The 288,358-nt window shown below is 45.7% G+C and overlaps 5 protein-coding genes and 2 pseudogenes across 13 annotated transcripts; 2 read left to right on the top strand and 5 right to left on the bottom strand.

Annotated features, from left to right (window-relative positions):
• Nucleotides 1-13,657: 13,657 nt before the first annotated feature.
• Nucleotides 13,658-14,780, bottom strand: LOC142577784 (very long chain fatty acid elongase AAEL008004 pseudogene; annotated as a pseudogene).
• Nucleotides 14,781-40,775: 25,995 nt separating this feature from the next.
• Nucleotides 40,776-42,904, bottom strand: LOC142579268 (very long chain fatty acid elongase 4 pseudogene; annotated as a pseudogene).
• Nucleotides 42,905-74,803: 31,899 nt separating this feature from the next.
• On the top strand, nucleotides 74,804-75,580 carry LOC142579267 (uncharacterized). The gene has a single exon (XM_075689302.1). It carries the CDS (start codon nucleotides 75,078-75,080, stop codon nucleotides 75,426-75,428), a length of 351 nt encoding a protein of 116 aa, XP_075545417.1. The 5' UTR covers nucleotides 74,804-75,077; the 3' UTR covers nucleotides 75,429-75,580.
• A 2,662-nt stretch (nucleotides 75,581-78,242) lies between these two features.
• blp (mitochondrial import inner membrane translocase subunit Tim16) lies at nucleotides 78,243-87,120 on the bottom strand. Its single transcript, XM_075689301.1, has 5 exons — nucleotides 86,966-87,120; nucleotides 86,732-86,816; nucleotides 86,559-86,650; nucleotides 82,460-82,579; nucleotides 78,243-78,439 (listed from the first exon to the last, which is right to left on the bottom strand). Exons 1-5 carry the CDS (start codon nucleotides 86,966-86,968, stop codon nucleotides 78,344-78,346), a joined length of 396 nt encoding a protein of 131 aa, XP_075545416.1. The 5' UTR covers nucleotides 86,969-87,120; the 3' UTR covers nucleotides 78,243-78,343.
• Nucleotides 87,121-87,571: 451 nt separating this feature from the next.
• Nucleotides 87,572-102,908, bottom strand: LOC142579265 (spartin-like). Of its 2 annotated transcripts, XM_075689300.1 has the most exons (9): nucleotides 102,682-102,908; nucleotides 102,098-102,537; nucleotides 99,827-100,061; nucleotides 98,636-98,830; nucleotides 95,948-96,142; nucleotides 89,996-90,148; nucleotides 89,137-89,227; nucleotides 88,174-88,324; nucleotides 87,572-87,816 (listed from the first exon to the last, which is right to left on the bottom strand). In XM_075689300.1, exons 2-9 carry the CDS (start codon nucleotides 102,518-102,520, stop codon nucleotides 87,754-87,756), a joined length of 1,506 nt encoding a protein of 501 aa, XP_075545415.1. In that variant the 5' UTR covers nucleotides 102,521-102,537; nucleotides 102,682-102,908; the 3' UTR covers nucleotides 87,572-87,753. The 2 variants fall into 2 exon arrangements, with proteins under 2 accessions (XP_075545415.1, XP_075545414.1); XM_075689299.1 differs by having other exon boundaries at nucleotides 87,572-88,324; nucleotides 102,682-102,907.
• Nucleotides 102,909-108,369: 5,461 nt separating this feature from the next.
• Nucleotides 108,370-209,207, bottom strand: Tmem131 (Transmembrane protein 131). Of its 4 annotated transcripts, XM_075689287.1 has the most exons (36): nucleotides 209,069-209,207; nucleotides 205,769-205,833; nucleotides 203,732-203,763; nucleotides 203,529-203,612; nucleotides 201,694-201,817; nucleotides 200,102-200,215; nucleotides 199,411-199,533; nucleotides 198,697-198,777; nucleotides 197,167-197,314; nucleotides 195,071-195,189; nucleotides 194,594-194,702; nucleotides 189,590-189,695; nucleotides 188,208-188,367; nucleotides 183,914-184,084; nucleotides 183,661-183,768; nucleotides 182,131-182,247; nucleotides 180,754-180,858; nucleotides 180,198-180,278; nucleotides 178,073-178,225; nucleotides 176,550-176,625; nucleotides 176,255-176,372; nucleotides 173,729-173,864; nucleotides 172,821-173,009; nucleotides 165,712-165,884; nucleotides 165,134-165,273; nucleotides 164,380-164,575; nucleotides 160,352-160,747; nucleotides 157,453-158,029; nucleotides 156,640-156,905; nucleotides 152,305-152,426; nucleotides 148,907-149,005; nucleotides 141,834-142,013; nucleotides 133,497-133,697; nucleotides 127,459-127,736; nucleotides 114,956-115,192; nucleotides 108,370-111,806 (listed from the first exon to the last, which is right to left on the bottom strand). In XM_075689287.1, exons 1-36 carry the CDS (start codon nucleotides 209,187-209,189, stop codon nucleotides 111,591-111,593), a joined length of 5,721 nt encoding a protein of 1,906 aa, XP_075545402.1. In that variant the 5' UTR covers nucleotides 209,190-209,207; the 3' UTR covers nucleotides 108,370-111,590. The 4 variants fall into 4 exon arrangements, with proteins under 4 accessions (XP_075545402.1, XP_075545406.1, XP_075545403.1 ...); XM_075689291.1 differs by lacking the exon at nucleotides 178,073-178,225; XM_075689288.1 differs by lacking the exon at nucleotides 183,661-183,768.
• Nucleotides 209,208-209,248: 41 nt separating this feature from the next.
• On the top strand, nucleotides 209,249-282,590 carry LOC142579262 (uncharacterized). 5 transcript variants are annotated; one of them, XM_075689296.1, is made up of 8 exons: nucleotides 209,249-209,344; nucleotides 256,942-257,252; nucleotides 257,893-258,036; nucleotides 258,145-259,074; nucleotides 272,839-273,048; nucleotides 275,274-275,417; nucleotides 275,613-276,230; nucleotides 278,893-282,590. In XM_075689296.1, exons 2-8 carry the CDS (start codon nucleotides 257,039-257,041, stop codon nucleotides 279,087-279,089), a joined length of 2,457 nt encoding a protein of 818 aa, XP_075545411.1. In that variant the 5' UTR covers nucleotides 209,249-209,344; nucleotides 256,942-257,038; the 3' UTR covers nucleotides 279,090-282,590. The 5 variants fall into 5 exon arrangements, with proteins under 5 accessions (XP_075545411.1, XP_075545407.1, XP_075545408.1 ...); XM_075689292.1 differs by having other exon boundaries at nucleotides 275,613-276,698; XM_075689293.1 differs by lacking the exon at nucleotides 209,249-209,344 and adding an exon at nucleotides 238,506-238,658 and having other exon boundaries at nucleotides 275,613-276,698.
• The last annotated feature ends 5,768 nt before the right edge of the window (nucleotides 282,591-288,358 follow it).

Here is a 288,358-nt window from a genome sequence, read left to right as displayed (position 1 = left end):
ATGTCTTCGATTACTCTTGCTTGGAGGTTTTCCTCCCGTAAGCTTATTTTGAATTTCTTCCAGTACTTGCGACTTTGCAATGTTATGTCTCTGCTGTGTCTTGTTTTGCGTTGTTGGTAGAAGCGACTTGTGAATGTGCCACGTCTTTCTCATACTCAGCGTTCCTTGAACTAGGTCACACGTGTGGTTCCAATTTTGTCTTCTAAGCTTCTCAGCGTACTCCTCAGCCAATTGAGTAATACGGGCGATGCGTTGCTTGAGTTCCCCGGTTGTGTTACATCTAATTCCACCGTTTCAGAAGCCCTCTTCGGGCTTCCCATAGATGGAGGAGGAGTGCGTCAACTGCTGGTGTGTCCGCTGTCAATTTAATTTCATTGGTGTGCTTTTGGGATTCCTTGACGATGGTGCAGAACCAGGCTTCGATGCCTTCAATTTTACCGGCTTCGTCACTTTTCCTGAAATCGGGCCAGTCTGTGATTCTTGCTTTCTTGGTTTGAATCTGTGCCTTACGATGCAGTACTTCAAATTGTTTATTGTGATGATCGCTACCCAGGTCCTCCTCGTGTCTGGTCCACCCCGTCTAGTCCACCCGCAGTTGTCGGTGGTGGCTGGTTGCCCGCACGTGACGTCACTGTACTAACCCTTTAAAACTAACATGCCGAGGATGACGAGGCCGCCTTTGACGAAGATAGGTCCTCCTATCGAAACGTTAGCCAGCCTTTCTGAGGCACCTTATCCCTGTTTATAACCTTTATACCACAGTGTCAATACTCCAGTGACTCTTCTGAGCATATCATTCTGCGCGGGCATATTTAATTACTAGGCAAAAAATGTACAAACAGTCATACTGGGTAACCTCAATTGTTTCAGCAATAGATATAGAGATCATTTGGGATAATTACAATCATGTGTCATATAAGAACTTGTCATAAAAGCGACGTACGGTTGCTGCTGCACCAGCAGCAGTTGTCTGTTTAATTGCTCATCATGCCATAAAATGAAACATTGCATAATAGCACTTATTTGTATAGAGAAGCAGCTATTAGTCACAGTTAAACCGCATTGAGTATTGACTTAAGTGGTTTGATCAAATATGCTAAGCTGCTTTATGAACATACAAAGAATACACAATTGTTATTTTTGCCTCACATTGTTGCATCTACTTATTTGCAGCATACACATGCAGCACCTTTGGAACATATGACACGAAGGTCAAGGCCGGCCTCGCGACCTCGCTTGCCAAGGGAAGAAAGTAGTCTGTAAATCGGCAAATAGTCTCTTCCGATCATAGCGTAAGACCTGTATTATAAGAAAATTATTATCCGCGCAATAAATGGAGTTAATTCAATATCAGTGCGCTTGTTTTCTCTTTTGCACTGCATGATTCAGCACTAGTGGAATTGCTTCAATTTTTCTTTCTGTTTATGCAACATACAAGAGTGCAGCAAGTTCAGGAGCGTTATTAAGCTATCTACATTAATGAATAAGTGCAAATGAGAAGCAACAGGTGCACGTGCTTAATATACAATGAAACTTTTTTTTGCCGCCATATGTAAGCAAAAACAGGATAGCTAGCAGACTGCATTTAAGCGGATGCATTGCATGTAACTGTAATATTTTTTAAAGGTGCCTCTGCACAAATGCTCATGACTTAAGCTCAAAATGGGCTTAAGCTCCCAACAAGTTCACCGAGTTCACATGATCAAGATGGCTCTATTAAATAGTCCATTTAGCATTTGGCAGTGGAATTGTAAGGGGTTAAGTCATAAGAAGGCGTCCCCTGCAGCAGTTTGTTAGAACGCATGGTGTGAAACCTCAAGTTATCATGTTACAGGAAACACTAACGTCTAGCATGACCTTAACGGGTTTCGAAGCGGAGGTCAAAGGTAATGAGCAGAGCGGAGGACTCCCAACTCTCATTAATAGGAGGTTGGCGTATATTAGGCATGATTTTCACATGGCGGATTGCGAGATTGAATATATTAAGATGGAGGTAATTTTAGGTCGGCAAAGGGCATGTCAGAGGAGCGTTTACCTGCTTAACCTGTGCAGTAGCCCCGGGACACGAAGCAGAGTTTCAAATCTCTCTTCACCAAGGCAGCCAATCTGGCTAAGGATGCGCCGTTGCTTATTGGAGGAGACTTTAATGCATCGTAGCATGTGTGGAAGTATGTTTATAGCCCTAGTAAGGGGGAGAGACTATGGCAACAGGCACTAGACTTGAATTTAACTCTGATTACAGACCCTTCGTGTCCCACCAGATGTGGCACGCGTCGACATGTATAGATTCGACACCTGATCTCCCTTTTGTTTGCGAGGTGGTGGATTCGTCCTGGTCCAGTTCTAATATAGATTTTGGTAGCGATCATTACATAGTTATGATTACTTTGATAGTGGCTAATAAAAAGGAGTGCATATTCAGGATGGTTGACTGGGATGCATTTAGGAAACTAACAGCGCAGAGCATCGAAGATGAGGGAAGTGAGTTGACCTTTGAACAGCGGACTAGTGTGTTTAAAGGGGAGGCTGAGGCGACCACTAAAGATTTCAAGACCGGTACTGACACAGAGCAAATGGATAGTCACCTCGTTCATTTGTTGGAAGCGAAGCAGTCAATGTTAGTAAGATGGAAGGATCAGCGGTTCAATAGAAGGCTTAGAAAGCATATAGCAATGGTTAATCGGGAAATTGAAGACCATTGTCGGGTACTGTGCGAGCAGCAATGGGATGAAGTATCTAATTCTATTGATGGTCGCATTGAGAGGGAAGGCGCCGGGAGTTTGCTCAGACATTTACTAGATGAGACAAATACTAAATTTATTCAGATGACTGTGATAAGTAAGCTGGTCCATCAGGCGTGTCGGGACTCCACGGAGCAGGAGTTGCTGAAGGATTTGGCTGACAGATACCTTCCGTTAGAAACCTGGCACGATACACCTGACGTAATTTTGGAATATAGTGGGGATGACAATACAGTTATGGAGGAGGAATTTACTGAAAGTGATATAAGGGTGGTGCTGCAGAATCTTAGTGGTCGATCAGCATCAGGGCCGGATGTCATTACGAAGAAAATGTTACGGAATTTAGACGAGGTGTCCATTGACTTCCTTACGCGGGAGATCGACAGTCGATGGAAGGAAGGCTCTTCCCCGGAAGAGTGGAAACTTGCAACTACTGTTCTGATACCCAAACCGGGGAAGGCCCATAGGGCTTGAAAATTTCACACCCATTTCCCTGACATCGTGTTTGGGGAAAGACACTGAGCATGTCATTTTAAATAAGCTCACGCGTTATGTACAGTTCTACTTTTGTAGACTGAAGTCTATAGAATGTCTATAAGCAAATGTCTACAGGCTATCTATAGACAATGGTGCATAGACATTCCATAGATTCTACTTTTGTAGACTCAAGTCTATAAAATGTCTATACATTTTATAAGTTTATAAGTTTTATACATTTTATAAGTTGAAGCTTAATCGTCCGCTGATTTTGTGCCTGTAAGTTTAGAGATTCAGTGTTCAGATTCAGTGCAAGCACAGCGCAATGACATGAGTGAGTTCTGCCTGCAAGTAGGCGGCTAGGCCCACTAGCGCGGCGTCTGGATACCAAAGCTGAAAGCAAAGAAGCACAAGCTAATTAAATGACAAAGTATAGAAAACGAACGCACGTGCGATTCAACAGCACGCTGCGTAGTGAAGCAGCGACAGAATGAGGATAGAACGCTGGGGCCTTGCCTGTCTCTATACCGTTGGAGTTCTGCTGTGAATAAGTGCATGCAGTAGCAATTAATTTGCACCGACGTCGTAATCGCTCTTCCATTTTGTTCCTCCTGTTGGCAAAAGCAGCTCCAATGAACTTTTCTGAGCGATGCCAATGCCTCCTTTTCCCTTTTTTTTGCATTTTGCAGTACAAATTAAAATCAAATTTTCTTAAACATCGCGCTATCTTCTCAGAAGCTTTTCATTGTCTCTCGTTCTGGAACAAATTTAGAGCAAAATGTACGCCCAAACAACCCACTAGGTTCCTGATTCCTATTGCAGAATATATTTTAGCTGCTAAAATGCTTAGAAACTTCGAAGTGCGTTAATATAACAGAAGAGTCCTTTGACGTAAAGAAGTCGTTCTAATAGGCTAAATAGCAACTCCTCAAACAATTTTTGGTATGGAAGCTAGGGTTGCCCTTGAGGACGTCGTGGGGGGAAATAATGCAGAAACAAATATTATATTTTAGGAAGGGGGGAGAGAGTAACGACGGGGCACTAGTCGCAGTAAGGACACGGGGGGACTGAGATGAAGATTAGATACTACACCGTTACGTGCGATTGATTTCATTCGCTCATTTCGTTGCGCCTATAATACCGAAAATAAAAGGACCCTTAAGTTGCTTCCGGCGTTGCTACGGATTTACTGCTTCACTTTTACCCCAGCAAAGCGCAGTGGGAGAACAACATAGAACCAGGGTGAAGACAGTAGCTAAGCGAGAAGGTTCGTTTTGGCCGCGTCGTCAACCAGATGGCGGATGGCGCTTTGTGAAAATACAATAGATCGCGCATAACACTTAGAATATTCCCTGTTGCTAGGATAATTCTGCCCAGAGTTAGCAACATTCTCCCTCTCTCCCTCCCTCCCTCCCTCCTTCCCTTTTTCCCTCCCTCCCTCCCTTTCTCCTCCTGCAGGTTTCGCGCAATTTTTAAGGCTACAAGAAACGTGAACTTGCGCTGGTCCTCCTGATCATGAGCAGTACAAAGTTGTAGCTAACGTTAGGAAATCATTCTCGTTCGTCGTTATTTCATATAGCTGAAAAGAAAAAAAGAACAGTCACCTCTTTGAGGTTACGTTCCACTCATAACGATCATTCAGGCTCAGCCTGAATACTATTTTATATGTTGTCTACGAATGATTTCTATTATACATTTTAACGAAATATTGGAAATATCTGTTTTTCAGTTACAGATGTTCTAATCCTGCCGCACACAGTCGTGCGATAACGAATGCGACAGGCAAGTGCAGCGAAATCTGTTTTCTGCCTTGCAGCGTGAAGCGATTAAAGAGGTACATTATGAAGAGCAAATGGCGAAAGCTTTCTCGAACTAAAGAAGCACGTATTTTGTTTGAACAGAAGGGGAGCAAAGACAAATGCTAATTTTCTATGAAAGGAAAACCCGGATCTCTTAACCTGTGCTGACCAATTTGCCTGGCGCCCCACGTGCCGTGAGGTTGGATTAAGAAGCGGGATGTTCAGTTTGAAAATATGCCAAAAAAAAAAACGAACGATACAAACGTTTGTATTTGATAAAAAAATTTATCTACTTGTGAGACTCCCCGATTGTGGCTAGTTGGGCGCGTCACCTTTTCTATTTCTGGTGCGAGGTCTAACGCAGAAAAACAACCGATTATGATCGGAGTCCAGTGCCAGCGTCGATCGCCTGCAAAGCACGGACGTGCCCAGTGTTTCCCACCCGCTGAGAAGCAGCGAGACGGTGCAACGAAACACGTAGATTCGTCGGCAAGATTGCACCGCGCGGTCAGCGAACTCGTCGGTAAACAGGCATAGAGACCTTCAAGGGCATCAGTGGGGTAGTGTGACGGGCTTTGAGAAATTTGAAACGTTCAGCATCTGGAGCGCAGCTTGTAAAGCAGACACCTTGCTACTTCATGGTGCTTATAGGATTCGCGCAACATCGGCGCCGGCATATACAGGGTATCCCAAGTAACTTTAGCCAAACTTTTCAAAATGTGCAAACGCCGCGTAGCTGGGCAGAACCAAGGCTTAAAGGTACTCAGATTATTTTTATTGCATCCTGCCTAATTACATAATTCGTCTTAATAAGTTAACTTCTCCGATATTATAATTAGACGAAAATTCGGAATGAAAATTGTGGAGCAACATGAAAACCTCCTGCTACAGGTTTCTGTTGCTCAATACGTGCTACGTAAAAGTGTTTTTCAGAGCGTGAAACAAGCCCGCGAATACACGCAAAGTGCCTCGAGCGGCCACTCGCGCGGCAATTTTGCGAGTATTCGCGGGCTTCTTTCACGCTCTGAAAAACACTTTTATGTACAAGAACAGAGCAGATAAAACGCAAGAAAAAAGTCATCATTTTTTCCCTCTGTTCGACACCCTGTTTATTTCGGCGCACCTGTTTGATTATTACAATGTAAACGCGCAATCTGATCACGACGCTGAATCGATTCATACGCTGAACCAATTCGGTCTCATAATTATACTGACGGTGATTCTATCATCGATAGTAAGCTTTAGTGTCAGGATATAGATAAATATTGTTGCAGGAAGAAAGCAGGCCCACGAGTGTAAAATAATCTATATTTACAACTGAAGTTAATGGCGTTCAGGCAACTGCCAGACTTCGTCTTCCTCTAGTCCAATCCAACTTCCTTTTTCCTTCACCGTAACATCACCCTCCCGGCGGAGTAGCTCCGTCCCGGCGCAAGTTATAGAGCCTCACTTAATGGCGGGACATAGGGCTTCAGCCTGGCGACGTGAACAACATCGCTGGTGACGTTGGGAGGCACTGAAGGCTGACCGACTGGGGCGATCTCGTATGTCACGTCGGACAGTTGGCGTAAGATCCGGTACGGACCAGAATAACGGGAAAGTAGTTTTTCCGACAAGCCGACGCCACGTGAAGGCGTCCAGAGAAGGACAAGGGAACCAGGTGAAAAATGAGTCTCGGTGCCGAAGGTCGAAGCGTCGCTTTTGAGAAGCTTGCGAGACTGTGAGGCGATGACGGGCGACTTCTCGGGCCTGGGCGGCTAAGTTAATCGCATCGCGAGCGTAACCAGTGCTGGGTGATTGTACTGCGGAAGGTAGCAACGTGTCAAAGGGCAAGGTGGGGTCGCGGCCATACAACTGGTAAAATGGTGAAAATCCGGCACTGTCGAGACGGGACGAGTTGTATGCGAAAGTGATGTATGGTAAAGCGACGTCCCAGTCGCGGTAATCGTCGGAAACGTACATGGCCAGCATTTCAGTTAGCGTGCGGTTGAGTCGCTCGGTGAGGCCGTTCGTTTGAGGGTGGTACGCGGTAGCAATCTGGTGTTCTGCAGAACAGGCGCGGAGCAGATCATCGACGACCTTCGATAGAAAGTAGCGGCCGCGATCCGTCAGCAACTGGTGAGGGGCGCGTGGTGCAGGATGACGTCGTATAGTAAGAAGTCGGCGACATCTGTAGCGCAGCTGGTTGGTAGCGCTCGTGCGATGGCATATCTCGTGGCATAATCGGTTGCTACAGCAATCCATTTGTTTCCTTTGATGGAAATTGGAAAGGGGCCAAGGAGGCCCACACGGAAGAAGGGCTCTATAGGGATATCAATTGGTTGCAAAAAACCAGCGGGAGGCATAGCAGGCGTCTTCCGGCGCTGACACAGGTCGCAAGAAGCGACATAACAGCGCACAGAGCGATAAATTCCGGGCCTGTTGTGCCATTACCACAAGCCCGGATTCCGAATCCGCAAGATGGAGAATTTTCCTGCGAGCGCCCTTTGGACAAACCCGGGGCTGCGCCGAAAGGCACAGCGCCCTAATTCTCCCTTGACAAGTCAAGATGCTGAGCCGTCAGGCAGTGGTGTCCTCCGGAGAAGCATCGGCGGGCAACATGTTCAAACGTGTCGCCAAGTGCCAGACAGCCCGGCGCCGTACATCCCCTTCCCTGGAGGTCACCGCGCCCGCCAGTTTTGAACGGGGTGGCGAGCGTGGTCGCTGGTTGGACCCCCCTCCGACGACCGTCGAGTGCTCACTTTGTATTGGGCCGTTTGAGTGACAATGGTTTCTGGGGGCTTATAAGCCGCGGCGCGCCGCCTGGAAAACCGGATCCGCCGACCCACCGGGAGCAGAGTGCCGCTCTCGACTGGAGTGAGATGTGTCACGCGTTTTCGCCGGACGTCGCCGTGCGAGAACAGTCGCGTTTGCTGTGAGCTCTCGGCCCCAGTGCCGATCCCTTCATGTCCTGTATAATGACCTGTATATAGTGTATAAAGTCCCTTTTGTTATTCTCACCGACGCCTGACTCGGAGTCTTCGCTACCAACGCTCTGTCACGAAACGGGTGACGAGCGCTACGGGACCACCTCAAAGTCGTAAAAGTGGTGCCAGCGGTGGAAAGTCGTAACAGGCCAGAAGAAGCGTCGCCGCAGGCGGTCGCATGTACGAGTGATGCCCAGATGTCCAGCAGTAGGAGCGTCGTGAAGTTGCTAGAGCACGGCTAGTCGAAGGTGCTTGGGAACGACTAGGAGGAGCTCCGGGCCGTCAGGGCGAACGCTACGACGGTATAAAGTTCCATCGCGCAAGGTTACCATCCGGAGGGACGGGTCATTGGGCGAGGAGCTTAGGCGTCCCATAACTGTTCGAAGAACAGGATCTTTGCGCTGCTCGTCGCCAATATGGAGGAAGCCGGAGAGGGATAGAACACTGATGCCCGAGTCTGCATCGGTATCGTCCGGTTGATCCACGGGATTGCGGGACAGGCAGTCAGCGTCTTTATGCAGGCGCCCTGACTTATACATAATAGAAAATGTATATTCTTGTAGACGCAAGGCCCAACGTGCAAGTCGTCCAGTTGGGTCCTTCAAAGAGGAGAGCCAGCAGAGGGCGTGATGATCGGTTACGACGCAGAAGCTCCGACCGAAAAGGTACGGCCGAAATTTCGCGACCGCCCATACGGGCGCAAGACATTCTCTCGCAGTAATGGGGTAATTTCGCTCGGTCATGGAAAGAAGGCGGCTAGCGTAAGCGATGACACGGTCTTGGCCCTGCTGACGTTGAGCGAGGACAGCGCCGATGCCATGACCACTCGCGTCAGTTCGCACTTCAGTGGGCGCAGAAGGGTCAAAGTGTGACATAATTGGGGAAGTTGTAAGCCGCTCAATCAGGGTAGAGAAGGCTTTCTCCTGCAGTGGTCCCCAAGAGAAAGAGACGTCTTTCTTAAGAAGGTCAGTGAGAGGGTGAGCGATGTCGGCAAAATTTTTCACAAGTCGCCGGAAATAAGAGCATAAGCCCAGAAAACCACGGACATCGTTTGTTGAACAAGGTATAGGAAAATTTTGCACGGCGTGAACTTTCTGTGGATCAGGTTGGATTCCGGTGGCGTTTACGAGATGGCCGAGCATGTTAATTTCACGGCGACCGAAATGGCACTTGGAGGAGTTTAGCTGAAGGCCAGCCCTGCGAAACACGGAGAGTATGGTTGTGAGGCGCCGCAGATGGCTCTCAAAGTTCGGCGAAAACACAATCACATTGTCGAGGTAACAGAGGCATGTAGATCACTTCAAGCCACGCACGAGAGAGTCCATCATGCACTCGAATGTAGCTGGTGCATTGCATAATCCAAAGGGCATGACTTTAAATTTGTACAGACCGTCCGGTGTGACGAAGGCGGTTTTCTCGCGGTCCAACTCATCGACGCTAATCTGCCAATAGCCGGAGCGGGGGTCAATTGATGAAAAGTATTGGGATCCATGAAGGCAGTCAAGATCGTCATCAATGCGAGGCAGGGGATAAACATCCTTCTTTGTTATCCTGTTGAGATGACGGTAGTCAACGCAGAAGCGCCACAAGTTGTCTTTTTTCTTTACTAAGACAACCGGTGATGCCCACGGGCTACTGGAAGGTTCAATGATGTCCTTGTCCATCATCCTGTCTACCTCTTTCTGTATGATGGCCCTCTCTGTTGCGGAGACACGATATGGCCGCCTATGAATGAGGCTGGGCTCACCGGTGTTGATGCGATGCGTGGCAACAGATGTCTAGCCAAGTGGACGGTCGTCCAAATCAAAGATGTCCCGATAAGATGACAGGAGGTGACGAAGAGCTGCTGTTTGCTCGGAAGGAAGGTCAGGGGCGATCATCTTAGAAACATCGTCCGCAGGCGTCGAGTACGAAGAAGTGGGTGACATAGGTCCGTTGGTACTGAGGAAGGATTCAGAGGTCAAAGAAAAAACCTCAAATTCTTCCAAAGGAGTGATATGCGCTATGGCGATACCGTGTGGGAGCACATGCGACGAAAATCCAAAATTGAGGATGGGCACGCGAGTGCAGTTTTCGCGGATCCGGATTAAGGTGCTCGGCAGGGCAATATTTCGCGACAAAACCACGTCAGTAATCGGCGACACGACGTACTCGCCATCAGGTACGGGAGGACAGGGCGTCAGGAGGACATTTGTAGCCGCCTGTGGAGACAGCCTTGCAAACTCAGCAGAACATAAGCGGTGTGAAGCACAAGTTGTTGTGTCGGCAGGAAGCGGCAGATCCAACTGTACAACACCTGCGGAGCAGTCAATTTGGGCAGAGTGTTTCAAAAGGAAGTCGTGGCCGAGAATTAGGTCTTGCGGACAGTGTTCAAGGACGATAAACTGAACAACGGTATAATGGCCTCCAATGATCACACGTGCTGTGCACATTCCAAGGACAGGTGAAGTACTCCCATCGGCGACTCGCACAGTGCCCGGTATGGCGGGTGTCAGAACCTTCTTGAGCCTTCGGCGGAAAGCAGCGCTCATAACTGAAAGCTGTGCTCCGGTATCGACGAGAGATCTAACAGGAACGCCATCAACTTCAATGTCCAGTAGGTTTCCACATATAGGCAGGGTCAACAGAGGATTTGTGGGCCGGGTCGGAGTTGCAGCTTCACCTCCGGGAGCTGCACCGTCTAGTTTCCCGAAGCGAAGCGACCGGTTGCAGAAGGGGACGAAGAGCGGTGAACGAGACGCGAACGGGACCTACGACCTTGCGGAGACGGGGAGCGGCTTGATCTTGGTGGAGCACTGTCGGCGTTGATGTTCCTAGTCGGCGTATAGGGCGAGAAAGTACGATTGTCTGCTACTTGGCGGTAGTGACTCGGAGACGACCACCGAGGAGGCGACGACCAGTGGTTGCGGCAATGACGGGCGATGTGTCCAATACCGGAACAATTAAAGCAGATGGGTTTATCATCCGCTGTGCGCCAGCCAGCTGGGTTGCGACGGGGTGGCGGAAAGCTTTGCGTCTGGGAGCGAGCGGCCGGAGAAATCAGGTAGGTGTTTGTATGGCGGACCAAGCAGAGAGATGGAATGCCCAAACTTGCTATTTCCTCCCGAATGACCGCTTGTATAAGGGAGATAGCCGGCACGCTTTCCCAACAGTCTGGACGAACTGGAGCCGGAGCCATGGCCTCAAGCTCACGGCGAACGATGCGCGTGATATCTTCCGGTCCTGCGGACTTAACGAACCGCGGCGGGTCTTCGCAAGAAGATGTCGCGGCGGTATTGGGCAATCGGTCGAAAGTTTGAGCGACACGGCGGCCCTTCGCTTGTTCGAAGCGCCGGCACTCCTTTACAATTGCATCCACTGTGGTACAATCCTTACACATCAGGAGATTGAAGGCATCGTCTGCTATACCTTTCAGTATGTGACCAATGTTGTCTGCCTCGGTCATGTTGTCATCAGCCTGGCGACAGAGGGCCAGCACATCCTGTATGTACATGACATAGGATTCTGTGGACGTCTGAGCGCGGCACGCAAGTTCTTTTTTTGCTGCCAGCTGACGACCGACAGGTCTGCCAAACAGGTCTCGCATTTCTTCTTTGCAGACATCCCAGCTCGTTAGGTCAGCTTCGTGTGTGTCGTACCATTGCTTCGCAGTTCCTCTTAGATAAAATATCACGTTTGCTAGCATCATTGTTGGATCCCACCTGTTGTTGCCGCACACTTGCTCGTAAATCGTAAGCCAGTACTCGACGTCGGCGTTGTCCATGCCACAAAATGTCCCTGGGTCCCGTGGATGAGTGAGGATGACCGTTGGCACGGGCTACTGAGGCGTTGTCGCTTGCGTCGGTTGATTCGCCATTGTGGCGGCAGGTAGATGACGTCCGCTGCGAAGTTCCATGATTGTACCCCCCACCTTCCACCAAAATGTTGCAGGAAGAAAGCAGGCCCACGAGTGTAAAATAATGTATATTTACAACTGAAGTTAATGGCGTTCAGGCAACCGCCAGACTTCGTCTTCCTCTAGTCCAATCCAACTTCCTTTTCCCTTCACCGTAACAATATGTTACTCAGTTATATCGATCAGTCAACAATGAACTGACAGTAAGGATAACTGCACGCTTCTCACACCTTGGTTAGCAGTGGATTAGCTCATCTTAGGGCAATCTTATGAGTGCCTCTGGAAATGGTGCGACATTAGTTTACTTAGGTAGCCATGACAGCTACAATAACTTTACAGTTCCTGTTCAGTGCAAGCATGGAATCTCCTGCATGCGTTACCCACCCGCTGAGAAGCAGCGAGACGGCGCAGCGAAAAACATAATTCTTCAGTAAGACTTCGTCCCCCGTTCAACTAACTCGGCGGTAAACAGGCATGGAAACCTTGTGGGGCATCAATAGTGTAGTGCGACAGCTTTTGAGGAGCACGAAACGCTCAGCATCAGGAGCACGGCTTGTAAACCATTCACTTTGATACATCTTCGTGGCGCTTAGCATTCATGCAAAAACAGCGCCGCCATATATACTGACTCCAGTGGCACGCCGATGCGATATAAAAGCTCTGCTCACGTCTATTCCACTCACATAGGTTACTATTAACACACACACACACACACACACACACACACACACACACACACACACACACACACACACACACACACACACACATATATATATATGATATATATATATATATATATATTGCACATTTCCGCATATTGCACAGTTTGTAAAGTTTGGCTAAAGTTACTTGGGACACCCTCTATATGCCAGCGCCGATCTTGCGCGAATGCTATAAGCTCCCGAAGTAGCAAGGTGTCTGCTTTACAAGCTGCGCTCCTGATGCTGAACGTTTCAAATTTCTCAAAGTCCGTCACACTGCCCCACTGATGCCCTTGAAGGTCTCTATGCCTGTTTACCGACGAGTTCGCTGAACGCGCGGTGCAATCTTGCCGACGAATCTACGTGTTTCGTTGCACCGTCTCGCTGCTTCTCAGCGGGTGGGAAACACAGTACACGTCGCGTTAACGTTCCAAATGTCCGTGCTTTGCAGGCGATCGACGCTAGCACTGGACTCCGATCATAATTGGTTGTTTTTCTGCGTTAGACCTCGCACCAGAAATAGAAAAGGTGACGCGCCGAACTAGCCACAATCGGGGAGTCCCACAAGTAGATAAATTTTTTTATCAAATACAAGCTTTTTTATCATTCGTTTCTTTGGCAAATTTTCAAACTGAACATCCCGCTTCTCAATCCAACCTCACAGCACGTGGGGCGCCAGGCAAGTTGGTTAGCACAGGTTAAGAGATCCGGGTTTCCCTTTCATATATATATATATATATATATATATATATATATATATATATATATATATAATATATATATATATTACAACCATGGAATCTCCTGCGACGGCGAAATCCCACGCTGTCACTATTATGAGATTAAACATGAAAGACTATAATCTAAAGCAATCAGCATATGTGACGTAGCATCATTTTTCGGGAATATGGCCACTCCCCCAAGCATATAGGTAGTCCCAAAGCCAGAAAACTCTTTTGCAGCCACGCAGCTGCAAGCGCCAGCGGAAAAAGAAATCACTTTTTGAACAAGCATTGTAAAATACATATATTCTCGGAGGGGAAACAAGAAACACGAAAGGTAGGTTTTTTTTTTTTTTCCTAAGAGTGAAATCACTGAACCTTGGTCTTCGAGGCGTTATGTGACGTTGCCATTTTTTTCCTGTCGTTGTAGTTCCTCAAGTAAAAGTTGAGAAACATGACGAGAAAGAAGAGTCCCTGGGGCAGGCCGATGTACACGTGCGCCAGTGGGTATCCGCACTCAAGGAACAGCGGCACCAACCCGTGCGCGATCAGCACAACGAACTGGAACATCTGCAGCTGAGTGAGGTACCTCTTCCACCAGAGGTGCTTGCGGACAGCGGGACCCAGCAAGGAGAGGAAGTAGTACGAGTACATCACCACGTGCACGAAGCTGTTGAAGATCAGGGTCAAGGCGATGTGCCCGTCGGCTCCGTACGCGAGCCCGTACCAGCCGTTGAAGACCACCAAGACGTGGTGGACTACGTGCAGCACGGTAATGTTGGACTCCTTCTTGCGCAGCACGAAGAACGCAGTGTCCAGAAAGTCCGCGACCCTCACCCACTCGTACCACCAGCAGTGCGCGAGGAAGCTCATGGTCATTTCGTCGCGCGCGTCGTAGTCGATGCCCTGGCACACGAAGCTGTAGCCGCCGCCCAAGTAGCTCCTCGTCAGGTAGGCCACCATGAAGTACCAGTTGAGCACCACCATGGCGGCGTTGTAGATCACAATCGCCGGCTTGAGGTTCTCGTACGGCTTGCGGCCCTGCATGAAGCGGGGCCCGGCCACCTTGACGACGTAGACGTAGGCGCAGAGCAGGCCCACGATGAATTGCTTGTTGCCCACCAGGGCCCAGCCCTCCGTGCGGGGGTCCCGCCGCAGGAACACTGTCGCCGCCGTCGAATCCAAGGCGACGGCCGCCGTGCCCGAGTTCTCCATCGCGTCTTCAGCTTTCGTGAGCCCGTTCTGCAACCGAACTGGACCCTCCGCTGCCCAGGAACACTGTGACCTTGATTCGCAAGGGAGCCCCAGTGCCCTTCCTCTGTCTGTCTGTCTTACCCTCACTCCCCTACCTGTTTTCTTTTCGGCCGGGCTAAGGCGAGGCGCCCGTGGAGGTGACGGGTGAGGGCCAGCTTGGCGGGAAAGGGTCCGAACGGGGTATTATCTCCCACCACGCGTGCCTTGGGAGCCCTCGTTCGTCCGGACAGCTCTGACCACGCTTTCTTAAATTTTACGTGGGAGCTTCCTCCTAACGCGCATCGATACTATCCAAACACGGCATGCGATATTGGCGGAGAAATACGAGAAATGCGCACTGTCTTTCTCATCCCCTCCCCCCCTAGCCTTCTCTCTTTTCTCCCTTTGTGTTCGGCGCGGTCGCGTACGGACCGAGATGCGCCGAACACGCTTGTCCTCCTCGCGCTGTTTCTTAATGTCGCCACGGGAGAGGGAAGCGGACACTCAAACAGGTACGCGGAAAAGAAAAGACTCAATCCGCCGGCGCGGTAACGACCGCTAGCGGTGCTCCCCAGTGACGCAATGGCCGGAGGTTGTTGCCCGGAGCCACCGTTGACCGAGCGGGCTGGCGGCGCGTGAGACAGAACGGCACTGCGCACCCGTTAATCGTGCTGCGGACTCCATGCGCACCGGTGCCTTCTTTCCCTTTAGAGCGCTTTGCTGCAACGTAAAGGACCGCCCCCTAGTAATTTTCATTTTCTTTTTCCGGAAAGACTTGGAGATAGGCCAAAGTCAATAGACGTTCAGAACGTTTATCACTGTACTGATGATGGATAAGCAAAAATTTAAGACTGCAGATTGGAGTAGTTAGATTGGAGAGAGAAAGAGACAATAAAAAATTTTATTGAGTGAATGGAGCTTTGGAAAGGCGTCCTCATTCCAGAATGCCTTGAGCGCGGGCCGCGTCCTGGGCCCTCGCAATCAGCCGTTGCTGATCCTCGAGGTCGGAGCTGGCCAAGGCTCTCTCCTAAATCTCGTTGGTTGGGTAAGGGTTCGGAGGATTTATGGTGCCGCTCTGCCACCCCCTACTATGTGCCTTAGGCATCCGGGCTCTGCGCAGAAGCGGCATTGCGGAGAGAATTGTGTAGGGACTAGGAGGTGATTTCTGGTTAGGTGGGGAAATGTATTAACCTGTAGAGCTCGGAGGAATCGCTCCTGCTCTCTAGGTGACTTGTGTGGGGGTGCATATGTTCTGCGGGTTAGCTTGTAGTGTTGTGTGATGTCTTGGTACGAGACTAGTGGGTGCATGCGCTCGGGTTCAGATTCCTCGGCGTCAGCTCAGTGGGTCAAATCTCGAGCCACGTGGTTGGCGACCTCGTTGCCAGGAATGCCGTGATGAGCTGGCGCCCAGATGATCATGACTGATCTTGTTGGCAGCTTTTGATTGATGATCTCGAGCGTAGTGGTATAAATTCTGCCGCTAGCAAAGTTGCGGCACGCCTGTTGGGAGTCGGTCACCATGACTTCAACCTCTGTTTGGGAGAACGCGAGGGCTATGGCCGCTTCCTCGGCTTGGAGGGGATTGTTTCGGGTGATCGAAATGCTGCTCCGATGTTCTTTGTTGACGACTACGGTGGCTGTTGTGGCTGTACGTCTGGGGTAAGAACCCGCGTCCGTGTAGGCTATAGAGGGTAAAGTCCCGTGTCCCTTGTGTGTGGCCAAGGCGCGGGCCTCCCTTCGCTCTGCGTGGTGCACTGGGTGCATGTTGCGAGGTAGAGAACGTACGGTGTTGTTGCTCCGGATGGCAAGGGGTAAACTCACGGTCTGAGGCGGTGGATGGCTCAGAGGTGCAGAGAGCCCCAAACGTAAGAGAATGGACCTCCCCGCTTCGGTAACCGCCAGCCTAGCTCGTTGACTGGATAAGTGTGCCTCGGTCAGCTCCTCGGCCGTGTTGTGCGCACCTAATCGTAGTAGGCGTTCTGTGGACGTGCTGATCGGCAGGCCCATCGCCTGATTATATGCCGTTCTGATCATTGTGTTGATTTTCTTTAGTTCCGTCGCGTTGAATGCGCGTATGGAATAGCGTAAGTTATTCGAGACAAGACGAAGGCTTGGACAAGCCGAAGCGTGTCCGCCTCCCCCATGCCTCTTGTCTTGGTTGTTATTCGCCGGATCATGTGGGTAACTTGGGCTGTTGTATTCTTAAGCTTGTGAATTAATGTTGTATTGGTGCGATCGGACTGGAAAACCATTCCCAATATATTTACGCTCTGAGAGGGAACGACGGTGTGTCCCTCCAGTTGTATGTTGATAGTGGGCGAGTCGGATGCGTGCTTCTTTCGCGGTGAGACCAGGAGCAGCTCCGACTTTTGGGGAGTGCAGCTGAGGCCGCACAACCAAGCATATATATGTATATATATATATATATATATATATGTGTGTGTGTGTGTGTGTGTGTGTGTGTGTGTGTGTGTGTGTGTGTGTGTGTGTGTGTGTGTGTGTGTGTGTGTGTGTGTGTGTGTGTGTGTGTGTGTGTGTCCTCCCTCCCAGCCGGCGAGCAGCGCAGCTGGGAGGGAGGTTAGGTCGATGCCTCTTTAGTGGCTACAGACCAATAAACAATGACACGTTATTTTATTTAACGTGCTAATGACATATTGATTTATTGCGAAATATTCATTGGAGGTTGTGCGGAAGTTCATGTTCACGAGCGGGCGGAGCATGCATGCTCAGAGCGGGCACCCTGGTGGCACGTACCATAAAGATCGCCTCCCTTGCAGATTACCCGATTACGATTGCGCTAAAAAAAAAAGGCTGAAAATGCGTCACTGAAAGTTATCCGTGTCATCGACAGGACCGGTTTTCAATCGCACATAGTGAACCGTTACAGTGAAGTGTTGCCGACATTTTGTGCAACACTCCTTGGGCTACATTTTCCGAAGTGTGTCGCTGAAGTGAGCCAAAAACGTCACTACAATTCTCGCTGGAACTCTCAAGTGGACTTTTAAGAAGATAGGTGTTTTGAAACACTCTAAATATAATCTAACGTGAAGTAAACAATTTACCTAGACGTTTCATGTTGGCCTAATGTCCGCGCATCTGAAGGAAAACAGTGAATTTACCAGCAGGATGTAGAGGGCTTTAGCTTCAATGATGTATTTACTATAGGATAGGCGAATATTCGAAGTTCAGAATATGAATAGCCGTTGTGTAATATTTTATTCGATTTCGAAAATGAACCATTCGGTATTTTCGAATATCAAAACTAATCAAATATTTCGCAGCAACCGACTGTTCAAATCGGGTTACTGTTCTCCACCTGCTGAACAAATTATCGCAAATTATAATTATCGGATGTAGAACACCGGCAAAGTTTTCGAAGCAATGCAGAAACAAAATCGGTAATGCAGGCTTTGTTTTCAGTCCTGCGGTGGATGCGTGGCACTGGTTAACACTGCTTCGGTTACATCTTGCACAAATTCATAAATACCCAAGAATGCATGGACGTGGGAACCCCCGTCGCCGTAGCACACTTTGTAGTACAATGCGCGGGCAATGCAGAGGTTGTGAATCACCGTCAGCCTCCAAGTTGAGTTTTCCTCCATTTCCCATTAGCTTCTTGTTCTTGCACTTCAATTAAAATTACAAATAATTCATCCAATGCTTTTCTTCTTTATCTGTTGGTTTCATATGGTTCTGAATAACAAAGGCGTGCGAACGTTCATACAAAAGTGGTGCCCTTAAAAAAAACCGGACCCCTCGGTTCCCCTGTGTTTCGTCCAATACATGACGACCGGTTATTTTGTGCATCTGACCTGCCAATTAGTCTTTCTTGCAGCCTAGTCATGTAGCTGTTTTATCTTTTACGTTACAACCATTGATGCTTTTTCTTGTAACAGGCCCTTTATTCTGTGTAGGGTACACAAATACCTCGTTAGCGTTTTCTTTTACACTTCCATAACTTCTGATATTTTTTCAACAACTATTCATTCTGCGTTTTTGAAAAGTTGTTCACTTTCAAATGCCTTTCATTCTTGGAAAGCTTGTTTGCCACCAGGCTTAAAGGTGTCAAGCGGCTATTCGTGGAGTTTTTTCATGCCTGTTGTGATCTTGCATTTAAAACGATCTCAATTGTGCATGATAGTTGACTGTCTATTCAGTACAAGCGTGTCCCTCATTATACTGAAACAAATATTCCTGCTGTAAATATGTGCGTCTGGGTTGGCTATTTGATATTCGATATTCGATATTTGCTATTCGTACTCGATTCGTATTCGAAAAAGATGATATTCGATCACCTACCTCCGATAATTACATAATACATTATGACAGCTTCAATTTTTCATTACCTTCAGATTGGAAAGTTACAAATACAGCACTTCAAAAGAACGCAAGTAACGTAGTTTTCCTAACATGAAAATGCATTTAGTCTGCATATTATTCCTACTTTTTTCTGCTTCTCGATGTTAGTATACGTAGCAGAACTAGATTCCGTGGAACGCGCTTGGCCGCTGTTTTTAACGTGGTGATGACAATTACCCGAGCTTTGTTCAAGTAAAATACCACATTTTCGCCCTTGATCTACCTGAAAGCCGCCGTGAAGTACTGATTGGTCCGAAAGCCGTGAGAAACGGAAGTGATATTCGTTCAGTCGCGCGTCAACGAGCGAAGCCGTTCCGGTATTGACGCCTTTGTTTTATGCGGTCGATATGTCATGTTCGTCTGGTGTATTCTAAATCTGAACACAATATTTATTCCATTTGATTTTGGTAAATTGGTTCTCTGACACGCTTGCCAGGCGTCTACCAAACGAATGGATTTAGTGACACCGCTGAACCCACAGCGTTTAAACGCATTCCAGTAGGCTTTGTAAATAATAAAGAAACTTCAATTTCTTGAGCACAATGTGAAGGATATGATGACCACTGTGCTCGGCAGCATAATCACAATGTGAAGGCTGCTAATGTAAAGGCAACCATTGGTTCATCATGGTCACGAAGCCAATGCCTCGTGCAGCGAGTTTTTGTGACTTGCATGTAGCTTTTGAATATTAAACTGTGTTGTAGAAGGCCATTTTTCAAGCGACGTTTCTAACTTATAAGTCGTTAAAATATCGCCAACTGTTCATTCAAGCCACTAAAAAAGTCGATGTTTTCTAAATAGCAAACTTTGCCGTAAACAGGCAAAAAGTCACTAAATCTAGCGTCAAAATCGCTAAAATGGCAACACTGATTAAGTACCGATAAATCATATAGAAGCAAATTTTATTTTGCGCTTTCAAAGATGGTCAGGTTAGACGGCCTCGACAAGGAGGAGACGATGCAAGTGATGGTAGATTAAACTTGTTTTGGACAGCCTAGCGACAGATTTCTCAGCAATGCAGGCTTGCAAGGCACGTCTTGAAGGCGTCTCGCACCGCAAAGTACGGCGTAGCCCTTAGCTGCTTAGTGGGGCCGGCCGCGCGCCATCTTTTCGAGACCCGAAAAACAATTCCATCTGCACAAGAAGGGGATACGTAATAAACAGATCGTACCTATGTGGGTGCAATTCTGAGGGGAAAAAAAAGGTTGGTCTCAGCTTCGTTTTGTTGTATTTGTGCAGTGTGCCGGGCAACCAAGTGTGTGTGCGTAGGGGTGGGGGGCAAATGGCCTACTTCTCTATTTAACTTCTGACTTGGGGGCGGGGGGAGGCATGCCTCCCCCCCACACTGGTAGATATGCCTGTGACAAGCATGGTCTCACGTACGCACAGGCAAATATAAGCAAATCTTACTCGGTGACCATGAGCGCTCGCTGTCGCAAGGCTGGCGTGATGAAGAGCGCTGGCAGCGAGGAGCGAACGCTTCATGCTGCCTCTAGTTTTACCGCGAGAACACCTTTCACGGCCAAATAAATGAAAGCAGTCATGAAAGTACTGGGAACTTCAGTCGCAATATTGAGGTTCCTAGTATGATGGACCAAGTAGCCCGAATCAATGCCTAGATCAAGTCTTGAAAGACAACTGCAGACTTGTGGAGGTGGGGAAATTTACAAGCTGGAACCTAGTAGACCCTGTGTGCTATATACACACCGGTGATGAGTTCCCTGCATACCCAATGTGGCCGAGACTCCGTGTGCAGCTGGTGGAGAGGCCAGTCCCCATTATCAGGGCTTCAAGCGACTTTCTGCAGACTCCAGTGATCTTGGTCGGGACTCCAGGCGTCGTATTCCCAGTTTTCAAAAGTGGGGGAGGGGAGTGCAAATGGCCCACTCTGCCCACCCCCCATTCTGAAGGGAGGGGACCGACCCCCAGTAGATCAGCCCATGAGATCTTCGATGGCCGCGCGACACTTAATGTGCTACATATACACTGAAAAGTGAGACAGTTACGATGCCCGCTGCTTCTTCGTTTCCTTCTTTTTTTTTCACTTCGCGCTAGCTATATATTCTGGGGCACTAGGGGACTGCGAATGCTGGCCGCATTTCTCAGGTGACGCGCTGAAAGCCGGTCTCCGCCGGTCAAGGTCCCTGTATAGATATAAATTACCTATGGGCTTTCGTCGCGGTAACCTTTGAGCCATATCTCCCCCCTACCTTCATTCTTTGTTTATTTTGTTTTCGTCAAAGAAGAACTTTACAGCAGTTTTGTTCTACCAGCCCACTCGTCGTCTGGGCATCGACATACATTTTTTAGGTCACTTTTCAAACCGAAATATTTCGCCCATAGTCCATGACTCTGAACGGCAGAGGGACGAGGACTCGCAGCATTTTCATTCATCCTCATCCACATGTATCGCTCTAAGTGAAACACGCAAAATTACTAGTTTCTGTTTACTTAAATTTCAATGTTTTCGTTGCCCCGTAGTGTTTGAAGTTCAATTTATTGTGGCTCATCCTATACGGTTTTCCTTATAGTTCGCTCTAGTTCTCGGGTGAGAGTTGTACTATAAGACTTTGGTAGTAGCTAGTGAAATTATAGAAGTATGCCGGCGAGCAAGCAATACACGAGTCGCGTTTTATGGTCCGATAATGATACTGTTTGAAGTAAAGCTGTACAAGCAGTTTGACAAAACTCATTGAAACGGTAGCACGGTTAGTGATGTTAACTGGGACAAACCATTTTCATATCTCTGCAAACATTTCAGTCGTAGTCCCCAGGTCATCAAACACTATCAGAATTTCCCGTTTATTTTTGTTTCAGCTATACAGGTTCTGGGGAAAAGAAAAATAACCAACGCTATTCTTTAAGCAAAGTTACAACAATGACTCGTGCGAGATCGAGCAGAGAAGGAAAAATATTTATTGAGTCACGTGGTTTCACCTTCCAAAGAAACACTGTGATTATTGGAGATACTGTAGTGGAATGTTTCCGGGTTAATGTTGACCGCCTGGAACTACTTAAGAGGAAGCTTTAGCTCGCGAGGGCTCCTATTGAAATACGTGGAAGTGCAGAATGCGCTTCTTGCGACAGCCATTGCACCCCTGATTTCATAAGGTTTGTCATTTAAAAGAAAGAGTCAAATTCTGGTGGCTATAGGTAGCAGATGCCTGACTTAAGCAGTCAATTTCTTTTGCAAAAATTGTTGAAAGTTTCAAATTTCAAAGAAAGTAAAAGGAACTTAGATATGAGGTTTACGACTAATGAAATGAAAAACGATATCACACTTCTGTAAGTTGTACCTGAGAGCGCATCTAAATCGGAAAGAGCTGATGTAATATACACATATATAGCATTAATTTGTCAATAGCGCATTTGCGAAACCCGCGTAAACTTTGTAACAGTTTCACGTAAGCTTTAAATTTGTATGTCAAATTTGTCCGATTTAAATGCTCTAACATATGAAGTTTACAGATCTGCGATATCTATTTTTGGAGGTAGAGGAATGTAGGCTTCGTGCTTCAATATTTTTGAAACTTACCAGTTTTCGGGAATCCCTGTAAAACAAGAATTCCAAGTCATAAATAAAAAGAAACATGCGAGACGCCTAAGCTTCGCCTTTAATTTGGAGTAGAACACGATATATCATTCAAAGATCCCTGACTGCTTCTCACGCTTCCCGGCCAACTGCAGATTATGCAACCGTAATCTTTACTGGGAAACGCTTGCGGCGAACGCTGTGCACGAAGGCGAGCTTTCTGATTCTTTTTTCATCCCCCCCCCGGCGCCGCCACTGCCGCGGATGGTAGGAACGCGCAGCGCCGCGCTGTGATTGGTAGACACGTTTCGCTCACGGTCAACTGCTGTCAACTCCCGCTCCACGTCGCGGACGGCGTGCTCATTGCGCAACGGAGCGATTAAAGCTATTGCTTTCAAAATTGCTTACTGCCGCCACTATAGTTTAACTTTCGCTTTCAAACGCAACAAATATAATTCACATCGGTCCAGCGGTTGTCTCGTAATATCATTTCTGCGTTTCAGGTATATCGAAGCTCTACATATGGCCTTCATAGATTACGAAAAGCCGCTCGATTCAGCATTGAGATATGAGGCCTGATGGAAGCATTGTGTGGTAGGAAGAATAATGGAAAGTGGTACAGGGTAGCTTATGCAATGCGCTGAGAGTTTAACTGGTCGTCTGTAACGTCGACATAAATGGTGAGCTCTAAGAGCAGGGAAACGCAGTAGAAAACCGCATAAAATTGGGGAGTGCGATGACACTTATGAAATTTGCAGGCTCAGGATGAAGCAAGACAGGCGTAACTAGAAATCACTGGGACAGACAGACAGACAGACAGACAGACAGACAGACAGACAGACAGACAGACAGACAGACAGACAGACAGACAGACAGACAGACAGACAGACAGACAGACAGACAGACTGACGGACTGACGGACAGACAGAGAGACAGACAGACAGACAGACAGACAGGCAGACAGACAGACAGACAGACAGACAGACAGACAGACGGACTGACGGACAGACAGACACGGACGGACGGACGGACGGACGGACGGACGGGCGGTTTATCGTCTGGTCAGTCACCTGGAGCTTTAGATGAGAAGGCTATAGGCAAGGCCTTCCATAACGTTGCACACCAAGTCAAGAAATAGGGCAGTTCAAGAAGTCTGAAAAGCTATGAAGAGGCACAGCTATATTTACTACAAGTCCACTGTTCAGGGTTCACGTGTGTGCAACGTGCCTGCAGAGTACACCTGCTTCTGAGTGTCACCTTACTTCATAGAAAAACAAAATGTTATCCCGAACAGTTCGAGTCTCGACTTGCGACACTGTCACAATCGAAATCGAAAACATATAATTTGACATGGTGGGCAAAGCACAACAGGTTTATAGTATAGTCCGCAGTCGCACTAGCTGAGAGCGCGCGAACGTTGCTCTTGATCGCGTGGACAACGAAAACGTTTAGGTACAGTGGAAGGCGGGGCGAGGACGTAGCCGCCGTAGCCATGGTTTATTTACACCGGCCAACCACGGTGTCGCGGGATCTCTGGAGCGGCCGATACCGCGGCCGCTCAGGTAGAGCGCGCCTGCGTGTTCTATTCTCTCGCTACCTGCACGTGAGCCGTCTTCCTCTTCACCGGCTCCGGGAGCGATAGTCGCGCTGCTGACGTATACATTTGAGTTTGTCTCGACCGACCGCCGGGCATAATAGCAGTGCCTCGCTCTTTTCGCAGCAGAGATGTGAAATCTTCAGCCTTGTTTACACATTAGTAGCAGCATCACAAAACCACATTGCAACTACAAATGCGATTCTGGCTGCACGTTTTATAGCGCCGAGAGGCAAGTGATGCGCACAGAGTTCAATAAATTCGACAATCGTCCAGTATCAGACCAAGGTGCTCCCAAAAGGACTCCATGCAGAAGGGTATATCTGCGCCGCTGATGTTCCCTGATGTTTAGGGCCATACGTAACAAACTTCGGGAACGCTACCTGCTGCCGCTGTGTAGTGTACGAGATTTAATTGCCTGTGCTCCTATTTCTTTCTCATTAAGCTACCTTTCTTTTTTATATCCTCCACCTCCACTCCTTTGCGTAGAGTAGCCAACCGGAACTACCTCTAGCCATTTATTCATCCGTTCTCTATCTCTCTCTCTCTCTCTCTGGCCGCACATTTCATATTTTTTTTTAATTGAGCGCCTCCTTTGCTTCTGCCCCACTTACTCCAAAGAGATGGCGTCTCTCCCCACATCGTTTCGACGCCTGGGCCTTCCTGCCGTCTCGGCGCCGCAACTGCTGATCCCCGGCCGGCACCATGCACAGCCCCACCGCCTGGCACCTCCTTATTTTCCTGAATGGCACGGGCCTGTTGTTTTTCGAAATGCACCGCCAGCCTGCCACTGACAGCCATGAGCTCGGTGACTTCACGCCCTTCTATTTTTTTTATATTCTTCTAGACCTCAGGGAGGCCAGGCGCACGCAGAATACGTCGTCGCCTGGACAAATTAGACAACGAACGATGACATCATTTTGTAACTAGTTGGTAACAAGCTCTCTCTCGCGTATGGCGAACTCTCCAAGGCCTTCGCCCTTCTCCTCATCAACGCCCCCCTTTAAGGCACTGGCTCTTCACCAAGGCTGTCAGAAGTGAATGTTCGAGAATACTTTCGTGAGGCAATTTCAGGTGACAGAAAGCTACTAAAGGATCTTGAACTGTACGAAGTTCCCTTCATGCAAGTTTCGGCAATGGACGAATCTTTCTCCATGGAAGAACTGGAGTCAACTCTGGCCACTTGCAGGCATTCGTCTTCGCCCGGACCCGACAACATCACGCACGCTGCTATCCTCTACCTTGACCATGAAGCACGTACGAGAGATCCTGCTGCTTCATCTCAACGTCTCATAGAGTGACGAAGTTGTTCCTTCTGAGTGGAAGCGTAGCCGTCTTGTCCCAATCTTAAAGAATGGAAAGTCTCCCCTTGAACTAACATCATATCGATCTATTACTCTCGTCAGCTGTGTTGGCAAGTTGATGGGAAGGAGGATTCTCACGCGCCTCCAATGGTTTCTTGAAAATTATAACGTTTACCCAGACGCGATCACAGGTTTTCGACGTGGCCGTTCGTATGTCGACAACGCCATTGCTCTTGTGTCTTCGATTCAACAACAGAGATCATCCAAACGCCTCTTCATAGCGCTCGTGGCTGCTGCTCTCAGAGGCCACGCTTTTCAGTGGATTTGGAGCTACCTGACTCAAAGAAGCTTGTTTGCAGTCACCGAGGATGGTCAAACTTCTGACCACTACACCAGCCGTGGAGTTCCACAAGGTGGCGGTTTGAGCCCGGTTTCGTTCAACCTGGCTTTGACTGGGCTGGCAGAATTTCTGTCACAATAGGTCAGCCTGTCAATTTACGCAGATGAGATCTGCATCTGGGCGTCAGGAGTAACTCGGCCGCAGGTTCGCGCAAGGTTACAAAAGGCTGCAACGATGACGTCTACTTATCTTCAGGGACAAGGCCTCGGAATTTCAACAAAAAAGTGCGCATTAGTCGCCTTCACGCAAATACCGATGACTAAATGCCCGGTGTCTATTAATAGCCAGTCTATCTTGTACAAGAGAGCCCATCGATTTTCAGGGATGATCGTCGACCGCGACCTCTCCTGGAGCCCTCATGTATCCTACCTAAGGAAGAGACTCCTCTCAATTAGTCACCTTTTCAACGCCATTGCTGGAAAAGCGTGGGGATCGTCCGTGTGTTCTATGCTTCAACTCTACAAAGCGCTCTTCATGGGTTTCTTGCTTTACAGCACTCCGGTGTTGTCAAGCATGAAGAAGACAAATCTCAGAGTGCTTGAGAGCATGCAAGCTCAAGCGCTTAGCTGGCGGGTATTACGACCCCTTCTGTACTAAGCGCGACCACAGAGTGTTCGCCACTCGGACACACATTCTCTTGGGATGCGAGGGTAACTCTCCGCCACAATCATTACTGCCAGCTCTCTCCGAGGAGGGTTGGAACAGCTGCTGACAAGAGCAGACAAAAAAACACAACTGGCACTCGTCTCATGGGCCCAAGACGTCGCCCCTACCTGGGATCCACACTAGGCCTACCTGCCCTAACTTCCAACCCTACAGTGGCAAATAAAGTTGTTTCTCTCTCTCTCAAGCGCTTAGAACATGTCTTAGTCTACCGCGATGCGCTTCCACAGCCGCAACAATTGCCATCGCCAGGAAAAATCCCATCAGTACATACATCGTTACAGACACCCTTAGCAATCATATTCGTCCCCTTTCCCGACCGCAGTCTGAATACCTTGGTTCTCTCTCGGAAAGTAGACCAGATTCAACTTTGTCGAGCATGGTAGCCTCGTACCGATCCTCTCTTTCGTCCAATTTCACGCTTGCAGCACGATCACCTTGTCCTTTGTGGTGTCTTCTGCAGCCAAAAGTGCGGCTTTCCATTCTAGGAGTTGGAAAGAAGTCCAACATGGCAACCACTGCCATGAATCAAGCCACTCTGCATCTACTGCATGGTTCAATCTAGTTCATATTTATACAGATGGCTCTTCCACTCTAACCAGCTCTACTGGTGCGGTAGTCATCCCGTCGATGTCAATCTGCATGAAGTTCAAGATCAGCCACAACATCGACAGGGTCCGAACTTTCCGCCCTCCGTAGCGCAGCGCTTTAAGTGCAGCAACAACCACCAAATCACTGGGCTATATTTTGTGATTCAAAGGCAGCCCTGCAATCACTCTTATCAACTCTGCGCCGCAGCCCACATGAACAATTGGTAGCAGAGATACGATTACGCTACCATCAAGCGGTGGACGGAGGCCACGACATTGTATTTCAGTGGATACATGTACAGTGCGACATTACTCGCAATGAAAGTGCTAGCTAAGCTACCCGTGAGGCCCATGGTGAACGTGAAAGCACCTTGATACCATTGTCAAAAACGGATGCAGCGCGACACCTCAGTGGTCTTGACCATACTGTTACTGTAAGAAAATGGAACACGCCGCAGTTCACAAACCGGTGCCTATATGTCATGGACCCGCATATGACATTGCAACTGTTACCTAGTTATAACCGACGGGAAAAAATGTATTGTGTGTCTAAACCTAAACATGGAAGCATATTAAATGAATCTGCATCTTCAACGAGGCGTCGAACGAAGAAGAGCAAATAACAGGCATTTTGGGCGTGATCGCCGGCCAGCGTGCTTTCTGGATACTATCAAATTTCGCCGTATTGTCACAGTCGCCATCGCGTCAGCTCCGATTGGTTTACAAGGCGTCTACGCCGTCTCTGGATGGCTCAATATGCAAACACGCCGCCATTTGACAATGTGGCAATATTTTGACGGTGTCCAGAGTGCGACGATGAAAACACTTATTTAGCACAAACGGGGACGACTTTTCCACCTGGTGGATGCCACGTGAAAAAGAACTAGTATAGCGAACTGGGTGCGTTGGTATTCCTTCACTTTAGGAAAGGCCCGTAGAATATGCCTGTAGAACGCTGTTCGTCTTGTCTCAATTCTTAAACGAAGGAAGGGGAACATCATGAGAGCGAGTTTAAATTAAGAAAACTGACCTGTCTCCTACAGGTGCTCCAGAAGAAAATGAATGTTTTTATGGGCTGTCCGCGTCTGTTGCCGGAAACTTGCAGGGCGTAGGGCTGTGATTATCCTCAGGCATGTCAGGGTGACTCGCAGGAGTCAGTATTGTCGGGCGATCCGAGTACCTCCGAAAATGATCTCCTGAGAATATCGCCCCTTCCTGCTTACTTCTTGTGTTGATAGATTAACCAAGGTATATGTAGGCATGGTAGCGATGCTCCCATAGAAGCTCATACATCCTGCGATGGCGGCTTGTGGATAGAGTTACTGTAAGGGGATGGATGGATGGATGGATGGATGGATGGATGGATGGATGGATGGATGGATGGATGGATGGATGGACGGATGGATGGATGGATGGATGGATGGATGGATGGATGGATGGATGGATGGATGGATGGATGGATGGACGGACGGATGGGTGGGTGGATGGATGGATGGATGGATGGATGGATGGATGGATGGATGGATGGATGGATGTTATGAGTGTCCCCTTTGAAACGGCGCGGTGGGTTGCGCCGACCAAGCTCTTGCAATTATACTGCCTAATGTCCTACCTAGGTCAAAAAAGAAAAAAATGACACAATGAATTCCAATTACCAAATTTTGGCCCCCTATTGTGAACTTTGTTTTTGTACGTCTCCGTTTTTTGTCGTTTCCCTACTTCTTTTCCACCAATCTTCCAATCGCCTCTTGCAAGTCTCTATGCGGACGTGTTTACTTTCCCCCTGCTCTCACTGAACCCAAGAGCTTCAAGGAGGCCAGTGGTGCCAAAATCAACCGCTGGCCAGATATCTTCACATTCTAATAAAACATGCTCCATCATTTCCCTAGCTTTACCGCAGCAAGCCCATGCTTCTTCTTCCTTCTTATATCTCGCTTTATAGGGGCGTGTTTTAAGGCATCCTGATCTCGCTTCGAAAAGTAATGAGCTTCCCTTTCAGTTATCATAAATTGTTTTTTTTATGATTTTGCTTTTTCCTCTTAAGAAGTTACTCATGGCAGGTTTATTTTCCCTTGCCGCCACCCATCAGATTATTTCAACCTCTCTGACTTTCCGTTTGACGTTCTTTGTTGCTATGTTGCTCGCAGTACATGCCGCATACTTGCTGGTAAGCTTCCTAGTTATTTTCCTCCACTGTGAATCAATGTTCTTCCTGTACAAATACATCAACACTCTCCCAACCCATTTACTTTCTTCCATATTGCTCAGTCGTTCATCATAATTAATTTTACTGGGAGCTTCCCTCACTTCAAAACTTGTCCAGCCCATATCACGCTGCACAGCTTCATTTGTAGTCTTCCCGTGAGGGCCTAATGCGAATCGGCGGCCTTACCTTTGGTTGCCAGCGAGTCCTGATTGTACCCCTGATTTCAAGCAAACAACCGCATTTCCAAAAGTAAGTCCTGGAACCATTACACCTTTCCACATACCCTGGATCCCCTCGTACCTATTGTATCCCCATGGCGCTCTGTGTTTCATTATGACTGCATTTCTCTTCCCCTTTGCTGTTATTGCTTTTTCCTGTGTTTCCATATATCTATTGCTTTCGTTTATCCGTATACGAAGCTATCTTTATTCTTTTACCCGAGCTATTTCCTGGCCCTGTATTGCCTCTGTCTCTTCACTGTTTTGATTGAATACCAGAACATCGGATTTTCTAACGCTAAATTTCAAACCTAAATTATCGCCTTCCTGTCCACAGATATTAGACAGATGATACAAATCACTTTGCTTGTTACCTAGCAACACAATGTTGCCCCCATAATATAAACCTGGAAGTTGCGGCTCTACTATTGTACCTGCCTGTTTGAGAGATTAAACCCGATATTACTTCCTTCTAGCGCCCTCTTCATCCTAACCATGTACACCATAAACAGCAGTGGGGATGAAGGGCACCCCTGCCTCAGTCCCTTGTTGATATCAACCTTCTCTTCGCTTCTAATCCCTTCCCATTCAACGCAAACTGTATTTTCTAGGTAAATCTCTCTCAAAAGATGTAGACAATCGTCGCCTAAGCCTTCCCCTTTCAGAATATCCCACAACGTGTTGCGGTCTACGTTTTCATACGCTCTTGTAATGCCTAAAAAGGCCACATATAACGGTCTGCTTTCTAGTTTTGCTATTTCAATACACTGAGTAAGAACAAATGAGTTATCATCCAAACGCATACCTATTCTAAAGCCATTCTGAAGTTCTCCCAAAATGACATTTTCTGCCCATGCTTGCAGCTTTAATTTGATTGCCTGCATTGCTAACCTGTATATTACCGATTTAATGGTCAACGGTCTATACGAGTGAATTCTATCTCTCTCCCCCTTACCTTTATAAATTAAATTCATTCTACTTTGTTGCTCTGGTATTCGTCTATCTTTTAAAGTCTTTTCCACTGCTTTCACCAGAGCTCCCTTACTTTTTGGCCCTAGTTTGTTAATCAGCCTAACGGGAACCTCGTCTTGCCCTGTGTCTGTACGCTCAGTAATTTTCTCTTCGGCTTTCTTTCAGTTGAGGTTTGCCACCCCCAGCTCCTTTTCCATCTGGTTCTCTTTCATGCTCTTTTTTTCTTCAGATACAACCGTATCCTTGCCTTGGAAAGATTCGGCTGTTATTTTTCGTGTGTAATTTAATGCTGCTTGTCCTTCCAGTTTGTTTCCATCTTTGTCCAGGGTATCTTGTATTGTTGTTGACTTCCTACCCAATAATTTTATGTGATTACAAAATGTTCTAGGTGCGATCTTCTTTTTCGCACGTATTTCTGACAACCAACGTTCACTTTCACCTTTTATCTCTCCTTGCACCAGTATTTGAATCATAGATATTTTCTCCCTGTATATTTCCCATTTACTGGCTACTTCAGTTTGCGGTAACTGCGCTTTCTCTGCCTGCCTGTGCTCTCGGGATGCTTTCTGTCGTTCGGCGATCGCTTCTCGTATCTCCCTGTTACGCCAGCTTTTCGGTTTCTTTTTGCCTTTCCAACGAACATATTGTTTCTATTTCCGTATTTCTGTCTTCATTACACTTAAAAGCTCACTATATTCCCACTCTTCACTTGGCCATTTGCCAAGTTCTTCCTCAACTCTTGTGACTATATTTGTTATTTGTTCAGCATTCAAATTTTGACTGGCATTTTGCATTCCTTGCTCTCTTTCCCAACTAGATATCCCATTTTCAAAATGATACGTTTATGGTCACTCCCTATGCTGCTATACCATTCCTCGTCAATGACCATTTCTCTCAACTTGTTATGAATTCATTCTGTCATCGGAAAGAATGACATCGGACGATTGCAGGTTTCCCGCTTCCCACGTGATCTGCCCTTCACACTTAGGCCCTGTATTCATAATGAAGAGGTTATGCTGCTCACAAAGAGCTAGCATTGGTTTCCCGTTGTTGCAAATGGGTCGCAAGCCCCAAGGGTAGCGTAGGCCTGGCGGCCTGGGGCACAGCTGGAAGCATCCGAAGGTCCTGGCAAAGGATGAGTCGACTGCTAACAGGACAACTTGTTTATTCTAGCATCGCAAAAGAGCGGCCGGTCAGGTCGACCGAAGTGGAGAAACGGGAGACCACGTTACTCGACGGAAGAAATCGAAGCCTCTCCCTTGGCGTCCGGGGGCAGCTGCTTTTTATACTTTCGGAGTCGAGGGCAAGGAGGAACGCCTCGATAGAGGCGCACGTGACGGCGGCGCACGGACACGTTGTGACAAGAAGTGACATATCCGCCGGGCCGGCACCGGTCAGACCTCCACGCTTCACAGTGGGGGAGCTCCTCTCCCCGGCTGCCGCGCTTTGACAAGCGTGGGCACCAACATGCACACACACGCACACACACGAACACACGTGGCATTGAAACATGCCTCGACGCGCTTGGTAGGAGGCGTTGGGGCAGCGCTGAACTGGCCAAAATGTCCGCCGCTGTAAACAAAGCCCTGGCGTCCGTTGCATCCGCACCGGCTATACCGCACGTCGGAGGCGAAACGTAACACCGTTGTTGTCGGTATAGCCATCTAGATCCTGTATGTGGACATTCATGTCACCTAATATTATAATTGCGGCATCATTCCCGAAACCCTTCCTATCAGCACTTAAGCATTCCACTAACTCTTGATTCTCTTCTGAGTAATTATTTCCGCTCCACAAATACGTTACGCCCAGCCAAGTTTTCTTTCCTCTCATTGTCCTGATAACCAAAGATGATCTTGACATTTTGAATTTACTCTTTTCCATTTGGCTCCCTGATGGATGAGCATTCCGACTCCCCCTCCCTTTCTTTCCGACTTAGTTCTGTTGCACCCTTCCCAAACATAATTCTCAATCACTAGCGACTCTTCCGGGTCTCTAAGGTGCGTTTCTGTAACTACATACACCCCTATTTGTTCTCTATTTAGTTGCTCCTCAATCTTTGTCCACTCTTCCTTTCTTCTGCCGCCCTGCATGTTTATGTAGCCTATTGCATGGCGAGCTCTTTTTCTTGCTTTCCTCATTTTTCTGTTATCGACGGCGATGCTCTTATGATGTTCCCCTAGGGGACCTTCTTCATTACTATCTACTCTGGCCTCCTGAGCGCCCGTGGGCCCCTTAAAAAGCAAGAGTGCGACCAGCAAGTCGCCAGCCCAGTTCTCGTCCAAGTCTGTAATTGAAGTGGATCCAGTCTCGTTCAAAGATACCACACCTTCTCACTTCCCTGTTTACTTCGACACCCTCGAAACCTTTCTCTCGGCTCATTTTCCATTTCGTCTCATTTGCAGCCACTAAGGCTCTTTGTACGTGACTGTCACGTACAGGCACCTCCAGCACAGTGCACACCACGATCTGCATTTGAGGGGACAGCTCGCGCAAGTCGTCTACCCCCTTCGCCAAGTGGTGGGCTAGTCCTGTCCCTTTCCTGTTTAGGACGTCATTTAGCCCTCCTGCTACCATGACACGGTTGCGCACGTGGGCGTTTTCCGTGAGCTTTGCTTTTGCTCGCTCCGTGACAGAACCCAGTGTCCGTCCTGGAAATGTTCCTGCCGCCACTCTGTTATCGTCTTTCACCCTATCCAGAATTGCTTCTGAGCACCTAGCCAGGTTTGAGTCGACGGCGATAATCATCATTTCGCTCTCTCCTACCTATCCCTATTTCCTTTTGTTTTCTTCCGCGTGATTCGTACTACACAAGGGGCATTGACCCCTGCACTGTGTGTGTGTGTGTGTGTGTGTGTGTGTGTGTGTGTGTGTGTGTGCGCGTGTGTGTGCGTGTGTGTGTGTGTGTGTGTGTGTGTGTGTGTGCGTGTGCGTGTGTGTGTGTGTGTGTGTGTGTGTGTGTGTGTGTGTGTGTGTGTGTGTGTGTGTTTTGCTGACACTCGCTCTCCTGTCACGTCACGCTCTCCTGTCACGTTCCATTGTCACGACCATTCTCGTTCACAATGGCGGCCCTGCTCAGCTTTTCCTCGGCTGCTTGAAGTCTTTCTTCCACTACCTTCCGTGCATCCAACTCAATTTTTAGCTCATTTTTGAGCTCTTCGACCTGGTTGAGAAGCTCATCCTGAAAAGCCGCCATTTTCTACAGCCTAGCACCGACATCACAGTGTCTGCCGATTGACTCGATTTCCTCTCCATTCTCATCCGTCCCCTCGTCTGCCTTGAGGGACCCCCAGCACACTGCACGTCTTCCCGGCTTTCTTGCAATGTGTAGCACGGCTTTTTCAAATGCAAATACCGAAGGTTTCAGAGCGCGTGCCTTCTAGCAAAAACCGATACGCACGTAATTTGAATCCTTAAAATTCCGCAAAGTAATTCTCACCATTGTTTTAAAAGCAATCAATGCCGCACAGACTTAAGGTATGACACGTGTTCGCACGTGTTCAACCACGCGGCCACGCTGTCACTTTTCTACCAAAGCAATATTCCCGATACCAAAGCACACACAGTAAAACCACTAATAGGTATTAGTCTTGCCACTTTCAAGCTACTATTTAAAGGCTATGGCCACCCTGCAATGAAGTTTGCCTGTACCTGTCGCGTCACCTAGTAGCGGCGCTGAGCACCTGGGGGTAGGCCCTCACCGTCATTTCACCATTGCCCGTGGTGCGCTCAGGCCTGACTGAAAGCCTGCATTTCCAATTTGTCAGTGGATTCACCGCGGCCTCTTGGCAGCTCCTTCGTAAGAAGTGTGAACAAAAAGAACAAGCAAGGATTGTCACAACCGCGAAGGGGATGTCGGCATCAAACTGTACCGCGCTTCCCTTCAAAACCGGGGAAGCAACCCGGCGGCTGAAGTGGATCGTCGCAGTTCGTGTCAGTCTTGCGAATTTCTGTTAAACGAACCAAGACGTAAATGCGAAAACAAGAAAAAATAAATTAAAGAGAACCAGCAGCGGCATCCGTAAAAACACCCAATAAAGCGTCAACTGCATAAAAACACGTGAATTGATTCCCGCTGATGTAAATCAGTTTAGATTGTTGTTTACCTCGTCTTGCTTCAAAACAAACGCACAGTGATGGTTGTTAAGTGTCAAATCTAGCTTCGTAAGCGCTCCGTGCTGGAGCTTTATACGCACTGTGCTTCTTTCTGCGCCAAGATCAAGACGCGAATGCTGGAACCGAGCTCATTCGTGCCGATGTTTTCTTGCCCCTAGAACAACAGAACTAAGGTTGGTGTACACTGCAGCACACGACGAGTATTCAAAAATTAGCACTTCTCTCGCGCACGCTAGCGCATATTTGTTTAGTCTTCACGTTGTTTAGTCTCAGTTGATTGCTCTCTATGACGCTTCAGCGGTAATGTCCTCTCACATTCGAGCCCGAACGACAATACCACAATACGCTCGAGGCACTTTGTCAACGGAGAAAAAAGCACTTACCTGCCAATTCACGAAAACCTCTACAATTGTGAGGTGCAAGGCACGCTCCAAGTTATTAAGCACAAATGACAGTTGAAAGACGTCCACGGTCGTATTTACTCACTTACGCGGCATAAAATAATGATTTGTTAACTCCCTTTGAGTTCGACGTCGTAAGCATGCTTGCTTTTTTGTGACAAATACTTCGCGACCTGCGGTGGTTGCTTAGTGGCTATGGTATGTGGCTGCTAAGCACGAGGTCGCGGGTTCAAATCCCGGCCACGGCGGCCGAATTTCGATGGAGCCGAAATACCAAAACACCCATGTGATCAGGTTTAGGTCCACGTTAAAGAACCCTAGGTGGTCCAAATTATTCTCCCCACCACGGCATGCCTTCTAATCAGATAGTGGTTTTGGCACCTAAAACACCATAATTTAATTTAAGCACCTCACTGTTATGTCCGTGCTGTTTACTTCTTTGGCACGATATGCATGGTTGTAGTCGTAAGTTTGAGGTCCTTTCTCAAACATTCGTTATCCAAAATGGGCCTCGATGTTTTCAATTGCCTTAAAACCGCAATTTATAACGTCCGGCAGGTTTAAAACGAGCGCCGCAAAAGCATGCCTCCGTAGCAGTGGCCGCCTCGGTGTTTCGCGCAACTGACACGGTGGCTCTGAGGGCTGAGCCGATCGTTGCGCCGCCTGACCATTGCAGGGAGCCCACAAAGACCCACCCTGTTGCACGTGCTGAAGCACGTGGCGCGAAAGGACGCTCTGACTATCCTGCAAAACCAGATATACACGAAACACACTCACGCACACAAAAAAAGAGAAAAAAAACTACCCAATTATTATTTAAAGGCTAAAAAGAAATCTGCAAATCAATAACATAGGCAAGCTCTAAGCATGCACAAAAAAACTCATGATTTCGTCGCGCCGCCAATGAGCCCTGGAAAAACACGTACATCCTCCACAAACTCTCACGCTACTTGTGGAGGCACGGCAGCGCCATCTACATTTCGCGAGGCCAACTTCTCAATGGAAAAAAAAAATGAACGTTTGCCGTTCGAGGATTGTTGTACCAAGTCGTCTACTGTCGCCAGCTCACACCACACCGCATTTACCAAAGAGTTTCGAATTACTAGAGGGAAACTGTGGCGCTAGTGCAAGCAGAGCAGTTCAGCCAAAGTGGGAATGGTGCAGGTAGTACATGGACATGCCTAAACTTCGTCCTTCCGGTTTTTTATGAGCATATGAGTGATCGCATATAAGAAAGTACTGCGTTGTAAACATATAAATAAACGTGATTAAAATTGTTCGACGGCAGAATTCGAGCTTAGGACTTCTAGTACAGAAGACCGATACCGAAACCATCACGCCACGGACGCACGGACAAGCAGAACCACTGCGTTTACAGCGATTATACGTGCTTGCAGAGTCTCATTACCTTCTGCGTTAAACAAGTATAAATTGCTTTGAAATTTAGTTTAATTTAGGCCCAGATAAGACGTAATAAACGTAGCCACAAAAACGCCTGAAGCCCCAAGCACGAAGATCAGACAAATGCAGGTACTACCCTTCATTCCCATGGTAAAACTGAAGCGTAAGTAAGTGAGAACATTCACCACAACATTGCGTCACAATCCAACATGTCTGCCTCATCTGTATCTATAGCCGTCATCAGGCATTACACTGGTGAGCATTGAGTGGAGTTTTGCATGAGCTCAGAGCAATGGGTTTACCCAGATATTGAACCAAGTACCACATGCATGTGGCCTTAGTACCAACGCACATTTGTTATTTCGTAGTCAAAATAAGTTCAACATTTCATAGAAGAAATTCGCAAAAAAAAAACACTTTCATTTTCACTAACACAGCACAATTTAGCTACGCGTAGGAAAGTTTTGACGCCATTACAGCGTCAAATACGATAATACAATCGCAGCATCTCAGCACACATTGCCAATATGTCGCCGCGAGTAAACTTCAGAAAGCCTCCACAGTTTCGTACTCATAATTATTCGTGCATGGAAGCAAACAACCTGGGATTTTACATTTTCCTATTCTAATGACACTGTCGCTACTTGTATTTTTGAATGTTTCCATTGCTGACGTATTGGATGCATTAATTTTCATGAACTTGTGTTTTGCCTCGCGAGATGCAGTCACGCTTAGACCGCACGGCCATAACTGATGGCGCAGATCATTGATTTAGAACCGCATTTCAGCTTCGGCTTGGCGACCATGTCAGCTTAGTTTGCCTCGAACTTCAAACAGGTTTTTCAAGTTCCGCAAGCTTGCAAGCATGCGCGAAATAGAATTCAGATCTCGCACATAGCAGGCGTTCACAAATGCGAAAATCACGGCCGCTAGCTGTCACGTGCGCGTACTAAACATGGTGCCCGAAGCCCGCGCGTGCATGTAATCGCAGTTTTGAAGATCCTCGTATACAAAATCGATCGGTAAGCAACGAGCGTGAGTCAGCCGCAAGCGCACAAAAGCAAGGTCCCGGACGAGGAAATCCGCGCGAATAGGTGCATAGTATACGCGTGCCAGCCGTCACCTTCGGCGACTCGCCGCGATCGTGTCCCACGTCAGCGGAGCAATAACATGCGCGTCTTGAACGACGCACAACCTTGGCAACTCCAGCAGCACTTCCTCCGAACTGCAGCGGGATTCCCTCCGGCGCAATCGTTGGGATAAACAGCCCGGTCGCACGTGGCTCGTGCGGCGGGATCAGAGGCGTTGCAATATTTTCCTGTTCGAGTTCTGCGCTTCGGGCGATCTCGACACCGTTACACGCGCCCGTCGGCGCGCGACTGTACGGCGGAAGGCGTCGACTTTTCCTATCCTGCAGCGCGTTGTTAATTCTGCGGCCGTTGCGCGGCGGTGTTCGCGGTACGTCATGGCCGTAGCCTGCGATCAGGTACGCGAGGCGACGAGCAACGACACGCAGTATGCGTATAATCGCCTCATGCTTGCGCGTGGGAAACTGAATAAGCTTCCTTTCGCATGCTATGCGCGCTGACCTCGCACGCTGTTTCGATGTGCTGTGCCACCACAGGGAAAACGCGAACTGATTTCCCGTCGCGAGCCTGCCGAGCCCGCCGCAACTCGCTTCGACGTAAAACACCCGTGCATAGTGTCATTTGCAGGAGTTATAGAAACTGGCATAACTGGTTGTTGCAATTAATGGCACTGTTTTGAGAGAGCTCACTTATTCAACTGAAGTAGTCGCGCAGTTACGGTCACAAAGATTTTCGCGTGTTAAAATTACGGCCACTGTAACATAAGGGTTAAGTGGTCCTTGTTCTATCCCTCCTTCTCTCCCTCCCTCTATGTCCCGCAGTCGCTATGCGGTTACAAAGTTTTTCGCGTGTGAAAATGATGCTAACTGTGATATAAATGTTAAATGGTCCTTGTTATCTATCTATCTATCTATCTATCTATCTATCTATCTATCTATCTATCTATCTATCTATCTATCTATCTATCTATCTATCTATCTATCTATCTATCTATCTATCTATCTATCTATCTATCTCTTTGCTATTCCTTTTCGTCAGGTGCGGCTGGCCACTTTAGTGCCTGCTTCAAGAATGCCTCTCCGTCGAAGCGGCGACCGATGTTCAATAGAGTGCGGGAAAGCGAATAAGGCGCGCGTAACAGAGTTTGATTTCATCTTGCTTTTATCATTCGCTATCACTGCCTAGTATAACTTAACCGTAGCATAATGACACACGGGTAGAGGGATGAGATGCACCTTAAACGAGAAGTATCGAGCCTCTCCGAACAAATAACGTTAACGCCATCTTTAGATTACGCTGAAGGAGAACACTAGAGACTACAGACAAAATTTCTATGACGAGGTTTGTACAGCGCTGCTGCGCTTAAGGAAAGTTTGCTGAGGTCGTACAGCGCGAAATTATCTGCTAGTGGCAATTTTAAGTGGCACAAATAGGAGCCCTATGGAGTTAATCAAGGAGAGGGAGGGAAACCTAAAAGAAAAAGCTTACTTCTGAATTGTTAGTCATGCCAGGGAGAAGAGGAAGGATCACCCAGTTGGTATGCGTGCACGCATAACTGATAGGAATTATAACATATATGAAACATTGCCTGCATAAATAATTCTTCTTTTTCCTTAAATATATTAGCGCATACCACATTTCCTATGAACTGTAAAGCCATCACCATTTTTTTTTCTGAGTCTCTTTGGAATATTAGAGTTATTTAGCAGTTGGTAGATCGACACTTGCGCAAGATTAGAACTGCCCTTGCAATCTATCGCCTGATTTTTCACAACGGAAACTCGGTTGGATGCTGCAGTAAACAAATGACGCGATACGAACTTGTATAGTAGGAGTGATTTAATGCTACCGCTAACGCTCACAGAGCACTCGGCACAGTTTAAATTAGGTTGTCCCATCAAGAACGGATAAGTAAAGTGAAGCAATAAATCAATTGCATTAATAAAACACTCACACACCACGCTGCGACTGTGTACAGCATAGAGTCATGAGTAAGTCAGGAGGGTAACAATAATATAAGAAAATATTAAACATATAAGCAACAACAAACTAGCATCAGTCATCATCCTCGTTTTTTATTATTATTATTATTATTATTATTATTATTATTATTATTATTATTATTATTATTATTATTATTATTATTATTATTATTATTATTATTATTATTATTAACGGAAGACAAATACATATTACAAGGCCAGGCTGTAGCAGGAGGCACGGTGGGTTGCATTAAAGGATTGGTGCTCATGCGCACATGGTGACTAGAGCGTATGCCAATCGTGGTATGCTGAAACTCCCGATTATGGAATCATGATCTGCTGTAGTTCTCTAATATGGCCTTTTAACGTAGCGCTCTTTAATATAACGTAGGCGGAAAATATGCTGCAACTCTATAGGACGTTTTTGCACACCGCTGTCAGCCTGCCCTCTATGCACAAGTTGCCGTGAACGCTGCTATAGAAATGCTAAGAGAATTGTGCTGAAACGCTCCGGTTCCGTTCTGCTATAACTTCACAATAACGCTCTTACGGCGGTTCCTTGATCTCTTGCATTCCACAGTACTCAAAGGTTGGCTACCGAGGCTGTTCGCAGCGGACCTCCGTGAATGGTGCACACACACCTTCGTGATATGTACTACGTTTTCTCGCAAGTAGCGGTACACGCAACATGGCCCGGAAGTCTCTCTAGACAAGAAACTGTCCTAGGAACAAAATAAATCAAAGCGCAGATTTTTTTTTAAGTAGATCTGCCCAACGGTACTTAGCTTCTCGCCCACGTTATAATGGAGTCAGCTCAGCACGCACGGGAATTATAGTAATTATATAGTGTCTGAATAAAAACTTCATTCCGTGATTCCTGCATTACCAACATTACCAACTAATCTCAGCTTTGTTCCGTGTAGACTAAATCTTACAGAGCATGTTCAGTCTGCGATATTTGACATCAGTGCAGTCCTCGTCGAGAGCCGCGACGTTAGGTACACGACTTGAGAACATGACATCCGCAAGGTCAAAGCAGACTGCCGGCGTGCTGCTGGAATTCGCCTGCGTTATACGTATAAGTCGAGTGCCTCTACAGCGAACGCTTCCACAACGAAATGACCTGTACAACGAATAGATATTTGTGTCCCGTTTGTATTGTGAGCAGTGCGGTCCTCGACCTTTACAACGAAGTGACGTGCATAACGAATTATTTTCGAGGCCCAAAGCACTTCGGCAAAAATGCATTCGGCAAAGGCGCTACCTCGATTTCCTGGCACCAATGCGGGTATACGGCGCCAATGGCGTGCTTCCAGCGGCGTCAGCTTTCAGGAAGAAACAAAGTGTAATGCTTGAGCTGTTCCGCTGCCTCTATAAACACTCTCGGAAAATGAGATGCGACACGCGATGGGCAGGTTCTCACTCAAGCTGTTTATTTGAGGTTAAAATACATGATACAAGAAAGTGACACGATAAGAATGCTCGCACAAGGTACGGTTTGCGTGGGCAATCATTTACGAAAATAGTTCAACGACATTAACATTCTTTGACTAGGCGCCGCATACTAAAAAAAAAAAGAAATTGGAAGGCTGAGCGCGAGGAGATAGTGAGAAAGAGAGATTAGGAGAAAGTTTCAATATTCGGCAGTATCATCAAACCTAGAACAGTTACCCGAGTACTTACGCTAAAGATAAGTACAATGTAGAACAACTAATGTTGCTAGCATGAAATTGGTTTGCTTCGAGGATGCATGCCTGTGCAAAGAAAAATGACGAAACTATACCTGGAGGTATCTCAATGGTCAAGTACAGGCAAGTTCACGGGCTCGATATACTTACTTGATTGCCTATTTCTGTCTAGCTTCATTAAGGAAGGCCTTTTACAACGTTGCTTTCGAATACTAATTACCACGTCCTTGCTGAGAAGAGCTCGCTAAGCAGAGAGAGAGAGAGAGAGCGCAAGAAGTTAACGCCAGAGCGTGCTTATATAATTTGTGTTTTCATGACATAGGCTTTGCAATCAGAATGCGATCAGAGAGCCAGATTATGCTGTGAGCATTCGTGCGCTGAGACCTCTTTTTCTGCTACGTTTAGTTCGTCACATTCGTACTTAGCTCGCTTAACTATACATTCAAGCTTCATATTTAGCCCATGCGCAGGCCTTTTCTGCACACCTATATGACCGTGGAATGCGTAAATTAAAGGTCAGTTGTGATCCTTCCGACAATAGCAACCTCACCAAATCAATCTTCAGGACGGCGCATGACACGGTTCGGTTTGTCTGTGGGCGATCTCAATACCGTTACACGCACATCGGCTCTATGGGCTTGTCTCTATCAACTTGTCTACAGGGGTGGGAGGACTAGGACAAGATAATGAAATGCAGAGACCGACGCCTAACAGCTGAGTTTCAAGCGCTTTACTCTGTGCGACCGTAATACGTACTAACACATGCAAAATTTCTCATTGCCAGCGCTTAAAAAAAAGGAAAAAGAAAACAGACGAAAAAGAAAACGTCGAAAAGTGGGTGCTTCTTTCTAACAGACTTGGAGCTGACTGAAATTACTGATCTTTGTTCTTGGCCTCCTCGCGAGGCTGAGGCCTCCTTCGATTAGAGTAACTCTTAACGTAGAAGTTCATGAACATTGTGAAGAAGAAGACGCCCTGTGGCAACGTGATGCATATATGCGCGAGAGGGTAACCGCAGTTCACGAATAACGGTACGGTCATGTGGAAGAACATGATTACAAACTGCGCCAGCTGGAACTGGGTGAGGTAGCGCTTCCACCACAGGTACTTCTGAACCGAGGGTCCCAACAGAGACAAGAAATAGTAGGAGTACATGACCACGTGCACGAAGCTGTTGAAGATGGTGCCGAAGGCAGCGTGGCCGTCTGCTCCGTAGGCGAGGCCGAACCATCCGTTGAACACGACCAAGATGTGGTGGACGACGTGCAGGAATGATACGTGCGAGTCCTTTCTGCGCAGGACGAAGAAGACGGTGTCCAGGAAGTCGGCGATCCTCACCATCACGTACCACCACAGGTGAGACAGCATGCTCATCGTCTGCACATCCCGAGCCTGGAAATCGATGCCCTGACAGAAAAGACTGTAGCCGCCGCCCCAATAGCTCTTCGACAAGAAGGCACCGACGAAGTAGCAGTTGAGGAGCACCATGACGGCATTGTAGAGCAGGATCAGGGGCTTGATGTTGTCGTAGGGCTTGCGTTCCTTCATGAACCGAGGTCCGCCGATCTTGACGATGTAGATGTAGGCGGCAATCAGAAAGACGATGAACTGCTTGTTGCCCACCAGGGCCCAGTCGGCGGTGCGCGGGTCGCGCCTGAAGAAATCTGCCGCCGATTCGAGATCTGCGGCTGTGTGGTTCTCCATGGCGCTTCCTGTGGACCTGGGCGGCTGGAATATGGAGAAGTGAACTTCGCGCTACCCGGTGCGTATCTGAGATGCGTGCGTTTAACCCGCGTCCTTTTTCATCTCATTTTCCTTCGGTATTCAAGGGAATACATGGCGACGTGCGGGCCATTTTGTTTTTTTTTCTTTATTTTTCTCGTTTTTTTTTCCTTCGCCTTGCGATCCTTGGCAGCACTGACCCGTGTCAGCAACGAAGTTGGAGAGGGCTCAACGCGTCGTGAATGGAGATAAGCCCTCAAACGTGGCACATTCGCATAGCAGAGAGAAGGCGCATAAATGTTCTCTTTCGACCTGATCGCTCACGCACAACTACGAAGCGCGCGGATGTTTTTTTTTCCTCGACACGGCCTCGCCGTGGCCGCTACTGGCGGCAGTGGTTCCTTCCTCTCTACATTATTCGATTATGTTGTCGTTATGAAGAAGCTTCCACTAAAGTGCGCGCATATATGCGGAAAAAGTTGGCTGCGAATCCTTCCTCGGACGAACGCAGTCGTGTTCGTAAAGGACGCAAATCATGCCCGCTGTAAAACGCAACCGCACCTCTTACACATATAGTGGCATGCACCGGCGAAAAAATGCAGCAAAGTTACGCAATGTTACCAGTTTGGCGCGCATATCGCGACAGTGACGCTTTTGGCGAGAGTCACGTGGAAAAGTAACGTGTCACACATAGAGTTCCTCCAAACAATCGCAACTTTATTCGCTGATGCCGGTTCTCATTCCTCCCCGTCGTCGCAGGCACCTTTCTTCCATATTAAATGGGTTTCTGAGAAGAGTAATATGTAAAAATATCTCAACAGCTCCTGTTTTATTAGATGTGAAGCATGGGAAGTTTGGCACAGAAAGGCCGGTTACCCCAAAATCCTAGCTACAGAAAGCAACAAAAACAAAACAAAAAATTATAATGAATATACGAAACACAGTCAAACGTCAGTAATAAAATAGCAAAACACTAGCAGAGTAAGTTCACGGGTCGTGGAGAAAATAAAAGGAAGAAAATGTAAGACGACAAGAACAGCACAAGCATGAACAACAGGTCATGGGAACATAGATGAAATTAAATATGCACATAAACGACTGTTCACAAGGAATTTATCAAAGCACTGCTCGCGAGAAAATCCCGCAAACAATCCTATAAACCGCTCTGTAACTTTTCAATCGGAATTTTTTCTTGGCTTCTGTGCTTCAGAAATTGGTTACCTAATCTTGACCAATTATCTAATTAAACAAAATACAAAAATAGCTTAACACACTGCATGCAAAAGGGAGCAACATGCATTTGGTCGCATCGTCTTAAAGTGCATCAGCATATTTTTAAACTCTGGCTAAAGTTCGGTGAAACACCCTGTATAGCACGTCAAACAAGGCAAATAAATATGTTGCGCAATCACAGATTTACAGATCGCAAAATCCTAAGCCCCTTCCCCCTCCCTCCCTCTACTCGCTCCGATGCATCGCGCGCGACGGAAGGCGGCGCGCTTCCTCCCCGCTTTTCTCCGTTGCGCACACAAGACTGGCCCACCAACGTCGGCTCACCCCATTCCTCCTCCCCCTAAAGCCCCTTAAATTTCATAAAGTAGCAACACTCTACTCCTCCGCCTTCACTCCTCCTCGTTTCTCCTCTCTTTCACGCTCCCTCCTCGACCGTGGTGCCACCTACACTGCTGGAGCGTAGCAACGGCGCCAACATGCGCTCCTCGCCACTATGGTGTCTAGATCGCCACTCCGTATACGCTTCTCGAGCAACCATGGCGCTGACGCACGGCGCGAGGGCCCAGGTGATGATCTTAGGCCAATAGCGACGCGGCGTCGGCCTCGACCAGAGCGCGCGAGGAGGAGGAGGCATTCTTCAAAGCGTGGCACTACTTTACGAAGTTTAAAGGGTTTTACCTCCCCCCCTACGCTTTCACTCGCACAGAAGGCATGCGGCGCGCGGTGGTGATGTTATCGCCCTTGGAATTGATACGGAACATGATGGTGACGGCGACGACCGCAATGCGCCTCGAGTATCTATATAATTGCTATCGCAATAATAAAGTAAGAGTATCCGGCAATTGGAGAGTGGCGTGGCTCATTCCTTCCTGTAAGAGAAGTAACAAAGTCGACCTTTCACCACGCGACGATTAGCTGCGCAACAACAACGTCATTTTTTTTATTTTGTGGGGCGGGGCACCGAAATTTTAAAAAACGCAAATGAAAGCATATCGGCCACAATCGAATGCCTACTTTGGGCACCTAATGTGGCTACCGAAGTAATATCGAAGAAAACGCGAGACGCTTGGTCCACAAAGAACCATATGCATGCTGCTCGTTATCCTACTATGGTGAGACAAAAGACTCCGGAGAGGCTGCGATAACGTCGAAATGAAGATGGCGCCCTCAAGCGAATTTGTTGCAATCCGTCGAGTCCCCGCAGTGGTGGCGGCGAGCGACCATTGCTTCGTTTTCTCTTCGGCTAGCCAGAAAGCGTCCAAAACTCTGTGAGGCCAAAATCCACTCGGCCAGAGAAAAACGGACGCGCACCGAAGTGCGCCGCGCTGTTGTAAGGATAACACGTGAAAAACGCATGACCTCTGGCTTGCTCTGGCAGCCCGCGGTTAGTGAGAACAAGAAAATTGAAGAGGCTCAATGTGTCTTCGTGAATAAAAGTCAAAGTAGAAAAAATAAATCAGAACGTAGTTACCTTTGCTGGCTTTATATAGTGTCTCGACATGGATGCTTTGGCGCAGGTGAAAAAAAAATATACTTTTTTTGTGACATGACGGCACAAATGAACCATCACAATGCTTTGTCTCATCGGACCTCGCTGCGTGCTTTGTCAACTTGTCTGATAGTGTGTTGATTTGGCTTGTCTCGTTGTATAGTTTGATGTACGACTTTAGAAAAGTCAATGCACCTTTGACGTCAAATGTGTATGAGAACATTAAACCCACAAAGATCCAGAATTGAAAATCTAAAGCACGACTCTGGAAATGTCAATGCAGCTCTCGCATCAAATGTTTGTGATGTTTATGCCCATAAAGTTTCGGAATTGAAATCCATGCTCTCCGTAGATTTCGTGGCATCCGCGAGATGCCGCGACGAGCCCGCTCGCCATCAAAACGCCATTGAAACTTTGTGCTCGGATGGGGCTTTTTGCGATATGTGACTCCAGGTGCATGGACGTTGCCACGAAATCCAGCGCGAATTCACAATCTTCGCGCCGAAATGTCTTTTCGAGCGTGAAAAATACAATCTAGACAAAATCCAGAATGATTTCTGGTGCCGGGGTTTGTTTTTTTAAGGCGACCGGTGCATGACAGCACGGAAAAATTTCGGGGGGGGGGACTGAAGCCCCATAAGCCCCCCCCCCCCTGGCTACGCTCCTGCTTGCTACATACACTATACGTTGGAATTCACCGGTTTTCTCCAACTCACGCTTGAACTCTCTCGACCCTAACTTGCGACTTCGCCTGCCACCTGGACTATCCCGTCGCGAAACAACTTTACTGTGTCGCATGTGGTTGGGCGTCGCATCTACAAATTGCTATTCATACCTGATAGGAATGGCCAACAGTGCGGCGTGCAATTTGTGCGGGTGGGATCAGACTCTAGAGCACGTTTTGTGTCACTGCACATCCTTTTTGACACTCAACGACGTACTTTACAAGTGAAATTCAACCTTCTAGACAATAGAGCGCTCTCAGAACGAAAGAGCCTTGGACCATGGCCTATGCGTTATTGCATGCAAAAGGCCACAAAAGTTTTCTGCCTTACTTGAAGGACACTGGATTGTATGAACGCTTGTGACAGTGGAGATTCCTCTGCGACTGACTGTGAATGACTATCATATTTCTTTCCTCTCCTTATCTGTTCTTTCCCTTTCCCCTCCCCAAGTGTAGGATAGCCAACCAGGCACGTCCTTGGTTAACCTCTGTACCTTTCCCTCTTCATTTCTCTCTCTCTTCCACGTGTCTAAAGAAGCTTGTTTAGTAAAGAGCGATTGTCGTTCGGTGACAACAGCCGCATAAGATGACAAGCTTCGTGCGTACGTGGTTTACTTGAACGGGTGGAGAGACGGCAAATCGGACAGAAGCTTTTAACTCGATAACGTTATGGGCCTCGTGTCATAGAAAATCCGGCGTTGGCGTCCGGCATCCCGCTTCAACTGTCTTTCCGCGAAAGATCTTTCCGAACCACGCATGCCCAACCACGCAGGCCCTCCGGGTAGCGCAAGGAAGTTACTGAACTAATTGAATTTCTCAAAGTAAAATTCATCAGGAAAACTGTAAAGTACGGGTTACACATAACCTACAGACATGATTCGTCTGATTGTAATTTGAACATATGAGAAACATAATTTAGTTACGCGGAAACGCACGCACAAACCCTTTTTCCACCGTTTCTACCATTCATACAGCGGCGCACCGTGTTCCTTGCAACACCGCCAGATGGAGCTCGCCTCCGCGCATCGTGGCCCACGCAGGAGACTGCGTCTCTACCAGAAAGCTCGCCTTCGTGCCAACGTTGCCGCCAACGTTTCCCGGTAAACATTATGGTTACATAAGTTGCAGTTGCAGGACCAGGCAGGATTCCGTAAAGGATACTCAACAATAGACCATATTCACACTATCAATCAGGTGATATAAAAATGTGCGGAATATAACCAACCCTTATATATAGCTTCCATTGATTACGAGAAAGCGTTTGATTCAGTCGAAACCTCAGTAGTCATGGAGGCATTGCGGAATCAGGGTGTAGACAAGCCGTATGTAAAAATACTGAAAGATATCTATAGCGGCTCCATAGCCACCCTAGTCCTCCATAAAGAAAGCAGCAAAATCCCAATAAAGAAAGGCGTCAGGCAGGGAGATACGATCTCTCCAATGCTATTCACAGCGTGTTTACAGGAGGTATTCAGAGACCTGGATTGGGAAGAATTGGGGATAAGAGTTAATGGAGAATACCTTAGTAACTTGCGATTCGCTGATGATATTGCCTTGCTTAGTAACTCACGGAACCAATTGCAATGCATGCTCACTGACCTGGAGAGGCAAAGCAGAAGGGTGGGTCTAAAAATTAATATGCAGAAAACTAAATTAATGTTTAACAGTCACGGAAGAGAACAGCAGTTTACGATAGGTAGTGACGCACTGGAAGCAGTAAGGGAATACATCTACTTGGGACAGGTAGTGACCGCGGATCCGGATCATGAGACTGAAATAATCAGAAGAATAAGAATAGGCTGGGGTGCGTTTGGCCGGCATTCTCAGATCATGAACAGCAGGTTGCCATTATCCCTCAAGAGAAAATTTATAACAGCCGTGTCCTACCAGTACTCGCGTACGGGGCAGAAACCTGGAGGCTTGCGAAAAGGGTTCTGCGTAAATTGAGGACGACGCAACGGGTTATGGAACAAAGAATGATAGGTGTAACGTTAAGGGATAAGAAAAGAGCAGATTGGGTGAGGGAACAAACGCGAGTTAATGATATCTTTGTTGAAATCAATAAAAAGAAATGGGCATGGGCAGGACACGTAATGAGGAGGGAAGATAACCGATGGTCATTAAGAGTTACGGAATAGATTCCAAGGGAACGGAAGCGTAGCAGAGGGCGGCAGAAAGGTAGGTGGGCGGATGAGATTGAGAAGTTTGCAGGGACAACATGGCCATAATTAGTACATGACCGAGGTAGTTGGAGAAGTATAGGAGAGGCCTTTGCCCTGCAGTGGGCGTAACCAGGCTGATGATGATGATGATGATGATGATGATGATGATGATAAAGTTGCAGTTGCCGGGAATAGTAGTAGTAGTAGTAGTAGTAGTAGTAGTAGTAGTAGTGGTAGTAGTAGTAGTAGTAGTAGTGGAAAACTTTGTTCATTATTTGGTAATTAAGTCCCAGAGGGTGGAGCCCTCAGTCCTGAACCCCATTTGTTGCTGCTATTCGGCTGGCCCAGTCAATCAGGTATCGCTGGTCGTCCAAGGCTGTGCTGGAAAAAGCGGCTTCCCACTGGGATCGGGAGGCGTTGGGTATTGTAGGAAGGCCGGATGGTTTGGAGCATTCCCACGTAAAATGGTAGAGGTCTGGATGTCCTCCACAGAAAGGACATTTGTTGGGATACTGGGTAGGGTAAAAAGTGTGGCCGAGAAGCGTGAGAAGCAGACAGGGATCTTTGAATGCTATCGCGTTACACTCTTAAAGGCAAAGCTTAAGCCTTCTCCAAATTTTACAGAAGAAAGATCTGAATAAGATGTGCCTAACATGGCAGTAGGACCATATGAAATCCCAAAACAGCTAAAGCAACTATGTCCAAAGAGCAATGAAAAGCTAAATTAATGCCGTAGAGCAAGTTATTAAAGCAAATTTCGATTAGGTGGTGTGAAAGCAGTATGAACGTTACCTATAAGGGCAAAGGTGATAAGGCTAAAACAAGTTCGTACAGGTTCGTTACTGTATCGTCGGTGATTGATACAGTGGCAATACAAGCCATAAAATTAGACCTGTCGAAGTGAGCGGAGAAAAATTGCATACTGGGGAACTACAGAATGAGTTAATGAGGATAATATTTTTGTACTAACCCAGTGCAATGCGATTTCAAAAGCTCAGAATAGTCCTTTATGAATAGTATTTCTAGTTACTAAGGGAGCTTACGACAACGTAAACAGGGAATTGCTATGGGATATTCTCAAGCACGAGGGCATAGACGACGGTTTCGTGGAGCTGTTGAGGGTGATATATAGGGACAACCGTGTACAATTCGCATGGTAAGACCGGAAATGCAAAAAAAAAGGAAACTAATGGAAATTCACCGAGGACTGAAGCAAGGATTCTCTCTGTCTCCATAGTTGTTCACGCTTTATGTTAAGACACAGAAAGACGACTGGAAAAGAGTGAATTAGGTTTTGATCTTACATCCGCAATGGGCAAAGAGTGCAACAGAATGCTCCCAGGGCTGATGTATGCGGACGACATAGTGCAATAAGCAGACAATGGAAGGGATTTACAAAGACTTGAGCTTACACAGTATATGGCAATGCAGCGACGAATCTAGGCCTTAAGCTTCGGGAGATAGAATCGGGAATATCGCAAATCACGATCTTTAATGAAGTAACAAGTAATGACGTGGTATCAGTTGAACAGTAAGTCATAGTCATAGTTAAGCAATATACCTGGGTGTATACATAAACGAAGGACAGACCTACTCAAGCGTCCACCAAGATTATTGTTACGTTTCGCCTCCGACGTGCGGTATAGCCGGCGCGGATGCAACGGACGCCGGGGCTTCGTTCACAGCGGCGGACATTTTGGCCAGTTCAGCGCTGTCCCAACGACTCCTGCTGAGCGCGTCCAGGCATGTTTCAATGCCACGTGTCTTCGTGTGTGTGTGTGTGTGTGTGTGTGTGCGTGTGTGTGTGTGTGTGTGTGTGTGTGTGTGTGTGTGTGTGTGTGTGTGTGTGTGTGTGTGTGTGTGTGTGTGTGTGTGTGTGTGTGTGTGTGTGTGTGTGTGTGTGTGTGTGTGTGTGTGTGTGTGTGTGTGTGTGTGTGTGTGTGTGTTGGTGCCCACGCTTGTCAAAGCGCGGCAGCCGGGGAAAGGAGCTCCCCAACTGTGAAGCGAGGAGGTCTGACCGGCGCCGGCCCGGCGGATACGTCACTTCTTGTCACAACGTGTCCGTGCGCCGCCGTCACGTGCGCCTCTTCCGAGCCGTTCCTTCTTGCCCTCGCCTCCGAGAGTATAAAAGCAGCTGCCCCCGGACGCCAAGAGAGAGGCTTCGATTCCTTCCGTCGAGCAACGTGGTCTCCCGTTTCTCCACTTCGGTCGACCTGACCGGCCGCTTTTTTTGCGATGCTAGAATAAACAAGTTGTTCTGTTAGCAGTCGACTCATCCTTTGCCAGGACCTTCGGATGCTTCCAGCTGTGCCCCAGGCCGCCAGGCCAACGCTACCCTTGGGGCTTGCGACCCATTTGCAACATTATGTAAGAATGCAGTGCAGCGGTGGCGTAGAGGTAGAACACCCGCCTCGCGTGCAAGAGGTCCGTGGTTCGAATCCCGGTGCCGGCAATTTTCCACCGGATTAAAAAAAAAAAAAACAATCCGCGTGTTGATAAAATTGCACAAACAGGCCTGGAGTGTGGCCTGATCCCGGTGACCAGAACCGGTAACGCACTCCCTCACCAGAGCAGGATTGGCCACCCTGGTGCAGTACTTGGCCACAACCTCCTATGAACACAACAATCAAACCCCGGCCCTCAGTCCCCAGCAGCTGCGAAGCAACTGACCACGGCGGCGGTCAGACCTGCGACGCAGCAGAGGGTGCTAAGAATCACTGGCTCCGGACAGGCCGCCATTGGAATATGAACCTGGCAACGTTTAACGCTAGAACGTTATCTAGTGAGGCGAGTCTAGCAGTGCTATTGCAGGAATTAGAGGGCAGTAAATGGGATATAATAGGGCTTAGTGAAGTTAGGAGGCCAAAAGAAGCATATACAGTGCTAAATAGCGGGCACGTCCTGTGCTACCGGGGCTTAGCGGATAGAAGAGAACTAGGAGTCGGATTCCTGGTTAATAAGAATATAGCTGGTAACATACAGGAATTCTATAGCATTAACGAGAGGGTGGCAGGTCTTGTTGTGAAACTTAATAAGAGGTACAAAATGAAGATTGTACAGGTCTACGCCCCTACATCCAGTCATGATGACCAGGAAGTCGAAAGCTTCTATGAAGACGTGGAATCGGCGATGGGTAGAGTGAAAACTAAATACACTATACTAATGGGCGACTTTAATGCCAAGGTAGGCAAGAAGCAGGCTGGAGACAAGGCAGTGGGGGAATATGGCATAGGCACTAGGAATAGCAGGGGAGAGTTATTAGTAGAGTTTGCGGAACAGAATAATATCAGGATAATGAATACCTTCTTCCGCAAGAGGGATAGCCGAAAGTGGACGTGGAGGAGCCCGAACGGCGAGACTAGAAATGAAATAGACTTCATACTCTGCGCTAACCCTGGCATCATACAAGATGTGGACGTGCTCGGCAAGGTGCGCTGCAGTGACCACAGGATGGTAAGAACTCGAATTAGGTTAGACCTGAGGAGGGAACGGAAGAAACTGGTACATAAGAAGCCGATCAATGAGTTAGCGGTAAGAGGGAAAATAGAGGAATTCCAGATCAAGCTACAAAACAGGTATTCAGCTTTAACTCAGGAAGAGGACCTTAGTGTTGAAGCAATGAACGACAATCTTGTGGGCATCATTAAGGAGTGTGCAATGGAAGTCGGTGGTAACTCCGTTAGGCAGGATACCAGCAAACTATCCCAGGAGACGAAAGATCTGATCAAGAAACGCCAATGTATGAAAGCATCTAACCCTACAGCTAGAATAGAACTGGCAGAACTTTCGAAGTTAATCAACAAGCGTAAGACAGCTGACATAAGGAAGTATAATATGGATAGAATTGAACACGCTCTCAGGAACGGAGGAAGCCTAAAAACAGTGAAGAAGAAACTAGGAATTGGCAAGAATCAGATGTATGCGTTAAGAGACAAAGCCGGCAATATCATTACTAATATGGATGAGATAGTTGAAGTGGCGGAGGAGTTTTATAGAGATTTATACAGTACCAGTGGCACCCACGACGATAATGGAAGAGAAAATAGTCTAGAGGAATTCGAAATCCCGAAGGTAACGCCGGAAGAGGTAAAGAAAGCCTTAGGAGATATGCAAAGGGGGAAGGCAGCTGGGGAGGATCAGGTAACAGCAGATTTGTTGAAGGATGGTGGACAGATTGTTCTAGAGAAACTGGCCACCCTGTATACGCAATGCCTCATGACCTCGAGCGTACCGGAATCTTGGAAGAACGCTAACATAATCCTAATCCATAAGAAAGGGGACGCCAAAGACTTGAAAAATTATAGACCGATCAGCTTACTGTCTGTTGCCTACAAAGTATTTACTAAGGTAATTGCAAATAGAATCAGGAACACCTTAGACTTCTGTCAACCAAAGGACCAGGCAGGATTCCGTAAAGGCTACTCAACAATAGACCATATTCACACTATTAATCAAGTGATAGAGAAATGTGCAGAATATAAGCAACCGTTATATATAGCTTTCATTGATTACGAGAAAGCGTTTGATTCAGTCGAAACCTCAGCAGTCATGGAGGCATTACGGAATCAGGGTGTAGATGAGCGATATGTAAAAATACTGGAAGATATCTATAGCGGCTCCACAGCCACCGTAGTCCTCCATAAAGCAAGCAACCGAATCCCAATAAAGAAAGGCGTCAGGCAGGGAGATACGATATCTCCAATGCTATTCACAGCGTGTTTACAGGAGGTATTCAGAGACCTGGATTGGGAAGAATTGGGGATAAAAGTTAATGGAGAATACCTTAGTAACTTGCGATTCGCTGATGATATTGCCTTGCTTAGTAACTCAGGGGACCAATTGCAATGCATGCTCACTGACCTGGAGAGGCAAAGCAGAAGAGTGGGTCTAAAAATTAATATGCAGAAAACTAAAGTAATGCTTAACAGTCTCGGGAGAGAACAGCAATTTACAATTGGCAGCGAGGCACTGGAAGTCGTAAGGGAATACATCTACTTAGGGCAGGTAGTGACGGCGGATCCGGATCATGAGACGGAAATAATCAGAAGAATAAGAATGGGCTGGAGTGCGTTTGGCAGGCATTCCCAAATCATGAACAGCAGGTTGCCGTTATCCCTCAAGAGAAAAGTATATAATAGCTGTGTCTTACCAGTACTCACCTACGGGGCAGAAACCTGGAGGCTTACGAAAAGGGTTCTACTCAAATTGAGGACGACACAACGAGCTATGGAAAGAAGAATGATAGGTGTAACGTTAAGGGATAAGAAAAGAGCAGATTGGGTGAGGGAACAAACGCGAGTTAATGACATCTTAGTTGAAATCAAGAAAAAGAAATGGGCATGGGCAGGACATTTAATGAGGAGGGAAGATAACCGATGGTCATTAAGGGTTACGGACTGGATCCCAAGGGAAGGGAAGCGTAGCAGGGGGCGGCAGAAAGTTAGGTGGGCGGATGAGATTAAGAAGTTTGCAGGGACGGCATGGCCACAATTAGTACATGACCGGGGTTGTTGGAGAAGTATGGGAGAGGCCTTTGCCCTGCAGTGGGCGTAACCAGGCTGATGATGATGATGATGATGATGATGTAAGAATGAAAGGGAAGCGGAATGCAGCAGCAATTAAACATAGAACAATTTGCGGCTACAATAAATACGCGGTAGTGCGAGGAATTAGGAAATGTGTAATGCAATTCTGTGCTTTAAATCAGAAATCTTGTCGAGGTTGGAAGTGAACCAAAAGCTGGTGGGCCGATTGGAATTGGGGCCTATACGCCTGTACGGTAAAACCAAAAATAAAGCAGTGCAAGGTGACTGGTGTTGGGCTTCTTTTGAAGTCAGAGAAGCGTAGAGCAAAAGTCCCTTTGAAGAAAGACTAAGGATCACGGATGAAAAGGAACGGCTGGCTAAAGTGCACAGGTATACGTTTACCTAAAACGTGTGCACGCGGAATAGAGGAAGAGGTCAACAAGGTTGGCTACCAAGTACAGGGTAACTGAATGTGTAAATAGAAAACGAGGAACCATTCAAAAGGAAGCGGCATAAACAGAGACGGTAAACGGAATGCAAAGGATGGAAACAAGAAAAGACTGCGGAGATTTACAAAAACGGCAAGAAAGAAATAAGGACGGGAAATCTGTATGATAATACAAAGTGCAGTGCCCTGCTATTAGAGGCCCGAGCCTGAGAACAAACGAATACTGGGGCAAATATGCGCCCCATGGTAGAGCATGTCTGAGCTGCAACAAAATCCGGGGAACGACTCGGCACATCGTAATGAAATGCGAAGATACTCACCCATCGAGAGCCGTGGGGAACGTGCACCTTCCAGAATCAAAGAGGATCGAAGGATTAGCTGGTCGGCGATAGAGATATGTGATATGAAATTTAGAGCATTGGTAGAAAAAAAGCTGGGAAGAAATTGATAGAACCGGAGTCGTTGCAAGCGTAGGCAACGGTTCAATGTAGAGATAGGGGTTTTAATCACGAAAGTAAAGATCGAGATCTCATAGACAAAATGCTGGGCGGCGATTGGTAAAGTGAAAGCTCATTAGATTAGGCAGGCTATACAGGTGACTATTTGTTGCCGCCCCGTTTCAAAGAGGATGCCATTAATCCCCATAATCTACGACAGCGTACTGAGACGCCTGGTAGCTGTGTCTAACGTGCAGCAGTTGCCTCGCGTGCTGCATCGCGGCAAGATATCGCCAACGCACATAGTTAGAACACCGTTCGAAGAGCTCCAGCCCAAAGGTATACCTTTTGTTATTGCAATAATTCGCCCTTTAGAGGAGACTAGCAATTCTACGATATACGTTACGATATACGATATCTACGTTCAGCCTACACGTGACCGATCCAATGAAGAAGATCCTGGTGACAATCGATGTCCTTTAGTGCCGCTAACAGCAGTGGCACGATGAATTGACCGATGATGTCAAATGAAAGAACATTGCGTGCAGTAATACTTCCAGTCGTAGCAGCCGAAGCGAGGCGTCTCTATATAAAGGCTGTGACGTATGGTCGATCTAGTCGATCTAGTCGATCTTCTCTTTCTCTCTGTTCGATGTCCTTTTCTCTCTATTCTGGACCGAAAGAAAGGGATAAAAATAAATAAATGTATACAGAATGAAATCGCTATCAAACCGCAGGTCTTAATAAGTAATTAATATTGATCAAGTCTGTGACGTAGAATGCGGAATACACTTGGCTGTTTTTAATCTTTAAGCGGCGAAACACACCCTGTACTCCATGACTACAGGCATACCATGTGTATTAACGCAGCCACGATTAAGACCCGTGAGTAAAGCGCAAGCTTGTATATGGAACACGGGCATGTCTTCTTGTTCATGACAGGAAAAAGTTAATTAAAGCGAAGCACTCAAGCAAGACATGCTCTACAGACTCTACGGCACCGCAGTTGTCCCAATACGGACTCGTAGTCTGGCCATGGCAAAAAAAGAAGGCTGTTCGTGGGCCCATTATTTAGTCGAAGCTGGTGATAGTTTCCAAATTCCGCAGTATACTTCGTGGCAGCCTTAATTGGAGTTCCGGGTCAACGTTTTATAAAAAAATTATAGTTCCTTGAAGACCAGCTTCTGTTTCGTTTCGTGAACATCTAGCAGTTCGCCAAAAGGGAAACCTCACTCTTAGTAAGAAACACGTTTGTAAATTTTATGTGATCGTAGCTTTAGCGGCCTGCCTCGTCCTCATTCTCACTGTCTGCAACAATTCAGTGTCCTGGAAGTCACTAAATTGTTACCACATGCCAAGTGGTGTGAATATGGTAAAGAATTAATAAAGGGAAAATCAGACATCCACCCGGTCGTACCATTTGCAACAAAGGAAACGCGTACGGGTTCCTCGAAAGCAAAGCCTCGCAGTTGAAGAAAAACTAGTCCTGGTCCGGGACTCGGACCCGGGACCACCGCCTTTCCGGGGCAGCCGCTCTACCGTCTGAGCTAACCAGGTGGCTAGCAGATGGCAGGGCAAAGCCGAATTTGTCGACAACTCGAAGCAATTACCTCAAACTTTTGCCATTGCTTTGAGTTGTCGACAAATTCGACTTCGCCCTGCCATCTGCTAGCCACCTGGTTAGCTCAGGTGGTAGAGCGGCTGCCCCGGAAAGGCGGTGGTCCCGGGTTCGAGTCCCGGGTTCGAGTCCCGGACCAGGACGAATGTTTCCTTAACTGCGAGGCTTTTCTTCCGAGGAACCCGTACGGGTTTTCTTTGTAGCGATTGCTACGAACGGGTGGATTTCTGATTTTCCCGTTAATTACTTCTCTCCACCTTGCGGGTTTCCGCAGAACTATTTCCTCAAAGATATGTTAAAGACATGCGAAATTTCAATGGCTTCCAGGACACTGCGATATGTCATGTACCAAATCTGATTGTTTGATCATGTACTTCTCGGGCAAAGACTTTGCAAGGTTGTTTATGTGTATGTGAAGATTGTTCGTTATTGTTGAAGTTACTGTGATACGTACTTGACTGCCTGTTTCATTGCACACAGCCCTGTCGATGTTGATGACGTTACTCTCTCTAAACGCCATGAATAAGTCAAGTCTGCCGAAAGAACGAAAACACCACAGGAAGAGGAACTTGGTGTACATAAAACTTGGAGTTTACAGATGGTAATTAAGCAATAACTAAGCATGTTAATGTGCAATCAAATTAGAATAATTCGCTTAAAACCAACAATTTCAGTTATCATAACTACAGCGATGAAAATATCACTAACTACAAAAATCTGTACAATTTGAACAACCAAAAAGGCGCACAAGACAAAAAAACGTCTATAAGGCAAGCAAATGTGACAGAACATTCAAATGTTTTGTAGTTACAAAATGAGAAGTGTAGAAAATGATTATGCGACATACCTGTGCTCCAACTACAAAGAAAGGACACGCTATAATTTGAAACATAAACTTCATAATGCCGGCTGTTTAAGAGCGGACGATCCAGTTCCCCGCTTTGTGCTATGTGTGATGATATCGGCGCTTTGCAACACTTTATCTGGTCATGCCCACAGTTGAATAAGAAATGAAAGCCGTTGCTTGACAGCCTACAAAAGAAAGGTCTCACATACGCGATGTATGAATATGTAGTGTACCCTGAAGTCTCTGCAGTGATCAGGAAGAGTTCTACGACTGTTGATTGCCTTTCTTTCGAGACACAGTTGATCAACGTTTGGCGACACATCGTTGCTAAATACGTTTGTGAAGCTCAGGTGGAACAATTCAATCATGCCAGGCTAACCCCGCCTGCTTCTCAAACACCACCACCACCACCACCCACAATGACAGTCAGGCTACTTGAAAGCCAGCCGGTCATCTTCAACCATTATACCAAACTTTCTCAGTGATTTCCTATGTATATTTTATTGTGGCGCAAAATTCATTTCGTGAAGAGAGGTCAGAAAAAACAACACAGTGAAGCGCCAAGCTACCAACTGTTTAATGACAGCCTCAAAAACATACAGAAAAAAGACAACTTCCGCGCGTGCGCAGAGAGCCAAGGTGCGACGTAGAACTACATGGTCATGATAACATATTTTGAAGAAAGCACATTTCTGCAGAATACAATATGATAGATGTATCGCTGACACAATCACACATTTTCTTTTTAATATAGAAAGCTTCCAACAACTCCCAGGCAGTTTGGTCCCCACTTTTGCCAAGAATCAATACTTGCGCAAAGCATGGCGCACAACGACAGGCTTTACAGTGCGAAGGAAGATGCGCATTGTCACACTTACCAATACTATTACCAGACAGTCGGTGCATTATATTACTATTGAAGCGGTATGAGCCTTCGGATAAAAGATGAAGAAGCGCAGGGATCTGTGGAGGGGAGAAAAGGAAGATGATCGTTGGAATACTTATTTCATGCCACCCTAATTTATTTTAAAAAAGACTGATAACAGTTTCTTCACCGCCTGATTCATGGCCGATCCCCCAAAGTGGGTTGCGCCATTTCAATAAGGAACAACAAGATGGACGCCAGTTCCAGAGCAAAGCGTTAAGTCTATTGTGTCATTTTACCTAGGAACGCTACATTATTTTGGCGCAGCCGGCAATCGACTCCAACATGCGGGTGACATTTTTCCTTGAGGAGACCTCCGCAGAGATAATCTTTTCGAGATACCAAGCTCAAGATGAACCAGCGGTGGAATCACGTCGTGAACTCAACTTGACAAAACTCGTGAACCTGGTCCTCGAGAAGGCTTCCGGTGGGCACTGCTGAGCTACGTCTGAAGGGTGCTGTGAAAGTGAACTTGCCACTAGCGACCTTCCACGAACTAGTTCTGCAACTGATGCGTCGAAAGGACTCTGGATTACAGTCTTCGACGGAAGAGGTGATCCTCGTTTTTAAAGCCCTTCAGATACAGCAAGAACAGATTGTGCAACAGAACCAACTGGTGACATCCCTTATAAGATATATAGATGCCGAGAAGCCGGTGACCAAATTTGTAGAACTCGAAGCGTCCTTTTGTTCGGAACTTTTCGGAATTTTTGGAACTTTTGTCCGAAAATTGGGAACTACCAACGTGGCGGTGGTAACCTTTGAAGGCCGAAGACTCCCCGTTACATACAATATAATTATGAATGCGTCCCGGTCAGGGAGTATAAGAAGACCATATACCCGCGTGCTACAGATGCGGCACGGTGGGCCACTGGGTGGATAACTGCCCCAACCCAGGGGAAGGAAGATGCGGCTTCTGTGGCAAACAAGTCGGCTCCACAACGGACGGACTTGCAGAACATGAGTGCGCTCCATCCTGCATGATCTGCGGAGGAGCCCTCTCACTGGAGCCGCAGAGTGTGTTGAAAAAACCCGGAAACTTAAGCGGCTGGGATCAACGACCCAAGCAAGAGGAGTGGCAACAGCATCAGCGCAGCAGCAACGGGGAGGACAACAACCATCCAAACAAAAGAAGACAGGCAAATCCGGACAAGCACCATTGGGACGGAAGACGCAGAGGACGCAAAATGCTGTACAATCCGAGACCGGGTCGAAGCTGCCGGTCTTTAAAGCAGGGGACTTCCCCCCTCTTGGTAACTCTTCAAAACAGGTGAGTAACAGGTTGGGAGTCGCCTCTCATTCCTCCTCTCCCCCCTCCCAATCTTCCCCAGTGGAACTCGAGATGCGGAAAGAGCTAGAAGCTCTCAAGAGACAAAACGCGCAGCTTCCTAGCAAAATTCATGCACTGGAAAATGCTAGGACGAACACTCCGATTCCGGGAGGACCCATGGATGACGCGGGGGATTCGGCATCCGTGTGCTCGGGCGGCACCGTAACGTCGGCACGCGCGTCGCCTACTAACGACCTATAAGCCCGGGTTACCGCCCTGGAGCAGCAAATGAAGGCATTAACGGGGCAAGTGGCTCAACTCCCAAATCTAATCAGTGAGCCAGTCCAGTCTGCCTTTCAACTGCAAACACAGCAAATAGCCGCAATAGTCACGCAACAGGTGACTCAAAACATCAAAACATGGATCCAAACTAACCTAAGACTCTTCCGCCACAGCGGTCCCATTAGAGAGGCCGGGCGTCCGAGCAAATTTCTCCGCGTAACGGAGAACGAGGAACATGAAGAATTTGCTGATTCACTGGATACCATACAGAGTGCCGGCACGGTTATTCATAGCCAGCCAGTCTACTAATGCTAATCATGGCGCAGGGATCTAGAAAAACGCGAGCCAAATCAAAACAGGAACCACTGTCAATCGTACAGTGGAATTGTAGAGGCTGCAAGGATCCGACTAAGAGCGCTCATTTTCGTCTGCACTTAGAAACATTGCAATCTCTAGCAGCCATCGTGGCTCTACAGGAACCAGGGGTCTCAGCTAAAATTTCAGGGTACAATGCATTTCAGCGAGATCCATCTACTTGCATCCTTGTACACAAAGCGTACACCGCACAAGAGGTAGACCTCGACCTACAGACAACTTATTCGTACACCATGGTCACAGTGTTACCTCTGCGACGCTCTGACCCGCAAGTACATATCCTTAACATGTATTGTCCGCCCAAGCTAAAACGAATCACTTTTGCAGACATCTTCACCCGGGCACTGAAGATAGCGAGTCCGGACCCCTTACTTATTGTGGGCGACTGCAATGCTCCCAGTAAGGTGTGGGGTTACAAGAAGGAGGAAGTGCGCGGTAGGAAGCTAGCGGAGCTCATCTCCACACTAGGCATAACCCTTCAGACCGACCCAGTACAACCAACACGTGTTGGAAACTCCGTGACTCGGGACACTTGTCCCGATCTCACGCTTTACAAACATATACAACACGTTGAGTGGTACAACACCGAAGACACGCTACGAAGCGACCACTGCATCCTTAACACTTTAATTCATACCCGGCCCCTATAAAGGCCAATAACTCAGGCGAAATTGCCAGACTGGACTGCTTTCCGTAAGTTCCTGCCGCAGGCCAGTCTTCCTTAACAAGGGTACAGCTCGTGGGCTCAAAATCTCATGACAACGCTCAAGAAACATGTGACATGCATACAAATTGCGGAGGACTGTCCAGCGGTGGAGAATCATTTACTCCGTCTCTGGGAAGCTCGCTGCAGTCTCACGAAAAAATGGAAACGACAAAAACACAACAAAAGACTTAACAGACGTATAACAGACCTGACCCAGTAGACTGCCGGGTATGCCTCTCAATTAGCTGATTCCAACTGGGTTGATCGCTGCAACACGGCAGCCCGACAGACGTCAGGGAAGAATACATGGAAGCTCTTCCGCAGCTTGATTGATCTCGCTCAACCGCGAGGAGAAACACAGAAACACTTACAGCGTGCTTTACACAATTTCCAGGGCACAACAACACAACTGGCACATACCTTAAGGGACAAGTATCTCTGCACCAAACAGGACCCTCGAGGTCAGGAATATCTCTGTGCAGGCAGAGATAATCCAGAGATGGATCAGTCGTTCCAACTTTACGACCTCAAGGCAGCCTTAGCCAAAAAGGAGAGGCACTGCGCCCGGTCGGGACAAGGTCCCAGTGAAACTGCTGGCCAACCTCCCGGGTCGCGCGTATGAAGCCCTTCTTGACTACATTAATGCCATATAGAAAGAGGAAACTCCCATACCCCTCGATTGGAAAACATCCCTTGTCACTTTCATTCCTAAAGCAGGAAAGGAAATTAACACTGACAACCCGAGACTTATCTCGCTCACATCGTGTGTGGGCAAACTAATGGAGACGATGGTGCGAGATAGGCTCTCAGATTATTTGGAAAAGCGTAACACTTTTGCAGACACCATGTTCGGCTTTCTCCCACACAAGTCGGCACAAGACATATTATTACAACTCAATCACGACATACTACAGCCAGCGGAGCACCCTCACAACGACAGAGTTGTCCTGGCCTTAGATCTAAAGGAAGCTTTCGACAACGTTAAACACAGCACTATCTTAGCACACCTCAGTGAAACCCACTGTGGCAAAAACACTTAAATAATCAAGTAAATCAAGGATTTCTTGGTGGATCGAGCCGCACTCGTCAGAATCCAAGACACTGAATATGGACCCTATGAAATGGGTACTATGGGGACGCCACAAGGCGCTGTGCTTTCCCCGCTGCTATTTAACCTTGCGATGGTGCATCTCCTGGCCGACCTAAACTGGATTAAAGGCGTGCGGTACGCGCTGTACGCCGACGATATCGCCATCTGCGCCACAGAGGGAAACATAGGGCATATAGAGGAAAACCTGCAAGCAGCCGCCCACGTAGTGGATCGCTACGCAGAGCGCTGTGGACTCCAGTGCGCACCAAACAAATCAGAATTTGTGCACCTTAGACCAACACCTAAGGACACTACACAAATACGTCTCTCTTTGGCTAGTGGTCCCATATACATGAGACCAAGGAGCTCCGAATTCTCGGACTCTTTATCCACAATCAAAGAAGAGTCGACACAACACTAGAAAAGCTCCGCAAGGTTGGGGACCAAGTGGGCCGAATGGTCCGGCGTGTCTCCAACGAGAGGGGGATTACGAAGCAGGGACGCTGTGCGGCTAGCTCACGCTTTCATAACCAGCCGAATTCTACATTCGGTCCCCTATCTCCATCTGCGGAAACATGATGAAGCCAAACTCGAGGCCATCCTCCGCAAAGTGATGAAGAGGGCCCTTGACCTCCCTGTCGCAACTTCAAACTCGAGACTTCTAGCTTTGGGAGTAGTGAACACCTTTCAGGAGCTCAAGGATGCCCACCTTACCAGCCAATACACACGTTTAGCTCAGACAAAGTCGAGATGGCATTTGCTGTACCGGCTCCACTTGAAACACAGCTTTCACATTCAGGAGTCGGTCCGAGTGCCCGAACTCCGGAGACGCGCCATCAGAGTTCGACCCCTCCCCATAAAGATGGATAGGGAAGACCACAGTGGTCGTCGCCAGGCGAGGGCGGACGCCTTGCAACGCCAATATGGCAACAAACGCGGAGACTTCTACGTGGGTGTGGCCGGTCTATGCCGCGGGGGTTGGTATACGGCAGCGGTCATCCACAAGGAAAAGCAAGCAGATGGGCTCACTCGGGCTCAACACATGCAGAAGAAGTAGCTATTGCCCTAGCTGCATCTGACCCCGGTCTCAATATATCATAACTGACTCGCGCGGGGCTTGTCGAAATTATGGAGCTGGTTGGGTCACCCCACTAGAGGAACGAATATTGGAGAACTATAACAGCAGGAGAACTGATCCTACCCCCCATTGCCTGGTCTGGACTCCGAGCCACCAGGGCTTAGCAGGGAATGAAGCCGCGAACACGGCAGCCCAAGCACTCATCTACCGGGCGTCCCAGTTAGACTATGAGTACCTGGAATCCGAAGGCAGCTATCGTGTTACATTCAAAGATATCAGGACCTTTTACAAAGATAGGCATCGCCAATACCCAACTCCTGCAAAAGGGTTTGGTAAGGCTAATGAACGCATCTTGATCCGACTTTTCACTAACACTTTATTGTGCCCGGCAATCTTGAAACATTTCGATTGTTCCTTCACTGGCAAGTGCCAATACTGTGGGGAAGTGGCTGACACCTACCACATGGTTTGGGCTTGTCAGCTAAATTCAGCTCTTTCCCTCAACCCTAACCCAACCCGAGAGGAGTGGGAGGCGACGCTGCTCGGTTGCTCGGACCTTCAGGCCCAGAAGGCCTTGGTCCAGAGGGCTAAGCTGGCGGCTCGTACCAATGGGGTCGCGGAATAGGGACTCCACCCATTGCAGAGCCCCTTAAGGGCTCCACCTCTCTTTTTGTTTTCAATAAAGGCTTTCAAGCAAGCAAGCGTAGTCCGCAATGCCCAGGGCTGCCTTTGTGGTTCTTCTGATCATTGTTTTCATATTAGGTAAGTCTGTGGCTGCGAGTTTTACATATGGTGTCGAGTACATGGCTCTGCTGGTGATGTATGCCTGCACAAGTCGAAGCAGCTCGCCCTCGCCCATGCGGTGCCGATTTGCCACCCGGCGAATTAGCTGTAGTCTGTAGTTGGTCGCCCTCTGGAGTTTAACATGAGCCCGCAGAGCAGCGTGTTCTGATAGACAAACCCCAATATCTTGATACTGGGGCGCTCCGGGATGGTAAGTCCTCCGATCTTAAGCTCAAGGAAGCGCCTCCCCCGTGGTATTCCCCCGGTACAGCTACTTCTGCTGGGGTTGATCAGGAGGTATTCGGATTTTTCCGGTGAGCACGTCAGGCCCCTTGGCTCCGCATAAGCTTGTACGACGTCGGTGCCGCGTTGCATGATCTCTTGAAGAGTTTGTGGATCATCCGCCGCCGCTCACATCACATCGTCAGCGTAGAGGCTGTGATGAAGCCCGGGCAAAGAGCACATCATTCGGCTGCGCTTTCGCTGACTGTTGTGGCCTCAACTGCATGACTCATACCCCACTAGGGAATCGGCCACAGTGGATGTAAGGGCAAGTACGCACAACGAACAAAAAAACATAAACAAAGGAACATTACGAAAAATATTGGCAACATAGTTTTTGATAGGACTTATATATGTGTGTACCATCGGGCAAAAATAAAGGATGTTCTGCATGCGCCCATACACCTTGGCTCCGAGTGGCACTGGCTAACACTCGTAAGGCTAGACCTAGTAAACATAAATACCCAAGCTAGTGGACGGATTGATAGCCGTCACCGTAGCACAATTGGTAGTGCAACGCACGTACAATGCTGAGGCTGTGGGTTCGGCTTTCACTAGAGACAAGTTATGTTTTCGTCCACTGTCATTTCTCTCTTGTTCGTTATTTTATATATTTCAATTTTAACCACAGCTAAATTCCACGATGCTTTCCATAGATATATATATATATAAAGCACCTCAGTCAGCACCCCTAGCAGTGCTATCTCCGGATGCTTCAATGAGCTCATGCATGCAGAGCTGTGGCTGGTACCCAACTGAAGCGCACCAAAGGACAATAGGTCTGATGACTATAAACTTAGTTGTGGGAGGTATGAAAAACATTTCGCGGAGAGAGGAGAAGCGGCGGCAAGGGAAAAAAGAGCGATTGTTTCTAATTTGTAAGAAAAAGAAAAATGGCAGGCTACTTTAATCTTTGACTTAGGTGTCTCTTAGTGGTGCTCGCACCTCGGCGTTGATGTTCTTTGGGCTAAGAAAGCGAACGTCTTTCCTATGGCACAATATGCGGGCAAGGAGCGCGAGAGGGCGAGGAGGAAGTGTAGCACGCGCCACCTGGCGGAGCGTAGCCGCCTAGCGAGCAGCGCACGAAGTGCACGTTACGCGCCCTTCTCCGGTGCTGACGGCAGAGCATGTGACGAACGCGCGAACAGATGAGCGCCGAGAGAGAAGCGAGAGAGGAGGGACTTCACATCCGCTCTACTAGGCAGATGTTCAGTCTATGCCAGGCAACTGTTTTCCATTAATTAGTCGGTTAAATATCATGCCATCTTGTGTGTGATGTCCTTAGTGACGTCATTACTCCCGCTTTCTACTTCTGGGTTTCCAGGCATTTTGCCAAAATCGTGCTCATGTGGCGGGTCTCTCAAGTCTACGATTATGTGATTTGGTGTGGGGTAATCAGTGATTTCTAATTAATTATAATTATTCCATAAGCTTGAGCAATTCAACTTCTAACTAAATTTATGTTCTGATATTATATCTATTATGAAGTCCATGAATTTTGCACAGTACTATCTTTCTACAGAGAAGTTGTATATGGCTAGCCGATTCGTGCGCCCGTCCATCCGTCGGTCTCCTGTACGCCGAACACTCCCCCGGCGCAACTCCATGCGCATGCGCGAGAAGAGAGGGAGATGGGGGGCGCACGATCAGCCAGTTTAGCTCCGCCAGTAGTGACATCGTTGCTCTCTGTCGCAGCCAAGCCAGCCAAGCGCGCACGCAGCAGTTTCTCTCCGGCTTCGAAATGGGTAGGCCACGCGTCATACGTGCTCTTCAGGAGCAGGCAGCTTTCGATCAGCAACGCCGCGAGCAGAACCGGGAACGACGTCTACGCCGTGCCGATGCTGCAGCCCGGGCATAAGAACAGGCTCGTGCAGCCGGGCGCAAGCAGCAACTGCATACCGAGGATCCGGCAGCCTACCTAGCCGTCGTTTAATGAACCGTTGGGATTAACCCAGTGATAAACACTGGGGCCGCACATTTAAGCTTCTTTGATTAACGGAGTGCTTGGGTGGTGATATTTTCCTTCTTTGTTTTTCTGATTTATCTTGAATTTCGTCCCCGGTCGTCTCAGGAGGTGAACCGGAAGTGCTGCGCAAGAAACAAGAATGTCCCTCGATGCTCGTGCCACTAAAAGAGGTCATACTTTAAAAAGCGTAGTCGATCTTATAGATAACCTTAAAATGTCTTCATCCTCTGGCATAGATGGTATAAATTCTAAAATACTAAAAAATAAAATACTAGTACCAAGCAAAATTCTGCTACACCTATTTGACCAATCCCTTACAACTGTTATGCTTCCTACAGACTGGAAGATAGCAAAAGTAGTGCCTGTCTTTAAGAAAGGTAACAAGAGCGCTAATGAAAACAACCGTCCTATATCACTAGCATGTATTTGCTGCAAAATGTTAGAACACATTATCGCATCCCATATTTATACTCATCTTGAATCTAATAACTTTTTTTACCCGAAACAGCATGGTTTCCGCAAATGATTTTCTTGCGAAACCCAACTACTAGAATTCACGTCAGACTTACACTTTGGTATGAAAAGTAATAAACAAATTGAATGCATCTTTTTGGACTTCTAGAAAGCATTCGATCGTGCAGCCCATAGTCGCCTGATATCGAAGCTCTCTGAAATTAAACTTGACTCACTAACCCTATCATGGATTCGTAATTTTCTTACTAATCGCGAACAGTTCACTGTTGTTGCTAACTTATCCTCTGCCCTGTCTGACGTCACCTCCAGTGTGCCTCAAGGCAGTGTACTCGGACCTCATCTCTTTTTAATTTACATTAATGACTTACCGAACAATATATCCTCTTCTGTACGATTATTTGCTGACGACTGCATTGTATACCGTTGTATTCAATGTTCCACTGACCACACGGCACTCCAAAATGATCTTGTACATATTAGTGATTTGTTTGCTACGCGGCTCATGTCCCTAAACGTGTCGAAGTGCAAAGTGGTTTCATTTTCCCGAAAAACCGTTAACTCTCACTTTTCTTATCATTTGGATACTAACATAGTTGACCACACCACAGAATATAAGTACTTAGGAGTGCTCCTTACTCACAATCTTTCATGGACTAATCACATCACCTCCATTTCAGCTAACGCCTCCAGATCATTATGATTTCTGCGCCGCAACTTAAGAACTGCACCTTCACCACTAAGAAAACTAGCTTACATAACTATTGTACGGCCACAAATTGAGTACGCCTCAAGTATATGGTCTCCTCATCAAAAATACCTCATCGAACTTCTGGAGAGCATCCAGAATAGAGCGATCCGTTTCATTTCAAAATATTATAGCAACCAGTCAAGTGTAACCCAAATAAAAGTCGATCTGTCGTTCCAACCACTAACCACTCGCTGTGATATTGCCCTTCTATTATTATTTCATAAATTCATTCACACAGATGTTCTAACCTTATAAAACCTGAAAAAAGCGTCCTCGACGTCACAAAGACTGAACAACCAGTTCAGCTACACTCGAATTTATGGCAACACACACGCTTTTAATTTTTCACCTTTGCCCCGTGCGGTCCGTTTATGGAACGCTCTACCAGATAGCATCGCTTGCCGATCTAAACACAGCGCCTTTTGCAATCTTCTAATCGATCAATATGCCGTTTCAACCGTCTAACACGTCTTGTCTTGTTTTAATTTCTTTCCTGCATTTTTCTACATGTTAATAAAGGAATTTGAGTGATCCTAATGTTTTTACTACTGTGTACATGCAAAAACTTTTATAATGTTATTATCCGATTATGTTATTGTGTTTACCGTTCATTGTTATTGTTCAACATATGTATTTGCTAATGTCGTATTAATTTGCATATTCTCTTCATTATACTGATGTTTCTTTTTCCCGATTCCATAATAATATGTTACTGTATTTCCCCCCTTACACAATGCCTTCTCGAAGGCCTGTAGGGTACATGTAAATAAATAAATAAAATAAATAAATATAAAGAAACCAGATCTATAAAAGGTAAAAATGTAGACACAAAATTCTGCTACGGAAGCTTGATAATGTCGCATCCCACTGTCGCGAAAGCCATTTACGGAAAGTAAGTGTCTGAAATAATCAGAGGGAATTGGGGATGGCGATTCGGTGCACTTTATAAATAAAATATGTTTATATCCCCGTAATAAAACAACATTTAGGAGGAACATTTAAACTGGGCCATTATGGAACGACGATGCGAATCGGCGGGCTCCTTTAGGGATTCCAGTGTTTCCAGGCACCAACACAAAGCAAGCATAAGACAAAATGTTTGGCGTCAGTGCTGAAAATATACGCAGCAGAGGCGACCGCTAAGTAAAGGTTAAATGTCTACAGACCGAAATAGTAACTGCAGTTATTATCCTAGATTTCCGAGGGCCTAACCTGATGGCCAAGATAATTGCCGACTGCCCATTATCCACAAGCTGTCGCGTGCAGGCGATTATTCGCAAGAGGCTCAAATATTCACTGGCATGCCTGTTGCTGAGGTGCGAAGGTGGCTGCTCCGTGAAATGTCGTGAATTTTGCAACGGCGAAGAGAAGGAAGTTTGGAAGTAGGAAGCACGATTGCAGAAGGCATTGGAGTTCTTAATCCCGTTTCACTTGGAATTTTAGTCAACGTCACGCTGTATGGTGCAATACTCCAGCAGCACTAAAATTTACCAGTATGTTGCGAGGGAAAACATTCGGCGACGCAGGCGACACATTGAAGAGCGATGGATGGATGGATGTTATGAGCGTCCCCTTTGGAACGGGGCGGTGGGTTGCGCCACTAAACTCTTGCTATTATACTGCCTAATGTCCTACCTAGGTTAAAAAAGGGGGAAAAAACACGATAATTCCCTTAACCAAATTTTCTGACCCCCTGTTGTGAACGCTGTTTTTGTACGTCGCCGTTTTTAGTCGTTTCCCTACTTTTCTTCCACAAATATTCCAGTCACCTCTTACTAATCTCTATTGCGGACATGTACTTTCCCCCTACTCTTGCTGAACCCAAGGGCTTCAATGAGGCCAGTGGTGCCTAAATCGACCGCTGGGCAGATATCCTCACATTCTAACAAAACATGCTCCATCGTTTCCCTAGCTTTACCGCAGCAAGTACATGATTCTTCTTCGTTCTTATAACTCGCTTTAGAATTGCGTGTTCTAGGCATCCTAATCTCGCTTCGAAAAGTAATGAGCTCCCCTTTGAGTTATCATAAATGGTTTCTTTCCTGCTTTTGTTTTTTCCTCTTAAGAAGTAACTCATGGCAGGTTTATTTTCCCTTGCCGTCACCCATCAGATTATTTCAACCTCTCTGACTTTACGTTTGACGTTCTTTGTTGCTATGTTGCTCGCACTACATGCCGCATACTTGCTGATAAGCTTCCTAGTTCTTTTCCTCCACTGCGAATCAATGTTCTTCCTGTACAAATACATCAACACGCTCCCAACCCATTTACTTTCTTCCATATTGCTCAGTCGTTCTTCATAATTAATTTTACTGCGAGCTTCCCTCACTTCAAAACTTATCCAGCCCATATCACCCTGCACAGCTTCATTTGTAGTCTTCCCGTGAGCGCCCAGTGCGAGGCGTCCTCCTGAGCTTTGGTTGCCGTCGAGTCCTGAGTGTACCCCTGACTTTAAGCAAACAATCGTATTTCTTAAAGTAAGTCCTGGAACCATTACACCTTTCCACATACCCCTGAGTACCTCATACCTATTGTATCGCCATAGTGCTCTGTGTCTCATTATGGCTGCATTTCTCTTCCCCTTTACTGTTATAGTTTCTTCCGGTATTTCCATATATCTATTGCCTTCGTTTATCCATATACCAAGGTATTTATATTGCTTTACCCGAGGTATTTCCTGGCCATGTATTGTCACTGTCTGTTCACTGTTTTCATTGAATACCATACCACCTGATTTCCTTGCGCTAAATTTCAAACCTAAATTATCGCCTTCCTGTCCACAGATATTAGCCTTTGCTTGTCTCTTTGCTTGTTAGCTAGCAACACAGTGTCGTCCTAATAAAATAAACCTGGAAGCTGCTGCTCTATTACTGTACCCGCCTGTCTGTATGAGAGATTAAACCCGATGTTACTTCCTTTTAGAGCCCTCTCCATCATCACCAGGTGCATCATAAACAGCAGTGGGGATAAAGGGCACCCCTGCCTCAGTCCCTTGTTGATATCAACTTTCTCCTCGCTCCTCATCTCTTCCCATTCAACGCAAACGGTATTTTCTAGGTAAACTTTTCTCAAATGCAGTAGACAATCGTCGCCTAAGCTAAGCCTTCCCCTTCCAGAATATCCCACAAAATGTTGCGGTCTACGTTGTCATGCGCTCCTGTAATGTCTAAAAAGGCCACATATAACGGTCTGCTTTCTACTCTTGATATTTCGATCACTGAGTAAGAACAAATAAGTTATCATCCAAACGCCTACCTATTCTGAAGCCATTCTGAAGTTCTCCCAAAATGTCATTATTCTCTGCCAATGCTTGCAACTTTAATTTGATTGTCTGCATTGCTAACCTGTATATTATCGATGTAATGGTCAACGGTCTATACGAGTGAATTCTATTTTTCTCCCCCCCCCCTTTACCTTTATAAATTAAATTCATTCTCCTTTGTCGCCAGCTGTATGGTATTCGTCTTTTCCACTGCTTTTACCAGGGCTCCCTTACTTATTGGTCCTAGTCCATTAACCAGCCTAACGGAAACCTTGCCTAGTCCTGTGGCTGTGCGCTTAGGAATTTTCTCTTCCGCTTTCTTCCAGTTGGAAAACTGGAAGCGGCGCGCTAACTATTGCAGCGCCGCGGTGCGTCGGGCCGACGCAAAGGCGGTCCTGCGTGGCGCTCAGTGGCGGCGTTTGCGGATACACAGGCAACAGTGAGCAGTGGAAAATGGCCAGAAGTCAAACGGCGCTCTCTCGCTGAGGCGCTGCGTGTGGAAAAATTTTGCGAGGGCGCTGCGAGCGAACTGGATAGGGGTGCAAACACGCTTCGCGGCACACTAAACGTAATTTCGCTGCGGGCACCGAGACTTGAGAATAGTGCTTTATTTCGACTGCAAATTTTTATTAGCCCCTTTTTGCTACGTATACATATCTCAGGCATGTGTTATACAACACGACATCTTCAATTTTGCTATCGTTGTCAAGTGCGTCGTCTGCTAGCGAGCGTGTTCTTTGCGCGGACGCTGGGGGACGCCCAGTTTTTCTTGCAAAAAGTATGTCCAGTAAAATTTTTAATTGTTTTACTTGCATTTTTACGCCCGCGACTCTTGTCCGCTGGTAAATTGTAGTTTTAGCCAGGTGAACTGCTGTTTTTAACATTGTTTTCTAAATGTAACACGTAATTTTTTCCACGGATGTCACCTATCTGCAACATGAAGCTACGTAAGAAAGTGTCATTGATATCGTGTCATTTGACGCGCTCTTCTTGTTGATGGAATATTGATCAGGGACAATGATCAAAGAAAACAATATTATAGTGAAATAAATCAGGTTCAATAACTGCGTGGCGCGAAGAGACACAGATGACCAATGTACTTCTAGGTAAATCTAAGGGTATACATAGACATATATATCCACGACATATATGCGAGATAGAAATTATCAAATATTCTAAATGCACTGATTGAAGAAGTAAGAACTCCCGTCAGGAATAAGCGTGTTTCTTTTAAAAACTGCACCAGACCCTAGATGAACCAATAGACTTTCCGAGAAAAGGAATCAAGGCGATCATTGGACGTTAATGAACAACAGCGTTAGACACAAGATATTGCCTATTTACTCCCACCCAATCGGGGAGACCGGGAAGTCTTTACCAAAGTAATCTCCGTGGCTTGTCTGACGATCCTCTTCAACGTGCCAGCAGGCGAAATGAAGTAGAAACATATAGTCTAATCGAATGGTATTCGCTATTCAGATCGTATTCGACTTCAGAATTCACTACTAAAAATTATGGAATAGCCGTTTGCGTTCGAATGTAACGAATAACAGCACTTTTGAAGCCTAGAAGGTGAGGAGCCGATGCAAGTGGGGTCTCTTATTTCAAATGGTTGTGGTGCTAGAGAGTCATGGTTGCTGCGCAGAGGCGCACCAGTTCCTGAGGGAATTAACACGCGGGTGCTAATCGGTTCTGGTGAACAAGTTCCTAGCTGTCATTCAATATAAACGCCGCACTTCGGGACAGCCTGTAAGTCTGCAAACTTGATTCAGGCAAGGAAAACATGTTTTTGACAGTCTCACCATGTCTAAACCCATTAAAACCGGGTGCCCAGTGAGGTACCACAGTTATCTTCTTCAACAAACACAGCATATCTACAGTTATCTCTACGTGTATGTGAGGCATGGCATTCCTTTAAATGCTTCATTATTGTCCTTACGATAGTGCACCGGACAACTGAAAGAAGCCGTTTATATTGCGGAAGCTGCTTTGTTTAGGTATGAAATATAAGATAAGCGTAACATGTTTTTTTTTCTCAGAAATCGAACTCCATAATTTTTTTCGTTTACACCCCTGCAAAAAAGCAGAAGGACGCAGCTACCTTCCTTTTTTCTTCTTTATTTAACTGAAAAAATTCTAGCGTTTTACGTCTGACGATATGCTTATGAGGCACCCTGTTCAGTTCTCACCACCTGGGGTTCTTGAACGTGCACCTAAATAGAATTATACGAGTGTTTTTCCATTTCGTTCCCATCGAATTCCGCGACCTGGTTCGAACCCGTGAGCTCGATAGAGTTTAGCAGCGCAACGCCCCATCCACTTAAGAGCGAAGCTGTTAAGGGCTGCTTTACCCACTGTCGCGTCCGCGTGTAGAAAAAATCCCGAACATAGTGCTATGCCGGGCCGACCCGCGGCGGAGGTGATAATAATAATATAATATTTGGGGTTTTACGTGCCAAAACCACTTTCTGATTATGAGGCACGCCGTAGTGGAGGACTCCGGAAATTTTGACCACCTGGGGTTCTTTAACGTGCACCTAAATCTAAGCACACGGGTGTTTTCGCATTTCGCCCCCATCGAAATGCGGCCGCCGTGGCCGGGATTCGATCCCGCGACCTCGTGCTCAGCAGCCCAACACCATAGCCACTGAGCAACCACGGCGGGTTCGGCGGAGGTGAAGCCGGCGTTAAGCACTCCCCATACGCGGGTCGATACCGAAGACAGTGCAATGCCGGGCCGACCCGAGGAGGCGGTGCAGTTCGCCATTAAGGGGCCCACATACACAGCTTCGCTGGTCATCCTTCTTCACAGAGTGGAAGGGCACAGATTTTTTTACACCAATACTCTAAACGTCTCTTGCTTATCTCGACTGCCGATCCTTCTTCACAGAGTGGAAGGACATTGAGTTTCTTGTTGTTGTTGTTAAGCATGAACTGGACAAGAGAGAGAGAGAGAGAGGAGAATTCAGGAAAGGCAGGGATGTTAACCAGTCAATAGTCTGGTTGGCTACCCTACACTGGGGGATGGGAGAAGGGGAAGAGAAAGAAGGGGAAGAGAAAGAAGGGAGAGAGAAGGTGTAGATACGTGTACGGACAGCACTTCAGTTAGAGTCGCTCGAGCAAACCAGAAGTTCTGAGAAAACACAAAAGTGCCTTCACTGCCTTCTGAGCCGATGATCGGTCGGGACGGTGCTCTAATATGGTCTGTTCACTCAGAGGACGATCGTCTAGTTTCCTCAATGTGTTGGACAAAGACTGTCTTTGTGCTTGAAATTGTGGACAATGGCACAATAAGTGGTCAATGTTCTCCTCGCATCCGCAAACATCACATGCAGGAGTATTAGCCATTCCAATTAGTGCTGAGTAGGCATTCGTGAAGGCAACTCCAAGCCATAACCGACACAGAAGAGACGCTTCACGTCGGTGTAGACCCGCTGGAGGTTTGAGTTGAAGTGACGGGTTTAGTCTGTGCAGTCTTGTGCGCCTTGTATGTGCGGTGTTCCACTCTGCCAAGGAGATCGTGCGTGCTAGAATGCCAAGTTGCCTCGCGGCGTCGGTCCTTGAGAGAGGAATTTCACACGGCTTATGGCCCAAAGATTAGCATATATATAATCGCTACCTAAAACTGTCTTCGGCACCCAACTGCCGACCGTAATAAAAGAACCCGTGCCAATTACTCCGCATTCTGTTACGCGAGGAATACAGAAACATGAATGGTATGTTGCACTGCAGTTTCTTTTTCTATCAGAATACTTCCCGTAAATCTGAGTACAGGGCGCCGGATGGGGCCGATATGTTTTCTTTGCTTGAAGCGGCAAGCAGGACGTTTACGTATGTTTTTTTTTTTTTTCGTCTGCGTTTCGCAAGACTTACAGATGAAAAACTATATGCGCGAAAATACACACGAGTGTTACATACTGCTCGAAGAACAAGAAAAATATTTGTTCTCCTAAGGGAACCGTACAATAACGTAGTAGAATGAAAGCCGACAATGCGGCCGCAGCGCATGCACGCGCGGTCACCAAGCGGCATTAAAAAAGCAATAACATCAAATAAAGAATAGAAAGGAAGGCATCGATTCTTAAGGCATAAATGCACGTCATATCCAATTATAAACACCATTTGAGCAGTCTGATCGCAAACAGCAGCGCGCGAAGCAGTTCCAACGACCCCGCCGAGCAGAATCGCCAGCAGTTTCCAACGGCGCGACGTTGATGCGGCCCAATCCACTTCGACCGCAGCGCCGCCACAATATTTTTCGTCATCGTCGTCATGGGTCGTGCCTCACCGCAAAGCATGCACCGCCCGTGCCGCTCGCCCCACTCAACCGTAATCTAGTACACTCTAGCCAGAACCACGGTGGGCTGGAGTCGCGCTAGCTAGAACGGCAAATCGTTACGGAGGGTCAGCAAACCAGCGCCGGTGTAGTTAGTACATTTGTGCAGCCCGTTTCTGTGTTTTGCACCGCTTCTTTGCTACGCCGCGGCGACCGGTCTAGCCGATCACAAATTCGTAGCAGCGAAGTGCAGCCGCGAGATAGCCACACGTTGCGCCGGTGAAACGTCCTGGGTGCGGGCGAGATGTTTCGCCGAAAGCCACCGCTTCCGACGAGACCGACTCCTCCTACATTCGAAGCGATACAGGAGGACTTAAACAACGCTTCCGAAGACGTCGTGTTTACACTTCTGCCAGACGGCAGCAACCTCGATACGGCCACTGACGGTGCTGTGGCCTCTGCGGACGAAAGCGATGGACCTATGACGGCCGACGCTGCTTTTCTGAAAGTGAAACATTTTATGGAAATGAGCGACAAGATCGCTGGCCTTGCCGAAGTGCTGCAGAAGAAAACCGAGCACCTCAAGTCGGTGAGGGACGATTTGCACAACGAGATTGAAAGGGTAAAAAACTCTCTACAAAATGTAAAACCTTAGTTGTTATTGCTTGAACTGTTATACATGTACATCAGTCCAGCATCATTTTTCTTTTTGTCAGTGTGTACAGCTCCAAGTGTACTGTTGCATTTGCCCATAACAACAGTTGTGCCGCCTAGTTCACGTGATGTATTAAACGTGCTAAAACCCGATCACGCTGAGATCAATTATACTGCTATAGCAAGCACAAGTTCCGTACGTATATTCGCACTTCACGAATTTCCCGAGGAGTTCGGCCTCAGTTTCTGTCTCTGCTTGTCTTGAAGAAACCTTATAACTTCAGGTGAGTGCATCAAGGCCATTTTCTTCTTGTTAAGCACTTCTGTGAGCAGACTACTCTTAAGATACTCCGCACTGCAGTTGGCGCCGTCGTCTTTGGCACCGTCCGCAGTCTGTGCTGTCGTAGAACAAGATGCGCCGTCACCTGCCAAAGTGGCCTTTGAAGTACTCGGTGACGTTCCGTCGTCTTCCATATCGCCAGTGACGCACTTTCGGAGTAGTCTTCAGTTAACGCTCGGAATGAGACTCTCACCAGCACCTTTCAATACATTCAAGGTCTCTTATTTGCGATTAGACGCTTTCATCTGCGTACTGGCTCGTTCAAGCATTTGAAGGCAGCCATTGCTAACATTTCAGATGCTACAGGTGGCGCCCCCTGACAGCACGAAACAGCTGTTGTCAAAACCGAAACTAATAGCGGTGTCGCCCGGGGCACTTGGCCATTGACTTGGCGTACCGATATCGATTTTCAAACGAGATCTGGATGGAATTTCACTATCGTGCCCTTTCCTAAACCTACACGAAGGAGCCAGTCGCAATAGAGAAATTCGATCCGGGTCGATGTCGACATCATTGTTCTACTAGTAGAGCAAGTAAAAAAAAAAAAAAAAAACGCCCGTGCGATACCGTATTATTTAGCAAGCCCGCGAGGCTGCGAGGAGACAGGATCTCCAGACCTCTTCGTGGGCGGCCTGGACCCGGGCCCAGGCCACGAATTTGCCGAATTTTCAATAAAGTTATCACCACCACCATGATCCCGCATCTGGCTGCTTGAGGCGAAACAGCCCACTAGCACACACATTGGCGAAATGAAAGCCAAAAGCGTCGGAAACATCGCATGCCATTCCTTTTATCCAGTCTTCCTTCACCCTTTCGTTCATAGACATATGTGCCCATATACCTTCTGCTACGACTAGCACGGTTTCTGCCACTCTTCGCCTGACGAAAGCTCGCTACTTTTTGACTACTCACCGACAGCTACAGTAATTTCCATGTAAAGAGAACGTTTGACCGACAATATATCAAGTTGTCTCACACCTACTGGACTTGCAGGGTGTCGATGAGAAAGATACGAAGTGGCATTGTTCTGCTTACGTGCCTATGATGCATCACTTTTGTTTTACGAAATATAAGAGTGGTGCTTAAGTCAACCGGGACTTTATTTTTCAGGATTGTGAAACACGTTTAGATGTGTGAAAGTGATCTCATCTCTCTAATTAATGCCCCTTGAAACTGATGCACTTATCAAAGCATTTCACTGAGCATGGAAGCAACATATAAAGATTTCTCTTTGTGTTACAGCCATGAATGGACAGCCTGCTTGACCCCATAGTCGCTACAAAAGTGTTGGTCTCTTAAGAACTACTGCAGTGGTCCAAACAAACTGTAGTCACTTGAAGCGAGGTTGGGACTATATGGAGGATATGGCAGTACCTCCCAACTGAGATCCCACAAAGTACACACTGTGTGTTGAGCTTTATACGGGCAAGCATACTCCTGGATGAAGAGAATGCCCACGGTAATCAAGCCAGGCTGTTTTTTCCTCATGTGCACTGTGTGCATGGAAGAACCTCACAGTAGTACTCACCGTTGGTCTCACCAGTGGGGAGAAAATTTAACATAAATGATGCCACATTTATTTTAAAAAATTGTCACTGTGAGTTTCTCTGCTGACTGAGTCACTAAAAACTTCATTGGTGTTGGGGAATCCACATGTTTCCCTGTTCTGACATCTTTTATTCTTGAGTGAAATGATGCACCCATGTCTCACCTCAGCTGATGATCCAATGAAGAAAACCCTTGCCTTCCTTGTCATAATGCTCTTTGAGCCAGATGCAAGTTTACAGTCTCCTATCGTGTTCAAATGTGGAAAGTTGTCTTGGCACCCAGCATGCACCAACTTTGTGGAACATTAGGTATTCGTGAATTATAGTGTGGAATGCCTCCTGGGAGAGATCTGTCTCTTGAGCAAGCTGGCAAAATGTTGCTCGGCAGTTCTCAAGAATTAGACACTGCACTTCCTGCTTTTTGGGAACCACAGCAGTGAGCACCGAGCCTCCATATAGTCTGGAATTGTCTTCCACTGACGTCCAGCTGCCTCAAAACAGTTTGCACCACTCAAACATTGTGCTACAGCTTAATGTCCTGTCACCATGCTAGTCTTGAAGTCTTGCATTAATTTCAGTACGCTTTAGTCCTTCGTTTGTGAGAGCCTTCATTACGCTGTGTTTTTCCACAAACGTGTTCACAGGCTCCTCCAACATCTTGGTCAAATTCCAGTGTAAAATGACATCAGCACATCATGGCATGATAGCCGGCAAATGTCTCGTCAAATAATGAAAAACAGATTGCACTAGTGTGCATATGCATTAGCACTAAAAAAAAAAAAAAAAAAGACAGGTGTGACTTGAGCGACCCTCGTAGTACACCAAACAAGAAAACTGCAAACAATGGTAGTAGCACGATGCCACATACTACATGAAAGATGTAGAAACTGTCCCCTAGCACCTACCATGCCAAGGACAACACACACGGTAGTGTTATCAGTAATACTACTACGTCATTTACTTTCTTGCTATGCAAAAATGCGTTCATATATTGTGTTCTGTACAATGCTACTATGATGGGTGTCATTCTCATGTGTTTTCAGCTTGCTGTCGCTGCTTCTTTTTCCTTTCTTGTTCCTGCTGAAGCTTAAACTCTTCATCAAGGCGCTCTTTTGCTCTGTACACCTAGAAGACAATGAAATTGAGAAACCTGTTTCATCCACACTGATTGTCAGAGCACAAATACCAAGGTAAGCAGGTGAGGAGTGTACAAGACAGACATACTTCATTCCAATGAATGTCCTGCAGAGCATGTAAAGCACAATGCCAAGAGCACTGTAATCTACTGAACTACAGTGAACAAACAAAGTTCATCAGGTTGAAGGGGACTGTGATTTGCCCGACACTTCAGGAAGAGGTAAGGAACTATGCATTGCTAGCTTCAGTGCATTCCATTAAGCTGGAGTGTAAAGGCTCCCATGTATTGAGATCTCCACACATGCTGCAGAAACCCAGATCGACAGCATTAATCCGGAGCCCTTCATTAGCGCTTCCCTAACACACAAATGCATTTTTGAGATGTCAAATCTTAACAATTATTATACCTTTACAGTATTGAGCATATGCTAAACAAGCTGCTTTGTAAACCTGACATCATGTCAAACCTTTCCACTGGCAACTGCTATGCTGTGGTGGATTGGGCTAGTAGGTATTCCATTATGCTACAAGGGTGCATAGTGCAAACTTGAAATAACAGACTGTGCTATGCAAGGTGCAATACAGAACTGCACTTTTAAAGTTGAACATGAAAGCTATGCTAACCAAGATCAAAAATCACATTTGTGAAGCTTGTGACAGCATCAGTTTCAACCAATAGCAATGTTATACAGCTGAAAGCCCATCTCTTTTCACAACTAACTCAGTTTAAGCAGCCTTGTCCATATGCCTGCATCACACTAGCATGTAGAACTATGCAATGCACAATGCCCCAGCAATATCAAGGCAGGCCAAGATACAAAAATGACTAGCACTAGCTGCTAGTACAACTTTCTAGCAGCTTAAGTAAACCTCATGCTTCCTAAACGCTTTGGTGTGTTAAGCCTAGGCACAATTCTTTTTCATGTGACGAAACTCTTGAGAAGAATCTCTTTACTCTCTGGATATGATGACTACCATGGCGCTTAAATGAAATATATTTGAAACTGAAGGATTGCAGGTTTAGATATGTTAAAATTGCACTGTACCAAACCAGAGCTAAAAAAAAAAGAAGAAAAAAAATTGGACAACGCCAATATTGACAAAGAATTTGCTTTGTCAATGTCTGCACTGTCCAATTTTTATTTTGGCCAGTTTATTGTTATTTATGTCTGCGTGCGTGCATGTGCACTGGCTTACTAAAATACATTAAGATAAAACATGACATTCTTGTACAAAACTTCACATTTCCATCGCAATGGGCATTAAGAATTGGGCATAGTTTCATAAAAGCAGTAAGTGATAAACCGGGTTACTAGTCGGTAACAATGCATTATTGCCAGTAGAAGAACCTAAAACAAGGACACCAAAGCAAAAACTCATAGGGCACATGCTGACGCATTCAGCACGTGTCCTGTGCTGTTTTTTTTTTTTGTCCCCTTGTCTTAAAGGACAACTGCAAAGAAATTTTGAATGATGTAAAAAGCCTAATTTCAGGTGGTGTCGACATAGAGCAGCGTCTCTACAAAATTTTATGTTTTAAGTATGAGAGGATGCGTCAGGAAAAGCTAATAAAAGTAGACATTTTAAATGCCGAAACTGGAAGAACAAAAATTGCCACTGCTACAACTTGCTGGAAGTGAAGCACAGCCCAGAATATTGTGCACCAGCATGGCCCTTTGACATGACCTCTGAGATTTGACAACATCTGCAGCTGTCCACAATGTAATGAAACATCTCAAAGGTGATGTGTTGTTATTCATGAAACACTTGCTCACCAGCATTTGCATGCGTTGTCTGCTTAGAAGCTATTTAAAGGCTGTTAATAAGAAATGCAGACAATTACTATCTCTGCAGTTTTGCCAAGGTCACTTTATTACTATACAGTACTACTCATTTATAACCAATTTAGCAAAAGTGATATGTTGTTGCACTTGTCTTCTTAAGAGACCCCGCAACACTCCCAAAAAAGCTTGTTGAGCAGCATCAATAGCATCATTACAAAGCCGTTTTCTCGTGCACTTTGTTCAACGCACTCCACGTCCATCTACAGCACTATACTTGGTTATGTGCAATTCACATTCGCACAAATTTGCGAGTGCTGTGAAAGAACTATGGTGTTAAGCCTTTACAGTGATCTTAACCATCTTCTAAACACGACAGATATGTAGGAGGTACTGTAATCATAAAACATTACACCATCAACAAGCACATGCAAGATCCACCTTGCAGAAGCTGTGGTAACCATTGCAATAACACTGTCAACAAGCTGAGCAGGCTTGGCAACCATGGTGCACCAACTTGCGCTACGTAGCATCAATGCCCTGCTGCTTGGGACACTGCAGTTCTATGTCAGAAGAGAGTGAATTGTGGCATCAAGAGCTCAAGTTGACGGGCACTCTAATTATGCTTGTATCTTGAAGTTCCTGCAACTGATAACTTGGGTGCATGTGTGTTATCACAATTCATTTTGCTCTTTGATATGCTGATAATAGATCTATAGCAAAGATGGTGGCCTTAAAAGAAAAAATCTGAGAACACCTAAGCACTTCTCATGATTTGTGAATGCGAAAGCATTAATGTCCATTTGAATGCCAATGAGCGGTCCTTCAAGTTATGAACAGGCAAGCAAGCGCATTGAGATGCTTGGTGCATTTTGATTTGGCTTTACCGAGGCGCAATTAGAATGCAGGCATGGACAAGAAACGTGTGGATAACACAGGCTTCCAAGAATGAAAGCGAGGGTGACGTGGTGATGCGGCGATGCCCTCTTCCCTCACGCAGTACCGTCACTGCAGATGGTCCCTTTCACCCACTCGACTCTGTCAAGGCCCAACGCCTGAGCTAGCAAGCGTGATGTGAGGTGTGCTCGTGATGTGGCGTCAGAGCCAATGGGAAGTTTTGCTGCTTTTAAGTGGTGCTGCTTGCAATTAATCATTACTGCACTCTGCCTCACCACTTTGAGCAGGGCAGTAAAAGCGAAACAGGAACAACAGGCTGCGCATCTTACACGAGGAAGAGGGGTTTGCCCATTCTGAGCTCCATGATCCTTCCATTTAACTGCAGTGTTGCAGAAAATCGGCGACAAACGATGAACGAGCCATTTATGTCATTCTGCACTTCAGTCACATTGCATTGTGCCAGACAAGTAAAAAGGCATACCTTATGCACAAAGAGTAAGATATGGTAATTTGAGAGAATACAGTTATGTACAGCATGAAAAATGTCCCATTAAAACGTGGGAAAAAGAATACCTATGGTATCTGTAGCTTAATTATAGCCTACAAGTATCTGTAGCTAAAAGTTGGCAATCACTGTGTAGCTTTTATTTGTCTACTGCACAACTCAGCTCTCTGCCTCAATAATTCAGAGCATAGTTTACCTAAGCATTGCAGCATTTTACATACTGTAATTTCTTTTGTAGAGACTGCAATTATTTTATTCCTGAAATTTCTGCCCACATGAAACATGCAATTCATGGCACTAAAGTTGTAATTGCTCAAGCAAGTTGTGGCCCAACAACGTGTGTGCATTGCAGTGGGTCTGGTAAAATGGATTTCACCCGCAAACGACTGAATAACAATAAAGGTATGCTTGTGACAACAGAGTCCGAGATTGCTGAATTCAGGAAAGAAGAATTTCATTGCTTTCAGATGACAAGAGTTACCTGAAGCTGAAATAAAAATCACCTGTGACATGTGCTTATGTAGTTTTTTTCTCAGCTGCTAAAATTTTCAGAATCTTGGAAAAGGTATTTCTATTACTGCTAAACTGAGTGTGAATGGGCATGCTACAATGAGTAAATGCAAATAATGTGATGACGAAGCATATATACTGTACAATCTCATCAATGCCATTCTGTTACATCAATAAAACAAAGTATTATGGTCTAACTTTATTAGCAATCTTACCATAAGTGGTTTATCAGAGAAGGGGGCAGGCAGCTCACACAAACATGCTGATAAAGTTCACACCCTGGAAAAACTCAGGCGGAGAAAAAAAAAAACTTACTTTTGATTGAATGTAAAATGAGCCACCTTTGGACTTGTCATTTACTTCAAACAAATGCTTGTAGTTCTTCTCCACTAGCTCAGGGTCAACTTTGTCGACATTCAAAATCTGCATTGCTTCCTGTAAATCAGAGAACATGTTCCATTCACAGCTGCATTTAACAACGCAAATATTTTCACCAACAAAAGAACTACTTTTATCTTGCATTAATCTTTGGTGTAAACAAGTTCTAAGATGCAAATTTGATAAACACGAGTGCAGTGTTGTTAGCTAAAGATCAGGGTCAGCTCCAGGCCACTTCACAGTGAAAAGTGGATAGAACTGCAGGCCAATCAACTCATAACAATCAGATGAGCGCTTGACAACAATGACCCCTGTAAGAACAATAACATCAGCAGCACCGCTTTTTAGTTTGCTTCATCACAAATTATGCCAGGAGCATGAAAAAAAAAAAGAAGCTATGTGGTGCTGCTTCTCATGGTCACTCACTGAGCATTTTCGCAACATTCAATTTATGCATTTGCTATGCCAGAAGCTTTTAGCACAGCCTGTTTGGCGATCAGAAAGTCTACCTCATAAAGAAATTAATATGAGCAGCCAACAGCGTCGGCGGCCAAGCAAAGATGACAATGCTGAAGCTTAAAACGTCCATGCTCTTTGAAAAAAAAAAAAAAACAACAACACCAACACCAGAAAGGTGGAAGGCAGATGTGGCAGTCGGCAGCAGAAGAAACGCCATTGACTTAAGTGGTTGCTACCACGTCTGCACCTCTACACGCGCTGGATATTTTTTACACATGTGTAGCACATGGGCAATGCCAACTGCCACTTTGAAGCCACCACCAGAACCATCTCCCACTTTCCTATCCAGCCATATTAATGCTTTGTTGCCAGTGCCAGTCGGCGCAATTATTTAGACTGCAACTGGTACATATCCATATATATACATGCCGTTAAAGGAAGTCGTGAGTTTCAATAGAACCAAACCACCCAGTTCTGTGGCCAACACCATTAAACTGCCCAAAAAGAAGGACTGCCTGGCTGGCGCCTGCACATTGCGCGGGAGTGGGAGCCTCAGCCTACCCAGGCGACATATCACATTACCCCAACACTGGGAGCAACTTAAGCCCCCCCCACCGATGTGCACCGTTGCATGCATTCTGGAGAATGAACATTCTTTTGTGCAGTGCTCATCGGCAACCACTAGATATTGTAGAGCACAGAAATAAACAGTTGTTTCATTACAAAGATGGATTAGCAACCCTCCTGTACCTAGTTCCTCTCCTGCCAGCTCAAACCATGAAACCCTAAACTCCATGTCAGTTAATTGTTCATAAGACATGTGTCTTGCGTGTCTAGCCTTTGTCGTATGTAACTGATGTCCAATTTGCACTGTCTTTTTTCCGTTCTTTAGTGTATTTGTTCATCAGTATTCAATATATCTTCATGTTTTCATATGCACATCCAATCGACTTCCCGAGTGCATTATAGTTTTACAGCTTTATAAGCATGCACATATTTACAATGATAATTACTGTTACAACAGGTGTGAGAAGTGATGGAAGGTTAGGGAACCATGGCAGGTAAAAGCTCAAACTGCATGTACAGTTATAACTACACATGCTGTTTGAGTTAAGACGAAGAACTGGTTAGGAACAAGCAGCAGCATTGTTATGTTTCTTGCGTTAAATATGGTTTTAGATGTCTACGTATGATGAATGCCGACAAGAAAAGAATTATGCAGATCCCACGAACTGTGGTAATCGATGTAATCAAAGCTTTCTTTGTTGGTTGCATTTATTGATGATAATTAGTGATGATGTTGATGGCAAAAATTTAATTTATTAAACATTTAGGTGGCGTTGACGTTAAACCTTACCTTGCATGCACCACTGCTGCTTGTCTGCGTAGTACACAGAACACACAGGGAGAGACTTTGCTCGAGGTGCTGTTGTGCACCATATTTTATAACCTCTGAGAGGGTTGAGCATTCTAATTGCCACAAATGGCAAGTCACATCGTGGCAGAAGCTTTAAATTTGAATTGGATTACGGGGCTGTACGTGCCAAAACCACAATGGGATTATGAGGCATGCCATAGTGGTGCACTCCGAATTTTGACATTGTGATAATCTTTAGCATGTCTCAAAATCTAAGTGCATGTGCATTTTTTATTTCGCCCCAGGCAAAATGTGGCTGCCACGTTCGGGATCAAATCCGTGACCTCTAGCAATGCCATAGCCACTAAGCTACTGCGGCGAGCACAAAAGTGTTGATTGGACGGTCAACCAATTCCGTAAGGTCGTCTGGACCCTGTGGTGCACTTTAATTAATGCGGCTCTGCTTCTGCACGCCCTGTGTAATTTGTCCGCTTGACATATTTGCATGGTTATTTAATTCTTTTCAGAGACAGCAGCAACGTACTGTACCGTACCTTTAACTTCAGCCTATCCGGTTTCCCAGCAACTGCTGCCGTATGGGCTCTTTGCAATGGTCAGGCGGCGCAGTGATCGGCTCAGCCGTCAGCGCCACCGTGCCAGTTGCACGAAACATCGAGGCGGCCACTGCTACGGAGGCATGCTTTTGCGGTGCTCGTTTGAAACCTGTCGGATGTCCTAAATTGCGGTTTTAAGGCAATCAAAAACATGCGAGGCCCATTTTGGACCACCGACGCTTGAGAAAGGACATCAAATTTACGACTACAATCATGTATATCGTGTCAAAGAAGTAAACAGCACGAACATCGCAGCAGGTGCTTAAATTAAATTACGCTGTTTTAGGTACCAAAACCACAACCTGATTAGGAGGCACGCCGTGGTGGGGGACTCCAGAATAATTCGAACCACCTGGAATTCTTTGACGTGGCCCTAAATCTAATTACACAGGTGTATGGTATTTTGACCCCATCGAAATTCGGCCGTCTTGGCTGGGATTTGATCCCGCGACTTCGTGCTTAGCAGCCCAACAACATAGCCACTAAGCAACCACTGCAGGTCGCGAAGTATTTGTCACAACAAAGCAAGCATGCTTACGACGTCGAACTGAAAGTGAGTTAACAAATCATTATTTTATGCCACTTAAGTGAGTAAATATGACCGTGGACGTCTTTCAACTGTCATTCGTCGCTTCATTACTTGGAGAAGAGGCAGACCCCCCCCCCCCCCCCGTATGGGAACTGCCTCTTCTCCTCCCTCCTCTATACAGGTCCCCTCTGGACTCCCAGGTTAGTAGAAAGGGAAGCTCTGCAGTTTCTGCAATGGAGGGGAGTCACGGATAAATTTCAGCTGTCAAGAGGGTAATGTGGCAACACCCAGGGAGCTCCAGAGAGCATTGCGCACATTCAATGCGCTGGAGTCCAAAGGAATTTCTCGCACCGCCTTTCCTCTCTGACTCACTCCTGTCATGTATACACAGGCTCTGAATCCCCTCCCCCCCCCCCCCTCCCTGACGCAGCGTGCCACACAGCAGCAGTCACAGCAGTGGGAAAGTGAAAGGAAGCGGCAAAGAAAGCTTCGCTTTAATAGACTTGTTGTGAGTTCGCATTTCACCTTGAGGGTGTTTCTTCTTGTTCTAGTCAATCCTTCGTCTTACCTCAAGCAGCACGCGTAGCCACGTCTTCATACAAGCTAGCCCCTGTAGAAGCATTATTAGCAAACAATGCTAAGCAAATGCATGTTTGCGTGCGTGTATGTGTTTTACTTAGAAGAAACTGCCATATGGTACACGAGGGCACCTAAACGTAAGTGTGCAGGCCCTCCTTGCGCTAAAATTGTAGCAGTATAGAAACTGTTATTCATAAGCCAATGATACCTCCGAATTTGATCAGTCTGGCCGGAAATTCTTAGAAAGTTCTCTCGTCTAGTCCTCTCTCCTGGGACGAGGCATAGCAACCACTGCCTATGTTTGTTCATAAAATGTATTGCTCAATTTGAAAAACAGCCGAACCTACGTGAAACCCGTCTACGGTTGCCACTACTGAAATGCATTGCCAGATTACATGAACCTTGCAAACCTCTTAAAGCTCTGCGCCGTCCTTCGAGAGAGAAAACGGCAGTTTATTACATGTTGTGGGCAACGCAAAGGGGGCAGTAAATACGTACCTGTAGGCTCATGCCTAGCTTGACACTAGCGGCAGCCCTCTGGGTAGTGTCGCCTCTCCCAGCGCTAGCATTTCTCGCAGCAGCTTGGCTTGCTGAAAACGACAATTAGTAATAGACACTACAAATTCAGAGCGCGCGAAAGTAGCCAAACTATACGCAGTTGATCAGCTCACCCGCGTATTCCTGTTGCAAGGCGCGAGCAAACGCTCTTGCGACGACCTGGGCTCCGACAACAATGACTTGTGCCAAATATTTTGCCTGCAGCAAAACAAAAGGATCAAGTGCAACTTGGAAAAACTGCGCAGAACGACCTTTGTTAGAAAATGCGAGCCACGGCAGGGCACGTCACTACGAAGGCCGATAATCGTTACAGTTGACTGCGCCGGCAACAAAATTAAGGGTATTACCATTTCCGTATCTCCGTACAATCTGGTGTCCGTATACCTGCGCCGATGGCACGAAATCAACAGGCTTCTGCGGAATCAAACCAAGTTTCATTACGAAGTCATGGCCACCGACAAAACGCACATGGAGATCGCCATGTTAGATTGATGTCGATGTCGATAGACACGCCTAGCGTGCACAAAGGTGACGCAACGGTGTCAAGCCGGAGACTGCCGCGCAGATTTCAAGGCCATCCCGGCGTTAACGAACTTTTTAAAAAGTACGGGCCTGGGACTGTAGGCTTTGAGCATGCCAAATTGCTTGCCATGTTTTACATCCTCCTCTCGTCATAGTCACCCATCATGCCTTCACCACGCGCTTCTTTCTTTCCTCTTTTTTCCCCTTTTCCCCTTCCTCCAACGCCGAGTAGCTGGCCAGAGGAATGTACCTCAGGCCGACCTCTTTGCATTTCGTATCATTAAACTTATATACCTCTCTCTCTTTTTCGCCGCTGAAGGAACACATTCTCAACTTGCCCAAAAAGTGATACTGCAGTGCTGCTTCTCGACATCATGAAATTGCTATCACACATAAAACACTAAAAATGGCAATAGAGATGGAAAGGCAACCATGTTGTAATAATATTTATTTAAGAAGAATACATCTGTACAACAGCATGCGCTGTCATTTTCGCTTGAAATATACATTTGTATTTGTCATATACAATATACACATATCACTCTATATTTGAAGCACATCACTTCTTTTTATGGAAGCACCAATATACCCGAGGGGTGAGTGAGTGGACGAGCTAAAGGTCCATTTGGTCATCCTCTGATGTGCTTTGTGCTTCCCGAGATGCCTTTTGTTTGAGCTGAAGGGCAGAAGTGAAGCAACAACAAAAGTATGACTAAAAGGCACATCACAAAAGGTGCTAAACTTTAGCAGCAACAAGCAAAGGTAGTGCAACAATACTCTAATGCAGTGCGTAGACACTTCATATATGCTTCTCAAGGAACAGGAACTACACGCCAAATGAGAATTTCCTGCGCAGCTAACTAAAACAAAAACATTGCAATAACTTCCGCAACAGCTGCATTTTTCCTTCTTGGGAGTTGTGACAAAACAGGTCTATGAAAAACAATAAAATTTTCTAAGACTTTTCCATTTCTAAATTCTTTCGTATGGCTGCACTCTCATGAAAATTTCCCTGTGCCTCGAGGCTGCTCACATATTCCTGAAGAATTGCTTTTCCGGTCTCTTTTGCAGTGCGTTTCGCAATTCTTTTGAATCCTAAACCGCGGACTGCCGTTGTGGCCATAGTGACATTGGTGACAGAGCCCATGGCACTGTCCACCACTTGTGCAGCATCTGTTCCATACCTGAGGAGAAACCAGTGCACAACATTCAGACATGTAGAAATTGCAAGTGAACGTAATAACTAATCTCAATAACTAAACATTGCACAAGCTAATGCTATCAAGTAGAAAAATGAACCATCGAGACAATTCCGGAAAGACACATATATGAAAATCAATATGCTTGCATATTGTCATCACAGGTTCCAATAGGAACCTGTGACATATCTGAATAAATAAACAAACCTAAAACTTGTCTTGGTTAACTTTATCACATGCACTATGTTTTTGTCACCAGCTCATCCTTTAGCAAATTGGTATGTGTTCATAACTGATGCTTCATCACTGAATGATGCTGCCATGTAGGCACACTACAACAGATTATCACTCTTGTTGCCTGAGCAATTCTACATTTATCAATTGATGCAAGGCAGTTATGTTGCAGCACATAATCCTACACTGAAAATACAGTGATAGAACTGTGTTGCACTGCATATAAATTTACATACATGAACAGGCATGCCAGCTTTTTGCAACTCTCAGAACTTTCAGAACAGTGATCCTCATGGAACTATCTCAAGAGTAAAAACGCCGTTGCTAATTCCAAGCCCTAAACCCTAAGCCTTGAAAATTATTATCTGCTCATTCATTAGGTAGCTAATTCATTCATCAATAGGAACTGTCACTTTCATAACTATGTCATATAAAGCAACTGTCACACTTTTACACAAACAGATAATTGCAGTAGTGAACATGTGCTGTGTATTGCACATCATGTTGAAGCAGGAAGCGCATGTCTTGCAAATTTAACATTAACATTGAGAATTCATACTTACTTGTGGCCAATAACCTCAACTGTCTCATTGGCAAGGCTGGTAGCCAAGATCTTGGCTGCATTTTCCAAACCAACATACACAGTGGACAAACCTGCGCATCAGTCAAAAAAGGAAATATGGAGCATATTTACACTTTGAACTCCACTCATTTGCAAGCAAAAAACAAACATGAATGGCAATTGATTGATTGTTGAGATTCAAACACCCAGAGCTTGATCTTTTAGCGCACACCTGAATTTAGGTACTTGAGTATTTTTGCATCTATTCCTATCAAAATGCAGCCATGAGTCGATACCATGGCCTTGTGTTCAGCAGCACAATGCCATAGCTACCGAGTCCCCGCAGTGGGTACTTGAATGGTGAGCCCAAGGAATCTACCACCTGGCACAAGGTCACGGTTTCGACGCCTGGCTGTACCAGTAGCTTTTTCATGGCGGTGAAATGCAAAAATATTTGTGTACTTCAATATAGGTGCACGCTGCAGAACCCTAGCTGCTCAAAATTATTCTAGAATCCTCCACTACACAACCTCTCATAGCCACAGTGCTACTCAGGGACATTAAACCACGTGAACCAATCACTATGGACCCCATTGCATCATTTACTCACGAGACCATCGATTAGTTTTGCTGCTGCTATCACACAAACCTGCAAAATTTTGCTACCATATTGTTAGCATGGGCAAGGCATATTCACTGCAGGCTGTGGGCAACTCCCGCCAATTTGATGTCAGTCTAATAATTTGTGCCTTTGATAGATTCAGCTGTGGCCAAACATCACAATCACTGCCCACACTCTTCGAAGGAGGAATAGTGAACATAGGATGCACAGTGCTGACTTCACATTCTATTCGACTTGCCTTGTAGGCCCCCCTTGGCAATGGTGATTGCGCTTTGCACTTTGTCCATGCTTGTGGAAGGCACTTCTGGTACGCCAGCCACGCAAGTGTCACAGGACACATTTGTGGCCACCATCTGTGCCACTGTCACCGTCAGCTCACCCACCTTGTTGGCTGCAGTAAAGTCAAATGCGCTAGGGTTTGCAGTTTATGTATACTAGAAAACAACAGGCACACAGAAACACTCCTGCATAGCGTTAACCCTTTCCATGTGAATCTTTTTTTTTTCTTTATCCAGGAAACCACCCAAATTACTTGAACTTTTTAATAGTCCATTATTGCGAGCAGCTTTCAGCATTGCAATAGTATCAGCAGTTCATTTGTTATAGCATTCTGTTGTATGGTACTGTCAATACGTTCATGTTCTTGTGTTACACATAGGCATGGCCAAAGAAACAGTCTATATAAATCTTGACATTTCTTAGAACAGAAGTCACATGTGCTTCTGTTATCCACCATGCGATGCACGAGGAAAGGAAGTAGCAAAGGAGTCGATGGCAAAGCATTTCCGCCAAGTCATGTCCACACATGGGGGCAAGAGAAGCTGCAGAGGCTCAAACTCTCTCTCACACTTGTCAGTATAATCGAAGCTCTGAACACAACTCACTAGAGCATTCCGGGTCTAACTGTTTAGTTGAGGTGAAAAAACATAAAAAAAACACCAAGATCCTGACATTGAAAAACATGGCTGTCATCACTGCAACCACCTAACTATGCACAGCCATTTTTTTAAACCCTGGGCAGCCAGACTTCCACTGTGTTTGCACCCAACCGCACTCACAATAAAACAGTTTTCTGGGGAGCTGGTGCCATCTGGTAGCACAGAATTTGCACTGAAATGATAAAACAGCTATAACACTCGTCCATGGTATTAGCAGACTAAAAGAAATCCCTGGATGAGTGAGATTTGTAACTGGCATGCATATTGTAGAAAATGCAAACTGCCTGAACAAGCGAGAGTTGTCCTCGGCATGGAAAGCTAGCCCAGCACTAATAAGAAATTCGGCAAGTCGTACCACTGTGCACCAAATCACCTTGGTGTGATTAGGATAGGATGAAATTATGCATCAGGGTGCCCTGGTGCGATTTGCTGAGGATGCCATAAATTGGAACACTGAAACAGATACACACAAGACGGTGCTGTCTCTGTGTATGTTTTTTTCTATGTCCTTGTTCAGACGCGCTTACGCATGGATTCAAACCAACTAGCCTGCCAACGTGTTTTAATATGAAGCTTTATCTCTAACACTCCCCATTCATGTACACGTGAAATGCAGTAAGACTAATTATGGCTGCTGCTGAACCAACTTGAACCCAGTTCGCTTACTTTTTAAAATTATATCTCAAATTTAAACACTAGAAATTTTCAGAAGAATGAAGGCCCAAGTTTACAATATCCCAATTACACAGCAACAGAAAAGTATAATAATTCTGTATATGGCGTCTCTTATGATGTACAAGGCAGACAAACTGATGTATATTGCATGTGGCTTTAAATCATACCTGTAATTTGTGAATATGTTACTACCTTTGGAAAACTTGTGTAAACAAAGTAATGATTGCATGTCGTAAAGTGGTAACCAATAAAAAAACTTGGAAGCTGAAATTTTTCTAAAATTTTCCGTTTTTCAATCCACAGAACTTTGGTAAAAAATTTGGGGCAATAAAATTTGAGGTTGTAAAGAAGACATCTACTCCCAACATACGATTGTACGTACTTAACTCTTTCAAGTGCAACTCCTTCAATTTCAATTTGGTAGGACTAATATATATCCAATGAGAGCTTTTCTACCTTTCATACATTTTAGAAATGGCACAGGAAGAGCAAAAAAAAATTACACTTGATAGCAGAAGCAAAAAACAAATGTGAGTCAACCTTAGAGGGACTGATAATAAATTTTTAATGACCCAGTTTTTTTATGGCCTAAGGATCGGGTATCGGACGTTGAGCCTTTCATTAGAATCCACACTAAGAAAGGGCCGTTGATACCCAAAGTTGAGACAGTCAGGGTCCTGGGTTTTGTAGAAGCGGATGGATCGAATAATTGAACCATTCAGTGTATTACCAAGAAGACGGAAGAAGCCATAAGGCCTATCAGAAGGATATTTAATAAGCATAGGGGTCTAGGAGAGGAAGGTGCGATGCAGTTAGCTCACGCATTTATTCTGTGTCAGTTCTCGTATGTGGCAGCTATGCTAAATTGGAACAGGGGAGAAATGATAAATTGGAAGCTTTAATCAGAAAAGCCGTTAAGGCGGTGCTTGGTCTGCCTGTGAGTACGTCAAACGACATGTTGTTGTGACTGGGTTGGCATAACACTTTAGATGAAATTGCTGAAGCGCAGCATACAGCACAGAGAGAGCGGTTGCTAGGTACACCAGCGGGTAGGTATATCTTAAGCGTCATTGTAGAATCGGTGGCTGTGTCATGCGATGGGGTGCAGCTACACGAGTTGAACGTGAACCTTAGTGCCAATATCATGGTTCGTCCGTTTCTGCGGAATGTGCACCCTGTGCACAATGTAGGGAGAGCTAGGGCTTTATTTCGAGAGGCAAAGGATCAGGAGGAGGAGTCTGCGTTTCTTGACGGGGCATGGATTAATGGGAAAGATGCTTATTCAGTGGTGGTGGTGGTAGATGACAAAGGGAGCGTTCGAAATGCCACTTCCATTTGTACAAAAGATTCGGGGATCGCCGAGCAGGTGGCTATTGCTCTACCACTAATTCATTCAGGAAGAGTTTGGTGTTTAGCAAGTCGTGATCTGTAATTAAAGCCTCCTCGAAGGGACTTGTTGAGGAACCGGCTTACAGACTGCTGCAGGGTAGGGATAACACTTTGCATACAGTTACTTGGTTTCCAGTGCACATGCAGTCAGTGGAGGGAGCCCCGTGTAACCTCAACAAGGTGGCGCACAGGGAGGCACGAGGATTAGTGCGCTGTGTACTCCCTGAAGAGGCTAGATATCCCGCTCCTGAGTCCAGGGACCAGCCGTTACAACCTACAACGAGATCACCAAGCACTATTACTTAGGGCGCAGGGCATTACCCCTGCCACATTCTAAATTAAATTGGGAACAGGCGGTTACATTAAGGCTCCTGCAGACACGAACGTAACCTAACCCGGTCATCATGAATAAAATTAATCCGGACTGTGGGGTTTCACTCTAATGTAAGTGTGGGGTTTGCTCGATTTAGAACACATGCTTTGGCGCTGCTTGGCGTTGGCCGGTGATGGTTCTCAAGGTGAACAGTGGTGGCAGTGGACGCTGCACAGTGAAGTGCTGGCAGAACAACTCAGGGCTGTCCAAAAGGCCTGTGTGTCGGCAGAGGGGCTCGGCTTCTCTGTCCCGACGTGGGAGCGGCCCACATCAGTCCCAGACTGATCCCTCAGGACCTAAATAAAGTTCTTCACACCATAACCGCAACACTGAAACGCGAGAGCAACGCCTATAGCCCGCTTCTCACATTGAGTAAGAAAAACGGTGAACAGCTTTTGCAGGATTGAGTGCAACTTTCATTACACACTGCATTTTTACTGTTTTACACCATTCTAAAATGTTGCTGTAGTAACGTGCTGCACCTGTGGCTGCTGCAAATCCTAGTGATAGCTAGTTAAAGCCCCTCCATTTTCCAAAAGTAGCGCCATTCTTAGATCTTACCGCCACCCAGCTCTCCCCGACGTTTCCTCCTCCACGCCTCCTGTCACCCCAGCCTCCTCCACTCCCCCATTGGCCAATCTGTGTCGCATGGAAGCAGGTGCCGCGCTTTTGTATATTTTTTCTTTCCAGCACGCTCCAACTGCCATTGTTGGCCCTGCGCGACGAAAGTACGCGCAAAAGGACTGATCAAGTGTGTTAGCAGAACAAATCGAGTGTGTTAGGGAGGAGAACTTAACTGTGATGCCATGCTGTTGCACCTTCGGTTGCCGCAACCGACACAGCGACGGCAAAAGGCTTCTTTCTTTACCATCGGTGAGCGCAACGCACAAAGAAGATAAGTGTGGATACATAGGATCGGGCGGGCTGACTCAGAGTGAGTGGCAAAAGAGCCACAGCTTTGTGAAGTGCCACGGTTCCTCACAACCTCTTGTTTTGAGCTTAGTTCATGCCTGCCACTTCGAAAAAGTGTATGTGTTTATGCTGTGCATGCTTTTAGGGCGTCTACGTTGACTTTTTTTTCGAATCTGCTCTCTTTATTTCATCTAGTTTCAGCTTGCGGCAAAAGTGTACGCATATGCAGCTGGCCTGTGACATAAAAGCGACTTTATTCATGCTATGTTTTGAGCTCCACCAGAAGTTAGCACATTCTCAATGATTTTGCAAGGCTCACTACAGTCGTTTATATTCAAATGTACGTCCACATGTATTGGTCGTAGCAGACGGCTCCCGATAACTTTATTTAAGTCACCTGGGGATGGTTAACCTGCACTTTGATCGTAGTTGTACATGGGCCGGTAAATTCCACATTGGCGTTGCGTAATTCTTGCGTGGGCGTGGTAGCGCTACGCCAGTAGTTGGCGCCTCTGCGTGATCGTATTGCTTTATTAGATTTTATTTACTAGTTGTAACAACATGTCATTATTTCGTATTATTGACGGCGCCTCCAGGGCACCAAAGTGGCACTTGTAAAGTCACGTGCACTCCAGAAGCCTCTGTTAGCTGTTACATGTGCCCTCCTGGAGCACTACTTGTAATAAAAAAAATTTTTAAAATCTATTGTCGCGATTACCAAAGCACCCCCCAACGAAAAAATCGCCCCGCAACTGCTGCAACATACCGCACCCGTGTGAGGAGACTCACAGAACACTAATGAGGAATCTCTCCACGGGCCTCTTGCATTTCGCCTCCATTCCGGCTGCTGCCAGATGCATCCTCAATATTGGAGGCATGAGCAGCGGCTACTCGCACGTTTTGTGTGCAGAATTATAGTGGCCGAGAAAGGCCGCAAAGGACTGCAGGCTCGCTGATAAGGATTAAAATTTTTACTGCTTAACGTCAAGATATTTATGCGTCCGATTAACTAAATGGGTATTGCATGCGTCATAGGCACTGTATGTGAACCTACGAAACCACGTACACATACTTTCACGCTGTCAAAAACCTGAAACTTTGGTAATTATGCGCGTGTTTGAGCACACCGCGTGCATGCGTCCTGTTTCAGCAACACGAACTGTCAACGTGCGCGTGCTTTACACCTTAAATAATAGTCCATTTCCCTATTTTTTCCGCAATTCCAACACAACATTCTTAAGGACAGTTACCAACTGATGAAGCAAGCTCTCGATTGAAAAAACTGCTCCGCAGGGCTCGAACGAACTTTTCTGAGGATTTCCTCTGGTAGCATGTTAGCCGTCGTCTGCTACGGCAGGGCCAGCATGGGCGGCGCCACGGTTGAGGCCGCGTCGAGCAGAGGAGGAGGGAAGTGGTTAGTGCTACTTTTGGAGATTGACAATGTGGTGCCCTCTTTAGGCTAAGAGCACAAGTGCTCACAGCGCCACCATGGCCTTCGAGATCGGGCGGCACACATTGTAGCCCCTTCTCAGAGGCCATGGTGCTACTTTTCTACTCGTAACAAGCGAAGATTTAGCTGCGTATTGTAAGTTACAGAAAAAGCTCATTATTGAAAAAAATGTATTGCATTTCAATATTTCACGAAGGCTGAGGAGCCATGTACACTAATTGAAGGTCACATGATAGGGCATCCTATTTTGTGTCATGCTTTTGCCACCCGAGGGCACCAAAGGAAATTTTACTTGTTATGAAGAATTAAAAATTTAAATCCTCATTTAATGAGGAAAGCTCCTCGTTTTAGTCAATAGGAGACAATGTTTCGATCAGTGGGACTATCTCGATTCACGTTCTGAACGGTTGTCTGTCCCTTTAAAGCACCTTGGAAAAGTTAGTAACCATTTACCGACACGTTCTGTGACATTGCGCACCGAGCCCGTGACAGTACGCAGGATCTCAAGCCCTTGCTTCACTCTGGGGTCCACTATCACCGGCTGGGCTTCTGGCTTGAGGTACTGCTTGAGCCGCGCTGTGCCCATTTTGAGAGCCTCACCAGTCACCATGGCACCCTTGGTCAAACCCTTGGACAGCGCCTCCGAGCCTGGAGAGAGCAGACAAGATGGCAACAAAGGCACTAAATTGCAGCAGATGCTACATTGGACAAGCTGGTAGGTGCATTAACATTCGCGTGCATTAGCATGAACATTCTCTGGGGGCTGTTGGAGGGTCGAACATGGCTATTCACTGCCGCAGTTGCCTGGGCTGTTCTCCTTTGTTTTTAAAAGAGATTATAGGCAGAAAAAAAATGGCCAGCTGGAAAGAGATTGTAGAGGCAGTGGCCACACGACGCTTTAAGGATGTGACTGCGCTAGCTCACTGTCAGTTGCGGTTTCTCAGAAATAACTTTTGTTTCTTTCTATGTGATACACACGTGTTCAGTGCCTCAGCAGTCTGTCAGCGTTTTCTTAGTATTTATATTACACCCCTGTTTAATGTCGCTCCGTATATTTTATTGGTTTTTAATGTTGCTTTTTGGGTGCACACGTGTGTCTGATCTATATAAGCTTGGCGTTCATTTCATTACATCATCAGTTGTCAGTACCGCTTCGTGTCATCCCATTCTGCAAGTCTGGTTTTGCTTGCGGTAACTTCCCAAAATTATAAATCACCAACTGGCCTACACCCGCACTCTGCTATGCACAGGTAAGACTGAGTCGCAGTGTTTGACAATGTGCTGAAACAGCACAGAATGGATTTTTGGGCTTGTTGGCACTGCAGTGCTAAAACACTGCCAAAAGAGTGCAAAATCACAGGCACAAGGAAAGAGCTGGACACCACAGTGCTGCAGTGTTTAGAGTGCTCTGTTGGCACTATGGTGTATAGCTCCGTCTTGGTGCGTTCTTTGGTGCATTAACTTTTACAATGTTGAAGCACCATGTGATTCCCAGAAGAAGTACTATAAAACAAAGTTGTACACAATCATCATTACCAAGGAGGAAAACGACTACTGTTGCATGACAATTCTGAGGCATCACCATCAAAAGTATAGAGGAAAGGCTTAAGGAAGATGGGCCCTACCCTATCGGTAATTTCTAGATGTAGAGCGCTTTGAGAGTATGGGAGATAGAGCAGAGAGCAGGTGGTAAGGGCCAACCATGACGAAGGTGTCACTAAAAGCTAGCTTGAACCAAACAATGCCTTGAAAGGTACAGCCACCATGCAGCCCGTATATTTCCTAAGAGACAACATGCAGATGCTACCTGAAGGAAAGGAGGGGAGATGTCAGAGGTCTTGCCAAGGCTACTTGCCTGATGTCATAATCCCTCCTAGTCTTTTTTCTTCCTTGATGCCCCTTACCATAAACAAAGGCTACTGACAAATAGCACTCCCATTTTAAACTGAAGCTTAACAGACAATTAACAAGCAGTGCAAAATCAACGACAACACAGGATCAACAAAACATGAGCGTTGACTTAAGCAGATTTTAATCAGATTTTAAACGTATGCACACACACACACGCACAGTACTTGCAGTGAAAATATTTGTTAAAATGCAAATTTCATTAAGTTGAGGTTTCCGGGTATCAGGAACAGGTGTCTAGAAAGGTGCTGGTGAATAACACCTTGTCATTAAACATCTATAAACAGAATCCCACAAAAAACACTACAAATTATTATGGAATTATGCTTCAATAGCACTGATGCTTGCAGCACAGATTGTGGTAAGAGCAATGCTTCAACATGAAGTGGACATGCTACTAGCAGCCACCGTCACATGCTGCCATGCGTATGCATGTATCATTGTCACGGCTTGCCAAAGCTAGGCTACCATGTTGTTTGCTTACAACTGTGAGTGATCAGTCAAGACCGGGGCCACCATGATGTTGTTCAATATAACGACAAGGCACAATGCTGCTGAGACTATACACATTTCATTTTGTCATCACTGAGGCACTAAACTGACTTCCACTTGGTGTTCTCCTGTTCTGACTGGCCAATGGTGTTTCCATATCTGTGAGCATCAATGGAGAGCATACAGTGAAATTTCTTTACCGACATGAAGGACAGTGAAATGGTGTTCCATCCGCTCAATAGTTCATGCTTTTTGACATTCGCTGGCAACATTTCCATGCAAAAGGAATTGTGCAAATGATGCATTTAATGTTAGGCTGTCTTTTGCTTGTCACAGAGGCTCAACTTATGCACACGCAATGCGTGTGGACTTCGGTAAACTTCACAAAAACATAGGTGTTCCAGCTTAAGAGTAGCGCATGATAAGACACTGACCCGAAGGACAAGACAGGCAGTTGAATTAGAATTAAGCTTGAATCATGAGCTAACTAGCACAACAGCATGTATGCAGTCAATACATTGGGTTGAATTAAGCTAAGGTTAGGAAAAAAAAGTTAGTTGCATACTGCAGATTTTGCTAAATTGAGTTTCTGTTATACTGAGCTTCAACTGTATATGTCATGTTAGAAGAATGGCTAAAAGCACTCTTTCGTCATTCAAAAAATAATAACTTTAGGAAGACACACGTTTAGAGCAGTATGACAAGTGGGTAATCAAAACTAAGGCAGGCCAAGGCACACACCTGCTACTATGCTCTCAGACACCTGCTGGCTGAAGGAAGCAGACCGACGGAACCGGCTCATCACAGAATCTGGGAGACCGCTCAGGTCTGTCAGGGCCTCCATCTTCATGGCAGTCAGCTCTTCCATGAGAGACTCAAAAAGCGAGATCATCTCGTATGGCAGGTCAGCAGGAAGCAGGACTCCCACAAAAGCCCCTGTGCAGTAGCCAATGGACGAAAACTATTTTATACGCCCTCTCTACTCCTTGAATAGTCAGTTGCAACAAAAGTACAAGTCAAAATCAAGTTCTAGTGTAAAGAAAGGTAATTTAAACAATAACGCTACACAGCAGGGGCGGCACTAGGGGGGGGGGGGCACAAGGGGGGGGGGGGCAAATTTCCGCCTCCCCCCCTTTGCTCCACTGCCACAAGACTGCCGAAAAGCTGACCCAAGGTAGGTGGTATAAAACAAAATGTCAATTTTGATGTCTTATAATTTGGAGGCAGAGGTATGAAAACAGCGCCGCTTACAAAGGACGGCCTTGTTTAAGCACAACAATTTATTACAGAAAATTTCTGATCACAAGCAATTACCCTCGCACTTGTGATAGAATAGGTGCTTGAAATACAGTGCGAACTGCCACAATAAGATAAAAATGGTTCCAACAGATCTAAATAGACTTAAAAATGGGCTACACTTCTACATTGTTCAGTCTGCTTGCGTGAACCGGTAAGTTCTTGTTTCGATATGGATATGGATACTTGACAATGGAGATATGATGTGCATGAACAGAGGAAAAGCATTTTAACATGTTTTACCTGTTTAACGATGTAACATTAAATATAATTTGTGGTAAGGAAGGAATTGCAGGCGAACAGAACGCACATGCAAAAGAAAAACAGGACAAGATAAACTGCACAAACAGTTACCAAAGAGCACATCTGGAATTCACATCTGGAATGCACATGGCGCAGGTGCCCAACTTGTGCTAACATTCAGTAGCACATGGTCACTGTGAGTCATGTGAAACTTGAATCAAATCAAGTGTCATCCTGCTCAGCACAACCAAAAGAATGCTGACACAGTTTCCAGGCTGTTTCCGTTGTAAAGTTACATTTTTGCAGCACTAAAGAATCTGTCACCTGTTTTGGTGATGCACCAGTTTTTAAGAGGGCTAGGGAGCCATGCAAGATTGGCTAGAAATTTCTTACCAGCTTCTTTCAAAGGTGCATCAATGTTGGGAAAAAGGTAGGCTCCATAGCCTGACCTCAGGGCCGGGGACTGCTTTGGAACCAAAGGGTAAATCCATGTGCCCACTTGTAGCCACGGAAGTGGGGCTTTATCATCAGGAAATATGGCATCCTGTTTGCCCGGCAAGCGGTACACATGGAGATTTGTGGGCTCAGGTGGTGCCTCAACTCCTCCTCCACCAGAGATATAGAAAATCTGGAGTGGGCAAGAATTGGGAACAAAGATAAGATAAAAGTAAAATTTGACTTTGAATAAATTGGTTACGAGTGGCATATACTATCAAAGCAAACTTGGCAAACCTGCAGGACTGCTAATTGGGCTAATTTTCTTGAGTTGTGAGGCACAACCTTGGCAGTATATTTGCTACAAATACACGTTTCCCCAGAATCAAGACAACAGTGGCCAAACAAAACACACAAGTGACCATCACTACACACAATTGGCTTAACAAATATACAGAGAAAAAGAGTAAGATCTAGTATCCTGCATTGCAAGATGCTACTAGCACAACACCAAAGAGATCTCTCAAGGCTTATGTTTCCACCAAAACATTTGCTAGCTTAGTCCAGCCTGACACTGTTTCTAGGAAAGGTGGAAAGAAATGCAATATTTCTAGATAGTTAACTTTTTTACATATTTATTATGCACAGTTCACATAACCCATAAATTTTGATCACCTGTAATTAACACTGATTATTTTGTCAAAAGTTATTTGCAAGTGCCCATTGATTCAAAACAGGAAAGTTTGCTCTAAACTGGAGATACAGAATAATCCAATCAACAAGAGTAAATAAAACGAAGTTTTGTTATGACCACCTTGGCACCGGGAGCCCACGAAGGCACATTGCTAAAAAGGGGTCATTGTGTGTAGTTAGCTCATAAATGAGCAAAGCCTACTTATGAAGCCATTGAATGTACCCTAAATCTTGGATCAGCTTTGATGACTATGTCACCAACAAATGTACAGCTCAAATTAGATACAATGTTTACATCCAGTTGTATGTGGTGAATTTTTCAAGCTCATTTTCTTTTAAACATAGGCGCATTTGGCTATGTTTATGCAAAATCATCACAGTATTCCTCTTGTTAGGCGACATTAGCTGTTTACAGGGACACAAAAGGCAAAGATTACACCAAGATAAGCAATTTAGTGCTTCAAAATGTTATTAATATGGGACATGGATATGAGACTGGGCCTTACCTCTTACATATTTCAAACCTCTTGCCTGCAATACTTGCACACTGTCTGCCAATTATTACAGAAAAAAAGAAAAACTTAAATCCAATGAACAATATGAATTTACTGATGGGTGGCTTTAACTTTCACCTACCACTTCCAATGGCTAGCAAAGCTTTTATTGCGATAGCAACTATATGGACACTCTAGGCGAAGTTTTGCCAACAGTATTGTCGTGATGTTTTGTATATATTTAGATAGAGCATGCCACATGTTTATCCATACCATATATGCAAGGTAGATGCTACAATATTCAATCGACATAGCTGCTCAGACAAGGTATTGTTGTCTTGGCTGTATTACTCCCGAGAATTTCCAAAGAATTCTTTTTGAATTGCAGTGCGCGACAATAGTAATTTCACATTTAACTTGCAGTGCACGCCTTTTATCTTAAATTTTCTCAGCCTATTAGAAAGTGCAAAACAATATTAGTGTTCACAATCTGATGATTGAGTATTAGCACTGGTACCACTCTTTACAGGCAGTGCAGTGGTACCTGTGCGATCCCTACATGGCGTGCTAAAGCTTTGAATGGTGCCAGAAATTTTGGCACACCGAGCATAGTTGTAACACAATCCGAGGGGTTCAAAGGCGGTACTAAACCTTGTTATTGTTTTGCTTGAACTCTTTATTTTATTTTTATGTTTAGAGATTGGATGTTCGAAAATGTGTATTTGTCCAATTCAAACATTTCACACAATCTAGTACTGCACCACCAGCTGTTCAAATACTGACAGTCCCTTGCAGAAGCCAAGCTGACACTCAGCAAGCAATGTGCAATAGTTGCAAATTATGTGCAAATGCAAGCACATAATCCGATCATATATACGCTTTGATCGGGGAAATACAAGCGCTCTCTTGTTACACTTTTCATGGTGTGCTGTTGCACGCCAAGCATCGCAGGCTTCCGTTCACTGGACATTTCCTTAATTTGAATGTGCGATCTAACCACGGTCAGCCACGGTCTTCAGTTTAAAGACCCGCTTCATCCTACCTGAACACCAGAATCGATGCAGAAGAGCTCCTCTGCTTCCCTTCGCGGTGGGCGGGCTGTACCCGCACTCGTCGCCTCGTCGTAGGTCGGTGGCCTGTCGGCGTACAGAGGTGCCCCGCCGGCTGCTTCGATGGCCATAAGCCGAAACTCGACTTCGTCCTTGATGTGCCGCATCTTCCGTTGCATGGTGCGCGCCCTCTCCCACTCCGGACCATTGCAACCCGGACGCTCGCAGTTCAGGTTCAAGCCATTGGCCAACTTTTCTAGCCCCTTGTAGTACATCTCGATGGCAAGGGCGTTTTCGCCCTGTTCTTCGTAGCTGAGGCCTTGGGACACGTACAGGAAGGCCTCGTCATGGTTGGTCCGAAGGGTTTCCTGAAGCCCGCCGACTGCACTGCTAGGCGCCGCGTATTGCTGTGCCATGATAAGCGTTAGGTATGCTAGAGCCAAAAGAAAAGTACTTATTAGTAAAATCTGGCAATGCGTTTTCTTTTTTTGTTTTTTGCTACGGAAGATTGGGCTCGGCGACAGGCTTTGAGAAACACATTCGTGCGGCCTGGTTTCCAGGGGCCATGCCGACTCACCTGTACGGCTGATCGGCGCTTCCCCCGACTGCTATATATATACAACGCTCTTTACAGAGCACATTAAATCAGATAGCTCCGTTAATAGAATGCCGGGTGGCATAGGGCCAAATCGGAGACTTTTCAGCTGATCGCGCGCCACGTGAGCAGCAAACATCAGCAAACGCGCGTCATTTCACGAGCCGCCGTCTCCGCCCTCGACCGCCTCGACTTTGAACGTGGCCTCCGTGATGAGGGCGCGAGTGTTGTGCACCAACCTCCGTTAAAGGACGCATCGACCGTTCAAAATGTAAAACACCTCTATCAGAATCAAGTTTAATTAAAATAAAATGTAAAGTAGAGGTTATAAACGTGGGCAAAATGCTAGACCGTAATGAGCATAATATAATTGGTAGGCTTAAACAGGCCATTTGTCACCGTCCCGTTTCCACCTTCCTCCGTGCCCGTTTCTAATGCCTTAACCATTATCATCATCATATAGTGTGTACGCTACGCGGCACCGGCTATGACAAACGCGGTCTTTTCTAATGCTGGTCTGGCCTCGTGTAGGCAGCTAATCACATGCAGACCACTTTTGAATACGACGATAGCTGCTTGACAGCCCCTGCTAACGAACTTCTTTATTGCGATAGCAATTATGACCACTCCATCTAGGCAAATTTCCGCCGTCGGCGTCACCGTGACGTTCAGTGTAAATTCCAAGCCAGATGACACTGCTGCCGCACGCTGTATGCTGCAGGTGCGAGCGAAAGTTTGCGAGGGCGGGCCGAGGAGGATGGTGGCTCACAAGGGAGCAAGGATGCGCGCCGTCTTTTCACGCGCGCAAGGGACTGGACGGGGAGATATACGCGCGCTAAGAAACGGGGCAGGTTATAGTGCGCATCTCCACTAGCTTCTACTCCAGCTGCGGCGGCTGAGCGCGGCCGCGCCCGCCCTTGGAGGAAATCTACGGTGGGTTGGAAAGGCTATAGACCTCATTGCGTCCTCGATCACTTTGCCCCGGGGTTGCCCCGAAACCAGAATGGTGCGCTTTGCACCGCCGTGGTGGCGCACTGCGGAGGGTCAACATCGAGGACAAAACTGCACCCCGTGCAGGGTGCTTGCATGCAGCGCCACTTTACCCCTGGCGCGGAAAACGTGCGCGAACACGCGCGCGCACACATTTTATTTTTTGCAGGTGCTAAGCATCCGCGGCAAGCGCTCGAACCTTGTCGAACGGCGCGCTCCGACATACCTGGTTGCAAGCAAACACCAATGGATATTATAATTAATCCTGACGACCCGTTCCTGACGACCCGCTCAACGAACCTGTCCACTTTCGGTCGCTCTTCACCACATTGTTTTTGGACGAGGTCGATCAGCATGTACGTCGTCTTCGCTGTCAGACGAACTTGAAGAAAGCTCATCGATTGCGGCAACTACTAGCGCTTCCTTTCTCATTGCCGACATCTCCACTAGCTAACTCCGTCAACTCCGTTGCAACCGCAGCTATCGGGCCAGAGCGTCTGCGGTTCTGCAGTCAGCTGTGCGCGCGTGCGTCGCGCGTCCCGCAGTGCTTGCTGGGATTGCACCCCGGCGCACCGCCGATTTTCTCGGTGCGAGACGGGGCAATGGAAAACCGCTCCAACAGGGTGCGCTTCCGGTGATCGAGGATGGTCGGTGCGCACCGATGCGGTTGATCGAGGATGAAAGTGCGCACCAAGGCGCCCCGGTGCGCACCGGTGCGGGTGATCAAGGACGCTATCAGACTCTGCCCAGGCGGCGCTGCGGGAAAACCCGTCACCAGCGCCCCCATCGCAGCCTTGGCGCTAACTGAGAAGTGCAAGGAGAGCTGTCCGCAAGCGAAGGTGCATAGGCCACAATGGACCCTTCTCATTCGTTTGTGTTGAGGCACGGTTTCTTAAAAATCAAGGACCTGAAAAGCTTCTTCCGCCCGTCCACGCTACGGAAAGGAAGCTCAGCAGGACGAAGTGCGTGTACAATGTAAAATAAAGTCTCAAGTGTTATTTCGACGTGCTGCAAGTCACAAGTACAGAGAGCATCAGGTTTGTTATAGGCATATCGGCATAAAAATCTTAGCATTTCAAATTGGTTCACATTGAATACGTCCTGAACAATAGACTTATGTATCTCCTATATTTTTATGTATTTTATCGTAATGTTTTAACTCGCAATTATTTAGAGAGAGTAAATCCTTTCATAGCCTTTTCCAGGGCAGCAAACGGAAAACGTTTTCCAAGGCCGCAAACAGCATGCGATCATAACGAAAGTAAGCTTCCCACAGTGCCTAGACGCTGCATCGTTCTTTCTCGCAGGAGCTACAGCATCACTCAGTACCTTAATTTGTACCTTAACTTTTCGCAGACGCTTCGAGCAACAAGCGCGCACAAATAAATGTAAATAAACGCGACATTTTTTTCTTTCCACACGTGCGTTACTTCGCAATTACGCATCCAGTGCTCCTACAGCAAGTTTATTGCTCACATTTGAAAAACGCAGTCGAGCAGGCTCAGCACATCACGAAGCGTGCTTGTTGTATTGGTGCAGGACATACAATATACCTAAAGTTGAAATGAGCTCGCGATACAACGATGCTCTAGAACAGGATTTTGAATTCATAAACGAACCAAAATGTTTGGTTAAGCTGACCTGCCAAATCTCTCCGTTCCACTTGTTGAGTCAAGCGGAGGCGGACGTCTGTTAAAAGGTGGAGATACCGATGGCACATAAGCAGGATGGTTCGCAACGTTGTTTTTTCTGTTACCAACAAATTGGCGGCTGCAGATTCTTGAGTTTTCGCTTGGTTACCACGGTCCTCCATCAGGGCTACTCAACACAATTACAGAAGAACAAAATTGTCGCACTTTCTCATGCGAGCCGCTGTGTTGTGGGGAACGCAAGTAATCCGATTACCCAACAGGTTGAACAGCCCGTATCCAGCGCCCTCTCCTTCCCCCTTCATACGATCGCGATGGAAATCGATAGAACTGAACGTTGTTGTTCCGTCCTTCACGTTCATGGCAATTTACAACACAACAGTAGCGTAGATTGCGGCGTTTCTTCGTAGCGCGACGAGCTATCGCTGTTGCCGTCGTTTCCACCATCAGATTGAAGAGTGAGCCAGCAAGCGCTTTATGGCAGTTCAGCAGCGCGCGCGTCCGACTAGCGTAAAAATTCATAGCTCTCTGTCTGGGTGTTAAATGCGCAAAACACTCGCAATATGTACCAAAATCTAGTTAAATAGTTTCGCACTTGCTAGCTGCATAGGCAACTTAGCAAGGGAGTCGGGCTTCGCACTACTCAATTGCTGCTTTTTCGCAACGGCAGGTGGCGCTACGCATCTTGCAAAACTCCAGAGTCTAACGTCCATAGCGGATCCAAGATAGCTGACGGCTTCGTGAGTGCGCTGTGTTCTCGCCGAAACTAGCTGAACGAGACGTAGTATGAAGGGAAATTCTGTCGCCGCTGCCGCTGTTCATCACGCCAGCGTTCTGACGGCGACTGTCCGGGGTCGTGGAGCGAGATGTGTTCGTGTTTGCCTGTGTGCACCTGACGACGTGTTTGTTGATATAGCTAGTAAGCAAATGTTTACTGCAGTTTATGCAGCCGATGAAACGACTAACCTTACTTCTATAGCTGTCTAAAAATTTGCTATCGCAATAACTGCTTTGCCCTTCGGGCAAAATTATTACTGGTCATGGTTACCTTAAATCTTATGTTTGTGCATATGTAGTAGTCAAGGTTATTTTTTCCACTACAGCACAGAGGTTTCGACTAACTAACTGTAACCTACAGCCGAACGCTGACAACATTTAACAAGTGAGCTTACTATCATAACAAGGTTTACAGGAAAAAAATCTTTGGCTAGTTTTATTTTACATAGACCAGGTCTTGTTGCTGCATTCTGTACAATCTGACAAATACAAAAACAAGTCCCCATCATATTGCTGGATACATTTCACAATGAGCGTACTAACATTACAGTCATTCAGAAGTCCCCGAGCAAGCCTATTTCTGTTTAAAAGGACAGTATTTTTCATTCTCAAGGGGCACTGTTTTATTATCAATCAAAACAGAACAAACCTAAATAGCAAGACAAAATCGACGCATGCTCTCGCCACAGCGAATCAATGCACCGTGATCCCAATTTCGACATCAATGATTGCAGCGCCGGTGCTTCCAGTGGCGACCCTTACATCCAATAGGCCATGCTAGAGGAGTAGGCAATTCTAGTATGCTCTAATGAAGGAAAACCAACCGATCAGGCAAACAGCATGGTTGAGATTCAGTCACTGCACTAAAGTGTTTTTTTCATGTGTAACATCTTCTATTAAAAGCTATGTGGCTAGACAGATATTAGAAAGAAAAAAAAGATCTTAATTATTAAAATGTGCCAAATTTTAATTAAAGTCAGGCAGATTTCAATTGCAAAATTGAAGCCAAGGAGCAGTAATGTCATGTCTCTTTAGCAGAAATCCTAAGACTAGTATCACCACTTAATTTTGAGATATGCAACATTACAATGTGCTACAAAAGTAATCGCAACGCCGGTTAAATTTCCAGAAGCATGCCTCTAGCACTTCAAGGTAATCTGAACTGGACCATATGTCGAGGCACTTTAGATTGTGGGGACATAAATTGGCTGGCAATGCACCTTTCTTTTTCAGCCTTGGCAAATACCGGCAACATACCAAATTTGCAGGCTTAGGCTAATTGACTCAGCTCATATATGCAGTGAAACTGTATTAGGGAATTCTGACAACCTTCACAAGTTGGGGATCTGTTTTGCCACTGCCAGAAATCTCCACATCAGAAATCTCCGTAGGATGTTTCTCCACATCCTATGCAATTCCTTTGCTATACCTGAACCTTTTCAAGTGCTTTGCTATATGCAAGCTTAGTACTTCTATATTAACGCGATAGCGTTAAGGAGCTCGTGTCGCAGAAAAGCCGGTGTCGTCGGCGTCCGCGGCGTTGGCCGTGAGCGATAAATCACGGCAGGCACTTCATAAATAAAAAGCAACTTCCAAGATGGGCTGGGTGGGAATCGAACCAGGGTCTCCGGAGTGTGAGACGGAGACGTTACCACTGAGCCACGAGTTCGATGCTTCAAAGCGGTACAAAAGCGCCTCTAGTGAATGCGGTGTTGCCTTAGAAACGAGCTGTTTCTAAGGCTCAGGCGTGCGTCGCTTGCTCAGGCGCACATTTCGTTGTCGCGCCGAACGCTGCGTTGCTCGACGCTCACCGCGTCCGATGCGGGGCGCGTAGTCGCTGCGCCGTAGCCCATTGTCTTTTTCCTGCTATATCCGATGCATGTGGCTGCATGCTGTGCCAGTTGTACCAATACCCATGGCTGTCCACACATTTCAATGGTCTGGTAGGGTTATGTTGCTGGATGTTTTTAGCCTATCACAGATGTCTGCATCTGAATGCAAGTTCTTACCAATGCCATGGCCATACAGCAGCTTTGGTACAGGCTGCATCACTATATCTTCTTTGACAGACATTTGATCTTGACCAAGCCATTGGCTTCCAAAAAGCTGCTGACCGCTTTGACCACCGCTAACCTTTATCACTGCTGCACGAGAGCCATTGTAGAACTCCCCTTAACTACTTCGGTGTAAACATTTGTAACATACTCAGCAGTGTATGCATCAACCCAGAAGCAGCAAAACAAAAACAAGGAAAACTGGTGTTGGATTCTTTTTATTTCTATGAGCTGATAACAAAGCTCAGATAGAAATTCATTATTTTTTTAAGGAACCCTGCAAACATTGAACTGACAACAGCACAGCAGGCGGCAGTGTTGACCATGTTGGGCAACTGCAGCAGCCAAACAGGCATGGTACTTCTTTCTGCTATAGTATATTACTTTTTCTTTTTTTAACGTGGGAACAGGGCACGTTTGCTCTAACACAGCATTAAGCACACATCAATTCACCACTCCAGCACAGGGGAAAAATAATGAAGCCAACACGAAGGGTCTGCAATCTTCTTATCACAAGCCCACCGCTACACAGAGAACAAAGGACAACGCAGTTAAGTAGGAAAACTCTACGGCACGCTGTGCAAGCCAAGTTTCTTGCAACGTCAACAAAAACATACCTGTTCTGGCAGTGCTTTACAACATGGCTAAAGAGCCTTAATGTGTTTCTCAAAGGTGCAACACTTTAACACACAGTATCTGCTCCTTCAACCACTATGATAATATTTTTTTTTACAGGTGCACTTGCACAAAAATCCAATAGCTTTCCGAAGAATGATGATAAAGCATGACTCTGCACACTACTTTGGCAGAAGCTGTAACAATGTAAATGATTCAAAACAATAAAAATAAATTAATCTGTTACAGAAAGCAATTAAAACAACTTTGCAGAATGCAACGTCCACTGGCCTGCACATGAGAAATGAAATTTTCTTCATAAGCAGTAAATCACAGCCAACAACGTCCCCCGCCCCCCCTTCTTGTCAATTATGGTAGTGAGGGGGCGTCGCAGCACATCAATCCACATGCCTTTGCCTGTGGATTACTGAATCTGACGCTAATCTTGGGTCTTTATCTTGGGGGTGCTTACAATGGATAAGGATGGCAGAACAATGTGAGAAACAGTTTATGTTAAGTGTATATTTCTCACGACATCTGAGCTCTAAACCTCCCCCAAATCCTGTAAAGATACAATTTACTGTCCTAGAAGTGCAGAACAGAGCCAATATATTATAATGCTCGCACCACAAGCATAGTGTACCAGTGATACCGCTGTACTGCTAAAAGAAAAAAAAGGATAAAAAGCCACATCTCCACGAACATGAACAGCACTTTGCAAGTGCTTCATAAACCACGGCTCGTTGCAGCAGCCACTCTATCACTAAAACTTTGCAAACCCTGACTAGGCAACAACAGTGAGGTATTCACTTGAACCCAAAAAAGAAGAAAAAAAAGAAGTTCATTTCAAGGCATTAAAATGCAAGCATGTGGGCATGCCAGTCAAAGCAAGTATGCCTGCAGAACATGCAGGTCCATGTGCTAAATGCCATGTAAGGATTTTTTTGGTTTGATGGGAGCGCTATGCGCACAACAGCTTATTTTCTGAACCTCACACTCTCCCATCAAACCCAGATACAGTACATGAACAAGAGTCTTATCTCAGTCAGGCATTTTTGAGTAGGCCCGCAACTCTTGCTTGCAGTATTTTTCTATTAATGAGATAATCCACAGCAGCAAGCTACAAGGACAATTATGCACAGAATGCTGGACGAAAACTTTAGCACTGAATTTAGTCACTCTATCACTGCGAATTAAATCCTCATAAGGCAAGCCCAAGATGAAACATGCAAATGCACTTCACTGCACAGATTAGCCAGCTCATACATCACATTATGCAATATGGTATTTCTCTCTCCTTCTCCTTCTCTCTCTCTCTTTTTTTTACAGCAGCGGTTAACACTGTGTGCTTTAGTGTGTGGCATGGTCCACTGTGATAAAAAACACATGAGAATACAGCCCCTGTAAAGAGCAGGCAGTAATTGACATAAAAATGCTGCACACATGCATAAAAAGCATGAGCCAGTCTTTGCTTGTGTTCTACCAGTGCCTCTAAATGAAATGGTATGGCTTAAAAACAGAGCACATATTTAATTGAAGGCGCTCCTGCTGGAATACACTAGCCGTACATTCTTGTGTTCTTTTTCCTAGTGAACCACGCTATGAGCTAACACTCAGGAACATTTTCAATAACAGAGTAGCACATTCGGTCGTATCAGCTGACAATGCAGTTTCCTCGATGCTTGCAGAAAAATAGATCAGACAGCCACATACTAGTGCATCTAAAAACCAAAAGTCTTTAACAGGTCGAATTCACCAAGCAGTGCAAAAAGGTACGAGGTCAAGAATGACAGCAGAGGCACTACAATGCATACTAATGCAGCAGCCCTCCTGTTCTCTCACACCTTTCTCTTTAGCAATATCTTCTCAATTTAAAGTTACACACCAAATAACCCAATGGTAATTTTTGCTGTCAGTATATATGGTTTCAATGGGCAGTGAATGAAAAAAAAAAAAAGAGCACACTATCAAGTAGGAAAGAAAATAGCTTCGATAAGTTCAATCCGAAGCCATGAGAATGGTACATTTCATGAAAACAGGTACACCAGCTACCGCAAATATCTTCCTTGCCTTAGTACTTCCTTCACACTATGAGTGCCACAAAACTAGATGTGTGATGGCTCACGGAGCTCAGGTTTGATGCAGCAAAAAGCACGAATTGAGTGGATTGAACAAGATGTTTGGCCGCTGGCACGGGTAACTAGTTTGGTGCTGATCTCCATACCTTGTCCTGGGGATTCGCATTAAAACACAGCTGAGAAAATAACACAAGCCTCTAGCTGAAGGCGTAAAAAAATAGGGCATGCTAGTCACATGCTACCAACAAGATTTACTTCGAAACCTTGCACACGGGTTCCAATGCTTTTTGACACACTGTCCTTCCTACACCACTCAAAACATGTATGGCAGCATCTACAAACAGCAAACATTTCTTCACACAAGGGCAGTTAGGACCAACTGGAATTCATGTGCAAAGTCAGCATGGTGCAGTTTTTTAAAACTTTCGTGTAATGCCCACAAGGTGAAGCATTTCTACAAGGCATCAATTGTGCAGTCGTGATGCCAATATAATGAAGAGCCTGCATCATAGAATCATGCCAGCCGCTACAACAATGTTCTGGCACTGTGCGATATTACCCAGTCCCAAGGCATTCGTTGCGATTTGGCAATGGTCAGTTTCAAAGCCGAGAGGAAACACACAAATAAACAAACAAACAGGGGGTGAGCTGAACACAAATAAGTTGACAGTTTGTAGAAGTATTGCTGGGGTGTGTGTGTGTGCGCGCACTGAGAGCATTCTTGCCATTCAGAAGGACTCCTTGTCCTGCCACCCCAATGGGGCATGTGGACTCTTGATGGCGTTGCTGCTGTTTCCGTTACTACTGCCCACTGGGGGATGGCCCACTGGCGTGGTAGCGCTGTCTTGGAACAGACTGTAGTTCCATGGGTGGGATATGCCAGTAGGCTGCTGCTGTGTCCAAATGCTGTGTGACAGTGGTGTGCCCAGACTGGTTGGATTTAGCTGAAAGGAGGACAAGTACAAGCTTGTCACGACTAACATTCTTTTTATAACTGCTATTTCTGTGATTATGATTTCAATAATTGCATTAATACACTGTGAATATAACGGTATAATGCAAAACGTGACTTGGAAAAGAAAAATAAGAAATAAATATAAAGAAGAAATTCATGTAGAAACCGAATGTGCCGACAGGTAGGGTAAAAGTTCCTTCTGTGTCTGTGGAGCGTACTCCCAACATACATAGCCATTCTCTAAAGCAATGTTAATACCTAAAAACTGTAACGAGCGATGAGAAGGCAGTTCGTGCATAAACACTAAACCTGCCTGTGCCTGTCGGCACATTTGAAAACAGTGAAGAGAGCCATCGCATACCAGTGCCTGGGGCCTGCCCTCACGAAGTCGTGCCCGCATGCAGTGCAGTGTAGTTTAATAAGCAAATAACCTGGCTAGTGTCTGCTGGTTACCCCTTTGCGGTCATTGTGTCTGTGACGGAAGCCCTTTTTTGAAAAACCAAGCAAGCCATGTTTGGGAAGGAGACCGTACGGGAGAAGAACCCGGTTAAACCTGTTGTGGTTCCGTATTTTCACAAGGTGGCCCACCACGTGAAGAAACTGCCTAACCAGCATGGTATGCTTGTGGTGTTCTCTGCTCCAAAGAAGCTCGCCCAGCTGTGCTCACGCATTTCGCGTGATGGAAATCCGAGCGGATGCAGAAAAAAGCATGCCAAGCAGTTTCTTAACTGCTTTATGGGGGTCGTGTATGAGATCCCATTGACCTGTGGGATGGCTTACCATATTTACATGATTGTAAGATGACCTACCTTTTCTACTTTGAAAATCTGAAGTGCTGAAGTTGACTTACAATCGAAACCAAAACATGGCATTGCCAAAAAAGCGAGACCGAGGCATCGGGGGAGCTACAACGTAGTTACAATTTTATGTTTGCTCTATGGCCCTACCCATAGCTTTTCGCTATCCTGTGTGTTTGTTCGCTTTTCAGTAGGGCTTTTCAACATTCTTGAGAGTTTTGCAGTGCACACTACACTCATGGGGGGGGGGGGGGTCGATAGTTGGTGGAAGTGCCACTATTCCAGTTGCGGCAGCACCCTCAGAACAGCAGCGCTTGCAGGAAGTATCGATAGTTCATGGAAGAGCAGACACCGCCTTGCGTGTTTCTCTTTCCCTGTAGCTCTTAGTTTGACACGTTCGACTTGACTGCCGGCTACATGCTACTACCATGCTTCCTCAGTCGTCATGAGTGCTCCAGGCCCACTAAACATTCGGCGCTCATTCACTCATTCACAGCAGCATTCAAGAGGGCTGCCATCCTTTATGCCAAAGAAACAAATTGCTGCGTGGCGGGCCGCAAGTTCGTTGTTTCTGAACGGGTGGTGGGAGAGTGGCGACTGCAGCAAAGCAAAATTTTCACCTGTGACGGCAAGTGAATTTCCCATGGGCCGAAGTCTGGACATATTCCAGAGCTGTAGCCCAAGCTTGCAGCGTATGTCGCTGAAATGCGTGATCGGTCCCTGCCAGTGAAGTGCGACATGGTCATGAAACAAGCCCTGATCTTCGCCTTTTAAGGACCTGCCCCACCATGAGTACGAGTGGCTCGTGGCAGAAGACCGCGAACTTACACCAACCGGACCTGTCAAAAGAGCCTCCCTGACGGCTGCGTACGGTTAGGTGCATTCGGCATGGGCTGCTGTTCCACAAGATGTTGTGGTGCGGTCATTTGCCAAATGTGGAATTTCGCTGGACGACGACGTGCTGTGAGACCGTAGCAGCAATGAGGACGATGGCACAAGTGAAGACGAGTAGTCCAGTGACCATGTCAGCTACTAATAAATTTTCGTTATCGAATGCTCCCTTGGGTATGCTCTTCTTTTTCTTTTCCCTGTCACACGTGATATGGGGGGAGTCTACTTACATTCAAGTTGACTTACAATCATGTAAATACGGCACATAGGCGCCAGACTGAATGCAGCAGGGGATCATTTGAGGGCTATTAGGGGGCAGTGGGACAAATCTGGCTGTTCATTGCGCCAAGTGCACAGTGCATGAACTGCGACTGAGTAACATAAGAATCCTAGGCAAAGGTCGCGATAAGACTGCGCGTGAATTATTGGAAGCCTTTTATATCAGGAAAAGATTAGATAAATGTGTGAACGATACGTCTCTGAAGCTTTTCAGGGCAGAAATCGAGTTTCTTGAACGTGTGTTGTAGTTTTAATGGTTTGGGTTGCCTTGTTATTATGTTTTTTCCATTGTTGTTATGCACTGCGCATGTCATCCTTTCTGCATATATTTGTTAGCGTGGCTGCAAATAAAGTAGATGTGGGTTACCACCTGTGCTGTGTCTTTCTTGGCTGTTCGTCTGTGTCTTCCTGTGCCCTTATTTTTCGTCGATCTGCAATGCACCATCTAGCCCGTCTGCAGGTGTTGTTAACTACTTTTACATAAAAAATTTCTCCAATTTGCTCAATATTCTATTTTATCAGCTAGTTGGTGATCTGATCATACTGTTTCCAATGGGAAAGTTCTATGTCTGTCCTGCTCCACATATGGAACAGATTCTTACTGTGTTTTAAAGCGTTATTTGGCTACTGAGGCTGTTTTCATGGCCAATGGTTGGAGGTGGGACTTTCAGTGCCAATACAAGGGCACTGATGCAGAGGGCCTATGCTCTCGTGCAATTGAGCTGTGGTGCGCATCTGTTGCTGGACCCCAACTATTACAGATCTTGTAGATTTTAGTGTTGTCCATCTATACTACAGTTGTAGATGTGCTGGTTAACGGCTCTGTTGTCAACGGAATTGTGTAATCAAACAACAAATGGTACTTATGCCCCTTCACTGCAACACATATATGGCATCAAGCACATCATTTCTTTAATCAATTAAACACCTTTCGAGAAACGTTCGGCTATTCACTTACATTGACAATCACCATAGACAATTTCTGCACAATTTTTCACAGGACAACAGGACTAGAATTTAATAAGCCAGGGAACAGACTACACAAATGTGCTGTTAATTTCGGGTGGGATGGGTTTCAATGCCACTTGGACTGGGAAAACATATTAGGGCGGCACAAAGTGGTCAAGCTAGAATACTTAATCTGGTTAAAAGCAGCAGTGCTGTCGCTCACGTGCTCAAAGGATGCCGCTGGTTCTAAGCTAGCGTCTGGCGAGTCCAATCCTATAGATGACACCATATTGGTCATGGATTCGGTGGGTGATGTGTCCCCCTGAGGCAAGCTGCCAGGTGACCGCGGTGTTCCAGAAGGCAACGTTACAGAGGTGCTGCTCCACCAGCTAGAGCCCCACACAGATGGCAGTGCAGCAGCTGGGGCTGGTGGTGTTGGTGCTGGTTCCCATAAAGGAGGCTGAAAGGCACACAGTGAAGACATATAGTGTTTAACTTTTTCAGATTTACAACCTGATGCGAGTGCCAGTGTGGAAAAAAATAAATATCAAAGCAACAAAATTTGCACAAAGATCCCTATAACAGCTTATTGGGCACATGGGCATACGGGAAAATCTATAATTTAAGAGGAAAAGGAAGAACAAAAAATAATGTAACAATGAGAAATAAATAAAAAGAAATTCTGAAATGATGACCAACCAAGGTGCTGACATGCAGCAGTAGAAAGGCCAAGATGCACTGTATCAGCAAATAAAAAAATAAGGCTTTCTAAGGCCTTGAGAAATGAAGTGTGTGACAGTTTGACATGAAAATCGCTTCAGTATACGTGATATATATACACATACATGTTGATATTGGAAAAAAAAAAAAAGAAATCTGTTATCAGGTCTGTATGAAACAAAAGCGAACATGGTGTCTCTGACATGCCAGCAAATGATCTCCGAAGGATTTAAATGTTCTGTTGGCGGATTGCCATGCTGACATGTGTCACAGAAATAATTAATTACATACAGGCACTTTGCACCATCCCTAATACGCAACCATGAAATCGCTGTGCTTACACGGGATCGGCGTGCTGGATTGCCGGCTGCAGCCCAAGAAAGTCAAGCTGCTGGTCAAAATTTGCATGCTTGCCTCAAATGTGCCACTTCAAGTTGCTCTGGTTAAGTACTATTGTATTCAGTATGAACCGCAACGTGTGAGCGCTTTGCCACACGCTTTTGCATTGCAGTTCATACCGAGCGCGACAGTACAATCCCAGACCAATATTTCGGACATTAAGGACACTGCATGAGAACCAAAATTCCACTGCTACAGCTGTCCGTCTAGCTTTTGCATGTGATCTCGCATTCAATCACCAACGAGATCTACTGGCACAGACACACTGACAATGAGCGTCCTGCGACAGCTTGTCAACAGCCATTTCCTGCAAATTTTTGTCACAGCCATATTGTCTAGGCCACTATAGTCGGGTAGAACTTTAGAAAAAAGGGGAGGCCCTGCCCAGATGACTGAAGCAAGACAGCAGATTGCCTCCGCGATCAAAATAGTCCCACTAAAAAACTGGGCTTCAAAAGCACGTAATTCTCGGTATAAATAAAGACTTGTGTATTTTGATAACTGGTTTGACAGATGTCTCGTGATTGGATTGCAACAGCCCATGCCGGATCGTCAGAGAAAAATGACCCCGTGCCTTCTACAATGTTGCGCGTCGTCAGCTTTTTAGCTTCATTGCAAGGGCCAAAAGAAAAGAGCAGCTCTGGATGGCTTTTGCACTGGTTTACATGCACATGCCACATTTACGACTCGTTTTCCGAGCTTAAAATTAATCACTTGCTGTTTAACTAGTACTTCAAAAGAACAGTGCATTTATTGAAACCATTACAAACCTGGAGCGAGAAGACGATGGATGCAGGAAAGGCACAAAAATGCTTTATTCATCGTTTTAAATAAATGATCTTGGTTTTAAATAGCATAGGCTTTACATTTTTTGTTTTTGTTTTTTCACAAACTTATTTTCCAAAATGTGATAGGTTTTCTTTTTCGTTCCTTTTCATGTTCTTTTTTTTTTTGCAAGCCTGCAGTCTCACCAGTTCGCGTAGCGTCAGCGATGCTCGTTGCAATCTTTCATCGCCGGATCACGGCTCAGAATAAACACACGTGGCACAAATGGTGCATCGTAAGCTCTCAATAATATTTCCGGCATGATAGACCACCACAAACAGTTTGGGAATTTACGCTGACGAGGGACAGACGCACATGACTAAATCACTCGCCCCAGTTCAAAGCGCGGGCGGCCATCTTCTACGTCGGCGCGGTCACCAACCGTCCAGCTCGTGACGTCAGTCTAGAGTGCGCGCCCGTTGGTGGAGGCTCGTGTGCATTTGCCTTGGAGGAGTAAACGCCCCTTTTTTCTAAAGTTGTACCCGACTATAGGCATACGCAGTGCTGCTTTGTCGAGAGTTGACAACCAAAGTTGCAGTTGGTGCCGAGTTGATATGGTAGCAATTTCGTTCGCATCCACCATATTTGAGGCACTATACGCATGGATCATCAGGATGTCTAGTAAATCTTGTTCTTAAAATTCCCTGACATTTCGAGGTTTCCATGACTTTTGCAGGAAAAATTGAATGAGTAAAAAGAAAATAGAAGAAGAGGAAGAAGACAGCGGCTAATTTTTTAAAGTACTAGCAGGTCAATTTTGAGAACTTTTCTAACAATGTGATCATATGACGAGGACACAGAAGCAAAGATCACAATGCACACAATATCATCTCTGCTGAAAGATTCTCAGAGAAAGGCATGAAGGCTTCCTTTTGAATTTCCTGGTTTCTTTTTTTTCGCAGCTTAGCTCGGTGTAAAGCGCTTTGCAGCCACGATCATGACCACGTGATTAAGCACTGCGCTTGCCAATTTGTAATGTCAAACTTGATGAGGGTCCCTTGAAAGGTGCGCTACCAGCCACCCGATGATTTGTAACTGTCATTTTCCATTTAATATATTCTTATCCATCGCTCTAGTGGCCACTTGTACAGCAAGGTGCAATGCGATAAGGAAGTCAAAAATCCTACTATAGGCTTTTCTTAGATGCAGATATTTTTTTCTAGCACTGTCATTCGGCTCTATTATGTGGAGACCTCAACGAACCAGGGTTTATGGCATATTAAAAGGCTCAAAGTGACAATATTTTTGGAGAAATGTCAACATGCAGCCACCTCACAATTAATGCTATATAATTTGATTGATTCATGGGGTTTACCATCTGGAAGCAACACCCATCAGTCTTTGACTTGTGATTCGCATGAACTGACAAGAGGGAAAAAAAAATTAAAAAGAGAAAGCAGAAGGAAAAGCTTGAAGGTCTTTGCTGCACATGACAGGGGGTGTTCCTGAAATGCAGGAATCATGCTGACGTGCTTACTTCAGCTAGCATTAAGACGTCATCGCAGTGATAACTACATAACCCTGGAGACTGCAGATGTAGCAATTCAAAAAGCCTTGTAAATTGCTTGTAAAGGCGACAACATTTCTGCCTTTTCATTCAGCTTATAAATTAAAATGCAGGTTATGGCTGCAGTAACAAAGTGCAGGGAAGTTGAGTCGGGTGAGCATTACCCTGGTGAAATTACAGTGCTATAAGCATGCTTGCTTCATGCTCGCCCAATGGTGGGGCGTAAAGTCATGTAGTCATGTGCACCTGCTAAGGGCGTGGCAGCTGCTTTCTTCAGCAATCTAATTTCACTTATCAGTTTTCTGGATTTAATTTGTGGCAATTCATTACGATGTACAAATTAGCCACATCAGCTGTTTGCACCTCTCTAACAGGTTATGAATATTGCTCGAATGCCTTACTTTAGGATCAACTGCCTGAATTTTTCAGTTGAAAGTTAACTAGTTCTTTTTTTTTAAATACTTGTCTAATTGCTACCTATGAGACAAGTGCAATTTTTTGGTTAAAGAAATGTTTTGTGGTGCAGCCGGGCCTTTGGAAATTTGAAACCTAAATTTTCTTGGCCATTTTCCATGACTTCCCTCTGTAAAAGAAGAAATTCCCTGACAATTCCGTGACTTTTCCAGGTGCTTAAAATTTCCCTGACCTTCCAGGTCTTCCAGGTCGCTACATACCCTGATCGTGTCCAAAAAATTTACCAGCACACCATGCAGCATTCAAAGTTTATTCTGCCATCACAGGGAACCAGCGCTGGCCAGGATTCGCTACGGCAGTTTAAGTTTAAGTGTCCTACCAAAACTTGCTGCCGTCAACTGGTAAGGAGGCATCTTGAAGAAAGAGGGATGAACGCCTGTATTAGCACTTGCAAAGGCCAAATGCATCCGACCAAGCTATGTCCATGAACATGCATGTCTTGAGGACCACATGCACTCCTACGTTCTAGCACAGCAGTGCCCAGTCAGGTCAGAAGCTGCACATATGGGCCTCAAGACAAGCACTGAATTTGCCGACATGAAACTGCAGCACGTCATATTAAAACTAGTTTCTGCAGCCCACTAGCTTATGTATTATGGCACTGCTGTTGGCATGCCAAGTTTCAGTGCTGGTTGCCCATACACTGGAGATATAGGGGTGGGTGGAGGTGCTATGGGGAAGCCTAAATGATAGCACCGGTCTGAAAAATGGTTCATCCCAAAAATCGATTAAAAATTGCATTTGGCATTTTTGCTACTAGAACAGAACCTATATTGAGTCATGTTCAAACAAAAAAATTTGCTTTGCTGTAACCAACACCATGTCGAACCCCACAAATTCAGTTTTACTAAAGCAGGGAAATACTGACTGAAATAAGCACGACCAACCAAATGTCAGAGTTACTTTGTTGCATTCTATAAGTTACCGTATTTACTCGAATCTAGGCCGACCCCGATTCTAAGCCGACCCCCTAAAGTCCTAAGCAAAAACACCACCTCGAATGTAGGCCGAACAAAAAAAGCGAGGGCAGCGTTCACAAAAACAGCATTTCTTGAATCTGAACGTGCAGAGTTCATTCAACGCCGTCGTCACAGCTAGACTCGTCGCTGTGTTCCTTGTCACTATCAGCTTCAGCTTCAAACCAGTGCACTATCTTCGGTACCGTCAAGCGCATTAGATATGCTGCACTTTTTAAAAGCGTGCACGATCAAAGCACCTGGCACTGTAGTGGCATCTCCTGCTTGGTGCCATCACGATGACACCACGCCGCACACCGATACAGCCGATACGACACAGGTCAAAATAGCGACCTCGCTTGTGTATGGTTGGCTACTGGCACGGCTAGTAGAGGCTGTGATACTGACTTTTCTAGATGGCGCTAGCTATGCACCACATTTAGCTGTTTCAATGAAGAACAGGCACTTTTTACGGTATTATATCCACTTTCATTATATAGAGGTTCGACTGTCGTACTGTGGCCTGACACCACAGGAAGTTACTATTACCACAGGCTTCAAAATGTAAAGGTGTGAGCAAATGCTTTCAAAATGACTGCCTCTACATTTTTCATGTGACTCACCTTTTCTGCTGAGCTTCTTTTCCCTCGCTGCAGTAATGAAAAAAATAGAGAAAAAGAGAGAGAGGAAAAGTGGGGAATCCATCACTCTACCCCTCCTTATGGCTCGTATCTGGGACAAGTGGTTGTAATACACAACCAAAACCCACACCATGCTGGACCCTCCAAAATACCAAAAGCCACATGTTTCCAGCAACAAATTTGAATGAACGTGCCCGTGCACTAAGGCATCTGTGCACGAGTTCTTGTGCCAAGTGCAGGACCCTCCCCCTGTTCTCGGATGCGTACCACAGAATAAGTTTGCAGTATGTGTGTAGGGTAGGCAAGTTTAAGCATGCCTCCAGGGAACAATACATGTGAAGGAATCAAAGTGCCAGCGAGATTGCTGCAAGCCCAGACATGAAGAATTGAGCACAGACGTTTTGGCTGACTGTGGTTTCCCTCTCCCAGAGGGGATGAGAGTTTTCTCTAGAGAGCATAAAAGATGGTGTGTCTGTTAGCTGAGGGCCTTCGCTTCTTGAACAGCTTTTAGAGCTGACCGCTCTTGACCTACCCATGAAAGTAAATGTCCAGTTTTTACTCTACGTTGAGTCGTCTCTGCTCTTGGTCATTGGGCAGATGCTACCCCTGGGACTGAGATGCTTCCCTTGCAACACCCTGTTAGCACCACTGCAGTGCTCTTCGTTGTGTATACAGTCAATGTCTCATTTTTCGGACTCCCTAGGAACTAGGAAATTGTACGAAAAATGAGGCAACCCAAAAAACTGAATGCATGCCTTTAATTGCCCACAAGGACTCAAATCGCCATAGCTATGCCCAAAATAGCTTTAAAGAGGCCCTCAACCACTTTTTATCAAAGTCGAGAAATGCATTTGAAGTTAAATTAGACTATTTCAGAAACACCTTGTGGCAAAAAGTACTTCAATGCGTTCAGCAGAAGTGGAGTTATTGGCAATCCGTTAACAGTGCTTCCGCTCCTCCTTTCATGACTTGCACTGTGACAGCTATGAAGGTACAGGGCATGCCCACAATGCTCCACATACTGAACAGCCCCGTGGCATGCAGTTCGAATTTCATTTTGGGTGTTCTTGTAGACGTCACTATTTCCGATTTTGGTACATTCGATGTGTCAAATGCGGTTGCCCTCAGTGAGGCGCAGTGCGCTCAACCAGTTGATGCATCATGGCACTCCGTGGTGGCCGCAGTATCTATGCTACGTAGCAGACCACAGGTACATGCAACTGCAGTGCATATGCACAGCGTTTGCTTTCTGCACGACAGGGCTTGTGTGCCCACTCATGCTGATATGCTCCAGTCTGGCTGTGCTACTTGGTGTGACTGGCTTTGTTGTGCAGCGGTGGTGTAGAGGTAGAACATCCGCCTCGCGTGCAAGGGGACCATGGTTTGAATCCCGGTGCCGCGCAATTTTCCACCGAATAAAAAAAAAAAAACACATGTTGATAAAATTGCATAAACAGGCCTGGAGTGTGGCCTGATCCCGGTGACCAGAACCGGTAACGCACTCCCTCACCAGAGCAGGATTGGCCACCCTGGTGCAGTACTTGGCCACAACTTCCCATATGAATACAACAACCAAACCCCGGCCCTCAGTCCCCAGCAGCTGCGAAGCAACTGACCACGGTGGCAGTCAGACCTGTGACGCAGCAGAGGGTGCTAGGAATCTCTAGGTCCGGACAGGCCGCCATTGGAATCTGAACCTGGCAATGTTCAACGCTAGAACGTTACCTAGTGAGGCGAGCCTAGCAGTGCTATTGGAGGAATTAGCAGGCAGTAAATGGGTTATAATCCTCGGTTATAATCCAGTAAATGGGTTATAATTTTGTCATCCTAACCTCAGTGAGGTTAGCATGACAAAACAAGCATATACAGTACTAAAAAGCGGACACGTCCTGTGCTACCAGAGCTTAGCGAAGAGACGAGAACTAGGAGTTGGATTCCTGATTAATAAGAATATAGCTGGTAACATACAGGAATTCTATAGCATTAACGAGAGGGTGGCAGGTCTTGTGAAATTTAATAAGAGGTACAAATTGAAGGTCGTACAGGTCTACGCCCCTACATCTAGTCATGATGACCAGGCAGTCGAAAGCTTCTATGAAGACGTGGAATTGGCAATGGGTAAAGTCAAAACAAAATACACTATACTGATGGGCGACTTCAATGCCAAGGTAGGCAAGAAGCAGGCTGGAGACAAGTCAGTAGGGGAATATGGCATAGGCACTAGGAATAGCAGGAAAGAGCTATTAGTAGACTTTGCAGAACAGAATAATATGCGGATAATGAATACCTTCTTCCGCAAGCGGGATAGACGAAAGTGGACGTGTATGAGCCCGATTAGTGAGACTAGAAATGAAATAGACTTTATACTCTGCGCTAACCCTGGCATCATACAAGATGTGTACATGCTCGGCAAGGTGCGCTGTAGTGACTATAGGATGGTAAGAACTCGTATTAGCCTAGACTTGAGGAGGGAACGGAAGAAACTGGTACATAAGAAGCCGATCAATGAGTTAGCGGTAAGAGGGAAAATAGAGGAATTCGGGATCAAGCTACAGAACAAGTATTCGGCTTTAACTCGGGAAGAGGACTTTAGTGTTGAAGCAATGAACGACAATCTTACGGGCATCATTAAGGAGTGTGCAATAGAAGTCGGTGGTAACTCCGTAAGACAGGATGCCAGAAGCTATCGCAGGAGACGAAAGACCTGATCAAGAAACGCCAATGTATGAAAGCCTCTAACCCTACAGCTAGAATAGAACTGGCAGAACTTTTGAAGTTAATCAACAAGCGTAAGACAGCTGACATAAGGAAGTATAATATGGATAGAATTGAACGTGCTCTCAGAAACGGAGGAAGCCTAAAAGCAGTGAAGAAGAAACTAGGAATTGGCAAAAATCAGATGTATGCGTTAACAGACAAATCCGGCAATATTGCTACGGCACAATATGTGCGATCACGAAAGGCGAGCAGTGTGAAGACGACGACGATGATTAGAAGCTAGCGCAGGCTGTTGCCTCTTGGCCAAGCGAAGCGTATTGCCTTGTAAATATACTTGTAAATAGCTTTTCGTCGGTGTCTTCCTACGTAACAATATCATTACTAATATGGATGAGATAGTTCAAGTGGCTGAGGAGTTCTATAGAGATTTATACAGTACCTGTGGCACCCACAACGATCATGGAAGAGAGAATAGTCTAGAGGAATTTGAAATCCCACAAGTAACACCGGAAGAAGTAAAAAAAGCCTTGGAAGCTATGCAAAGGGGGAAGGCAGCTGGGGAGGATCAGGTAACAGCAGATTTGTTGAAGGATGGTGGGCAGATTGTTCTAGAAAAACTGGCTACCCTGTATACGCAATGCCTCATGACCTCGAACGTACCGGAATCTTGGAAGAACGCTAACATAATCCTAATCCATCAGAAAGGGGACGCCAAGGACATGAAAAATTATAGACCGATCAGCTTACTGTCCGTTGCCCAAAAAATATTTACTAAGGTAATCGCAAATAGAATCAGGAACACGTTAGACTTCTGCCAAACGATGGACCAGGCAGGATTCCGTAAAGGCTACTCAACAATAGACCATATTCACACTATCAATCAGGTAACAGAGAAATGTGTGGAATATAACCAACTGTTATATATAGCTTTCATTGATAACGAGAAAGCGTTTCATTCAGTCGAAACCTCCGCAGTCATGGAGGCATTACGGAATCAGGGTGTAGACGAGCCATATGTAAAATACTGAAAGATATCTATAGCGGCTCCACAGCCACCATAGTCCTCCGTAAAGAGAGCAACAAAATCCCAATAAGGAAAGGCGTCAGATAGGGAGATACGATCTCTCCAATGCTATTCACAGCGTGTTTACAGGAGGTATTCAGAGACCTGGATTGGGAAGAATTCAGGATAAGAGTTAATGGCGAATACCTTAGTAACTTAAGATTTGCTGATGATATTGCCTTGCTTAGTAACTCAGGGGACCAATTGCAATGCATGCTCACTGACCTGGAGAGGCAAAGCAGAAGGACGGGTGTAAAAATTAATCTGCAGAAAACTAAAGTAATGTGTAACAGTCTTGGAAGAGAACAGCAGTTTACGATAGGTAGCGAGGCACTGGAAGTGGTAAGGGAATACATCTACTTAGGGCAAGTAGTGACCGTGGATCCGTATCATGAGACTGAAATAATCAGAAGAATAAGAATGGGCTGGGGTGAGTTTGGCAGGCATTCTCAGATCATGAACAGCAGGTTGCCATTAACCCTCAAGAGAAAAGTGTGTAAGAGCTGTGTCTTACCAGTACTCACGTACGGGGCAGAAACCTGGAGGCTTACGAAAAGTGTTCTACTTAAGTTGAGGCCGGCGCAACGAGCTATGGAAAGAAGAATGATAGGTGTAACATTAAGGGATAAGAAAAGAGCAGATTGTGTGAGGGAACGAACTCGAGTTAATGACATCTTAGTTGAAATCAAGAAAAAGAAATGGGCATGGGAAGGACATGTAATGAGGAGGGAAGATAACCGTTGGTCATTAAGGGTTACGGACTGGATTCCAAGGGACGGGAAGCGTAGCAGGGGGCGGCAGAAGGTTAGGTGGGAGGATGAGATTAAGAAGTTTGCAGGGGCGACATGGCCACAACTAGTACATGACCGGGGTAGTTGGAGAAGTATGGGAGAGGTCTTTGCCCTGCAGTTCTGTTCTCTTCCGAGACTGTTAAACATTACTTAACAGCCTGGAGTAAGAATTATTTAATGAATAAGGCACAATCTAACGGAAGTTTACGCCCTTTGTGGCTTGGCTTGTCCCCAAACAACAATCGTCATCTATCTTGTGTGTATTTCTTTTTTTTTAATGCTGCATGGCCGGTATTTTCAGGTCACAAATGGCATGTGCATTATCAGCGTGACATAACATTCTTGACAGGAAAGTAGCGAACATCGAGTTTTCAAGAAAGGAAACGCAAGTAAAATGGATGACAATTATATTGTTTAATGAAAAGATATGCCCCCAAAAGTGAAATCTTTTTTTGAAGTGCTGCTGTGCCCTTATCTGGCACCTTTGCATCCAACAGCACATGCTCCACATCAGTTTCAGAACTAACCTTGTTTGCTATAAGTGAGGGTGGGCTAACAAAGAACAGGTGCCTACTGGGTGTCTACCAAGTTGACATTTTCAAATTCCCTGAGTGTTCCAGGTTTTCCCTGAGCGACACAGAACTTTATTTTATGTCAAGACAGGCTGACACCACATTGCCCAATGCTGTCATACTCAAGCAAGCATTAAAAAAAAAAAAAACAATCCAGTTTGAATAGTAAGGAGAATAGTAAGGAGTAGTGTTTATTTTATTCAAAATAGCCAACTGAAGGTAGAGGATAGTAGGATGCACAGAAAATAAAGTATGTTCGAAAAAGAAAAAGGATAAAGCCCATTGGAAATCAAGTCGAACATTCTGATGCACACAGAAGGGATATTTTCGAAAATAAGCTATTTCTATGAAGTGATAGAAGGATCACTGATATTAGGCCCGAACTTTGTCACAAGTGTGATTTTCTCAGCAATTGGAAAGTCAACTTCAACTGTCCTCACATATTCTTAGCCCATACACAATGCCTCCGTTTTGTGTCTCACTGCTTTCAAGAGTTGACTTTGGTTTGGATAAGGGTCACCTGCACTTTTGCGTGAGCCAACACTTTGCTTTTTGAGCTCAAGCACCTTCATAGAAAAGGTGGCACAGTTCCTCTCCCGATCACTCCTCAATGCGATGGTCATTTCTGTTCTTGTCCTCGTTCCGCCGCACGTTCGCCCCACAGACTATTTGAAGCATTCTCTTGGTCATTTGTACAGTCAATGTCCGATTTTATATTCTCCACAGGGGCCATGAAAACGTCCGAAAAATCAAATCTGGAAGTCCGAAAAAAATGAATGCATGTCTTTTATTGCCCTTAAGGGCTCAAATCCTCACAGGCACGGCCGAAAAAGCTGTGAAGGCCTGTCAGTACACTTATTAGGCATATCACTGCTTGTACGGTGACAGGAGATGGCGGGTGCATGCGTCTATAATTATGGAATACGTCTGTGTCCGGCGACAATTGCCCCTTCCCACGCTTAAGCTTCACCGCAATACATCACGTACACTTTACTGCGTAATATCGCTGTACTGAGGCAAAGCTGCCTTTCGGGAACCAGCATTATGCAACGCACCATGCTTTCTAAGCTTCGAAGCCAATCGCAAGGATTACAGAGGCGGAGTCGGTGCCATTACTGACAACGGTGAATTATTTCAATGAAAAGCACAGTACCGAAAGGCAACAACCTTAATAGTGAATGTCGAAGCAGCTAAGCCTACTAGCAATGCGGCGGTGGTGGCTACGGCTGCCAGCGGATCTGTGTGCGAGAGCGCTGGTTCGAGGCGGTGAGATAATCAAAACGGCGGTGTTGGCTTTGATGAATGCCGTTTCGGAACTGCGGTCGTGGCAAAATGCCCAGAAAATCGGACAGCGAAGGGTTCTTGCGCCTAAAATTACACACGTCCTTACGTTGACTCTATGGGGAACGTGGTGGTGCCACGAAGTCGTCCGCATTATCGGGCATTTCACAAAAATCGGGCGTCCAGAAAATTGTTCATTGACTGTACACAGTCAACTCCTCCAGCCGACGACACGGCATCAAAGACAATTCATTATGTTCCCTCTCTTTTACTTGAGCCAGCAGTAGGGCGACTTTCGTTCCCTTTCAATAAAATGACAGCTAATCTTCCCTGATTGAAGCACAAATTCCCTGAGCTTTCCCTGAGTTTTTCTAGACTATTTCATATGCCTGAGAATTCCCAGTTTTCCAAGTTTGTAGGTACCCTGTGCCTACCAGAGACAAAGAAATTCTCATAGGCCCTCAGACAACCACTCACCTCCTACCCACTGCGCACTGTGCACTCTTGTCTGCCCGTGCAAAGGCCTTTGCTGCCAAATGCAAACTTCCTAATAATTATGCATTTCCCCATAGGCAATGTCACTCTACAAAAGATCATTCCATAGCATCCTGCTTTGAGCACCACAAAATTTCAGTAATTGGGTTTGCTTATTCCAGAGGTATTCCACTAAAAAAATTCATGCTAACAGGGGTACGTACTGGCTAAAGCTCTCTAATGACCAACGGATCCATGCCTACTAGGAAATCCCATTATGCCACAACAATTCCAAGGCGACTCACCGTGGTATCACTACATCCAATGGGACGCTGTGGAGGGCTGGGCGCCCAGCGGTCAGGTTCACTGTGCATTGTGGGTGTTCTCACATCTGAAGCACCCCACTGGCTCTTGGTGACTACCCCAACTGTTGAGTTGCTGGATCCTGCACCTTGCCAGGGGGATGCGAATTCCCCAGGTGTGGGCCTTGGTGTTGACCATGGTGAGTAAGTGGCTTCCGGAGAAGGTACACAGTATGCGCTGCTCGTCCGCAGGTTACCCGGTGAGAAGGAAGCACACATGTCTGAAATAGAAACAACACATAAATACACCAGTATGCAATATTATCGTCATCGGCCTATATAACCTCACTAACATGATGAAGGCCTCTCCAAATATCGTACTTACTCGCATAATGATTGCACTTTCTTGTAAAAAAAATTGACACAAATTCAGGGGTGCTATCATTACGCAGGTTAAATTTCTCGCAAGAAGAACAAAATTTTTTTCATCCTGCATTTGCTGCGGGACAACAGGCCAACAAATAGGTGGCTGCCGCTGTATGTAGAGCAGGACACCAAAACAAAAATGGCGGCCAGCGGAGCAAGCCGAAGTGCCGAACGCGATTTTTCTTTCCTTCTCGCAAGCACATTATGTGCATTGAAACAGTTTCTTCCGTATCAGTAATGAATAATATCGTTAATATCGGCAAGTTTGCGACAATAACGTAGCCATGTCCACTTTGAGGGGACAGAAACAGAGGTGGGCGCGCATAGCTGCCAGTGACATAGAAAAACATGGCACGCTGCGGCAACTGTGGCATCTGTCTTCGCTACTATCCTAATACAGCATGTTTCCGCTAAGGGTGGGCGAATATCTTAGCTGTGTTACAAGCGTTGGCGTATGAATAGGGTACACTTCTAACGTATCAGTGCAAACGTGGCTACTATCATTGCCGCTCGCAATTTGTTGCGTGCCCACGAGTGCAGATGAGAAAAATCAAAAGGCGCCTTTTTTTTGTTGTTGTTGACCACAACCATTATAAAGACTACACATAATAAAGGCAAGTTTTGGTTGTACCTCTTTTTGTCATGGAAGTGTGGAAAGTGATGAAAGTAATGAAATGAGGCATCTACTTAAGAATATTTGGTGCGTGCAGACCGCTTGGTTTGTCTTGAAGAGTCGTTCGCTAGCATTCGACAGACGGTAAGCGCGATCATTATTAGCTAGACTTGGCACACGAAATATCACTGTGGCAAGTTCTGAGTGCAATCATTACATGAGAAATAAAAACAAAATTGAATTTTGACAACAAAATTCAGGGATGCAATCATTACGCGACTGCGACCATTATGCAAGTAAATACGGTATCTCTGGTTACGTCTTCCAACATTGGTCAACTCAACCTGCAAATTTCCTTATCTAATCCTCTGCCACCTCTAATTCCATCTCCCTTATTTCGGCACCCATAGAACACTATTTGTCTGTTTCATGCATTACAGAACCAGCCCAACTCCACCTACGTTGTGTCGTGAAGTGCACGCCTTCCTGACCAGGTGGCACTAAGCGAGCTAGCTAACACCTGCCTGGTTATATCATGTACCGATGTCATATGTACGAGAGGGCAAAGTACATTGCATGAAATAAAGGGAGAGTGTTCTGTTTTGACTGTTGCCTCGTCACGTTCCTTCACTCGTCGCTGCCTTGGCGGCTGCAGCACAGTTCGGTTGGCCAAGCCCATCTGCTCGTCAGTGACACCCCCAGCTCGGCAACATTAACAACCTTTTTCCCTCAATACCAACTAGATTATCAGTTACCCCTATTTGGTCTCTAATCTATACAGCCATCTTCCTATCTCAATGTTAAAGGGCCCCTTACCAGGTCTGGCCATTTTGAGCTGACAAGCGCAGAGCATACTAACGATCCTGTTTGCAAAGAATTACATTGCTACGCGCCGCATAAAGGTCTGAAATTTCAAACCGAAGACCGTTTTCCTTTTCCCTCGTGGCGACCCCGCTCCAAGCGAGACTGTGACGTACTCGTGTCCCTGCGCTTACGTAGTCGTGTCCGCAGTGTGACATCGCTCGTGGTGACATGTGACTTCGAGAATTATTCAAAGCAGCATCTCTTATTTGTGTGATCAGTTGCTTGAATTCACGAATTGAAGTTTAGAGAAATAATAAAACACAAACTGTGCCATTTTCTACCGTGTTCCAGCGCATGATCATGCTCTGCGATCTGCTTGTTCTGCCTCAGTATTTGTGTAGCACTGAATTATGCTGCTAGTCATGTGTCCTTGTGCACAGCGTGCAAAATCGTGTGCTGCGCGAAATGAGACAATCACAACAGCTTGCGTACAATGCCGTCAGCGGTAGTGCGCAGCACCGAAAAACAAAAGTGAGGAGAAAAAAAAATGAAGGCGGGTCCCATGACGTATGCATCATGTGATCCTCGAGGTCCGATATGGGAGAACGCAGGGAAGGAATTTCGCTTGCGAAAGTTAGAAGGGGCGAGTGAAGAGAGTGTCTCGCTTGGCAGTGGAGCTTGCCTGCTGGAATCATGGGTTCGCGGCACTGAAATATTTCTATCTCGGCTATTAAGGAGCCGACTTGAAAAATATTTGCGGCAGAACGCTCCCTAGAGGACATGTAACAACTCCCAGCATATAAGCAAAATTTACTGTGGGGCCTAGTGAGGGAACCTTTAAGCTTATTTTCTGTTCAGTCACCAGCTCTGCAATCCTCAATTAGCAGTGTTGGGACCCAGGGTAGTGTATCCCACCACTGTCATACAGTTGTTGTGATTTGGTATCCGAGTGGCCATTATGGTTCCATGGCTGATGATGTGCCATGTGTCGGGTGATCGAGAGGTGCAGGGCGACGTTCAAAAGATGAGAAAAGGGTTTAATTACAAAGTTACATGACGAGAGTTTACATGTACTAGTACTAGTACAAGCATGAGCGCGAATAGGAGCTCTCGTAGAACTAGGAGCACGCTCCACAACACTCAGGGTACTTTCTTCATGCACTTCTTTATCCCCTTTCTCTTGTCGGGGAAATTCACTGTTCTTCTTGGCCAACCACAATCGTTAAAGTGTTCGCAAAATTCCGCCCATGACGTCACATCGTTCCGCCGGGCTCCACCTGCAATGTTGCACATTCACCCCCGAATCAGGGCAATGAGGTGGCAAATTGGGAACTTGATGTCGAAGTCGTTCCCATGGAAGTCCTTAACGTTTACCACTTTTATCAATTAGTGGGCCATTCATGACGGTCCGCTTGTCAGAGTCAGGTTCCTGCAGAATGGTCTTCATGATAGTCATTGCTTCCATGAAGAGTTGCAACTATTGTCACCTTGACGTGAACCCCTTTGTTCCCGTATCATCGTCTATGTCGGGTCCAGTCTAGTCCAGGCGGGCGCTCATCTCTCCCATCTGCTTTGGGTGTGCTGATTTAGTTGCCAGCTCCCTGGTTTTGAGAAAGCGGCGATGCAGAGTGAAGGGCCTTTCATAGATGCACGCTCACCGGTAAAGAATTAATCGTCGAGAAGGGATGCCGGGTATAACAACGCTAAATGCCAACTGTAACAGCAGGCAGCACGCAGTGTGCATGCTCCCTCTAAAGGTGAGATGTCATGAGTGCGTGGATTAACGGAGGAATTGCTTGCTCTACACTCCTCTGACCCAGGCAGCTGTGAGATGTATGGGCATATAAGAGTGAGGAAAAAACATGAGGCAAGTCCCACTGTCTTGGCACTTGTCTTGCATTCGTTATTGCGACCCTATCTCTTATGCATTATTGAATTATTCTACAACACGTCATCAACTAGCTTAAACCAAAGGTTCTACTAAAACGAGAGTTCACTTCTTGGATATTGCCATAATGTTTCAAGCCAAGCATACCTGTTGGAGATATAACCTGAGGTCAAAGAAAAGACTGCTCGCATTCTGGTTGGCTCACTCAAAGGTTGTTAAGAGAGGCATAGCAATCGCAGCTCTTAAGAATGCCTAGGTCCATTCATGCCTGCATTAGACACAACACAGCTTCAAAGCTCAAGCATAGGAGCAGGATTTCCAGAGCTTTCCTTGGCAAGCTGGCGGATGCGCCTTTGAGAACAAAAAAGGAAATGCGCACTTTAAGCTGCCACCCCGAACAGTAGTAAACAAAGCACGGGCCATCTGGGCAGGGGTATTTTATTTCGACGAGCTGCATGAGAGCCTATTGGTTTTGTCTTGTATCTTAGGCGCCAAGAGAATGTTTTCTTTGTCTTATGGTTCAGGCATGAGGTCGAAGTTTGGCTAGAGAACAGTTATCCCCTGCATCTCACTGACAGATTTACTCACAAATATGGCGCTGGTTGGCTTTCGGCTCCTGGCAATCTGGTTGCTCTGCACACATGTTCAAGAACTGGTGCCATGATTGTGATGTTTCCTTATGTCTATGTTTACGCATGTGTTTTGCTTGTCAGCACCTTGCTACACCAGCTGCGCTTGCATGCGGTTTCTTGGAACTTCTGACAAATATGCGTAGGGTGACACTCGCCTTTTTGTTCATGTATACTGTGTATTTTGGGTGAGGATTCTATGCTGTGACCTGTGCTAAAAGAAAAGTGTTCTAAGATGGTTGGCTGATAGACTGGCAAATCACTGAACTGATCGTCCAGTCACAATACAAACCATCAATGATTCGTCAGTAAACATTCTGGGCGGCACATTGTGTCTAGAAAATGTAGCTGCAGCATTCCAATCGTCGTTATGGATCTGACTTCGGGTGGCAAGCACCATCAGCTTGGCCGAGATAGCATTGCCCTATCTGGTCCAAACCAATGCAACTTTTTGTAACCGATGTAACACTGAAACCATGCAATCTTGTAACCAAGCTTTCTTAAGCCTTTGCAAACACAAGTTTTCTTCATACATCAGTGTCTGAGTCCTTCGAGCCAACGTCAGCCATTAAGCCACCTGTGTAGACCATTTCTGACGGTGCGTCACAGACGCTGAGACTGGGGGGTGAGTACAACACATCATCATCATCGTAGCAATCATTTCCTTGCACCAAGACTGAAGACAAGAAGCTCACGGTTATGATTCTGTATGTGTACAACGTGTCCCACAGGCTTAAGAGGACGGCAGGCCGTGCAGGGTTGCGTGTGGTCTTTTCCACATCGAACAAATTAAAAAAATTGTGCAGAAAGTTCATTCAGATGTCCCGAAAGCACCATCATGCATCAAGAAATACCAGAACATGTACACCGCCTGCACTGCAAGAGTCATCTAAGACATCCCTTTGTCATTACATTGGACAAATGAAGTTCCGCATCAACAGGTTATGGGAGCATTAAAATTAATTAAGATCCGGGACTAGCAGCAACCTCTCTTCATTGGAAAGAACACAGTTGCCATCCTTGTTTGAGTGCACATTGCAACGCTGCAAAAGTACACATTGAAACGTTGCAAAAGTACACATTACAACGGACAAGCAAAATATATGAAGCCTACAGGATCGCAAAGAAAGACACAGATTGTGTAAGCACATTTTAAATCAGCTTGTTAGATAAAGAGGTTGAATTCATAGATGGCTGCCTACATGTGCAGAAGAGCCATCGCAAATGGTAGGAAGTATCTTGCAATGGCATGACACCGTCCTCCTGCGAATATATATGTTTTGAGCGCGAACAACACAATAAACATTGGCTGAATGTCAGCGCTGTCATCTGTGTGCTGCTCGTTCTGCCCTTTGCACTGTTTAAGACTGTTATAACGTACCAGCTAGCCTGAACAACAACCTTAGTTCTATTTGACTGTACTCACTCAGTCGCTACAACCGCTAAATGGACAAACTGGGCGCTGCACCAACGACATGCTACGGGAGCACGAAAATTCTTTAAAATCTGCGACTAGCAGCAACCTCTCTTCATTGGAAAGAATGCGGTTGCCCTCCTGGTTGACTTGGCAAAACAGGTAGCTTAAAATAAGGCTTCAGCTCAGGATACAATTTTGCTTATGCTACTGTTGAACTTCAAATGACACTCAAGGAATCAAATTTTGTTGGCCCCAAGTACCTACTTCTGAGTACAGGTGCAATTTCCTGCTTGGAATCGGATGGTTCAGGCCAAGGTTCCTTTGGTTTATCTGCTAAGGAAAATGTGTCGATTGGAAAGTCCGGCAGTGCCCTGCTCATGGCATCCCAGGAATGGCCGAGCGGAGCGGATTTCGTCTTCAGTGGAGGCTCCACAGCAAGCCCAGCTGGCTTTTGGCCGACAACACCTGTGAATGGAAAGACAAGCAGAACAAGATCAGTGGCTCCCGTGCAAGGCTCCAAAGACTGAAGTAGACATCCTCACCCATAAACAGCAATGAGAGCTTTCCACACACTTATCACAGCAGCTTTGACAAACAATTACAATGTGCAATGTGCACACTTCATTACAGAGCGCACATTGCAGATGCACAAATAAGATGTACATAAGAAGTAACTTGGCAGCTGCACCTTTCGTGTTTCTAAAGATGTTACACTTTTCATTCCTAGGTGAAAAACATTGCTTAAACATTTGAGCAACTGGGAATGGCTGTTAAATAAGGGGACAGGATATCTGCCATGTACCATATTAACTCTCATAATGATCCCATTTTCTTTCTTATGCGGCGTAAAATTCCTAGTGATTTTTTTTCCACGGCCACTTCTAAGAAGTAGGAGAATGGTATGATTCGGTGTTTGATACGGTGTCTGACGTACCGTATCGAACGCTGAATTGTACCGCATGTCTCCTATTTTTGTCGCAAGCTGGGCACCCAATCCAGCTCTATGGCACGACAACACGGCTCGAATCTGCCTGGCATTTTTGGCATGTCGGACGACGAATCGTACCATCTGTCTCCTGCTTCACAGCAGCAAGTTTGGGGTGCGATCATTATGCGAGGAAAAAAAAACAAAACAAAAAACTTTCTGGTTGGAAAAGTGGGGGTACTTTCATTACGCAAGTGCACTTTTTATGCGAGTACAAAATACGACACTTTAGGGCCCATTTTATAACCGTTTTCTCATAAGACGTAAGGGTTAGGTTATTTAAATTTTTTTTTTTACTGTGTTAGAACATATCTTTAATATTATGATGTTCTTTTCTGTGACTTTTTTAATGGTCTTTAAGGATATGCCAATATCGATTAGTAGATTATGAATTGAATATAGAATATTAGAAAATGTTTCACAAAATTTAACGCTTTTAAATATTGGGCAAGAAACTAAGGTGCTACAAATATTGGGAGTCTCAAAATTGCACAAGAATGTAACAAGCTATCAGTAGCTTAGGCAGTGAAACTGTGTTAATACGTACTACTGTATTTGGTGGGAAACATGGATCACGTACGCACTAAGCATGGCTAAATTCAGAGCGCGAACTACTGGGACACAAGCTAAGGCACAAGAAAAGACAGGACATGCACTAAGTAATGTATTAATTAACTGACAATGGCAGGTGAGTTGCTATAGACCTACTAGCCAAAAGAAATGTGTTCATTCTCAATCAAACACACACGCAGACAAGTTTTATTTACAAGTAGGCAGCATAAACCTGTGATTTTCATATGCTGCCGTGGCGGCATGTGAAAATCACAGCAACAAAAGCAGCAACAACGCCATCCTCAAACTCGGCAAGGCTGAGAGCCAGTTTCTCCATCAGGCCCCACTTCTCTGAGAACGCCTTTATGACGGTCAACGCACTAGCTGCATCTGATAGGGAAGGGCCATCTTCTACGTCCTAATCCATGACGATGACTTGGAAGCGCTAGAAGCTATGGGAGCAGTAAACATGTCATGGCAAGCATGTTTTGAAATCACTATTCATGGCGAATGCTGTCCGGGAATCTGATATGTCAAATTTTGGCTATATCGATTTATTTCACAATCACTGAGCTGTTTGATATATCGAGGTTCGATTGCAGGAACTAATCGCTCTGTGTCATGGTATGAAGTCAAACAAGCGCACACGTAAACAAAATGCTCCAGGTAATACAGTCAAAACTCGATATAACGAATCACGGGGGACCGGTGAAAAATAGTTAGTTATTCTGAAAGGTTGTTATAGTGAAAGGTCCAAAATTAACCGTTCTGCCCATCAACCCATCTGTTTATAAGATGCCACTGCTTGAGCTATCCACGAAAACGTCGCTGTTGGCTCTCGGCCCTCGCTGTTGCTATTTTTCATAGATTTTATTGCCACACACAACCAAACCACTGTATAATAAGAGTGACGCGCGCAAAGCAGACACCAACGCTGAAAAAACAACTGACAAAAATGAACCTCCATGTCACCTCCAAAGCGCAATGTTTCTTGTTTTTTTTTTGTTTTTTACATTCCTTGCCATGGACACCACAACTGTCTCACTCGAAGCGAACACCTGAACTGTTCAAAAGCGCAAGCGCGCATACAACACTGTCCGGAAAATGCAAAGTGCAACCGTCTGGCATCCCCTTGAGTATGGAGGTTACATTTCTCCACGCGCATTGCTAGTAAAGCGGCGGAAAGAAGCGCAAATGAAAGAGGCATGTGCAGAAACAAGGACGAAAGAAGGATGAGATGTGCCTCCACTGCTAGGCGATACTTGCCTGGGCAAGGCATGCGCCCACAAAACCCAATGCGTCATGACCTCCGCAACAGATTTTAAAAAAACTATCTCCCACACTTTTTTTTTAACTGAGCGCAGTCTCAGGTTTTCCAAACCTGTGCGCCTTGTCGTCTGCTAGTCTACTATTTTGGCTGCCGTGAGGGATACATAGAAACCTAGGAATCCCTAGATTTCAGAATATTAGTTCGTAGAACTGAGATGATGTTAACATGACATGGAAACTGAATTACAATCGATATTCTGAAAAGTTTGGTATTCTAAAGTTTGTAGTACTGAAATATTTTTACATTGAAGCCATAAGAAGTCTGCAGGGGATTTCTGAAAAGTATGTTAATCTGAAAAGTTTGTTAATGTGGTGTTTGTAGGAATGAGGTTTCACTCTATAGGCAGTGTTTAGGGTGTCTCGATTAATGGTTTTTTTTTTTTTTTGACGAACCAGTACAGTCCCACTAATCTTAGAAAAATTTCTCAATGCTTTTTGGCAAATTTTAATGCGACTAGCATTCTTAGGGTACTTCACACACTTCTCAGGGGTTGCCTATATATTGTATTTACTCGCACAATGATCGCACTCGCGTAATGATTGCAACCCTGAATTATGTCGTCAAAATTCGATTTTCTTTCTTTCCCGTGTAGTGATCGCACCCCGCACTTTTTGCAGTGATATGTCATGTGCCAAGTCTAGCTAATGATCATCGCGCTTACCATCTGTCGAATGCTGTCAAATGCTACGCGAACGACTCTTGGAGACATACCAAGCGGTCTGCACGCACCAAACATTCTTAAGCAGATGCCCCATTTGATTCCTGTCATCACTTTCCGCACTTCCATGAAAGAAAAAAAAGCTACAACCAAACTTGCCTTGGCTTTATTACTTGTAGGCTTCATAATGCTTTTGGCCAACAACAACAAAAAAGGTCCCTTTCGATTGTTCTCGTCTGCACTCGTGGGCACGTAACAAATCGTGAGCGGTAACTATAGTGGCCACGTTTACACTGATATGTTATAAGTGTACCCTATTCATACGCCGACGCTTGTAACACAGCTAAGATATTCGCCCACCCTTAGCAGAAACATGCCGTATTAGGATAGTAGTGAAGCAAATGCCGCAGTTTCCGCAGCATGCCCACCATGTGTTTCTATGTCACTGGCAGCTACACACGCCCATCTCTGTTTCTGTCCCCTCAAAGTGGACATGGCTATGTTATTGTCGCAAACTTGCCGATATTAACGATTATTCATTACTGATATGGAAGAAACTGTTTCAATGCACGTAATGTAATCATGAGAAGAACAAAAATCGCATTCGGCGGGTTCGCCTTGATCCGCCAGCCGCCATATTTGTTTTCGTGTCCCGCACTGTTACAGTGGCAGCCGCCTGCTTGTTGACCTGTTGTCATCCCGCAGCAAATGTGGGATAAAAAAAAAAATTTCGCAGGAAATTTAACCCGCGTAATGATCACACCCCTAAATTTTCGTGAATTTTTTTGACAAAGAAGTGTGATCATTACACGAGTAAATAAGGTGTCTCGACGAGTTAAACCGTCGTTTGCCGGCACTTTATTAAAATTATCCCTATCCTCCTAAGGTGTCTCTAACCCTTTTCCCGGCAACCTGGGTCAGTGCTCTGATGAGGGAACAGGGTTAAAACAAAGCTGTAAGAACAACTAGGGTCGCTGGGTATGTGGCAGGCTGCTGCACAGACTTCAGAAAAAGTAATTGTTTGGCAAAAGGAGCTCGCAGCAACAAAAATGATGGACTAATTCTTGTTCAGAAAAGGCTGGACAGTTCAAACTACGCAAAAGTAAAAATTTGTTTTTAACATCTTGTCCAACCTGTCCTCTTAAATGGTTGTGTGCATAGGTTGGCCTACTCACTAATAGTCAATTTAAAGGTGCGAGTAAGTCACAAAGGGTTTCAGTAGACTTAAATATGAACGTGAATGAGTAGTACTGAGGGGATTGTGCTCAGCCATTTCATTGCAGCGCCATAGTGCGGCACGTTTTGGGCACAAGGACCATGTCACAGCCAGATCAACTTCGAACTTTGCACATGCGAGTTGCTGCTTTCCCTCTTTTTATCCTCCAAAGAGTGCCGGTACAGCAGTGAGGCTGTAAACCAATTGCTGTTGTATGCCCCTGAGCAGACAAGGGGCTCACACGATTGGTCCGCTCAGGCAGGAATTGACATCTCCTCTCTCCTGGTAGCTTGAGCCAACTGTGGGAGGGCGGGCACAGAAAAAGGCTCTCAAACAGTGATTCTGTGCATATTGGATTCGAATTCCTCTGGGCAGCCGTTTTGCTGGCCAAACCTGCCAAGGGTCCTCGACTCAAGGAAAATGAGTACTTTTTCGCTGCGCAGTCAAACTGTGCAGGGCCGCCCAGTAGGCTATGGAGCTGAAGGCATATTGCCTTGGTAGCACAGTCATTGGAACAGTCATCCTGCCATATAGCAGCGTGTTACGGTGTTTTATAACACTGTTGTGTTGCCCTCGTATGGTGGGAGCTTCGGCAGGTACACACCGCGTGGATAGGCTGTAGTAGTTAGTTCAACGCCAAAGCAGTTGTCTAATAAAATCCTTCCTTGTACTCTGAGCCTACTCTTCCCGGCACTCTGTTTCACTCCCAGCGAAGACCGATCAATCATCTCTTCTTCAAGCATACACAACACATACGGCTGAGCTGATTGTACACAGTGGGCTTAGATCCTCGGACCTGCATGGTGGTCTAGGTAACCCCATTGGAATGCCATAAGAGAGATCACAGTACCGATGAGTGTGAGCAGAAGCGAGTATGAGTGTGAATGAAATGCACATTCGTGTGAACGTACGTGAGTACGAATGAGAGTGCATACCTACGGTTGTTAGTTATGTGGGTTTTATGGCGCAAGAGCAACTACAGATATGATGTGCCATGCACAAGGTGAGAATATATAATTTGATGAAAGTGCTTCGAGCAAGAAAAATTATCACTTTAGAGTTTGTTTAAGAAACCTGCTTCTTCTAGAAACTGAAAAATATTGTCTAGAGATACAAGCGCATTTTCAGCTAGGATCAGGTAGGGATAAATGGTGTTAAGTGCTTTGTGATGTTCATAAAAATATTTGTCTTTTTTCCTCCAACACAGGACATATTATTAAAATGTGATTCATAGTTAAGTTTCTTGGCATTTATTAGAAACCACTTGTTCTTCATTTTTCAATAAAAAGTAATGTGTGAGTTGTGTGTGTCCGATACCAACGTGACAAAGGATAACTTCCATGAAACATTCCTGGTGGTATAATGTCTTCCACTCCTGCAGTATGGGCTTTACCATTTGTAGTTTGTTGTTAACTTGACAGTCCCAATCCTTTTGCCACTTTGTGGTGATTGCAGCACAGACTACCTGAACACAGTCCTTGAGTGGAAGATTTATTTCTGTTAGTCTTTCACGGGCTGTCATTGTTGCATATTGGTCCGCCTCTTCATTTCCCAGGATTCCGACATGGCTTGGAAACCAACAGAGACAAATTAATTTACCACGATTTTCACTTTCGCCAAGCATTCTCAGGATGTCGCCAAGAAGGGGTTCACACTCTGATTTTATATGGAGGGAATTAAGTGAACTGAGAGAATCTGTGTAGACCACTACTTTTTTATAACCTCCTGTTACTATTTTTTCCAAAACCATAAGCAGGGCATATATACTTTCACTGTAAAAACTGAAGCAAACTGCGGCAACCTAAGACAATTTTCCCAGTGCTCCGAAACAACTGCACTTCCAAGATGTTTGTTTGTCTTGGACCCATCAGTGTAAAACTTGGTGCAATCATTGTATTTTCTTGTAATTCTCACAATCTTGCATTATGAGTTCAGGTGCCGTTTCTTTCTTTCTTTTCTTCTTTTTTTTTATGCATGTGTAAGAGCAAAATCACAAAAATGTGCAAAATCATACCATGGGGGTCTGTTCGGTCTTCGGTGACCCTGAGAGCCTCATTCAGAACATTGCAGTTTCGGCACATTTCTTCGAAACGAAGGATAAGTGGTTTCACATTATGTGGTTTGGCACCGAGAGTTGGGCACCGAGACAAGTGTCTCAGGCCTTGGAGTTCGGTTGCTTTTAGGGCCCTGCTGGACTGATGTCTGCAGGGCCCTTGAAGAGGATGCTGCTCCATCCTCTTCATGGAGCAGCACGGACTGCTCCATTCCACCACGGGTGCGAGAGGGGTCACTGCGGGACCCCTATGCGTGGGCTTAAAGAACTCCTGAGGCCTCTGTAACACTGCTCCTAGCTGTGTCGCATCAGCATAACTTCTTCGCTAAAGGTATGACAATCACTTTCTTGCTTCAAAGAACAAGATTTTTTCTTTAACAGTCAGTGTAATTATTTCTTTTTCTTTTTTCCAGCTAGGGCAAGACTGCGAATAAGCTGGATGGTCTCCTTTGCAGTCAATGCAATGTGGGGAAGAAGTGCAATTGTCAGATTGGTGATCGTTGGAGCTGCATTTAGCACAGGTTGTTTGTCCTCTGCATGCATGTGAAGCGTGTCCAACTTGAAACATCGTCTGAGGTTTGGGATATATGGTCCGACGTTTACTTTGACAAAACCTGCATCCAGCGAGGTAGGCATTATGCCTGTTCCAAAGGTGGGTATAACATGTTTTGTCGCGATTTCTTCGTCATTTCTGGGGATGACAATTTTTTTTTACTTTGGTCACGTTTTGTTCCTGGTAACCTTCCAGCAGTTCCTTATCGTTCAAGCCCAGAAAGTCCTCCTCAGATATCACACCCCTGCTTGTATTTAGTAGTGTTCTGTGGGCTGAAATTGTCACTGTCGGGTCACCAATACTGGTAAGTTCTGAGAGCTTTTGTGCTTGATCCTTGTCATTTAGTTCTAGGCGAAGGTCCCCACTAGACATTCTTTACGCTTTGTATGTCGGTCCGATTTTGTCTTTCAGGCACTTTGCCACCAGGAATGGAGAGAACTTTCTTAATGGTATGTTGTTTTCACTGTGGACTGCATAGTACTTGGGAAATGATGGAGCATTCCCCTGAAAGGAGAAATAGAATGGTGCTTTGGTGCAGCATCTTTTCAGATGGCAATCATAGACAACAGAAGTCTGTTTGCGCTGCCGTAAGAAAATGTGTAGGTTTGGCAACAGTGCCGACCACCTACCACAGAGCCCAAAGAGGGGACGTGGCAGAGCTTGCATACAAGTCTGCACAATGCCAGTCGTACGCCGTCACTATAACCAAATATGGTGTAACCAAGGTAGGATAGCCACACAGGGTTAACCCTTGCCACCAAGAAGAAAGGAAGCAAATGGAAAAGAGAAGACATGCAAAGCCAAAAAGTGGGAGAGAGAGAGAGAGAGAGAGAGAGAGAGAGAGAGAGAGAGATGAAAATTTAAGGAGAGAGAGACGAAAAAAGGCAACTGCCGTTTTCCTCCAGGTGGATCAGTCCGGAGGTGCCGTCTATGTGAAGCAGAGGCCAACGAGGTGTGTTGCTTTCACCTTTGGGCCTTGAAGGTCCGAACAACCGGAATCGGCTCAACCCCCAGGTTCTCCCTTTCCGCAGACTACACGTAGGAGGGTAAAACTCTCACGTGCTCGAGTACGTGGTGTCACAACACACCAAACGCCTGCTGACACAGACGCCTCTGCAAGGGTACCTATGGTTGTATGTGTGCATGTGGGCAGATCTCAAGAACAATATATATTTTTTTTTGCTTTTTTTGAAAGCGATTGTGTTTCTTGAAGTCAAAAAGCATGACAGCCCATGATCCGGAGGCTGAACTCACCAGGGCTGCGGCTGGTAGGAGGTGCAGGAGGACGAGGCGGGCTGCCTGGTGCCCTCGATGGTCTGGCTGAGCTGGAACCGGCCACAGCTGCAGAATAGCTCAGTGGACGGCTCATCCGTGTGCTCTTTTGCTGAAGGGCAAAGTTTTCCGTCTGCCTGGCTATTTCTGCCAATGCGTCATCTGCAAAGCACACAAAAGAAGTTTATCCATGGAGCGTAGATCAGAGCAGAAGCACCACCAGAGACAGATAGAGGTCCTTGGTTTGTTTACACTACGCAAGAGAAGCAAGCTACTAAAAATACAAAGGGCCACGAAAGTTACTAAAGGCATACGCGAACTAACTGCTACCACTGTACCAGGACATTATAATTGCATTCCTACTTAATAAAATGCAAATGTGATAGTATAATGAAGAGGCACTGATGAGAACTGCACCCACAAACTCTGCAATCAACCTTTACCACTATCACAAAACTTACACAACAAAGTTATATTTTAAATTCAGTGCAGTGCCGTGCCATGAAAACGAAATGAGAGACAAGAGCAAGTCTGTGGGCTGACTGCCCATGGAAGCATCCATATTCAAAAACTCTGCCGGCAGCCAATGAATTAAATAGCCCACTATCACGTTTACAACTCGCTGTTCTTAAGCGGCTCTGGAAACTCTGAATTAATGTTCCCCCACAACTAAAAGCACTTCAATTTACCACCTGCCTTTCATATTTTAAACTGCGATTTTCCTGCAACTTCCTTAACAAGTCAGACTCACATCTGCATTTAGCTTATTGCACGAAAACAAAATTGGGGCTTCCATTGTCTTCTCAGACTTCTTTTTTATAGTATAGGCTGACTGTATTTCTGCAATAAGGTGCAGTGATTTCATATAGCTGGTCATTTTGCAGCAGTACCGTAAAATGGAGTGAAAAAAAAAAGAAAATAGTAATAGTAATAAAAAACGCTAGACATACACGAAGCTGTACATGTCTAGGCCAATGTGTTTAAAATATTACCAGGGTCCTTCGATACTTTTGTTCTGGTCATGAGTTCATGAAACTCCCACGTAATGCCATGGGAGCACTTCATATAGCCCCTGCAGTGGACACACCATGGCACTGGCCCCAGTAGAAGGCCATCGGAGTTGATGTCAGACAGAGTCCACAGGCGTTACGTGCAAATGCCCACGTTTGCACGAGGATCGACTGCCATGGCGTGTGAACATTGTCGGCACAATGTGCAAATCGCCACACAGTGTTTAAAAATTTACATGTGAACAATTTTGAAATTACAATGCATCATTTCTTTTCTAGGTTCAGCTGCATTTGTAACAGGTGGCCTAACTCAGGTTTTAAAAGGTACACATGGGACTATTCTATTGTTCGAAATCGGCAACAGAGCACTTGCATGTTGCATTCTTAATTAATTATGCATAATAGGCCTGAATTGCTGTTTCTTATTTTATTTATTTATATACAAGTACTGCTGTCTCAGATTTGAGACATAGCAGGAGTGGGTATGTACATCAAGACAACATACAATCAACGTGTCACGTGTAAATGAACTTTGTCTAGAAAACGCTCATGAGGCAATTCTCGGAGATTAGTATGTAGGTTATTCCACAATTCAATGGTAAATGGCAAGAAATAAAATTTGAAGCTGTCTAATTGAGCTTGAAAGAGAACAATATTGAAAGGATTGGCTCTTCATGTTGCATGTACCGAGGAGCTAACAAATGTCATAGGTACGTCGACAATGACAGAAACATGTACAATTTTGTGCAACATTATAATCCTTTCACACGTGCGCCTATGTGCCAACGGCTCAAACGATAGCAGGCCAGCATGCAGAGAAGGGGAGAAATTGCGATTGTACCAATTACAAATAAATCTAACAGCTTCTGCACAGCCTCAAGCTTGGATAAATCAGATACACAATGAGGTGACCAGACAACAGATTCATATCTAGAGTAGCTGCTCACATTACACCTTTTGCATGGTACATCTCTCTCCATGTAGTGACAGCATGCTTCGCGATAGCGACAATGTCTAACATTTGTTGTGTGCCTGCGTGTCAGTCCAGCTGCAAGGGTACCTAACTTATTAACTAAACTAATAACTACCTAAAAAGATAAACATAATTAAGTAAGCTAATTCCATAATTAATAAGACAGCTAACTCACTAATAGCAAACATAACTAAAGTATGTACATAATAACTAACTGAACTAAATCAATTGACAAAGCTAACTGAACTAATTACCTAACTACAGTCGAACCTTGTTACCACAAACATGTATATAGCGAAATATCAGATAAAACGAACTAAAGCAAAGTTTGGCTGGTCCATGCTTTGTTTCAATGGGAGTTCTGTTTGCAGAATGAAATAAGAAATTCAAAATTTGACACCGGATCGGTTGTACCGAAGTTGGTTCTTCTGTTCCTGTGGCTCGAAATATGTCAATGAGTCAAGAAAAGCTCTAATAAACACACCATTTTGATCCGTTTGAATCGTGATAGCAAACGAGTTTGAATCGCCTGCTCTTGTTGCACGCCATGCCATCTAGGGGCAGCGAAAGTAGCTAGCATCGGCTGACCAGCTCATGATCAAACTCTCACCCCTGCTGCCTCTTCATGCAATTTGCGCTTTCTCATTCCATCATGCAAATCACAAGTTTGTCTAGTCAAATGCCCTCAAGTGCTGACAAACAAAGATTACATCGTTTTTAAAATAAATTGATTTGTGCATGTGGCCAGCATCACTGTGCGTGTTTATTTTTTCTCTCCAGCACAGAATGAAAGGTGAGGTCACAAGTTTATACCAAGCTTTAAATGTAAAAATTGTGCGTTTTTGCTAATTTGTGTTGTCCATGTTTAAGCTCTTTAGGCGCCCTTTCATTGAGCTCAAGTGTACACTTGCTTGCAGGAACTAATATGCATACCTTTACAACAAATATTGGACATAATGAATTAAATTAAATTAAACTGTGCCGTTTTATGAACCAAAACCACAACCTGATCATGAGGCATGCCGTAGTGGGGGACTCCAGATTAATTCTGACCGTCTGCAATTTTTTATTGTGCATTTAAATCTAAGTACACGGGTGTTTTTTGCATTTAGCCCCCATTGAAATGCAGCCGCCGTGGCTGGGATTTGATCCCATGACTTCGTGTTTAGCAGTGCAACAGCACAGCCACTAGGCAACCATGGCGAGTTGGATATAACAAATTATTTTAGCTTAAAATCTGACTTTGTTATGATGAGGCTTGGCTGTAATAAGTAACTAAACTCACTAATTACATAACTAAACTCACTAATAAGAAACTTAGCATGACCAAACTAATACTTAACGAACCTATCCAACCAAATACAACTAAAATAACAACTAAACTAATTAACTGGAGAAATATCGCTAATAACCTAACCAAATATACAAACGACTAATTAAGTGAACAGAACAAAATAATATCCAATGTAATAACTATGTAAACTAAATAACTAAACTAAACATTAACTAACATATCTACTGTAATTAAACTGAACTAAAGTAACTATTAACAATAATACTAACTCATACGTAATGAAACTAACTAAATTGAAACTAATAACTAAATAATTAGCTATGCAACTAATAACCATCCTTAACCAATTATACTGTGCATAACAAACTTCAAAGCTATTCTAACAGAACAATTAACTGGTAACCTAAAAATATAGCTCAATAACTGAACAAAAAAAGAAAAGGTGATCAAACCAACAAAACTAACCAGCTAATTAAATATAATGAAAGTAATTGATCAAATAATTAATTAAACACAACTACCTAACTAATCAAGTAATAACTAAACTAACCAACCACATATAAGTAACTTATCTCACTAACAGGATCATGTGTAAATAGAGACAGCTGACCAAAACTTTTCGTGCGAGGGGTGATACTAAAGGGAGCCATGTCAATCGTACAACACCGCAGCGTATAATTTAAGTGCAAATGCATCGCAAGCTAAATTTTTCTGCAAAAGGTTCCCATTGTATGTTCACTCTGGAAACATGCTGAAATAAATGTGGGAGAGGCAGCTTCCCTGGTGAAATATTAGCATGATTGTGCAGCCTGGCCACCTGCTGTGGCAGACTGATCCCTTTCTACTCTCCAGCTCCACCGGGGCCACCTTATATCTCTATATTAACCTTTCAGGGAAGTTTTGTGACCAGAAGGAAAGTATAGAAGGACCCTGGTATTACCAATTCACTAGCGAAATGTGGCACGAATAAAAATGTGAACTCTCAAAGAGCTAGTTCTTCTAGCATGAGGATAATGGCAAGTACAAGCCTTATCAATGGGTTTGCTTATGGCTTATGTGGCAGGAAGGGCACAAAAGTATCTCCATAAAATGTAACTTTTATCCTGTATTATAATCTGTACATGAGATATGTAGAAATTTATTAACAATGTCAGCTACTACTGTGATCCTATGAGCACAGAACAAAATTATAGCACAACACTGTGGAAACAGTAATTAAAAATTAAATTATGGGGTTTTACGTGCCAAAATCACAATCTGATTATGAGGCACACCATAGTAGGGTCTCCGGATTGAAATTGACCACGTGGGGTTCTTTAACGTACACTGAAACCTAAGTACCATGGGTGTTTTTGCATTTCGCCCCCATCGAAATGCGGTCACCATGGCTGGGATTTGATCCCCCGACCTTGTGCTTAGCAGCGCAACACCATAGCCACTAAGCAACCATGGAGGGTGTTGCGTTTTCCCAAGTAGCGTACCCCACTGCTGCTGAGTTGTTGCGATGCCTGTTTATTGAAGCGCGACCGACGTTACTATTGGGTCGCGTGGTGTTGTCGGCGGGCTGCAGGTGTCTAGTAGACCATGGTGACCAGGCAAGGACGAGACAATTTCTAGTGCGAAACTTGCATGGCATATTCAATGGTTGGTGAAAGATGAGAAGAAGAGAATGAAGTGAAAAGGTACATTGCGGGGCCCTTTTAAATAGGCCCACTAAATTCGTAGGCGGGATCTTGCTCACGTCAACATCACGTGACCGGCACTGAGTCTGGTTGTCGATGGGCAGCTGATCACTTCTCCACGATGAGCTTGCACGGCGCCGCCTCCGCATGTGGCAACCCTGGTGCCTGGTCAAAGATGGGGCTGCTGATTCATGCTCCCAAGTGAGGTGGTACGGGCTTGCTTCCTCTGGCGGCAACCCACGGGGCCCGTTTGGTTCGCGGAAAGCATGTCTGATTGTGGATGGGCGATCGATTCATTCTTCTAGGTGACGTTGGTTCGCGGAAGATCTCCTGTAGAGCTTGACAGTTCGTGGAAAGGGTCCCTCTAAAGTCGCACGCACACAAAGGGGCCTGTAAGCACTGTGGGGCGCCAGCCAGACCGGCAACCCCTTGAGACAACCACAACAAAAAAAATTGGAAATTCACCCTTCATTTCGATGAGGCATGGTGGTCGAGCATCCTTTTTTTCCACGGGGTGCTACACACCAACCGTAACAAGGGTCAACAGTGCAAACTATCAAGCTACAAGTAAGAGAGAATAAAAAGCTCTCCTGCTCACTTTTCTGGTTTCTGATGTTTCTAAACAACACGATGGTGACTGCTTACCATTATACGCTTGGAATTTTGTTGCCATAGCAACAGTCTCAGTGCTCTCCTCCCAATGTGGTGTCAGCACACAATGTAACTGAAGTGCTGGTAGCCGGATTAGTTTAAAAGAAAGTTCCTTTTGGCTATTCAAGCTGTGCTAAACTCCAAATTTCTTTATTCTGGACCTCCTCGAGCATCAATATTGTGCATTAATTAATTAGTATCATGCATTAATACTGATGGGTGTGACCCTATGTTTACAAAGATAGACCGATAATTCGGACACTAATAGCTTGGAAATTCTTGCTGTTCAATAATTTAGACTTTGCTTGCACGACCGAATGCTAATTTGGCCACAGAGTCATGCAGAAATAGCAATATTGTTGTCTTGATATGTTACTGGCACCTTCTCGAAGGTGACTGTAGCGAAGCCTAGCCAATAAAGTAGTCACTGGCTGTACCCAAACCAAGGGACAAGCCAAGCAAAGCCACGAAGTTGTAAAGCCTGCATTTCTGTAATTTGATTCCTTGTGCGAATTCCGAGCATGCTGTGTTTGTTCCATTATGTTATATAGTGACACAATTGTGGGCAACTTAACTGACTGCTATCACAAAATTCTGTGATTCAGAATTGTCAGGCAGTTACAAACAGCGTACACTACAGCCTCAATGTCCTTGCTGACAAGGGCGGCAAGGGCCAACAAGTGACAATGACTGGTGCAAGGAAACCCGCTATAATTTTATCATTTGGCTATTGAAGTGCATTCAACCTTAGTTTAAATTGTCAGGGGATGGAGATTCTATGCATGTATTGACTGTAAGTCTACCTGTGCCGACAGCGTGACATTGGTCGAAATATGGACTGATCAGGTTGCAGTCATGCTAATGAGCTTTTTTGGCCATATGTGGAATAAAGTAATTTATTTTTCATTGAATTCAATATTTTGGACTTCCAGTTATTCGGGCACTTAGGTAGGTAGTTCCCGTAAAATTGACTTAGTGATTGGCGACTGTGCACATGAAGAATAGCTTAGTATAAAAGCAGACAACTGCTAACCACGACAGCAGTGTAGCATCTGGGCTCGTATATTTGGTTGATCACTCTTGGGGTTTGCTTCACTTATCTGTGACATCACACCCAGCAGGTTTTCTTACTGGAGCAATGAACAAGCTGCCAATGGTTTAGCCAGTCACTATGCATTAAGAGCGATGCTATTTCCAAAAGACATAAAAGTGATACTATCCCTAAAGTGATTCATCCAGACTACAGCCCTTAGTGTTGTCTGCTTTCTTTTGCATCAGCACCTCTCAATGAAAAGCGCCCTGTTTCTATTACATTTTACATCTAGAACACTGCAATTTGTAATCTCACACGTTCATGCATTTGTGGGGCTCAAAGGTAGCTCCAAGAATGGCTGCCACAGCTACAGTGTGACAAGTCATTCAAAACTCTGAGTACACCTACTCACCTGGGGCACACCTAGCTTCCTTTGGAGAATCCCATAGCGGAGGTGGCGAGCTTCTCCTCAAGTGCAAGTCAGGCTCACTCTCAAATGAAGAAGACCGTGCTGCATGAAATATTTTGTTGATGATCATCCAATGAAAAAGCGCAAAATAAAGGTACTGTAGCTTACAACTTTGGATGCAAACAACAATGAGATACTACTAAATATGAAGCTAAACTGACCTGTTCCTTCGACAAACTGGCTATAGCATTACAGCCCTGTTTACTAACACTCAGTCTTTAATCATCTCCAAGTAATACATTTACTCTCGAGAGGCAACATTCCGTCTAAGCAACATTCATGTGGAAGAATGTTTTTGAAAGCACCTTGGCAGATCAGAGCTATTTGGCCAAAGCAAGAATCCTGCAGTATCTGTCTAAAGGTGGACGCATATTTTACACAGCACAATATTCTGTCAGATTTGACATAGCATAATGCCCACACATGGTAAACCTTGCTTCCATGGCAAATGCTACTAATGATAGCAGGTGAACGTGAAGCCATTTCCAACTTTTGCTTCAAAGTGCCACTAAATAGGGGGGGGAAGCAGTGACCTATATCACCTCTGGATCTACCTAACCAAAGTAGCATCGCTGCTGTGTCTGCATGTGGCCTCCATTGTTCACAGTTAAGCGTGTTATGTTTAATCTTGAAGACCATCGCTCTTGATGAGGACCTCGGGATAACACACAGACAAGCAATTTCTTTTTCCTGGTGCTTTGCACGTGGTCCATGTGGCTACCGTTCTAGCACTGCGCATTAAAACGGCTTCTTCATGCAAATACATTGTTGGATGCACAAAAGTTTATTTTATTGCAATTATATGGAATTTCCAGGCGCATTTCTGCCGTCACCATCGCCGTGAGGTTCCGTATGAGCGAAAGCGTGTGAGGGTGAGCCGGCGAACACGGTTAAATGTCATGTTCGCGAGCCACGGAGGAAGACATTTAGGAGGTGAAACTCCCGTCTGCGCGAGCGAGCGCGGGCGACCAGATAAGGTCACAATTGTATGCGCCGACGGGGCCGTATGCAGTGGTGGTGCCATGTGGCACATCATAGAAGCCGCAGAAAAAAAATAAATGCAGCGCCCAGGCAGGCGGCTCCAGCGCGCTCTCCGGCCACTTCCTCCATGCCCTCAATAGAAGTCAGGTGCGCGCGGCCGAACGGGAGCAACACGCTCGACCGGTTGCCCTGGCAACCGAAACAGCAGTAATTTCTTTCCAGGCCGCCAGCATGATAATGGCTCCACGGGCGTGTGACCTTTTCTGGTCACCGCAAACAGTGGAGTTTTCACTCCTAAATGTTTCTTGCTCTATGGCGCGAGCGACGCATGCCGCCCAGATGTGGCCCTCCTCCCTCTCCTGTGGCGAGGGAAGAGGGCCGTTCTTCATAGGCGGCTGCTAGGGTGCCTCAATCTCCTTCACGCCCGTCGCTCTGTACAGAGCGGAGACAACCGCAGCGTCTACTACGGCGTTGGCCACGCGAATCGGGGACGCCGTAGTAGACGCCTTTAGCGGACACCGTAGGGACGCGTTGTCGGAGCTCGTGTGTCTTGAAAGCAACCTGCGACGTGACCAAAGTGTGCGCCTGCACGGGTCTCATCTTCAACGCGATCTGCGATGTTGCAGTGTGTGCGTAGTGCCTGTAGTTTCGTATGCGCCACGCTTTCAACATTTTGTTCGCAATGAAGCGACAGATGCATGGAGGTCAATTGGCTCGGGCTGCTGCCGCGATTCCTAACTTCAGCGTTTTTCAAAGACAGTTTCCGCTGTCATCGAGCGAGATGTGTTCACACACCGTGCTGATTAATTTAGTTAAAACACGTTGATGAGCTAGTTGGTTCGAATCTATGATAGAATGTGGAAGCGCGGCTGAACCAGGACGTAGAAAGAAGCAGACACACAAAGACAGCGCTGTCTCTGTATGTTTGTTTCTACGTCCTCGCTGAGTCACGCTTAGACATTCTATCATTGTTAATTTACTTAGTAAGTGAATGCTTTGCAAGTTTATACCACCGATAAAGCTACTGCCCTTACTTCAGACAGCTATCTACTAATTTGCTATCGCAATCGGTGCTTCACCTTTCAGACGAAACTGCAAATTTTTTCACAGACAAATGTCCCATGTCACCCGCGCTGTGAAATAGTCTGAGAAATCGATGCACTGACTGCAATGATATGCCTAACGCTCATGTTGCCCAGCATGCAGCAGTGTCCTTTACACACATCAAAATGCTTGTTGTGTGTTTTCGTTGCAAAACCAATGTGTAGTGTGACAGCAAAGCGGCCTGTATCGAAACTACTCCTTGCAGACACCGCCGTGCCTCAGCCACAAATTATGCGTGACCCCGTGTGACTGTCACATTATGCTATTTAAAAGGTCAATATCATCTGTCAACAACAAGAGTGGACCAGGCAAACAAGCGACTCTTAGCTTGCAGAACTTCCATGTCGACTCTCACCCGCACGTTACAATCTGTGCGCGCTAGCATGAATTAAATACTGATATATCACGTATCAAGTCTACACGTAGATCACATATGTCAGATATACTGAATCACTTTAGATCAATGAATTATTCTGGAACTCTACTTTCATTCATTCCACGGTAATAGGTTGATTATTAGAAGAGAAAATGATGCTCGAAGTTTAATTTCTGAATTTCACGCTGAAACAGTGTGACGTCACAGATTGCAAAGTATTTCTTCACATTTTGGCCACTGTGGTATTGTAAATGTTCTTGAAATTTCACATGTTTGGTCTCTGACTAATTTAGAATGCAATGCAGTTTATTTTTCCCGATAAATATTTAGCGAGGCCCAAACAAATGCCTTCAAAATCCATGATGTCATGGTGAGCTGGTGCGAGAATTTCAATGTGGCGTAGTCATCAGTCTTTCGTTCTTGTGTCTGGTATACGAAGTGCGTTCTATTCGTAAGAGTGGCTTTTTTGGTGTTGTGGAAAGGTCAGTTCGAATAATTTTTCTCTTTAGTGCCTCTATTAAAGCACTTGGTGCTGCCACCATGGGCTCGCAAGTCGTGCAATAATGAGTCTGGTGCGCTTCTGCGTGGGCCTTTTGCTACTCGCAAACTACTGAAGTGCATATGTGACGTACGATGGTCTGGTTAAATCTAATATGCAATGTAAAATTTATTCTCCAAATCAATAAATTGTTGAAGTCAATGCAGAAAAACCAGATGGGGTCAGATTTGTTCCAACTGCTCGCGGAACCCTATGATACCGTTCGTCCAGCAGAGCCCAGTTTGAAAACCCCTGGGCTAGGCACATCGAAAAAAGCATTTCTAGCTGCTGCTGTGGAAAAGGTTAACCTAAACGACTCTGTCAAGTTGAGGAGCAAATTACCTTTCATTTTAATTTCAGCTGATTTCCTGAGTTCAGTGGATAGCCTTAAGACTTCAGGTTGCGGTACATGTGGTTCTTTGGTTTCTATGCTTGTCTTCGGCTTGTAAGGCAGCTCCAATGTGCTGAAAAGTGGTACAAAAAAAAAGAGCATGTAGTTAGAAAAAGTGCATGAGAAGTCATTGTATAAATTAAACTGCAGCTTTAGAGCAAGTATAAAACGGCTAAAGGCTTCACTGCAAACTGCAAGATGATTCTCCATACATATCAAGCCAGCCAACAAAAATGAGTGGTATTTTTAAGTTCCAAGTCAACAATTAGATTTCTAACCTTAAACTCAGATTATTAAGGAAATGTTCATGTCATAACACAAGGTGTTACATTGAAAAAGTTTCTAATCAAGTTAACCATGGAGCATTCACCACAAATCCAAGATCAGCTGGAAGTTTACTCTTCTCAATAGAAACTGAAGCTCCCTACAAAAGCCTTAGCTGATTTATGTAAAATTAAATTATGGGATTTTAGGTGCCAAAACAATGATCTGATTATGAGGCACGTTGTAGTGGGGGACTCCGGAAATATGGACCACCTGGGGTTCATTAACGTGCACCTAAATCTAAGTACACGAGTGTTTTTGAATTTTGTCCCTATAGAAATGCGTCCGCTGCGGCCGAGATTTGATACTGCCACCTCATGCTTAGCAGCCTAACACCATAGCCACTAAGCAACAGCGGCAGGTAAATGATTTATGTAATCAGTGCCATACAAGTTTCACCAGTTTACAGGGCACTTTCACCAACCCCTACCACCTGCACCGCCTGTGGCCCGCGCTGCACCCGTCGCCGGGCTGCCCGTGGTGCGAGCACGAACGGGCCGATATGGCCCATGTGCTTTGGGAATGCCAACGGCACGTGGAACAAGGACAAAGAGGAAGGGGGAATACAACACCAGAACCCTCTGAAGCGGGGCGCCTCGCTGAGAGATGGCAAACCGCCCTCCTCAGCGAGGCACCCGAAGACCAGGAGTGGGCCGTCCAGCGGGCCAGGGCCATTGCCGAAGATCTCGAAAGATTTTCCTCGGGCGATGGACCCCTGGCAGCTTAGCCCCGGGCACCAACATCAATAACCGTTGGACAAATAAAGTTTATTCCTATCCTATCCTACAAGTTTTACTCAGTTTACTCAATATTTAGTTAAAGAGACTGATGGGCAAGTATTCCGAATCACAATCAAAGTTTAACCGAAACTGGAAACATGCAGGTTCTCACAAAATAAAACTCAAGACGCTCAACTGGCAAGAACAAGACATCAGAATACCTGAAGAAAATGTTTATTTTTTTGTGGAAATGTGCAAAATACCTAAAGTAAGGACATTCAACGAAAAGAAAAAGAAAAATATTTTGCAGAAACTTTTTCTGAAATCGGTTTAATGCTTGTGGTCAATATCAGGCAGAACACTGGAAGCAAGATTCGCCAAAAGTCACCTTTGGCTTTGTTTAAAATTTGAACAGACAGTTCTTATAGAATGTGAAACAGAGCAGTACATCACCTTTTCTCTACGTTACTTGCGGGATAGGAGTACAGACAGGAATATTTCATCAGTCTTTCCCCTCTTACCATGCTATCAATGGAAATTGAGTTACATGCCAAGCTTTTTCCTCATCCTCTGTTCCTGCTGTAATCCATCAAATGACATTTGCTGCCTATGACTTAGTGTTGGGCTAAGACTTTTTGCTAGAAACTCCCTACTAAAAACCTCGAAACTAAAGAAAATAATTTTCAGACAGGCAACACTTGTCCGTAAAGGGTTAATATGACACATGTAGACAAAGAGGGAACATAATACAACAGGACATAAAACTGACAGTGCAACCTGCTATAGGCTTGCCTTTCACACATACAGTTGAATCCGCTTTCAATGAACGCCTAGTTCCATGAAAAGTAATCGTTATATCAGCCCTTCGCTTTATGTGAACTCTCCTTTCCACATGTGCAAAAATTGACACTGAAGCTGGTATCAGTAATTATGATTCAATGCTAATTCAATAAAAAATCGAATTTTGTGTATCTTCATTTTTGTTCCTAGCATATTTCTACAGCTAGGTGCAAGTTTTCGTAACAAACAACCCGCCTAATTCATGTGTAATGTTAATCTGTAATTAATAAAGGGAAATGAGACACCCACCCAAACGTAGCTAAGTGCTACAAAGAAAACCCATACGGGTTCCTCAAAAGAAAGAAACCCACAGTTGAAGAAAAATTCATCCTGGTCTAGGACTCGAACCTGGGACCACCGCCTTTCTGGGGCAGCCGCTCTGCCATCTGAGCTAACCAGGATGCTAGCAGATGGCAATGGCGAAGCCGAATTTAAAAACAACTTGAAGCAAAGGCAAGAGTTCGACATAATAGTTCTGCGGAAACCCACAAGGTGGAGAGAAGTAATTAATAAAGGGAAATGAGACATCCACCCAAACATAGCTAATTGCGACAAAGGAAACCCACACGAGTTCCTCGAAAGAAATAGCCCTGCAGTTAAAGAAAATCTGACAATCATGTATTGTCAAGCAAATAAAGAAAGCGCTTCACCACACACATAATTTGATGTAACTAAGATGGTGGACCTCGGGCTGAAGTCGTAATTGAAGCGCCAACATGCGGGAGAGTGATATATTCCTGCCGCTGTCCATTCTCCACACCATTCAAGCTTTAAAAACATGTTTCAGCTTTCGAAGCTCTACTAACGAGAAATGGGAACGCGGCCATACTGGTTAGGGCAAGGTAGCCGTGTGGGAAAGCCTGCTTACGGACTTTCGCATATCGTCTATTGCTGGTAGCAGAATAGAAAATTAAGTGTGTGTCAGCGCTTCCACGTGAGATGGGTGGGTGAGTATTGCAGGGAAGCTGCTGCGGTGGGCGGCTACTGCTCTCGACCATGCATGCCTCGTGCCTTTTTTTGTTTACAAGGGATCTTGTGGCTGGAAAACGTATCATTCAATCACAGTTTGCAGTGTAGTGAGCATTAGTGCCAAAAGATTGGTTTTTCCTGTAAGCTATGAACCGGTAAAAAAGAAGTGTTACTATATTAGGTCATTTTTGTGTTCTCCATTGCAAACATTGGTGCCAGGAAACGGTATGTAATGAGATCGTATCAACGAAGTTCTAATCTATTTGAATAAGGAATGACTCCCGCGAATTCCAACTACAAAAACCGTGCAACAGTTACTTCCAACAATATTTCTTACTCCCATGGACTGCTTTTCGGGCAAATTCAAGCGAAAGGCGGAGGTTTGATGTGTCACTAGCTACCGTAATGTTTTGTGCAGTAAACATGATGAATTGCCATTTCACCCAAAAGGCAAAGCATTGATAGTGATAGGAAAGTATTAGACAACTACACGCTGTAATTTTTATAGCTTTATCGGCCATATAAGTTGTGGCAAACATTCACCTATGAATTAAATTAACAAGTATGGTTTCATGCACACAGAGGTAAATAAACACGAACAGACCTCGCACGAAGACCCTGAACATTCACTGCAACAATGCTGGTGTGATGAAGACAGCAAATAGAGGGGAGAGGACGCTTCATGCTGCCTCTCGCTTCAACGTACCTCCGAAACATGAGATTATGTGACTTTCAACCCTAGGCAAACATAAAGACAGCTCTCGAGATGCGACCAGCCCTCTTGGCTCTCTTAACCTTTGCAGCCGGCATAGATTACCTCCAAGATACAACGCGTGGCCTGCATATGCGCTCAGTCATGCAAACAGCCATGCGCAGCCGTGGCCACACTAAAGGAGGAGACATGCGCTCTCCGAAATACGATGTAGAAGTGTACTGACTATGTATGTAGTTTGTAAGGTAAAACATCATTGCAAGCCGTTATCTGCAGCCAGCAACAACACAAATGAAGCATTGTCAAATCGTGATGTTCTGATAACGGCATGGTAACTGCCCATGGGGCTGTGCCTGGAAAACGAGTGAGCTTTCGCAAGGTTTCTGAAATCCTCATGCAGTGCTCGCTCACACATCTCGCAGATCACACATTTATCGCTGTTGGACTGGAGTGAGACACACACTGCCATGTACCCAGTTTGGCTATGCTTTTGTGCATCCTCTTTACGCCACGACCGTGTTTCAAGTGGTCATTGTAACAGTACAAAGAATCAAGGTTCATCATATCTGGGTGCAGTCTCAGTAGGTATGCTTAAAAAATTGTAAATGCAGTGAAATGTGGTCATTGTAACTGATTAACATACCTGGGATCATTATGAATGAGTTAATGTGCACTCATGTGAAGGAACCTACAAGTCTCCCACTGCAACAACAAGCACGTACCTTGGCCTGATTATTTCTTCGTCGTGTGCTTTCTTCCTCTCAATTTTGGTCTTTTTGTGCATTTTTGGCTTTGCGCTGGCCTCGAAGCTTTCGTCTACAAGGTTTGCATCAGATGCAAAAAGAGGCGTGCCGAAAGGTGACGGGTTGCTGGCCTCAGCCAGAATTCTGCTGCTGCCTGGTTCAGGGCAACCTTTTAGCTTTGGCCGCTTGCCTTTCATCAACTTGGCTGATGTGCACACATCTGGCAGATGCAGCAATGTATGATCCTGCGGCAAGAAATAGGGGCACATCAGAAGAGTAAATCTTAAAATGCAATCACATATTGTTCCCTCCGGAAGCATGGATGCAACAAAAGAAAAATAAACAGATTGTTTCTTCGACAAAATGGCACAAAAGACCAACCAAGAAACCTTTATGTTAAATGTCCAACATTTATAGCTCAACACATTCGCATTAACACTTTGTGGCCATATTTTGTCATTATGCTATCGACAAGGCAAGATGTTTCTATTATTTGAAGTCTCTCATTCTTCAATTTGAAACCTGCAACTGATTTGTTTGACACTTGCAACACATATGAGGCCCATCAAAAACATATACACACGTTTTTTCCTTTCATTGCAGTGCAAGGACACGAGGAACTGAAATAAAACTGAAAGTTGAGAGAGCTAGTTCTTGATCATTATTGGAAAGCAGCACGGAAGATGATAAAGGAATGGAAAACAAGAAAGTTTGACAACAGGTGTGCTGCTTTCCAACGATGAGAAATGTTTTCGCGCATCATCAGAAGTGGTAGAACTTCGAAAACCTTGCCTTTTCACTCAGGTCAGAATCCGCATTTGATGTCTCGGTCGTTGTTGAAGAAGTCTCCTCTTCGATCACCATTTTCTTGCGTCTGCTCTTCCTGTCGTCTTCTTTCTTTTCGCCCACTAGTACTTGCTTGTCACCCGCTGTCTGAGTTGCAACACTTGCCACTGCCTCCACGCTGCGTTCCCTGCTCCATGCTTCCGAGCCAAACCACGTTATGAACTTCCACCATGCCACCAGCTGCCTCTCGTCTACGGCTTTCTTGACCAGCACTGAAGATGCCATTGCCTGCTTCGGACGCACTGGTGACTCCGACCTCATTGATGGCAAAGACGCCTGCACGCCAGTTTCCTGCTTCTGCCTGGCATTGGTGCGGCGGCGCACACCATTTCGGTTCCCACCCCGGTCAGTATCCGGGTCTCGTGTAGGGTGGTGCTCAGAGTCTGGCGACCGCGATAAGGACATAGAGCTCCTGCTGGTCGACACCTGGCATGATGTGTCGACCCTGCATGGCCCTGTGTGCTGTTGCTGCATATCATGACTCTTGCGTTTGCTGCTGCAGCTGCTTGCTGCTCTGCTGTAGCTGGATGAAAAGAGAAAACAATCTGACAATAAACGATAGAAGCAGAAAGAGGACAATTTACGTTCAACAGTGTTAGCACTGAAGGTGCAGAGCACACTTATTTGCAAATGTGGCTAAAATCACTCGTAGAACACCATTACACTACAATGATACAAGTTCAAAAAGCCCTAACGGCACCACACTTGGAAGATGCTTGCAGTATGCAATTCAATTCATCCACTGACAGAAAAGATGGTTTTTGAAGCATAGATTGGGTAAAACATAGATGTCATACTTTTGCATGACAATTTCCCACTGAACTTTTGAGATTCTGGTTCCAAGACAACGTTTTCAGCTATAGAAAGCTCTGGTAATAACACAGTAAAATCTCTTTAACTCTCACAAACTTCAAACATCGAATCCTTAGAATTCACCTTCTCGTCCCGGCAAGTTTATGTATTATTTAATGACATCAATCTTCTGATAAGTCAAAGGTATTTGGTTGTGCCCTGCTTAAACTGGACGACCACAGGAGCTTGCTAAGTGCGGGCATCGCAAATGCGTGACACAGTAGGGCAAAAGCGGTGCCAGTGTAAAACCAAAACAACTCGGTAAAGTCAGCATCACCATAGACTGTTGCGGGCCGCACAAGAACAGGAACGCTTTGTGCTGTTTTATTCTTGCATTTATAAACATGCATAACACCACGTTGGGAGTGTGCCTTAAGAACAGTGCTGGGCAGTATCGAAGATACATGTATCTGAGATACTATCTTGTATACTCTTTGAGTATCTTGTATCTGTATCATGATACGTCTGGCAGGACATGATTTTACTGTACTAGTGTTTATTCTTTCCAATTTAACTACAATGTGTGCAATTCAAGTGACACCAGAGAAGCCAGTGAGGAAATGCAAATCACTTCATGTATGACTGCTATGCAAACATTCAACTCATAGAGCTGCAACATAGAACACTGCAGATAGCTCATTCTCACCGATAAGATAATTGATGTGCACGGCTGCAAAAAGTATGCTTTGAACAAACGTTTCAAAGAACTGCCCCCATGTGGTCCTAAGAAAGCTGCGATGTCCTTGCCATTCCCAAAGAAACTTCCATCTGGATTCCTCTGACAGTTCATGTGCAATATGCAGTGAGAATTAGTTGAATAAATTTGGTTTCGTAGTTTTCAAAACGAATGCAGTATTACAAAAAAATATTCAGCAAGCAAACGTCAGCTCCTGCAGTGAACAATGCAAGAAGTTTTGGGAAAATTAACAAGGCAGGGAAATCGTACTTAGAAAAAAAAAAAAAAAAAGCTACCCACCTGACTAGCAGAATGCTACAAAGTTATTTAGTGCTCCTAAAAACAAAACACGACTGATGAAGTAAAATTCACCTTGCTTTGAGGCTGAACCCAGGACTACCATCTAAAGCAGGACAAATTTTGTTTCAAATGCAATGTTTGCTTTTGGGGGACACGTAAATGAGCCCCTTTTTTAGCATTCAAAAAGACAGGTAGATTGCAATTTTTTTTATGTGTAAAGTCAACCCTGCTTATAATGATCCCAGATATAAGAATCTATCAGTTATATAATGACTGAATTTCATGCATTTACAATTTTCTGACCCTACTTATTGAAACTGCTTCCCAATATAACGAAAATTTTCAAAAGCCCCGTACTGTTACAATTAACAATTCAAACCTGATCGCTGTAAAAGGAGAGTGTTTGTGAAGTTTCAAACCACGAAAGCACGACTGAACTGGGCGTACGGAACTCTGACACTGCATTTCGTTCCTTAAATGATGTTTCTGACAGAAATTTGCAGTTAGATGCAGAAAAGTACCGGGTACAAAAATGAAGGTACTGAAATCCTTATTTTCAGACCAAAGTGGTTTCAAATCCTAACTGCCGATGCCAGCTACGGCGTCATTAATTTTCATGCATTTTGAAGGGAGAGTCCACATATAATTAACTAATTATGTAATGACCACATTCTGCAGAACTATAGAGTTCGTTATAACAGGCTGAACTGTAGCAAACATAATTTAATTATAATAGGCATTTTGGAAAGTTCACACATAGGTACTTTACTCATACACGCATGGACTGTATTCATGACACTTAACAAGGCTTGTTGAGAGGGGCTAATTGGTCTTCCACATCTGAGTAAGTTGCGCTACACAGGTTACTTGAAAACAAGATGTGCAGCAGATGAAAAAAAGACGAGCTGCGCACTTCATTTCCATATCCCGTTTTGTCTACCACTGATCCTGTTTCATAGAAACCTACGTTTGCAACATGCTTGGGTATTCACTACACAAACAGCCTTTGCCACAAACCTTTGACTCAAGCACTGGCTGTCAGCTGCGACCCCTTGTGAGCCGGGAGGGGAAGTGGCCAGGGAACGCAGGTCAAATGCCTGCAGCCTTCCAGTTGGGTGCGCCACAGCTCCCTGGTCGGTCAACGTGGTGAGCGGGTAGAAGCTTGTGTGAAGGATGCGGTCTCGCTCCAGGTAGGCATACGCCAATGCACAGAGTAGCAGGAAAATTGCAGCACTGAGGGCGCAGCACTGCATGAAGGGCTCCCAGCGAGGGCGAGGCAGCGACGCCTGGCACAGCCCCAGGTACTGTCGCGGCACTGTTGCCGACATCTTGTAGGCCACCCGACCGGGGCCCAGGCTTGTCTGCAGCTCTAACGTGTGCTCCACAAGTGACAGCATGAAATCTGGCGTAAACCTGACAGCAAAATGGAGACATCTAGTTGGCACTCCCATAAAGAAAAAAAGCTGAGCATACAGTGAATTGGCCCAGATTCACTACTGAACAGCAGTACTGCGAAGATCATAGGAGCGGACAGAAAGAATTGCAAAGAAGGGGTGCTGAATCGCAACTGATGATTTATTGAAGACATCCACTTACAGTCAAATGCTCACATTACAAAGCTTGATATAATAAAACTTGCAATGTAACTTTTTTAATTTCCTGATTTTAGTTTCACTGAATCTCTCTGAAAACTACACATTTCTTTCCTGCAATTTAGGAAAGCAATCTTATTCTGAAGTTTCGGCTGAATGAAATCTATACACACTGCATTCCTGCACCTTGAGCGTTTGTGACAAGAATAAAAACAAAAAATTCTCTTAACACAGGCTTTATTATTTCTTGTGTGAAAACATTCCACTGTGCTAACTGTTGTGCTGTATAGAAACTGCAGTGGGTGCGCTCCATTTGTGCTTGTGGGCATGTTTCCAAATACACCAGTGGCCATTCAGAAGAAAACGTCAATGGGTATTAAGCTTACAAGCACCTCAGTGATGATGAAAGAAAGTGCACTGTCTTTGTGTCAATGCGTCATTGTTCACATTGTTATTGCAAACATGCATCCTAGTGTTGGGGGGCCATCACGATCGCAAAACATATATGCATGGCGGCAGCTGACGACGGCTGCTGGCATTAGGTGTAATCCACAAATTTTCTGTGAGGTCTTTACTGCACAGGGCAATGCTTTTGATCAGGCAATTATTTCTAGTCTCTGGAAGTAATTTGTTCACACATGTTTCCGGAGAAGATGCAATCCACTGGGACTTATTTTTTTTTGAGCCTGCAAACAAAGTTTTGCAACTGAAACATTGAAACCTTGTCGGTATGACTGTTATGCTAAAGTGTGACGATGACAGATTCCAATGAAATAAGGGCAACGAAGATCAAAACATGTTCACGAGGCAAAATGTAACAAAACAAAATGACTTGCAGTTTTTAATTTGTTGTTTTTCTTAGTGGTTTTGAGCAACTTCTGCTCTCTCAAATGATCCTTGACTCAACGCTCTTCCTCCACTCCACATGGTCGAGAACAGCACCACCCCTCGACTGAAGAAGAACCTCAAGACTTGCCGTGGATTGTCAATGAAGTGAAATGACCACTCCTGTCAAAACACGGCACCGCCATCCACTTTTTCAAGATGAGGTGGACTGTTGAGAGGAGGAACGTTCTAGAATAGGGGGGTTAGTGTGCAAAGCTTTATTTCAAGCTACAGTGGAATCTCATTGACACGACCTTCAGAGGAACCGGAAAGTAAAGTTGAAAGTCGTTTAGCATACACTAAAGAGGATGTAGACAAAAGCCTGGCCGCTCCCGAGACATTCATTACATTACTTGACATTTTCATTCTAGTGCAACGTTACTTCTTATCACTTGCTTTCTCCCACCAAAGGTTGTGGGTTCGAGTGCCTTAATGAACTCTACCTTGATTAACTGTGGTTTAGTTAAATGCACCTTAATTAACATTATCCTAATTAACACCAATGGCTGCGGTTTGAGTGACTTAATTAACTATACTTTAATTAACTATGCCTTAACACCAAAGGTAGTAGGTTCAACGCTCGAATTTGAAGATGTCAATTGGAACCCAACTTGGATATTGCCAGTTCACCCATATGTCCATGTTGGGTCGTGGGTTCAAGTGCCTTAATTAACTCTACCTTAATTAAATGTGCCTTAATTCACTTCGCCTTAACACCAAATATAGTGGGTTCGACTCTCGACCTTCACAATGTCAACTGGAATCCAACTTGGAAATATAGCTGGTTTGCTTATATCTCCTAGAGGGTCCGACTCGTACCAAAGGTAATAGGGATGAATGCCTTAATTAACTGTAACTTAATTAACACCACAGGCCCTGGGTTCGACTCCCACAAAAAGTTGTGTGTTCAAGTGCCTTAATTACTCATATCTTTATTAACTGTCCTTTAAATAATATCACCTCAATTAACGCCAAATGTTGAGGGTTCAAGTGCCTTAATTAAATCTATCTTAATGATCTATGCCTTAATTCACTTTGCCGTAATTAACACCAAGGGTTGTGTGTTCAACTCCCACCAAATGTCAGGGGTTCGGCCCCCGTTCTGGTGCCATTGAATTTTGGTGCCGCAATCTCGGACATAGGATTTTTCGTCCCATGAGCCGTCTAAGGTGAAAGCCTTAGACAGCTCATGGGACGAAAAACGTATCATCTGAAAATCGCATTATCCAAAGCAAGCTCCAAGAACTATGAAAATAGGTGCACTTGGTGATAAACTCAACCCTCTTGATGGTTGCACCCTTTGGAATGTATATTTGTCCCACAACAATCATCGTCATCTGCCTTGCTTGTGTTTCCTTTCATGACAACTCGGCGCTCGCTACTTTCCTGTTGAGAATGCTGCGTCACGCTGATAACACACAAGCCGCTCGTGACTTGGAAGTACCGGGCTCACAGCGTGAAAGAAAGGAAATGCGGACAAGACAGATGATGATTATTGTTGTGGAAAAAGGTAAGCGCCAAAGGATGTAATTTTTTTAAAAAGTGAACAGCAAAGGTTCGAGTGGAGTAGAGTGACACTGCTCTGCACAGCATGTTAAGTGGAGCAGCATCAGTTGACGCTGCATGATCTGCAGCCAATGCAATTTTATTCAGGAACGTTGAAATAGATCATCGGTTTGCGCTGAACTTTCTTCTTTTCAATGTCTGCAAAAACATTCTTCTTGAAGTAAAAAAAAGAAGCTGCTGTTTCCTCATTCAACTAAGCAGTGGTGCACCATCAGTCGGTGTGGCTGCAATGCTCACCAGCGTTGTACCGATGGCAGCATGCCACATGCGTTTTTTCTTCTGTGTGGCTAGGACTTAACACAAGTGTTCCTAGGTTGTTGGAATGTTATTTTGCTAGTACACCAGAACATAAAGCTACGAGCTTTAGAAGTACCAGTAAAAGGCCACTTCTACAGTCGTATTATCCAATTTCAGGTAAAAACACAATCATAATAACCGTATGAAAATACATTGCTCCTATGGAAATTGGCCGGGAATATTTAAAAGAATGTAATATCCCGAAAAATGTGTTATGCAGAATTGTACCAGATTCCCCTTACTTCTCTGCTTTTTTTTCCCTGTGCATGTGCATACTGTATAACCACTGCTACTGTTGACACACACAGGTGAGGCACCTTCAAAATGCAAACCACATGGTAGCATGCAATCTTTATAACAGTAGACTGCATCGTATGCTTAAATTCTAGCCAGTCATAAACAAGCTGAAAACAAACATTGAACACAGCTGCATGTGGATGCAAATTTCATGTGCAAAAGAGATGCAGTTTCCAGAGTACACACAAAAAAGATCATACATATAATTTATGTTATCCTCAGCTAAAACACTTTTCTGGTTGATATCTTGCAGTAATGCAATCCCAGTCAAGTGCCCAAACACCTATGTTCCTGGTTGGTTTCTTTCTTCTATATATCAGGGAAAATGTGGCAACAGGATTCTACTACAATGTTAAAGGAGAACATGAACAGTAGGAAGCAGCTTGATGACATGGCACAACTACTCACGCAATGTCAATGCGTCGGGTGGCATTTGGCTTAAGTTCGAAGCCGTGGCAGTCCAACACCCTGAAGCCGTAACCCTGACAAGGCTTGCCACTGATGTAGAACCCTTGGACAAACACAGGAAGTTGACCAGTGTTGCGAGCTGTGAACCCTCGTCGTACCGTGAAGTTGGGCTGCGACAGGCGCATGTTTCTTGTGCCTGCACCAAGAATAAGGTTAGCAGACACTGGTGCGACTTGCCAAGATTGCACTGAAGTGTCAGAATTGACATATTTCAGTGAAATGTCACGGTTGCGTATACCCTCACAGAGACAACTGTAGAGCGCAAAATGATTCAAAATAAAGTTGCAAGTCAATGCAAGCATCCTGAAATGAGCATGAATTCATTACAGAGCTACTTAAGAGTTATTTATGGGGTTGCGCATTCTGAAGCTGCCCTGATTATGAAAGACAATGCAGTGGAGGGCTCTGGATTACTTTTGACCACCTAGAAATCTTTAACGAGCCCCCAAAACCCTATTCGCGAACAGTTTTGCATTACAACAGGGGTATAACGAGGCTTCCACAGCTGCAAATCAATCCAGCGACCTCATGAACAGCACCAGAACACCACAACCACTAAACCGCCACAGCTGGTTCTACTATCAGATCCCAAAACCGCTGCCAACGAAGTGCACATCCCCCACACAGCCGGAAGCGGATGCAACTGCACACGTCACGGCCGTACCTTTGTATAAATCACATTTGTGGAGCTCACCATCACAGTCCTTCAGATGACTTTCCGAGAGTTCGAAAGTCAGCACAGCATCACCACCTGGAACCTTGTTTCCAAGACGAAGCTGGCCATAACCACCTTGGCCCTTCAGCATCACCGCACTCACCACGGTCAGATTGTTCCTGCACCACAACAAAGGCACATAAATGAGGGCTATCAAACGCCAGAGTCATGCAAACACAAAAGTTCTTTTGCCAATAAAGACACACATGTATAGCTATTACAGCTTAGATAAAACCTTTCTGCCCATTAAACTTTCTGGAAGAAATTCAAACGACTTGTAATTTGTGAACTCATGATTTGTTATGTTTGTTACCAAGCATACAAGCATTTCACCAGTAACACACAAGTGAAATTCCACAGTGTACCTAGTGTACACTGAAGAATAGAAAGCACTGTGTGGTAGGTCCTGTGGCCATATTTTCCCACCTAGCAGCTCACTGAAGAGAGTGGCTTTAAGCAACAGCACTAGGAAATTCACTTAAATGCAAGGCAAAGGCTACACAGTTTAAAAGTTTGATTTTGCTATTGACGCCCCTTGACCGGACCAATGAACATACCGAATGAGCAACAGAGAGGAGGCAGGCTGGTCATCCTTGGGTGAGAAGCCAACTTTCACGCGTACTCTCATGCCCGGTGTCAGTTGGAAGGCCAGAGACTTCCTATGTGTCTGGACGTGGAAGTATTCCTCGAGGCCTTTGCCATAGGCTAGGAACACATTGTCGGGGCTTGGCTGTACGAAAGCAACAAAAACAAAAAGCAAAACCAACTAAAATAAGAGCATGAAAGTGCACAAGAGGTGAAAAATGCTCTCCTTGTACCTAGCAGCCAGCTATCACATGGCAACTGCTTATTAAGCAACTTTCAACTCAAGCTAGAAAGTGTTATAAAGATAGTAATGGCGATTAGCATTCTCAGCCCACTTCGGGCACTTTGTGTCTATCTATTCAGCTGTTCCTCTATTAAAAAAAAGAACTTCATTTCTCTGGCGCTCATTGGAACCGAACTTGTGTCACACAGGTTCCTCAAGCACAGCAGCTTGACAGTTTAGTGTGTTGCACCACAAATGCCCGCTCTGAGCATGGTATTAATTCTCAGTGTTAGCATGCATTCACACTTCATGTGCACTTCATGTGCACTGCTAGATGGTGCTGCATGTGCCGCACAGCAGCCCAATGCTTAAAGGGCCCCTCACCAGGCCACACAGCAAACTTCGGCTATATGCTGAAAGCTGTTACGTGTCCTTTAGGAAGCACTCTACCACAAAAATTTGTCAAGTCAGCTCATTAATCACTGAGATAGAAATATTTCAGTGCTGGAAACCCATGATTTCAGGAGGCGAGCTTCACCGCAAACATAGACGATCTTTCCAATTGCCCCGTCTAGCCTCCGCAAGCGAAATTTCTTCCCTGCGTTCTCCCATACCAGACCTCGAGGATCGCGTGACGCATACGTCATGGGCCCCGCCTTCGTTTTTTTTTTCCTCACTTTTTTAAGGTGTGGCACACTTCCGCTGACGGCGGCACGCGCGAGCTATTGTGACTGTCTTGTTTTGCACAGCGCATGATTTTGCGCGCTGAGCACGAGGACACCTGACTAGCGGTATAAGTCTGTGCTACACGAATACTGAGGCAGACACAAGCGGATCATAGAGCATGATCCCGTGCTAGAAAATGGTAGAGAATTACATAGTTTCGGTGTCTGCGTGAGTGAATGCATGACGTGGGAACAAGCAGACGAAACAGAAGTACATCTCTCTTGCTGCAGTGCGAACTAAAACAAAAACATGCAGATATTCTATTTGTGTGTCTTATTATTTCTCTAAGCTTTAATTCGTCTATTCTAGTAACATATTACACAAATAACAGACGTTGTCTTGAATAATTCTTGAAGTCATGCGTCACCACAAGTGACGTCATAGCGCTGACACATGTACGTATTTGTACTAACATGTGTACGTCACCCTCCGGCTTGGAGCGTAGCAGCCGCGAGGAGAAGAGAAAATGGTGATCGGTTCAAAATTTGAAATCTTTCCGCAACGCATAACAATGTAATACTTTTGCAGACACAATCGTTCTTGCGCATTGTATGCTCTGCGCTTGTCAGCTCAAAATGGCCAGACCTGGTGAGGGGCCCTTTAAGCACGGCACCACCATTACTTATCTCAAAGGTTATGTATGCGAAAGGAAAGGATTTTATGTGGGAATTTGTGCATGCACCCCTAAATGGTGCAGTGTGTCCAGAAGAAAGCACGAGAGAGGAGTCTGGCTGCAGCACATGGCTCATAGTACGCTTTAGCAGTAGCAATACGGTGTGTCACTACATTGCTTGAATGCTAATCACATTAACAACAGTCATTGTGAGATTTGTTCTGGCAGAATAAATTTGTGGTACTGAACAAACAAAACATATGCACTCAAAATGTAAAGGAGATGCAGCAACGAATTTGTTTCTCTCTCTCTCTCTCTGTGTATATATATATATATATATATATATATATATATATATATATATATATATATATATATATATATATATATATATATAGTTATACGTTTTCCGGTATTGCGACGACCCGTGTTTTACGGCGGATTAGCACAGTCCCATCGAAGTCCCCATAGAAGGAATGCATTAAAAACCCCGGTTATTCGACGCAATTTTACACCTGACCTGCGTTATACGATGACCCTCGCGAAGCGCAGGACGGAACGGCGGACGAAAGAAAAGTGTTGCAGGTCTCTTTCCTCGCTCCGTCTCTCTGCAAGTTAGAAAAGTTCTCGTCAAGTGGCTCCATCAAGCACGGAGCTCTGCGATCAACGTTGACAGTGCCATTCTAAAAGAAAAGGCAGACCTCGTGGCATTGCGTCTGGACATCGGACGACTTTCAGGCATCGAACGGGTGGCTGGATCGTGGCTGGATCGAACGGGTGGCTGGATCGGTACACAGGATTGTGTACAGCCACTCCTGCAGAGAAAGCACTTCCATGGACGTTTCGACGGTGAACGAGTCAATGGAGTCGCTGCCGGAGATGATTGCGGCATACAAGCCCTGCGACATTTTCAACGCCGATGAGAGCAATATCTTTTACCATATGCAGCCTGAGCAAATCCTTGCGTTTAAAGGTGACAGCTGTCATGGTGGCAAGCATAGTAGAACGTGTGATGGCACTATGCTGTGCTAACGAGGACGGTTCCAAGAGGCTGCCCGTACTCGTTGTTGGAAAGTTTGCAAAGCCACAGTCCTTTAAGAACCTGAAGATGCTGCCATGCAGCTAAAACTTCAACAAAAAGGCGTGGATGACGTCTTCACTCTTCAGCAATTTTTTGCAGCAGCTGGATAACAAAATGGGTGCTAGGGCGAAGAAAATATTACTTTTCGTGGACAACACACCATGCCACCCACCCGATACGTCCTGCCTGAGGAACATAAGGGTTGTTTTTTTTCCACCCAACTGCACAAGCCGGCTGCAGCCTCTGGATGCCGGCATCATTAAGTGCGTCAAGCAAGGGTACCGGAATCTGTTAGTGCAGTGTCGGCTGGCGGCTATGGAGCACAGCAAGACGGAAAAAAAGATAACTGTGCTCGAAACCATGCATTTTATAGCCAGTTCGTGGAACACAGTGTCGCAAAGCACAATCGCTAACTCGTTCAAGCACTGTGGCTTTAAGCGAGAGACTGCCTCCTCTGCTGGGGACGCAACAACCTCAATGCCGCTCGAGGCCGATGCAGGCTTCGCCAACGACGATTTCGGGGTTTAAACCTCACCACAACCTTCGCCGAGTAGGTGGAGGCCGACGACAACGTTGCGATCTGCGGCAAGGTGTCGCTGGATGACGCCATCGCTGTGACATCGGACGAGGACAACGATGATGCCACAGGTGCCGTGTCGGTGCCTACCACGTTCACCGAGGTGCTACAGCACATAGACGGCATGCTGAACTTCATCTGTTCACGTGATGGTGCAGAAGACCTCCTTTTGGACGTCGCCCAACTCGAGTGAAAGTTCTTGGTTCATGGATCAAACAAGGTCCAAAAGAAACTTACCGGTATTTTTTAAAGTTCGCGCCAGCTGGCGGGACTCGCGGCAGCTGGCAGTGGAGTGCCGTAAAGGTTCGTTTGAATAAAGCATGATTGGTACTTGTACTGCAGCATTCATTCTTATCGCATTTACTTTTTTGGTAATTTGGGTTTCCAAGCCCTGCAGAGCATATTAGTAGTTTGCATTGAAGTTTCTCTTAAATCCGTCGCGTGAAATAAGTAGTACAGTAAAACCTTGTTAAACCTTACCCGCTTAAACAGCAGTTTCCTTTTAAAAATAGTAAAGTCAAATGCCCAACTCCGCAGCCATTGAACATAATGTGTTTTGTATCCGCATAAACCGTATCAGCTTATTACATACGTATCAGTTAACACATAGTGTTTCCACCTTTCGTCGCGCAAGCATGGCGGTGCTTCGTCTTCATCGGGCGGCCTGGCAGAACAACAAGCCTCAGAGATCTGAGCGGCGTCCAAGTGCCCTGAGCATTTGCGTCTGAAGCCACATCAACATCGACATCATTTCGACGCTGTCCCAGAGAGCGTTGTGGCGTCATGTAAGCGAGGACTCATGTCACGCCGAAGCTTGGATAAAAAGACGCTGAAGTGCTCAGCATAGAAGAAAAATTAGAAACCGTTTGTGCTTTCGAATGTGACACGAAGTCGGCGCTGGCACGTGACATGGGTCTACTGATGACTACGGTGTGTGGCATTTGGAATGTGAAGAAGTTGCTCGGCAGCGCTGCTGCGACCGCGAAGATATGTCAGCTGCGAGATTAGACTTTTCGCCATCGTTGCCTCTGTTTTGCCGACGCGTCGCGTAGTGACAGTGATAAGGATGACATGGAAAGCGACAGCATGGGTGATTCAGGCCCGACAGTGGCAGAAGCTGCGCGTTACGTCAGCGTGACGAATGCAATCGTTGCAGCGAGAACAGCACCTCGCAATGAAAAAGGCGCCTGTGACTTCTGCAACGCTACCGCGCCTGTGCACGGAGAATATGCAACGCCAACAAGGAATCTGCCATGCGAGTATTTGCCGAGAAGAGGGGGCTGGCTGAAAAGCTGCCTCACAGCTTCAGCAAGTTTGAGGCCGCTGTTGTCACTGCTAGGCCACCGTGGCATCAAATGAAAATACAGTGGAATCTCAATGATACGATTACAGCTAATACGAATTTCTGGATGATACGAATTTTTCTCTGGTCCCGGCCGAGCCCCATTACTTTGCATCGTGCTAGAGAACGGTTGTTACGAATCAATTTTCGACCTGCGTCGGTTGATACGAAAATTACTGAAGACACTCTGGAAATTTGAAAGTGTGCTTGGCGAAAGCCAGACGCTGCTGCCGTCTGCGCTCCACTTCCCTGGCTTTGCTGTTCGGTGAAATGGCCGGTCGCTGCTGCCGTCTGTGCTCCAATTCATTCGCTTTGGTGTTCGGCGATATCGCCTGTCGCTGCTGCCGCTTTTGTTCTGCTTCCCTGCTTTTGGTACCCGGCGATCTACAGTCGCCGACCGATTTTCCGGACTCCAAAAATTCGGACATGCTCGATTATTCGGTCAGCTTCGTGGCACCACCATTCTCCCCATAGACCATAATGTATAACTGCCGAAAGTTCGGACACCTTGCAACCTCTCGTCTGACTTTTCGGACACTCCTTGAGCCAACTCAATCGAGGGCACCATGCACCGACTCTGACCGGCGCATAGTTCGACTTGCTGAACGCCATTTTTGTTTTGAACGGAGCCTCCTTACTGCCCCACGAAGTGGCGCTACTGGAAATCCCCGCCCATCATCATCGTTTCTGCCTTGTTTGATAGAGTGGCCGTACAGCAGTTCCGGTTTCAGCTTAGTAAGCCATGGCAAGACAATCCAGCAGCTGATTTGTTTGTTTCGCGCACGACGCTGCGAGCAGGCCATGTTTTTCGTTTGTGCGACTGGTGTCGGCACGGTGGTGTTTGCTTTGCGTGCTGTGTTGAGGTTCCGGTGATCCAATGCGGCGTACGGAAACATCGCGTCAAGTGTCTAATGGCGCCGACAGTGCCCGCACAGACTGCGCTGGGGAATGCCGGCAAGCGGGTGCCGGGAGGCCTAAGATTTGTCGCCTTCCGATGTGCTCCCTACTGACGCGGAAAATGTTCTGCCGAAACCTGCGCAGTGATTGCATTGTGATTCCGGACACCGTCTCATTTGACAGTTTCACAGGTGCTGACACTGCTGTACTGACATGCGCAGATTCGACGACGGCGAGATCATTCGTCAGGTTTCTGCTGCACCGCCGGACGATGACTCCGAGTCGGAAGATGATGCACCATGTGCTACGCTGCCGTAGCATGCGGAGCGTGCAGAAGCAGTGACTGTGCTTTCAGCCACCTATAGTGACCGTACGACCCGCTCCGAGATTCAGGCTTATCTGATTGCGCATAAACAGAACAGCGTGCAACGGCGCACTCACGATTTCTTCAAGCCTACTGCCGAGCCCGAATAAGTGCGTGGAAATAAAGGATTTCATATTTTTTTTCTTAATCTGCTTTTTCAGACACCTGTTTATTCGGACATTTCCGCAGTCCCCGTGAGGTCCGAATAAACTGTCGGTGACTGTAATCAGTCGCTGTTGGCGTTTCCGTTCTGCCTCTCTTGCTTTCGCATCTGGTGACATGTTCATTCGTCGCATGCGCATTCGCTCCTTGTTCTTCTGGCATTTGGTGTTGGGGGAATCCGGCGTCCGCTGCCGCTTCCCCGAACTGCTTGGCGTGCAATCACTGGGCCGTTTCGGAGCTATGGGTCTCACTCACTCGACTGCAACGAGACGTCTGACGAAGGAGCGGCGGTGCAGCCATATAGGTGTTCTGTGGTGCAGCTGCCACCGCCGACGCCCGCGCGCTCATTCTCATGCGCAGCTGCACCCCCGACCGGCGCACGCCGGTTGCTAAAGAGGGGAGGAGGTTGTGCCGCAGCACGTAGGAGAGGCCACAGTTGGCACGATTCCAGCGCACGGCCGGACGCGACCGCGAGCATGAGCCCCACCGACAGCAGTGAAAGAGAACAGACAGCACGCAGTTACGCGATTTCACCCTCTCTCTTTTGGTGCGGAGGCGCGGACGCGGCGCCGGACAGCCAGGATGAAATCAGCGACGACACGTGTGCACGTTTTTATGGATTTGAACAAAGTCTGCTAATTGACCTGACAAAGAAAAAGAAGCAGAATGACATTAGAGACTTTTTCTTCAAGAAATAAATGCTTTTTACATACGTGTGCCTGAGTGAGTTCACCTCTGACGCTTTAATTTAGCTAGTTTTAATTGTTTCGATGATACGAATTTCGGCTAATACGAATAGTATTTTTCGTGTGTGTGTGTGTGTGTGTGCGTGCGTGCGTGCAGTGCAGTGCAATAAGTTGAGCATGGACTGCTCTGTTCCTCCACACATCAATTCTCTCTCAACTAGCAAGTACAAATGGAAAGTAATATGGCTGAAGATGCTTAGCCTGCTGAGATATTTGATGCATCAAATTCATGTGCATTTCTGGTGAAATTTTTAAGCATGCGACTGGCATCCTTGGAAAGCTGGCGCGCAATATTTACACAGTTGCACAATAACTAGGCCAGGTTGCTTGAGTAGTTGTTCTATACTCACATTGTACTCCTCCAGGTCCTGTAAGCTGAATGCACTGGGCTCACTTTTCAATGCTGCTGAAAGATTCAGCATGCCGGTTGAGTGTGCAGCCATGGTGAGGGCTGCGTCCAAGTCAGGGTACAAGAATAATGGCAACACCTGAACCAGCACAGGAAGGCTGGATGGGTTCTCCAAGGTCAGTTGCCTCACCTGCAACAAATGAGCAACATGTTGCTGCAATGCAATATGGCAAGCTTATGCTTTAATTCAGCAAGTGCAGTTGTTGCACGTTATGACCTGCCTTTGGAACTTTTTGTTTGCCTTTGGAAGTTTTTGTTAAATTAGGCCTGGTAGACCTAATTTACTAAATATGACATGCGCGTTGAAATGACAAAACCGAATGTGAAGGCAACACTACATAAACAATATTTTATAATCACCAGGCATTGCGAGATGATAGTTTGATGCTTTTTAGCATTTTGAGCGCATCGCCACTTACATTGCCGAGATAAGTAAACTTGGCACATGCAACGCAATCTGCAACTTTTGTCAGTGTCAATGTAAGGCCAACGATACTCCAAAAGCAACTTGATGAGCCAAGATGACTCTTGGGCTATTTGGGTGATACTAGATGAAGGTATTGCAGTGCAAATAAGACAAGACACAAAGAACAGACTTTTGTCCTTGTGTAGTGCCTATTATGTGTGATCTTCTGTTCTACGTGTCACCTTATTTGCACAGCAATGGCTTCATTTAGATAGATAAACAGGCTGCAAGAAGCCTAGCATTTATTGTAATGCTATATTTACGCGTCTTCAGCCATATTTCCCTGTAAGTAATTGTAGTGTGGCTCATGTCATTCCCATGGCCTATAATCTGCACACTGAGAACAGAAATGGCTGGAGTATCATGGGTACTCCAATACTCACTGTGAGGTTCCCAACTTGCGTAACTGGAAACTTCAGAACATTCTTTGTTGACAGCTTTGGCCAGTGAAAGAGCACTTGTGCCTCCATGAGGAAACCTTGTGCCTCGCTTGTGTCCACTTTTAGTGTCACGTTAGCACTGCAAAATAGGCGATGCTAAGAGCAGAATTTCCACAAGTTTGCTGCTTCTGCATCATGCAGCCGACAAAGAAATAACAAGATTGTCAATAGCCACTAACGAAATCCAGTACACACTTAAAAGTGTGTGGCTATATAGGTAGACTCTTATTTTGAAAATGTTTAGATGGGTGGATAGTTTAGCAAGGTCCAAAACGATCAGGCAGTGGGCGTTGCACAGGGACAGACACAAAGGATATGTTCAGATGACTCCTCAGATCCACAACTATGACATGTAAAAGGGTCACTCATTTCATTATAAAATAAAATGGAATTAGTGAAAGCCACTCCCAGCCACAGCCAACAACAATATAATTTTACATCATGGCGCAAGGCCAGATGTACTATAAGGAAATGGTAGACATTGTGCAGGTTACGATCTCCAAGGGAATTCTAGACTGTTACTGTAATGCAGCACAAAGCTGCCTGGGGAAAAATTTTAAAGAAGGTTTTGATGCTACTTGGCGCATGTGTTCATGGCACTCATTGTAAAGAAACATATGGAGGGGCGTACTGCACCCAGTGGCAACTACAATTTGACTTACCATATTTAGGCCGAATCTAGGCCGACCCCGATTCTAAGCCGACCCCCTAAAGTCCGAAGCCAACAAAAAAAATATATATATTACCTCGAATGTAGGCTGAACAAAAAAAGTGAGGATAGCGTTCACAAAACGCAAACAGCATTTATTGAATCTGAGCGTGCGGAGCTCATTCAACGTCGTCCTAGACTCGTCACTGTGTTCCTTGTCACTGTCACCTTCAAACTGTGCACTATCTTCGGTACCGTCAAGTGCATTAGATATGCTGCACTTTTTAAAGGCGCACACGATCAAAGTACCTGGGATGTCGTCCCACGCTGCAGCTACCCAGCCCGCCAGCTGCGATAGCAATGCAAGTTTGATGCGGCCCATTGCCGTTAGCATGTGGTCTTGGTCAGTCAACCAGTCCGTGTAATATTTCCGCAGACGATCCTTGAAAGGTTTGTCGATGCAGACAGCAAGTGGCTGCAACTGGCCCGTCATGCCGCCCGTTAAGACAGCGAGGTCCGTGTTTGTTTGGGCGAGCGCAGCTTTCACGTTGTCGGTCAAGTGCCCACGGTAAAAGTCGACGACAAGGAGCAAGTTCTTTGTCAAAAGGGCTCCTGGACGCCCTCGCCACACAATCTTAACCCACTCTTCCACCATCACACCCGTCATCCACCCATTCTCATTTGCCCGCACAATGACATTTTTTGGGAAAGTTTCTCGAGCAGGCAGTGTCTTCCTTTTAAATATCATATAAGGAGGGAGCTTATATCCATCAGCTGTGCAGCACAGCATCACAGTTGCGCGCTGCTTCTCGTAGCCCACAGAGCACACCTTCACCTCCTTGGCACCCTTTTCATTCACGATGTACGCCACTGGCATATCAAAATACAGAGCCATCTGGTCGGCGTTGCTTATTTGCCCAAGGTTGTATGTAGCCTGCCGCTTCTCTCTTTTGCAGCACGTAGCGCTGAAAAGCTATCAGCTTTTCTTCAAAATCGCTTGGAAGCGTCTGGGTGATTGAAGTGCGATGTCGGAGGCTGAAGCCGAAGCGCTTCTTGAATTTCTGAAGCCAGCCCCGGCTGGCTTTGAAATCCTTTGGCGTGAGGCCTCGCTCCCTCGAAAGTTCCCTAGCTTTCGTTTGGAGCACTTCTGTTGTCACTGGAAGGGCAGCTGCTCTCTGCGTCTGAACAAAGTCGGCCAAAACTGTCTCCACTTCTTGGTGACGGCCTTTCTTTGGTCTGTTAAATGACATCCTCGTTGCGGTGCACGCAAAAAGCTGCTGTCGTTGTCCCCTCCAACGACGGACGTTTCTCTCGTTGACGCCGAAGTCTCGCCCGGCTTGAAGGTTCGACGATGCCTCTGCGGCTATCATAGCTTTTCGCCTGAAAGAGGCACTGTAGTGGCATCTGCTGCTTGGTGCCATCGCGATAACGCCACGCCGCACACCGATACGGCCGACACGACACAGGTCAAAATGGTGACCTCACTTGTGTATGGTTGGCTACGGCTAGTAGCGGCTGCGATACTGACTTTTCTAGATGGCACTAGCTAGGCACCATATTTAGCAGTTTCAATAAAAAACTGGTGCGTTTTTTAAAATCCTCGAATCTAAGCCGACCCTAGAGTTTGGAATATGATTATCTTTTAAAAAACTATCGGTCTAGATTGGAATAAATACGGTAATTGATTTTAGGCAAGATACGAGGCAACCATACCATGCCCAGGTTTGCTTACATGAATACAGCGTGAGAACTGGTCTGCTGATGACTGGCGCAGAGAGCACCAATCAAAAGAAATTCTACAAAACAGCAAAAATACCTACACATGCCTCCTGCTTTCCTGCAGGGCCAACCAGCGGCCATGAATGCTTTGAAAGAGCTCCAGGTCTGCATCACCAACATCACTGGGCAGGTTAAGGCCAGACAGCCACTGGTGACCCTCTGCAGAAAAAAGCAGCACAGAACTTGAATGCCGACCCAAAATACACACTGTTGGGCAATCTATCTACAATCTAGACCAAATCCCCTCATATGCACCAAGAAGGTTTCAATAACAAGGCACACAGGAATCAGAAGTTGCCACCAAGCACTCGGACAGTGTGGCTGTGATTTACTCACCAGTTGTTGCTGTTGGTAACCCGCTGTAGCATTCCTGCTTGCATTCACGCCTAGGGTCAAAGTAGAGCTTCCCTGCCTGTGCAGACAGGTTAACATCATAAACTACACATGTAACTGTAGTGATGCACAATGTCTGTACTGCTATGGCACTCATGATTAGATGAGCCTGTTTGCAATGCAAAGTGGTTAGTACATGCAGGTGAAAAGAGGGACATTTATAGAAGCAACTGAAACTGAAATCAACAGAGTGCATTAGGATGATAACGGTATAATAATGTAACAAGCTGCTGCAAACTTTTAATGGCCTTTATCTGCCACCTTAACATCCACTGGTAGCCTGAGCTGACCATCCACACTTTGTACACAATGCAATTGCCCATCAAGTTATAAATGTATAAGATATAAGTCAAATGTGATTATTAAAGCAACCACAAAAACAGCAATCAAAGGGGCATACAGGTTTTCTCCTATCATCTGTGAGGAATAGGTGGCACATCTCCAAGCGGACGCAACAGATTTACCATATTTACTTGAATCTAACGCACACTTTTTTTCCAATAAAACGGGTCCAAAAATTTTGTGCGCATTAGAATCGAGTACAACCCTAAACCTGCATTACCATATCGCCATCGGCATATCAAAATGGCCGCCTCATACGCGCTTCGAGCCTAGCTGCCGTAGCTTCCTCCATGTGCTGCAGTATGTGTTGCACTGTCCGTCTTCCCGTTTTCTGCGTTTGCGCTATCAGCATGGAAGTGCCAACAGCAAGGGCATGTCGACTTCATCATGATGCCGTAATTAAAAGGAAAGTGATCATGTGTGCAGAGACGAACGGAAATCTGGCCGCCCATCACGGGCATTCGGAGTTCCCGAAACTTGCGTGCGGGACTGGCGCAAACAGATGTGTTCTACTATGGTGGCTGCTATGTACGGCGCAGCCACGCACCGCCTATCTTTAAAGCAATCTGCTCTCGCGGGTTTCGTTGCTTAGTTTGCGTTGAAGCGAGAGGCCACACAAAGGTCAATTCGCTCCATGATTCGCTCGCTCCTGCTACCGCTGATAAAGAGTTTCCATGGCCACTGCGCAAGATGTGTTCATGTTTGCTTGTGCGTGCGTGATACCATGCTTGTTCATTTATTTAGTAAGCGAATGTTTAAAAGTTTATACAGCCTATAAAACAACTATCCTTACTTTTCATATGTCTACTAATTTGCTATCACAATTAATGCTTCGCCTTTTGGGTGAAACTGCAACTTTTGTTATTTATAGCAACTTTAGTGCATTTGGGGTAAATTTTTGTTTTTACAAATAAAAGAAAGTTGTATTTCTGTATGAAAGAATAAGGTGCCCGTTACTGTAAATAACTTTTCTTTCTTTAGGTCACGGAAAATGGGTGCGCATTACAATCAAGGGCGCATTATAATCGAGTAAATACGGTAACACACAAATTAGTCATCGGTAACACACAGTAGTTAATCATCCACGATCCTAGCACGGTAGGTGCAATAGAGGCACCACCTACCCAGTTCTTGCTCCTCGGTTGCAGCACAGGCGAAGCATTCTGAGTCACTTCAAAAAAAAACCTAGAATCTTCAGGAACTGTTTGCACTGAAGTCACTGTCATGGAGTGTGAAAATGTGCTGTGGATATACAGATTCTGTGATGATACTTTCCCCTAAGGAGAAATAAAATGGCAGAGTGATGCGAATTAACACTACACCGACACTTCATGCACATGCAATTATGGCTCTCAGTCACAGCTGTGTAAGATGTGGAAAAAGGGCCACTGTTATTAACAAAGCACACAAACTTAGTAAGCAATAGCACCAAGAAGATGCAGCAATCTGAAACAGAGGATGCAGGTTAATTTCATGACAGACATTACTTAGGAGGTCAACGGGCACAATAGTTGAAGTCATCAGGAGGACACCAACCTGTGTTCTGACCTAACAGTGTTTCCCTTCCAAGTATTCACAGCTTTTCTTTTCCATTTCCTCTGAGCTCGTGTAAATCATAACCTGACAGGACACAGTCATGCAGACAGTGATTGATGCCCAGGTTGAAATTAAAGCTTATGAGGTACCCACAACACACCGGAACATTCAAGTCACATCATTATGTTGTCCCTTCTTTTTAGCTCACGAGTAGGTTTATGCAAGTGCATGCCCTTCAATAATAACTAGATGTGGGCAAATGTTCGAAGTTTCTGAATACGAATAAAACATTAGACACCTACTAGTATTCATATTCGTATGTGAAAATGATCTATTTTGTTTTTTCAAATATTGAAACTAACCAAATATTTCACAACAAACAACTGTTAAAGTGGGCTTACTGTTGTCCTTCTGATCAACAAAGTATCGCAAATTCAATGAAGTAAAACAACGAAAACAATTTTCAAAGCAATTCAGAAACAAAATAGGTATTCCAAGCTTTGTTTTTGATTTGTGATGGAAGTCTATATGACAATATGATTTTTGGTTGTAGTCTGTATTTTAGTGTTTCTTGAAGTCTACATGCAGCAGTTTTACCTTTTACGCTATAACTAGTGATCTTTTCTTTGCAACACGCTCTTTTACAGTAGTTTTTGCAGTAGTTTTTATATTAGTTTTTACAGTTCTCCAGTAGCTTGTTTTTTTTTTCCCCACAACTTCCTACCTTTTTTTAACAACTATTATTTTGTGTTTTTGGAAAGCTAGTCATACAGCAGCCATTCATTCTTTGAATGCTTGTTTAAAACCAGGCTACAAAACATGTGCAGTTCTGTTATTGACAATTAGTCATCTTGTGTTTAAAACTGATCCTAATTGTCCTTGTTAGTTGACTATCTTTCCTCTCACTCGTCAATACAAGCGGGGTACCTTATTATACCGAGATAAATATTCTTGCTATAAATATATGCTTCTGCATTTGACTATTAAATATTCAACACTTACTATTCCTATTCGATTCATTTTCAAAAAGGTGATGTTTGCCTATCATAAGAAATAGCACAAAATCTCCTTTTGTACAACACATAAAAAAGCAGCTTATTAGCAAATCTATGGTTTTCTTACGTTCATTTCTTTTCATTTTTTCATTTGGTGTCATGGCCCAGTATTTTCGATGTCACAACACATGCACTATGAGACAATGTGCTTCTTTTTTACGTCATACATGGCTTCTTTTTCAGTGCTCTTGTTCTGTGCTTTACTATAATGTTTGTCCTTACTGGTACCTTAAATCGTTGTGCTTCTGAACTTTTTCTTTTCCTAGATTGTTTTTGCGCAATATATGTTTATATTCCCTGCCTCACTCATTTAACTCATTGTACTTAGTTGCCTTTGTTGTTATTCCTTACTATACAATCTACATCCAATATTGTGCACTCAAGTTTTCATAGAATTTCTGTTCCTTTGGTTTTTGCATATTTCAGCGAATCATTTGCAGATACATTTAATCTCATATTCCCACTTTCTATTTCATATTTCTCTGGTTTACAAACTATACATCACTACTTCATGTCTCCTTTCTGCTCCTTTCTGCTCCTTTCTGCTCATAGTTTCCCTGGAGCAGAATGCTCAACATAGTGAGATTCGTGTACAGCTTTTCAGCAAACAGCAGATACGCTAAGATTTAAAAAAAAAAGAAAAAACATGACAACATACCGGAAATGCATTCTCAAAGACTATCGGATCCGACATGAGGCTGCCCTTTGCTGTCCTCATCGTAAACTGGACCTTGAGCAGCTGCCATGTAAGAGGAATAAGCTGTGAGGTGGTGCCGATGACGGGCAGGCACACCAACAACAAAAGTTGAAGGCAAATCCTTTTTAACACACACCAGTGAATGAAAAACAAAATTGGTAGCAAGCAAGACCAAAGTCACCTAATCAAATGTGACTGCTTATTAAAATCTCAAATCAGCTATCAAATATGAGGATTCAAACTACACCCACTGGCAGTTTCAAGTTTCCTTTGATACTTCATTTGCAACAGATGTCATGTCTCCATGCAGAAAGCAAGTTTTCAAATGCAGAAATATCCTACATATATTGTCTATATAGGTATTTGGTACGGACATTATTCTTATCTGTACTTGTTAATAAGGATGGATAAACTATATTAAACCTGTAGAAAACAGTACAAGCACTGTGGAACTTGTGAAAGGGCATGACATCATTACACACAAAGACAGTGTTTAGGGTTAATTTATAGCACTTACCTCATGGTTTGTTTCGATGGAGGCTTCCCCCCAGAAAACCCCCTCAGTCTCTGGTGCTGTGACACTGATTCGAAACAGTGCATAATGCAGGGGCAACAGGGTGATCTAAAGAAAAGAAACAGTGGTAGCTTTCATATATATGCAGTCGGATTACATTGTAAAGCAGTGGCGCCGAAAACACCAGTGATATTCAACCATATTCCCTGTTCACTATCCATTATAAAAGTGAGCACAGATAGCTGTTCTAACTGAAACCTCAGGCCTGCAATTCGGTCTGTAAAAAATCTCTTTAGACATTACAGCCCAGACACAGCACTGCTGAAGCCTAGTTCAGTCACAGTTGAGTTTGAAGGCATTGACGAATTTGCGAGTGGAATGAGCGTTTTCTATTAGCTGATGCCGACGACTGACCTTAGCAATGTCCGTGCATTAACTGGTGCTCACATTAGGGTGGTCTCCGCAAATCGGAAAGGGTGATATAAGCAGCAGCTGACACACTCTTTATGGCAACCTCATTCATATCCTTAATGCAGAGTTGGCAGAAGCATCAGGAATACTAGACAGGCCTGGCATCTGCTCTTAACACAAGAGTGCCAAGACACCAGTGACAGTGCAAGCGAAAAAACGTCGCTAACCCTGCTGCAGAGGCATGGAGTGTTATACGTCATGCGTAGCAAATCCTACGTTCCCAAGCTCAACATCACTACACTGCGCCAGAAAAACTATGTGTACTTGTCATGATACGTGCTTCCCCCAGCAAAACTGGTTAGCCTGCACTTCTTGTAAATGTGGCAAGAACAGCACATCTTTCTTATGATTGATTAGGTTTCCTTGAGAGTACATTTGCTTCACCCAGCAAAACTGGTTTGTAAACGGCACATTCTTCTTAGGATAGATTAGGCTTCCTTGTGAATACATATACCCTGCTACCTGATATTGTATGCATTTACCTGCAATAGAAGTGCTACATAACAACATGATCGCCGCACAACAGTCATGACTTTCTTCGTTGGCAATGGCAAAAGAAGCGCATGCACACACATAGAAAAAGGTGAAATCATCAGACGAGAGCCATTCTAGTGCTGAAATAACAGAATGATCAGCCCACAGACTGTTGGCTGGCCAGGGCTCACGGAGAAGGTTGAATGAAGATGATCAAATTAGAGTCAAACCAGCAGAAGTCTGTTGTATAATAACCTATTAATCGGCGCCCCATCCGTGCACACTCCACATATTTTGCCTGGGTGACAACTGTGCCTTCTGGTCTCTCCTGTCTGCTGGTTCCCTCCAGCAAGGATCTGCACAGTTTATCGGTGCCTACCAGCCCACTCCTTCATGCTCCCAAATGAAAGAATCTAGATGCGAACATGCACCTACCTTTCTCACAACGCTCGAGAAGTTGTAGTTCCCGACTAGTGTGCTGCTGTTTTCAGCTTCGGTGGCCAGCTCGACTAACGTCTTCGTCATGTTTGTTCCCCAGTGCTTGATCACCACCTGCAGAGTTGTTTTGAGAGCAAAAATTAAAAATAATGCAGTTTTGAAGATGATGCAAGGTATCAGCTACATAGGACTTATTCGCAGCAATATCAACAACTTTGAACACAGAAACCTGAGCGAAGTGGTAAAGATTTACGGTTTGGAATATTAGGCACTGAAGATACAGACACATGAATAACAAAGAGTAATGATGATTGTAATGTTTTTTTCATTCCTTTTGTGTCTGCATCTTTTACGTCTAGCCTTTAAAATCATGTAAACAACATGTCATAGGGATCGTATTGAGTACTCCAAATGCAGTAAATCTGAGTTTGTAGAAGCGTTCGGGGAAGAAATGGTTTTCATGGACTTTCAAGGCATTAACAAGGATTAAAGCGCCATGATGCCTGAGAGCTTGAAAACAAAATGTCTTCGACAATGAGGAAAAAAAAATTTTATTGTACAAGAACAGAAAAGTGCTCACTAAGTCTTTTTCATATAAACTACCATCAACCACGATATATGAGATGTCTCCCACAAAAAAGATGTGAATTGGATCAGGTTCACTTGACACTTGACTTGCATAAACCTTGTGTAAGATACACAAATAAAATGTGCTGAGCTTAGCCAAAAGCAATATTCACTCCATTAAACTTAAAGGCTTTCAAGGTCCTGAAAAAGGCAGTTTCACATTCAGGGGTTTTCAAGGGCTTTAAGGGCAGCATCAAATCCTGTAAATGGAAGTTCATGTTGCAACCAAAATCCTGTTTTTTTATCCAAAAGGACCCTCAATATAGTTAAAGAGCTGACACCTGGGAACCTTGCTACAAGTTCCTGCTAAAAAGATTTCTACACGCTTGCAAGTGCACCCTAGAAATGCACCTTCTATGCACAAAATTTACCATCGTATTGAAGGCTTAGCTCTTAAAAGTGTTTGCTATTATTTAGCGCCATGGATCACAGAAGTTGCATTGAGAACCTACATCATCTCTGAAGAACACTGTGGCCAGACAAGTAACTGTACCATTCTTATTAGCCATCGTATCAAATGGCTGATGCCAGGGACAATAACAGTGCAAGAGTCAACTACAAAGAGAGCAAACAATTGAAATAGGTAGTGCTAACCTGGCACCAGTCAGCATGCTTGCTGTTTCCAATAATGCAGTGGTGCTGACAAGGGGATACTCTTGATGTCGATAATCAAGAGTTATTGGGCTAGGAAATCTTTATTCAATTTTAAAATAACATCCCTTGGTAAAGCAGTAGGGCTTTCGTGCCCCTCTGTTTAAAGTAGCACTCCTGTCAGAAATGTAAAGCTCCCTTCACTGGTTTACTATAACAGGGTTTCATTGTGCTCTAGACAGAGCAAGTGATTGTAGGCAGCTTTTGAGAAACCTGCCCAACAGAAACTTCAAAAATGTGCACACCCACCTCTATAGGATTCTCATTGATGACCACAAAAAACATGCTGCGCTTGTTCCCAATACCAAGGGTACCGAAGTCAAGAAAGGACTCATTGTTGACAGCATGGTGAAGCCTCTGCCATTTGAAGTAAGGAAAGCAAAAAAATGCAATCATTCTTGTTCACCACTTTCACTGAGGACTAAAGTATCAGGACCAAGAAACTTCCACATTGGAAAGTACAAGCTTACAAACATCATGAAACAGTGAGAAATTTCATTACCAGTGTTAGCCTGCCACTGTAGCATGTGAGAGGAATGTTGAAGTGCGATATGTTCGTATGCAGCCTTAGTGTCGCATTCAGCTGCAGAGCCGTCTTCTGTGGGTGAAACTTGAGAAACACCACTGGTTTTGTTTCGTTTGGCTGCAGAACTGTTGATGAGTTAAATATGACCTGAGGGCAAGAGCAAAGATATGAATTATCTGATCATCCAACATGCAATAGAATGGACAAATGAAGTGTAAGTGCAGTAAACTCAACAAGAATAAGAAAAATTATAAAGTGTGCTTATCGATAGTTATATCAGATGACCGTTATGCTCATTAATGTTACCTGGCTTGAATTATGGTCAACCTCTACAGGTATTAAACTTCTCCCTATGTGCACTCATAAGCAAAGTTTAGAGACCACAGCATCAGCTAAAAACTAGTTCAGTGGTGGAACAGCCATTGCCCCTTTCGGCGCAAGTCCTGGCACAGGCAAAAAGCAGACTTGGCACAGCAACAAGCACTTTTGGTGCAGGGTCAAACGCATGTGTGCTTATGATATACCGTCCAGATATTAACTCATATAGTCGATATGTTGTGGAGATGGGTTTGCACAAGGTTTACCTTGCAAGCACATATTCGAAAGGATGTGATACTCCTTGACAATGCAATGCACAAAGAGTGCTGCGGCTGGGTTCGTCGACTCTCCGATACGGCGCAGAGAAGGCACCACAGACAGATTGTCAACAAAGGGGGGGGGGGGGGGGGGGTGTTATTAACCGAGAATGCAACGGCTTGTGGACAAAGGCTCACCGCAAGACCGATTGAGTATGCGCGCCTGCACTGAACATGACATCATGCAATACACTCATGTCATACCGTGCACATTAGGGAGTTATTTTGAACAAAAAATAGCATCAGCACCACTGCGCATGCGCGAGTCGCAAAGACGGTTTTGTATTTGCTTCATCGACGCTATTTCCCTGACAAAGAGCAGCGACTCAAACTCGACACAATCGTTTTGCGTCGACAAACAGGGCAGCACCCATCGAAGTGGTGGCTTTCACCGTGTACCCCATTCGACCTTGGTCCTCGTAAATCTGCAGCTATCAAAACCAGTAAACAGTGTCATAGGTTCTCGCTTTCTCTCATTTGATTCAATAAAGCACAGTACAACATAAAAAAGTTGTGCAAACATATTTTATTTTCGCACATTTGCAATCTTTGCATTAAAAGCGTACTTGCACTCTCTCTCATCAATATGCGGCCATTACAGTCGCAAGCAAACCTGCCATCTCGAGCTCAGCAGTGCGGCGCCATAGCCACTGCATAGGCTACCCTGACGGATCACGAACTTCAGTACGCACTGATAGCCAAGTCGCAAGTGCGAAATGATGTTGCGAAAATCTGTCACAATATCTGGTCATGTGAATAAGTTTGAGAATACATATGAAGCATGACTGTAGAACACAGTTGGGCCAGCGACGAATACTCGCACGGTTCTCTTTCTGTTTTCTTCCTCAATGGTCCTCACGTGTTCACAATGAGCATGGATTTTATAAGCTATGTACCACGCGGCGTTCTGATCACAGCAGCTCTTTTACAAAACCCTGCTATCACCCATAAACATAGAAAAAGCTAACATTTAATCCAAGAATGTGACATCCTGCTCTGGCAAACCCCATGCTACCATGCGGGTTCGATGAACACCGAAGTGCCAGCAAAACAGTAAAACGGCACTACATTGTACACCTGTCAAAGAAAAATATGGGAGTGAAGAACCAGATAACTCCGGCTGGTTCCTTCTATGATGTTGATGATAAGGGGCTGTTGGTTTTGACCTCAGTTTTGCTAGCTGCGAAGCATCGATGAAAAGAGGGTTTCGCTTGTATGCTTGCTTTGGCGCAGGCTTGGCGCAATTTTCTGATGAAATGTCATTTTCACGCAGGATGGCACAAAGGCCCCCTCTCTGTACAGTCCGGCCACAATTGGCACAGCTGTTCCACCACTGGTAATTTTTAAAGCACAGTTTTGCAATGTGGAATTGCTTCAATACATTGCATTCATCAAACGTGCATGTATGCTGCATCACTTGATTTCAGCCAGTATGCACAGGCTGTGAAGAAAAAACTATTTTCTTTAGTGGCATCATTGGTCTTTGAACTTTTGATAATGTTTGTACTATATGTACCACATTAATATGAAAACTCGATAAAACAATGAAAAGCGTGAAAACATGCAAAGCACACAGACAGTAAAACTTTTTTATTTTTTGTCTTATGGATATAAACAATATCTGCATGGATGTAACACTGCATTGTAAGGCAAGTGTCTGTTTCCTGTGTTACAAAAATACTGAGTAGCTCAAAACAGGTGCTGTGTTCCTGATTGATCACTTTCAGATGCTTTCACTTTTGTATGATGTGGCATACGGAACAGCCCCTCACTAGAGCGAGGAGTGTTCTGCTCGATGGCTAATTTTCGCTAAACTCACTGATCCAGAATATGGAACCAAGAGGGTGTGGGAGTGCTTCAGCAGTAGCATTTTCTTTCCTGGTTTGAAGCCTCACACTACCATATTATATTATGTTGAATACGTGCATTCCCACTTGACACAACAAGTTGGGCAGGAATGCTGCCAGGCATTCCCTCTTTCGCCATGTTGGCATACATATCCTTTCAGGCTATTAGATCTGCAAGCTCCCAGCCAGGGATGTACAGGAAGGTATAGCAAATAGCTCATGACTTTTACGCCACTGATGTTCATCAGTTTTTCACTGTTTGCCTGTGCTTAGCTACATTTACATAGACGTGACAGCCAACTGTAAAAAAGGTCAAACTGCCTCAGTGAATCACGTTCAGTATCTGAACCAGAGCAAACCAGCTACTCAGCTGTACAAAAGCACTGGCAAATTGGTGAAGGACAAGCTACCAACTCTGCCTGAGCAAACATGCTTTCAAGGGTGCACTGACAAAGCCCGCCCAACTGTGGGTCAACTGTTAATCCAACGAACCTGACAATTATGAGCGATGATGGCTAACAGACAATGAATTTCTATCGTTCTTGCAGTATCTGCATGAAATGAATCTCAGTGCTTTAAAAAAAATTAAATTATGCGATTTTACGCGCCAAAACCACTTTCTTATTATGACGCACATTGTAGTGGGGGACTCCAGAAATTTGGAGCACCTGGGGTTCGTTAAAATGCACCTAAATCTAAGTACACGGGTGTTTTCGCATTTCTACCCCATCAAAATGTGGCCGCCGTGGTCAGGATTCGATCCCGCAACTCCTGCTTAGCAGCCCAACACCATAGCCACTAAGCAACCACGGCGGGTATCTCAGATCTCAGTATTTTTATACAGCTTCATTTCCACATTATGCTATATGGCAACCTACACGCAAGGGGGAGGAGAACTGAACTGTAAAGCCTGACATTACTCATCCTGAGGCCCATGGAGCATTTCACACAGTGTTGCAGTTAACAAAGCTAGTGGTCATCCGGAAAGTAAGCACGCTTCTTAGTTTGAGATTTTACCAACTACAGCAAAATTCAACTGTAATACAGGTCACAGAGTGCTGAATTGGATTTCCTTTCATTTTAATAAATACTATGTGTCTAGCTTACTGGTCCGTTGCTCTACAGACAGTTTTCGTATGAAACCAAATTTTTTGCATTTTCTAGACGGCTATGGTTAGGGTAATTATTATACAGTTCCACAACATGGTCATCCTATATCAGATGTCAAAATCAGTGTACAAAACATACACTTCAGCCCACCTCTTTTACATTTTTCTGAAATGGGACATGCTTTTCATGGCAAGCGCATATAGCCAGTGTTTTTAACACCGTTTCCTTCATGTTCACTAATGTACCACCAGCCCAATCCAGCATGCCACTACATCTAGCAAAAGCGTTTCAAGCTTGAAGTCAATTTAAACATTTTTCATAAAATATGGAGTACAATCCTACATCATACATGATGCACAACACATGTGCTTTTAAAGAAACCAGGGCTCACACTCTCATACAATATACAATAACATTTGGGGATGCTTTTATTTTTTGCGTGGTGTGACACAACGACAGTCGTAAGACAGTGGAGAGCTGGGCATTCAGACAGTCAACTTGAGGGCTATGCAATGTCCTATGAGTCAATAAACATGCACTCAAAGAGAACCCAAAATGCCCAAAAGTGATCAAACAAGAACACAACTTCCGAGTTGCTTTCTTACTTAAAAGCTTCAATTACTTTAAGCCAGGCATAACAGCTCAGCATTTGCAAATGCTCTCTTCTGGTATACTCACAGTGAAATGAGGTTGACTCTCAGGCTGAAGTTCAATGCTGTGGATTACTACTGGCACTGGGAAAGTATTGGAAATATTTAGTGGCCTAACATCTGACTTGCTAAGACTTTTCGCTCTCCCTATGTAGAACACTGTGCCATTCACATTGTACTCTAGTGACCTAGAAAAATAATGATAAAGAAGAAATGGATCAGTTGCCACAGTCTATCCAACCCCCCCCCCCAACCCCCCCACCCTCAACAGAAAAAAAAGAAGCAGTTTGCGACTGCCTATTCAAAACTGATTATTTCCCATACAATGTCTCTTTGTCATCATGTGGCATGCAATTTTCAGAAATTCCGTCCTAACCTTATCATGAAAAGGATTTTTTTTTTCACCCCTACCATTTAATGCATTCATCTTTACGTTCAGTGCAGTAAACCAGCTAGTAAAGTTTGCCTGTATTTGATTATGTTTTAAAATATAAGTGGATACTCAACACACTCATTTCAGGCCCACTCTACAGAAAGTTTTCTTCTTCTTTATCAACAAATATCAGAGATATTGGTTAGGATAAAAAGATAATTGCACTTTACAATCTCTAAATAGCATGGAAACAACTGTGCATCAGGGTATGACTATGTCAACAATGGAAAAAAAAAGGACCCTAGAAAATCAAAACATCAACAAATGAAGCACATCAAATTTAATTTTGAATTCGAAATTTTGAAGTCAGCACGGCTTCGCTAGGTGCATCTTTACTTACCATCTGGTTGATTGTCAGCCTGGTGTTTTATTATTACCTGTAATGGGCTCTTCACTGGCTCGATACAATGGGCGTGATTTGAATGTGACTGATGTCAATCAATGCTTTGAAAAGGAAAAATCCCACTCTGCTTCAGGATTTGATCCCACATCTGCTGCATGCCAACTGCACCATCACAGGGACATGTCAGCCTGAACGCACTGCTTAAACACTCTTAGCAAACGATGTCGCTGGTATCGGGAGCACACTATGGCATACTGAATGTGAAAATGTAAAAAAACGAAGACGCCAGCTTGCTTCCATTGTTTCTCATGCGATGCGCAACTTATGTAAATGTAACCTGCATCCAGACTCAACCAGGTTTGTATTTCAGATCCGAATGACTGAGCTCTCCCCATACGGATGGCAAGCAAACACAATTCAGTTGTACTGAGACAACAACCAAGGCTTCAGCTTTCACTACATACTACAGATTGCACCAAACTGAAAATAGAACATCCCTAGGCTGCAGGCAAAGCACACAAGAATACTTCTTCAGAAAGCTGCATTCTACACACCAACATCTTTTCTAGGAGCAGGTTACAGCCGCGAAGGGATTCACGTGACAACACTGAAACAAGAAAAAGGCATGACTTACCCATTCATGAAATATACCTGGAATGGTATCGTCAACTTGTACTGGTTGTTTTTAGACTTCACCACAATCTTGCCTGAGCATTGTTTCAGGTGCTTAACTTTTGAGGCTGGAGAGACAGACATAAAGAGCTAGTTACCTCAGCAAAGTTTCTCCTGCTCTTCCTTTCCAAATATGGCTGCTACACTGAGGCACACACCTCAACACATGCTAAATTAACAAAATAATATTTGGTATGCATTTATGTATGTGTAACCTCATCCATCCTTATTCTATCATCGATCATTCTTCATTTGAACCATCATCCTCTAGGCGACCAGATAACATCAGTAATGCCCTGAACCATAGCTCAAAGCCCATCACCTTACAGTAACACTGTCTCGTGATTGAAGAACTTGCTGTGTTGTTGCCAAAATTTTTATAGAAACAGAATTAAAGGTGCAAGTGTATTCTAAACTTCGAATATGCGATTCGGTTGGTAGTAAATAAGATTCGAAAGGCATTTTCACTGTTCAATATATTCAAACCCTCAGAAATTGCTGTTGTTGGTTTAAGTTACCTTCGCTGCAGTGCAGCCGTGTTATGCGGCCAAGCATACAGACTGTATTGCGGTGAAGTACATTAAACGCAACATGGGGGAACTGTCACGGGACCACTACTGGTGCATATGCTTACCCAACACTACCAGCTCAAGTACCCAAACTGTACTGCCTTTTCATGCATTTAGACAACACCAGTCACCAGGTGGAAACCTCCGTCTCTGCTACTAGTCTAGCTAAGTGCCTAAAAACACAGTTTCCAAACTACAAATTTGGTCAAGTGGCAAGCCCCTTGGCAATATTTTTATATCTTCACTGTAGTAGTAAAATACCACCAGGATGCTTCAATGGTAAACTGGGTTAAAAAAACGTGGCTTTACAAGAAAGGAAGATTTCAACATCAAGGAGCCCAGATATGCCCTCAACAATGAAAGCTGAGAGGCTCCTTTCACGTCAGCACTGCGGAAATACTTTTATAAGCTCATCAACCAGCAGTAATCTTTACTTGCTTGTGGCAGCAGTTTTCACTGCCACAAGGACAACTTGAAATATATGTGCATGATGAAATTCTGGCACAAAAGGTACGTGTGAGTGGTGGTGTGAGCATGGTGCCTGTTGGCTTGACCTCCAAAGAGATACCTGCCGATACCATACACCAGTGTGTCCAGTGAGTGGCTCTTTCCAGTGTCTGAAGGAATCGTGACATGCTGGAGAGTGTCGCTGCTCCCCGAACATGTCAAGCAGCTTTCCTTCCTTCATGACAACATTAAATAACTGCAGTTGTGATACTGTCAACCAAAGGGTTGCACTAGAGAATTTTGTTGACCGCAAAGCATAATTTTCCTGTACATTATTTGCTATGCTAAAAGCTTTTTTTTATATACCTCTAGTAGGTGAAAAAAATTGCAATTTTGCAATACCAACAGTATTTGTATTTGAAGAATATTCGAACAATATTCAACTTTCACTTGTTTTTCATTATTCGAATTAGGTTCGAAACTGAAAATTTGACTTTTGCACACCCCTAAATATACTGCATCCTTACAAGCTTGTGTTCTAGGTCATCAGATGCCCCCAGTTAACTACCCCTGCACGCTAGCATACTTTTCTCCATGGTGTGGTCTTATTTGGGGCCACATATAGTAATGATCCCATTTCATTTTCCATTCTTCACTTCTTATCCCCTGTCATGCCAAGTGGCCAATTTCAGGAGACGTAGTGGCATCCGAGTCCATGATGAAGGGCAAAAAGAATAAAAAATGACATGAAAGCATTACGGAACACTGTCCCTTGTTCTTCACATCAGACTACTGCCAGTGCAGAATTCCTGCTCCTGAATGCTACTTCCTTTACCATAACTTATCAATCAACATGATTCCTAGATCCTTTTCTAATTGAGAAAGCACTGGCTTCTTTCCTGCATATGCTCTGCACAATGAAGTCAATTTCAGCTGGCAGTTACTTTATTTCTGCTGCTATCTGAAGCACATGTTTCCATAAAGGCATACTTACCTCTGAATTCAGAAAGCATCTTAACTTGAAACCCATGCTTGATTTGATCTAAATGATGCCTGTTGTGAACGCGCTGAAGTAACTGCAATGAGCGCCTTGGGCATGTTCACATCAGGCATTACATAGACCAAGTCAAGCATGGGCTCCAAGTTAAGATGCATTTAAGAATACGGGGTTTATAATGCTCTTTTACTGGTCAAGAATATGCCATAACACACAAAAGAAAGGGAAGATATTTAAGCACAGTGAAATTGTTGCTTTGCAGCTAAAACTTCAGTTACTTCACACGAACTGCAGAACACACCATGTACAGTAGAAGCTTGTTGATATGTTCCCTTTTAGCACAATTTTCCTGCGGCAACATTGCGATTGAGAGAACTAAAAATGACAGAATACAGTTATGCAGTCTTTTAATCCGTTAATATGTTCCCAGAACATGCAATTTTTCAGCAGCAATATTCAATAAACTGCGATCATATTACGTATTTTGGTCACTAGATCTCACGTAAACAAGAAAAAGCGCACCTCCGCTAGGCAGGCGCTATCAAAAGCCATAGCCACCCGATATGGCAGCTTCTTTGCAGCGCTTGCCCACCTGTGTCACGTGAAAACACCGAGACGATCTTGCACTCCCACTTTATTGTTTCAGCATCAGCAAAGCTTGTGGGACATCGCACATTGCATTCATTGCAGTAGCTATGCTTGTATTCATCTGTTTGAGAGCTGCAGCCATGGGATCAAGGAAGTGTAGGCCTTTGACCCTCGAGGGATAGTTTAACGTTTTGGTGGTTGTTGACCACAATCCAAAGAGAAAGCGCAGACATCACCAGTGAGCAAGGATCGCCCACATTATATGTCAACACAATCGTGTCGAAACGCAAGCAAATCAAATCGAATGCCTTAGTGTTTGACACTGGAACAAAGCAAGGCCATGGAGCCAGGCATGGAGAACTTGAATCAGCACTGCTCAAGTCATTCAAACAAGCAAGGGCTTCCAGCATAAACTTTGATGGTAGCATTCTAGGCACAAAGCTATGGAAATTGCCAATGTAATAGACAACTTTACCACATCAAACAGATGGATCAGCCGTTTTTGGACAAGACACGGCATCGCTTATCTGCAGGTAAGACAAGTCGGCAAGCACGAATCAAGCTGATGCTATGAAATGGATTTCAGTGCTCCCCATCATTTTCTATGCTTCTGACCTGTGTGACATGTACAATGTGGATGAGCTTGGCCTTTTCCTCAGGGTCCAGACTAGCCAGTCACTAAGCATAAAGGGGGAGTCCTGTCACAGTGGCAAGATCAGCAAAGATTGCCTTACGGTACTACTTTGCTGCAACAAAGATACATTATGAAGCCGTAAGTGACCGGAAAGATGAAGAACCTGATGTGCCTACGGAACACATCACTTGCCTGCCTTGTGTTTACAAACATAATGCAAAGGCATGGGTGACATGCGACACCTTTGAAGAGTACCTTCAATATCTCAAAAGACAACTGGGGTGCAAAGAGCACGGAGATATTTTGTTTGTGCACAACTGCAAATGTCATACGAAAGACACGTTTCTCCCGTCAAACACAAGCCAGTTGCAACTTCTGGATGCAGGTGATATAAAAAAAAACTTAAACATCTGCATAGGAAGTGTATTGTGCATAGCTTCCTTGCTCACGCGTCCAGAGGTGACTACCCCGAGGAGCTCTCACCGGTGGAACGCAATGCGCTATCTCAGCAACTCGTGGGAGAGTACAATGTACGAAGCAGTAAACAATTGCTTTGAAATATGTGGTTTTCAGTGCGCCCCAGCAGCCAAAGAATTTAAGTCCAGCATTAGAGACGACGCTCTGGAATGAGCTCCTGAAGATTAAATCGAAGTGGAGTTCTGACGCACCAGCTCCAAAGGCCGGCTCTCAGATTTCGTTGCGGTAGATGATAATGTTCTGATGTGCAAGCCACAAAGCATGGCAGACATTGCAGCGCAGGTTAAAGGGGACAAAGCACAATCGCCTGAAAATGATGATGAAGACGACGGTGGGCACCTGTTGGCTATTTTCTTCGAAGCCCTCACTGGGCTGGGTGCGCTGCACAGTTTCTTTCATGCAAACAACGTAAATGCAGAAAATGGTCCGCAGTGTGGCGAAAAGGAACTCCTCCTTTCAAAAGTTCAGGTACTGAGCCAACAAAAGATTACAGACACGTTCAAAGGGAAATAAATCCCCTAGTATTTCACACCTTCTTCCTTTCTTGTCATTCCTTAAATTTTTAGTGACTTTGGATTGCCCGTTTCCCGGATAGTACTTTCTTCTTCCTTCTTGTTTTTTTTTTTTCACAATGAATGAACGAGGTTCTGCTGTATATTCCTGCTAATGAGAAAAAAATTGGTCCTCATGCTGAGGAGCTGGTTGTCCCATTTCCAAATCAAATCTAGAAGTGCATATTTTGTTTGTGTGTGTGTGTTTTCGTTTTCATCTGTTTAGCATACCATGGCCAACATAACTACTTTTGCCCCATTGAGAAAAATGTAAAGGAACACCATTAGAATAGAATTGTTACACTCTTCTAGTATGTATCTTTTAAGTGTTTACATATCTTGACAAAGCCTGATAAAGAATTATTTTTGGCTGTAGAAATTGCAAGCAAAAACACAACACTACGCGAAATCGTGAAACACAAGGACATTTCATTCCATTTCACTCAAGATACACAATATTAACTCAAGTTTGACATTTATAGACTGACAAATACACACAAACACACGTACAAGAACTCTGTCCATGCCTACAGAATGGCTGCAACTTCAAAAGTAATACCATGGCCAACAATTGATGCTACACTGCTTCAATTATCAGTATTGCAACATCTTAAAGTGCCTTCCCATTGGATGGGTTACGACTGCCGCACATCTGTTTAGTGTAACAGGGTTACAGAGAGGATGAATATGAAAGGCCGCTCACGAATGTAGGTCACTGTTGCAACTTGCGTGGACCGAACAGTGTCAGGGGGCACCTTGGTGGGCGTAAACTTGACTTCGACTGCCTCGTTCACCGGGGTAACAATGACATTCTGCCAAGCAGACAACCAACCATGCTCTCTGATGTATGTACATCACCAAGAGAAGCAGTTTTAAAGAGAAAATGTAGTAGTCCTGCCATTCCTCACTTGGTAGATAAAAGTGATTCACTCACAAATAGACTTAACAACCTCATCAGGCATTAGTATGAAAGAAAGAAAGAAAACCAACACACATACACACATTCAGATGTTAAAACATTTCACATGCACGAAACAAGCATCTGACAAGGGCATTACATCTGTGTTAAATTTTTAGACATACAATGTATTAGCCGAGCCTACGACAGCACAAATTGCATACGTCGACGCAGCAGACTACAACCATGAAGACTGGCAAATTCAAAGGCATGGCTACTCACAGTGATGTAAAGCTGTTTGGGGCCAGAATTTAAGAGGTTCAGAGGGAGAGTTCTTGGTTCATCCTGGCTGTGCATGACTCCAAAGTCGAGTGTCTCCATAGGTGAAAATATGCCAGGTACTGCACACATTTGAGAGGATTGTAGTTATTGAATACATGAAAAAAATATCTACAAGCATAAGCAGTAGGGCTGTTTTAATAATGAAATTTCCTAATCGAATTGAATATTCAATATTTCTAAACACAATGAAATATAAAGCTTTCATGGAGTCCTCTTGGTAAAAGAAATTTTACTAACATTATTTATGTTATTTACATGCATATGTGAATGCATGTAATGCTGTTTGCAAATGGACATACAAAAGGACATAAATGGAGGCGCTTGTGAACATTAATGAAGAAAAAAAAAAGAAAAAGAAATAGCATTTCACCAGGTGCTTGTGGAATGTTGAGATTGTCAAAAGACAGAAATATTAGACTAGAGCTCCACATATTGATATAAAGGTGCCCGGAACCACTTTTTATCGAAGTGGAGAAATGCATTTGAAGTGAAAATAGGCTATTTCAGAAATACCTAGCTGCAATAAGTACTTCAATGCATTCTGCAGAAGCGGAGCTATTGGCAATCAAACATGGCCTCAGCTGTGCTCCCGTTCCTTCTTCAATGCCTTGCACTGCGAAGGCTACGGCGTAGTGGGGCGTGCCCCCAACGCTGGGTGCTTAGCCAGTGGACTTGTGGCTACACCCCGTAACGGCTGCAGTATCTAAGCCATGTACCCGACCGCAGCTTTACGTCAGCTATCGGCCAATAGCAACTGTCTAAGGGAATGACGAAATAAAACGTCCAGAAGAGAGTGAGGACAGGGCCTTCTATTAAAAGAGAGTGTTTGAGAGAAAGGTGGCTTCACGATCCGCTTGCAAGCTCCACGCCCCGCGTATGACAGCAAAACTTGGCTAAGATGTTCGCAGCAGCATATGCTACCCGCGGACTATGTTATTTTACCAAGCCCGAGGGGTGGTTCAGGGCCCCTTTAAAAGCATCATAACACGGTGCGAATGGCCAAATAATCAATTGCTTGGCTTAAATGAAGGCAACAAATTTGCACATAGGCTGCCTAAAATGAGGCATACATGATGAGTGTCTGAAAATAACTCAGCAGAGGTTACCTGCTTCATGCATTTAGTCTGGAACGGGTGCCCCTGGAAGCAACCGCAGCTCCCTTGCACAAGAATCACTCAGAGCCCTCAATCCCATCGTTCACTCTCCTTTGAGATTTGTGGGGATGCGCGACTCTCACGCGTCCCCTGATATGTTGTTTTCTCGAATAGCTCCCGTCTCCTGTTATTCGGCTTTGCCGCGTGGCTTTACTGCTTGCAGGGTAGCACGAGAGATGGCGCGAGTGTTGCTCTGCTAACGCCACCTAACAGCGGGGTTACTTGGGCGTAAAAAGGAGAAGGCTCTTCCTCTTTGGCTCGGGGTCGGCAAGCGGCGTAGACATTCTGCGCGTGCGCCAATTCATGCTTCTGCGAGACCGTCTTGCGAAGCCTACACCGGAATGTACAAACACGATCGTTCGAACGTGCCACCGTTCACGTGACCATAAGCGCGAACAACCAAACGTTGGTGTCTAGCATGGGGCGAACATATTCGGTTGCTATCCAGTCACGGTGAGTCGGACTTTCGTGATTTGTCGTGTGCCAATCGGCATGTTTTGTGGATAGCAACTCGGCTAGCAGGCATTAGTCTATGAAAGGTACAATAAATGCCCTTGTGATTGTTTGCACTACTGTGTTGTCGTTCCTTTGTCCCAAGAGCACAGGTCAGAAACCCAGAGATTCCAATAAGTGTTGCTGTTTCTTACACTATTTTATAGAAACTATTCCTTGAAAATATTGAACAGTGAATTCTCAGAATGAATATCAATTGAATAGCAAGCCCTATTCAATTCGTATTTCAAATTTTTAATATCCGCACACTCCTAATGAACAATATTGTGGTAAATTCTTTTAGGCAATGATTGCTCATCAGCAGCTAATAAGTTTCTTCATATGCACACATCGACACCATGATGAAGCCATATTTTGCAAACAACTCACACGAGACAACTTCCACTTCTACGGGCAGAATCAGGTCTACATGGTTGGTGCTGTTGAGCTTTATGCGGATGAATGCTGTGTGATTTTTCTCGATTCGGGACACAAAGTTTGCCTTCATCACCGGCTTAGTCTTGTACGGAGGAATCTCCTGCAGTAGCAAAACAAAGAATGCACTGAAAAGGTCCTTGCTTCCTTGCAATCTGTGCCAAGAAATCCTGACGAGAAACATGAGGGATCTTGCTATCCCCAATGCAAGTGAAAGACAGTTTAGCCAAATTTTAGATAAGGATATACAATTCACCTAACATAATATGTCCACAAAGGCAATGCACAGATTAGTTAAGTCAGCTGAAATGGCACAGACACAACTTGGGCCATGCAGAGCTAGGAAATATATAGGATACGAGCATTGAAGGGCCCCTTACATCACATGGTAATACACTAAGGACTCCCTTTAAAGGCAAAAGGAGTCATTCAAAATCAATTCATCTTGTCAGAAGTTCAGCTTAAGCCTGTAACCCCAATTTTAAACCGAAAGCTTAACCTCCCAGTGTACAAAATTTACCAATTATTTTTATTCCAGCAGATTCTAGTGCATTACGTCTGCATTTGAATAATATATATTTGAAGCTTTGTCTCTCGTAATGAGTTGAAGTATCAATAAAAGACATCTGACATGAAACGCACTTTCCCTCAGGACAGGTGTAAGGTTTGAGCATAATTATCTGAACAAATGATAATCAAAGAAATCGAAAGCATCGAAGAATATGCTCAAGTACCAGAACACAAATACACCATGTGAATTTAGTTGACTAGTGTGGCTCATCTCCAGCAGGCAAAATCGAAGAAGCTGTGGCCTAGACACATATGGCTTGTCCATGGCGATGTTAGTACTAACAACTAGGACAAGCACAGCTTGGACTTGGTAGTTAAAGGGGTAACAAAAGTGCATCAACTATAGCACCTCTTATCTGGACTGTTGCACATGAATACAAAGGCACGCACTGCAGCTTCTGCAGTGCTTTTAAGGGGGCTCAAACAGGTTCACAACAGCTGAGAGGGCATTATAGCGATGCGCAGGAAGCTCTCATTGGGAAGGTCTAGGCAGGATTGATGATTGGCAATGAAGCATACCATATTTTGAAACAGCCCATGGACTATGAGGGACACTATTGTGGAGTGCTCTAGATCAATTTTGAACACCTGAGGCTCTTTAACATAGACCTAAATCTAAGCCCACAGGTATTAGTACACTCCACTTCGTTCACTGCAAGTGAACAAAGGCTCAGAAGAAGTCACTCAGGTGTCCCTCAGAAGTCACTCAGTGAATCTGTCTTAACTGTTAAAAGAGTTTGCCAATCTGTCTTAATTGTTAACAGAGTTTGCCTTGAAGGAATCTTTCTGTACATTATACAAGAATTGCTCTACAGCCTTGCATCGTAAATACGACAGCCACATGAACAAAAAAATAAGAACAAAAGACAAAACAGGAAGGAAGAAACCAATGATGGTCAGAGCGGGAAAGCTCACCCATAGTTCTTTTGAGATCTTGTTTTCACCATCTGGCATTTCAAGGTGCAAATCTCCACCACTGGAGTAAATTTCAGTTAGCTGAAACAATTCATAACGAATTAGCTGAAATGACATAAGCAGCATGTCACGCTTTTGCATAAGAAAAATCTTGTTAGAGCACTACACGTGGTGCAGAGTAGTAGGCCCATTACTGGGATGAGGGTTAGGCGGTCCTGACACACCCCAAAATTACTGCCACAGCAATGTGCTGCTCAATCCTCAAACTGCTTCTTCTATTGAAATCCATAATGCAGAAATGACCACCTTTCACCTCTTTGATGGCTAATTAAAAACTGGCTTCAATCAAAGATATAAAGGAATAGAAGTGGCATTTAGTCCCTTGACTGTGGTTGATTACGCTTTTGACTCTTTTGTGCACTTTTCCCAGGCTAAAAGACTTTATTGGCATTTTCTTGTCACACAGAAAGCATTCAAAAAATGTAGCTATCATGTAAGTTGAGTTAAAATGTAGTAGAGTATGTTGACCCAGCGAAAAGCAATGTCTCAATTCAAACTTGAATTAGCTCTAAAATTTTTGTACTGACAACATAAACAAATCAAGGTTCTCCGACTTGCTTACTTTAACCAAAATTTTTAATTATATAAGATTATGGAATTATCACGATTTCACTCGAACACTTATAGAAATCCATGCAAGGTTTTTTGTGTTACCTGAATGGTGGAGCTATGAGGGTTGTGCATGTAGATGAGTGGCGTATAGCTACTGTTGAGAGGCATGCGTACCCCAACAAACGGTCGTAACCTGTATGGATTCTCTTTTCCAAAGGCCGACACCTGACAAATGAGAAGGACTAAAATGTGATAAATGCACATTGTGTAAACTTCAACACCACTGAAATGCCTTTCACTTGATCACATAGATTTCAAGCGGTCACATTTGAAAATCTTTAAAAGCCATCTTGTATAGCATCACTGTGCACAGCAGCAAACAGCAAAAGCAAAATTAGTCTTAAGCAAAATTATGAGGTAGGAAATGCTTCAGGCAACTTATCAAGTTAAGTGACAGGTGTGATGAAAAGCGATTCTCATGCGACAACCATACTGCAAAAATAAAGCTGCAGCTTCTTCTCTAAATCAGTTAATTCTGCAACAATGTATGCGTGCCAAGTCCAAAACTTGGAGGTCTCGGAATAGCCACTGCTGCTTTTACATAGAAACAGAAAAGGACCAAGTGCAAAATCTTTAGGCAAAAGTTTATATTGTAGCTCCGTGCTGGACAGAACAAACTGAGTAGCATATCTGTCAGCTCCACTTCACAAAGCAAGTACTTTAAGCTTCCCTGGTTATTTCAGCCGAACAGCTTGATAACCTGGCACTTGAAATCAGAATGTTGAGGACTCACCTGGTACTTGAAAGAGCCTAATGATGTGTGAATAAATAATATATTTTCAACCAGACCCCGCTCCCTTCCAAGGTACACAATGTCAAATGTGGTGTTGCCACCTGGTGATATCCTCTGTTAAGACAGAAGTAAAAAAACAGCATACTTACTACTAAACAATACTAGCTACCCCCTAACAGTTGAAAACACAAAATATTCCTAAAGCTTGGCTCGCTTGCTTTCCACGTGCATGCTTCAGCAGTCACATGAAGGAGTAGCCAGTGTATTTTATACTTATTAATGATCATAGATTACACAAGTGGGACACATCAAGGACTTCTGCAAGTAGCTTAACACCAGCAACAGCGACACCTTTCTCTGCTAGTATAGTTAAACATTACGTTCATGTTTGCCATTGTGGAACGCGATGTAAATACTCATCACCATTCTATTCCTTTATTCCATATTAAAATGCAATCATAAAGCAAACTGATTGAGGTAGTAAATTAACATATTTAAAGGAGTACTGACACATTTTCTAAGCTACAGAAACTCTTTCACAACCTCCTGGCATCTAAGAGGATCACACAGAGTATAAAGGTTTGGAAACGCGTAACATTTTACTTTGGTACCAAAGTTGTACCACAATACCAGACCTGGCATCATCAACACAAGCGTAATGCCCGCCCACACACACAGCGAAATTTGCAGACATCGTTTAGCAAAATGGCTAGGTATGATGGTGTTGCTTAAAACAAAATATACAAGAGTGCTGCGCATGTTTCTTCTGGCTATGCTTGCAAGTAGCTGCTGCAACTATCACAGGAATGAAAAGCAGAAGCCACTTGGCTTCTTGCTGCATAATGAGAAAGCAGATGTTGATTAATGGACTATTAATGAGCTTTCTTCACTACAGAAATCATATAAAACATCATGTATCTATTTCCTATGTATTGAAACCCTAACTAGTTGGTAAATTATTTAGGGCACTCTGGCCACTGGCAATATTTTTCCTAAAGTTTAGTGTATTTGTCCCTTCATTTAACACAAAAAATTACATTAAAAATGTCCTGTAAGTACACCTACAGTGGAGTCAGAAAATCACAAGCCCTTACTGTTATTAAAAAAGTTGTTCATTTTCAACCAGATCTATGACTGCATCTTTTTTCCTGCATTGCAACATGGCAAGGTTATCGAGAAAACTGTGGAAACTTAACGTGCCTGTGTGATCTTAAAGGTTTGTCTGAAAGTGAACAGAAAAGATGACACTGCACTAAAATCCTGAATTAGGAGCTTGATGCTTATGCAATAACAATGATCCCTTCAAAAATTAAGTTAGTCTCTAGCTATGACAACCGTAGCCCCATATACAAACTGCCACTTGGCTTCTTGCTGCATAATGAGAAAGCAAATGTTAATTAATCAACTATTAATGGGCTTTTTTCACTATACACAAATCATATAAAACACAAAGCGAGTCTAATGAAGAAAGACATTAATGATTAGCCAATGTGGTGGTGGTTTTATGATAAGGATGTGAAAGCCAGATTTGCAACAGATGGTTGCCAGAACACAAGTCGCTGTAGAAGCACAGATACTGAATCACAACATACCTTTTCTTGAAAGAAGGAACAGTGAAAATTAGCTGTGTTGCCGCTAATGGACAGCATTTCTATGCTCGACTCGGGACTCAGATTCTTCACAACAACTCGTCGACGCACAGGCATACTTAATGGTCTAGAAGAAGAGCACAACAAATAACACCACTAAGCATTCAAAGCAGACAAAAACATACGTTCAATGAGATTTATTCTCTCACAGGTGCAGTTTCTGGATGCTGTTAAACATGTTTCCTGAAGTAAAAGTTAACAACTAATTGTAGTGAAAATGAAATGTCTAACCTCAGTATGGTTAAGCAGTCCCCCGACTAATGCTGTCTACATACTCGCAACATATACATGCATATACGCGGGCAAATCAGAAAGTCTTTGCCCCTATTTTTTAAGTCAAATTACGTCTGTAAATGCGAAGTCAACATATCCGTTCTCAGCGGTGGAACTTTCTTGCTGCGGCCCAGCCTTATCTGCCGGTAGCTCCGCAGCATGGCGCTGCTGTCAGTTGTTGAAGATGGCGGTTGAGCTCCACACGTCCATGGCATACGAGAAACATTGTGTGATTAGTTTTCTATGGGGCAATGAACAAATGCACATCGAAATCCACAGGGAAATGCAGCCCACGTATGGGGAAAGGTGTCTCACTTTGAAAAGTGCAAGGTGGTGGAGTTGTGATTCACATGCAACGATGAAGTCAAAACTGCGGCCTGACAGTGGTTCCACAGTCAACCGGATGAATTCTACCACAGGGGCCTCTCAAATTTAGTGCTGCGATGGGACAAATGTCTGAACCGGTGTAGGGACTATGTGGAAAAACAGTGTAAGGTACATAGAACAGTACGTCTATTTGTAATTACCTGTATGTACATTATTTTGGCTAATCAAACATAGCGGGCAAAGTCTTTCTGATTCGCCCTCGCACATACTCACAACAATTCACACTTTTTTTTTCAACTTGAATTTATGGATTAGCCTAGAGACTTATTATTCTATTTTTACCACTGACATTGCAGTGAATGAATCTTTGAATTGGATGTTATGGGAGGTCCTCTCTTTAGCCTGACTATAGGACCTCCTCCTGTATACAGTAGCACGTGTATGTAGAGTATTGCATACATAATAAAACAATTCTGATACTAATTTAGTGCTCTAAAACACCAGGGCACAGAAGCGTTCAACACATTTCAATACAAAGGAATACCAGCGGCTGTATTTTGTAGCAATTAATTACATTCCTTAACTATCAGTCGACTTGAATGCCCCTGAGCCAGTGTTACCGTCATGATCAGCCACTCATTGTGAAATACAAGAAAATAATAATGAAAAATGAAATTATTAATTAAAAAGAACTGGAATCTAAAAAAGATATGCACCATTATCAGAAGGCATATAACTAAACAGCACTGTTATTGAGTAGCACTTTTATTGTTGCCATTTGCCTGCCATTACACATTCCTCTGATATCTATCCATGAAAAACTGAACAACAAAAGGATAAATTCATCCTCAGCATCAGGTAATACAGGATGTATAACTATAATCTCAAATTTTAGAGAGAATAGACAACAAAAGCAAAAACAGACAAGAGTCTCGCATCTCAGTGAGCCCCATTATAACCTGCACACTAAAAAAAATATTGGTTCACAGTTCTCAAGACTGTTGGATTGGCCCCACTGTTCGTCAAAGAGGAAGTGGATTATTCATTAACTAAACAGTTTAAGTTCCCTCACTAATTATCTTGATGGGCTAAACGCAGAAGTGTACAGTCACCTTACTGCAGCAACTCCTGCAGTCATTTATGAAATAACCATGAGGTAAAAACTTATGCAAACTTACTGTGATTTGAAGTCCATGAAAGCAGGCTCAAATGCTATCGGGCTTGCGTACATGTTTGTGCTACTGTCTTCCAAGTCTGCAAAGCTGTGTAGGGCAGGGATATAAAAGACTTTAGAAACAAGTCTTGAAAGCCTCTTTATCTTACTCTCCTTCATGGCACAACTTTCACAATGAAAAAATATTGTCACAAAATTTTTTCTTACCTGACAGGCGATGAACTGCTAACTGCCGATGGCTGCACAGAAACATACATGCAAATAACCATTACAAAGGTGGCCACTGTTTTCCTATACAGTTCAGAAAATAATTAAATAGGGCATGCATTTGCAACATTAGGACTTCACACACAGTTACACAGCACAAACCACTAAATACAAAGCAATAATTAACACATGCGCTATTAACAAGATTGCAGTTAATATGTGTGCAAACCTGTCAACAATTAATTTTGAAATATACAAAGAAGCTAAAAATTATGAAATTATGGTTCATACTAAACATTCCATTATTACTCAAGATGTTGACTGCTTATTAACGACTTCATAGACTTTGTTCCAAAGGGAGGGTGTAAACAGGCATTCCGCTTTATATAACCATTAGAACTCTGGCTTGTCGACAGCTACAAAGCCTCTCGTGCAGCTGAATGATACACAGATGATGTTCACAAAAATAATGTTCATAAAGAGGAGCATGAGTGTGCAGAAGTAAGAATGCTTCCCTCAGTCTGAGGAAACCAGAACCGTTTTGCGGACTTCCACAGGGAGCTATTCTCGCATGGCGGGCAAATCTGCCGATTGCCCGAAATGTCCCTTATTTCACATCAATATATCTTATTTTAATTTTTAATTTTCCAAGCACTTCTCACATTGCGTGTATTCCACTAACTCTGTAGCTCTGAAGTGCCCTTGTTTAGTCACACATATCTGTACAGGTTGTCTTCCCCAAGTTAAAACCAGCACAACACAAAGAATTTCCCAGGGCCTGAATTTGGAAAAAATGCTACTGAAATGAGGAGAGTGACACAACCATCAGAAGCAAAGACACAGGATAAGCGAAAACATTAAATTCCTACAAAGCCTGTGTATATAACCTCAAATTCAAGGTTTCCTATAGCAGAAGTTCATGCAACCTACATGTTGAGCAATTAAGTTTGAAATGCCATGCCTTGACAGAGCAGATATTCACATTTCTTGTGGAACCTGTGTCCCACAATTGCAGCCGAGTGTACAAGCTCAATCTCATCAGTATTTTTGTTCGGTGTGCTCAAATAAAGTAGATAATCACCCATTACACACCCATTGTAATAAAAGTTGCTAATTGCATTAATGTCACCAATCATCTCCAAAGGGTGGACGCACCATTTCTCCAAGTGAATTGGTTAGAGGTATCCTTCCTTGCATTAAAACAAAAAATTATTTTCTTGGTTTACCGCAATTGTCTTTTTTTTTTTTTTGCTTGCTGACAGAAGTCAAAGCTTATCAACATGGAGCTCGTAAGCCGTATGCACAGTCTGTCGTGATAAAACGGTGAAGACATTCACTCAGCAGTTTCCAAGGTGAAATGAGCCTTATCTAGTTGTGTTATAAGTGCCTAGACTGCCAGACTGACAGCTCAAAGAGGCTTGCAAAAAGGCAAACCGGAATACCTTAAGCCCTTTTTCTGCCACTGATGTGTATAGCCATCACAAGGCCATGTATCTGCAAATCTCCGAGGAATTTGGTACACCTTTTTATTTCCTTCAATACAGAAAGAATTAAAGAGGAACTTTCTTTGCATGTGCGCAAGCTGAATCACGAACCGCTGTGGCAAAATAGCGGCATGAACCAGCATTCAAGGTAGCCTTATGGTTTCCTGCTGATCTATTTTAACATTTCCGGCGCACCTGTGTTTTTTTTTTTTTTTGAAATCTCCTGCATGCTTTACCTCGTTCTCCTTTCGCAAAACAGTTCAAGGTATCCAGAAGCCACTGTTGTTAAAAAATTATGTACAGTGCGAAAGACAAGAACTGCGAGAGGTGACATACATGCAATAGTGTCGTGTGGTGTTACTGGCTATAACAACAAATTGGTCAGAAATTCAACATTCTCTTAAGAACTGCAGTCTATAATAAATTTCTAATGCCAATTAAGAAAAAAAAGTTACGATTGCTCAAGAACTGGAGGGCACTTAAATTCACAGAAGGCTTCATTGCAGGTTAATACAGTTGGATGGAGCTGAGTCAACGACTGAGGACTACACACCTCTGAAATTTGTGCAAGGACACCATCGACTAGTCCGTTGATGTCACTACCTGCCTCCACAAAGCCTGAAACAACACAGACAACTAAAATTATTTCACAGTGACAAACGGAAAACAAACAACCAGGTAGGCAAGATAAATAAGGTTATCCTGAACAGACAAATCCAGCCAACCCACACATGGTCATACAACACGCGCACACTTCACCAGAGGTCAAAACAATGTCAAAAACAAATGTAAGGGAAAGAGAGATCAACCTGGTTTTACTAACAGTTTTTGCATGCAACATTATGTGCGAACAGCAACAGCAATGTGGATGTACTCCTACATGGCAGGCTTACTTTATACCGTGCAAGCAGCATGTGCAGCAGACAATAAAGAGCAAATTCGCAAGGCATGTACAAAGTGAAGAAGTTCAGACAACAGATAGAAAAAAGAAAAAAGTGTGACGTAACTGAATAAAGAAATCATCAAAACAAAAACTTTCTTGTAACAAATCAGGCTGAGCTAACCTCGAAATTACGTTACAAGGAATTGAGGCAAATCAGTTCTGCAGAAGCCCACAAGGTGAAGGAAAGCACATGAAAGTGCCCTCCCTCTGCGATCTGCTAGCTTCCTGGTTAGGTGAGATGATAGAGCGACCACCCCTGAACTGCACTTGTCTGGGTTTTGAATCCCAGATGAGGGCGAATTTTTCTTCAGCTGCGAGGCTGTCATTGCGAGAAACCTGCGTGGGTTTCCTTTGTAGCTTCATGCTGCAATTAGGTTGGATGACAATTTTTTTCCTTTTACAGACAAAGAATTAAGAATTGCATGAAAGAACAGGCTCAGATAAGTAGAAACCATTAATCTATGCTGTCAAAATCTGCAGTTGCTTAAGCATATCCAATGTACCCTCTCACATTAAAAAAAAAACCCTAACGTGCCTGCTGGTAACAAGTAGGTAGCAAAATGAAATATTTTTCGTACATTATCAGCAACACTGTTCATTGCTGAACAGTAACATTAACAATTTGACTATCACAATACACCGTAGGGGTGTAAGTGAAACATTACAGACAAAAAAATTATGAACGGTTAGATAGATATGCAACTTTGCAAACTTGAATTCACTTGTTTACAAGATTAAAACGATCTATTGTACAGAGGTGTTCTAAGAACTGTATTCTAACAGCTGAAAGCTTGTGCACCGATTTTGAGCTGGAAATTTGCATTGCTGTGTCCTTAAAATATAGGAGCCAGTCTGTTTTCAACTCGGCACACAAGCTGCCTATGGAAGTGGACACGAAATGCGATCCCACACACAATCGAATATGAATATTCTCAGAACTACAAAGGTCACACAATGGCAATGTCTCAATAGATGATATCTGCAAACTAGCATGAATAAAAAAAATGTACAAAGCACATACTGCGATGGGAAGAAAATATGGAAAGGCTCGTGAATTACTGACACAGCCATGTAGATGTACACAGCTGCCATGCTGTAAATGTTTACTCTTTATCAACAGCTCACAAGAACGGCGACTTTCGCAAGGCACGCTGACACGAAAACAGTAAACTCAGCATTGATCACTCTGCAGATAAAACAAAAATCCAGAGCACAAAGCACACACAAAATGTGAATGACATGTAAAATTTCGCAGCCTCACGTTTTGGTTACCTAAAGAAAGAAAAGTAATATAGACGTTAGAGGTAGAACGTCCAAACAATAAAACAAAGACCGATGAAACAAAAACTCAATGCCACTGTCGACCGCTGGCCTTAATACAAACAAATGTGCGAAGGAAAGGTACTTCGAAGCGCTGAGGTTTCACATACTTTCCGTTTAAATTACGTGCTCAAGAGCGAATCCCACTCAATTTTTAAAGTCGCAGTATCCGCGTTTTTCAAGGTAACAAGGTAACGGTTATAAGCAATCGGAACAACATACCATAACAATAAGCGCGAACACTACAACATCAGGCTTTTAGCGCAACGCCACTGAATCTATTACAAAAATACAGAATCGCACGAACGCGATGAAAGGCGTTGTCGGTAAACACCGTCATTGTATTAGCACATACCTGTGCTTTGAAAGGTCACGTCTATAAGGAGGAGGTGACAGACAACAACATTATATTCCAGTCGTAAGCGACCGCCTAGACTGCATCGTTTATAAACAGTTTCAAACGACCAGCTCCGAGTACCGCGGCACTTAAGTTGGAACACGAGACGCGGAAGCGACCGCGCAGGGTTTCTCTCTTAAATGGTGCGCTTCGACATCACCCCAGGCGCGTCAAAAAAGAAGGGGAAAAAAAAAAAAGATCAGTGCGGTAAATTTGCCAACGGCAGGCGAAAGAAAGGGAGGACACGGCTCTATGCTGCTGCTCATCAATCGAAGTGGCATGCCGCAGCGTATGCACAGCGGCGAGCCGACGCTACGCAACGTGTCTTTAAAACCGGAAAATATAGAAAGTGCGCGCCGCAACTCGCCCGGCAGTAGAGGATTTAACATCAAAACCGATATAAGCAAAGTGCGGCCAGAAACGTCCGCATTCCACGGTAACGAACTCGCGATTCCGCGCGCAATCGCCCTGCGCGATCCATACAGCACTTCAATTAAACTCCACCAACCTAGTAGAGCAAGGAATTGTCAAGATCGCGCCGCTAATTTACAACCAAACAAAAACGCAAACACGGCGAATTTGTCACTCGGCGACCACCGAGGTGCTACCACGCTGGGGAAAAAAAAAAAATAAGAAAACCCGATACTCAGCTATACACACACACACAGACAGACAGACGCACGCACGCACCATTTCGCGCCAGCTACAGCCGCTTGCTTGGTCGATACTTTCACGGCGACCAGGATGCCACACTGCACTTTCTCCGCGAGCTGTAATGTAGTAGTCTGACCATACGCCAACAGATAAATAGGGAACAGCTGCTTCACGAAGTTTGTAAACAAAGGTTACCGGTGAAATGTGGTTTCGGAAAGCGCTGGCATCTGTCAGCACGTGAGGCGTGAAAATGGAAACGCAGCAGTGGCAGAAGCGCTATCGATTTGCTGCAGTTTCGGGTACGCGGTTGCCGAATCTAAGCTTCCGCGATTGTCTCCGCTTGTGTACCGTTAATTGCTGTCTGCACGTCCATCAGTACCCACTAGCAGTCCGCACTAACAACCAGCGCACTAGAGACGCGGAATCACGCGAACAGCTGCACACCTCCGTGGAGAAGGCCTAGTTTTGGATTCGCAGGCGATTGACAAAAACCCGCTGCTCGAGTGGCGCAAGTAAATGTGACGCTTGTATGTACTTGCCTTGTGCGTGTCCGTCAACACTCTGCACAACTTTGTAGACAATGTCCAAGACATGGAAAAAAAGGAGAAATTTATGGAGCTTCATATTCCCACAACTTCGTATCACATTCAACCGCGCCATTCTGCATTCTGCAACATACTGAACTAGCCGCTCTCTTCAAGCAGTTTTAGCGCTCACTTCAGACAGTTTCGCATTGCTTTCAGTTTCGTACTCAGGAGCTCGCAGAGTCCGAAACGGTGCGGTCGCTACGCGGAGCTCGACCTGTCGCCGCAAAGGTAAGGAACCTTTGCTTTATGAAGCGAGTATAGCGCGCATAAAACCAGGTGCATTAAGTTTTAAATTCTAATCTGATGAATAACCACATATGTGCCAACCTTAGCAACCGATATTCGCGCGGTATTTTGGTCTGCACAAGAAGTCTAACCACGCTGTCAGCTGATATAACGGTTTCGTGCCGGGGGACGGCGCTGACTCCTGAACAGCTGCAATACTAACCGTTGCTCCTTTTTCGATAACGAAACAAAATATTTAAGGACGATGAACTTACAACGCCGTAATGTGCAGGCAAGCTTAATTAAGTTATCTTCCTTTGTTATCATATTAACAGCATTTGTTTCGATTTGTCACGTTTTGTGGCGTCAACGAGACAAAAATAGTTTCACCCCTACTTATTTTTATTCCGCTGAAGTTTACCGCGGCGAACATTCATGAATGCATTTTGCGCGTTCCGGCATCAGTTTTCAAATATTTTCGCGCTCCCAGCACCATCTTATTAAAAGCTGTAGGAGACGAGAAGAAAATGCATCAATAATTGGCCGTGCAGCTGCGAAACATACGTCGTTCCGTGCACTCTTCCCGTGGCTCTTATGCCACGCTGTACGCAAGTCTTGTTTGCTCTCTAGCTAAAGTTTCCTGTTAATTGGCCTGCTCGCAGCGCACTACTGTCTCGCAGGGAAGCGTGACACGTAGGTGAAAATTTCTGTGATTTCATGCGCGACCAATTGCTGCACGTGCCGGTGTAGTCGTCGGAAGTTATAAGGACGGGTTGATTCGGACTCTGAGAGTGGGTAAATGTACTATTTCTTTTTCTCTCGATCACCAACCCACTGTAATATATTCGTCTTGTGCCCGTTTCGTGGTTTATACATTGTATTTCCGCTTGTAATGGGCACAGCCACTAGTTTCGTTTTCGCATACGGTTGTTTTCTTGTTATCCTTTTCTTTGTCTCGCCTTTTCGCGGCGCAGCACTTCTTCATCGGGCGTTGCAGGCCGTATGCACAGCGTTAGCGCCAGCGAGACTCGTCGCTCCCTTGGAGCAATTGGCACGCGCTCTAAATTTCCGACCTTGAACACGACGACGGCTTCTAGCCTGCGGGCGCAGTGTTCAATTAGGCGTCCGCCTTCGCAAGGGGCCTATATGCTGCCTAGTGAGATGCGTCCCATGTGCGCTCCGACGGCGTCTGGGACACGTCGGCCCCCCAACCGCGCGCTACGGTTAGCTATACGGTGGCGGGCCGCTTCTATATGCTATGCTTTATATGCAGCATATACATAATTTAAATTAAGCTGCTGCAAGATAATGGATGACTACGCTTCGTCTTTATATATATATATATATATATATATATATATATATATATATATATATATATATATATATATATAACGTTAAGGGATAAGAAAAGAGCAGATTTGGTGAGGGGACAAACGCGAGTTAATGATATCTTAGTTGAAATCAAGAAAAAGAAATGGGCAGGACAGGTAATGAGAAGGGAGGATAACCGATGGTCATTAAGAGTTTAAGAGTTACGGAATGGACTCCAAGGGAAGGGAAGCGTAGCAGAGGGCGGCAGAAAGTTAGGTGGGCGGATGAGATTAAGAAGTTTGCAGGGACAACATGGCCACAATTAGCACATGACTGGGGTAGTTGGAGAAATATGGGAGAGGCCTTTGCCCTGCAGTATGGGTCACTGTAGTATCTAGTATTAGTTCACTCCGCTTAACTGACAGCTCCCATTCGAGCGTCAGATTTTAGTGCGACGGAGTGTAGTCATACGTAATCTTGCAGCAGCTTGATGTGTGTGTGTGTGTGTGTGTGTGTGTGTGTGTGTGTGTGTGTGTGTGTGTGTGTGTGTGTGTGTGTGTGTGTGTGTGTGTGTGTGTGTGTGGTGACTTGGTCACTGACCGACCGTAAAAAGCTAACTTTTTTGTTCTTGTTTATTTTAATAACCAATTACAGATAGCAACGATCTAACAACCCAGTCATTTAACCATTTGCCTGAATTTTAATTGTCATTCGCAATTTAAATTTGTGATGACGTCGCATTCTGGGAGCCAGATGAATGTCCAGAAGGACACATTTGGGCTTTGGTTATTACTTTCCAAGGTTTCACATGGTGTACGACACTTGAAAGCTGTCGGTAGGGGCAGATCGGGGCTCCCGTTACATTTATAACGCGTAACAGCGTAGGAAGGAATATTAAGAGGTCAGCATTTTTTGTAAGCCTCATAACCAACTTTTCCACAAGAAGATGAAGGAGAAGTGGTGCTTAGCTCAGCTATAGAAGGAGGAAGCAAAATAAAATCCCAGTAAACTGTGTGGAAGCAAAATTCGAACCGCTTACCTGGAGGCCTGGCTGAAATAAGCAAATAAAACAATATATATGGTTGCTAATTTCGAATACAAATCGAAGATCTTGTTTTTCGATTATAGAATTCACGTGCTATTCAGAATTGTCGAATTATCTTTTCTGTTTGATTACAACCCTTTGTAGTCTCGAGGGAGAAAGATTGATCTAAGTGAGGGTAGTTCCGAATTATTTTAATTACTGCAGGATTGCTGCACACAACAAATCCAGCGCTCATCTTGATATTGCTTGCGTGTTTTTTTTTTCTTGTTTCATTAGTGTAATTGTCATGGTGAGCCAGATAACTTTACAGTGCGAGCAGCTGTTTTTCATTTACGAGCACCTAAGTTGACCGTGCGTCCAGATGCAAGCGGTATTACATGCGTGTACCGTATAATATAAATAAGCCTCATTTTATTACCAAACGAACTTCACGTAAAGTTTATATTTCTCTATGTTTGGAATTGAGAATTTCGTTTGGAATGAGAATTTGGTTCGCGCGCTTGTATTTCTTGCAGCAGCATGGCGTGTCGTGATCACCGCAGCTATAGAGTGTGCTATAATATTCACCTGTTACCCACGAAATGAAATTATCTTCGTCATCACCGATCGTCACCATTATCGATCAATCAATTATCGCCGTCATTGTCACCATTATCATCGTCCATTACCGTCGCCGTCCACAGCTGGACTATATATATATATATATATATCTATATATATATACATATATATTGCTGGTGCAAAAAGAAGAAGACGACGAGAAATGCTTGCTTCCCTGTTACGATAGACCAATTTCTTTTACCTCAAATATGGTCAAATTAATAGAAAGGGTTCTTCACGGCCGTATAACAAATTTTATGCAGGATGACACCCTTCTCAGTCCTTGTCAGATTGGATTTCGTCCGGGCCACTCCGTATGGTGCGCCCATGTAGATTTAGAGAGCCGCATTAAAATGCTCGCCGCAAACCGCAGTACGCAGCTTTGGTGACGCTAGATTTAGCAAAAGCATACGACTCTGCAGAACATTGCATTCTATTCGATAAGCTTCACTCTACGAATTTCCCAAAATATATAACCGCTTGGATCTGTGAATTTCTAAGGGATATAGAATTTTATTGCTACCAACACGGTATTTCGACGTCTAAACACAAGCAGACAAGATGTGTACCACAGGGTTCCGTTCTTTCCCCTATATTATTTAACATTTTGCTAAGCACCATTCCTTTGTCTCCGGAAGTACATGTTTATGTTTATGCGGACGATATCGCATTTTTTTCCTCCGCAAGCAATATACATTCTCTACAACAGTCGTTGCAAAATTACTTAGGAATGCTGGAGACATGGCTAGAGAGATTAAGTATGTCATTAAATATTAGCAAAAGTGCGGTCTTAGTCTTCCCATCAACTGCACAAGTGCATATATCTTTGCAATACCGACAGGAAATCATTCCTCAAGTTGACGAAGTCAGGTACCTTGGTGTTATTTACGATGGCAAACTCACCTGGCGCAGTCACATTGAACATATTAAAACAAAGGCAGAACGAGCCGTAGCTATGCTTCGCTGGCTCAGCCACCGCCGCTCTGGACTACGCAGGGATACCTTACTGATTATTTATAAAATGTATGTTCGGCCCATATTAGAATTTGTCTGCGTAATATTTTCCGGTGGCCCCGCCTACAAAATTAAACCTCTCATACTTTTAGAAAGAGAAGCGCTACGGTCATGCCTCGGGCTTCCTAGATTTGTTGCCAACGCTGTTTTATATCAGGAAGCTCATATACCCACCCTAGATTGCAGATTCCGCATGCTTACGGTTCAGACATATTTAAAAATTTATGAGTTTTGAAAAAGGCGTACGCAATATGCTTTTATCACTGAACCATCTGAGTTTTTTCAGGTATCGTGGTCAAGATTCCACAGTCCTCAGATATTATTTGTGCAAGCGCAGTTACAACAATTGGATGTGTCCATACGCCAAGTTTGTCATTGAAATAATGACTTAACAGACCTCAAAATTGAGTTCGAGGACATATTTCCGAATCATGCTAAACTGTTACCAAGGCGAGATTTAATTAATATCTTACACGACCACCTATACCAACTAACCACTAAAGATGTAATAGCTACTGACGCTTCTGTGTGCAATGAGAAGGCGGGAGTGGGGATCTTCTCTGAATCTCTACAATGGTCTTAGTCGCTTCGCCTTCCCGATTTCACACCTATATTTCAAGCAGAATTATTAGCGATTATATTAGCGTTACGAAAAGTTCCCCAAAATGATCCATTCTTGTGACCGACTTATCTGTATGTGCAGCACTGACTGCAACTTTAGATACAAGAATTCAAAGAACCTTTCGTTCGATGGTACCTCCGTACTTACGGAAAATATGTTTGTTTTGGGTACCGGGACATCATGGGTTACACTTGAATGAAATGGCCGATTCACTCGCACGAGCATCCCTCAACGGCCCTATCATATCTGTTTTGCCGGCATCAGCTTATGTCACCGCGGCTAGGTACAGAAATTTCGCTATATCTCGAAACTCTGCAACATCCATACTAACACCGTCTTCTGATTTCCACCATCTTGGCTTCCCATGGAATAATAATTGGTGTCCTTCAAGACAATTGGAAGTTTCTTTTACAAAATTGAGATGCCGTATACCTCCTCTAAATTTTTACTTACACAGGTCTGGTCTCGCTATGTCCCCTCTATGTTCTTTTTGCAGTGCACCTGAAACTACCGAACATTATTTTCTCTCCTGCCGCCGCTTTATAAGACAAAGAAAATTATTAGTACACTCAGTCAACTTGGGCTATCGCTAACCTCACTAACCATTCTTTCTTTTGGTGCGACCTCACTGGGATCCAGCCACAGGGATGCTTTTCTTGCAATTTACAATTTTATTAGATATACAAAAAGAGTACCTTGCTGACTTTCTAAACTTATCATTATTTTCTATTATTTCATTTATTTACGTTAACTTACATTAACAAAATTATTCACAATATTTTCATCACACGTCTAAATTACAGTTCTAGTCTCACGCTCCCATAGTGGGTATGCGCCACTGTCTAGGACACAAGACAAGACAAGACAAAATATAGCGCCGACCTGTTTAAGCCTAGCGCTACAACCTATAACTAATGACCCTTCTGCTAGGCGAACACCCTCGTTGCATTTGGTGGAGCTGCTGGGTTTCTCTTCGACATCCTGGAACTCCGCAGCCGAACGCTACCACCAGCTGTTGCAATGGATGAACCGGGACCGTCCCAGGCTGCTGCTCCCGTGCGCCCGCCATCGTCTGTTCTGGCGTCATCCGGCAGCGCGATCCGGCTATACTTAGCGGCACAGACGACCACGACGTGGAAGACTGGCTCGCCGAATATGACCGTGTAAGCGCCTATAATAAGTGGGACGACCGCGCCAAGCTCACAAATGTCATCTTTCACTTGACTGACGTGGCAAACCTATGGTTCCGCAATCATGAAGCCGATTTTACCACCTGGTCGGCTTTCACGGCAACTTTGGCAGAGGTCTTCGGCCGTCCCGCCGTTCGCCGGCTTCGCGCTTAGCAGCGCTTGCGTGGTCGAGCTCAACGCCAGGAGGAGACCTTCACCAGTTATACTGAAGACGTGCTCTCGCTATGCAACCCCTGGCGTACATCTGACAACCGGCCAATATGCTATTTCTGCCATTTTCCGGGCCACGTAGCACGATTCTGTCGCCGTCGCAGCCCCCGTTTACCTGACAGTGGGGGCGCCTCAAGCTACAGGCCTGCTCGACTTCCGCGTCAGGACCCATCTAGCCTTCCTCCGGACTCATTTTACAGTCGCCTCCCTTTCGATGCACGCCGGTCACCTTCCCCACGTCGCCGATCCATTTCCCCGGTGGTTCGCCGACCCAGCCCAGCCCGAGAGGAAAACTAACAGTCGCAGTTCCAGAGGCAAGAACTGCGTTTACGTCGAACATTTCAAGGCCTCATTCTAACCCGGCGAACGAAACTGAACTGTCCGTAGACGGCGTCACCGTACACGCACTTATCGACACCGGAGCCGCCGTTTCTATTATTAGTGAGAAGCTTTGCCGTAATTTGAACAAAGTGACCATTCCCCTTACCTCTCTTTCTCTGCGTATGGCAACCTCGCATCGCATTCAACCTTCAGCGTCGTGCAAAGCCCGGGTTGTCATTCAAAACGTTACGTATGTTATAGAATTTGTCGTCCTATCTCGTTCCTCACACGACGTTATTCTTGGATGAAATTTCCTATCTGTCAATCAAGCTCTTATCGACTGCGTTCGTGCCGAACTTACGTTATCAGTGCCGTGCTTCGACCATGACGACCATTCTTCTTCTAAAGTTGTTGCCGCCTCTGACATCGATATCGCACCTTTCTCCGCCGCTCTGGTTCCTGTGTCATGTAACTCTGCTGCGAACTCATCTGTTCTGCTTACACCGTCGGCCGCTCGTGCGCGCCGCCGGAACTTTCTGCTTCCGTTTGCTGTCGTCACTTTTTGCGAAGGTTCTGCTGCCCTTTACGTGTGGAATCCGTCCGCCTGCCCATCATCCCTACTCCGCGGCGAGTGCCTGGGTACCGCTGAAGCTTTCGATAGCGTTCTCCCGGCAACCATGTTTGGTGATACGGCATCACTTCCCATTTGTTCCGTCACTACTCCCGCCGCGACTGACGCCCCTGTAGACGTCTTCGCTCGTGCCGTCGACGCAGAACTCACACCTGCGCAGCACACAGAAATCATCAAGCTCCTCCAACGTTTTCTTTCCCCATTTGACATTGACCAACCATCCTTGGGCCGAGCGTCCGCAGTCGTTCACCGTATCGACACCGGTCAACAAACACCATTGCGCCAGCGTCCGTATCGTGTGTCGGCTGCTGAAAGCCGTATCATCGAACAGCACGTTGACGACATGCTGGAGCGTGGCATCATCCAGCCCTCTAACAGTCCCTGGGCATCTCCAGTTGTCCTCGTTAAAAAAAAAAGATGGCTCCATTCGGTTCTGCGTCGACTATCGCCGCCTTAGCCGAGTAACACGCAAAGACGTCTATCCTCTGCCGCGCATCGACGATGCCTTGGACTGTCTGCAGGGAGCGGAATTCTTTTCCTCGCTGGATTTGCACTCCGGGTACTGGCAAGTGCCAATGGCAGAGGCCGATCGTCAAAAGACAGACTTCGTAACGCCTGATGGGCTATATGAATTTATTGTCATGCCGTTCGGTCTCTGCAACGCGCCTGCGTTGCAGAGACCGAATGATGGACACCATTCTTCGAGGGCTGAAGTGGCAAACGTACCTGTGTTATTTAGATGACATTGTGGCTTTTTCCACCGACTTTGCGTCGCACCTCAACCGCCTCGAGCAAGTACTTGCGTGCCTCTCCACTGCAGGACTGCAATTAAATTTGAACAAATGCCACTTCGGCGCTCGTACGCTTACTGTCCTCGGCCATGTAGTTTCAAAAGACGGTATCCTTCCGGACCCCGCAAAACTTAGCGCCGTATATCCGAGTTCCCTAAAGCAACCACCATGAAAGAGCTTCGCAGCTTCATCGGCCTGTGCTCTGACGCTTCGTCCGTAACTTTGCCTCTATCATCGCCCCCTTGACGCAGCTTCTCACCGGCAGTTCTGACCTATCAGCCTGGTCCTCGGCGTGCTACGACCCATTCCAAGAACTGCGACGCGTTCCCACCTCGCCTCCAGTACTGCGACACTTCGATCCCTCTGCTCCAACTGAGATCCATACGGACGCTAGTGGTGTCGGGCTCGGCGCTGTTCTTGTACGACGCAAGGTTGGCTTCGAAGAGTACATCGTCGCGTATGCCAGCCGCACCCTTATCAAAGCCGAGGCGAACTACTCGGTTACTGAGAAGGAATGTCTGGCCATCATTTGGGCTATCGGCAAATTTCGTCCTTATGTGTACGGGCGTCCATTTGACATCGTGACCGACCATCATGCCCTATGCTGGTTATCTTCACTAAAAGATCCAACCGGTCGGCTTGCCCGTTGGGCATTGCGCCTACAGGAGTACGACATCCGCGTTGTTTATCGCTCAGGCCGAAAGCATTCAGACGCAGACGCTCTATCCCGGTCACCTCTGCCCTCTGGTACTGTCCACTCGTCTATTTCTACCTGCGATGCCTTCGCCCTCAACATTTCCGACATGTCATCAGAGCAGCGCAAAGACCCATGGATCTCTTCGCTTATTGACTTCCTGTCCAGCCAGACGTCAGCACCGATCTCTCGGACGCTTCGTCGCCAAGCCACGCTCTTCATCATTCTGGATAACCTGCTGTACCGCCGCAACTACAATTCCAGCGGCCGTAAGTGGTTGCTTGTTATACCCCGATACCTCCGCTCCGACATCTGCGCCACGTTCCACGACGACCCACAATGCGGCCACGCTGGTGTATTAAGGACATAATCTCGCCTGCAGCTTCGGTATAACTGGCGCGGTATGTACCGTTTCGTTCGGCAGTATGTCCGGTCATGCCACATATGCCAACGACGCAAGACGCCACCTCAACATGCCACCGGTCCCTTGCAACCTTTACCATGCCCCGCGCGCGCGTTCGACCGCGTCGGCATTGACCTATACGATCCGCTTCCCAACACTCCAAGCGGCAACCGCTGGGTTATTGTTGCTATCGACCACCTCACGCGGTACGCTGAAACTTCAGCCCTAGTATCTGCCACAGCAAAAGACGTCGCCAGCTTTATCCTTCAAAACCTGATTTTACGCCATGGAGCACCTCGAGAATTACTGAGCGACCGCGGTCGCGTTTTCCTCTCTGACGTCCTTTCAGCATTGCTAAAGGAGGGTCGCATCATTCACCGCACTGTATACCACAGCATATCATCCTCAAACTAATGGGATGACAGAACGTTTCAACCGCACCCTTGGTGACATGATGGCCACGTATGCTTTATCTGACGACTCGAATTGGGATCGCATTCTACCTTTCGTGACCTACGCTTACAATACCGCCACGCAAAGCACCACTGGGTTCTCCCCTTTCTTTCTCCTTTACGGACGCGAACCTTCATGCACTATGGACACGATTCTACCTTACCGGCCAGATGCTTCGGAGTGGACGACTGTTTCTAGAGCGGCTGCTTACGCCGAAGAATGTCGCCAGCTCGCTCGTTCTTTCACATCTCAGGACCAGTGGCGCCAAAAGCTTCGCCACGATTCATCCACTACGGCTACGTGCTTTGCGCCTGGCTCGCTGGTCTGGTTGTGGGTGCCCTCTACTCCTCCAGGCCTTTCCTCCAAGCTGCTCTCCAACTACCACGGTCCTTATCGGGTACTGAAACAAACATCCGCGGTCAACTACCTCATCGAGCCAATTGAAACGCCTTCCTACCAGCGTCGTCGGGGCCAGGAAATTGTCCACGTCTCCCGGCTCAAGCAGTGCCATGACCCCCCTGTGTTCTCCTGTCCTTAGGTCGCCAGGATGGCTACTGTTTCCGTGGGGGGTGATTGTACTGAAGGCACTGGGCAGTGGGCATGGTGCTGGTGTGCTGGTGCAAAAAGAAGAAGACGACGAGAAGTGCTTGCTGCTCCGTTACGATATAGCGCCGACCTGTTTAAGCCTAGCGCTACAACCTATATCTAGTGACCCTTCTGCGGGCGAACACCCCCGTTGCAATATATATATATATATATATATATATATATATATATATATATATATATATATATATATATATATATATATATATATATATATATATATATATATATATATATATTTATACAACTGGAAGTGCGTGGCTGCATGACCATCGTCCGATGATAACGCGCCGCGGTGATACTATGTGCAATACCGTCAATCCGATATCTTTTGAGCCTTCTATTACAAAGTTCGGCGGAGCAAATTATATTCAAGTCGGGAGAAAAAAAATAACGCACTGCGTCTTCTGTCATTTTTTTTCTGGTTTCCCGGCTCTTACATGTTCCCGCTTGTTACGTTCGATTTCTCCCTTTCGGTCCTGTGGCAAGCCAAATCAGTGGGCTATACCGTATTACATTTGGGATTAGGCACGCGGATTGTACTCGTGCTCGAAAGATGTATACGGTCTCCGTTGCTGTCTGCCGGGTAGAATGTTAGTTATATTACCGGATCGTAAAGATAACGTCGTCTGCGGGGGCGCCATAAAGTGCAGGTAGAACGCCAGCGCAGGCAAAACGGCGGACATTAGCGCACAGCCAAAGTGCTTCTTGAGACGTAGAATATAATCGCGGCCAAAGCTACGAAGCTGCATCGGGCCTTAAAGCCGCTTCCACGGTCACGCTTTATCGGGGCAGTTTCGGCGACGATTACTTCGTCGCTGGTTGTCACACGCAGGGCAACGCTTAGTCAGCTTAACGGTTGCGGATTTTCGATTTGCCGCTGACGATCCTCTTACTGATTGCGCCACTTGCGAAACTTCCCGGAAGTCCCGTTTCTGAGGTCAGCACGCCATGCATGCGTGGCGCTTAGCTTGTCGCAAACAGGATGGTATGAACCCGAGTTATTTCGTGACGCCGAAGTTTCCGTGTTTAGCTCTTGCACGTGTTAGGCGTGTATGCCACCGGCAGCCCTCCTCAATCTACTCCTAATTGTTCCCTCGCAGAAGAAGAAAAAAAAAGAAAACAGAAAAGGAAACACATTGAGAAGAAATAAGGAATGTGCGCTATAAGGAATGAAAATTCTTCGGACAGAAATAGAAAAGAAATATTCTGAAATTTAATCAATACACTGAAGTATGCAGAGGTAGGCGTTAAATAAGAAAAAAAAAAAAAGCTGCGAACTGCCGAATGACCCTCACTAAATTTGCAGCGCTACCTGTTTTTCAGTTAAACGTACTTAACGAAGTCGATGGGACCCTATAAATGTCACTTTAAATCGATAACTTGGTTAAAACTAAAAAACACTTAGAACACTTGTGCGAATAGCGTTACATTAATTATAGTGCGAAAACGTAATTTTTGCCTACGTGTGCACTTTCTCAGACAGCGAGCCGATCAATCGCTTTTTTGTGCTCCTTCATGGGAGCGCGCAGCTGATTTTAGCAGGCCCACGGTGTCCGTTCCCCTGAAACAATGCTGCCTGAACTGGAACCCGGCCATATACCGATATTTCCCCCATATATTCCGCACAACCCCTCGTGCGGCCCTCTCGAACTTTGTTAAGTCGGGAGAGACGTTGCTTAAATGCCTCGAGGTTCCCCATTGGCGAGCCTCTATGGATATGTATCGAGGAACCGAAAGACCTGACTCACATCGTCCTCTTTAACTTGCCCTAGGCCCATGGCCACCAAAAGTGGTGCATGATAAAGCAACGGAAGCACTTCAACGCTTCATTGAACATTCTGGCACGCGTGATGAGTATTGATTCCACATCACCGTGTGCAATTGTCAGTGTCTCATTCGGGGTTCTGAAACAAACTTGTGTACACCTCAGTCATATGCTGACCTTGTTGACGCTTGATTCGAGGGGGCGTCCACCGTTAGTGTCGGTACATATTCTTGTTTTATTTAAATATTACCCAATGCAATAATTTATTTATGTCTTTATTTATTTATATTAGTAATCAAGCGAAAAGCGAATCATAGCGAATAATAATCAAGCGAAACTAGAACATTCGCAAAATTTGATTTTATTAAATTGAGGTTTCACTGTACAGTCTTTGCAGCTGCATTTCGCGTCGTCGCCGTCGTAGTAGTAGTAGTAACGTCCCGACAACTCGCAGGAAATTTTCTAGACAAATATCGACATACCATGCTAAATATAATCAAATCTGTGCATGCAGCTAATTGATGTCTGTGCGCTTTCTTTACCGAAAGTTCTCTTCTGAAGCTCAAGAAAACAAACATCGAAATTCATTACGACGCAAGGTGTTGTGCGTTACTTCGCGTACATTTCCGCGTCTTTCCTTTTTTTTTCCCGAAGGAAAATTCCCATAAGGCGTCAGTTTGGAAGTTTGGAATTTTTCTCCTTCTTTGTTATTATAGAATGCTATTTAATAATTACTCACTAATGAGCGATTAACAGGCCAACCAAGAGCGGACCCTGTTGAAATGCATGATGCCACGTGGAATTCCTGTGCAACACCGCAACCCGTATTTCGTTTTCGGGTACTATATGCTGTTACGAATGGCCTGCCAAGGTGGCAACGTGCAAGTTATTTCAGCCCGCTGCACGTGTTTCGATCCAACCGGGGTGGTGGCGCACTTCAGAGAACTGCGGATATCCGGCAGCCACGCGGCGAGGGGTCAGCTCAGGGAAGTTCGCGAATGCGCTTTTCGAGACACCAGACAATGGAGCGCGGCGGAGGCCACTGTGCGAGGTCCGCTCTAGAATTTAGAGGCGACGGCTGTTCTGCAAAGGTTGTCGGCCCTCGGAGAGAGCACTGAAACTTGTGCGGCATGTGTGTATGTGAGCCCCCCCCCCCCCTTCCTCCCTTCTCTCAAAGGCTGCCACGAGGACTTTCTACGGTGACGTCGAACGGTGACGTCGAACGGAGTGGTTATAAGCTGCCGTTGTCGGCTGCTAGTCTGCGCTCGTCGTGCTAGTGATCGTCGTCGTGCTCGAAATGTACTCGTGAGCTGTGTGCTCGTGTGCTGTATGCTTCGTCTTGCGGGCTCCATTTGGGAGCCACGCTAGACTGTCGATGTATGTCTTGTCTAAAATGTAAATAACGTGTAAATAAATCCTGCTCGCCTAGTCCTGTCGCCCCAAGTTCCTCCGATCGTTCTACAAGCACGAAATCAGTGCAGTTCATAACTGGGGTCACTTATTTCAATGGAAGAGCAATTTGGCGGGGGTGACGGCGGTGGAGAGCGCAGGATGCGTCGTCTTCGTTATCTCAGTTGAACAATCTTCCAACATTTCTTGCCTCATGAAAAATTTGTTCAGGGTGATAGTGAGACATTTCGTTTTTAAAAAGTGCCACCCACAAGTTTATCTTAATGGTTCTTCTTAGCACTATAAATAAATAAATTACATAATTAAATAAATAAATAAATAAAAACCGACATAGAAGACCACTTAGTTTTGAGTGGTGACGGAAGGAGTGGCTGCTATACGCATTTCTGTCCAGCAGAATGTGTACTTTTCCCTCCAATGCCGTACGTATATTTAACACTGGAAAGGTCATCGCTGAAACGCGTCATACGAGTGAATCCGCACTCGAACCGGTTTCTGCGCCTGTTACGAAAGCCAGCGGTGGTAAGGCGCGCGTTTAGCTGTGTGTGTATATATAGTGCGTGCCCGCCGGGCAAATTGTGAGCCTGTTTTATTTTCATGCGAGGTTAAACAAGTACACATGCCTCGAATCGCTTATGCTGTACGCAGTAAATTTGGGCGCGTTTTGCCTGATGAGTTCTGTAAATACGGAGTACAGTCGCTTCAGTACACGTATGAGCGTAATCCCGTTCTTTCTTTTTTTTCTATTCCAGTCGGAAAGTAAAAAGAGAGTGCAAAGAAGTGATCGCGCAGCGGTGTTTGTTTTATGTTTTGTGTCATGTTTTTGTCGCTGGGTGCTTAGCAGCGGAAAGGGCATAGTTAACATAGGTGGAGCGAGCAGCGTGTTGTGTTCATATTACCAATTGAAACAGCGTTCCGACAACGAGACGGCACACCTACGAGTATTCCAGGCATTTTTTTTTTAAGCTAAAGGTCAGCTGCAACAAAATTTCGCTTTTCCTCAGTTGGTTTTTAAACAAGTGGGGTATACATTTAAAGCAGTCTTGACACAGCTGCAGGGTGTGTAATTGTATAATTTGCTTATTATCTGCCTTTAAATAGCACCTAAGCGGACGACGCGCGCACCTGCTGGTTAGTGGATGTGACACAAATCCCAATAGCCTCCTCCGAGATCTGCAGCACGCCGCGGGCGCCTCGCGATCTCGGAGGTCATGTCGATGAGTCGCATTGGTTCTCAACGTATTACGCGTCATTTGCGGCAAGCGGTACGATGGCGGCGTCTTGGCCAGTTTTGTTATATAAAAAACGTTTTTTTTTTTTTGCTAGGTTCTCGTGACGCACCCACTCGTAATTTCCAACGTAAAATATTACTCGGAGGCTGCTCTTTTCTGCACTACCTGAAGCTACGCCCACCAAAAAATTTGTTGCGGTTGGTCTTATCGAGCACGATCTTCGGGATCGCCTCCCCACTCCACTATCCTCCCAGTGCCTCCGCAACAGGTCCACTCGTTGCACCCAATATTGCAGTGCGTTGGATCCAGGGACACAGTGGGGATTCTGACAACCTGGCCTACCCAATGGCTCACTCGCCATCTTTATCTGACACCGCACCATTCTCCCTTCCTTCTGACCCCCGAGCTTTCCTCCAAACTCAGAAGTCCGTTCTCCACGGGCGGGGGAAGTTTGTCTTCGGAATATTTGGGCTGGGGTGGCCCTGACACCTGCTCTCACCTGCTCTCACCTGCTCTCACCTGCTCTCACTTGGGCCTGAGAGTCTGCAACGTGTGCTAAGTGTCCGGTTACTGTGTTTGTGGCGGATACCCACCACCTTTTGTGGCTGTGGCCTGGTGCGCAGCATATTAGGCTCAGGATGCTGGAGGAGGCCACACTAAAGCATAATGTTCCAGAGGACAATATATATATATATATATATATATATATATATATATATATATATATATATATATATATATATATATATATATATATATATATATATATATATATATGCCGCACCACGCATACTGTGCACTGGTCCGTACGAACGCTGCCCAGCTATATATAGAAGAAGAAAAGCGCTGCATGGCGCCATCTCTCGAGGCCACGCAAAACCCGCGCCGCGGAACTCACAGACCGCTGGCGTTCAAAAGAGCACAGACAACGCTGTCTCAGCGGCAAAACATGACAATGACGTGTACGATGCCCTGTATCTGCCTTTTGAACGTCGCTATTGGAAATGACAAACAAAACTTCAGCGTACTAGAGATTGCAGCTTGAGTAGCGATATGGTGAACAAACATTAGGAACAACTCGGAAGCAATATTTTTGTAACTTGTTTGTGCAGTAACTAGCGTATGTAATGCGGTCTCGTACAAAGGGTTAGGGGTCAGAGACCGCATTTTCCTAAGTTTTGGCTGGCCGGCCGGATGATCTCGTGTTCTCGCAACTTGTTTGAGTGCCCGCATAGCGGCTCTGGCTTTTGGCTCAAGGCCACTTGAAGGTCGCCGACAACGAGAGCTAAAAGCATTTCGTGGTTAAAAAATGAAAGTACGTGCAGGTTTGATCAGGATCAGCGACAGCTTCGCGCATGAAAATACAGAAATGCCGCTGGTGTTCTGTGGCGCAGCGCTGTCCCAGGAGTGAGGAACGACGAGCGTAGCAAGCTGAAACCACAATTTACGGAGGCGAGAAATGAGCCCCGGTCTGTCGAGAACAAGAAGCTGCGGCGAGGGGACAACGTGACTCAGATTCACACGCGGGGACTCCCGCGGAGCATATGCGCGCGTGGATTAAATGACATTTGCAACATATACACAGATGAACAAATCTATGCACAGAACAAAATGTTTTCTCGCCGGAATACTTGCTGCGCAAGCAATTCGAAGAACCTGCTGCTGCATATGGGAAGTTATAGGACGAATTGTTTGGGGCCCCCGCGCATTTCTTTATCGTTTTCTTCTAGTCTTTGTTCAAGTGTGAGTGCCGTATATCCGCACGCGGGCATAGATAGTGGGAGGAGTGTCGCGTCCTTTACATTTTCGCAATCGCTGCAGCTTGCTGCGCACTTTCCCACTTTCGAGCATAGATTTCGTGCCGCGGTCGCAAGTTCTCGATCTATTTCTCCTCTCGAGCCGTTTTCGGCTTGCTCGAGGTTTCCATGTGCGTTCCCCGCGTTCGCAATTTTTTTCGTTGCTCGCGCATACTTTGTCCAGCGGCTAATTATTGCTGCTTGCGCTTTATTTACAGTTATTTCTCGCTTACTCAAAACTCGTATAGCGAAGTGAAGAGCAAGATTTATTTACCTATTGTCTATTTCTGCGCAGGTCTACATAGGCTGTTCGCATCCGTCGTAATTTTCTGGGGCTGCCTGAGCTGCAGAAGACTCTGTATATGGTCGTAATACGGTGCAATCGCATGTTGTGTCATCGCACATCTCAAGCGGTAGCCTTGGCGCCCAGATTTGCGCTTGTAGCATTTCCGTTGCCTGTGTAGCAAAATACGTTCATTACTGGAGGATTGACGCTTCCTATAGTCGTAGACAAGTTACTTCTTGCAATTTATTAAGTGCGCTTAAATGGCGCAACTATTAAACCGGCTGGCTCGCCCGTTTAACCACATAACTATCGGGTCTGTTTTCGTTGCCTCGTTAAATCACGGCGTATGTGTAATCATCGCAGTCACTTGGAACGAGTAAGCTTGCCGCCCGCACGTGCGATCAAGTCATCAAAATTGCGGCTCCGCACTCACACCAACAGAGCGCTACTTTGTGTGTGTGGCTACAGGCTGCTTATATATATAGCAGAGCCTGCATTTTGTTCGTTTCCTGATTAAATTACTGTGTTTTACGCGCGAGAACCACGATCAGATTATGAAGCACGCCGCAGTGAGGGATTCCGGTATGATGTTGTTCTTTAACGTGCACCCAATGCACGGAATGACGAGTTTTTTTTTTTTTTTTTGCGTTGGGATTTTATTTGGAATGCGGCGGCAGCGGCCGGGATCGAACCCGCGACCTCGTGCTCGTCAGCGCACCGCCATAGCCACCGACTCGGTATTTTATAGTCTCACTAGTTCGGCGCACTTTTTTTAGCGTGTGCACGTTGTGCGCACGCGACGTGCGTGCGGAAATGGATCGCTCCTGTACACGGCGACCTGTTATTGCCAAATGATACGCACACACGTGGTGTGCACACTGCCTTTGCGATGACTATAGTGCATCGACATTGACCTTGACCTCCACGTGACTCGGCATGCGCTGTTGGGGCGTGTACATGTATACGCTTACCGCTGCACGTCTAAACATCACGTCCTCGCCATATTGTTTGAACAATGATCTTTCTGGCGCGAGTCATTTGCGGCGCTAGACTAAACACAAACACGCAAACACACACAAAAATAGAACTAGAGACGAGAAACGAAAGAAGGGCGTGGATGTTATGAAAACTACGGATAGGAAAGCAGATTGCGAATATATAGAGCACGTATGCGCACTTGAAGAGAGAAACGCATCCGCGCGCACGTACGTAGCTGTGTACGTGCCGAATAACCTGTACACCGATAGGAATCCATAAACGCTTCAGTGACGGACGGAGCTGGCGTTTCGGCATGTGGCTATGTGGTTAGGGTATTCGACAGAGAGAAAGGGTGGTCGTATAGAAAGGAAGGGAGGTTGAATGGGGGTGGTTCTGGTTGATTACCCTGCGCGATTAAGAAAGATAATTCAGATATGGGATGAGCAGATGAGGGAAAGGGAAGCAAATGACAGCGGTCGGTCAAATGCTTGTACGGGGCCTTACAGTCTTGACTATGAAGAACCGACCACCGGACTCGTTGGCTTAAGGCGCAGGGAAGCGAGTCGTAGTAAACAGCGTACCCGTGCGATGCTCGATGCCAGACCACGTATGCAGTCGGGATCCGCACGGCTGTTTCCTGAGCGTTGCCTCATCATCGAGCGCGCGGCGCTTATAACGCTGCTTTTGTAACAGCTGTGGTGTTAACGTTATCGCAGACTCTTTTTTTGACAGTGGAGTTTCCCCATGTTTCCCGGCGACGGCCGCGCCACCTGTAGCGTCGAAAGCACAACTCTGGCACTGATCAAACTTCAGTCGACGGCGTAGAATCCAGCTGGCGCACGTGTTGTTGTTATGACCGCGTGTGGTTCGAAACTTCTGAACCACGTGCGCCACCGTCCTGCAGGTAAACGTTCTCACGCCGCTGTTTTGCAATGGCTAATGTGCAATACATGGAAAACTGCCCAGGAAAGAAAACGTGGGGACGGCGGTATCGCTGCGTCAGACTGTAACGTCCGCGCAGGACTGCCTGCTCTCCGACTCTACTGGTCGGCCGTGGTTTTATGCTCGCGCTTCCTTCCCGGAGGATCGCACTAGAAATTATTGTAGTCAGTAGACTGAAGTTTTCGGTCGAGAAAAAGTCTTGCCAGGAATTTTTAATATCTCCTTATCTTTAGAGCTATTTATTTTGCTGTACGAAGCGTACTGCGTGGTGGCTGCAGGTGTTCTAGCTTGCGCGAGTCGCTGAGCACTTCACGCTGTACGGCTCTGCTTGGGTTCAGGTTGCCGGATACGGTCACCCGAGTCTTGGCGGCCGGAGCGGCTCAAGAATCGTGCCGGTGCCTCGGAAGTTGTAAGCCAAGTACTGCGATTGCTTGGCAGAACGCGGCACTATAATACAGTTTTTGTGCAAGTTGTTTAAACGAGCCTTTTAGTAATTCGAAAAGATATGGCGCCTATCATCCGTGGCTGGCCAAAGAGGCTTTGCAAGCGTGTCAAAAGAGCACCGCGGAAGAACACGTTCTGTCTACGGTAACTTAAATGGTTGGCCAAGAACACCTACGCCTAACGCTTAATAAGCTCAGCCATGCTTGCACACTCAATTGAGCTGCTTGATCAAAGCATAATGTGATAGTTGAGTGTACTGACGTCCAGAGATACGCTGTAGTTGTGTTTGCCTTGCTGGGAGGGACGCTTCGCCAGCACAGTCACACCAGCGACTTCTATTCACGCGGTGAACGTGCCCGTCAGCGTAGAACTTTTTTCCCTTTACGTCGAATGGCCGGGCGTATCCGACCGTCTAATTTTTAGATTGGTTTGAAACCACACAGCAAAACTTGCGTCATTTGTTCGTTTCAAAACAAGCATGAGCATACGACCACGTTAAATTGGCAGATCCGCGTGGGCAGCCTGAGTAGCGTGGTCCGTCAGTGTCAGTTTTGACGGAAGGTGCCGCAAGAGGCGCTGACGATCGCTGCTCGGACGCGCCGCCTGGGCAGTGTCAGGAGCGTTGCTGAAGCATGTGAATGGCTAAATGGCTAAGCATTCCATTCTATAACCTCCAGAAGAAAACAATAAAGAGATGACTTACGTTGAATAATTGAATCGAATACCGGATATTTTCCTTCTCTTTCCTGAAATGCCTAGAATACCACATGGAAGGGAAAAGGGGGAAATCAAAGCGCTTCTTTATCCATCGCGTACTGCAGTTTATAAAAGGAGGGGCAAGCAAGTAAAAGACGAGAAAAACCGAAATGATGCCACTACGCTTGTTAAAAAAATAACAGCGAACGAACTAAACAAAACTAGGGTCAAATTATTGTTGGTTCTTCTTGTATAGTAAGATCAGTTAAGAACTTATGATGTTGCTGCTAATATTACACTTCTATGAAAGGAACAAATGTGAGTCAGTGACACCACGAATTCATGTTGTTCACTGTAACGTGGTGAGCCCAGCGATAACGATAGTATAACATGTCCCTTAAGGCCCACGTGCGTGATAGAAAGAGAGAGAGAGATAATATTATACTAAAGAGATAAATAAAATTATATTTTTAGGAGAGGGTTCAATATCATCGGATGAAAGATTTTTGAACAGAAACAGAGGTTAAGGACATGCTAGTCTCACTTCAAAGCACGATGACCACACTCCAGAACGCAGTCGAATCCATGCAACACGCCGTTCTCGCACTGGCACAGCGCGTCACAAACATTGAAACCCACCTACAAACTCTCCCCATGCCCGCTCCTCCTACCCTCCAAACCCCTGCACTGCCCCTGACGGCATCCCCCAATCCCCATCATGGCCCACACTAACAGAGATACACTTATCTGGCAGTGGAACTGCCGAGGCTATCTCCGCAAACAGCCAGTCATCCGTCAACACCTTCGTACCCTCACCCGGCAACCGGACGTCATCATGATTCAGGAAACCCATATCGATTCGGTCACCCTCCCAGGTTACCAACCTTTCATCCCGCCACATGCTTCTCGCCGCCTCTGCACTTTCGTCCACAAGAGAATCACCGCCATCGAACACAATCTCCACGACCGAAACGTCGAACACCTTCTCGTTGAACTTATCCCCACCAGGAGACGTAAGGAAAGTATTTTTCTCCTTAACGTGTACAGCCATCCCTCTGCCAAAGTTCGAAGCCGTTTTCTGACCCTCTTCAAGAAGGCCCTTAACGTAGCTGGCACCAACCCCCTCGTTATCGGTGGAGACTTCAATCTCCCCCACACGGTATGGGGATATGGCTACTCGACGACGGCGGCTCAAAATCTCTGGAAAGACTGCCAAGACCTCGGCCTCACTTTCATTACAGACCCCACGTTCCCCACACGCCTCGGTAGCTCCACTTCCCGCGACACGACCCCCGACCTGACATTTACCAAGAACATCACCAACGCTCAATGGAGCAACACACAACATGATCTCGGTAGTGACCATTCCATCATTGCCATACTTATCCCTCGGATAGCTGCAGTTACTGCCAAACCCCGTGAGTTCACTTGGGTTGACTGGGATGCATTTCGCAAGCATCGATCCGCTGACCAGCACGCGGAACGCATAGCGGACATTGATGCATGGACCCGAAATCTCCACTCCGATACCAATGCAGCCACACACACCGTTACCACCGATGCCCCCGTCGAGCGCATGGACAGTAGACTGGCCCATCTCCTCGCGGCTAAAACATCCATCCTATCCCGCTGGAAAGGGCAACGTCTCAACAGGCGCCTCCGCGCTAAAATAGCCCTCCTCAATAAGGAAATCGAAGCCCATTGCCTCACTCTGAGCCGTCAGCAGTGGACTGAACTGTGCAATACTGCTGACGGACAGATCCATTGTCCCTCTTCTTGGAAGCTTCTCAAACACCTCCTCGATAGTCAGGCCACCCGCTCTTCCCAACAAGATCGCCTCACTAAACTTCTCTATACAGAAAGGAAGAAACAGGGCCGCGCCCAAGTCTTAGACTACCTCACCAACAAGTATCTCCCTGTGGGCCCAGTGCAATCTCACGGCTCCTACACCGGGGCCCCCAACCCCCCACTGGACGAAGACTTTAGTGTTGCTGAGATCCAAGCCGCCCTGCATAAATTAAACAGCCGTTCTGCCCCTGGGCCTGATGGGGTCACTAACAAAGCCCTCCGTAATCTGGATGATGCCTCCATCACCCACCTGACAGATTATATCAATGACTGCTGGCGTAATGGTGCCATTCCGCCGGCCTGGAAAACAGCAAAGGTCATCCTTATTCCCAAACCTGGCAAACCTTCTAGCCTCGATCATCTTCGCCCCATCTCACTAACCTCATGTGTGGGAAAGGTTATGGAGCATGCCTTCCTCACGCGGATTGGCACCCATCTGGAAGACACTGCAGCGTATCCTCACTCTGTCATTGGCTTCCGGGCCCACCTGTCGACCCAGGACGTCATGCTACAACTTAAGCACCATATACTAAAAGATAGAACACGTACTACTAAAGCTATACTCGGCCTCGACCTCGAAAAAGCATTTGACAGCATAGCCCATTCCACCATTCTTGACCGCATCTCACGCCTTAATATCGGTGCGCGCGCTTATAATTACGTCAGAGACTTTCTCTCTAATCGCACGGCCTTCCTTTCGGTGGGGGATCTCCGCTCCGACGCCCAGACTTTGGGCAGCGCGGGAACCCCTCAGGGCTCCGTTATCTCCCCAATGCTTTTTAATCTTGTCATGATCGATCTTGCCAAGGAGTTGCAGCGAGTGGACGGTGTCACCCACACCATATACGCTGACGATATAACCATCTGGGCCCACAAAGGCAGTGACGGGGAAATAGAAACGGCACTACAATCCGCCATTGAAACAGTCGAGACCTATATCCAAGGCACGGGGCTTCGCTGTTCCCCTGCGAAGTCCGAACTCCTTCTCTACAGGCCTACTCTCCGTGGCCGCCGTCCAAAATACTCCACCGCTAAACGCCATTACGAAGACATTGCGCTTCATCTCACGGATGGCAGCCCCATACCCCTCGTCACCAATATCCGTGTGCTCGGCTTGCTCATAGAGGCGAACGGAGCGAATGGCATGGCCCTCGCCAAAATCAAGATGAATACAGCCAACACCATGAGACTTCTGAAGCGGGTCTCCAACCGCCGTGGGGGTATGAAAGAGGAGAATCTGCTCCGATTAATCCAGTCATTCGTAATTTGCCACATCACCTACGTTGCTGCGTATCTAAACTGGTACAAGGCTGAACAAACCAAGCTCAACATCCTCCTACGCGGTGTCTATAAACAAGCCCTCGGCCTCCCCAGTTGCACCAGCACTGACCTCCTCCTTCAACTAGGCGTCCATAACACACTGGACGAGCTCATCGAGGCCCAACGTCGCTCTCAGCTGGAGAGACTCACTCTCACAGCTACGGGTCGCCATATCCTCACTTCGCACGGTATCACCTACCACCATCAACACGGCCATAAGCACCAGATCCCCTCTACCATACGAGCTTGGATTCACGCCGATCCTATCCCCAGAAACATGCACCCCGAATACAACCACGCACGTCGCACAGCACGTGCCACGGTTCTCACCAAATCCCTTACTCGCCACGACGGTGTGAGTTTCGTCGACGCCGCCGAATATTCCCACGGTACCCGCTTTGCAGCCGTCACCACGCGTGAAGGCTCTCTCCACCATGCTATCAGCCTAGTAACCCCACACGCTGAGGAAGCTGAAGAAGTGGCCATCGCGCTAGCCACACTAGACCCAACATGCCATACCATCGTCTCTGACTCCCGCTCCGCAGTTAATAACTATATCAACGGCCGTATTTCACACCAAGCCTTGCGCATCTTGCAACAAGCGCCCCGCTCAACCGACCATCAGGTTACACTCGTCTGGTTCCCGGCTCACGTAGGCACCGTCCACCCGCACCTCCCCAACCTCAACGAGGTTACCCACTCCCTAGCGCGAGGCCTAGTTAACCGCGCGGGAGAAGGGGAGGCTGCCCCCACCGGTAGGGATCGCCTGACACGCTACAATGATCTTGTGAAGTCCTTCTACTTAGAGCGTAGAACCTTCCCCGGCCCACACAACAAACTATCCCGAGCGCAGGCTACAACTTTCCGCCTGCTACAAACCAATACTTACCCCTCGTTACAACTTTATAACAAGATCTACCCAGACATTTACCCCAATCCCACGTGCCATATCTGCAAGACACAGCCAGCCACACTTCCACACATGCTTTGGGACTGTACACACCAATACCCCGACACTAACCCCACGACCCTCTCGTCGAGATGGCACGCTGCCCTGCGTAGCCCCAACCTTGACGACCAACTCTGGGCGACCCAGCAGGCCTGCGAGGCGGCGAAGAGGCAACACCTCGACGTCCCCACGTGGGAGGCCTAGGCCCAGCCACCATCTCTTGCTGGTTTCAATAAAGTTTATTCAGTCAGTCAGAATGAGAGTTCGCGCACGGTCGCCGGCTCACGTAAAGTGCAAGGTCGTGTCCATAAAAATAGAAAGTTATATAACAACAAACTAGAGGAGAAGGAAGGAGGTTAACCGAGGGGCCCGATTTTTATTAGTCATATCATAAGAAGCCAACAAACATTGACACCAAGGACATATACTGAAGCTCACGGCGATGGGAAAATTCGCTTAGAGTGTGTATGTAATTATTACTATCGCAATAATAAAAAAGCTTTCTAGAACTCACTTTTACAATTGGCGAAATTTTAGCGACTTCGAAGTTAGGAATTAGAAAAAGCCTTCTACAGAACTCGCTTCATTATTCAAAAGCTACACGTGAGCGGGCAAAAGTGACTGTATAACGCTAGACTCCCTGAACATGATGAAGCAATGGTTGCCTTCACATGATTCACAGTGTGCCCACAAAATACATCCCTTTGCTTTCTTTTATTTTATAGTTTACGAAAGCAATTTGAACAAAGTAAACGCCCGCTACACACTGCTGGTAATTTTACTGATTATTCCTCTCTCATACGAACCCTAGACAAACGCGAGACGTTTCAGTAAATGATTAACGCTATGCTAGCGTGGATTATGATATTCAAAAATGTCTACGTTAGCTGAAATTAACGCAAAAGCTTTAGCTACAAATTTTAGCGAAGTTACTGTAAAATTTAGCGAAAATTTAGCAACTTTTTCGGCTCACTTTAGCGACACGCTTCAAGAAAAAATATCGCGGCAACTCTGGTTATGTCTAGTACAACGCGCTCGTGACTCCTTCAGCTCCGTCCCCGCGACGGAGCAGCAACCCGATGATTCACGCGCGCGACAAACGGTGCATCGGCGCGACTCCACTCGCGATATTTCACGCCGCATATATCTTTTCCACTCGAGAAGCACCCCGGCGCAGAAAGCGCCGTTCGGTTCCACGCGCTCCGTAAATGTGCGTACGAGGAAGCGTGGCTTAAAAGCCATGTAGTGAGCGGTTGCCACGATATTTAGGCATATTTATGGTGTATGCCATGCCATGCTATATGACATGCGGTATATGCGGGCTATATTGCCACACCATTCTATCGCATAAGTTGCTCATACCAGGTATTACATTATTGACAAAATTAGACCTCAGAATTTTAAGGATAGCAACCCACAAACAAATGTCATGGAGCAAAATACCGACAGCTCACGCCTTTTATCTTAGGTCTTCTCAGACTCAAATATTAGGAGTACGAAGCAATAACAGAAACGATGTAATTTTATTGGCGCGGCTGTGCGCTACCTCCGGGTTCGGCCCGGGAAAGAGGTTTGAAGCATACCCGATATGGAAAAGTGGTGGTAAAGTCGCTAAGAAAGAAATACGTTGGCTTTAATTAGTGAACATAAATGAAATTGTCCGATGGCATGCATGATTCAAACAGAGGACCCCTAGCACAAACGCTTGTTTTTAGTTAGCCAGCTTACGTTAGTTTAATTGATACTACCACTACAGCACGAGTCTTGCACTTCGTGTAATATTCTAACATGTTGCTATCGCATGCATTGCTTCGCTCTAATGGAAAAATTGTGAAAATTTTTGCTAAACAAGTTTTCTAATTTCGAAGTCGCTAAAATGTGGCCCATTATTCATTCACGTCGCTAAAAAGTCGCTAGTCGCTAAACTAGGGGAAGATGCTGCTTAATTAACAGACAAGTCGCTAGACCTAGCTACAAAGTCGCTAAAACGGTAACACTGGACATAACAGATGTAGAAAATACTACAATATGTACTGTTGTTGTATATGTTGAATATGCACTGCATGGAAAAAAATATTAGCATTAAAGACAAGTACCTCGTTCGGACTTCCTTTGTTGCTACATTTCTAGTCATTACCGTCAAGCTGTGAACGCAACTGTGAATTCCCCTGCAGTTTATAATCAGTTTGCATGTATGTACGAATGGCGCGCGCATCACGTATTGGGTGCAGAAGCGGAGTATGGGAATGTTGGGCATATGAGGCAACGATACGGTAATATCGCTGTTCATTTAGTATTTTCTATTAAGAAAGCCGGGTCCTGCCGGAGGGTGACTGTACACATATCGTACAAGCCGCAGACATGTTCTATACTCTCTTCTAGCATTTTCCAGGGAGGCCGGGCTGCGGTTCAATGCCCGCGAGCGTATTTTCAATAATTCCCATTCAAGGATATCACTTTCCGTGAGCGCCACTTCGCTGAGCTACGCGGAACTAACTCCAGCGAGGCGTCGCGCCGGACGTCGCGTCACGAAAAAAAAAAAAAAATGTCAAGTCAGTTCTGCGGAAACCCTGAAGGTGAACGAAGATTCGCAGGAGGGATAAATTGCCATCCACCCGATAGCAGCACGAAGCTAACAGAGGAAACTCGTGCGGTTTTCTCAAACTGAATGGTTTGAAGTTGAAGGAAAATTCGCCTTAGTCTGGGAGAGTCGAACTTGGGGCCTGCGCCTTTCCGAGGTTGGTCGCTCTACCATCTGAGCTATATATACCATCAACCATCCTTCGGCAGCTTTATGCTAATAGGGTAGAAAGTTGACCTTGTTAGTGGATCACCCCTGTAGGTATACAGGTGCTATACTGTCGGGTGAATTACAGATTGACCTAACCACCGCCGGGAGAATCGTTTCCAATTTTTTTTCCCCTCGCAAAAGTATAAATCATACCAGAAGGTGATCGCGGTTCGAATATAAGACTGCTACCGGACATTCCCTCTTTTGAGGGAAAGTTGGATTCGCACGACGGGCCGAACAGCCGATTCAATCCGCGGACGAGGCGTGACGTGGTTGAGCCGCAACCAATCCCGGCGCTCGCACGTGCAGCGCCATATTGGATGGAACTGAGTTGCGTAACGCTCGTCTGCAGAGTGGGTCAGCAATTCCGGCTATCAGTCCTGTGGATCCAGCAGATAGATAGATAGATAGATAGATAGATAGATAGATAGATAGATAGATAGATAGATAGATAGATAGATAGATAGATAGATAGATAGATAGATAGATAGATAGATAGATAGATAAACTTTATTAAAATAATAATTAAAAAAAACAGCTAATGGTCGGGGCCCTTAGTCCAGGGCTCCGCTGGCTCTTGCCATCTTCTCAGAGCCGTGAATGAGAGCTGCCCGTGTGAGCGGCTCGAGTGGACGAGATAATAATAGGGCGCGTATCGGTCGGGAGCCCCTTAGCGAGTGCAAGGCGTGCGCGGCGGGTTGGGTGGGCGTCGCCGGATTGCCGCTCGTTTGGCGCACCCGTATGCATGCGTGTACGCAGACCGGAGCCCTCGCCGCAGGACGCCTTTGTTACATCAATAGTGGCGGCGCTCGCAAGTTACGCAGTATGTGTACATGCACGGTACCCTTGCGGCTTCCCTGAAGGTCGGCTGGACCCTGTTGCATGGGGATATGCAGCACCGTTCGGGCTCACATATTTGTCTTTTCTGCATGCGTGAGGGAATATCAGGGGCGTCGGAAGTGCTTGTCAGGTCACTTTGGGGGTGAAGTGGGAGGGTAGGGCGGGATTAGTGGTCATTCATTCATTCATTCATTCATTCATTCATTCATTCATTCATTCATTCATATTTATTACTCTCAAGGTACGTGTGAACAGGTTATGGAGGGGAGGGGTGAAGAAAAAGAAAGGAAAAAAGAAAGCTGAAGGAAAAAGAACAGCAAATATAGCACATAACCAAGAATGCATATTACAAGCAGTAGAACGTACAATAAAATGGCAAAAATACACAATACATAAAAAAGCACACAAGACAAAGTGAAAGAATAAGTAGGCATCATGACAAAACAATAAAATGCTCTCATGCAAAAAACAAAGGCAAAATTGAAGTTTTACATAATGTTAGTCATGGCATTTTTAAAAAAGAAGGGGGTCGCGAATGTTAATTATTGATGGGGATAGATTATTCCATTTATTGGATGTTCCTGCGAAGAATGACCGCGAACATCTGACAGTGTTATATCGGGATATGTTGATCTCGGCAGACTGAAAGAAAGGGCGCTGCGCGAATCCATATGGAGTGAAGAGCCGTGCTATTACAGTATATCTTGTAGAAAAGGGGAAATGCGGAATTGCTTGCGACGAAGAAAAAGTAATGGAATACCAAGAGAGTTCTTCATTTGTGTGACACTCGCAGTTCGACGGTAATTTGAGAAGATGAAGCGAATGGAGTGATTCTCTACTTCTGTACATTTGCTCGTCACTAAGTAGACGCAATAAAAGTGCGACTGAACCTCACGACTATGGGAGCCTTCGTCCTGCAGCGAACATAACACAGTGCCGCTGCTGCTTCTGATTATGTTCCTGAAACTGGGACTGTCAAGATTCTTACGTGTTTCTTTCTTTAGCACTGACCGACTTCAATGCGCCAACTGCAACGCGTGCCTTCATGTATTTACTTCAAATGTTAATTCATGAATATTAAGTAATTTGCTCATTAAAATTTGTTTAATATCTCGCATGCAGTGAGGCCTGCCAATTCTTATATGTTAGCGAAAGAAGGGCACTATTGGCTTCGCTTCAGCATCACTAGTAAAATTTGCTTTTACTCCTTCAAAACATGTCGTACGCCATTCGCGGACAGCAGGAGCTGTTCGCAAAGTTTCAACTGAGACGCTTGCCGATGCTGCGTGCGGCGAAAGGTGAGCGTGTGCAAAGCGGGATCAAATAGTGAGAAGAGGTGCGATTAATTCCTGGTGTCTCCTTCTGGCGCCGATAAAGAGCAATGATGTCGACTACAGTGGAAGACAGCCTCAACTCGGGAGTCACTGTCAAGGGGCAGAGGCGATCGCGACTGAGCGTCTACGTCACAACGAGTATTGCCGGAATTGCGATCTACATAACGGACGTCAAGCTCTTGAATGCGAAGGTCGCAGGCAGTGAAAGTGGCTAAGCGCTTTTTTTTTTTTACCGAGAACAATCAAATCGCGTGGTGGTCGTGCAGAAATTTAAAAGTGTGACCAGTAGTTACAAGGTGACACACAATCAAAATTGATCTATTTCTCCCTAAGGAAACAGACGATGGCTAGCATGGTTTCTTTCTTTTCATTTTTTTTTTTTCAGGCTAACATTGTGCTTGGGCGCCGCTTTGTTCTATGTGTGGCTCGCAGATGCAAGGACTTATTCAGAGCAAGCATCTTTGTGTTGCGCAAGGTTTGTGCTGAGGTGTTTGCGACCGTGCACATCGTTAGCGGTCTCTGTGTCATGACGGCGCTGAACTGGAAAAAAAATTGAGTTGGGGAGGCGTTGGGGCGAGCGAGGTGACGAAAGAAGGCTACGCATGCAAGGTCGTGAAGGCGTCGGCACACGCGTAAGGCCGCGATGAGAAATCGCTGTGCCAGGCGCGGCAGCTTTGGCGGAGGCGAAACTCTGCCAAGCGTTCGAAACTCCGCGGCGTGTGTTTTTTCGACTGCCTCGAGTGGGCCAGAGCGGTTGGCGCTGTCGTCTTCGTTGGAGTTCACGGGCAGGTAAGCACTATCGAAAGGTGCTACGCTTTCGGAGCGCGTGGCATGACTGCATACTGGAAAGGATGACTATACGAAGCCTGTGCCGTTTTGTTTTTTTCCTCGCGTTATGGCGAAAGTCAAGCTGATGATGAGGAGATGGTCCGATGACGATATAACTCGCTAACGAAGATGACAGCGACACGTCGGCATAATCAGAATGACGGATGGACGGACATAGTCAAGCCAGTTTCAAACTTTTAATTAGTTGCTACAGTAAAAAAAACGATGCGCCTGTTGTTGCAGTAACGATTGGGAGCCCAGGTGGATGTTGCGCTGCATATTTGTGGGTGACCGATCGTTTAACCAGCGCCAAAAGAACGAAACTGACACAGTATACGTTGAAGCTAGGAGCGTCGGTCCGGTGCAGCCTGCTGTAAGGCCTGAAGAGGCCCTCGGTTGAAGTGGAACAAGCTCCATCGTACACAGGCGGACGAAGGCGTATACTAACATGATGATGGTGGTGATGATCCCAGACAATGGCACATACCAGCAACGGAGGGTGGTATCATATCAGCAATGGAGGATCGACCAAGAATCGGTTGGTAGAACAATAAGAGGCGGGGAAATAGTAGTAATAGTAATAATGATACTATTGAAGCTATAAATTGCCGTACGTTCTGTCACCTTCTCTCCTTTATTGCGAACTGTCTCGTTCCTCGCTCCCTCGCGACATCCCCGTCTTCCTTCTTACCAGGCTCGAGTACTAAAGTAGGCGGCAACTATTCTATTAGATTCGGCATGTTGATCCGGCACGTTGACAAGAATGTGCATGCAGTCGTTCAGTGACGCATTTAAGACATTAGCCTGGAAGCAGTGCTTATAAGCGAAAAGAAGCGTGTCGCTGACAAAATTGTGCTGAGGATTGCCTTACTGTCGTGTGTCGCAAATCAAATTCTTTGCGTGAACACACACGCACACACACGCACGCACAGAGAGGAAGAGCCACTCCAACGTCCACAAGTGCGACCGCAAAAACTTGTTCGAAAGAAATTTACTATCGCGTTTCATTGAGAAAGCTAATGACGCTGCCGTTTTGAATCAATAGAGACAGAGAGAGTAAACAGGAAAAAAAAGTAAAGCCAGTTACACGCAGTGAAAGCTGTCAAAACAGCGAAGCTGGTGGTTGTTTTCTCAGTTTGAACTCGTGTTTAGCGCGATTTTCATGAAAGTCTTTTGCCTCGTTGTCGTCATTTTGCTAGATTCGAGCGTCGGTTCTGTATTGTGCGCACTGTTGAGTTGCGTGGGGTTGTGATCAAACCAGTCTATCACACGCCTTGCCGTTGTGGCCGCACTGACGGTCGGGGAATTCTATCTTGAACCGTTCATCGGCACCTCCGTGGGAGGAATCTCTCTACGTCGACGTCTCCGCTCGGCCTCCTACTCTCGAAGTTGGGGGTTAGGTTGTCTCTGCTGTCGCTCCACTTGCGCTTCCCGTTCTCGATCCACGGCGGTAGCGGCTTCCCTCCACTGGCGCTTTGCTTGCGCTTCTCGCTCTCTAAGCTCGGTATTTGCGCGACGTCGGCGCTGCCGCTCTCGTGCGAGCTCCCGCTGCCGCTCGCGCCGAGCGGAATCCATGGGGCGAAAGGGCGCCCGCCGGCGAAACACCTGCTCCTATACCCCTCTCCTCCCCCATCCCCGGCACGCGCTCTGACGCCTCCCCCTTGCTTGACACCGGACAACGGACGGCGAAGGCTCGACTTAAAATAGCTTCGCTGTTTCGAGAGTCACCGACGCTTACGATACTCCCTGATACAAAATTTGAGCGCAGCTGTATACGGGTTTCCATTTCGCGATATAGTGGCTGGCGCGGACAATGTCCCGTGTAGCACGTTGCAAACGGAGCGATGTGTTTCGTGACTGCCTCGCTAATCGGGAGTTCGCTAGAGGCGGCGCGTGGGCATGGCTTTCTCTAAAGGAAAGCCATGCTCACCCCACAGTGCACGTGTGCGCCCGTGGTCGACATTTGTAGATCGGTCAGCACTGCTAATTCCATTGCTGATATCGACTGTAGTGGATATCAGTGGTCTGTACTACGAGGAAGGAACGAGAAGGGGAGAACAGAAAGGGTCGCAGTGAGAAGAAGCACTGAGTTGGCAGCTACATACGAATGTAGAGGCACGCTTTGCCTCTCGAAGAGGCAGTCCTCGATGTCACCATGATCAGTGCAGGTGAGTGACGGGGACGGAATGTATATATACAGCGAAGTTGTATGTGGTTAGGGTTTCGTGTATTTTTGTTCTCTGTCAACAAAAACTATCATCAGCAATGGCTCAAAGCCCCGTAAGGCAGAGCCTACAGGCACTCAGGAAAGTGAAGCGAACAGTGCTTACATTCTTTGAAATCACGCATGCAACATACGGAACAGCATACGTTTCAATAAAGAACAAGCTCAAAAAGAAAGAAAGAAAGAAAAAAAAAAGCATCCGAACCACATAATTGATAATAAGGCTCTCGTGACAGCAATGCGAAGCCCGTAGCGCTCCCCGCAAACGTTTTCCGCTAAAGATTACTATTGCGCAAGCTGCCACGGCGACGCCAGCGTTCGATGTGGGGTGTGATGTCCCTAAGCCTTTCGTATATGAAATAACCTGCTTAACATTTGATTTCCATTTTGTTGCAACACCGTTATGGGTGGCGGTGTACTGTCAAAATTACGATTACTCCCATTCCTATACTATTATTCGAACCATAGCACTACTACCATTACTCTAAAAACATAAGTATGTATTGCATACCACCCTCAGCAGTCGTAGTGGTAGTTTTCGACAGCTTCGCTGGTCATCCACATCTACAGAGTAGAATGGCTTGTGAATTTTTATTCGAAAGTTTGCCTTGCGGCGTAAAACACGGAAAGCATGCATGTCATGTACAAAATTGTGTTCGATGAAGTCCAACAAAGATCTATGGTTCGGACTATAGATCCACAGATGGAAGGCAAGTGGGCGGCTTGGGTGCAGCCCCGTTTTTTGCACGACTCATGAATCCAACGTGATCTATCGTATAGCGTGCAGGTCCGCAGTTTCAAGGTGAACTTCTTATATAGGGCATTCCGCCCCTCAGCGAGTTGGATATATACAGAGGTTTACGCATGGCGAATGATGGCAGCTGTTACGAAGCGAAGAGGATCGAGCCCTGGTACTGCTCCTTCGTGACCGCTCCACTACACTGCAAAAAGAGTTTTACGGCGAAAGTACAGTTTAAAGCTACCCGCCGTTATTGCTTAGCGGCTGTAGTGTTGAGCTGCTAAGCACGAGGTCGCAGGATCGAGTTCCGGCATCGGCGACCGCTTTTCGATCTGGGCGAAATGCAGTCTCGAACACCCGTGTGCTTAGATTTAGGTGCACGTTAAAGTACCCCTGGGGATCCAAATTATTCAGCGGTCCTCCACTACGGTGTGTATCATCATCAAATCGTGGTTTCAACGCGTAACCCTCCCCCCCTTCCCACCGCTTACTTTTTTAGTGGTTTCAAGGTATAAACGCGTTTGTCTAGTCCGTCAATTCGTCCGTACCGCTATGCCGAGGACGATGGCCGCCTTCAAGTCGTCTTCGTTATCGCGTCGTCGTTAGGCCAGCTTATTTTCGTCCTTTGGTTCGCACTCGCCATACGGCGAAGAAAATGTTGCCCACCATCGCTACTGTTTGTTCGCGCTGCGGACTTTGTTAGCTTGACTGCCAAATCGCGTGATATCTTTAGTTTATTATTTTTTATTTTTTTCGTCTTTGTTATCGCAATTTTCTTTTCTCGACGCTTAGCTCTATCTTACATTTCCTCCCGCCTCCCGTTTCTTGGCCTTTTGTGAGTACGTGCCGTAGCTAAAGAACATCATCATCATATATTCTCCCAAGCGGCCAGCATGCGTGGTGTTTCGAGCCAGAATGTACAGTCACATCCCTTTTGTGCAATCGAACAATAAATCAGTGCGCGACTGCTATTAGCGCGCATATGTGGATACAGTGTCGGCGCTCGTCTGGATGTTGTAATTTCGTCCGTCTTTTGGCACGCGCATAAGACGATTTAAATGCTCGGGGACTTCTGTACAGTTTCCCGCTGTTTCTCCGGTCGCTGGCAACCCTCCAAGTCGAAGCACTGTCTAAACTGTGGTATGGGGATCTTCTGCTGTAAACACATTCTCCATCACCTTTCCGTTTTTCCCCCTCTCCTAGTGCTGGCTTGTTTCCATGGGGTTATGTTGGCATAATAGGGGCAGCGGTCTGGTCTCGTACTTGGCTTGGCGCGGTGAGTGACTCGGGAAGCCAAAGCATGTATTCGATCGACAAGCGTCACTGTCTTAGTTGTTGATGATGATTCCAGGACATACCCACAAAGGTAGATTTGCGAAGGAAGGGTTGGTTGAGTGATAAGAAAACAGTGAGAAAATAGTAGCAATGTGATAGTAAGTACATTAAAAGAAGAACTTAGTTAAGACGCTGGGTTGGCGGTATACTGTCTGCTTTTTCTTCTTTTAATTCGAACATGCGTAACGCGGTCATTTCTGGCGCATAACACAGTTCCGCCTTTTCAGGTGCATTACTTAAATGACGGTAATTAGTCGAATGACAAATCGATACGCCGTGTTTATTAATTAGTATACAAGGGTGTTCGAGTAGTGAAACATTGTAATCGAATACGAATGTTCGAGAAAAATGACCTACGAATAACCGAATATTTCCAATAGGAGCTACGGAGATAGAGGTTCCTCTTAAGTATTACGGAGTGACGGAGTTAGCTTCACAGGATATATACCAAGTTGACATTTCCTAATTCCCTGAGTTTTCCAGGTTTTCCCTGAGTGCCTTTGCAAAATGGCCTGGGTGACGCAGAACTTTGTTTTATGTCAAGACGGGCTGACACCATAACGCCCAGTGCTGTCACTCTCATGTCAAACAATAAAAAAAAAAACGACGACCCAGTTTGAATAGTAAGGAGTAGTGTTTATTTTATTCAAAGAGAAAACAAAAGGGAAGGGTTAGTAAAATACACAGCGAATAAAACATATTCGAAAAAAAGTGGTAAAGCCCATTGCAAATCGAGTCGATCATTTTCAAATACCAATAAAAAGAGATGCATACAGAAGCAAATATTTTCGATATGGTCTATTTCTATCAACTGATGGCAAGCTCATTAGCATGAGACCCGAACTTTGTCACAAGTGAGGTTCTCTCAGCAGCTGCAGAGTCAACCTCAACTGTCCTGACATACTCTCAGCCCGCGCACAAGGGTTCAGTGTTGTGTTTCACTGCTTTAAAGAGTTTATTTTGGTTTCGATGAGGAACATCTGCATCTCATCGTCAGCCAACACTTCTTTTAGCTCAAGCTCCTCCAAAGAAGCAGCGGCACACTTCCTTTCCCTTTCATTCCTCAATGCGTCGGTACTTTCTGTTCTCGTCCTCCTTCCGCCACGCGCTCGCCCCACGGACAATTTGAGGCATCCTCTTAGTCAGCCGCACAGTAAACATCCGATTTTTCAGACTCCCTAGGGGCCGCGAAAACCTCTGAAAAATCGGGCAGTCCGAAAAAATGAATGCATGTCTTTTACTGCCCTTAAGGGCTCAAATCGCTAAGTATGGGCAGCTGGGCTAGCTGGTTATGATTAGCATTATGAAACATCGTTCCAGCGCACAATTGAACAAGGACGAGAAAAGAAAGACAACATGAACGCCGTACTTCAACTGAATTTTATTCATGGAAAACAGGGCTTTATGTACACAGGGGGAGGGAGTGGGGGGCTGCTAGTGCGCAGGACCACTCAAAAATATTTCCTTGGTCTAGGCAACAGTCATCAGATGTGTCAAACCAAAATAAGAAAAAAAAAGAAGAAAACTTTTCCCTCTCTTTTTTACATCACTCAGTGCAATCTTGCTCATCTCCCGCCCTACCTAGCTGATTCGACACACCCGTTTGCCCTGAAATAATCAAGTTCTTTTTTCCCGAGTACAACAGAAGGAGCACTGACGCAGTAATCGTTTTCATTGGAGATACAAAACGCTTCAAAAATTTCCCGGTTTTTCTGATTGCTATATTTGCGCAACACACGTGTTCGTTCGAAAAACGCCTTGCATGCTGGCTTGTGCGAGCAACGGCGAATGTGGTCGGCTAAATGACCAGCACCACTTAGTGATGTAGCATTCCTGCGATGCTCTAGCAAGCGTTCATTCAGACAGCGCCCGGTTTGGACAATATAGCATTTCCCGCAGGCGAGGGGAATACTATACACAACACCGACGTCACATTCAACGAGGGCTTTGGTGTGCTTTATTTGGCAGGCTGGCTTCTTCTGGGATTCGTTTACTAGGCGACACATTCGTCCCAGCTTTTCCGGTGCTGAAAACACAACACGCACCCCGCACCTGTCGCCAACCTTCTTGAGGCGGTGAGAAACCTGGTGCCAATAGGGCACTACGACAGGGCGCTTTTGCGGGCGTGCGTCTTCTTTCAGCGTGCGCCCCCCACCAACCTTTACCTCGCGAATCTGGCTCTCTACCACCGAGGCCACGATTTCTCCGTGGAACCCAGCCTTCTCCAGACGCCTTAGCTGGGCGTCGACGCTGTCACGAACTTGATGTTCGCATGACTTCTCTAGAGCAGAGCGAATGGAGTTTTTTGCTACAGCTCTTTTTACGAGCTTGGAGTGGGCGGATTGATAATTCAGAATTTGTTTTTTCGACCGTGGCTTGTACTGCCAGCACACCCGCGCTCCATGAAAAATAAGACACAAGTCGAGGTACTGGATGCGACCATCTTGCGGCAGTTCATGCGTGAACTTCATTCCAAAGGCGTTACTAGCAAAAATATCGAGAATGTTGCTTATACTATTGCCTTTATCCTGAGCATCAGTCGTATTCATTACCACGAGGTAATCGTCGACATATCTAAAGACTTTCTGCACGCCTGCGTTGTAAAGGGACGCTTGAATGCGCTTGTCAATACTTGCTAAGAAAATATCGCTTAAAAGTGGTGCTAGGCAAGAGCCGATGCACACTCTTTCTTTTTCGATAAAACAGCTGTCATTAAAAGTGATAATGGTGGATGAGAGATAAAAAGATATTAGCTCTAAAAAATTGTTGGTTGATAACCCAGTCATGTTTTGGAAGGCCACTGGTGCCATGGGTGCTCGTACTGTGACAGGATATTGTGTGTGCACGCGTGTATAATTAAGGACTACATAATGTGTCCCGTTACAACTGCCCCTTCCCACGCTCGTTAAGCTTCGCGGCAATACTTTGCGTATGCTTCATTGCGTAACAGTTCTGCATTGAGGCGAAGCTGACTTTCGGGAAACGGCATTATGCAACACGTCGTGCTTTCCGAGTTTTGAAGCCAATCGCAAGGATTACAATAGCGGAGTCGATGCCATTGCTGACAGCGGCGAATTAGGTCAATAAAAACGCGGCACCGAACGGAAAGAAGCTTAAGCGAACGTCGAAGCAGTTAGGCGTAACGTTGCCGCGGTGGTGGCTACAGCTGCCAACGGATCTGCGTGCGAGAGCGCCAGTCTGAGGCGGCAAGATAATCAAAATGGCAGCGGCGATGGCTTTGATTAAAGCCTTTTCGGACCTGCGGTCACGGCAAAAAGTACGGATGATCGGATGGCGAAGAGTTATTGCGTCCTAAGTTTATGACGTTCTTATACATTGACTGGTGTACGTGGTGGCGCCACGACGCGGTCCGAATTGTCGGGCATGTCCCAAAATTCCGGCGTCCGGAAAATCGGTCGTTGACTGTACGCTGGCAACTCCTCCACCGACGTCAAAGACGATTCGTTACGATTCCTCTCAGTTACTCGAGCCAGCATTAGCGCGACTTTAGTTCCCTTTCAATAAAACTGCAGCTAATATACATTGATAGAAGCACAAATTTCCTGGGTTTTACCTGAGTATTTCCGGACTATTCAAAATCCCTGAGAACTCCCTGTTTTACCGGTTAGTAAACACCCTGCTTCAGTATCTTCAGTGTCGTGCGTCTATACTAATGTTTTTGTATACCCCGATAACCCTGCGTATTGTGTATGCCTTTGCGTATTCGGTTTTCTGGTCCTGTTGTTCCCCGCCAACCGCTTTGCAGCGACGGTTAGGAGTAGGGGTAGATGGGAAGGGGGGGGGGGTGCGAGGCGAGCTGCTTCGTCAGGTGAGTTTACTTCATAATATTGATACGAATAATGTGATGTTGACTGCGTCAAAATAAACGCGGTGGTAGCGGTGAACACATTTTGCTATTTATATGGCTGGTACGACTTGCACTTGCCTTCAGAGGAGGCACTGAAGGAGCAATATCTTGAACTATATAGTCGTCACGTATATCGAAAACACTTGACAGCGCTATACACTCTCATAAAAGTTTGCACACTTTGGGGCTTATCTTGTCCCACAACGACAATCGTCATCCGCCTTGCTTGCGTTTCCTTTCTAGAAAACTCGACGCTCGCTACTTTCCCGTCCAGAAATCTGTGTCGCGCTGATAACGTGCAAGCCGTTCGTGGATTGGAATTACCGAGCTCGCAACATTGAAGAAAGGAAGTGCGGTCAAGACAGCTGGCGATCATTGTTGTGGGACGAGCCCCAAAGGGTGTACGTTTTTCTAAGACTGTATAGACGGGGTCGAAACGCGTAAAATAACCTGTGCGCCCGTGTTATACGCGTTTCGTCCCCGTCTCTAGCGCGGTCAAGTGTTACTGATAAGGGAATAAGTACACGGTTAGACAATTTACACAGGTAGAAGGAAATAATCGCGTAAATTTGTCTATAACTCAGACCCATACAATTTACACCCTTAATATGGGTGTAAATCAGTAAAATGTAGATTATGTGACTAAATGCACCAAAGAGAGGGAGTGAATAGTATTGTCGCGCACAGACGCCTTCGTACTCGCACTCTTATTCACTTTTAAGGGTGCGAGTTATTTTCAATCTAAGTTAGAGATGGGACGTAAAGTTATCGATAGTGTATCAGCAGCTATCTTTCCGCGATTTATTTAGCTCTTACAGAAACGTAAAGTGAATGCGTAAGAGAACGTTGTGCAGTATAGTTTTCTGCCCTTGTCAGTGGAAGTGGTGAATTGAACACCGAAGACAAGGAGTCTCTGCACCCCGCCTGCTCAGTGAATGTACGCGCTTTTTTACATATTAGTTTACAAAGGTACTACCTGCCTGCAGAAATATTTTCGCGACTAGTTACATATGGTACTGTCAAGCTAACTCACGATACCTCTGACGCGAAACGCCTTTTTGTGCTAACTGATTTGCTGTTTGCATCTCGGGCTTAAGGATTGCACATTGGCTGCTCAGTATCGCGACGTCACATTTAACTGTCTAGTACTGGCGGGGCGCCGAGGCCGTGGTCGAGTGCAGCTGTGCGGTCGATTGCACTTCGGTTTACTATCCAAAGCCGCTAGACTTACGTGGAAGAGTCAGTGAAACAATTCTTGGCCCGTAAGTCACACCGCGTCAAAAGCTCTCGCAACACTTGCTGCGATGCACTCCGGATGAACCGTGTACGCTTCGCTTCATCCGGAGTGCGCTTCATCCGTTTGTTACGCCTATATGTCGGTTTTCTACGGCGCATTCTTGATGGCACGTCGCCACATGTTGGGGGAAAAGACACGCGCACCGACTAAGGGAAGCAATCTTATTATGTGCTGCTGACCCGCATGTTGAGTACGAGGAATACCCTCAGCTACTACGACGCCTATCGACCCTCCCTTATACACTGAGAGGGGCAGCCGTAATTCAGCGACATCTGTCACGGCAAGTCAAAGCACATGACTTTCCGGCATGCGCGCGCGAGCTTTAATTGCTCACGATAAATGGCCGTTGTGAACCAGGGTATAGGCTCATGATTTATGTAAAAGGCTCTCTCTTCAAGCCTGCTGCATCCAGCGTTTACGCTTTTTGTCGTCGACGTCGCCGCGTGTGTTGTTAGCGGACTTTAGCTAGAACGTAGACGAGCTAGAGCAGGCGTACGCCGGAATACCCAAAGAAGTGTATTGGAAGGGGGGCAGCGCCTTCACAATTACCTTAGCGCGGGTGCTGGTTTCCCCTGTTAACAACGTGCTTGCCCACCCTTTAGGCAGTAAAAAATTAACTTCGATGAGAGAAAGCGTAATTGAAAACTGTGCATTAATTGTGACCAGCATGGTGCACACCGTTATAGCCGACACGAAGGTTTTACAGCGATAGCTAGATTAAATGTTCTTTATGCAGTTTGCCTGTCGTCCCTCGCAGCTACCATCGTGTTTACTTGCCGCAAAAATCTGAAAAGAAAAAGTGATTTTTTTTTCTTCAGATCGTACCCCTCAACGGTGAAGATGTCGGTCATAGGATTAAGAAGCACCTGTAAAGGCACAAATTTTTGTTTACTGTGCACGTGCGGTGACATGTTGCGTTGCTGTATACAACCGAAGTGGTAAGAACTCTTGTCAGAATATCCGACGGTATTCCACTTAGGTGCTGACGTGAACTTGCTGCCGGCGACATAACTGTCACGAAAGTTGTTTTAAGCGAAGCTTTCTTTACTTTAATTATACCGAAAGGTGGTGCATTGACGACCGCGTTTGCGCTCTCTCCGTGTTGCACTTAGGCGGGCTTCTGGCCACGGCACGGCTCTGGCGTTGCGAACGCTTATAGAAAGCCTGCAGCGTTGCCCAGAAATATTCTGTCAGCCCCTTTCTTGATTTTGGATTTCCATTCTTCTCTGTATAGACCTTTTCATAGGGCGAGGAGGAAAGGGCGCGCGGCGAGCTTTTCCTCCTCTCTGGCTTGTGCGATCCAGCGCGGCATGCTTAAAGGGACACTAAAGGTTAATATTTAGTCAACGTGTACTGTTGAAATACCGTCCCAGAAACCTTGAAACGCTTGTTTCATGCGAAGCAAAGACTTGTTTTAAGATAAGATGCGTTCTGAAGCGTTCGCGTACCGCTAGCGCAGTTCAAATCACCCGCCCTCCGATTGAGGAGTGGTAACGTCATGGTCTCATAGTGACGTCGCGCCGTCGGTGAGTAAAAGGGCGCCCGCAGACGGCGCTACGCCTTTTCTGCGCAAAACACAAACGCGCGGCCAGAAACAGAGTCAAGACAGAGCCGACAGCAGCGCGAAAGCGGAACTATGGTGGCTAGCGGAAGAGAAAGCGTGCGTCGATAAGCTGGTTCATTACTTTATGACGCCAACTTTGACGCTCATTGCAATGGACGACCCTGACAACGACACAGTGGCTCGCGATGCTGGGCTCGACTTCAGCGATTTAAGCACTGATGAACGTGACCTGCTACTGAGGGCTCGCGCTGCCGGCGTCGTTGCGTACTACTACGACGGCAACTGTATGTCATGGCTGTAGATATTCGCACATTTGTAGCTTTTCCTTCGCGAAAAATCAAATGCCGCACTCACCGCCCCGTCTTCGACCTGCAGTTGTTCTTGCGCTTCGGAGAATGCGGGCAAGACCGACGGAACAGCGCTACGGGAAAGCATTGCTTTGAAAAGTACTCCACACAACTTCAGTAAGTCGGCGTTGAACTCGCAATCCTCTGGATGAAAGTGCAGCGAGCACACTATGCGATTTTTCGGCTCTTTGTCAACGCGCTATGGCAGAGGTACGGCACTTAACCACTTCGAACGGAGAGGTTCACTCGTTGGCACACAGTGATAAGCAGCGTTAGATTCGCCGCTGCAACTGCCCTTGGCCAAGTTCCAGCGGACCGTTCGCGCATCCCGCGACATCACATGGACGTGGCATTCTCGCTGCTTGTTCCAAATGCAAGTTTCGCGAGCCAGCAGAACCAGCGCAGCACGACGCGATAACGAACCAACTGAAACTCCAAAGCGCGCGCAGCGCAGAGTCGAGCGAAAACTAAACCTTTCGACCACCCATACGAGGGTAACGTCAAAATGTTTTTTGTTAGAATCGAACAGAAGTAGACAAGTAGCATTTTCTTCCGTTTTATAACCTATTGAAATGACCTTTTTAATACGAGTAGTTAAGTACTAGTGACAAATTATGATGAGGAGCGCCTTCGTCATCGGGCTAGTACCGGAATGTCGCTGGGGGGTCTCAAATCGTGTCATGCATTTACCTCAATTTCTCTGTTACTAAAGCTCTGTTCGCGATTATATTAACGCCTTAGATGTTCTAGAGCATTGAATTATGACTTTAACTTGACTTCATATAGTAACCTTTAGTGTCCCTTTAAACGTATTGCTGTCGCGTGCTGTGGAACGATTTCGAGATGTCTTAGCTCGCACTTTGTGAAATTTACGCAAAGTCCGTTCATACAAGGCCGTCGGGGAACCAGTGCGTAACCTTCCGGTGCATCGGTAACTACAGTATGCGGAAATATCTTTTGGGGGCGCAAACATGTGACGCGCATCATCAGCCGCGATGTGTGTATGTGTAGTAAACTTTTTTGGGTGTGTCTGTTTTAGTTTAACGAAGGGAACCGGCGTCTATGTTTTGCCAGGAAATGGAAAATCTGCTCACTATCTGATCGCTTGGCGTAGGAACTGAAACGTAAGAGCGCGTGCTTGTGTACGGCCAACCTAAGGCAACCCCGCAACATGTAAGTGCCAAACGCTGTCAAATATTTGTGATATGCCGGCATCGTTATCACGCATTTCAAGTCTCGTAGACTTGAAATCAATATGATATGGCTACGCCAGCCTCCTGTATGAGGCCGATGGCGCTGCTCAACACAGCAGTCACTGCAGTTGGTGAACCAACATGATACATATGTAAGGTATGTGCTTCGGCATTGCCGTTTTTGCCCTGTAAAGACGTAATATACGAGAAGCCAGGATCGCATAAAAAGCATGCGACTTCTATTTGTGAGTACAAAATTTCCGTTATACGGGTGAGTGCGTCGTAGAGAACAGGACGAACAAAACCGAGAGAAAAAAAGAAGGGTTATCATTCTCTTTCTCGATTGAAAAAAAAAAAGGAGAGAAAACAGGCCAAGGCCGCAAGAAGACCTCGCATGGTAATGCAGCACAACGTTTATAGATCTATAAACGTTGATGTCGCGTGCTTGGACCATGCCCTATATAGAGCAGAGATACTATCTATAATGCAGCGTCGACCACTGCTTCGGACGCTCGCGCAGTTCGTAAACGGTCGCTTTGATGGACGAGTGTAATTCACCCTGTAAGGTATGCTGTTACTACTAACCAAGACTATTTTATTAATGGGTGGAAACCACGCCCACCAAACAAAGTAGTCACGCAATATAAGCTACAGCTAACAGTTCGAACGGTCGTCAAAGTATAAATGCACAACTTCTACCGTAGCAGAACGGTACCCACGCTGTTACGATCGTCGCGTATCTTTCATTGCTCCTAAACCGCAGCTTATAACCAAAGGAGCATACTGCTATATGGTCACATTAGTGAATGGAATTTCCAAAAGTACACAATTGATCTCCGAGGCTGATCGTATAAGCTCAAACACGTGCGCACGCATGGCGCTGCGTGCTCCGTCCGCCTCAACGCCAGCAGAAAGTCCGGCCATGCCGACTTCAACCAATTCAGTACGTCTCACAGAACCGCTTTCTACGTAGGAGACGCCACGTCACACTAAACAGACCAAACAAACACCAGAATACAGCGCCGAGCGTTGATTTCTGTACCTGACGGAGCGCTCGCCCAAGCCAGCATGCCGACTGCCCATAGATGGCGCCACTGCGTATGCAATATGCAATATTTCATTTTTCTAGCTTTCCTTGCTCTGCTCGAATAGGTAGGCAGTAGAGCCAGGTAGATGCGTCATCCTGGCTTGGGCGTGGTTGCCACGTGCACCCGATGCAGAGGGTTGGCCACATCATCATCATCGTGGTGGCGCCCATGAAAAAACGGTCCATAATCTGAACTAGCTGCTTTCTGCAATCATGAACTTTTCCTCTCTTGTGTTTTATTTTGTTACTTTATTATCTGTTGTAAATGTATCTCGGACAGGCGACATCTGTGCCGTGAGGCGTTTTTTTTTTCCTTTTTCTTTTTTTTTTTTACCCTGACGGAAGTCGAGTAACAGTTGATTCCGTTACGTCCCGTTTTCAACTGTGGCAGAAAGCGATGAGGGAGGGGCGACGTTCTCCCTGCGTACAGACAAGGCAGGTGCTTTTCAACAGCCACACGGCGGTCGGAGGTGAGCAAGCTTGCCTGCGGTATATTTTGTGACTTGTGTAGTGAGCGTCAGGGAGTTAACGTCGTGAAATTACCGGGATTTTTTTTTTTTCGCGACGTCAGCTTAGCAGAGCAGAAGTCACTGGGTCGCACGGACACGGACAACGCAGAGAGATCACGCGTCTCCTCCGGAAGCGGTGTTCGTCTCGTCCTCCTCGTTCCTTTTTCACGTACTTTTCGTCGCAGCGCCGTTCGTTCCAGGCCGTCTGCTCGTCGTCTCGAGTCACGTGGATGCCGCACCGGCTGGGAGGACCTCGTTGCAACAGTGAAACACAAGTTGGTTCGTCTGTGTAAACAAAACGCGCGCTTTCACATCCATGCGCTGTGGACGAAAACGAGCAAGCAAGCTTGCTACCGCCGTACTTAGTTTTTCTCTCGCAGCGAAACAACCACAGGTTGGCGATTCGAGTCGGTAGACTATACCCTCGCTCTGCTTCGACCCGTGACAATGATCGCCGAGGCGTTCTTCTTGGTGTTGTTACTGGCACTGACTATTTCATTTTTATGCGATGTCTTGCTTGTACGTTACTTGTTGTATCGCCTACTTGGGCCGGAGCCCCGCATGCCTGGCACGAGTGGAACCCCCGATAAGAGCGACCACCGGCCGGACGAATACCGTACGCGACCATACTTGATTGGCACATTTTTACTGTGACGCAATGTCCGAGTCTTCAAAACGCGGTGGCAGAACTCCAGCGTGTTGCCGTGCTATATGCGTTTGTGTGATACCTTGCATCGTCGGTTAGGCCGACGTGAGGCGTGTACTAGTTCCCGCATTGAATGACTCTGATTGGACTATTGTGTGCTGCAGATGTTTCGAACGCTCTGACTGTGTGTATACTGTGAATCACGTTTTTGATATGCGATGGCAAGCTGTACGCACGAACTACTTGAATGTTTCACTCCTTTCGTGTTTGTTCCTTTCTTTGTTTCACATGCCTTCTTCTTTCTTGTTGCTTCTGACGGCAGTTATGAATTGAAAATGAGTGTGATGTGTCCGTATAGTTCGCAACAAGTTGTTATTGAGCGCATGCTCTGTAGTGGATCCAGACCGACTATAGTCTACTATAGTTGCGCATGTGCCGCCGTGCCCGTTGCTTTTGCCGCTCGGCTGATCGCTCAATCTCTCGAACCTAATTCCGCACTGCGTCTTCTCTGCATCACGACAAGGTATGCAGTGAAGACGTAAAAAAAATGAAGCAAAGCCGTGGGGATCCAAATTTAGCTTTACCGTGAATAACAGTTGCGAGCTTTGAAAGCGGAGAATGAACGCGTCCGTTCGTTCGCGCACAATTCGTTCGCATCTGTGCTGCCGTGTCGAGGCTCATGGCGTCAGAGGCGCGCCGCTCGGAGCCGGGGACAGAGAGTGACTGCGTTCGCTCGCATACACAACGACCCAGTAAAGCTAGGGACGTCGCCCGGACTGCGCAGAGTGATGCGCGGGAGCTGAAGGAAGGTGATTGCTCCAGCATGGTTGGGTGTAAGACAGTGAGGGACTGCACTGGACCGGATGCGTGCTTTTCGAAAAAAAAGATCACGAAGGAAATAGCGTATGAGCCGGGAAAGACTGGTTGATTGATGGGTCGTAACGTCTCAAAGCAACGCAAGGACCATCGGGTATGCAACGTATAGGGGAATGCTTTGGCATAAAAGCTACCGCTCAATTTTCTTCGGTGCTCAAGAAAACAGGATATTGGTTTCATTTCACATTGTGTCATCAGTTTATTCACTTTAATCTTGAAGAGGCCCAAGACATAATTTTTGTCATCGTTTCCAGTTCCGTCGCATTTAGTCAATCAACCGATAAGACATTTTTTGCATCGTTTTTGAAGCTGCACCGAGGCTTTATGATGTCCGAATGGCTACTTAGCTGTGCTTGTTTGGATCTGTCTTTCTTTCTTATTTGTAATGGCGTTGTCATTGGGGACGTGAAAAAATAAACATAATAGACAAAGAAGCTCCAGTTTGTGTACACTAGGGACAGTTTTCAAAAATGAATTGCGAACCACAGTCCCGTCCGTCGTTGCACTGCACCATCTGCTCGGAAAACGAAAATAAATAAATGAAAGCAGCTGTCGCTGGCGATGCAGGTGATGGGAGTCGGATCACGTCACGTTTCCGTCCCCGCCAGCTGCCAGTGCTTGCGACGTTAATTCTGTACTTCAGAAATGTGTTGCTCAAAGCGATGCGCGCTCCAGTGGCAGTCTCTAGACCAGACCTCCTACGGCTTAATGCGACCGTACTTAAATACCACGACTGATGGTAATTTAGCCAGTTTTAGCGGCGCCGGAACGACTTTTGTGTCTGCTCAGTTTTCGCGCTTGACGGACGGTGCCGCGTTGAACGAGTACCTGCGGTGCTATCTTGCGTGTTTCGAAAGCAGGTGAGTTTCGGCGATAGCCGAGCTTTATGCCCGAAAGGGCGTATTTGTTATTGTTTCCGGAGCTTGTAATCTGGCCAGCAGAAAGATAGTAATGTCCAGAATTAGGTCACAGTAACGCACTATGTAGCGGAAGACATTTGGTAGCGCAAATATCGTGCGTTTTAGGTCGGCTGCTTTTATAGAGCATATGTAATTATGGTTACACTGCTAACCTTGAATCCCAGGTATACTTTTAAGACTAAATTAAGGTGCGAATTCAGTTATATTCCGGAGCTCAACGAGTGTACCAGTACTATGCTTTTTGTTGGTGTGTCTTTTTATATCTTGCATGAAATATTTACCCTTGGGTGTGGATAGGTTTGATCAAGTATAAAGCGCTACGCGTGGTGGTCGCTTATTTGCCGTATATATAAGTGCTGGAATGACGGAAGTAACAAAAAAGAAGGAAAGAAACTTCTTTCAGGTTTTACTCCTTTGTTACTGGACAAGTCCTCTGTAAAAGGCCCAATCATGCGTAGCTTGCCCTTGCGTTATTCGAATTGTTTCTTAGTGACGTTCCATTACACGCCCAACGATAGTACCAAGCCAGGCCATTCTAAAGAGTGTGCAGTGCCACATTTCTCGTTCAAATCGGGAAACTAAACTTCCGAAAATGGTGTCAGAGCCACTTTTCTACCATGTCATATATAACAGAAAAATGGCGCTGGTACTGTCATCGAGACAACAAGGCAATATGTGTCACGGGGTGCATATACAATGTAACACGCATGGCGTTGTCGTCAATTCACGTGCCTGCGCATGGTTTACTAATGCCATTGCATTTGCTGATCACAATCACAAAAGAAGTAACAATGATCATCAGCTGCCTTCAGCACGGCTTGAAATTCATTCATCTGTTCGTAACCGCGACGCAGGTCCGGAGGCCGACAAATAAACGGGCGCTAGCTAGACCCAGTCCATGTGTAAACGAGCAAGCGCCACTAGTTTTTGACGTGCGCGAGCTGTTTGGCAATTCTCCGCATTGCGTCGCAGATGTAAAGAGAAAAAGAACGAGAGTAATTGTGTGCACTGACAAATTGCAAGGTGTAGACTGATACAGGCGAGCGCCTGACGGACGTGCGCAAAAAAAAAAAAAAAAGCAACATGGAAAGCCTTGTTACCTTTTTTTTGCGCACTCTAACGCTACGCGGTGGCTACACTACACCCTCTTTTTTTTTTTTTTTCTTGGTCTTCGGCAATCATGAACGCCGGGCGCGCAAGGAAGTTGGGCTACTTGAGCATGCTTGAGCCGCCATCGACGGAGACGTGACGACGCGCGGAACAATCCGAGAGATAACAAGCGATGCAAGAAGCGCTGTCGCGAAAGGAGAGAGAAATAATAAAAATAAGTAAAAGAAAGGACTCAAATAAGGAAAAGAACGAGAGAAAGAAAATCTCTACCGTCAAGTGGTTGCTGTCGTCGCGGCCAGCCGCCCGCTATTTTGCCGCTCGCTACAAAATAGCGCGTCGGTGTAATCACATTTCTCCGCTCGGTGTATAACGCAAGCTCGGCTTTCGGACCCGCATTTCGACACCCTAAGCCGAAGTTAGTGGAGGGAACGTCTGAGAGAGAGTGAGAGAGAGAGAGAGTGCGTGGTGTGTTTGAAGAGACTTGGCCTTCGGCAGCAGACGGCCACAGCTGACGTAGGACGCCGCGCAGGCGGCTACCGTCGCAGGTAAAACGCGACGGCTGCTATACCGACGGCGTCCAGGCTTGCCGCAGCTATAGGGACTGCTGAACGCGCCGTTGCCCAGCCATGGCGGCTGGCTATGCGGTCATGCGCAAGAACGGGGTGGACTCGGCCCGTAGCTGGCTGGTGGCGGTCAGCTGCTGCTGGATCAACTTCTTCTCGGCCCTCATGTACAAGTCGAGCGGCGTCGTCTACATGGGCGTGCTGCAGACACTCAACGTGTCCCGGGAGGAGGCATCGTGGCCACTCACGCTGCTCGCCGTCTTCATCTTTACGACCGGTAGATATGCACGAGCTCGCATTGCTCCGATAAGATTTTGCAAAATGATGAATTTCCGGGATTCAGTGCTGTTTCTTCTGCGTACGCAACCGGGAAAGGGTGCACTTTGTTTTCTTTTGTCGCATTCGTACCCGTGTTGTTATTTTTTCCGCATCCGTATTTCGACGTGGTAACTGCTCCCTAAACTTTAACTGCACTTCCATAATATTTGGTTCGCAGTGGTCATCTATTCTACACGTTCCTTTCTTTTTTTCGTCGTACTTTCCATGTGCTATCCTTATTGATCCCCCCTTATTGATTTGTTACAAAACTTAATCTTAAAGCCTTGGAGTTCAAAGGCCTATGGTAGTTGTCAACCAATCAATCGATCGGAGTTTATTTAACAGGCATAGGCTGGATGGTCAGGTGGGCTAACAGCCGCGATTTAAACTTGACCGGGCCGAGACGAAAATGCATCACGAATATCCGTCGGTCGCAACCCTTGGGAATCTGCGCATCTCCGAGACAGTGCTTGTCGACGGGAACGGATTAGGTTTCCGACGGCACACGCGACATGTTTTTCGCTTTGCAGACGTCGGTGTCACACCGACGAAATCTTCTGCAGACTCTCTGAATACCTGGCGCTCGTGTGCCTTTCCAGCTCCTGTTGCAGGCGTTCTCGCCCTGTACATCGACATCTGGAAAATCTCGCTGTGCGGATGCCTCCTCTCGTCGATCGCGGTGTGCCTCTGTTTCTGGGCCAACAGTGTGATCCACCTCATTGTCTGCCTGGGTGTCGTGCAAGGTATACATAACACGTTGTCTTTCGGCTGAAGCAACTCTGTTTCGCGTGCGCATTCCGAGATGGTCCGGTCAGTGAGAGACTCTTTTTTTTTTTTTGTTCTGTTTCAAGGTTTCGCTCTCGGTCTGCTCACGCTGCACAATGTGATCATCAATCAGCACTTCGAGAGGCACCGGGCCACGGCTTCCGGGATCAGCTATGCGGGTCCCACGTTCGCCTCCATCGTTTACCCTCCGCTCGTCCAGCTGCTGTTCGAGCAGTACGGACTGCGCGGCTCGCTGTTGCTCTTCGGCGGCATCATGATGCACGCCGCGGCCGGTGCCTTCTTGCAAATGGAGCCGAACCCGCGGAAGGCGTTGTCGTCGTACAGGGTCGTTCCGCGGGACCCTTTGCCGGAAGACGCCGAGCGCTCGAAGCACCAGCTCGACGGTGCCGATAAACTCAAGGACGAAGAAACGCCGGCACTGAATCCACCCGACTGCGGTGCCGACTTCCAGCGTGGCACCTCGGCGTCGGACACGGCCGTGCGGGTGGAGACGGGTTGGAGGCGTCTCGCGGATGTCCCGAATATGCAGCGCAACGTGTCGGTGCTACTGGAGCCCATGTTCTACCTGATCTGCGCCTCGTTCGCCGCGGTGCTGTTCACCATGACCACGTACCTGACCGTCGTAGTGGACTTCGCCGTGGACAACGGCGTGTCTCGGATAAACGCCGTGCTGCTCATCTCGGCCTACTCGGTGGCCGACCTGGTGGCCCGCTTGGGCTCCGGCTGGATCTCGGACCGCGGTTTCGTGAGCCGGGGCAACATGATGGCCCTGAATTTTCTCGTGGGTGGTCTGTCGCTGTTCGCCATGCCTGTGTTCACGACGTACTCCGGGCAGGTGGCCATGGCCGTGGTGTACGGTTGGGCCACGGGCTGCACCATGATCCTGGTGTCGGTGCTGCTCACCGAGCACATCGGGCTGGACCGGCTGCCGGTCTCCTTCGGCGTCACGTCGTTCGTCGCGGGGGCGCTGTGCCTTTCCAGGCCTCCGCTCATCGGTAAGGCTCGGTGCGGTCGGCTTGGCTGGTCTCTCGTCGTCGAGTATAGGCGATCTGTGGATGCAAGTGAAATTGTCAGAACAACAACGTGCATGAGTGTCATTTGTTACCGCTTCCGTCAGTGTTCGCCATTATTACCGCTTCAAAGTGTCCGTGAATGAGTAATCTGAATCTTATATCAGCGAAAATCTTAGTCTTGCTAGGTAGTTCAGCTAACTATTTGCCGCTCTCAAATGATTTTTCTTTCCAATTGGCGCTATAGACAATCAGTTACCTTTCAACTTATCCCAGGGCTCATCTCCACGTCTTCTTATTCGTGAATAGAACACAATCAATCACTCAATCCGCCACGCACTGTGTACTACTCAGCCGGACGGCAGAACGTATGGCTGCTTTCAAAGAAGGTAAATTCCGGAAGCTTCGTGGCAGTCTTGATTTATAAGTCGAATGCTCAAGACTCAGACAGAGGACAGTTTGTTTTTCCTCTTTGGCAGCAAGCTGAAGGAGGCCCTCCAGCTTCTCCCAATCAAAAAAAAAAAAAAAAAAAAAAAGAAAGGGGACTACCCTAAAAATATGACAGAAAGCTTGTTTGTCACGGCGGTGATTTCATTAGCCGCCGCGTTTTTGGCACAACTTCTTCCCTCACGGAACTGCTGCCAAACTTTGCACCGAAAGACGCTGCGACAGACTCCTAATTTACTTAGTCCCTACTTTCTGGAACTATACGCTAAAATCCATTTAGCCGCAGTCTCCTGCGTTACTGCATTCGTCGGTAGGTACGCTCTTCGGTCACTGTAATTTGACGGGTATGACAGTTTGTGGCAGTGCGTACTAGAAAAGTTGGTAGCGTCGGTGACGCGAACCTAAGAGTAAGCGAATACAGCTGCGGTGGAAATAGAAGCATGGATTAATTGTATTCGCTACGCATATACGTGTACATAGAGGTCGCCACTGACTGAAGGAAAGTGTCATGTCGAACGAGATAAGTTCACCGCTCTATCATCATCGGGCGAACGAAGTCCAAAAACAGGCAATTCTCTTATTGCTCATAAACTATCTCTTGCGCCCTGGTACTTTATGTGCATTCCAATTACCTCATCTATAACCACTTCTTATGTTGCTTAGCACATGTATATAAATTTGGTTGTAGAGCGGGGATACATATTACTTTCCTTCGGAAGAGGCAATAGGTGCCTCACCCTGCGTTTATTTGATGCCACGGATATCGTAGTAGAATTAAAACCTGGATAACGTATATCACAATTAGTTTACATTGTGTCACGTCCACGCATTTGTTATCAATTGGGGGAATTTTACCACTATCGCCTCGTCCACTTTTGTAAAATAAGTGGTTTATGCTCTTTTAGCTTGCGTTTTGCATTATGTTCATTTGTACATTGCAAGAGATTCATTAGCTACGGCTTCCGCGTTCACGTTTATTATTGATATGAGTAAGGGGGAAAGCAGTCGCACTATATAGCGTGTGAAACTCGTACATAACAAATTACAGTTTTATCAGTGTCGGTAACATTAATCGGTAGAATTCAGTGCCCTCTCTTCAAAGGACTGCTGACGCCGACGCTTCAAACCTGTGATTCCCATCAGACGCATTGCCCCAGCTTTGCCCGAGCGCGCTCCACTGTGGCAGGGTAGTCAAGAGGAACCAAGGGTACATTCGACTGGTCACTTTCGACTGCTCTCGCCGTGCCGTTTACATTCAGCTGATCGAGATCGACTGCTCATAACGCATTCGTCTGGTTCGTTCCGAGCACCGTGCTCCGTGCAGCTCAGAACACTCGGAGGTGCTCTCGCCTTCGACCTCGGGAGCGCGACCGAGATGATCCAACACCACCTAGATAGCACAAGGCATGTTCACTACGTCACGCAGCTGGTCCAGAATTTTCATTGCCAAGGCTGGCGTGACGAAAGCGGTGACGTCAAAATCACTGTTGCCTACTCGGGAGCAGCCCCATTAGGTTCTATGGCAGTCAGGCCACTATAGCATAACGTCAGGCATCGGAGTGAAAAGGCCTTGTCCTATCTAGGTGGTGTTGGATGATCCGGCAGAATTCCGGTCACGTGTCTTCTCCGGTTGCACTGGGAGCAGCTGAACGTTCGGCTAGGGGCATGATTTCCCTGACTCCAATGTCGCCCGCAAGCCGTGGGGTAACGCGGTGGTAGCCAGTCGAATGCACCATAAAGCTGTTCATAGCTCAAACCTGGAATTGAGTCAAAAGCGGTCTACGGCTTGAGCATGGTGCCGGTTCACGCGACTTGGTGTACGCACGGCGTCCCATCGCGCGCTGTTGCCGTTACAGGTCACTACCGAGACGGGTCCGGCGACTACGAAGGCCTCTTCCACGTCGTCGGCGGCTTCTCGCTCTCTCTAGCGCTTCTCTGGTTCGTCGCTACCACAGCGCTCCGTTTCCGGCAGCGGCGGAAGTGACGTGCAGGAAACCGCTTCTTGCATTTGATAACGGACCGAAGCGCCACGTATACTTGCACGACCACGGCATCCTGAAAACGCGGGTGTTCGTTATCCGGCATCCAGCAGACGCAACGTGGCTTGCGGATTTGAACCTTCCGTGTGTGTGCCTTGTAGGTGCTGCCCAAAGCTCTGGGCCATTCCGATGTCACAAGTGCCGCTTGTGTCTGGGCGTGCCGTGTGCGATGAACGGGAGACGAAAGAAGTGCGTGATGCACGGCTGTGGTTTAAGGGAAACGAGAAGAGAGGTGTCATATACTTATTTCTACGCTGCATCTGCTGAGAGTAGATGTTTGTAGTGTTGAAACAGCAGTTCGTTGTAGTGCAAGTAGCGACTCGGTGTCTTCTCCGCTTGCGGTGAAAATGAATCCGGCCACTCGAACGCGCGGTTGTATACGCAAGTCGGCTGTCTTTTATTGTTTTGTTTTTTATTCACTGTGAAATAACTGTTGGTGACCCTTGCCGTTGGAACAAAGGTAACGTTGTCTCCAAAACCTGTGAACTGCATGGGAAACAAATATTTTTTTTTCTCTCCTTGATGTTACAAGGGTGCCATTCTCGTTAAGGAAAAATGTACTGTAGACTGGGTGCAGTGTATACGGTGTCACGGCACGGAACACAACAAATGCAGTGTTTGCCAAAATTTTCAAAAACGCCGAACGAAGTGACAAGAGCGGTCGCAAAGCGAAGCTCAAGAGATAGGAATGAACACTTTGCCTCTACTTCTTGACCGTTGCAACCTGTCACTTTGCAGCATATCATGGTCATCAGAACACTTCCCGGTGAGTCACTACATGCTTCTTTAGAAAGAAGCGTGCAGTGATTTGAAGTTTCAGGCGAAACGTCTGCGTTTACTTCAATGCTTCGTCCGCAGTCGCTTTCGTTATCGGTTCACTGGTTGAATCCAAAAGTATTGCGGTCGTAGTGGCCCGCATATCTGTGCGTGATTCGTTAGTACCGGTGAATTTGTGCAGTGATGTCATTACATTTTTAATTTGGACACTAAGAGAAATTCTAAATCTGCATAAGCGTACTCTTTCGAAGCTGCTTGGAATTCGTTGACTGAAATATATATATATATATATATATATATATATATATATATTTGCGGCAACGGGCCGCGGTGTCGTTTAAGTCAGTGTTATACCATCTATTTCGCGGTTTTTGTTCTTATATTTAGCCGTTATACTACAGGCAGAGGCCTGAAATTTCGCCTTGTGTAGCCTGTGCATCAACGTTCAAGTGCAATGAAGCTTCCTTTGTTGAGAAACGCATTACTGGCACCGAGCAGGTGGCGTCGCTACCCGTAGTTCGTTCTCGCGCCTTTTCTATGCTTACGATTGCGACGCCTCTGATCACGGCATGAATGGCCTCTTCAGTATCCCAAATGGATACAGGGTGCCAATCTTATGGGTACCTGAGTCATACGGATACAGGGTACATATTTCAGATGGGTACAAGAGTATTAATGGGATACATCTCTTTGGTGTCCCTTGACTATCAGCCTACGCCAACACACTACCTGTATCCGCCGCGATGGCGCAGCGGCTTTGGTGTTGCGCTGCTAAGCCCTTGGGCGCGGCCTCAAATCCCAGCCGTGGCGGCCGCGTTTCGACGGGGGGCGAAACGCAAAAACACCCGTGCGCCGTGCATTGGGTGCGCGTGAAAGAACCCCAGGCGGTCAAAGTTAATTTGGAGTCCCCCATTGTGACGTGCCTCATAATCATCTCGTGATTTTGGTACGTAAAACACCAGATTTTTTTTTTTTACACACTGCCTGCAACGCGAGCTTACGTCTTAACCTTGACAATCTGACAACGGTGGTGCTGTCGAAGCTTATGACCAATTGAGAAGCTATGTTTACGTTACTACACAGGCGTATCATATGAACCGAAATACTGCACGTGCACCAACAGGGGCCTGACCATCGTTACTGTCTCTATGGAGACAGCACTCGGTCACTGCCGTCATGAGTGCCTGTTCAATCCGTTGTAATTGTAGAAAATGTATGTTTGCCAAACAAACTTTCAGTTCAGTTCATAAGCGACTGTTGTGCCATTGCTCACAAGCGCCTCCGGGATTTATACGGTTAACTGACCGGCGTAGTATAAAGCTGATCGAGTTCGTATTGTAATGGCATGTTGTGTAGCGCAGCAAACACAAGGACGCTAGTAGAAACGAAACGTGGGGTACAAGCGCTCGCGTCCGTGTTTCGTTTCATCTTGTGTCCTTGTGTTTGCTGCGCTACATTGCATGCCATTCTACGGCGATCAACCAAAAAGCCCACATCGCCACCCTCGTATTGTAATATAGCGACATTGCGCTTTTCTTCTAGCAAAACAAATGCAGTATTTTTTCATTGAGCTTTCGAGCCCGAAGCAATGAATGGTCGCGACAACTTCCTGAATGTCACCTCTGACTCGCACAAAAGTGTGTACCTTGTATCTGCTCTCTTGAGCAAGCGCGTGTATACGGCTTCTTCAGCTATGTACAATATACTCGTATACAGAATGTCGTGTTGCTGTGAATACATCTTTTCCAAGTATCCGGCTGCGGATTCCCGAGTTACTGCCGGGTCTAACGCCTACAAATGTAAGACTTGTTTCACACGTCTTTGAATGAAGCAGGGAAGAGAGAGAGAGAGCTATAGCTTAGATCCGGCTAGCGGGTGGCTGTGACAAGTACTATGAGGAGGGGAGAAATGATGTGTTGATGTTATTGACTTTGGTCACCAAGTGTGTGTCCACTCTTGTTCGATTCCCCAGGATGGATTCACCACTGTGACGCAAGGGTTATGACGCCTAGACTGTATTTAAATACGTGTCGTGCTTCTCTTTGCCCATGCACCTCTCATCAACATTCTTCCCCCGACAAGCATCATACATCGACATCGTCGTCGTGGCCACGTGGTCGTGGCACAGAACAGCTGACAACTGCAGGTGACGAGACTGCGATATCATGCGCTACTGCTGCTACCTCGCTAAGCTCAAACGAACTTTGTCATTTAAATACCACTGTTGTCATGGGTGTGCGCGGACTTCTTTCTGTACATTTCTTTCTTTTGGCACTCGCGTATAAGAACAAACAAACAAACAAACAAATAAACCGAAGCATTACTCTTAGGTGATATTTAGAAACACTATCAAAACTTATACCAACATAAATATAAGGGCTGCCTTGGACAATGACGAATGGTGACTGACCACGTTACGTGAGGGTGCTTGCTCTAGTACCTTACGAAGATCAGCGATGTGCTTCAATGAAAAAAAAAGGCTGCGACTTCAAGACTGATCATAACAGCGCATCATAGCTCCTGACGCCACCTGTCTTGCAGAAGTATTGCTCTCTTTCGCCAGCTGTCTGACATCCGATGACTTCTCGGCAGGGCGCTGTGGGAAACAAAATTTCGTGCTGCAGTATTTAAGGCTATTTTATTTTTAGTGGACGTATCCTGACGCACGCTGGTGCGGATACATAACCAGTGATTATGACACAGTTGAAACAGATAGAAAAATAAATGATGAAATTGAACCAGGCTGTATTTCTTTAAACAAGCCGTTAAATAGTAGATGTGGCTCAACAGTGCCGTCTTCTATATAAGTGAATGCTCAATACGTTACTTCTCTGCAGGGAGCGTTAATAGAATGCACCTCCTTCCGCTCTGCCAGATGGCTTTGATGATCATCACTATGGATGTTCCGCCAGGCGAAGATGAACACGTCGTTGAAAGTGATCAATTGCAACTACTGCTGCATGTATCGGAACGGAAACTTTTGTGTTCGTTACTTCTCTGCTGGCTTTAACCAGCTCGTGATAAATCACTAAATGAACTTTGACTGGTGAGGTATTCATTCAAAAGCACTTCATTAATTTTTGCGGAAGAAGGTTGGTTACTAGTGGAGAAAATAAATCCGAACTTCTATTTCCTTTTTTCAAATTTCGCGCAGAAACTTTTACGGCGTTACGTCTACGTGACATCGCGGTTTCAATATTTTCTTTTACTTCGGCCTCTCTGGTTCGAGAAGAGTTCTGGAACGTCGTTGGTATGAATATTTTGTTCTTTTTAGGATGCAGCACGGTGTACGTTCTTTACCGATACTCGGAAGATGCGAAAATCCATGACGTCGTGACGAGCTGGTGCGGGAACTTTAGTGTGGCGCCACCACCTCCGTCTACATATTTGTACATGTTTCGTGGCTTTAGAAGCTTCCTCTCATGGAAATTAGTGTGGCTGTTTTGCTATTGTGTGAGGATGAAGAGACATAGGAAAGGTCGGGCGGTCAACCAGGCTCACGTACAGTTTGCTACCCTACACAGAGGAAAAGGGAGTTAAGGGATGAAAACAAATTAGAGGGAAGGAAACATTGTCAAAACGAACACATGGGGCTCCCTATCAAGAACACAATTAGTCACTAAGGCCGGTCGGTTTGGTAAAGTGAAGTAAGCGGCTCATGAGGTAATGCTCGCTAAACGTATCGATTGCTGGCGCGGAGTAGAAGCGCATGAAACAGGTAAACAGGAAAAAGGAAAGACAGTTGAGCGCCAGAGATGGTGCTTCTCTGTCTGTATCCTTGTTCCTGTTCCCTTGTTTCGTGTTCTTCTACTTTGCGCCTGGAACTGATATGTTTAGTGAGCACCAACTTTCCCGTGAGTAAGTTCTTTTGGAGTATCATGGGGCCGTACTCTTAAGAATTTTGTCTAGGAAAATGGTATACGATCTAGCCCGTTCGACGCACGCAGTCCAAAGAATGGTCTGGTTCGGCAGAAACGCACTTTAAAACGCAGCTTACTCTAATATTCTTCGTTTATCCGCCGCGGTGACTTAGCGGCTATGGTGTTGCGCTGCTATGCACGAGCTTGCCGGGCGCGGCAGCGGCGGCCGCATTTCGACGGGGGGCGAAATGCAAGAACGCCCGCGTCTACGATGCATTGGGGTGGTCAACTGCAAGAACGCGCGCGTCCCCTGGTGGTTAAAATGAATCCGGAGTGCCCTGCTACGGCGTGCCTCATAATCAAATCGTGGTTCTGGAACGCAAAACAAAACCCTAGAATTCGTTCATTCAACGTTATTCGTTTAGTGTCCCTTGAATGGAGTTCTTGGTTCGTTGTGTGCTTAAAAATTTGCTTACACGAACCCCATATTGTCGATTAGGCCACTTTTATACGCTTACGACAAAACGAGGCATGCAGAGAGCAAGAAGACTGAAGCGGGGTCAATATGTCACGAGAGACGGAATTACTAAGAATAACGACTGTGCAATCCGACAGCGAGATGTGGTTGCGAAACGCTTCAAGCGGCCCTCGCTGAAGCTCACAAACCGTCTAATACTTCGGCAGCAACAAAAACGACTTCATTTAGGTTTTTGTTGTGTGCGACAGGGGCTTTTATTGCTTTTTTTTCTCTTTCTTCTTGTCTCTGTGTCGATTGCTTGTCGCCAGCCGTCAAAAATACTCTCAAAGCGTTGTCATATTGCAACGTTGCTTCCGCGCTAGCAATCTTCTTTCTTTCTTTCTTTCTTTCTTTCTTTCTTTCTTTCTTTCTTTCTTTCTTTCAAGGAAGCGCTTTGAGTGTTTTGCTGATTTGCCACCAGTGGGCGCGTGCGGCGACGCTTCTATCACGCTTTTAATGCTAACGCAGCCTGCTCGTGCGGGCATATATGCACGCAGAACAGCTCTGCCGGCAAGTCGCAGATGCAGGGTTGCGCCACCGGAAAGCGAAAACAAATCGAATAAAGAACAAAAGCATTTGCGGGTCACTGTTTCCTGCTCGTCAGCGAGGCTTGAGCGCGCAGTACGCACGCTGTGCGACGTGCCTGCCACACCTCGACGTCGCCGCAAACGCCGACCGCATGCGCGCAGCTGTTCGCGCCTCTTCGGTGAAAATGGCCGCGGACCAGGGCGTGCGTTCCTGCAGAGAAAAATTTCCGTCGTCACTGACGTGCTTGTGAGAGAGGAACTGGGTCTTCCTCGGAGCCTACCGTGATTCTCAGTGCCGGTAAGATATATATATACGACCATCCATCTGCGTGAATTCTCCCCCCGTATATCCTTAATTTCATGTTGCATTATAAACCGGGGCATCAAGAGGGATCAGATATTTGCACTGCCCACAGCTCGACACTTTGTCGGGAATTTCGCAATGGAAAGAGAGATAAAATTAGAGGGTCGCCCAAAACAGTGAAACCCGACGATACTGACAATGATTGATGCAATAAAGTCTTTACTACAAGTTTCCTTACGGAGTCTATGTATGTATGTATGTATGTATGTATGTATGTATGTATGTATGTATGTATGTATGTATGTATGTATGTATGTATGTATGTATGTATGTATGTATGTATGTATGTATGTATGTATGTATGTATGTATGTATGTATGTATGTATGTATGTATGTATGTATGTATGTATGTATGTATGTATGTATGTATGTATGTATGTATGTATGTATGTATGTATGTATGTATGTATGTATGTATGGGGTAGCTCAAACGCAGTTGAAAAGCTCAGCCTTGGACAAGACCAGGACCGCCCCCGTTTACCACCCTTTCCCTTGAATATTACAAACATATATATATATATATATATATATATATATATATATATATATATATATATATATATATATATTTATTTATGTATTTATATATATAAATCACGGTAAAAGAGTTAATACCTTTCTTCGTAATTCTGTGTCACGTCTGTGTCGTGTGCTAAACAGCTTCACTGGTCATCCACCGTCACAGAGTGGAATGGCTGGGGATATTTTTTTTCTTCTCTCACTATAGTAGTGCCATTATCGCTATTGCATAAATGTACTTTTCTAATATGGTTCAACTTAATATTCACCTTTAGTGCGTCTCTTAAACAGTGTTACCCGCCGTGGTGGCTTAGTGGCTATGGCATTGCGCTGCTAAGCACGAGGTCGCGGTTCCGCTTCCCAACCGCAGCGGGTGCATTTCGATGGTGGCAAAATGCAAAAAAAAAAAAAAGGCCCGTGTGTCGCGCATTGGGTGCGCGTATACAGAACCCCACATGGTCAACAATTAACCCCTTATCTGCCGATGACGCTCGTCATCGCAACGAGCGTTTTCTGGTGTCGATGAGGAATTAACTCGTCGTGAATTTTTCGCTAGTTTTTGCACATGTGCAAGTGTTCAGTTTCTTGTAATTTTGTCAAGAAAATAACAAGCAATGACTTCAGCCAATTTTTATGCACTTCTTATAGTTTCTTTTTTTTTTTTTCGGAACCTGTCACGGCAGTCAAGGGGTTAATCCGAAGTCTCCCAGTACGGCGTGCGTCACTCATATTCAGATTGGGGTTTTGGCACGTGAAACACAGGAATTAAATTGAAGTTTGAACGGCGTTAAGAACGACTTTCGAGTTGCTAAATCGATAGCCCTTCGCCGCAGGTTCTTGGCTGTTTGGCCGCTATAGTTCGCTCCAGTTGCGTCCGCCCTTGAACTCACCGGCCTGGCACGAGCTCAACTCTAACGCCCGTCCTCTGGCTTCCGCTGTGTCCCGGGCGGGCTTCGCTTTCGCCGCTCGCTCGCCCTACTGCATGGCGCGGCACGAGCTCACGCGCCCCACGCAACGTGGTCGAAGCGCGGCCCGCGAACGTAACAGTCGCACGACTTTCTGCGCGCGCAGATGGTCGCGGATAACTGGCATTTGCCTTGTTGACGTGAATTCGAAAGCGACGCTGGCACACTGAAGCGAAGCCGGTTACATTTCCTTTTCAGCAGGAACATAAGGTAAACGTTACTATTATAACTACTGCTGACTAAAGATGCTTGCAACAACATTCGCATTTGTGTGTGTGTGTGTGTGTGTGTGTGTGTGTGTGCGTGTGTGTGTGTGTGTGTGCGTGTGTGTGTGTGTGCGTGTGTGTGTGTGTGTGTGTGTGTGTGTGTGTGTGTGTGTGTGTGTGTGTGTGTGTGTGTGTGTGTGTGTGTGTGTGTGTGTGTGTGTGTGTGTGTTTTAAGACGTGCACAGTTCCACAGGCATGTGCGTGTGTCTTGTCCTGCAGTAACATAGCAGCAACATAGCGGCAGCATGGTCCTGGAGATAGAGATGCACACAGAAGGTTGTGCGGTCTTACAGCCTTCGGTAACGTTTGCAGGAGCCGACAACTGCACAGTGTGCGCACTTCTCTAGGCCGCCGTCCTGTACTGTACCGTCACGCACTCAGCGCGCTTTGGAAATTGCGCACATTTTTATATTTTGTTTCTCCTTTTTTATTTTCGCTGATGCGCCTGCTTTGCCGTAGGCGAGATGTCGTGAGCTTCGCCAAGCATTCTGGAGCTGTTGGGCCAGACCCGCGAATATCTGCGGCACAAACACCGATGCTGTATTTAGCTCTTCTCTCCCTTCACTTTCTAACTTTACTTTTGTCACTTCATCTTTCTTACCTAGAACTTTTTTTTTTCTTTAACGTCTTACTGTTCTCACTGCTTGTCGCCTTAAGTATACTTGTTTATTTCAAAGTGCTGGAGTGCATGGTTTGGACTAAACATGTTTACTATATGAAGCCGGTATACACTTTCTTACTATACTCAGTGGTCGTCGTATTTGGCTTGGTAATTTCATGATGAAGTCATAGTCATTTCAGTCATGCTTGAGCACTTCGTAACAGCTGCGGTTTGGAACAACTGACGAGTCAGCTGGTCATTCCTGAATGTACTGCTCATTTGTGCTGAAAAAAAGACCTTAAGTGTTTGCTAAGGCAGAGGCTGCGTCTCCGTTCAAATGCCGTTAGTGTGCCTTGTCGTGCTTCTTGTTAAGTTATTGAAGTGAAGTAAGTTCTGCAGGGTCTTTGCACGGCCGCTGGATATCCAGCGGCTGTGTTCTTTGTCACAGTAGTAGCGGCGTTTTCTGTTTCTCACGCGCACTAAGAAATTAATTGCAACACGTCTAGAAACAAAATATAAAATAAAGAACGAGAGAGAGAGAGAGAGAGAGATACGACATACTGGGCATCAATTTTGACAACCTAGTGGTTAATTTCTGTTCACTGTTGTATGCCGGGGTACCGTGACGACCCGGAACCATGCGCGCGGTATATACTGTGTCGATCTTTCCGGATTTACAGTGTGGTAGGAGGACTGGTTGATCAATATTTAACGAAAAGGTTATAACGCGCGGCGCCTACTTCAGGGCCCATTCCGTCGGGGAATTTGTAAGAGAAGGCAGCCGGAGCGTTCAAGTGTCTCCCTCTCGAGACTGACTCAGTAGAAGCCCCGGCCCCTTTCCCGGCTGCTTTTGACCCACACTGGATTCGCTATACCGGGGGTGCATGCAGCGGTACGTACGTTCTCGAACGCGCGGCGCTTGGCTCGGCGGTAAAGCAAGCGGCCGGTAGCCGGCACCTGGCAGACAGTCCTCTCGGTTGTCATATATATAGCGCGCGGCACCCGATACTCCGGGCACGATGGAAGTCGACACGCTGCGTATATTTTCTCTTTGCGGTGGCGGGTCGGTGCTGTCTTGTTCGTTGACCCGTACGTGCAGAACTCTACGGATCGCCTCGTCTGGTGCTTGTGTAAGCTGAAGACTCGCGTAGCTTTTCTGCGGGAGCAACGGGAGGATAACTTGCTCATAGCGTTGGCATCCGCCCGCAGCGTGGCGTGAAGGTAGCGCCGATGCTCTCACGGGGTTGGTCTCAGGACCTTGATGATAGTGGCCCCTAAATCTACAAAACGCCGCAGCCACCGAGATGCAGCGGAAAAGAAAAATAAGCGTTTGATGCTCCGGAATGCTCGTTTAAGTAATTTTCTGCAATAGCTTTAATTATACACTGCACAGATTAAATTTTTTTTCTCGTACATCACGCACACCGTGCTTCCTACTTCAACGAAATATAAACAACATGCTTAATTTAGTTGACGGACAAGACCGGGAAAGAACAAATGCGTGCCATGCATAACGCATGAAGATATGGAGAAAGCTAGTATTCACTAGTAATTCTCAAATCACATAATCACTCCACTGCAGACACCTTGAAATTTTGGTACGTCTCACCCATAACATGGTGCCCAATATCTCGAAATATAAAATTTCTGCCCCTTTCGATTCTCCCATGGAGGAAAAGGCGTTTTATTAAATGTAGGCGTTATGGATAAACGCCTCTAAACAGGTATACAGCGACAGATTATCAATTTTCATTTAGCCCCTAATTAATCTGCGCACTTCGATATTTGCCTCCGCATCGCCCCTAGCACCTCACTTATTTCCTCTGTAATAAATATAAACCCAATGAATAATCTAGTCTTTTCGCGTCACAGCGAGAGCACGCACATAGCGCTTTTCAGCGCTTATATAGTCGCTCCAACAGATTTGCTGTAATAGAATGAATTGGTGTAGGCCTTACACGGTACAACAAAAATCGACTCTTGCTTTATTCTGAAGAGAGGCCGTCCCGGACATGGCGGTTTTGCACTGTCGCACCTGAAAAGGCATTTTTAGCGCGTGTGGCCCCACTTGGCAAGACTAGACGACTGGTATGAAGATAAATATACTAACAATCAATCGTCCTCACAGCCGCCCTCCCTGACGGACCACAATGGCGTTATGTGTCTTGCACCTCCTCTTAGCCGGAGCGCAGTATATATAGCTACATCAACCGTCGTCGCAGTAAAAGCTGTCTGCCTGTTTTCTTTTCTTTTGACCTTATGTCTTTCTTTCTTTCTGTCTCTCTGTGTGGCTTACAGCCAGTGCTCGCAGAGGTTTTCTTACACGCGGGGCCGCTTTGAAGTGAGAAGGCGCATTCTTGCTCCATCACTCTGGGGCATATCAGTTGCAGCACGCATTATTGCATAATCGATAAGTCAGCGGGCAGTGTTTTTTGTCGTTCTGTAGTGAGGCGTCGCATTCGACACTGCGTCACGCTGAGTGTCGAAAATGATCGGGCCGATAACACTGCGCCGGATAGCTGTCCAGATGCACGAAAGCTTTGAATCCAGGCCCTGCTCGGTGAAGCGCGATTCGATTCGAGAGAGGGGACATTCAACGGAAAGGCGAAGGGACGCGCAAACCTGACACTTGCGATGTACCCTGTCTGTCTGTCTGTCCGTCTGTCTGTCTGTCTCTCTCTCTCTCTCTCGCATCCGATTCGTAAAGTCATCTATCGTATGTCTTTCGCAATGTACTACAGTCCGCACCCTGCGTCTGTGACTCCTGGTTGACAGACCGGAGGCGTTGTGGCAGATACAAAGTCGCGATAAGTGGTCCTCGTATCTTGGAGGGTGATAAACATCTTTCGAGGGGGGCACCTTGCAGCCGAAGGAGCGAGGAGAAGCTGCGAAGGCACGATGGACTCGCCTCGGAGCTGGGCGGTCGCCGCGGCGTGCTGCTGGATAAACGTGTTCACTTTCGCCCTGGTCCGCTCGGCCGCCGTGGTGTACGTGGCGCTGCTGCGGACTTTTCCGGTGACCAGGGAGCAGGCGTCCTGGCCCGTCAACCTGTCCGTCGTCTGCTACTTCCTTACAGGTGCGCGTCCACTGCCACCGTCGCTATTCTTTATCGTGCGAGCTGCGAAACTAACCGTAGAAATAAATAAAGCAAGGAGGTGCTCTCAATTCGAGATTGACGCATCCAAGCACCACCTGTGGATAGACAGCGGTGTTACCTTGTGTCGCGGGGCATCAAGACATTGCGGCGCATTGTTCTGGCAAACGTGGCCCAGACTCGGGCAACGGACCTCGAATGGTACACCCAATTCCCCAAAGCGACGGAGGGAGAACAGTGCGTTTGTATTGACCCTCATAAGGTTTACAGTGCTATATCCTCATGGGTGCTACTTCACGGCTCGAAGTCAGCTGTGCTGTCACGAGCGAAGAGTGGGGTCTCGAGTGTGTTTAGATGGGCCATAGATGTCCGGTTGTTCTTCAGGACGAACCATGTGTACTTCGGGCTCTAACTTTCTAAAACGGCGCGAAGGCATGACTGCTGAGTAACTCAACAAGTATATTGATAATAATAATGCTAGTGATATGTATTGCCTTATATTAAGCTGCTCGTGTCAGTGTGCGCAACACGAACTGTAGCAACATATATAGGAGTGCAGACTTTTGAGCTAGTGGGTTTGATTAGTCACTGGGACCACAGCGCTCAGGCGACGCGGACAAGGAAGAACGACAAAGACGGACGGGCGCCCATGTTCGTCCTTGTCCGCGTAAGCGCTGTGGTCCCAACAACTGTAGCAACATACGGGCCGGTTAAAATACCTATACCCACTAGACACATGTGCATCGAAACCATTTCTTTTTGTCATTCAACGTGCAGCGCCTGCTAGGAGTGAGAGAGAGAAAAAATATAGAGAGGCAGTTCTCGATTTCCGTAGCCGATGCATTGTGCCGCCAGCACACTCATTTGAAATATAACGGCTCACCGCCGACACCTACGAGCTTTATACTATCACGATGCACTTACGACACTCATATAGCCGCAGCGTCTGGTGCGACGTTGTTATCGTACCGTCGCGGTCTCCGAGATTGTCCTGCGTTGCAGAATTTCGTGTTCAGCGATAGCCGAGAGCCCAGTAGCGCATTGCGTTGCATTTCTAGCGTTTTTCATTCACATAAGCAAGAATGATGCGTTAGGGAGATGCATTGCACGACTGTATCAAATGGGGCCCCTCCTTCACTCGCCAAAGACGCGCACCTTCCATATATTGTCACGCGGTAGTGTCGGTCAAGAACGCAGTAGCGAAATTGCGAATGGCGAAGCTAGCGTTTTATTAGGCGAACCTGTGCCTTCAAAAACCTGCTGCGCTCAAAGAACAACGAGAGCGGCGAACACAGCCGGCGATCGGCCAAAATCTGGCCCGCCGTCTAGCGCGCCTGCTTTTATACATGAGGCATCGAAGTTTGCAGAGCAATCGCTGGTGCCCGCGTGTCTTCCAGAAAGTTCTACATAATTCGCGTCGCACATGCAATCAGATTACGCAGGCTTCGGTGAAAACAGACAGCAGATAGAACCACCGATAAGATAACATTTGTTAGACGGTGGAGAGCGGTCACCCGGGAAAGATGAACAAATACACGTGTCAATAGAGACGTTGCACGAGCAAACAGGTAATTCGAGAGGTACTTATGTTTCAGACATGCTACATGAGCCGTCGTCATCGTCACGCGAAAGTCGATGAGCATAGTGCTAGCGGTGCTGTGTCGCTGGACAATGGGCCACTGTCGTTCTTATGGAAACATCTGGCGACGTCATGTTTCGGGGGAGTCGCGCCGGCTGTAGCCATATTTCTACCCTTGTCTCGAGTACATTTAACGGGCATTTGTAGACCGCAGGAATGCGGCGTAGCTTAAAGAATGATGACAGCCAGGCTTACCACACTGGCCAAGGCCGTGTTGACCAGAGTTCGTACGTATGGCAGTATCATAATTACGTATTCCGGCCTCTCCACCACTTTTTCTTGAAACCCCTGATTGAGTAGGCCTTGCAAGATAAGAACTTGATGATGGAAATTTGATTATTTACGAATGAATTCGTTGTCTCGTTAAGACTGCATCCTTTCCATTGGCTACCCTGTATAAGGGTCGTTAATGCGCCTTGTGTCGATCGTAACATAGTACGCCATTGCTACGACAGTCACTAGCTATGGCCCACTCAGCTACGTTGCCATTGCTGAGGGGCGCAATTGTCTTTTGAAACTGCCTGTTACCACAGCTCCCGTGTGCTGTTCCGCTATTTGGTGGTCGCAGGTCCTATCGCTGGCGTGCTCGCGAGGTACATCCCCATTTGGAAGCTGACGGTAATAGGATGCCTCGGTGGTTCGCTGGCCGTGTGCGTTTGCGTCTTCGCACAGTCGATGATCTTCCTGGACATCTTCCTTGGCGTCACCCACGGTGAGCGCCTTTTTTTTTTTATTTGTCGGCCGTCGAATCTGCGGTCCCCAAATACAAGAACGAAATTGAATGGCAATATAAGATCGATGCAGAAACATTGAATGCTTAGCTACAACGTCTGCATAAAAGGAAATGAACCGAAGGAGTCTGTGACGTCAACTTGCTGATTCGTTCGTCTCATTGATTCAAATGCAGGGACGTGTATCGGCCTGCTGGCTCTCTTCAGCGTCGTGATCAACCAGCACTTCTACAAGTACCGCGCCATGGCGTCCGGAATCAGCAACGCGGGCTTCACAATCGGAGGTCTCATATTTCCTCCCGTCATACAGTCGCTCGCAGACTATTACGGCATTCGCGGTGCTCTTCTACTCGTCGGCGCCCTCATGCTGAACTCGGTGGCAGGAGCTTTTCTGCAGCGCACTACGCCGAAAGAGCAACCGGAACCTCCACTCAAGGGCGATGACGCGCCCACCGGCGATACGGTGCAATATCCAGAGGAAGAAGACGCCATGATAAAAAGGCGCAAGGAAATCGAGGATAATAGCCTCCTCGGGAACGTTGCAGCGGCCACCGAAACTGAGTTTTCTGATGCAATGGATGAGCCTGGAACAGACGGAGCTGGCGAAGCCAACGGAGTTCATTTCAAAATCAAGACTTCAGGGACGAAAGGACACGAAGTGGACAGTGATGAGGAGGATGACGACAGCGCGAAATTGCGAGTGCTGGTTGCCCAAGGTTCCAGCCAGCCAAAAGCTGTTAAGAATCGTACGCCGGGAGTCGAAATAAAGAAGGGCGCACCAAGTCGCAAGAGAAGTACGCTGCTATCGTTTTTACTGTTTCCAGCGTTCTATCTCATCTCATTTTCGTTGTCGATAATACTGTTCAATATGAGCACATACATGACCGTTATTGTCGACTTTGCTGTGGACCGTGGCGTTTCCAAGTGGAACGCCGTGTACCTGATATTTGCCTACGCCGTAGCTGATCTGCTGGCCAGACTTGGCTCCGGCTGGATTACGGACAGAAAGTACCTACTCAAGAGCACCATGATGGGCTCGCACTTCGTGCTGTGGGGCGCCTCGCTCTACGTGATGCCGTTATGTAGCCAGTACTACTGTCACGTTGCCTTGTCCGTACTGTCCGGTTGGTGCAACGGCTCGACACTAATACTCATTGCGGTGTTCTTCATGGAATTAGTGGGCATCGACAAACTGGGCGTCTGCTTCGGCATCGCGACAACGTTCGCAGGGCTCCTGGGCCTCGCGAGACCATCGCTTATAGGTGAGCGTAATCAGCTTCTGCGCTTGCACTGCTTGGGGAGCTTGAACCATGCGCAGAGGACATACGCAAGATGAAAGCATCAAGAGCGAGCGTGAGCCAACGGCCAACTTTGAGCCGTGGCGCCACGCTCGAAGCTAGAAAGACCATTGAAAAATGTATTTTGTTTAGGCGCGCTAAGCGTTGCTTAGCGTCCCTTAATGAAACGCATACTCGCCCGTTCCGGCGTTACGCCACGACTCAAAGCGCCGAGGCATATAGCCTAATCTAGAAGATGTTGCGTGAGCAGAAGTCTGCCATCGATCATGACTCGGGGTCTAAGCGTTAGCTTCTCCTTAAGTTGACGTCGGGCGCCTGGCTTTCACTATGCCGTCTTGAACAAGACAAAGACCTGGTTCAGAGGAAAAACAATTTAAACAAATGTATCTTAAATGATAACCATTATTTATTTATAAAATGATTAAAAATATGCATCTGAAAATCGTCAAGAACAGGTGGAACCGTGTAGAACAATTCATATATGCTATCGTAACGTCGACTAGGAACGGTAAATCTTAGCACAAGCTAAATTTTTAAACAGCAAAAGAGAAAAAAATATTTAGAGCAAGCAGTCTACTGAATCCAAAGCGAGTGACATACATAAACCGGGCGCGGCGACAGTCCGTCCACACTGACTAGGTTGTTCGGCATCGGGACGGGATGTTGGCGGCGTTGTTTTCTCGTGAATTTGCCGGCTGGCGTTTTTCCACCGTCCCCGGAGCAGAGTGCTGAAGTGTCGGATTGTCCCGGTTTTCTAAGCTCCTCAAGGTGTCTATATTCACCTCTAGCCGCATCCAGCGCATACACGAAGCGTACGCGTGCGCACCGTAGTTCACTCCCTATATCGGCGGTCGCCCACATTCGAGAACAATGCAAGCACACGCGAAACAACGGTCACGGGCGCACACAGTTCCGCGTATAATTCGAATGGGTTGCTACTGTGGTTCAAGACTCTGCCGGCGATCACCTTCACTGGCAAGCAGTTTAATCATGGTCAAAGCAACTGCCACTGACGCACACAGTTTAGATCACCTTCGCTGCCGTTCATACAAACACAAACAGGCGTAGACTTGCGCTTGCGCTCTTAAAGAAGGGAACACTTTTGCAGATTTGCGTACACTTGTGGATAAAAAAAGAGAGAACAGGAAAAATAAGCTACTTTCCTGGGAAATTTTGGCATACCGCGACTTTTGTGACAGCCGTGATCATTTAACTGGTCGGTGTACAGAAGACGTTCACACAAGTTAAATTCTTGTTTTCAGCTCTCGTCGCAGAAGGATATAGGCGATGGTGCTACTGCAGGCCGTATGCATGCGTAAATGTACGGAGTAATTTGCGCTATTGTAATCTAGCGCGCTTGACAGACGTCCCTGGAAGCACTGGCAAAGCCATCGCAGGCTGCATACGGGTGACACTTTCTAGATTAAGGTAGGCAGGCAGCAAGAATCTATTTGTTCGTTCATAATCACTCCTCGCGAAACGCTACAGTGCCGTGCAACAAGTCTTCCACGTCCCACACATCCTATCGCAATTCTTTTTGCTATCTATTCCTTTTGCTCGCCGTCATTGCATCGCTCGCACCGCATTGTTATCGTGACAAGATAGGATCGAAGAGAAAGAATCGTTACAAAAGGCTGTTCCATTTTTTTTTTGTCACTGCAATACGGGGGCCCTAAAAAAGCCCAAGTGGTTGAAGGTTTGACGGTAAACCCATAACGAACACTTTAGCGCATAACACAATACGGGAGAAAAGAAGCGAAACAGAACAACACGGTACACCACTTCCCAATTGATTTGCAGCGAGAGAATGCGATGCTTTTAAAAAGCGTTACCACACCCGCTTTCATCTTACCATATTCATGCCATCCAACCAAGAATGCAATTTCTTCGGGAGTCGGGTTACCGTTACTTACACGGGCATTCTTTTTGCGGTTATGATAAAATCCGCTGCGATTATTTCCCGCGTCCTCGTTGCGTGCAAATGTATGAGCGAAAATGCTTGTTCTAGGGCTTGGAATTGGTTGCAAGGATGATCGGTCCACGTAGTTTGCCGGTGTGCCCTTGAAGATGTGTTTTCTTCGGCGTTCTCTTTCTTGACCTTAAACTTTTGCGATCTCGACTATGCGTGTGATTACAAGTGCTGATCTTGTCCTCGCAGGTTTATACAGAGACGCCCACGGAGACTACGAAGGCCTTTTCGGCCTCATCGGCGGCGTGTCGTTGGGCATGTCCCTACTGTGGCTGTGCTATTACGTGCAAGAACGGTGCGCATCACATAGAAAGCGAGAACCTTCATCGCGGACTTGGCCAAAGCTGGCAGCGATATTCACATCGGAGGAAAAGAGCTGGAGTTAGGGCGAATGTGATTCGCCAGCCACCTTCATTTCTTCTCTCGCGTTTCACCGGTGAAAAAGAGTGCATCATCGTAAATATCTTCGCGTCCGCCAATTAATTGTCTTTGCGACGTTGCGCCCTAACGGCACATTTGAGTGGCTGTCTTAGAGCGCACTGGTAAACGCTACATATGTCGTTCAAGGCAATAAATATGCGTTACTGCTGCCATAAGGCAGAGAGAGAGGGAGAGATAATAATAAAGCCGAATTATTGCTGTTAGTTCTGCGATATGCTATTCTCTGCTCTACGAAAAAAATTTAACCTTCTCGCTCGTACGTATGTTACCCTCCAACAACAATAGCCATCTGTCCTGCTTGCTTGCTTTTCCTTCCTTTAAACTCTGCGCTCGCTGCTTTCCTGTCAAGAAGGCTGTGTCACGTAAATACGCATATGTCGTTTGCGACCTGAAAGTACCGGACACGCAACTTTAAGGAAAGGAAACTTGGTGTCCTGGATATATGGCGGTTATTGTTCGGGATTGTACTTAATAGCCTGCGTAAGAAAGATAACCTATATAAAAAAACAAAAAGACAGCCATTTAATGTGCATCTACTTGACCGTTACAAGCAATATTGCAACACACTTAACACACTAATGAAGAATGCCAAAAAGCGCTATTATCAAAACGAAATTAATTGTACTGGTTCAGATATTAAAAAACAATGGCGCTTGATCAATTCCTTTCTCAATAAAACGATTAACCCGCCTATAGCCAACATTAATCATGAAGGATCTGTTATATCTAACCCACTAGATATCGCCAATGCATTTAGTGACTACTACTCCTCTCCCATACCCGTTCCAGCCAGTACGCATGACGAACTTGATCATTGTGGTCACTCATTTTTTCTTTTTCCTGTTACCCCGGATGAGGTAAGAAGAATAATTATTAGTATAAAGTCCTCTAGCGCAGGTATCGATAATATTTCTGCTAACCACGTGAAAATGATTGTTGATCATATTGCGGATGTGCTCACCTACATAATCAATCTAATTTTTGAAACCGGCGTATTTCCCCATGAGTTAAAGATGAGTAGGGTAATCCCGGTATTTAAAAAAGGTGACAGATGCTTAATTTCTAATTATAGACCGATATCAGTTCTCCCCTTTCTTAGCAAAGTAATTGAAAAAATAATACATGTTCGCCTGTCTAGCTACCTGACGAAATTTAATCTACTTCATCCGAAACAATTTGGGTTTAGACAAGGGTATTCGACTAACCTAGCCCTCATTTACTTCACAGAAAAATGTAAACTAGAAATTGACAATGGTAACTTCGTTGGTTCTGTTTTTCTAGATTTTACTAAAGCTTTTGATACACTAGATCATGACATTCTTTTTTCTAAACTTGCATCTTATGGCATTATTGGCAACTCTCTCAATCTTTTCCGTAGTTACTTATCTGATCGTGAGCAATTAGTATCCATCTCCGGCATTTATTCCACAAAAAAAATTATTAACATCGGCGTTCCGCAAGGCTCAATTCTAGGCCCGCTTTTATTTTTACTATACATTAATGACATTCCACAGTGCCTAACCGCATTATCAGAATGCATCTTATATGCTGACGACACGACTGTCTTATGCTCGAGTAATTCTCTAAGCAACATTTCAACAACCCTTAACGCTGAACTTACTAACGTTAGCGCATGGTGTGCTAAAAATGAGCTTTTGATAAATCCCTCGAAAAGTAAGTTCTTAATTTTCTATTCCAGGTCAATAAATAACGCGCAAGTTATGCCCCTCTTTATAAATACACATCCTATTCACCTGTCAGATCAATGTTCCTTCCTTGGTATCAAACTTGATTCCCGCTTAAAATTTAATTTGCATATTAATGAGCTACAGCGGAAAACTTCCTATGGTATTAGGGTATTACTAAAAGCTAGATGTTACTTTGACTTGACTACTTTGGTAACCTTATACTATGCATTCATTCACAGTCATCTAAATTATTGTATTGCTTCCTGGGGTCAAACATATCATTGCCACCTTTCTTCCCTCCAACATGTACAGAATCAAGCCATTCGCATTCTCACCTGGAGCAACCGACGTTCACATGTCACTGATCTGTACCGGGAACTGCACATACTGAATATTGACAATCTAACCAAATTTAATGTCTGCACATTTGCTTACCAAACAGTTAAAGACCATAACCTTCTCAAATTTGTTCTTATCCGACACCTTACTAACTCAAATATTACGCGCTTTTCCTCCAATAACAATTTTATACTCCCTAAGGTACGAACTAACTATGGTTCACAAAGAGTAGCATTTGTTTTAATCAAACTTTGGAATTCATTGCCTTTTAACATTAAATGTGCCTTTTCTATATCATCATTCAAACATCAGCTTCGCAATCTCATGTTTAACCTATAGCTCCGTTTATTGAATATGTCTTTTAAAACACAACTTCAGTTCTGTCGTTTCTAATACTGTTTGCCTCGTTTCTTACTTCTGCTTAAGCCTCATCCCTACCGTTTTATATTTTCCATTGTATTATTCTTTTGCATCATTATGTATTTGCATTTGTATTTGCATTTTCGTATTTTTTTTTTCCTCGCTGCCTTTTTGCTGCCAAGTAGTATTAGCTTTTTTAACATTATAAAAGGTCCCCCTACAGTGTTTACACTATGGGACCTTTTTCTGTACTAAATATCAATATTTTTGTATCTGCACCATGTATTCAATAAACTTCAAACTTCAAACGAGATAAGCCCCAAAGACGTCGAAACTTTTATCACTGTGGGAAGAAGACGAAGTGTCTTTCAGGCAAAACGCCGGCTTTTCCAGCTCTACTCATTTTGTGAATTTCTTAGACTTTGCCAGTGAACTGCTATTCCCTCCTTAACTGCGATGGAGATGGAGCCTCACGCGCGTCCTCCGGACTCGGCAGTGCCCGCGGCGGCTGCCTCCAGGAAGCGCAACGGCACCGAGAGCGACACTGACAGCGACGACACCATGCAGTACTATGTCAGCAGTGAAGATTCTTGTGACGACGCCTTCGAGCTGGTGCGGAGTCGTAAAGCAAAGCGAAGATTTCTCAGCGCATCATCGAATTCGAGTGCGTCCACCGTGAGATCTTCGCGGGATACCGAGGAGCTCACCATCCTGTTCTCGCCAGTTCTCGCCACTGACAACCTGAGACGCCTCAACAGGCAAGCCGTGTCTTCACATCTAGAGGCGCTGGTTCCAAACGAAATCAAAGACATCAGAGTGAACACCCGTAAGAACGTGCTAGCGATTGACGTAGAACACGCCCCTACTGAGCGTAATGATACTTCTACATCAGGGGACACTTCGTCCGTTCCTGATAAATTGGCGGACCAAGACCAACAAAGTGTTGTTATGATCAGCTCTCTGGTGAGTGCTATTCGTGTTCTTCTGGACAAGCTACAGACACCAACAGCTCGAAGTGCATTGCAAGTGCTGGATGCCATCAGTCCGGTTCTGGCGAGCTGCCATATATATATATATATATATATATATATATATATATATATATATATATATATATATACATGGCAGCATCTGATGGTGCCACACATCTGCCTATTCTCGCAATACATGCTTCAAAGCTCTCGTTCACAATTTTTCTGGAGTTGCCAGGACGCTCCGGAACGACCAGCCAAATATGCCATCATACTGCATTCTGAATCGGGGCCCGTATTCACAAAGCTTCTCTTACGGGAGTGTGTTTCCTCAGTTGCCGACCCTTGAGGCCTGCCCGTCTCGATATAGCGACTTATGTGATGACGAGACGACCATCTCCGCTATACACGATGACGGATGGTGCTTGGGAAAGATTAGTTTTGTTGCGAATGCGTTTCCCAATTGCGTTTCTGGGTAATTTCTTTTTATTGATGTGAAACTAAGGGTGAAGTTGGCGCCATTATTGGCGCCGGCTGCACCTCTTCGCAGGGCAAGCAAAACTAAAAGCACGAAAGCACAGAAGGCAGTAAAATATTCCAAACATTTTCAATATTCTACACACGAGTGAACGAAATCACCTAATAGAACTATTTTTTTAAAAAATAACTTAAATTCTTGGATTTTACGCGCCAAAACCGCGACATGATTACGAGGCACGCCGATTAATTTTAACTATCTGGAGTTCTTATTGACGTGCGCCTAAATCTATCTAGACAAGCGTTTTTGCATTTTGCCCCCATCAGAATGTGGCTGGGCTTGAACCCCCGACCAAGAGTTAGGCGGCGCAACCCCATAGCCGCTAAGCTACCGCGACGGGTCGTAAAGGAACGAAAGGACACTCTGAGACACGTACAGTCCCCTCAAAAAGTGAGAGTACACAATGGACTCTGAAAACACGCACATACCTCCCTCAGGAGAACTAGGCGTTTTGTCGACTGATCTCCGACCGTTTAGAAGAAATAAAAGTGGATGTTTTGTTAGGTGCGTGTAACCCCAGATAATTTTGTTACACGAAAAAAGAAGTTTTGATGCCATTAAAGGTGCCTAAAATTTGAATGCTCATTTCTGCATAAGTTTTAAGCATTAAGAGCCCGTTACGGTCGCTGACTTCGGCATCTTCTCCTGTACATCAACAGATTGTAACATGATGTCCCGTTATTGTGACGCTGAAGAACCAGGCAGCGTTAATAAACTTAGCTTGAGCCTTAAGTCTTAACCAAACATTAAAGGTAGTATCGATCGTGGACACCTTTAAAAATTTATCCTCCGCAGTGTAGACAACGATTAATGAATAACTTATTAGTTATCACTTTATCTATTTATTTGATGAACAGTACATGACTGCTATAATGCTGAAGACGAAAGGTTACGTCATTCGTCACATGCATGCCGTATAAATTATCAGAAATAATTGAGACGTCAATTTGTGCGTTTGAAATGTAATAGCCCTAATACATATTTCATAATTCCTTCTTTAGACTTCCAATTAAGGGCCATGACAAAAATAAATGTTACACTGAGACTCAAATGCTGCAGAGCAATGTATTTATACAACTTATCGCTATGCCGCAGCGAGCGGCTGAGCACTGAAGGGCACGGGCAAACTGAATCAGTTGTTCAAGAAATCCAATTGTTCACTGACCAGTTTTCTGCGTATGTTTTATGTGTGCCTATACAACGAGTCTGAGCTGTACTGCTGTATTCTCAACGCAAAGATAAGCGCTGCAGTAGAAGAATTCTCACGCCAGCACTACAGTAGGAGTATCGGCGCGAAGGTTTAAGAAACCGCCATTTGCATAAGCACGCTTTCTTCATTCAAAAACACAGTCTACGCACTTATCGCGTCCCTGCAAGCAAGGAAACACAGTGACATGTAGGGGCTTTCAAGCGAATCCATCCCAGGATAGTTTTCGTTTAGTAAAGTATTAGAAGACGTTTTTTAAGTGTTCTTTGTCAGTGCTCTCGAAGTCCGGTCTGTTACACCCGCGTCATACGTGCACTCCGTATGATCATAGCTCAGTATATAGATCATAGCCCAGCTCAGTACGTTGGAATTTGGCAAGGCACATTCGGGTTAAAAGTGGGACTGATTGGTTTGTTTATTGAAATGTTTTCTACTGGAATGGTTACACTCTGGTGTAGCGGTGCGTGATTATTTGCCTTTTTATTCATCATGGCCATGCGACTCGACTCGCTTTGAATGAGCAGTCAACCAATCAAGAATTCATTCACCGTGCGCAGGAACAACCCTGAGATCTGAGTGCTAGCGCACGCATATAATAATAATAATAATAATAATAATAATAATAATAATAATAATAATAATAATAATAATAATAATAATAATACAGAAAACTTAATTGCCACACTAAACATTACACAGCGAAAGGCTGCCAAGTTTGAGCAAAGACTTGAGGTGCAGCGTCCGGCATTTAGGCACACCGAACTAGAAACCGAGACACAAAAATAGGCACGCAATTTCTCACCGTAATTACAAATGCTGTGGGACAAAAAATTCAGGTGCCCACTCGTACCATATTTTTTTTTGTTCTACCTTTCTTGTTTACGCCCATTCATTGAAAACGGATCACGCGGTAAGCTAATCAACGCATAGCGAAACGCTAAAGGGTCTAAAACGTTCCGCATGTTGTGTAATCACCCAGAATAGTCATGGGGACGCGGGCCACGGGTAAATATTAGGCTACAGAGTTTTATTGTCCAGATGTCAATACAATGAAACAGTTTCTGCAAACAGCAAGTTTAGCATACGTAAATATGGAAGACGTTTATATCATCATGGTAATTACATAGAAAACCGACTTTCTAATGATTGTTAAGGTACTGTCAACTCGATAACGCCACGTTCTTGGAGGAAATAAAAGCCACACAAACTACGCCTTAAAGCAGTATAGCCTAATGAATTAAATATTCGTCTACGAACTTGTAAGAGAGTTGGATGAGTACTCTACAACGTATTAATATCCAAGAAAAACCCAAGTATTTAACAGGACTGAGTATATTGAGAACAATAATAAGGGTAGATATTACAGATTGGTTAATGCAAATAAATATAAATTACCGGCGAAATTGGTTCGAGCAGATTATGGAAACAGTCTAGTCTTTTCGCTATGGAAGTTGATTAGATTGTTGTGAAATCAGGCCATTACACGCTACTTAAGAGTGATTTAGGGGCTTTGATATCGACAGTATGTCACGAGTAGAGTTGGGATGTCCAAGAAACCTCCCGGTTTCGGAAAGTGTCCTGATGTTAGGGTCAGTTTCGAGGATCGGATTCCGGCGCCGCCGCCGTGAACGTCTGCGCAACGAGCGAATGTTCATGTTTGCGGGGCGTGGAAGGCACGTACAGTGTCGCCGCCGCTCGGCTGCTCGTCGGTTTCACGTAAAAGTTCGTTCTCTTTTCTCTGCGCGCGTTTGTCTATAGCGGACTGATATACCGAACTACATATACATATACCGAACTGAACGTACCTGGCTTTCAACAAATTTATTCTGCCGGAATCTCCTAAAGCAGGTTGCCCGTGCTGCCCATGTTTTCTATAACGTTTCCAATGATTTAATAGACTTGCTTGTACTTCGCCACTAACGTGCTGATAATATTTTAGCCTTGGTAGGGAGCACTGGGGGGTTTCCTCTACCGGTGTCCACAGCGATCGAGTCACTTGTGCTGCAAACTGCTTTTCATTTTTTTTTTCAGGATTGCAAGAATTTTGAAGGTACGGATATATTTAATGCGCATCATGTGTCATGCGGTGCCTGCCACAATGGTTCATGATCAAGCGTCCGATTTCAGACAGCCTCTAAACTGAAGGGTTGACTTTATCGCGACTACGTAGTTCCATTTTCATCCGAGGAACTAGCACGTACGGAACACTGAGGTTTGCTGAAAATTCCACTTTAGTCGATTATTGCACTTTAGCACTCAAAGGAAGTTCTGTGACGATACCTTGTGTCTTGTGTGTATACTATAGCGCATGCTGCACCAAGTTCTACTATACGAGGACGTGAAGTCATTCAAGAGCCATCGATGAGGCCGACTATCGAGTCCCGCAATCTTGCATACGTAGTGTCCAGCTCAGTATGTAGAATGCGAAAATAGAATATAGAATGCGTACAAAGGCAGCACCTGTTTGGGTTCCTTGCAAACTTCCTAGCTCCTTCCCTCGGAGCATGATATACGCTTGGCATGTGCGCACACACTTATGCGGCTTCGAGAACTATTGATAAGCGTGAATTTATAGCGAGTTCAACTGCGGGGCTGGAAATAGCGGGGCTTCACGTAGAGCAGCAGCTTGGAATCTTAGACGCCGTAGCAGAAAAGTTGGACGGTCTTGCTAACAGAAAGCTTTTCAAGACGCTCGCGAGGAGACCTGACATTGAGTGGGTGCGTTTGCCAAGAACAGCGAATGGCGATAGTGACTTGGACGTAAAACGAGCGCTCATATATTTTTTTTAACTTTTCGTCATCGCTAGAAGCGAAGCTCTTGTTCTCCAGCCAACTTCAAGAATATCTTGAAGGAGAAACGACACAGGTTGAGCGGGCAGCCACTTGAGGTGTTCTTCACAATTTATTTCAATTGTAGAGAATTAGGCAGCGTTTGCTTTGGTGGCTTGAGCATGATAAACATTTCGATGCAAATAACAAAACAGACAACGTATTTGGGTGCTTCACGCACTGTCCCGGAACGTGTCCCGATATCTAGGTGCTTAATGTTCAGATTTTGTTTAAATTTTAGTAATGTTTCTGTACCGGCTTTCTCAACTCTAGTCATGAGCACAATGATAGGTACGGGGGTGTACTACATTGCTACTTAAATCAGTTACATAAATTGAGCCTCGCGCAACAGCGCCGCTCACTTTAAATGGTGTGTTTATGAAAGACCCGAGCGCTTCTGCTATGGTGCGATCATGTAAATCAGTCACCAAGAATAGCAAAAGACGGTCGATCCTCTATACTGCCAACTGAATAAGTAATTTGTGCGATAACATTTGATTACAAATTTGTTGTTTACTGACGATAGCTTTACATCTATTACTGTGACGTCATGTGCCTTCAAACTGACTGGAACAGTGTTGATGACCGGCAGCGGACTTTGGACTTAGGGTAAGGGGAGAGATAAAAAGCTCTTTAAAGAAATCTGGATAATTCTGCCGGCGTGTATGTATGTAGCCGCCTAGATGCTATTCTGCATAAAGAAAAGAATTGGAGGCAGAAATGACCATAAGGGAAAGGAGGAGGAGGAGGAGGAGGGAGAGAAACGTTAATAAAGTACGCATATATGATCACGGTGTGTACAGGAGAGACAGAGCTGATAACGTTTATATAAATAGGCTAGGGCTTTTGTATTATGCCAGTGTCTTGATTGAACGAGAAAAGAAAATTTTGAACTTGATGTTGATTTGAAGAAGAAGGCCCAGGACCTAGTGTTTGCTTCTTATAGCTCTAGCGGCTCTTGGGAAGCTGAGCCAGTTCAACCGAAATAACAAATACTTCCGTCTCTGTAAGCTGGATATTCGCACAAAACGCGTTCCGTGGTTTGCAATGCGTCATAGTTGTCACAATAGAACTGATGTCAGATGGAACTTAATACTAGCAAATGTCGTAACCAACCTCCAGGGACTTCACTTTTCACACAGTTTGTCCCAACCTGTCTACTGAACGGTTTTTCGCTGCAATCTGTAATATCGTGCTGATATCTTGTTATTCCTGTAACCAAAGACATTTCTTGGATATAACTAACCGCCACCCCATGTATAGCTAACAACCACTTGCGTTC

The sequence above is a fragment of the Dermacentor variabilis genome, chromosome 4 (assembly GCF_050947875.1).
Source record: "Dermacentor variabilis isolate Ectoservices chromosome 4, ASM5094787v1, whole genome shotgun sequence".
NCBI classification, from domain to species: domain Eukaryota; kingdom Metazoa; phylum Arthropoda; class Arachnida; order Ixodida; family Ixodidae; genus Dermacentor; species Dermacentor variabilis.
The sequence above is the reverse complement of the archived record's forward strand: the minus strand, read 5'-3'. Positions and strand labels throughout refer to the sequence as shown.

What these genes read in the sequence shown, in the direction of transcription:
- LOC142579267 (XM_075689302.1), top strand. Translation starts at nt 75,078, where the DNA reads ATGTTTCGCCGAAAGCCACCGCTTCCGACGAGACCGACTCCTCCTACA.
- blp (XM_075689301.1), bottom strand. An exon ending in CTTGCAACAGGAATACGCGG is followed by an intron (nt 86,651 to 86,731) that starts GTGAGCTGATCA and finishes TGTCGTTTTCAG; the next exon opens with CAAGCCAAGCTGCTGCGAGA. An exon ending in AGCTAGGCATGAGCCTACAG is followed by an intron (nt 82,580 to 86,558) that starts GTACGTATTTAC and finishes TCTGATTTACAG; the next exon opens with GAAGCAATGCAGATTTTGAA.
- LOC142579265 (XM_075689299.1), bottom strand. Translation starts at nt 102,520, where the DNA reads ATGGCACAGCAATACGCGGCGCCTAGCAGTGCAGTCGGCGGGCTTCAG. An exon ending in CAATGTCACAGAACGTGTCG is followed by an intron (nt 90,149 to 95,947) that starts GTAAATGGTTAC and finishes ACTTTACTGCAG; the next exon opens with CCAACAAGGTGGGTGAGCTG. An exon ending in TGCCAAGGGGGGCCTACAAG is followed by an intron (nt 89,228 to 89,995) that starts GCAAGTCGAATA and finishes ACTGATGCGCAG; the next exon opens with GTTTGTCCACTGTGTATGTT.
- Tmem131 (XM_075689287.1), bottom strand. Translation starts at nt 209,189, where the DNA reads ATGGCGCGGTTGAATGTGATACGAAGTTGTGGGAATATGAAGCTCCAT. An exon ending in AGGACCTGGAGGAGTACAAT is followed by an intron (nt 165,885 to 172,820) that starts GTGAGTATAGAA and finishes GCTTTCGTACAG; the next exon opens with CCAAGCCCCGACAATGTGTT. An exon ending in ATTCTGACCTGAGTGAAAAG is followed by an intron (nt 156,906 to 157,452) that starts GCAAGGTTTTCG and finishes TTCTTGCCGCAG; the next exon opens with GATCATACATTGCTGCATCT.
- LOC142579262 (XM_075689292.1), top strand. Translation starts at nt 257,039, where the DNA reads ATGGCGGCTGGCTATGCGGTCATGCGCAAGAACGGGGTGGACTCGGCC. An exon ending in TTCCAGGCCTCCGCTCATCG is followed by an intron (nt 259,075 to 272,838) that starts GTAAGGCTCGGT and finishes GGCACCTTGCAG; the next exon opens with CCGAAGGAGCGAGGAGAAGC. An exon ending in CGCGAGACCATCGCTTATAG is followed by an intron (nt 276,699 to 278,892) that starts GTGAGCGTAATC and finishes TTGTCCTCGCAG; the next exon opens with GTTTATACAGAGACGCCCAC.